Source organism: Adiantum capillus-veneris, chromosome 8 (genome assembly GCF_014529385.1).
Source record: "Adiantum capillus-veneris isolate H3 chromosome 8, ASM1452938v2, whole genome shotgun sequence".
Lineage (NCBI taxonomy): Eukaryota > Viridiplantae > Streptophyta > Polypodiopsida > Polypodiales > Pteridaceae > Adiantum > Adiantum capillus-veneris.
This window is the reverse complement of record NC_140938.1, coordinates 15,044,134-15,268,203: the sequence shown is the minus strand read 5'-3', so window position 1 is coordinate 15,268,203 and position 224,070 is coordinate 15,044,134. Positions and strand designations below refer to the sequence as shown.

General features: G+C 45.5%; 2 protein-coding genes across 14 annotated transcripts; both read right to left on the bottom strand.

The window, feature by feature from the left end:
• Nucleotides 1-22,648: 22,648 nt before the first annotated feature.
• On the bottom strand, nucleotides 22,649-183,557 carry LOC147451714 (subtilisin-like protease CPC735_033790). 13 transcript variants are annotated; one of them, XM_086517599.1, is made up of 15 exons: nucleotides 183,236-183,557; nucleotides 182,566-182,868; nucleotides 182,146-182,472; nucleotides 181,915-182,065; nucleotides 162,038-162,267; nucleotides 161,586-161,732; nucleotides 161,411-161,494; nucleotides 160,989-161,271; nucleotides 160,797-160,886; nucleotides 113,412-113,510; nucleotides 112,833-113,020; nucleotides 70,766-70,951; nucleotides 55,656-55,716; nucleotides 38,433-38,597; nucleotides 22,649-23,077 (listed from the first exon to the last, which is right to left on the bottom strand). In XM_086517599.1, exons 2-14 carry the CDS (start codon nucleotides 182,857-182,859, stop codon nucleotides 38,437-38,439), a joined length of 2,301 nt encoding a protein of 766 aa, XP_086373725.1. In that variant the 5' UTR covers nucleotides 182,860-182,868; nucleotides 183,236-183,557; the 3' UTR covers nucleotides 22,649-23,077; nucleotides 38,433-38,436. The 13 variants fall into 13 exon arrangements, with proteins under 13 accessions (XP_086373725.1, XP_086373726.1, XP_086373724.1 ...); XM_086517600.1 differs by lacking the exon at nucleotides 183,236-183,557 and adding an exon at nucleotides 182,473-182,565 and having other exon boundaries at nucleotides 182,146-182,392; nucleotides 182,642-183,229; XM_086517598.1 differs by lacking the exon at nucleotides 183,236-183,557 and having other exon boundaries at nucleotides 182,566-183,229.
• Nucleotides 32,996-36,327, bottom strand: LOC147451715 (uncharacterized). Its single transcript, XM_086518804.1, has one exon. The coding sequence runs from the start codon at nucleotides 36,282-36,284 to the stop codon at nucleotides 33,267-33,269; it is 3,018 nt and encodes a 1,005-aa protein (XP_086374930.1). The 5' UTR covers nucleotides 36,285-36,327; the 3' UTR covers nucleotides 32,996-33,266.
• Nucleotides 183,558-224,070: the final 40,513 nt, after the last annotated feature.

Sequence of the window (224,070 nt, the reverse complement as noted above, 5' to 3'; positions counted from 1 at the left end):
ACAACCGTTTTTACCAAAATTTGCGGGCTACCAAGTATTCAAGCATCAGGATCCAGTTGGCTAACAAAGATTGGTCCAAGGCAGGGTAGTCAAAATGGTGTCGACGTCCCTTGTGAACAGTGAGCATAGAAGTACAAGAAAACTACAGTGTTTGCCATCAACTCATCTAAGCTCGCCCTTAAACAATGCCCTCACAACAAAGGAGGGATGCTTTTACTTATAAGTAAGAGATTATAGATGTTATTTTGAAAGCAAGGAAAAGCCTTTTAATATAGAATTGTGTGTTGTAGTATTAAAGTAAATACATATACACCAAAAAACATGACATTCAAAAGACGACTGGCTTTAGATGACTAGGCAAGGATTTGTACAAAAACGACTCGGTCTTTGATCCATTACTGTAAAACATAATAAGAATGAGGTATCATTCCAAATGATTTTATACAAAAGTAGCAGAACTGTTGAGGTCATCCCAACTGAATCATCAAGGGTCTTCAAAGTCGGACTGCAACACACTAAACCATTTTAAGTCAAGATAGAATTCTCACCTGCATCCATATAGTCAAGACAACAGATATTTTAGACTTGGCTACGTATGGCAGGCTTCAAAGAACCTATCAGCTATTATCCATGTCAAACTTAATCTCAAGTATTTTCCATATTTTTTTAAATAATCCCATCAAATTTGTACCAAAGAGTTCCATCCTATCAAACCACCCTTAAGTTTAAACCAAACCATGTAAGTATAACTTCAAAGTGATTAGAGAAGTTTTGTATTGTAACTTTAATCTTGTTTGTACAAATCTAAGTCGATTCCTTCAAATAGTGGAACCAAAACCTACTTTATAAGTGAGAGTATTCCACAATTAGTAACTAGTGGCATTATATCCTTGAAACAAGAAGTAGAGACCAAAACAAATTGGTGTCACCTAATGCAAATCCAGCAAGCTCGATAATTGATTGCCAATAACCACTAAAAACCATATTTTTGAAAAGCCATGATGGAATTACTCCAAGGCTCAGCATGCTTGATCAAAACAATTGTATGATTTTAGCTAGGTAAAGCTAAAGAATAATGGTAGAACTATATTAGAAGGGTAACAAATCAAAAGAACAAGCATAAAAGCATGTGGTGGTCTAAAAAATCTAGGCCAGCAAAGTCAGCACTAAGCCAATAAGACAAAGCCAAGATCCCCCAAGATTAGCCAAGTTTAACTCCAAACTTGTCTTAATAGACACTATCATATAGTGGACCTTGCCAGACTTTTTAATTAGAAATGAAAGTAATACAAACCAAAAGCCAATAGATCAGTAATTAGGTGGTGTTTAAGCAAGCTTAAAGAATTAATCTTCTTAACCAGCGGACCATACCCAAATCGAGCCAAGTCCTAAAAATAAAATCCAATCCTAGCAAAAACACTAGCAACAACCAAAGACCAGGATTAAAAGATCAACAAATAAGCCGTAGACCAGATCTCCAATACAGCCAGCAAAAAATTACCCGCTATTGAAACTTATGTAAAGATCAAATCCAAGTGAGCCATTATCAACCCCTCAAGTACTGCAGATAATTGAATGCCATCAATATGAAATCTTAGTACAACACCACCATACAGTTCAGTATTTAACAAAGCCATTATTAGCAGTCCAATGGGCAAATCACATTTCTAAGTAAAAAGTCAAATGAGTTAAATAATATGCTTGGAGTGACCTAAGAAAATTGCCCAACACACCAGATTTTATAACAATTTTTTCAATCAATTTTATAGAACCAAAATTGTACAGCAAGTCACTAATACTAGGCAAATACCCTTCCAAAGCCTATCAAGCATAAGCCATGCTTAGAGACCAATATCTTTAAACAATGCATGGCAGTGACCTTGTAGATCATGTAAGCCCTGCTACAAACAGATGTGAGGCGGCCTTGCAAAATACCCAAAATAGCACACTACATACCATAAAATGATAAATCGGCATACTGGAATCGTCGCACACGCACATAATCGAGCTCAACATGAACAGAGGGAGAGAGAGCAAGAGGGCACGTGCAAATGCACCTCCTAGAGCGGAGTGCCACACTGGCATGGCGGGGGGGGGAGAGAGAGAGAGAGAGAGAGAGAGAGAGAGAGAGAGAGAGAGAGAGAGAGAGAGAGAGAAGAGGGAAGAGGAGACAAGAAGACACAAGCATTGTGTGCAATCTCCCCCCATGCAAGAGTGAGCATTTCCCTCTTGCATGTTTTTTATTTATAGATTCTTCAATGCTCAAAATGAATACACATTGGCCGGCCCGCACAAATGACCATAGCTCGTAACGAGCACTTGAGTAATAAATGTACATATCCCTTATCCATAACAAGCCTAAGCCTAACCAAGGGTTAGATTTAACTTTCACCTTAGTTGGTATCTGATGATAGAGAAAGTCAACCACATCTAGTTGTTTTGATTTTGCAAGGGACGGCACAAGAAAACTCAATGCCCAATTACTAAACCACAATTACCTTCTCTGTTTGCAAAAAGGCAAAAGACAGAAAGAACCCAAGTCTAAGTGAGGGGAGAAGAGCCCCTCACCATTATATAGGGGTAGTGGATTGGTATGAAGCAGCACAAAGCACGTCAGCTACTTCGGAATAATGAAACTTGATAGGTATGGCCACACCTGGCATGCTCACCACGGTGAGAAATCCCATCAGAATAGTGTACATGCCCTTCTCTACAGGAGGGAAAGAGGAGGAGTTACTGTGTAGAATCATGTCAAGAAAAGGATAGGCCAAATTCCGCGCCAAGTCGCCGACCATCGATCCAAGTCATCAGAAAGAGAAGCGATCATTGTGAATCACCTTGAGTGAAAGGGGGAAGGGACTTGTCTCGCGACAGATATTGAGTGCATTAACCCCTCATTGGAGAGTGCAACCGATTTATGCCATGAGGAAACATAATGGGAAGGAGACCTTTCATTTATTCTTTATGGGTTAAATCCTTAAGGTATTGCTCCCATTGAGCCTAGCTTTTTAATGGTTCACATTAAACCATGCTTACCAACATAGCAGTGTAAGCTAGTATCAAGGATCCAATCACAATTATCTTGTGAGGTAATTTTAATCTCAAGGTGGACACCCTCATGCTCAAAATAAGCCACTCATAATCTGAAGTAATCATGCTACAATAGTCTCAAAGCCTTAGTCAACTGCCAGAAGTGTATGAGCATGTGTGTGTTAAAATTGGGTGAAGCATTAGCTGCTTCAATAGTTCAAGTAGCAACACTAGTAGGTTAAGTATAATTGTGAGTGTGGCTAGAAGTACCTATCATGGTCAGATGACATGACCAAGTGTGTGTGTGTGTGTGTGTGTGTGTGTGTGTGTGTGTGTGTGTGTGTGTGTGTGTGTTGGTTGGTTGGTTGATTTATTAAACATAATACACAAAAGAAAATCGTGTTCAAAAGACATCGGGCTCTAGACAACAGGGAAGAATTTGCACAAAAACATTTCTCTATTTGAATCATTTTCATACAGAATGTGGACACATTTCAATTATCCTATATGTTAGACAAGAAGTGAGTTAATGGATGAACGAGGTCTTCATCTTCAAGGTCGGACTACAACTAAACAAAACCTCGTTAAGCAAGGACACGATTATCACTTGCATCCATATAAACAAAGATAACATATATTTGCTAGCTTTGTATACACACTACAGGTGTCAAAGAACATATCAATTGTATCCATGTCAGACTTAAAGATTATTAGATTAGCTATTGTCCTATTTAGTTCAAATTTGAAAGGATTTGGTAGTAAAGATAGACGTGTTGTTTTTAAAATACTAACCAATTGTGGAGTCCTAAAGAGGCAATGACTTCCTCCAAATTTAGAATATAAAAGTTTTATTAATTCTTGATTTTTGTCAAAAGGCCATCACCACTTTTAATGGGCAGGTGGAGTCCTAAATACTAACCAATTGTGGAGTTCTAAAGAGGCAATGACTTCCTCAAAATTTATAGTATAAATGTTTTATTAATTCTTGATTTTCGTCAAAAGGCCATCACCACTTTTAATGGGCCGTGCCTCCAGGCATGGCAATAAGTGTCCTTTTGTCAAAAAAAATTTGTCAAAAATGTTTAACAAACAACTTTTTGTTTTCTTAACCAAAGTAACTCTTGGATTTATTATCAGATTTTAAGCAAGACTCAAAAAGTTTGACTACTTGTTAAAATTATATCATTTCCTTTTAATGCTTAACCAGGCCAGGATAAGATTATTATCACCGTCCAAGCAAGATTCCACTGAGTGTGAACCCAAGGCCAACTATAACCACTATCCATGTCTTGTAAGTTCTGGCATTGTAGCCTACTATAGTTTGGCCACCACAAGACCACTCACTATTCTGGACAATGGTGGTATAATTAAATGTTAAGCTCTGCAAGTAAATGTGGTGACATGTACATTTGGAAGCATCAAAAATCATAAAAGTACTGATGCTTTGAAGATGATGGGGGCAGAAAGAAAGGCTGTTGGAATTAGGGTTGCAAGGAAACACACACAGCTTGGAGAAGATGAAGAAGCTCAAGGCACACAACAGATAGTAGTATTAGTGTGCGATGGAAAGGTAAGCTAGTCCTAGAGTGATGGGCGTATATACAATGCACAGGGGAAAAAAACTCCTAGTGAGGGAAAAATGCATTTGGCGGTCCTAACTGTGTTCACACACATCACTACCAAATTTATATGGTAACAAACCTCCCATGGCAGTGATGCGGTGAACAAGAGTTGGCACATAATATAAATAGAAGAGCCATGCCCTGACTGCATGATCAATCCACAAAGGGGAGTAGGCCCAAAGCTTTGCGAAAAGCTTCAAACTTCTCACGAGGCAACCCTTTGTGAAGAGATATGCATGGTTGTCCTATCCATACACACTCAATCGTAGTTTTGAAGACTGTCATGTACTTAGCCTCAAAAATGGAAGTGGCTACAGTAGGTTGCTTTTTGCTCAACCATGATATGCATGAAGTGCTGAGCATGAAACAAAAACCACTTGTGGACACTCGCGTGTCAAAACAACCAGCCCAATTTGAGTCCAAAAAAGCATGTAAATCTAGTGGCAATGATCCCCCTTGGGATAAAACAAGCCAAGAAGCAAAGTGACACTCAAGTAGCAAAAGATCCTCTTGACAGCCTGCCAATGCTTAGACCCTAGGCTATGCATAAATCTGCTGACCAGTGAGACTACAAATTGAATATCCGGCCTTGTATTCCATATATAAATAAGGCATTCAACAACAGTTTGGTAAAGAGTGACATTGGCAAGATCACGAGCATTATGAAGAATCGATTTCAAACCTATTTCCATGGGAGTAGCAGTAGGTTTGCAATCCTCAAGTCCAAAATTATATAGCAATGTCTCTATGTAAATGTGTTTGACACAAGGCAATACCACCATCACACTGCTTAAAACTGTATGCCCAAGTAATGATACAATAGTCCCAAATCTTTCATCTAGAAAGTAGCGTTCAAATCAGCCTTAAATTCATCAATATGTGTCTCACTGGATCCAGTGATCGACAAATCATCAACATAAAGAACGACGATGAGAAGTACATCACCCTCATGCTTTACATACAAAGTGCTTTCTGTTGGATTGTTACAAAAGCCTTGTTTAACCAAATGAGTGTTAGCTTTTCCATACCAAGCATGAGGAGATTGCTTCTACCCATACAAAGCTTTCTTACATTTGCACACTTATCTTCCTACCCTTTGATGACAGAATCACGAGGCTACGTTACATAAACAATATCTGATTGATGTACATCCCATCCAAAATGAGCTGCCATTGCACATAGAAAACACACAGTAGCTATACGATAAGTGGGAGCAAAAGTCTCTTCATAATCTATGCCGCTAAGCATAATGTTCTACAACAAGTTGAGCCTTATTGCGATCAATCTCACTATCTGGCTTACGTTTCAACTTGTGAACCCACTTCATACCAATGGTCTTTTTTCCAGGAGGCAAATCACATGAAGCCCACGTGTCATTTTCTATAAGTGCATTATATGTTGATTGCATGGTAGTCATCCAATTTTTTGAATTCTATGCTTCATCAAAAGACAGAGGTTTCTCTAAGTCACATAAGCTAGAAACAGCCAAAGCATAACAATCTGGCAGATAAGATGCATGGCGAGAACCTGAATGAGTACGACTAGACGAAGGTGCATCCAATTTACTGTCATGCAAAGAATGCACCAACCATTTTGTCATGCCTCTAGCCTACTCATTCTCAACCCTTTCCACATCATGTACATTGCATCGGTAATAGGTTGATCCATAGCATTTTCTAGAACCCCCATAGGGTGTACATTTTCCTCATTTGAATTTGCATTCAAATTTCCACCATTGAAAAGCCGCAATAAACTCTCATAAATTTCTTGTGAGCTTACATTACTGTCTCTAGTAAATGACAACAAGGGCTGAATAGAATCTTCCACAAACATAACATCTTGTGAAACCAAGATATGCTTTGTTTGTAGATGGTACAACATGTAACCTTTTCTTTCACTAGTGTAACCAACAAAAACGCATTTAATAGCCTTAACATCCAATTTTTTGCACTGCGTTTGGCACCAAAGCATAAGCTAAACAACCAAAAATGCGCATGTGATCAACAGAAGGCTTTCTATCATGCCATGCTTCATATGGAGTCCTAGACTAAAAAGCTTTTGTAGGAGACCTATTGAGTACGTAAGTAGCACACACGATGGTCTCAAGCCAAAACAAATGTGGTAAAGCTTGACTCTTGACCATAGATCGTGCCATCTCTGTAAGCGACCCGTTTTTCTTTCAGTGGCAACACCATTTTGTTGAGGCATATATGGTTGTTTTATCCCGCGACTAGCCAAAAATGCATTAAACTCATGAGATATATACTCCTCTCCTTGATCTGATGCAAAGTCAATACATAAGGTTCGATGGTTTGATTTTGAAGTCCATTGGCCAAGCATAAAACTCTTTATGCAATACATGATGGCTTCGGAGAGTAGCATATAGTCAATCACACTATCCCCATTATGTTTTCTACATGTAAATCCATTGGTTCCACTCTACAAAGATACACCATTGACAATGAGCATCCCCGTGCTATTGCACATGTGTAAAAGTAATTTTTCATAGTGATCTGGCTCTTTCTCATCCATTGAAGTACGATCATACATGTGAACTTCCTCCAACTCCCTTTAAATGTATAGCATATCAAATTGTTGAGTATCATACTGCAATGTTTTTGTGCGAGCATTCCCCCAAGACAATAACATCACATCTCCCTTTTAATGTATAGAATATCAAATTGTTGAGTATCATGTTGTAATGTTTTTGTGCAAGCATTTATATCCCCAAAGATAATAACATCACATTTGTCTTTAAAATAAGCAATGTCCTCCTCTACATAAAAGAATGACCAATCTCTATCCATGTAAGCATAAAAGGGAAAATAATGATGAGGAATAAAGCAATCGGCTACAAAATGGGTGCTCTTTTTGGCATCATAATTTTGAATCATACATAACATTTGTGCTTGTCATCTTTCACAATTTACAAAATCTTCCAATCCTTTCTTAACCATACATGCTACCCCTCCTTGCCCTCTTCATTGCTTGAGAATCTTTGGACCACATGAATAAATGTACATTGTAATCCTTCAACCCGTTAATTCTTTTTGTATCATACTCTCAAGTTTCAACAAGAAGTACAACATCGCCTTTGCTTGTTAGTTCATATATGTTAACCCCCGCATTCCATCGGTATCCATTGCAATTCCCAAAGCATACTTTCAATTGTAACTCGTTGTCATAGGTCGCACATTTCTATTTGCTTAAAGGACTTGGCTTCTTCTTGGGCACATTTTCTTCATGAGAGATCTCCTTGTTTTTTTTAATTCCTCTCCTTATATGCCTTGCGACGCATATTTTGTTGCCTAATAATGCAATCTTCACATAGAAAACATTTTGTGTCCCTCAAATATATTCAACTATTATAAAAAAGAATCTTTCGTTTCGTCTCATCCGGCATGATGTATACAATTAACCGTTCTCCCGAGGGAGGAGTTCCTTGCTTACCTACTATATGTGCTCCGTAAACCATAACTCCGAAGATGCCAAAGTAGGAATTCCACAAATAATAATGTTCTTGGAATGTCGCTCCCGTGCCTTCAACTCCTCTAATTTCACATTCTCACCATTCTTTGTTTGAGCCATAGCTTGCATGAGGTAGAAATTAGGAACCACATTGTTACCATAAAAATCAGCTCAAGACTTGTTTGTGTATACATTTTTCATGTCGCATACATCCCAACTCATGGTGTCAACTTTTTCATCTTCCAATACATGGTCATGCTCTACTTTTCTCATGTGCTTCTTCAAAGCATTAAAGACCACAAGACAATGTTACATTCCTTGATTTCCTCTTCAAGTTGCATCAAATTTGTGTTTGCATATTAAGTGTTCTCTTGAGATTCTTATTCCTCACCGCTGGCCTTTTCCCACTTCTGAGCTTGACACATAGCAGGCAGTTACCAAACCTCTGAACAAACTGAGAGAGGAGACAACATCACCTTCTCACTGAATTCTGCCAAATAACAACACACGAGCTGCACAGAGAATTGGGGCTGATTGCGCAGAGGCAAAACTGCCACACGAAGGGTATAAGATTGCAAGGAGTTGGCATGAAGAACATGCAGGCAAGTCAGGTCGCACAGAGCACGCAAGCAGGTCATGTTGCACAACGATAAAGCAGGCCAACTCGCACAAAACACATATAAACAATTTGCTTAGAGAGCACATATAGACAAAACGTGCAGACAGATTCTCTCACCCACACACACACACGTCACTTTCATATGTGACTTACTGTTCTAAGAATGGATACTTCATGATATTTAACACTACATGGATGGTAAGTTGTAGCGCGGATAATGTGTCGTGCTCTCTACACTGGGTGCTCCTTAGTGCAATGTGGATGACAATCTCACTCAAACATAGTGAAAACAAAGGAACAAATAGACAACAACTGAGCTCACTGAGACACAACAGCAGACCAGAATAAATGACTCGACTATCTCAAAGAACTGATACAGACTTTGGAGTGGCAGCTCACTCAACTCCAGCCCAGGACTCACAGGTACAATGGGGGTGTCGAGGCTCAGATGTGCCGGGATGGTGAAGACGTGCTCTGTGTATAGACTCAATCAAGATGACTACGTAAAGATAACATGACCAAACCGCTACTCCTCATATATACAACCATACAGAGCCACCAACGGCTCATAAATGACAACATCTAAGTCTATCTCCACTGAGCGGTGGTGATGACCTGGCCACGATGTCCACTAGACCACCGTATCCTTGCCACGTGTCACTGCCCAACGTGGACGTCCAGTGTGAACCGTTCAGACCCAAGACCAACTGCAAAGTCCCAACTATACTAACTGTCCTGTGAAAGTGACACTGTAGCCTACAGGTTGCCAACCACAAGACCGCTCACCGTCTCGGTGAGAGGAAGACTGAAAAACTGTGAAAGAAAACCACTAGCTACTGCATATTTACAATGGTGAGCTCCTGAATCTGTCATCCAAGAGATAGAGTGGTGGCCATTGCTGCACCCGAAGTATCAGCCTCTGGAGGTGGAGCCATCAGATCGATGGGAAAACTCTGTACTCTATGAGGGCTATCCACAAACCAACTCTCAGCGAAAGGAGCAGCCACCTGCTGCTCGACGGATGGGAGTATCTGGCTTGAAGTGTACTGAGGCCTCCGACTCGCACACCCATGTCGATGTGCGTCTGCGTAGCCAGCACAGGGAACCGTATGGGAGGATGACATGTGTGGTAAGGAGCCAAAGGTGCTAGGCTGTTGAAATCCCTGAGGGTAGTAGTCAAACTGCTGCTGTGAAGCTGCACCTCCCCCAAACTGTCGATGACCTCCCCCAAACTGTCGATGACTGTACTCAGCATATCCCATAGACGGTTGTACTGATCTAGTTGGACGAACCCACCCGTACCCCATAGTAGGCTGAGGTTGCTGCTGAAACTGCATGTCCTGAAATCCTTGCATTTGAGCTATGAGTTCATCAATAATCTGTGACTTTATGTGCAGAGCCTGACGCAAGGCAAAAATTGTAGCATCTCTATCTGCTATGGCACTCTCTGCAACGTGCAAGTAGCCTTCCATGGCCGCATATGTGGCCGAGTGCTTTTGGTGGGTGGCTGCTAATTTCTCTGCACCAAGTTCAATCATTGCTATGGCATTTCTTGACTCCTGTAGGTTTTCTTCAGAGATTTTGAACAACGAAGAAGAGTCGTCTCCACTAGAGGAAGTAGTAGTAGCACCTGGAGGTGTAGTAGTAGCAGGGTTACCCGGAGGCACTGCAGTGGTCGGGGTGATAGGTGTGATCGGGGTGACAGTGGTAGCAGGTTCAGTGGGTGAGCTGAAGATGGGAGAGAATGACGAGGGTTCCGCATGTGATGCCGAGAATGGTGTGGTAACAGTGGGTGGGAGTGTAGATGGTAGCAGTGGGAAGAGATACCTGTGGAAGAGAGACCGCCTCAGTAGCAGGAGTGGGCATATTAAGAACATCGGAGCTCACAACGACTTCCGGCATTGTAGAGACGGAAACGGGGTTAGAAGAATAACGTCTTAGAGGAACTGTCACCCTAGTCTGACTCTCTGAAAATGGCAGAGGTCGTAGTGTCTCTGCCGTATCTTTGACCACTTTGACTCTTTTCTTCTGCTTCTTCTTCTGATCATCTGTGCCTAGAGACTTCCTTTTTACTGGTAGTGGCACTGCTGTATCCTCATCCACTTCCAAAGGGTTGATATTGATGTTGATTACCCAGGCCAACACTGGCGCGGCAAAACATTGGAAGTTGGATTGAGCTGACTGTACTTGTGCTCTAAACCTTTTCACCCTTGTCTACAATGATGTAAAAAGGATCTGATGAAACCCACAAGGGATGTTCTTGATTAAGCAGTAAAGACCATCACATAGTGGGAACGTGGTAGGTACTTCTACTTTCCCCTTTGGTCCTTGCGCATCTCTCACCAAAAAGTAATATCTAAAAGCTGCTAAGAGAGCTTTATGAGGCTGCAGTTCAGGATGATCGGGTTTGAATAATGCCTTACATGCCTTTATGGTATCAGCTTTGGGGAGCTTTGAGTAAGACCTGATACTAGGCTGCAGTGAGGGAAAGTTGGCCATCCCAATTGCATGTCCTAGATGTGCAACTGTCAAAGTGTGACCTCTAACTTTTGGAAAAATTTTCAACATCTGATGAACCCTGCCGATGGGTCTGTCACACATCAGGGAGGATAGCTTCAGCTAAAGATTTGATACCCAAGTTATCCAATTGGTCCTGTGAGAGAATATTTATCAGAGATGGTTTGGGTTGCTGCATGTGAAAATTTAGTGCAAACTTTGTTTTGTGTTTTGTTTTTTCAGGCCTAGCAACCTCATGGCTGATCATATGACTCGTGATTTTTTCGTTTTCCTTTTGGATCTTTCTCTTGATCACTTGAGCTGCCAATGTCGGAGGCGGTATCACTGTCCACGTCCGAGCTGGACTCTGCTTCTGACACCCTATAACTTTTGTCGGATGGAGCACTAGATGTCATGTCCGTGACCCCATGGATGCTATGTTCTGATTCTTCTTCAGTTTCATAAATTTCCTCCCTATGTGGTTGAGCCTTTTTCCTTGGCAATAAATTTTTACCTCCTGCCATAGCTACTGGTTGCTGACTGTAGCACTGCAGTAGTGTCCTTTCTAAAACCCAGTAGCTTATAGCAAACTCTTGTAGATTTGTAAAGTCCCCAAGATCATACATAGACAATATCCCTAGCGCATACGTTTCTCAACACATACATCCTTGTGTCTTTCACTTAATTGCAACTCAATCCCAAATACAATTGCAACTCTGCAAACTTCCGTTTCCTATCTGTGCTTCAGAGAAACTGGTAGGTGAAAACAACTGTCATATGCCTTTGACACATGGGTGCAAACCTTCTGTTGCTTGAATAGGTGGAGGGAGAAGATAGGTGGTAGATGATGTCGATTAGCTCAGAAGGTAATTTTTGGGCGAGGGTGAGAGAGGGAGGCTAAGGCTGAATCAACTGCTCTGTGCGAGATGTCGCCGAGAGAATTTCAATAAGCGGCGAGGGCTGGATAAAAAAACCAAGGGCTTGATAGGGGGAGTTGGCAAGGGCGAGGGCTGGAGAGGGGCGAGGGGTCGATAGGGGGGCGAGGGCGAGGGCGAGGGTTGGAGAGGAGTAGTGGCGAGGGGTCGACAAGTGGCGAGGGGTCTAGGGGCGAGGGGTCGATAGAGGGGCGAGGCCGAGGGCTGGAGAGGAGTTGGGATGAGGGGTCGAGAGGGGTTGGGATGAGGGGTCGAGAGGGGCGAGGGCTGGGATAGGGGTGAGGGGTCGACAGGGGGGGCGAGGGCGAGCGTTGGACAGGTGGGATCGGGTGAGGGGCCGACAGAGGACGAGGGTTGGGGTAGGGGCGAGAGGTCAATAGGGGGGAGGAAAGTAGGAAATTAAGGGCGAGGGTGAGTAGTGGGTGAGGGATCCAGGGCTAGATAGGGAGAGGGTTAAATTAGGGGCAAGGGTGGTAGGGTAGGGTTGGGAAAGAGGGGGTTTATAAGAGGCCAGGGTCATAGCAAAGGGACCCACTAAGGCAATGGCGAAGTGAACAAGAGAAATGAAAAAAAAACAGAGATAGAGATTGAAACATAACAATTTTAGTTGTTCTCCTAGAATAGGATTTTGTCATTAACCAGATGTGGGCTATGAGAAAGTTTATAGGAAATTCACACCCTCGAGAAAAGTTGCCTTGCATGTGTGTGAGAGAGAGGGAAAAGAGATCACACCAGAAAGACAAATAGAGAGAAATGAGTGTGAGATCGCACCATAAGTTAGAGTAGGTTTAAATGTTGAACAATATCCAAAAATGAGAGATCTATCCTACGAGACTTGAACCTCGTATAATTAAGAAAATTATAAGAACAAACAGGTAGCAAGACAGACTAGCAACAGTGTTGGAATATAGTAGGACTCCAAAAACCCACTTATCTCAATGAGATGAGAGCAAAATGATGCACGCCTTGAAACATGGGAAATTTTTTAAGATAATAATGACTACAACTGAGAAGAGAACTGTCATGAGAACTGAGATGAGAACTATCGTGAGAACTGCCAAGAGGAAGAGTGGAGAAGAGGGGAAAATGGTAAGCCAGAGACAGAGAGAGAGCTAAGAAGGGGATAATCATATGGTGGTGGGATGGATATCATTATCAAAGTTCTATATAATCAGGGCGAGTGATAGCACTTAGTTCTTGATCCATTTACCAGTGGTAAAGGAATGCCTGGTAGAGTGACTAACTGGACAGCCCCCTGTGGCAAAATCTCTTGTACCATGAATGGCCCTTGCCATGCTGGGACCAGCTTCTTAGCTTTCTTCAGATACTTAGCTTAATATAGCAGCACCAGGGAACCCTGCATTATTTTTGGCTTTCGGAGATGGCGATCATGCCACGCTTTACGACGAAGTTGCTCGGCTTGGAGAGCATGTGAAGCTAGCATCCTGCTTTCTCCTAACATTGAGAGACGAGAGAGGTTTGCTGAAGCAATCCCTGCTGTGACACGAACACTTTCCACTCTTGCTGAACCCGAGTTGAACTCATATGGTGCAATTGCTTCTAGACCGAAAGCTAGCTGGAATGGGGTGTAGTTAGTGGTTGCCTTGAAGGAGGTGCGATAAGCCCAAACTGTGCCAAGGATGTTGGATGCAGGTGACAAGCTTTCTTGAGAAGCGCGATTAGCACTTTGTTAGTGCTCTCAGCTTGCCCATTTGCTCTAGGATAGTAAGAGCAAGACTTGCGATGAAAAATCTTGTACTTCGTGAGGAGTGTGGAGATTAGGTCATTGACAAAATGACTACCTCGATCACTGGTGACTTCCAGAGGGCACCCAAACCTGCAAAAAATATTTTCATACAAAAATTTTGCGACAATAGCGACTATACAATCAATGGTAGCCACCACTTCGGCCCACTTTGTTGCATAATCCGTTCCTACCAGGAGATACTTACGATTGCCGGGTTGAGAAGATGGAGTACCTGGACCAACAAAGTCCAAGCCCCATCACTCAAAGGGCAACCACACCATAGATACCTGCAGAGGGCGATTGGATTGCTTGTTAGGCTTGGGTGCACATCGCTGACAGAGATCACAAATTTTGACATGAGCAATAGCATCTCTAAATATATAGGGCCACCACAAGCCCGTCTGTAAGATTTTTTGTGCCAGATGTGACCGAGATAGTGGCCACTTGTAGGACCACTGTGTGCATCCTCCAGAATGTGGTCTACCTCATGAGGGGAGACGCACCTTCGCAGCACACCATCTGGCCCAGATTTATAGAGCTGTCCACCAATCAAGGAGAAAGGTCTAGACTTCAGCAAGAGTCTTCTTTTTTGCAAGGGAGAAGTATTCTCAGGATATAGGCTAGTAGAAAGCAGATGTAACACATCTCCATACCATTCTGGGGTCGTGTCGACCTTAAAGAGATGACTATCAGGAAATTCGTCATCAACCCCAATTTCGGGCTCACCCTGAGTGTATGCGAGAGAGATGGTTGGCCATGACGTGCCGCTTGCCTGGACTAAGGACTACTTCGAAGTCGAACTCCTGGAATATCAATAGCCACCTCCAGACTCTTCCCGCAACTTGGGGTTTATTAAGAAGATAGCGTAGCGCATGATGATCCGTGATGATAGTGAAGTGAACCCCTAACAAGTAATGACGAAACTTTTGTAAAGAATACACCATAGCCAAACCTTCCCTTTCTGTGGTGCTGTAGTTGCGCTCTGCTTTGGTGAGCAGGCGACTTGCATAGTGAGCATGGCGATCTAGGTTGTACTCTTTACTAGGCTGAGTCAGCACATCCCCCATAGCCAGTTGACTGGCATCAGTATGCACATGAAAAGGGAGAGACCAATCTGGAGCCACTAAAATAGGTGCTTCAGTGAGGCGCTTTTTGAGGTATTCAAATGCTTCAACCTCGGGTTTTGACCATTTAAAGGGTACTGTAGCACTAGTGAGTCGGGTTAATGGTTGAGCCACCTGTGCATACATACGTATAAACCTGCGATGATAGCCTGTGTGGCCTACGAAGCTTTGAACACCTTTCCGGTTGATGGGAGGTGGTAACTTCAAGATTGCCACGATCTTCTCTGGGTCAGGTGCTAAACCTTTGGCAGACACCACATGGCCTAGAAGTGTGCCCTCAGTGACCAAAAAGTGACATTTATTAGGATTGAGTTTTAGCTGTGCCTCTCTGCACTTGAGGAAGACAACAGAGAGTTGAGCGAGGTGCTCCTCTAGATTTTCCACTAGGGTTGAACATTGGGCACCTGAGAAGGTCGAAAATTCGTCCATGAAGATGCGAAGATATCCATAAGTAAAGGACAAAATATAAGATATACTGCTCGATTGAAGAAAGATGGAGCGTTTTTCAACCCAAACGACATCTTAGTGTAGATAAAAATACCCCAGGGAGTCACAAAGGTCGTTTCCAGCTGATCACCTAGATGTTTCCCAAGTGATTGTATCCACTAAACCCATCCATAAAACTGTACAAAATATGCCCTGCTACATCTTCGAGCACCCGCTCAGTGAAAGGTGTGGGGAAACCATCTGAGATAGTTACCTTATTTAGAGCGCGGTAATCTACCCGCACCCGAATTTTGTTGGACTGCTTCTTAGGCGCTATCACCATGGGTGATAACCACTCAGAGTGCTCCACATGTATAATGATCTTTGCCTCTTGCATTTTTTTGAGCTCTGACTTGACAGCCTCTGCATACTTTGGATTGAGCTTATAGGCTCGGCCTCTGACAGGCTTAGCCCTTTCAACCAGAGGGATAGTGTGGAGACCCAATTCTGGTGGGATCCCTTCTAAATCCTTGTAGGACCAAGCAAAAACATCCTTAAAAGAGTGAATAAATGAAACTACCTGATCAAGTAACGCGGGATGCTTCCATAACCAAGCTACTAAGAGGACATGCTGAGGGTTGTCAGTTGCCCAAGTTGACTTTTTTGACCGGGTCAAGGGGTGTAACTGTGGAGGGTACTTCAGATGTTGAGAACTGAGCTACCTCTTGGAGCTTCGAGACATCATGTGCTGGTGTCAGATCGATTGGAAACTCCGCATACTCTTCTTGTAACCATCCTGGTGGAAGCTCCTCGAAGGGTAAATCTTCAGACACAAACATAACAGAGTGCTGTTGAGGGGGCGGGGCGTCCGACCTGGGAGATGTTATAGGAAGGGAGGAATCCTTGGCGATTTCATGCAGAGGAGATTTCTTCCCCCTTCGGTGATGTGTTATAGGTTCCCGAGGCCGACGGCTTTTATCAGAGGAACATTTGAATCATAGGAATCAAGACTAACACACTTACTTCTTTGACTGCTACACTATCTGCTGTAGAACTTGGGACATTGGTGTCCGTCTGAGGAGCTTGGAGAGAGAGTGTTACCGGCACATGTGAGTTTTGAATAGAGACGACATAGCATGGCATCAAGGTGGTAGCTTCCAACCACTGCACCAGGTCTTCGTCAGACCCGTCAGGTGGGATGGGCTGCTCAAGGTCGGGATTGGACTGTACTGACAATGAGATGTGATGAACCATTGGATCCATGCCTCCTTCGAGCTGAATTGGTTGCATGGGGGAGCCACGCGTATGTATCCACATGGCGTCATTTCCCCAATCATGAGGTGCCCTAGTATGCCGCAACCATGGTCTACCAATCAGCAAAAGAAATCCTCCCTCCACCTGAGGAAGACTGACCACCACAAAATCCAAGCTAAATGTGAAGTCTTGTACCATTGGAGGCACCTTCCATGGTAGACTGTCCTCTGGTCTGCTAATGTAACGGTGAATGGAGCAGGGCGGGTAGGCTGCAGACCTAAGGCCAACATAGTAAATTCTGGCATCAGATTGATCCCAGATCCACCATCCACTATGACTCTTGAGAATTGATGCCCAAGAATAGACACAGTGAGACGAGGACTTTTGTATTCGGTGAGGGGAGCAGTTGGATATGAAATCATGTAGGACTCCAAGGGCTACACAGGTAGGTGCCGCCCCTAGACCTTGCACCAAGGTACAAATACTGGATGATGGAAAGGGTGTCACTTCTAAAATTTGCATCAATTCGAAGCATATCATACAGTGACAGTTGCTAAAAGGTGTTTTTCAAGATAGACTCTGCTGTGGGCTTGTTTCCTTTGATTAGATCTTGCTCTGATATCTTAAGCTTCTGCAAGTCCTCTACTGCTTCCATGAAAGCACCATCATATATCTGATAGAAGCGAGGTAGGTTGGCTCTTGACACTGCCTGCTGGTTTGTCAGCTACTAAGGGAGTTTCACTCATTTGTGTGACAGGAGATGTAAAAATTGGACCAGGGAGGCTGAGCCCAAGAGCAGCTCTCTGTGCCCGTGTGAGCACACTAGTCGGCTCTTCCACTTGCTTCAACCCATCTCGAGAGGCAATTACAAGAGTGGAAGGCGGGGCCTGTGGAATGGTGCTGACTGTGATGAGGTTAAGCTTTGGGAATGTAAACTCCTGCTGGTTCTGGTTTGTGCTTGCAGATGTGGATGCTCATTGTTTTGGGCGGTCCTTACTATAGTGATCCTTAGCTTCACGACAATGTGGACAAGAAGGAGACCCTTCTGGCAACGGACATTTGCTCTGATAATGTCCATACTCTCCGCACCTGCATCACAAAATTGGCCTATTGGAGGGGCGAGGTGGTCTCTGCCCTTGTTCCATGGGACCGGATGCTGACGTGTAGAAGCTTTGGGGGACTGAAGGAGTACTAGCATGATAAAAGCTGGGAGATAGAAAGTTGTTGTGCATACCTTGCTGCATAAGAGGTGTTGTCAGTAGAGGTGGCAACGGGTTTTGATGGCCATAGGGTGCGACCATGTTGGATGCAGGTACTTGCCCTTGTTGGAGAGAAGGACCTAGACTTTGTTGAATTTTTCGCAATCCCTTGATATAGTAGCAATCCTTGTCTTCATGCCCAGATTTTTCGCAGAAGTGGCAATAAGCCCGAAGGGGACAATCCTGTGGAGGATGCCCTGGAGAGCGACAAGAGCTGCACCATACCATAGCTTTAGTCTCCTACTGAGACTGAAGCTCTTCTAGCTCTCTCTTGATTTGATCCAAGGCCTCAAGATGTGGTGGTTTCTCTTGTCTAAGAGAGATCGATTTCTCTTCTTGGAGAGCGCGTTGTAGTTTTAGGGCTTCAAGTTCTCTGCACAAAAGAGTCAAAGGATCAACATGACTTTTCGAAAACACAGAGAGAGTCTCTATGTGAGGGGGGTTGGTGAACAGCTTCCTAGCCCCCTCTATCCTAGTAGTAGCTACGATGAACTCCTCCAGAGTGGCGTCTGGTCGGAGACTCTCGGAGTTTTTGCTGAGAAGTTTTGGGAAGCGCCTTCTCTACCCACTTCTTCACCATAAATTCACCGGGTTGCTGGGGAAGCTTGGCAACCAGAGACTTGGTTTTCATCATAAGTTCTGCAAACGTCTCCTCTGGCTGGAGCACCATGTTGGCCAACTTATCCAAAACCTTCTCCTGATAGTCACCTGGCCTGAATGCTGCACAGAACTGTTGTCTTAAGGCTGCCCAAGTTGAAAAATGATTCTCTACAAACTGGCTGTACCATTTGTCTGCTAAGCCATCTAAGGTAGATGGAAAGAGTACCAAATAAGCATCGTCTCTATGAAGACCACGACCCCTACAGAGAGATACAAATCTCCTTGCATGGTCATCAACATCTTCTGAAGAGAGTCCTTTGAAGGTAGGGAACTTGATATTCACCTTGGCCAAAACACTTGCCAAAGCCTCCATGGCCCCTTGCTGAGCTTGTTGCTCAATAGCCTGCTGTAGCAGAATAGGAGAGAGATTTACTGGAGAAGGTGATCTGGAAGATGTGGAACCCGATGAAGGAATAGGTGATGTATGTGGAGGTATCGGTGATGAGGTTGATGGACTTCTACTAGGTACCAAAGGTCGTCTTTTGTTATAGTACTTCAGAGGGCTCAGTAGTGCGCTTTGACGCTCGACTGACCGCCTTGTATGTGTCATGTAGTGAACACCAATCCAACCAAGCTTTGGGCAAGAAAGCCTTGAATTGACTGAAGATTGGTCTAGACTCTACTAGACCAGGCAAGTGACTAAACCAAGCTGGACCAGGGACGAGACCAGGGACGAGGTCTAGACCAGGGACGAGGTCTAAACCAGGGTGGACCAGGGATAAGGTCTAGACCAGAGTCAAGGAGAACTACACCAAAGACCAGGGACGAGGACTGGTTGGACCAGACAAGGTAGGCGAAGCTCGGCAAGGTAGGCTAAGCTAGATAGACCCAACTAGCTTTAAGATTTGTACCTCACAGAGTGAGATTTCAGTTGAGGTCCCATCGTGATCACCAAAATGAGAGCACCTGTAGCGCGGATAATGTGTCGTGCTCTCTACAGTGGGTGCTCCTCAGTGCAATGTGCGTGACAATCTCACTCAAATAGACTGAAAACAAGGGAACAAATAGACAACAACTGAGCCCACAAAGACAACAGCAAACCAGAACATATGACTCGACTATCTCAAAGAACTGATACAGACTCTTGCGTGGTAGCACACTCAGCTCCAGCCCAGGACTCACAGGTACAATGGGGGTGTCAAGGCTCAGATGTGTCAGGATGGTGAAGACATACTCTGTGTATAGACTCAATCAAGATGACTATGTAAAGATAACATGACCAAACCGCTACTCCTCATATATATACAACCATAAAGAGCCGCCAATGGCTCATAAATGACAACATCTAAGTCTATCTCCAATGGGTGGTGGTGATAACCTGGCCACGATGTCCACTAGACCACCGTATCCCTGCCATGTGTCACTGCCCAACGTGGCCATCCAGTGTGAACCGGCCAGACCCAATACCAACTATACTAGCTGTACTAACTTTCTTATGAAAGTGACACTGTAGCCTGCTACATAAGTATAAGTTAAAAAGATTTTAAGTAGGACATAGATAATAAGTGATAGGTTTGTTCACCTATAATACGTATTCAATGCTAACAAATCTGTTGTTTTGTTTATATGGATGCACGTGAGGACTCTATCTTTACTTACGATCTTTTTCATTAAGCTGCTGTTCATTACTGTCGAATTTGGTCTCTTTCACTTTAGAATAAATTGTTCTTTTCTATCTTATATACAAAACACTAGAATGAAACCTTATTCTCACTATGATGTACAAAATACTAAAATGATACCTTATTCTCATTATGATGTACAAAAATTGAATCATAGACTGAGTTGTTTTTGTGCTAATCATTGTCCTTTGTCTAAAGACTCTTGTCTTTTGAATAATTATGTTCTTTCGTATATAAGTATAAGCTTCAAAACAACAACATACACGTCCTAAACACAAGGTTTTTCTAAAAAGCTAAGAAACCAGGACGCTGACTTTAGATATTTCTGTCTATAAACTTTGATGGACCCACCGTCTATAATCCCTCATTAGGTTGACAGATGATAAGTAGTCTTTCCTTATCTATAGATTGGATTCATGTTTACAACTATTGTAGTCTTTAACTCTATTGGTGTTTGATTGCAAGTAAATCCAAGATTACTTACCTTTGTGTAATTATTTTGATTCTTATGATTTCAAGAACATTTTATCTATATAATCCTCTCTATCAACATTGTTACTTATAGCTTCGATGGATTTTCTGATATGATATAACTCTTTGACTTCAAACTAGACTATTTTGTTCTCATAAACTTGGTGAGGCAATAGATCCATATTTAATGGACCTATTGCCGACTCATTGAGTATGATGCTTTCATCTTTTGCTTAGTACTCTGAGAATGGATATTTGTTGATATTTAATACTATATGAATGATATGTATAAGTTAAAAAGGTTTTAAGTAGGATATTGATAACAATTGATAGGTTTGTTGTCACGTGTAATACGTATTCAAAGCTAACAAATCTATTGTTTTGTTTATATGGATGCAAGTGAGGATTTTACTTTACTTAAAATCTTTTTGGCTAAGCTATTGTTCATCATTGTCAAATCTGACCTCTTTCACATCGAAATAAGTTATTCTTTACTATCTTATGTACAAAACACTAGAATGATACCTCATTCTCACTATCATGTAAAAAAAATGAATAAAAAACTAAATTAAGCTAATAATTGTCCTGTGTAAAACCAATTGTTTTTTGAGTTGTTATGTTCTTTTGTCTATAAGTTTAAGTTTAAAACAACAACACACACACACACACACCATGCTTTGTTTGTAGCAAGTTTATCATCAAAACACCTTTGTCCTTTTGACTAGACAGGTACCTTACTAGACACCCAATAAAAATTTCTCATTCAAGCCAAGACTAATTTTTAGGTTACCCAAGGATAGTGGTTATCCCATTTCCCTCCCAAGTGTCGAGTGAAAGACTACTCAATATTGTAATATTCACACATTTAGTCATGAGGGTGTAAGATTTTTGGATCCTTCCCTACACCACAAAAAGCCATTATTAGCACAAACGATCTCGATGGGGAGTTTAGGACAACTCTTTCTCAAAATTAGTGGCATAATAGTGAAAGGTTGGCTCCACAAATGAAATAGGTGAAGCTATTTCACATTATCCTGTGTGGCAATTATGAGGAATCACGGGTTCACAATAGATTCCTTGGATTATAATGAGGATAAAACGACTCTCCCATAGACCCTTTGAAAAGGCTATTGGGGAATAGGCCCTTGTATAATGAAGAGGCGCCGCATATTTAAAAGCATACATGTTTAACCAATCATATATATTTCAAAATCTAGGAAAAAGTCTTTGACAAGGGTCACTTGCCCAATACTTGATTCTTTCCTGTGTGGTTGTATTTATAAACACAATAGTTAATCAGATCTTTCAAAGACCAATACTTGATACCACATCTCATTCGAAAAGCATCCCCCTCATCGCTTTTGAATGTGTTGAATGCCTTGAACATTCAAGGTGGGCAGATCCTGTGTGTCAAGGAACGTTGGTAGTGTACCTTTAGGCAATACCAAAGTTCAAACACCGATTTGGGTGGCTCACACCAAGCTACTTTGTCATGCTTAACCCAATGACCTTCCCAAACCCACCCATCTATCTGCACATCATTCAGTTACATTTTTTGACCTTCAGTTCACATGCTGCAAGAGATACCCTGTTGACCCATCCCAGCCAATCTATCTAGACGTCATTCAGTTACATTTTTGACCTTCAATTCACATGCTGCAAGAGATACCCTGTTGATCATGTTGATACACTGATGGAATGTTACAACTTTAAAGAATCGCACCACCGTAGGCCTGGTAACATGCTGAGATTTTCAAGACCAAACTTGTTATAAGCTTCACACAATTAAATTGAGTCACTTATGCATAAGCGATGGACAAACATTATGTGCTCATGACCACCGTCAAGTTTCAGTTTCCCACTTACCTTACAGAAAGTGCAATAGCATGATTGGCATTGTGCAGAGGCTGAGTCAAAGCAATAAATAGTATATGTGGATTGCCAACTTAAAATTGCAAAGAGCTACATGTGTCGTTTTCTCAATTTGAAAAAAGGCCCACACCGACTCAAACACCTTAAATGCTAAACATAGTATACTGTTCACAAGAATTTACAACCAGCTTAGAACTGAACCTTGCTCAAGGATGATAAGACATTCACACTATCATCGCCCACAGTGGATTGCTCAACCTCCACCTTGAAAAGAACCTTGATTCCCCAATATTTCCAAGGGGTAACAAATATAATTCTCACTTTTTCACTCTGAGATTTTACATCTGCTAGATGATGACTTCCCTGATAACATGTTGGGATCTTAATTGCACGAGATGTTCTACTGCCTCCATGCCTCAAATCCCAGGAACTCCAAGTTGACTATAGGCGTAAGGAGGGGCTGCTTCGGTGCCTGATTCAAGAAAAATTAACATCATCTCTCAAAGCATTTCTATCAATGGTTCTTATTTTTTAAGAATCATGTGTGTGTGTGTGTGTGTGTGTGTGTGTGTGTGTGTGAGAGAGAGAGAGAGAGAGAGAGAGAGAGAGAGAGAGAGAGAGAGATGAAATGAAATGAAATGTTATAGTGACGTCTTCAAAAGGCCAAAATGACCTATGAGACCAAAAGGTACATCCATCAAATAATACATCATCTCAAAACATACGGGGAGGAGTACAATCACAAGAGGGCTAATCAGTTCATGAACTGTCTCATGGGTCTCTGCAATATGGTATCTATCTCCTCCCCTAAAAAGAAGTGAATAGGCCTCGTTTGGTATCTGGTAATGATAGACTAGATCGTCCTTCGCTAAGTTGCATCGGTATAGTGATCTCCCTTGCAGTCTAGGTTGTCTCCAGCGCTATATCTGAATGGCCCTATCGGCTAGGATGCCCTGCCCTGATGATATCCTGCATGTCTGCCTGAGAAGTGAAAAAATCTGTTATCTGTCTCTGCAGAGGCTCTCGGGGCATAGGTGCACTCTCTCAGAAGTGTATGCCTAGTCTCCAAATCTCAAGCAAGTATAAACCAAGACATCTCTGATCTGGGAAGTCCATGAATCTAGAAAGTGGTCCAAATCCCTTCCCGAATAAGCAATATGGAGAGAGAGAGAGAGAGAGAGAGAGAGAGAGAGAGAGAGAGAGAGAGAGAGAGAGAAATGAACGAAATGAAATGATATATTAACGTCTACAAAAGGCCAAAATGACCTATGAGGCCAAACTGATTACGATGGTGGGTCTAGTACCAAGTCTGGGTACAAACAAAGAAAACTACAAACTAGAAACTGAGATAGGAGTGCTACCGACTCCTATGGGTGGCGAGCAATGGTATAATGCCACAAAGGTACAAAGTGGGGATAAGTGTCACCATGATACAATATAGCAGTAGCATGAAGCCTATCCTGATCGACACTCTGGGTGTCGTGCTAGAATCCTGTGGATCCTCTGCCGCAATCTCCGTCGGTGTTGCGTGGCTCCCCTCCTCAGTCTTGGTCGTCTCGATCTCCCCAACTCTATAGCTCGGTCAATGAGAGTACCGCTGGTGTGTGTATGGGTGGGAACCGAGCTCTGTGGTGGTGGTGGCCCCTCTGCCTCTGTGGTACTCGGACTGAAGAAATTTGAGATGCGTCTCTGGGACTGTCTCTGTCTATGCACTCTCAATAGTGAGTCTCTATGTCTCTGTATCTCAAGTAGAAATAATCCAAGACATCTCTGATCCTGATATTTCATGACTCTGTCTAACGAGTCAAAACCATCTTTGAATATACAGTGAAAGCGTCCCCGAATCTCATAGTAGACTGTGCAGTGACATATGAAGTGAAACTCTGTCTTTGGCTCTACATTGCATAACTGACATATCCTCCTGTCTGCTGGTATGCCTCTGTATCTACCTGTCTCAATCCCAAGCTGGTGTGAAGATGTGCGTATCTGGCCTATGGCACATCATAACCCATGAGATAGATGTGTGTCCATGTAGCTGGGCCGTGTGACAAATCCGTCTGTCGTGAGTTGGAGAAGATGCTCTCTATAGAAAGCCCTCTTCGTACCCAACTCCCGTGATGACTCTACCCATGTCCTCCTGGTATCAAGCAGGATAACATCCTGCCGAATGAGTCTAGTAATCTTCATCCGTGTAAGAGCCAAAGATGGTGCATCAAGAGAATACTGGAAAGGGGGCAGCCTGTCCATGCTAAAACCATGCCTCTGAAACCATGAGCTCATCTTTGCATATCAACATGATGTATCTCCTTGTAATGCAAGTTGTCTGGATGACTCAAGAGCAAGCCTAGCATATCTATCCCTGGTGGTGTCCCATAAGCTGTGTACAAATGATACTGATATGGTAAGTGCCTCAATCTCCATAGGTGGGGCAGCTAGCTCCGCTCGTATGATGTCATGTGGAGCTGAGGTCTTGGCTCTAATCAGCTTAGAAATCATTGATACCAAGGGCCTCTCCATACTACTACATCCAGCACTGTCAACCGATGGTCCCCAGAACCCCATAGTGCATAACTGAAGCAACCAAAGTGTCGAAGAGCCATAGCTTTGTTCGAGGTTCCTAGAACTGAACTTGCGAACAAATCCTCGCTAAACTGCCTAGGGCTGCATAGGCACGAGTCAATCTAGTGTCTGCTGCTATTTTCAGTGTGAACCTCGATCCACTAAAGACCACCCCAAGATATGTGTATGCATTAGTGTACTCCATATTGTCTTGACCATATGTGAATGTAGGTGCTGATCTCCTGACCCACTGTGGCGTGGTATTAAATACCATGACCTAGGTTTTACCAAGGTTGACAGACAGTCCACTATCCCCTGCAAAACTATGCAATGCATCCAAATGTCTCTGCATACCCTCTGGTGAGTCTGATATCAACACAATATCGTCAGCATACAATAAAAGAGGGATCCATGTTCCTGCAAGCTGAGCACCTGTCAATATAATCAGAGACCTCATCAACATACATACCAAATAAAGTAGAGGACAATGGGCATCCTTGTTTCACTCCGATGGTGGAGTGAACTATGTCAGATATCCCCTCTGGTGTGCGTACATGACCCATCTCTGAAATGTACAATGCCAAAATCCCCCATATTAGTTATGTGGGTACCCCCAATTCCATAAGTCGGCGCATCAATCTGGCCCTCGGTACTGTGTCAAAAGCTTTGCGGAAGTCCACAAAGCTGCAATATATCCGTTTACCATGTGCTCGACCCTCCTCAATGATAGCTCTGAGTGTAAAGACATGATCTAGTGTTGAGAAACCCCTCCTGAAACTAGCATGTCCAGGTGCCCGTATGCCCATAATCTCTGCCCAACTGCTCGGTCTATGCTCAAGAATGGATGCATACAACCGTGCCAATGTGTGTCCTACCATGATAGTACGGTAATTCCCCGGCACTGTGGGGTCTCCTGTCTTGAAGATAGGTACAATAGTAGACAATCTCCAAGACTTAGGAAAGCCCTCGTACATGACACGGTTGAATAACCGTGCAAGCATCTCTGCCACAAGTCCCCAGCATGTATAATGTGCTCTGCTACCAAACCCTCATGATCCTGTGCTCGTCTGGTCTTCATCCTGTCAATGGTCTCTGTAACAAACTGCTGACGTGTCAAAGCCTAAAGAATGGAGCCAACTTACAATTGCCGGCCGAGGGGCCTAAACCCTACGAAGGACAAGTAACAAAAGAAGTCCTCCTAACTTATGGGGACCCCGTCCGATGGGGCCCCAAGTGACATAAAGGATTAAAATAAAGAAGGACCCGCACACACGCAAAAACTGATGATGTGGCAGATTTTTGAAAATTGCGTTGGCATGATGACGTGGCAAGCTGTACGGATTTCTGCGTTTTGCGCTGGCTGATGATGTGGCAGCTGTACGGATTTCCGTGATTTATGCTGGCAGCTTTTTGGCTTTGCTTTTGGACCAGATGCTTTTGAGTTAGAAGGCTTTTCACTGTAATTGCTTTTTAGGCCAAGGGCCTTTAAATATGAGGTTAGGGCTTATTCTCTGGCATGCTTCTTGGAGAAGGTGCAGAGTCTGGAATACCGAAAGGGGCGCCAAGGTTTGGGGCCAATACTCTCTGGGGTGGAATTCCGCCACTCCGTGTCGCGTGTCGTCTCTCTCTCTCTCAATTCAGTTGTTATTGAAGTGCTAAAAGTCTGTTCAGTCTGTTCTTTTCTATTGCACCACACTTTTCTATTGGCATGTGGTGCCTGTCTTGTGACAGTGGTATCAGAGCATCAGGGGTGTGATTTTTTGAAAGCATACCGGTCCTACAAAAGAGAAGACATAGCTCGAATTTTATTTGAGGTATCTTCGCCCACCAACGGGGACTTATTAGCCACTCCCACCCTTCATCGCGCATTGGGCGCGCTCTCGTCTTCACCGCTCATGTCTTATAGGCATAAGCCATTAAGATCACTTGCAAGAGAAGGATCCAAGATTTTGTTTTGAGCTGCTGTTTTTCTTAGAGACAGTACCATGTAGATGTCTATAGCTACCAAGCCGCACACTTCCAAGGACTTGGCAAGCTTTCAAGAATTTTTTTTGCCCAAAGTTATATGGTTTCTGACATCTTCCTTTGAAGTTGCAACTTCTGGTAGAGTGGGGTATCCTGAAATGCTTGCCATGGAAACCCTAGCAGATTATATCTTGGACATCTCTCAGTAGATGTCCCTTCTCGAGTTGATAACCTTGGAGGTTCGGTGCGATTGCTATCTCTTGGGACTACCATCGCTGCCAAAGAAATACTATTTGTTGAAGAGCTGATGGACCATGTTGTGCTTGGTTACGACCTTATGGAATGAACCTAACCCTAATTTTTGGTACAGGTTTCAGGATGGAAAGTCAGTCGACTTTTCGAGCTCAACTGATGTCGAGATTGCCTTTTAAGTTTGAAATCTGTTTGAGAACTTGTTTGGTGATCTTGTTTGAAATTTGTTTGAAATGGATGGTATCTGTTTTGAACCTGTTTTGGTGCAGATTTGAAATGTTTGACTCTGGTTTTAATACTGGTTTCAATGATTGGTGATTTTACTCCCGGGTAGAGTAGTGAAAAATTATGCCTGAGAATGCTTATTCATACTCATGGCCCGGACCCTTGTGGTTATTTGTGGGGAGTATTGAATGATCGAAAAGTGTTGTTTTTTTTCACTCACTGCTAACGTGTCAAAGCCTAAAGAATGGAGCCAACTTACAGATGCTGGCCGAGGGGCCTAAACCCTAAGAAGAAGAAGTAACAGAAGAAGTCCTCCCAACTTATGGGGACCCCGTCTAATGGGGCCCCAAGTGACATAAAGGATTAAAATAAAGCAGGACCCGCACACACGCAAAAACTGATGATGTGGTAGCTTTCCAAAAATTGCGCAGGCATGATGACATGGCATGTTGTACGGATTTCCGCGTTTTGCACTGGCTGAAGACATGGCAACAATACGGATTTCCGTGATTTACTTTGGCTGGCAGCTTTTTGGCTTTGCTTTGGACCAAATGCTTTTGAGTTAGAAGGCTTTTCACTCTAATTGCTTTTTAGGCCAAGGGCCTTTTAATATGAGGTTAGGGCTCATTCTCTGGCATGCTTCCTAGAGAAGGTGCAGAGTCTGGAGTACCATCTTGTACTGTGTTGATGCAATATAAAGAAATACCGAAAGGGGCGCCAAGGTTTGGGGCCAATACTCTCTGGGGTGGAATTCCGTCACTCTGTGTCGCGTGTCGTCTCTCTCTCTCTCTCTCTCTCTCTCTCTCTCTCTCTCTCTCTCTCTCTCTCTCAGTTCAGTTGTTATTGAAGTGCTAAAAGTTTGTTCAGTCTGTTCTTTTCTATTGGCACGTGGTGCCCGTCTTGTGACAGCCTCCTTGACCATCTCAGTGGTAAAGAAGGTGCTTGTAGCCGGACATGGCTGTGGTGGATCTGGTAGTGGTGGCTGTCCAGGTACAACGTATAATGATGCTGCATACTGCCCCCATATCTCCATAGAAGTAATCACTGGTGGGGGAGACTGCTCATGGAATAGACGCCAAGCCTCTCCTAAATCTCTACTAAGGAAGAGCTGATATAAATCCTGCTTCACCTGGACCAAGAAAGCTCGCTTCTTCCGTCGTACTAGTCGTCGTGTAGCAATACGAGATTGTCTATAGGTGATCACTCCCAATGCAAGCTCCTGCTGGATCTGAGCTCTTCTCTGTCGACACTCCTAATCATACTAGCTGTTCTGAGGCATGTGCCCAAAACGACGTCTCTGACCACGCTGAGTGTGTGGGTATGCCTCTGTCACTGCCCCATGTAATGTCACTGTCAGCATAGATATGATCTCCTCCATTGTGTATACTGGCTCTGATGTACATAAAAGTCTACGAATCTCCTCTGCATAGACTGAGTCAGTCTCTGGTGTAAAAGTATAGCGTAGATGTCTACCACCCCACGAGGCCTGAGATGTATTGTACTCAAAGGAGACTGATAAGGTCAAAAGTGCATGATCTACTGTTATCCCAACAGGCCTCGGCCCCACTGCAAAATCAAGAATGTGAGAGATAAAGCTCGGATGTGTCAGAACATAGTCTACAGTACTGCCCCCATGTCTGTGTGGAAAACAAGTAAATCTGTAGATGATGGGAATGTCGGTAAGCCATTCAATATGGCTAAACTGTAAGTAGTCGTCATCTCCCTGAGGTATCTCCCAGACTCTATATGCTCTCTATCGTGTGAGCATCTCTCAAACCCCATCTCCTCTGGATCTACCTCTCTGAGCATCTCCTCTGAGGTGTCATAGAAAACCGTCTGTGCACTACCTGTACGGGCATTGAAATCCCCCAATAGTATGATGTCTCCATCCCTGGAGAACTCCCAAATATCATCATCAAGTACAGAGTAAGGAGACTGTCCTCTGGGTGAAGCATATACTGAAGTGCTGGGAGGAAAATAGCATATGGTGATGTACAAGAAACGTCCAGTCTCTGCCCTCAACCTCACCCACATGTATCTGGCCTGATCATCTCTCCGAACTATGTGCAGTAGTGGCTAGAGCTCCTCCCTGAAAAGAACTGCTACACCTCCTGATGCTCTAGTCCCATGCTCAGATTTGGTGCATGTCCGGAAAGCTGTCTCCCATCTGTATCCTGATATATGCGGCATCAAATGTCCTGGAGCCTGATGAGTCTCTGAGTAGAAAACAATGTCTCTATTTTTGAAGCTGTCCTCAAAGGCCCCCACATCAAGTCTATATGTACCATTACAGTTCCAAACCGCCATCCTGAGTGTGGTCCCATAGGTCTCGCACCGTCATGTAGGGCTTCTCTCCATAATGACCACTCTTCCTTCTTTGTAAAAAAGCTGTCTTCCCTTTTTCTCTTGCGGCCCTAATCTCTGGCATGACTTCCTGCATGTGGGCAAGCTGTGAGAGGGTGAGATCGTCACCAAGGAAGATACTAGTCTTTTTGAGAGTGGGCCTCCTTCTCAAAAAGTCCTTCTCCTCAATAGAGGGGAAGCGCAGTATGAGAGCTCTTCCTCTCGATGTTTCCCTTGTGCCTCCACTTTTCTTACCAACTCTCCATGCTCTTGTGTGTGTCGCTTTTTGCATCCTCATTAGTACCATGAGCTCCTGTACTTCCTCATCAATTTTGTCCCGATCGTTGAGGCTAGTAACCCTCACATGCAAGGCCCTCATACGTCTTCGTTGTTCCTCCTCAAGTGTCATGTTGATGATGGTGGGAGTGGAGATTGATACCTCCTTGCCTTTGCTCTTCTTTCGATTCAAATCCACTTCTCCGCTTCCTCCACTGGGTTTTGGTAATCATATCTGTCCATGAAGACGTTTTTGCTTCCTGTTGTTTCTCCTCTTCCTTAATGGCTTGCATTTGCTCTTTGATTACCTTAAGCTCTTCTATCACTGAGGGTTGGATTTCTCCCTCTTCTAGTCCACCATTGGCTCTTGCATCGGCTAGATCTCTTTTCAGGGCTGAAATTTGATTCTTGAGGTCTTCAATTTCGGCCAGATGCTCCATTTTCTCCACACTTCGAAGCTCAGCCTCGCTGATTTTCCACTGAAGAAAGACCGGCTTCTCCATCTTCCACTCTTCCATCTTTGTCTTGTACGCCTTCATCTCTTTTTCCATGTTTACTAACCTCTTGCTGGTAGTCATAAAAGTTGATTTCTTCATTGTTGGTGATGCCATTGCATGCAAACCACTCAAGTGGGAGGGGCTAGAGCTCTCGAGAAGTGCTAGGTTTGCGCCCATGACCTCCATCACAAGACGGCCACACTGCTGCGCCTGAAGGAACAACCCCCTCGAGACGACCTGTATTTCCTCGTACGCACAGAGAGAGAGAGAGAGAGAGAGAGAGAGAGAGAGAGAGAGAGAGAGAGAGAGAGAGAGAGAGAGAGAGAGATGAAATGAAATGATATATTAACGTCTTCAAAAGGCCAAAATGACCTATGAGACCAAGCCGTTACAACATAGTCAATCTGTTAACATGTCCGGAATCAAAAAGAACTGAAACAAAATACAATGTGTAGTACAATGAAAGAAGGGGGGAAGATATGGTGGAGATCCATCCTCATCTGCACTCTTGACGTCGAGAGAGTATGGCTCGAATCCTCTGCTGAAGTCTCTGTTGATGTTGTGTAGCTCCTCTCTTCAATCACGGGCGTCTAGATCTCCCTAGCTCCAATGCTCGGTCTATGAGAATGCCAGTAGCGGTAGTATGAGTGCGGGCAGAGCTCTGCAATGGTGTCTGCTCCTCTGGCTGCTCTTCTAGGGGTCCAATATCTAGTGTAAAGAAATCTGTAATCTGTCTCTGGGACCGTCTCTCTCCAGCTCTCCTCAGTAAAGTGTCTCTGTGCCTGTGTAACTCAAGTAGATACATTCCAAGACATCTCTGATCCTCATAGCTCATGACCCTAGATAGAGGCCCAAAACCCTCTCTGAATAGACAATGAAAACGGCCTCCTATCTCATAGTACACTGTGCAATGACATATGTAATGTAACTCTGTCTCTGGCTCTAGATGACATAAGCGGCATATCCTGCTATCTGCAGGTATCCCTTTGAATCTGCCAGTCTTAATCTCGAGTTGATGTGAGGATGTGCGTATTTGGCCAATGACACAACGCAAGCCATCAGAAAGATATGTGTCCATATAGCTAGGTCGAATCACAAACCCATCCCTTGTGAGGTGGAGAAGATGCTCTCTATAGAAAGCCATCTTCGTGCCCAACTCCTGTACCGGCTCTATCCATGTCCTCCTCGTGTCCAACTAGATCAGATCCTCGCGAATGACTCTAGTAATCTCCACGCATGTCAAAGACATCAAGGGTGCCTGTAGAGAGTACTCAAAAGGAGGCAGCCTGTCCATGGTAAAGCCATGTGTCTGAAACCATGATATCATCTGTGCATACCAGCATGATGTATCCCCCTGTAGAGCTAGCTGTCTAGAGGACTATAGGGCCAGCCTGGCATATCTACCTCTGGTAGTATCCCATAGGCTGTGTACAAAGGAGACTGGTCTGGTAAGTGCCTCAATCCCCATAGGGGGGGCAGCTAACTCCGCTCGAATGATATCATGTGGTACGGACGCCTTGGCTCTAATCAGCCGAGAGATCATAGATACCAAGGGCCTCTCCATACGTCTTTAACCATCCTGGCCTACAGAAGGTCCCCAAAACCTGCACCCCATATAGCATAGTAGATGCAACCAAAGTATCAAAGAGCCATAGCTTCGTCCTAGGTTCCTGAAACTGAACCTGCGAACACATCCTCTCTAGTCCTCCCAAAGCCGCATAAGCTCTAGTCGGTCTAGTCTCTGCTGCTCTTCTCAAAGAAAATCTCGGCCCAGTGAAGACTGCCCCTAGGTAAGTGTACACATCTGTATACTCCACAATCTCCTGACCATATGTGAAAGTAGGTGTTGATTTCCTGATCCACTGTGGTGTGGTGTTAAACACCATAACCTTGGTTTTACCAAGGTTTACACATAATCCACTATCCTCTGAAAAACTGTGCAGTGCATCCAAATGTCGCTGCATACCCTCTGGTGAGTCAGATATCAACACAATATCATTAGCATATAACAACAATGGGATCCACGTCCCTGCCAGCTGGGCACCTCTGTCACCCTCTTTGTCAATGTAATGAGACACCTCATCAACATACATACCAAATAGAGTAGGAGACAGTGGGCAGCCTTGTTTCACCCCAATAGTAGAGTGAACTAAATCAGATACCCCTTCCGGAGTGCGTACATGTCCCATCACTGATCTGTACAAAGCCATAATCCCCCAGATCAACTCTATGGGCATCCCCATCTCCTGTGAGAGAGAGAGAGAGAGAGAGAGAGAGAGAGAGAGAGAGAGAGAGAAATGAAATGAAATGAAATGTTATATTAACGTCTTCAAAAGGCCAAAATGACCTATGAGACCAATCAGTTACAAAATAGTGAATCTAATACCATGTCTGGGTACAAAAGAACTAGAAGTGGAACAAAATACTACTACTACTACTACAATCTAAAACTACGTGGGTGTAGCAACTGATACAATAGGTACCCGGTAAACTGGATGTAACAGTGTGTGAAACAAAGATGGAAGAAATGGTGAGGATCCATCCTCATCTGCACTCTGGATGTCGAGAGAGTATGGCTCGAATCTTCTGTTGTAGTCTCCGTCGATGCTGTGTAGCTCCTCTCCTCAGTCGCGGTCGTCTGTATCTCTGTAGCTCCAATGCTCGGTCGATGAGAGTGCCAGTAGTGGTCGAATGAGTGTGGGACGAGCTCTGCAGTGGTGGCTGCTCCTCTGGCTGTCCCATATCTAGTGAAAAGAAATCTGTAATGTGTCTCTGGGACTGCCTCTCTCTAGCTCTCCCCAGTAAAGTGTCTCTATACCTGTGTAACTCAAGTAGATATAGTCCAAGACATCTCTGATCCTTATAACTCATGACCCTAGATAGAGGACCAAAACCCTCTCTGAATAAGCAGTGGAAACGCCCCCGTATCTCATAGAACACTGTGCAATGACATATGTAGTGCAACTCTGTCTCTGGCTCTCTCTGGCATAATCGGCATATCCTGCTGTCTGCTGGTATCCCTCTGAATCTACCAGTCTCAATCTCGAGCTGATGTGAGGATGTGCGTATCTGACCAATGGCACAACGCAAACCATGAGACATATGTGTGTCCATGTAGCTGGGTCGAATCACAAACCCATCTCCTGTGAGGTGGAGAAGATGCTCTCTATAGAAAGCCATCTTCGTGCTCAACTCCTGAGGCGGCTCTATCCATGTCCTCCTGGTGTCGAGCTGGGTCAGGTCCTGACGAACGAGTCTAGTGATCTCCACCCGTGTAAGAGACAGCGAGGGTGCCTGAAGAGAATACTGGAAAGGGGGCAACCTGTCCATGGTGAAGCCATGCGTCTGAAACCATGAAGTCATCTGTGCATACCAGCATGAAGTGTCCCCCTGTAGAGCTAACTGTCTGGAAGACTCAAGGGCCAGTCTAGCATATCTGTCTCTAGTAGTATCCCATAGGCTGTGCACAAAGGACACTGATCTGGTAAGCGCCTCAATCTCCATGGGGGGGGCAGCTAGCTCTGCTCGAATGATTGCGTGAGGTACGGAGGCCTTGGCTCTAATCAATCGGGAGATCATAGATACCAAGGGCCTCTCCATACGTCTCCAACCATCCTGGCCTACAGAAGGTCCCCATACCTGTACCCCATACATCATAGCTGAGGCTACTAAAGTATCAAAGAGCCATAACTTTGTCCGAGGTTCCTGGAACTGAACCTGCGAACACATCCTCTCCAAGCCTCCCAAGGCCGCATAAGCTCTGGTCAGTCTAGTCTCTGCTGCTCTCCCCAAAGAAAACCTCGGCCCAGTGAAGACTATCCCAAGGTAAGTGTATGCATCTGTATACTCCACAATCTCTTGACCATACGTGAAGGTCGGTGCCGATCTCCTGATCCACTGCGGTGTGGTGTTAAACACCATGACCTTGGTTTTACCAAGATTTACAGACAATCCACTATCCTCTGCAAAACTGTGTAATGCATCCAACTGTCGCTGCATACCCTCTGGTGAGTCAGAGATCAAGACAATATCATCAGCATATAACAACAATGGGATCCACGTCCCTGCCAGCTGGGCACCTCTATCACCCTCTCTGTCAATGTAATCAGACACCTCATCAACATACATACCAAATAGAGTAGGAGACAATGGGCAACCCTGTTTCACCCCGATAGTGGAGTGAACTAAGTCAGATATCCCCTCTGGGGTGCGTATATGTCCCATCACTGATCTGTATAAAGCCATAATCCCCCAAATCAACACTGTGGGCACCCCCATCTCCTGCAGTCTGCGCATCAGTCGAGCTCTCGGTACCATGTCAAATGCTTTGCGGAAATCCACAAAGCTACAATAAATCCGTCTCCCATGTGACCTGCCCTCCTCAATGATAGCTCTGAGTGTCAGAATATGGTCAAGAGTGGAGAAACCCCTCCTGAAACCTGCCTGTCCCTTTGCCCGTACACCCTCACCCTCTGCCCAGTTACTCAACTGCTGCTCAATAATGGATGCATACAATCGTGCCAGTGTGTGTCCAACCATAATAGTGCGGTAATTTCCAGGCTCTGTAGGATCACCTGCCTTGAATATAGGCACAATAGTAGACAACCTCCAAGTCTCAGGTAATCCCTCACACATGGCACGATTGAACAACACTGCAAGAACCTCCATCAGCATATCCCTAGCATGTATAAAGTGCTCCGCTACTAGACCGTCATGATCGTAAGCCCTCCTAGTCCTCATCCTGTCAATGGCTCTCTTTACCATCTCAGTGGTAAAGAAGGTGCTCGTAGGTGGACATGGCTCTGTAGGATCTGGAAGGGGATCCTGCCCAGGAACCGTATATAACGATGTCGCATACTGGCCCCACACATCAGGAGAAGTAATCACTGGGGGAGGGGAGTGCTCATGGAAGAGCCGCCATGCCTCGCCTGAGTCTCTACTCAAGAACAACTGATACAAGTCTCGCTCCATCTGGGCCAGGTAAGCTCGTTTCTTCTTTCGCACAAGGCGCCGGAAAGCAATCCGCGACTGTCTGTAGGTGATGACTCCTAAATGAAGATCCCTCTGAAGCTGGGCTCTCATCTCTCTGCACTCCTCATCATACCAACTATTCTGGGGCATGCTCCCAGAATGTCGCCTCCGATCCGGTTGAGTGTGTGGGTATGCCTCTGATGCTGCATCATGTAGTGTCTCAGTCAGTAAAGTAGTGCACTCCTCTACTGAGAGGCCTGGAGCAACTGTGCATAGACGATCCCAGATCGCCTCTGTATAAACTGAGTCAGTCTCTGGTGTAAATGTATAACGGGTGTGTGACCTGCCTCCTGATTTCTGGGCTGTACTAAACTGAAAAGATACGGACAGTGTCAAGAGAGCATGATCCACTGCTACGCCCACTGGTCTGGCTCCCACTGTGAAATCCTGAATACAAGGAATAAAGCTCGGCTGTGTCATAACATAGTCCACTGTACTGACCCCATGTCTGTGTGGAAAGCATGTGAAGCCTGCTGCTCCAGGAAACCGCTGTAAGCCATTAAGTAAGGCTAGCCCATGTGTAGTCGTCATCTCCGTGAGGTATCTCCCATACTCAGTCTGCTCTCTGTCATGTGAGCATCTGTCAAACCCCAGCTCACCCACATCCAACTCTCTAAGCATCTCATCTGAAGTGTCGTAGAAGACTGTCTGACAGTTGCCCGTTCGAGCATTGAAGTCTCCTAGGAGGATGATATCACCATCCCTAGAAAACTCCCATATATCATCATCTAGAATTGAGAAAGGCGACTGCCCTCTGGATACAGCATATACTGACGTACTGGGGGGGAAGTAACATATAGCAATATATAGAAATCGACCTGTGTCAGCTCTCAGCCTCACCCACATGTATCTAGCCTGATCATCTCTCCGTACAATATGTAGTAGTGGCTGTAGCTCCTCCCTAAACAACACCGCTACTCCTCCTGAACCTCTACTCCCATGCTCAGATCTCGTGACTGTTCTGTGGGCCGTCTCCCATTTGTATCCCACCACATGTGGCAACAGTTGGCCAGGGGCCTGGTGAGTCTCTGAAAAGAAAACAATGTCCTTGTCTCTGAAACTGTCCTCAAAGGCACCAACATCCAACCTCATAGACCCATTACAATTCCAAGTCGCCATCCTCAATGTGGTCCCATAGGTCTCGCACCGTCATGTAGAGCGCCGCTCTACAATCACCACCCGACCATCTCTGTAAAAGGCCATCTTCCCCTTCTCCCTTGCCGCTTGAATCTCGGGCATTACTTCTCTCATATGCGCAAGTTGTGAGAGAGTGAGGTCATCGCCTAAGAAAATCCCTGTCTTCTTGAGAGTAGGTCTCTTCCTCAAGAATTCCTTCTTCTCTTCCAATGAAGGGAAGCGTAGTATGAGAGCTCTTTCCTTTGAAGATTCTCCGGGGCCCTCACTCTTCTTGCCCACTCTCCATGCCTTTGTGTGTGAAGGCTTCTCCACCCCCATCATTGATGTGAGGCTTGTGACCTCTTTTTCCACATTGTTTATGTCCTTGAGGCCGGTTACCCTCACATGTAGAGCCCGCACCCTCCTTCTTTGTTCCTCTTCGAGGGTCATGTTGATAAGAGTGGGTGTACAAGGAGCTTCCTTACCTTTCCCTTTCTTGGCAACCTCAATCCATTTTTCGGCCTCCTCTACTTTCTTTTGCGTTTCGGATATGACCGCGGCCCATGACTTCTTCTCCTCATTGATGTTGTCAATTTCTTCCCTCAAAGAGGGCTGAAATTCCCCCTCTTCAAGCCCATTTTTTGACCGTGTTTCCAACACTTCTTTGTGGAGGTCCAAAATGCTATTCTCCAACGTGGCGATCTTGTTGAGAAGATGATCCTTCTCGTCCTTCCACCTCTTCTCCTTTTCTTCATTTTCTCGGAGGAAAACGGTCTTCGCGTTCCTCCAATCTTCCATCTCTTTTCTCCATGCTTTCATTTCCAATTCAATGATGGAAATTGATTTGGAGTGAAGCATATATTTGAGTTTGCTTGTTGCCATAGGTGAGGTTGGGGATGACATGAGAGAGAGAGAGAGAGAGAGAGAGAGAGAGAGAGAGAGAGAGAGAGAATTGTTATATTAATGTCTTCAAAAGGCCAAAATGACCTATGAGACCAAAAGGTTACACCCATGTGTGACTCTAGTACAATGTTTGGGGAACATCAAAATAAAAATAAATGAGGGTACCTAGTGTAACAGGCTTGGACACCCAAACAAGAAATCAATAGCAACGCACGAACAAAAACTGCAAAAAGAAGAGGAGAGTCGACACAAAGCGGCAGAGTTCCGTTGCACTAGCCCCCAGAGACTGGCGCCCCTTGCGGCATTTCTTTCTTTATTGCCTACCACAAAAGGTACAATTCCCAAGGGTCCAAGCTTCCACTTCTACTATGCATGAGAATGAAGCCTTGGGTTTGCTTATAAACATTACAAGGGTTCTAAAATTCTCGAGCGCAAAAACAGGGTTTTTTTCTGTACCAATTGCCACGCCAGCAAATCTGGCAGCAAATTGCATTGATCAGTACAATGTCACGTCAACAGCTGTCCACGTTTTTAGGGCTGGCCATACAATGTCCATCATGAAAACGACTAAACAAAATACCAAACCTACACAATAACCACGCCTCATGAAGTCTCTCGTAGGCCTATGCCTCACGGCCACAATCTCCTCCTCTGTAAAACCTGGTTAAGTCATGTTCGTTCGTCGATGCTGTGTAGCTCCTCTCCTCAATTGTGGCCGTATGGATCTCTGTAGCTCCAGTGCTTGCTCGATAAGAGTGCCGGTAGTGGTCGAATGAGTGTGGGCCGAGCTCTGCAGTGATGGCTGCTCCTCTGGCTGTCCCATACCTAGTGAAAAGAAATCTATAATCTGTCTCTGGGACTCTCTCTCTCTCTCTCTCTCTCTCTCTCTCTCTCTCTCTCTCTCTCTCTCTCTCTCTCCCCAGCAAAGTGTTTCTATATATGTGTAACTCAAGTAGATATAGCCCAAGACATCTCTGATCCTCGTAACTCGTGACCCTAGAGAAAGGACCGAAACCCTCTCTGAACAAGAAGTGGAAATGGCCCCGTATCTCATAGTACACTGTGCAATGACATATGTAATGTAGCTCTGTCTCTGGCTCTAGCTGGCAGAAGCGGCATATCCTGCTGTTTGTTGATATCCCTCTGAATCTACTAGTCTCAATCTCTAGCTGATGTGAGGATCTGCGTATTTGACCAATGGCACACCGCAAACCATGAGACATATGTGTGTCCATGTAGCTGGGTCGAATCACAAACCCATCTCTTGTGAGGTGGAGAAGATGCTCTCTATAGAAAGCCGTCTTCGTGCCCAACTCCTATAGTGGATCTATCCATGTCCTCCTGGTATCCAGCTGGATCAGGTCCTGCGAATGAGTCTAGTAATGTCCACCTCTGTAAGAGACAACGAGGATACTTGAAGAGAGTACTCGAAAGGGAGCAGCCTATCCATGGTGAAGCCATGCGTCTGAAACCATGATGTCATTTGTGCATACCAGCATGAAGTGTCCCCCTGAAGAGCTAACTGTCTGGAAAACTCAAGGGCCAGTCTAGCATATCTGTCTCTAGTAGTATCCCACAAGCTGTGCACAAAAGAGACTGATCTGGTAAGCGCCTCAAACTCCATAGGAGAGGCAGCTAGCTCTACCCGAATGATAGCGTGGGATACGGAGGCCTTGGCTCTGATCAGTCGAGAGATCATAGATACCAAGGGCCTCTGCATACGTCTCCAACCATCCTGGCCTTCAGAAGGTCCCCATATCTGCACCCCATACAACATAGCTGAGGCTACTAAAGTATCAAAGAGCCATAACTTTGTCCGAGGTTCCTGGAACTGAACCTGCGAACACATCCTCTCCAAGCCTCCCAAGCCGCAAAACCTCTAGTCAGTCTAGTCTTTGCTGCTCTCCCCAAAGAAAACCTCGGCCTAGTGAAGACGACCCCAAGGTAAGTGTATGCATCTGTATACTCTACATTCTCTTGACCATATGTGAAAGTCGGTGCTGATCTCCTGATCCACTATGGTGTGGTGTTAAACACTAACCTTGGTTTTACCAAGGTTTACAAACAATCCACTATTCTCGCCAAACCTGTGTAATGCATCCAACTGTCGTTGCATACCCTCTGGTGAGTCAGAGATCAACACAATATCATCAGCATATGAAAACAATGGGATCCACGTCCCTGCCAGCTGGGCACCTCTATCACCCTCTCTGTTTATGTAATCAGACACCTCATCAACATACATACCCAATAGAGTAGGAGACAATGGGCAACGCTGTTTCACCCCAATGGTGGAGAGAACTAAATCAGATATCCCCTCCTAAGGCGTACATGTCCCATCAATGATCTGTATAGAGCCATACTCCTCCAAATCAACACTATGGGCACCCCCATCTCCTGTAGTCTATGCATCAATCGAGCTCTTGATACCATGTCAAATGCTTTGCGGAAATCCACAAGCTAGAATAAATCCTTCCCTAATGTGACTTGCCCTCCTCAATGATGGCTCTTAGTGTCAGAATATGATCAAGAGTGGAGAAACCCCTCCTGAAACCGGCCTGGCCCTTTCCTCGTACACCTTCACCCTCTGCCCAATTACTCAACTGGTGCTCAAGAATGGATGCATACAATTGTGCCAATGTGTGCCCAACCATAATAGTGCGGTAATTCCCAGGCTCTGTAGTATCACCTGCTTTGAAGATAGGCACAATAGTAGACAACCTCCAAGTCTCAGGTAATCCCTCACACATGGCACGATTGAACAACATTGCAAGAACCTCTACTAGCATATCTCTAGCATGTGTAAAGTGCTCTGCCACTAGACTATCATGATGATATGCCCTGTTGGTCCTCATCTTGTCAATGTCTCTCTTTACCATCTCAGTGGTAATGAAGGTGCTGGTAGGTGGGCATGGCTCTATAGGGTCTGGAAGGGGGTCCTATCTAGGAACCGTATATAACGATGAGGCATACTGACCCCACACATGAGGAGAAGTAATACTGGAGGAGGGGAGTGCTCATGAAAGAATCGCCATGCCTCTCTTGAGTCTCTACTCAAGAACAACTGATACAAGTCTCGCTCCATTTGGGCCAAGTAAGCTCGTCTCTTCCGTTGCACAAGGCGCCAAGAAGCAATCCGAGATTGTCTGTAAGTGATGACTCCTAAAAGAACCCTCTGAAGCTGGGCTCTCATCTCTCTGCACTCCTCATCATACCAACTATTATGGGGCATGCTCCCAGAATATCGCCTCCAACCTGGCTGAGTGTGTGGGTATGCCTCCGATGCTGCACAATGCAGTGTCTCAGACAGTAAAGTGGTGCACTCCTCCACTGAGAGGCCAGGGCATGCTCTGCATAGACGGGTATAGATCTCCTCTGTATAAACCGAGTCAGTCTCTGGTGTAAATGTATAACAGGTATGTGACATGCCTCCTGATGTCTGGGTTGTACTATACTGAAATGAAACAGACAATGTCAAAAGTGCATGATCCATTGCTATGCCCACCGGTCTGGCTCCACTAAAATCCTGATACAAGGAATAAAGCTCCGTTGTGCCATAACATAGTCCACTGTACTGGCCCCGTGTCTGTGTGGAAAGCATGTGAAACCGGCTGCTCCAAGAAATCGATGTAAGCCATTAAGTATGGCTAGCCCATGTGTAGTCCTCATCTCTGTGAGGTATCTCCCATACTCGTTTGCTCTCTGTCATGTGAGCATCTGTCAAGCCCCAAGTCACCCACATCCAGCTCTCTAAGCATCTCATCTAAAGTGTCGTAGAAGACTGTTTGAGAGTTGCCATGTTCTCTAGATGCAGCATATATTGACGTACTGGGGGGGGGGGGGGGGGGGGAGGGGGAGTAACATATGGCAATGTATAGAAATTGGCCTGTGTCAGCTCTTAGCCTGACCCACATGTATCTAGCATGATCATCTCTCTATACAATATGCAACAATGGCTGTAACTCATCCCTAAATAGCACTGCTACTCCTCCTGAAGCTCTACTCGCATGCTTAGATCTCGCAACTTTGTTGTGGGCTGTCTCCTATATGTATCCCACCACATGTGGCATAAGCTGACCAGGGGCCTGATAAGTCTCTGAGAAAAAAACAATGTCCCTATCTCTGAAACTGTTCTCAAAGGCACCAACGTCGAACCTCAAAGATCCATTACAATTCCAAGTAGCCATCTCCAGTGTGGTCCCATAGGTCTCACACCGTCATGTAGAGCGCCGCTGTACAATCACCGCCCGACCGTCTCTGTAAAGGCCAACTTTCCCTTCTCCCTTGCCGCCGTAATCTCTAGCATTACCCCTCTCATAAGCGCAAGCTGTGAGAGAGTGAGATCATCACTGAGGAAAATACCTATCTTCTTGAGAGTGGCTTCTTTCTCAAGAATTCCTTCTTCTCTTCCAAGGAGGGGAAGCGTAGTATGAGAGCTCTCCCTTTTGAAGATTCTCCGGGCCATCACTCTTCTTGCCCACTCTCCATGCCTTTGTGTGTGAAGGCTTGTCCACCCCCATCATGGATGTGAGAATTGTCACCTCGTTTTCCACATTGTTAATGTCCTTAAGGTCGGTTAACCTCACATGTACAACCCGCATCCTCCTTCTTTGTTCCTCTTCGAGGGTCATGTTAATAAGAGTGGGTGTACAAGGAGCTTCCTTACCTTTCCCTTTCTTGGCAACCTCAATCCATTTTTTGGCCTCCTCTACTTTCTTTTGTGTTACGGAGATGACCGCGGCCCGTGACTTCTTCTCCTGACCTTCCTTGATAACCCGTATTTCTTCCCTTATGGTATTCAATTCTTCCATCATATGAATTTTGCCTTCTTCAAGCCGCCCACTTTTTGCTTGTACATTTTGGATGATGGAATCTTGGATGACCAATTTCTCCTCGAGCGAAGCGATCCTCCTATACATGCCATCTCTTTCTTCGGTCCATATTTGAAGAATAGTGCTCCTCTCCTTCCTCCACTCTTCCACTTCATTTCTCCATTCTCTCATTTCCTTCTCTATTGCCGACATTCTCTTCCCTATCCGCATGAAAGAGGCTTTGTGGGCGTCCAGCAAGGGATGCGTCTTCCTACACATGGGGGAAGCTGTTGGCACTTCTCCGATGCTTCCCATGAGAGAGAGAGAGAGAGAGAGAGAGAGAGAGAGAGAGAGAGAGAGAGAGAGAGAGATGATGAACTGAAATGTAATATTAATGTCTACAAATGGTCAAAATGACCTATGAGACCAAAAGGTTACATGTGGTGAATCTAATACCAGGTCTGGGTACAAAAAGTACAAAGAACTGAAAAGAAGAAAATAGTGGGTAGGGGTGGGGTGAAAGTTGATACAAGGGGAATACAAAGGGTGAGCTGATACAATGGAGCTCTTTGACAGTCGAGGCATCATATACATATACATCAGTATCCAAAAGGCTATAGAGATTCAATGTCCTCCAAGGTAGGCACTCTGTCGGGACGGCTCCTATGTCGTGCCAGTATGGTATGGATCCTCTGTCAAGTCTGCGTCGATGTCGAGAGGGCCCTCTCATCTGTGGGCGACGGGACCGCCCCAACTCTATCGCCCGATCAAGCAGTATGTCTCTGGTGTTGTTATGCTGTTGGGGCTGCTCGGACTCCTCTGTCTGTGACTCAAAGAAATCTGTAATCTTCCGCTGTTGCTGGATCTCTCTCATTGTGTCCCTCTTCAAGAGGTCCCCTGTGTGTTGACTCTAGAAAGTGGCCCAAAACCCTCTCTGAATAGACAGTGAAAGCGGCCTTGTATCTCATAGTATACTGGGTAATGACATGTAACGTAGCTCTGTCTTTGGCTCTATCTAGCACACTTTACAAATCCTGGACTCAACGGGTACTCCTCTAAATTTGCCTGTCTCGGTCTCTAGCTGATGTGAGGATGTGCGTATTTGACCAATAGCACCTCGTATCCCGTCGGATAGATGAGTGTCCATGTATCCTCGTCTGATCACAAAACCATCCTCCGTGAGCTGGAGAAGATGCTCTCTATAGAAAGTCATCTTCATACCTAGCTCATGTGTAGGTTGTATCCATGTCCTCTTCGTATCTAGCTGAATCAAGTCTTGTCTAATGAGCCTAGTAATCTCTGCCTTAGTGAGGGAGATGGAGGGTGCAACAGAGAGTACTGAAATGGGGGTAGCCGATCCATACTAAAGCCATGTAATTGAAACCAAGATGCCATCTTTGCATACCAACATGATCTATCTCCCTGCAATGCCAGTTGTCGCGAAGACTCTAGTGCTAATCGAGCATATCTATCTCTGGAGAGCCCAAGTGCTATGCTTAAATGAAATTGATCGAGTGAGTGCCTCCACTACCAATGGACGAGCAACAAGCTTTGCCCTGACAATGTCATGTGGTATTGAGGCCTTGGCCCTAATCATTCAAGAAATCATAGACACCAAGGGCTTCTCCATACATCTCCATCCATCATTACTGCTAGCTCTGCTATGGTGATCAACTGAGGGGCCCCATATCCCCACTCCGTACAGCATGGGCGAAGTGACCAAAGTGTCAAAGAGCCAAAGCTTTGTCCGAGGTTCCTGGAACTAAACCTGCGAACATATCCTCTCAAGTCTCCCCAATGCTGCATAGGCTTTGGTCAATCGCGTATCTGCTGCACGCCTCAAGAAAAATACTGGACCACTAAAAACCGCCCCAAGATAAGTGTATGTATCTGTATACTCCACAGTCTCTCGACCATATGTAAAAGTGGGGACGGACCTCCTTAGAGAGAGAGAGAGAGAAATGAAATGAAATGAAATGTTATATTAACGTCTTCAAAAGGCCAAAATGACCTATGAGACCAAAAAGTTACAATTGGTGAATCTGATACCATGTCTGAGTACGGAAATTACCAAGTTACAAAGTTACCAAGTTACAAAGAACTAACACTAAAACACTAAGGCACTAAGGAGAAAGGGAATAAGGGGGGGGGGGGGGGGGGGGGAGGGGGGTTTGTGGTTTCAGATGAAATCTCTCATCAGTAGCTGTCGGATCTCATCGACTTCCTCCATGGTCAGAACTCTGGTTGGGCGTCTTGCATGTCGAGCTAGAGTGAACTGTATCTTCTGTTGCAACCTTCGTCGGTAGTGGGAGACCCCCCGAGGTCGTGGACGTCTGGATCTGCCAAGTTCAGTGGCTCTGTCAAGCAGTGTACCTCTAGTATGAGTAGGCTGTAATGACTGCTCCGTTTGCTCTCCTCTGTCTGGTGTAAAGAACTCTATGATTCATCTCTGAGACTATCTTTCCCCTGATGTCCTCAGCAAGCTCTCCCTAAGTTTGTGCAGCTCTAGCAGGAACAATCCAAGACACTTCTGATCCTTGTATCTCATGACTCTAGAAAAAGGTCCGAACCCTTCTCTAAACAAGCAGTGGAAGAGTCCGCGTATCTCATAGTATGCCGGGCAGTGGCATGTGTATTGCAGTTCTGTCTCTGGCTCTAAGTTACATAGGTGACATATCCTGGCTCGTGCCGGCACCCCTCGGAATCGGCCAGTCTCGATCTGGAGCTGATGTGAGGATGTGCGTATCTGTCCAATACCGCATCTTATTCCATGAGTTAAGTGTGTATCCATATATGGTGGCCTAGTCACAAATCCGTCCTCCGTGAGTTGGAGAAGATGCTCTCTGTAGAAGGCCATCTTCGTGCCCAACTCCTGTGTCGGTTGTATCCATGTGCTCCTGGTATTTAGTTGAATCAGATCGTGACGTATGAGCCTGGTGATCTCTGTTCGTGTGAGAGACAAGGAGGGTGCATCCAAGAAGTATTGAAGCGGAGGTAATCTATCCATATTGAGACCATGTGACTGGAACCATGATGCCATCTGTACATACCAACATGCTGTATCACCTTGTAGAGCTAGTTGTTGAGATGACTCCAAGGCAAGCCGAGCGTATCTGTCTTTGGGGAGATCCCATAAACTGTGCATAAAGGACACTGATCTCGTCAGTGCCTCCACCACGAGGGGGGGGGGCGGCTAGCTCGGCTCGGATAATCTCATGTGGTACTGAGGCCTTAGCCCGAATCATCCGAGCGATCATAGAGACCAGAGGCCTCTCCATACATCTCCATCCATCTGTATTTCCAGATCTCCCATGGTGGTCTACTGAGGGTCCCCATACCTGAACTCCATAGAGCATAGCTGGAGTCACTAGAGTGTCAAAGAGCCATAGCTTTGTTCGCGGTTCCTGAAACTGAACCTGCGAACACATCCTTTCCAGTCCTCCCAAAGCTACATATGCTCTTGTCAGTCTAGTCTCTGATGCTCTCTTTAGTGAAAACACCGGTCCACCCCAAGATAGGTATATGCATCTGTGTACTCCACACTCTCTTGGCCATACATAAATGTGGGTGCCGACCTCCTGACCCACTGTGGTGTGGTGTTGAACACCATAACCTTGGTTTTTCCCAGATTGACCGACAATCCACTGCCACGAGCAAATGTACGCAGAGCATCCAAATGACGCTGCATCCCCTTTGGGGAGTCTAAAATCAGCACAATATCATCAGCATATAGTAACAGTGGAATCCATGTCCCTGCTAGCTGAGCCCCCCTGTCTCCCTACCGCTCTACATAGTCTGAAAACTCATCCACATACATCCCAAAAAGAGTCGGGGATAGTGGGCATCCCTGCTTTACTCCGATAGTGGAGTGGACCATGTAAGACATTCCCTCAGTGGTGCGTACTCGTCCCATCACTGTCCTGTATAGAGCCAGAATACCCCATATCAGCTCTGTAGGCACACCCATGTCCTGTAGTCTGTGTATAAGTTTGGCTCTCGGCACTGTGTCAAAAGCTTTGCGGAAATCCACAAAGCTACAATAGATTCTCTTGCCATGGTGTCTACCCTCCTCAATAATAGCTCTGAGTGTCAGAATCTGGTCAAGAGTGGAGAAACCTCTTCTGAAACCTGCTTGCCATGGTGCTCTTATTCCCTCTCGCTCTGCCCATCTACTCAGCTCCTGCTCAAGGATGGATGCATACAACCTAGCTAATGTGTGGCCAACCATGATGGTGTGATAATTCGCGGGAATCATGGGATCTCCTGACTTGAAAATAGGCACAATCGTAGACATACTCCAGGTCTTCCGGAAGCCTTCATACATGGCTCGATTAAACATCATACCTGGGAGCTCTGCAAGCATATCCTTGGCATGGATGAAGTGCTCTACTACCAAACCATCATGATCATGCGCTCTCCTTGTCTTCATCTTGTCAATGGCTTTCCTTACCCTCTCCGCAGTAAAGAAAGAACATGTCTCTGGGCATGTCTCTAGTGGGTCCGGCAGAGGTGGTTGCCCTGATGCTGTGTAGAGATATGTGGCATATTCCCTCCATGTCTAGTGGAGGTGACCGCGGGTGGTGGTGAATGCTCGTGGAATAGCCTCCATGCTTCGCCCGAGTCCTGACTTATAAATAGCTGATATAGATCCCGCTCTAGCTGAGATAGATAGGCCCTTTTCTTTTGTCGCACTAGGCGGCGAAAGATAATCCGTGATTGTAGATGTGTGGTAATACTCGTGAGCACTTCCCTCTGTAGTTTGATCCTCGTCTCTTTGCACTCCTCATCATACCAACTGTTCTGGGGCATGTTCCCAGATCGTCTCCGTGTGGGCTGGCTGTGGGGGTATGCCTCTGATGCTGCATCATGGAGCGTCTCTGTCAAAATCTGAGCGAGTTCATCTAGTGGCCGTCCCGGCTCCTGGGTGCATAGCTGCCTGTATATCTCATCCATATACACAGAATCCATCTCCCTCATGAAGGTATATCGAGTGTGTATGGGGACCCCACCTAATGGACCTGTGCTGAACTGAAAGGTCAGGGTGAAAGACACGATAGCATGATCAACTGCTACTCCAACTGGCCTAGTGCCCACCATGAAATCCTGAAAGAATGCGATGAGACCTGGCTGGGCCATAACATAATCCACTGTGCTTGCACCATGTTGGTGTGGAAAGCAAGTTCTTTGCATTTTTGGATGGCATCCTCCACCGGGTCATCCTTGCTATTCGGCTTTCTCATGATTGAGAGGCCACGACAAAGGGGTGTGCACCCACACTAGCAGCGGGTGCGGTAGTTGGGCGAGTGGGGGAGCGTGAGGAGGTATGGCAAGCGAGGGGCAGCGATAGAGTACGGACGAGAGAGAGAGAGAGAGAGAGAGAGAGAGAGAGAGAGAGAGAGAGAGAGAGAGAGAGGCTAGAAGAGAGAGAACGGGGGGGGGAGCAATGCTAGAGAACCGGGGTATAGTGTATTTTAACCGGCTGAAATTGCGAAATCCCGGCTAGATTTTGAGCTTGCCTTTAAGAAAACCAGACAAGTTTTAGTGTAAATACCGGCAAAAGCTTCAAATTTTAACTTAAAAACCTGAAAGTTTCAAGCTTGCCCTTATTTTCTTCGGATAGGAAAAAATGTATTTTTCTAGCCTTGGGGGAGGGTGGACCAGCGCGTAGAGAGAGAGGGGGGGGGGGGGGGGCAACGTGTAGTACATTTTCTAGCCTTGGGGGAGGGTGGACCAACGCGTAGAGAGAGAGAGAGGGGGGCCAGCGTGTAGAGAGAGAAAGGGGGGGGACAGTGATCGCATAGAGAGAGAAAAGGGGGGGTGACAATGATCGTGTAGAGAGAAAAAAAGGGGGGGGGGGACAATGATCGCGTAGAGAGAGAAAAAAGGGGGGGACCGTGATAGAGAGAGAGAGAGAGAGAGAGAGAGAGAGAGAGAGAGAGAGAGAGAGAGAGAGAGAGAGAGAGAGAGAGAGAGAGAGAGAGCAGGGGCAGCGAGCAGGAGAGAGAAAGAGAAAGAGAGAGCGGGAGCGCAGGGGGCAGCGGGCGTGAGAGAGGGCGGGAGGTCAGGGCAACGGGCGCAAGGGCAGCAGGCGAGAGAGAGGGCGGGAGGTCGGGGCAGCGGGTGTAGAGCAGGGGCAGCGGGAGAGAGAGAAATGAAGTGAAATGAAATGTTATATTAACATCTTCAAAAAGGCCAGAATGACCTATGAGACCAAACTGATACAAAAGAGGTGAATCTGTTACAAAGTCCGGGTACCTCAGTACTAAAGTTGTCACAAGGCAGGCACCACGTGCCAATAGAAAATAACAGACTGGACAGACTTTTAGCACTTCAATAACAACTGTTCAATAACAACTGAACTGAGAGAGAGAGAGAGAGAGAGAGAGAGAGAGAGAGAGAGAGAGAGAGAGAGAGAGAGAGAGAGACGACACGCGACACTGAGTGGCGAAATTCCACCCCAGAGAGTATTGGCCCCAAACCTTGGCGCCCCTTTCGGTATTTCTTTATATTACTGCTGATTCGCAAAGTACAACAGCCGGGGAGCACCTCCTCTGCAATCTGCGCGCTGAAGAGTGCCAGAGAGGGCCCCCAAGGCTCATATTTAAAGGCCCAAAGCCTAAAAGCATCAAATATGAAAAGCTGACCCCAAAAATTCACTTTCCTAAAATTTTGGGATTTCCCTAAAAATCCGCCGCGAATTCCGGGACGTCCGTACAGTTGCCACATCATCATATTTTGATGTGCAAAGTCTTTTGAGTGTGTTCTGCTTTATTTTTAATGCCTTTATGCCACTTGGGACCCCATCGGACGGGATCCCCATAAGTTGGTAGGACTTCTTCTTCTGTTGCTTGTTCTTCTTAGGGTTTCTAGAATTAGGGTTTGCAGGTTTTAGGGTTAGGGTTTCAACAGTTAGGGTTTCTGGCAAAAATTAGGGTTAGGGTTTCTGCTCTCATCTGTAAGTTGGCTCCATTCTTTAGGCTTTGACACGTCAGCAGTTTGTTACATCTCCCCTTCTTGAAAGAGTAATCGTCCGCGATTACACCATATCTGCAAAACAACTCAAGTTAGCTCAAAAAATTTCCGAGGGTCATTCCGAGGGACAATCAGTTTGCTCTTTTAATAAGGAGTTAGCTTCTCCTTTCTGCTCTTTTGATCAAGGAGTTAGCTGCTCCTATCGGCTGTTTTGATCAAGGAGTTAGCTTCTCCTTTCGTCCAAATCGGAACTCTTGATATTCCGGCGTAGTAAAATTAGCCATCACACCCAGACCGTACTGATCTTCCTCGGGTGTCTTGATGCACTAAAATTACATACCCAGGCAATCTCATCCAATTAGGAATATTCACTGGTTGGCACATCACAATGCAACACAAATGCTCACATATGCATGCTACAAGACAGAGAAACATAAAGCCGCCGATGAACACTCCCCCTGCAAATAACCATCCAGGTCCGGGCCATGAGCTGTTCGACGACTCCCTCATCACTCCTCCCGCAAATAACCTAAAAAGGTCCGGGCCATGAGATATAGAGGCCTTTTACAACCAAACGCCCCCCAGACTGCAGCCTGCGTCGTTTGGAGGTGCTGAGAGTAACCACTGCTCAGACTTCTTAATACTCCTCCCGCATAACCATCCAGGTCCGGGCCATGAGTAACAACAACAATACTCCCCCCGTAAATAACCACAAGGGTCCGGGCGATGAGTAACAACAACACTTTTCAATCATTCAATACTCCCCCCGCAAATAACCACAAGGGTCCGGGCCATGAGTATGAATAAGCATTCTCAAACATAATTTCTCACTACTCCACTCAGGAGTAAAATCACCAATCATTGAAACCAGTATTAAAACCAAAGTCAAACAATTCAAATCGGCACCAAGACAGGTTCAAAACAGATACCATCCATTTCAACAAATTTCAAACAGGATCACCAAACAAGTTCTCAAACAGATTTCAAACTTAAAAACGCAATCTCGACATTAGTCGAGCTCAAAAAGTCGACGGACTTTCCATCCTGGAACCTGCACCAAAAATTAGGGTTAGGTTCATTCCGTAAGGCAGTAGCCGAGCACAGCATGGTCCATCAGCTCTTGGACAGACAGTGTTTCTTTGGCGGCGATGGTAGTCCCAAGATAGCAATCGCACCGAATCTCCAAGGTCATCTGCTTGTGAAGAGACATCTACTGAGAGATGTCGAGAAATTTCAAGTTATGATCTGCTAGGGTTTCCATGGCAAGCATTTCAGAATACCCCACTCTGCCAGAAGTTGCACTCCGAAGGAAGATGTCAGAAACCATATAACTTCGGGCAAAAATTTTCTTGAAAGCTTGCCAAGTACTTGGAGTATGCAGCTTGGTAGCTATAGACATCAACATCTGCATGGCACTGCTTCTGAGAAAAACAGTGACTTGAAACAAATCTGGATCCTTCTCTTGCATGGCTTATGCCATGTAAGACATGAGCGGTGAAGACGGGAGCGCGCCCGATGCGCGATGAAGTAAGGGTGGGAGTGGCTGATACCTCAAATATAATTCAATTCCAATAGCTCTGTCTGCTCTTTTGTAGGACCGGTATGCTTTCAGAAAAGCACACGCCTGATGCTCTGATACCACTGTCACAAGGCAGGCACCACGTGCCAATAGAAAAGAACACACTGAATAGACTTTTAGCACTTTAATAACAACTGTTCAATAACAACTGAACTGAGAGAGAGAGAGAGAGAGACGACACGCGACACGGAGTGGCGAAATTCCACCCCAGAGAGTATTGGCCCCAAACCTTGGCGCCCCTTTCGATATTTCTTTATATTACTGCTGATTCGCAAAGTACAACAGCCGGGGAGCACCTCCTCTACAATCTGCGCGCTGAAGAGTGCCAGAGAGGGCCCCCAAGGCTCATATTTAAAGGCCCAAAGCCTAAAAGCATCAAATATGAAAAGCTGACCCCAAAAATTCACTTTCCTAAAATTTCGGGATTTCCCTAAAAATCCGCCGCGAATTCCGGGACGTCCGTACAGGTGCCACATCATCATATTTTGATGTGCAAAGTCTTTTGAGTGTGTTCTGCTTTATTTTTAATGCCTTTATGCCACTTGGGACCCCATCGGACGGGATCCCCATAAGTTGGTAGGATTCTTCTTCTGTTGCTTGTTCTTCTTAGGGTTTCTAGAATTAGGGTTTGCAGGTTTTAGGGTTAGGGTTTGAACAGTTGGGGTTTCTGGCAAAAATTAGGGTTAGGGTTTCTGCCCTCATCTGTAAGTTGGCTCCATTCTTTAGGCTTTGACACGTCAGCAGTTTGTTACAAAAGTACTAAGTGTGAGTGTGAATAAATGTGAAAAACTAAATACAAAGTACTAAATAAACTTCTTAGGAGCATTCTGGGTGTCTGGCTAGAATGCTTCTAATCCTTTGTCGTAGTCTCCTCCGGAGAAGTTTGCTTCTGCATCTCGGTAGTGGTCGTCTCGATTTCCTAAGCTCAATCGTCCTATCAATGAGGGTGCCTTTGGTATGGATGTGGGTACTCCTTTGTGCTGGCTGCTGGTCTCTTGCTTCTCCTTGCCCTCCTGCTTCTCTCGATCCGAAGAAATCTGTGATCTGCCTCTGGGGCTGTAGTGCTCTTTGTCTTCTCATTAGATTATCCCTGTGCCGATGTATTTCCAGTAGGTACAAGCCTAAGCATCTTTGATCTTGGTATTGCATGACTCTATCTGGAGGTCCAAAGCCTTCTTTAAATAGGCAATGGAAACGCCCACGTATCTCATAGTATACGGTGCAATGGCATATGTAGTGTAATTCTGTCTCCGGCTCCATTCCGCATAACTTGCAAATTCTGCTCTCAAGTGGGATTCCCCTAAATCTGCCAAATTCAATTTCCAGCTGGTGTGAGGATGTACGAATTTGACCAATAGCACATCTCAAACCATGAGATAGGTGGGTATCCATGTAGCTCGGGCGAGTCACAAATCCATCTTCAGATAGCTGTAGGAAGTTTCCTTTGTAGTCGGCCATCTTCGAGCCCAATTCTTGTGTAGGGTCTACCCATGTCCTCTAAGTATCCAACTGTATAAGATCCTGACGGATGATTTTATTAATCTCCGTTCGTGTAATTGCCAGTGATGGAGCCTCAAGAGAGTATTGGTAGGGGGGTAATCTTTCCATACTGAACCCGTGTCTCTGAAACCACGAAGACAGTTGCGCATACCAGTATGATGTATTCCCTTTCATTGCTAACTGTCGAGAGGATTCGAGGGCCAATCTAGTATAGCGGCAATTATTTGTATCCCACAAACCATGTATAAAGGACACTGATCTGGTAAGAGCTTCAATTTCTATCGGAGGGGCAGCTAGTTCCACTCGGATAATCGCGTGTGGTACGGAGGCCTTGGCTCTAATCATTCGGGAAATCATAGATACCAAAGGTCTCTGCATTGGCTTCCAATTATCCTGATCCACAGATGGTCCCCAAATCTGGACCCCATAAAGCATAGCCGAAGCCACCACAATATCAAAGAGCCATAGTTTTGTTCGTGGTTCCTGAAATTGCACTTGTGAACACATCCTCTCCAACCCTCCCAAGGCCGCAGAGGCTCTGGACAATCTAGCCTCTGCTGCTTTCTTAAGAGTAAACTTCGGTCCTGCAAATACCACACCAAGGTATGTGTATGCATCTGTGTACTCTACTGTATCCTGGCCATATGCAAATGTAGGTGCCGATCTCCTAACCCACTGCAGTGTGGTGTTAAACACCATAACTTTGGTTTTACCCAAATTCACCGACAGTCCGCTGTCCTCCGCGAATTTATGTAATGCATCTAACTGCCTCTGCATTCCATTTGGTGATTCTGCTATCAATACAATATCATCTGCATACAACAACAAAGCGATCCATGACCCTGCAAGTTGAGCACCTCTATCACCCTCTCTATCAATGTAATCTGATACCTCATCTATATACATACCAAATAAAGTAGGGGACAATGGGCATCCCTGCTTTACTTCAACGGTGGAATGAACAATGTCGGAATCCCCTTCTGGAGTATGTATATAACCAGTTACTGACCCATATAAGGCCATGATCCCCCAGTTAATCTCTTTGGGAACCCCTAACTCTTGCATCCCGCGCATCAATCTGGCCCTTGGTACTGTACTTAGAGAGAGAGAGAGAGAGAGAGAGAGAGAGAGAGAGAGAGAGAGAGAGAGAGACCCTGAGAGCTTCTTTTGCCTTAGTCTTCTTGAAGACCATATATATATATATATATATATATATATATATATATATATATATATATATATATATATATATATATATATATATATATATATATATATATATATATATATATATATATATATATATATATTGTGAAAGGAGATCATTGTGATGGGTAGAGCTCTTGCAGCAATGCTTTCCAACTATCTCTTATTGGATGATACTTTAAAGAATGATAAATGAGTTAGTTGCGTTAGTGGGTAGCCAGCCAATTACGTTCCACCATGCTACATTGGCCCTTTATTCAACCTCCTCCCACTTAATGTGCCTTTAAGTAAGCTACGGATAAGCCTTCCACAATGCGTGAACTACTCACAGACTAGACCTTCCCTAAAAAGATCTATAGGGTTGTCATCTGCACAAATCTTGACAAAACTCGATGCTCTTGTCCTCAAGCACCTTGCAAATGAAGTGATACTTCACATCAATGTGCTTTGTCTTTGTATGAAACACTAGATACTTTTCCAATTGGGTAGCACTTTGATTATCATAATGCAAATTGAAACCTCTATGTAATTGTATCGATGTCCAAATTTCCCAATGGATGAGTTTGGCTTCTAGATAAGTAAGCCTTATATCTTCTTTGCTAGCCTTTGACGCAGTAACATACTCAGCTTCTATGATGAATTGAGGCGTACAATCTTCCAAACAAGATTGTCATGAAACTGCCCCACCAATGAATAGAAAAATATAGCCTAACCTAGACCTTCTCTCTTCTCCACATTCCCTGCATAATCTGCATCCGTGTAACCTACACATGCTTCATTGCGTGCAAAGCAATGCACAACTCCTTTGTACCATTCAATATTTGATCACACCTTTCACTACCTCCCAAGGATACTTGCGGAATTTGCCATAAATCTGCTAACAATTCTTGCTACGAATGTAACATTTTTCTAGCACGGGTGCCGTGTGAAGACTCCATGTAAAGACTTGCTCACCTCATGGGTATACACATGACCTAAGAGAGCATGCGAACTTTTTTGGAGGCCAAACTCGACCTATGAGACAATATGAGACAAATCGATGTACAATTATTGTATTTCCTTTGTCATCCGAAACAAAAAGAGGGAACAAACATAATGACAAAACAACATAACTGGAACTAAAGCTAAGTTGCAACCCCAGTGGCATTATTACAGGCAAAAAACAGGTGCCATATCTTGCTCAGTCTAGGAAGAAGGCTGAATTGGTATTATAAATTTTAAACTGTAAGTTATAAATTAAATATGTGGTTTCTATAAATATTTGGTTGCCGAATTGGTATTATAAATTTAAAACAATGTAAGTTAGGACAGATGAGTAAATTCCAGCAAATTGGTAAACTTGAGATGCCATTCATAATGGAAGATCAATGGCCTTCATTTTGCCTGCAGTCCTCAATCTCATGACCGCCCTTGATCCCATCCCACCGATGCCCGTTAAAATAGAGAGGAAGGCCTTTCCCCACTTCCAAAAAAAGATACTTTTTCCTGGCTAAGCAAAACTCTCATTCTCTGCCATGCACAAATGTCAAAAGTCCGTCTTGCTCTTCTTCAGATTGACAATATGATGTAGATATAAGACACCTAGCACCGTCCATGTATTTAATGCAGCTAGAAAACACTAATGACAGCTCATAATGAGCAATTTCCTACGTACTGCCTGCAGTCTGTTTAGGGCATGTAAAATTCAATAGATCAATAGCAATGCCAGCCACTAGAACTGAGACACAAATGCTACATTCTATCTTGAGAAAATTTACAACGTACGAGGAAAAGAATGGGCGATTCACCTATTATTTGAACGCTTTAAAGCCTTACCTGTCAAATTATTTATATAAAAGTCAAAAGGTCCGCCTTCACCTTGGTAGCCGTCTATCATCTGAAAGAAGTTAAACGAAAGCAAATACCAGGGAGTTACTAAATCATGTACTAACTAGAACACGTGATATTCAATGTAGCCAAACTGCAGAGTTCAATATGTTCAAAATTTGTGATGATTTGAGAGCAAGATGTAATGCAGAATCATGGAATTGAGAAGCTCTTGACATTTCGGTTAACAACATTATTATTTTCTCCACGATGAAGCAATTCAAAAGGCAATCCCAAATGTCAAATAACAATGTTGTTAACCAATATGTCAAATAATATGGATGGAATAATATCCCATGATGAAACAATTCAAAAAGGCAATGCCAAAAGCTGACACAACCTAAAGGTGGTCATTATAGTAATTTTAGGCACATCTTCAAGTAAAATCCTGACCTGATAACATCTACTCTTCAAATCAACCTGCCTAAACAAGCTGGTCCTTGCAAGTTGTCAAGAATATCACCAACACTTCGAATTGTTGAGTAATGTATCAGATGTATGTTGCAATTGGACCAATAAGGCATTAGACATAGCATTGATGAGCTTGAGTCATAATTGAACCTATGTCGAAAGGGCTGTGTCAGCTTCTGGCATGGACTGAAAAGGCAATGCCAGACACAACCTGAAGGTGGTCATTACAGCAGGTAAAATCCTGACCTCATAGCATCTACTCTTCAAGTCAACCCGCCTCAAACAAGCTAGTCCTTGCAAGATTTCAGAAGATCACTAATACTAAGAATAGGAAACTGATTCTCGATTGTGATCTTGTTGAGTAATGTAATCAGACCTGTATCGCAATTGGACCAATAAGGCAATAGAAAGAAAGAAAGATCTTTTGAGGCTGCAGTCGGCCTATGAGACAAATCAAAGATACAACGGTGTGTGCCCTCCATCTATCGGGAAAGGACAAAAGTACCAAGTAACAAAACCTGTGGTAGGAGGGGAGGGGGTGAGCCATGGGAGGCTAGGCTACAAGATACATGGTATACAAGACAAGTCTGTACTACTGAGTATTGTGGGTCCTTGAGGATGCTCATTTTAGCTTGTCCTCAAGGAGCCGTACAAATCAAAACATATAATCAAGTGTTAGAAGACGGAGAATTTAAAATAACATTAAAAAAAGGAGAATTCAAAATTAATATAAGTACCAAACAAGTTGGTCTAGTAGGTCTATGATCAGGCATAAGTGGCGAGGGGTTAATTTCCCAAGGCTAAGCTTGGGGGTTATTCCCACACAAGAGCAGGCAAGGTGTGTACAAGGCCAATTAACTGGCAAGGTATGAACAAGGCCAAGTAGCTCTCAAAGGGAAGATAAATTGGATGGATGGTGAGTCTAACTTATGCCATTGAGTAACTTTTAAAAACCTGACGAGATTAACTTCCCTGGAAAAAAATCGTACGTTTCCTCTAGACTCTGCTAGCGCTGGTCGACATGGAGGGGGAGAGCCAGCTGCCAGCAGGAGAGAAAAAGTGAGCAAACACAATGAACAGCAGCCCGGAGCATCTCACACTTGGTATCAAAGCGTGCATGGGCATAAGGTGGTTCACAGGGAGAGCCGCATTGAAGGTTGTGGGTAGCATTGTGGGCATTTGCAGTAGATGTTCTCACTTCTTCTTTCTAGCACAATGTTTCTACGCAATCAATAAGTTATAAAGCTCAACGTTATTAAAACCCAAGTTCAAATGGAGCCTTTAAAAGGTGCAAGTAAGCGAGGGAATTTGCAAAAGGCCAAAAGCAAAAGTGTGACAGAAGGTGGAATGTGCAATAGCATGGAGGAAAGGCAGATTGTGGGCAATCAAGAAAACAAGACTTTTTTGTGAAGCTCTTTTCAACAGTGCTCGACAATGCTGAAAGTGGAACGGCGCATGAATTTTCCAGCGTGCAAATTGTGCCAACCAAATAAATACTTCTCTCTCTCTTTTTTGGGGTTTCCTCTTTGCTCATAGATGCGGTGTGCCTGAATCGTGTACATATTTCACAACGAAACAAATTCTTTTTTAGTTTGCACGCCACATACAATTTGCTAGATGTAGCACACAGGTGGTGGGCAACGAGCGTAAAACATTAAACAAGAAAAACTTGTGTCGACTACCTGGCAAGATTTCAAAGCTATGTTTAGCAATAACTTATTGTACCTGTTGATGAGTGCAAGTGTGCAAGAATATGCAGATAAATACAGAGACGTGGTTGTAGCAGGCTACAGTGTCACTTTCATAGGACACACAATTAGTACAGTTGGTCTGGTTTGGTTCACACTGGATGCACTCTCTGGGCTGGGCAGTGACACGTGGCAAGGATACGGATGGTGGTCTAGTGGACATCGTGGCCAAGTCACCACCACCACTCAGTTTGGGGATAGACTTAGATGGCTGACATTTATGAGCCGTTGGTGGCTCTTAATGATTGTACATGTGAGTAGTAGCTGTTGGGTCAGGATTATCATCTTCTTCATATATGGTCCAGCATTGTCGTCTAGGTAGCGAGTCTATACACACAGCATGTTTGCACTATCCCTGCACATCTAGCCTCGACACCCCCATTGTACCTGTGAGTTCTGGGCTTGAGCTGAGTGTGTTGCCACGCCAGAGTCTGTATCGGTTCTTTGAGATAGTTGAGTCCATATGTTCTGGTCTGCTGCCGTGTCTCTGTGTTGATCAGGTGTTATCTATTGTTTCCTTTGTTTTGAGTGAGATGTCACGCACATTGCACTTAGGAGCACCCACTGTAGAGAGCACGCTGAATTCTTTGTTTTCTGCCCTGAAAATGCGCCAGATCACTCGCACAGCGGTCCCCTCGCGAACCTCCTGGGGGTATTAGGGACCATTTAGGGCCGAAATCCTAAACCTGCAAAAATACACAGCAGGTTGTATTTCCCTGTTTTCTACCTTTTGGTCTAAAAATATCTCAACCAATTGCTCAGTTGACTTTGCAACAGAGTAATAAAATGTTCCCCTTGTCATTCTTAAGCTAATGACGCGAACAGATTTCGTGGCCCAAAATAGCAATTTTCTAAATTTTAGGAGATGCTTCCATTGGACTCTCATTGGTCATCTGACCATCTTTCACCATTGGGACCACGTCCAAAAATGCAATGTAGCCTTGTTCTTGGGTGATTTTCTCTGGGTGACCCCACCTTGTCACTGTGCCTATATGGAGTTAATTTCCTAGTATCCACCAACTTATTAAGTGCGGCGAGGGGACCTAGATGACTTTGAACTGAGCCTGGATACCCTTTTACTACTCGAATTCCAGTGGCGACCAACTTCCCGTCTGCGAGTGAAACTACCGTTTCACACTTGCCATATAATGTCCGGCCATTTGCAACTTCAAAAAGAGGGTCTCAAAAATTAAACAAAAATCATCGAAAAGAAACCAACAACTAAGGTTAGCAGTTGCCACATCCTCGTGACATCTGCTACCAACCATAGGGTTCCAAACAAGTGGCTGCCTCAAAAGCTCCTCAATGCATGTGGGTTGGTGCTACTCAAGGCCACCCCGCAACTGCTCCCAAGACCCAAGCAGGCTCCAACAAGCGGTCCTCCCATCTCTTGCTTAGGCAAACTCTGCGCATCTTTGTGAAAATCCAATAGTTGGATGGGCTCTATGGGCCGCCCGTCGATGGAACCCGTGCATGAATCTAGTGTAGCAACAACTCCTTCAAGGGCTCCTCCCTTGGAAGAGGTTCTCTGACCACAAGCTTCCAAGGAAGGCTTTACTCTGCCGTGCTAGGTCAATGATTCCCAACCCTCCTAAAGAGCAAGATAAAGTGATTACCTTCCAAGAGACTACTGTGTGTCTCGCCTTGACCACGAAAATTTCCTGATCAGCCTCTCCAACTGGCTAATGCAAGAGCTCGAGAAAATCCCGCAAGATGTGATGTACCACATAGTACCCAAAAGCACATGGTTGGCCACAACAACCCTGCCAGCAAGATAAAGCTGTGCTAAGCTCCAATGGAGCAGTTTCCCCCCTGATCGAAAGAAGGAGAGGAGCACAGCTGCTCTGGTGACAAATCCAAACCAACCTGACAGCCCAAGTAGCGTACTAGTGTGGGAGAATCCACTTAAAGCCCTCACCAAGCGACCAATCCGGCATGGGAGCACTAACAACCCAGAAAGCCACAGTCTTCCGCCAGTTGATAAGTGCTCCCAACCCACAATAGATCACCTCAAGAGACTGCTCACACCTGTGCACATTGGCCTCCCGGCCCTCCAGAAACATGCAACTACCCCAAATAGGCAGCTGCGGTCCACGCAGACCAACCTCTTGTATTCTCAATGCATCAGAATACAAGAGGAACATGAAGGGGGCAAGAGGGAAGCCCTATCAAACCAAGTGTGTACATGAAGCGTTTCCCTCTTCCCCCTACAAACAATACCTGACTATGCGCACACCTCTAGAGCGCCAACTCTCCCCTAGTCCATGCATCTAAAAATCCCATGGTGACCTCAAGGAAACCCCAGTCAACTCTGTCATACGCCTTCAAAAAACTGAGGAGTATCATGAGATCCTCTCCTCGAAGACGTGCGAGGGCAGTCGCCTCCCAAAAGGTGAAAATGTGGTCAAGGATTTTGTGCTCCTTGACAAAGCCTGTCTGTGTCTCATGTATAATGCTCTCAAATAGCGACCGATTTCTCAAATTCAGAGCCTTTGCTAAGATTTTGTAGGTTGAGGAGTTGAGAATCGTGATGGGTCACCACTGTTGAATCTCGTTCAAGGAGCCTCCCTCCTTGGGGGATGAGATAAATCAAAACCTCACTCATGCTATCTGGCATCTCCCCAATGTGCAAAATGTGCTAGTAAGCACTAGAAAAGGTCTCGACCAAGCAACTCCCAATCCTCCAAGAAGCTAGGAGTCAAACCATCCTCCCCTGGGCAGCTACCCTTGGGAAGTGCCCTGAGGGCCTAGCTCCTCTGGCTGGAGAGGGCTCTCAAGCTTCTGGCGCATCTCCTCAGTGACGAAACAAAGCATTTGTGCCCACACCCGCTCTCTAAATGCATCTCAACGCTTTGATTGTGGCTCTGCTGAAAGTAGCTCACGGTGAAAGCTAGTAGCAATTGCATGCATAAAAGTTGGTGGCAACTCCGCGTTTATCCTTAGGCTCTGAAGCAACAGACCCATTGGGCCTGCAAAATTGGCAAGCAGTGGTGTGCGCATGGTGAGGACCCACAATCTCAAAGAACTCACCAATAACTTTGTCCGCCCGGTGAGTCCCACTGAGATGACTGACGATGGAAGGCAAACTCGTGGCGCCGCTCCTGAATGGTGATCAGCTCTTGCGGAGCCTACTGTATCTGTTCCTCCCTGTAAGGGCTACCTGGGTGACGTTCCTACATCCCTGTAAGGAGGCAATGTCCCACCGAAGCTGCTTCTCCTCCTCCCTAGTCGAGCCAAGCGAGTTGTAGACTCTAAAGAGGAAGAAACGACTAAGCTCCACAACGCTAGTGGCCTTTTGAGCAGCACGTTCTCCCAGCATGTCCATACTCACTATCTAGAGCGCCACAACCTGCTCTTTGAGCTCTATATCCAGCAAAGTCCTCTCTGCGATGCGTAGCATGACACTAGCACTCCTTTGTCTATCTGACACAGTAAGAATCATTGGCGTATGATTGGAAAAAGTAGTCCCAGCCAAAATGCATATTAAACCTCCCATGTCACATATGTGATCAGTAGCATAAGAACGATCTATCTTGAATAGATTCACGCTCATTAAACCAAAAAAAAGGAAGGCTATCTAGGGGCATACAAAGACTGCATGTTGCCATATATAGATTGCCGAGCTGTTGAGGAGTATCTTGTCCCATGAGCCGAAGGTGGAATGTGAAAAGGATTGAGGGATGAGGTTAAAGGGCCAGTGGAAGTGATGGGACAAGCAGGAGAAGGGAGGGGGGGAGGTAGAAGGGGTTGGGGTGGTGGTGGTGGGGAGGAGTTGTTGGAAGTAGACTCCTTAGGAATATCCTACTGGAAAGGGTCAAACAGTTCCTTGTAGGAACCCAATGCTGCTAGCCTGTCGTAAGTCGACCACAAGGAGGAGTGGTGTGGCGAGTGCATCACTGACGTTGACGGCCATGTACCTGCTGCTAGCCATAGCGGATTGACCATCCGTCTCTGAATAAGTGCCAGCCTGTGCACCTCCTGCGAGGACATGCCTTCGTAAGATGGCCCATCTGTCTACATATGAAGCACTGGTTTGGAAGTCCCGAATACTCCACGCTCTGGCGGAGCTAGCTGCCACTCACCCTAGGTAGAAGGACTACCTTTGGGGGAGAGTGGGTGTCCCAAATCAAAACGTGTATTGTGGGTATGCATGCAGCCTTGGCAACGACTAAAGCGACCCTGTGCGAAGTATCCAAGATTGTCCCTATCTATGAACCTATCCTCAATTGAAGCGGGAGGTACTCTCTCCAGAGGCCGGGGAAGCAAACTGGGCAAATCTACTTCCTCGACAAGAACATTAGAAGCTGGGTCGAAACCATGGCGCTACTGTCGAAAATGAGCCCCGACTACCCGGATGACCAACGCACTCATCAAAATGACATTGGAAGCCATCTCGGGAGTCTCAAACTCATCCGGTAGTAACCAAACCTAAGCAGCTGTATGTCAATGATATTTCCCACCTCCGCAAGAAGCCAAGCCAGGAGGAGGTCACACACCTCGCCTCTGTGGGACGGTTGCGGATAATCTTGCAGATGATAGAGGTGGCCCGAAGGTGCCTCCACCTCTGCGACAAGGCTCGCTTGCTCTATCGGGGATAGAGCAAGTCGGATGGTGGGCTCTACAAGGTCGGGCAAGATGGCTTCGTCTGAGTCCCTTTGTGCCGGAGCAAGAGCCTTCATCAGTGTCTCCTGCTCTGAAGGAGGAAGAAGGGGTCTCGGAGAAGAAGGTGAAAAGGAAGCGAAGAAGACACAACAACAAGACCTTCAAGAGAAAAGGAAAGGGGGGGAGGAGGGCGAGCACATATGCATAACATGAGTTTTACCGTGTTAGAGAGTACTCTGCTTCAAGAAATCAAGGAAGCACAACTAGACCTTGACTAGGATTGATCCAACATTTGTAAACCTTGAAGATGTGGTTCCATCTGATTCATCAAGTAGTTCTAAACCAAGTCTGTTTTTGAATTTTTCTATGGAAAATGGCTTTCTTAAACAGAAAGAGAAGTTATATATTGCATGTGCATGGGAACTAAGACCAAAAGTTTTGCATGATAGTCCTTCTACGGGCCATTTTGACATAGATAAGACTTTGCAGACTCTTTCAGGCTCTCGCCATGAATCTTATGCATCAGATTGTTATGCTTTGGCTGCTACTGCTCAACCTTCAAATTGACATAACTTTCTTTCTGTAGCTCTAATTGATGAGCCGTAAAGACAAGCTTGTAAAGCACTTAAAGTTCTGCAATTCTAGCCAATAAAATCCCAGCTATGAACAGTTCAATAATACTCTGTGTTAGCATTAATAAGACAACTTTTGGCCCATTATAGCCGCATCTGGCATACTTTTAGCTTAAAATTGGCTTGTCATCAAGCCCTTATTACTATTGAGTAATCATATAGGATTAACTTAAACCTAATCTACATCCCTTTGCTCATTTTCTTGCCCTGGAAGTAGAGCTGTACGACAACATAAAATGTACTTTTGTAATTGTTAGAAACTATATATGGGATAGGGTTTTTTAAAGCATGGTCACATGAGGCTTAATTCTCTATTACTCGAAACTAAGCCTACCAAGGGAGATACCACAATCATTGGAATGGTAAGATGGTCATGCGTCAAAAACTAAGCCTCCAATTGATTTCCAATTGAAGGTGGCACAACCAAAGCATAATAATCTGATGCATAAGATGCATGGTGAGAGCCTGAACGAGTACGACTAGACAAAGGTGCATCCAATTTACTGTCACGCAAAGTGTGCACCAGCCATTTTGGCATACCTCTAGCCCGCTCATTTTCAGCCCATTCCTCATCAAGTACATCATGTACATATGCATCAGTAATAGGTTGATCTGTAACATTTTCAGAAACCCCCATAGGCTGTACATTTGCCTCATTGGAACTTACATTCGTATTTCCACCACTGAAAAGAGGCAACAAAGTGTCATAAATGTCCTGTGAGCTTACATTACTGTCTCTAGTACATGACGACAAGGGCTGAACAGAATCTTCCACAAACACTACATCCCGTGAAACCAGAATACGCTTTGTTTGCGGATGATATAACCTATAACCTTTGCTTTCAGCACTATAACCAACAAAAATACATTTGACAGCCTTATCATCCAATTTTCTGCGCTGTGTTTGTGGCACCAAAGCATATGCCAAACAGCCAAAAACACGCATGTGCTCAAAAGAAGGCTTTCTATCATGCCATGCTTCATATGGAGTAATAGACTGCAAAGCTTTCGTAGGACACCTGTTAAGTACATAAGTGGCACACATGATGGCCTCAAACCAAAAAGAATGTGGCAAAGCTTGACTTTTGACCATACATCGTGCCATTTCCGTCAGTGACATGTTTTTCCTCTCAACAACACCATTTTGCTGAGGTGTATAAGGCACTATACATTGGTGTTTTATCCCACGACTAGCCAGAAATGCATTGAATTCATGAGACATATACTCCCCCCCTCGATCGGAACGGAGGGTGCCCATAGTACGTTATGAGACATTTTCAGCCATAGCCAGAAATGGTTTGAAGCGGAAAACCCATGCATGCCTGGAGTAGTCATCAATGAAAGTCACGAAGTAAAGGTAATTGCCCAAGGATGGAGTTTGCATGGGCCCACAAACATCACTATGCACAAGTTGCAACTTGCATGTGGCCCGAACTGAACCATCCTTTGGAAACTTAGAACGCTGTATCTTACCCAAAATACAGCCTTCACAAACATGTTTGACAGGTGCTTCAAGAGGCGGCAAAGAAGCAACCATATCAGATTTCTGCAAACGCAGCAAATTGGCAAATTTAGATGACCAAAACGCGCATGCCAAAGTTTTGCATCTGAAATAGCCCTTGAATCTGCAACAGCATTTGCAAAATTTTGTCCACACTTGTCATACAAAGTGAGCTTATACAACCCACGGCACAAGAGGCCAGATGCAACAATTTCATCACCAAAACTGAGATTATGAACTATACATCTGTCATCCACAAATTTGACTACAAGTCCAAGTCTAGCAAGTGCGGATACAAAGAAGAGATTCTTCTTGATCCCAGGTACATAAAGTGCATCAACAAGTATGAAAGAACTGCCATTTGCAGCAATAAGCACAATCTTTCCAACTCCCTGAATGGATAAGAGGCATTGTTGGCACAAGTGACTGAATTCCCGTGAGGGACAGACTCGAGAGAGGTAAACAATTCACGATGTGAGGTAGTGTGCTTTGTAGCACCACTGTCGAAATACCACACATGTGAATCTGCAGCAACTGACAAGCATGCATCATGGACAGCAGGATTGTAAGTGCACTTTGCGCTAAAAGCCCATTCTGCATCAACATCAGCATTACAGTCTCCTTTTACAGAAGACTCAACAATGGCTGCATTTGTAGTGAAACCAGCATTGACAGTGGAACCACCCTCTTTCTTCTTAGCCTCTTTGGCCTTCAACTTAGGACACGACTTGATCAAGTGATCATTAGCTTTACAATAATAGCAACGCATCTGCTTTTTGCCCTTGTCACCAAAATTGCCCAACGAAGTGCTACCAGCAGAAGCATTAGGAACAGAAGTTTTGCCACTCGCAGCAGAACCATAAGAAGTGTCTGCATTGCTGTTACAACCCTTTCTTTGACAAGCAATAAAAGCCTGTTCAATTGCACGCTGTCTAGTTCTGTTTTTTCTGGAAAGTGACTCTTGCAACAGCAATGTGCATAATGCATCAAACTTGACAACTTCTGGATTTCCTTGGGTCATAAGTCTCCAAGTACTAGCAAAAGTCTGGTAAGAATCTGGTAAGGCATCAAGAACAGCTGCACAAGGGAACTGTCTGAAATGACTTCTCCTGCAGAAATAAGTTGCTCATTGATATCCTTGACACTAGGAAGGAAAGTGTCCATATCATCTTCCTCATGCATAATCTTCGACTCCAGCTCTTTACGCAACAAAACAATTTTAGCCTCATTGCGACTTGCATAAAGACCGGCCAAAATATCCCAAGCCTGTTTTGCAGATTTTGCTGAACGGATGTGAGGAACAATGGTGCACTTCACAGACAACGCAATCAATGCATGAGCCTGTGCATCCTTAACATTCCAACGAGCTTGTTCTGCCATAGGCAAAACAACTCTAATAGCAGCAATCCTTGCAGCAAGACCTACAACATCCTCAACATCGCCTACATCCTCAGAACCAGGACGTACATCAATGCCGTGCACAATATTCCAGACGCCCTTTGACACAAGAACATGTTGCATCATATAAGCCCACATAGGGTAATTGTCCCCATCGAACCTGTCCTCAACAGCAAACATCTTGAACACATGTGTGTTGTTGTTGTCAGCCATGGTAAATGCTGCACCTGATGTGAAAACTGCCCGAAAATAGGAGAAACGGAGCGGGAACAACACGTGCTATATAGCACAAACCGTGGAAGACTATAAGGCACCTATTATGCAGAAAACGGCACTGACAGAAATTCTGCACAAAATGATAAAATTGCCTGTGCAGACCTGCCTGTAGTGGAAATGGAGACTGAAATGAGCCCGCATCGAAAATCTGAGCAGAATAAGCTCTACGTGCTGGCCTGAAACATTTGTCGACCTGCGAACGCTCGCCAAAGCTCACTGAAATTGGAAAAAGTGAGCAGGCGTGTGCCAGAGTAGCTGGCGAGTGAGCCCGGGAGGACGCACCTTGCTCTGATACCAATTGTTGGAATTAGGGTTGCAGAGAAACGCACACAAATTGGAGAAGACGAAGGAAGCTCAAGGCACACAATAGAGAGTGTGTTACTTAGTATGCAATGGAAAGATAGATGGCCCTAGAGTGATGGGAGTATATACAATGCTCGGGGGAAAAAACCTCCTAAAGAGGGAAAAATGCCCCGGCGGTCCTAGTGCGTTCACACACATCACTACCACATGTATATGGTAACAGAAATCAAGATTTTAATGGATTTCATAGTTTTATAGTGCCCCTTTCAAGAACTCCTAGAGGGAAGGATTCTCTTTTGATAGTGGTTGATTGTTTGAGCAAGATGGCTCATTTGATACATAAGGTTGAGTATGTGGAAGCTCCACAAGTGGCCGTTTTATTTATTCTAAATAATTAGATTATAGGTTGAGAAACCGTATTATCCAAGAATTTCTAGTTGCCTACAAAGATCTTTCGCTTACAGATGCTACGTGGGAGCCATAATATTTTGTCTGTTAACATTTCCCTACTTTGATTATTGAGGACAATGATCCTTTTGAAGGGGGAGAGAATGTTAGAAGATGTAGAGTTTAAACTAATGTTAAAAGACAAAGCATGTAAAAATTAAGATAAGGACTGACCAAGCATTTTTAAAGAAACTAACCAACATAACTTCTTTGGAAAAATCGTACGTTTCCTACTTTACTCTGCTAGTGCTGGTCGACAAGGAGAGGGAGAGCAAGTGAGTGCCCCTATCAAGAACTCCTAGAGGGAAGGATTCTCCTAGTGCCCCTATCAAGAACTCCTAGAGGGAAGGATTCTCTTTTGGTAGTGGTTGATTGTTTGAGCAAGATGGCTCATTTGATACATAAGGTTGAGTATGTGGAAGCTCAATAAGTGGCCGTTTTATTTATTCTAAATAATTAGATTACAAGTTGAGAAACCGTATTATCCAAGAATTTCTAGTTGCCTACAAAGATCTTGCGCTTACAGATGCTACGTGGGGGCCAGAATATTTTGTCAGTAAACATTTTCCTACTTTGATCATTGAGGACAATGATCCTTTTGAAGGGGGAGAGAATGTTAGAAGATGGAGACTTTAAACTAATGTTAAAAGACAGAGCATGTAAAAATTAAGATAAGGACTGACCAAGCATTCTAAAGAAACTAACGAGCATAACTTCTTTGGAAAAATCGTACGTTTCCTACTTTACTCTGCTAGTGCTGGTCGACAAGGAGAGGGAGAGCAAGCGAGAGAGTAATCAAGCCAATAAATAATTGTTAAAGATTCTCAAAGAGTAAACAGAACCATTCGAAAGACCATCTACTATTGACTGTTATGACCGAATCAGACTGGTCTATGCTTGTCTCCATATCTCTTTCCTTTTTTGAGGAAATCTAGGGCTCAAGACCCTTTGGTTACTCTAAAAACACTGTAAGGCAAATTACAAAAAAGTAAACGGATAAACCCCTACCGATTTTACAATAAATACATCTAGGGAAAAGCCCAAGAAAGTTGTACGGAAACAAGAGTAATGATACAATCTGGGGTAAAAATGGCAAGAAATATTTTGGCTGTGGTGTCTACATAAACCTTCTCATGCTCTTTTTGGCATCTAAGCAATGAAGAGAGCTCATTAGTCCGGCATCCTACTACCGCCGAGATAGCCAAAAATTAGCGTGAAGATCTTGACCAGGTCAAGGTCAAGCGCTCCACATTGGGGCCAAGCCACTTGGGGGAGGAGATGGGTGACAGTTAATTTCAATCTTTAGTTGTTGTTGCTGGGTAGACTTCGTAGAGGGAATATTGAAAGTAACTAAGTGTCCCAATCCACCTTTTGCAAGGCACAAGGGCATTGAAGTAACCCTCCAGGAAATTGAGTCTTATTTCTTTGGCCTCAACTTAAGCCAGATGCGGATCATTATTGCCAAGAAACCTGTTTCTTCCACAAAAGATCTTGAGATAACGATTCCAAAATTTCGCAATCTTTGGACACCAGAATTTTCACTTCTGTGATTGCTATCCTCGGATGGTGTTTCCGAGATGGACCAAATCCTCTTCAAACCTCTGAAACCTGTTTCGAAACTTCTTGTACCCAAACTCCATGCCCACTATGATGTGGATACCTTTGTGCATAGATGTCTGAGTTTGTCAAAATGTTAAGAATGACAAGCACAAGATACTAGGATTACTTCAGCCTTTGTCTATTCTAAACAGGCCATGCGACAAGTTTGCTATGGATTCATCTTTGACCTGCCTAGAGCAAAAGGTGGTATGATAGCATCTGGACTATTGCGGCTAAGTTCAATAAGCAGGGTAAACGTTGTACCAAAAAAGAAAACCATGAAGGTAGATCATACAACCAAAGCTATTCATATTTAAGATTCTCGCAAATCATGTGATGCCTACATCCATTGTTTCAAATAGAGATCCTCACACAACCAGCTTGTTTAGCAAGCTCTTTATGAGAATGTGGGAACTACTCTCAAATTCTCATCATTTTTAATCCACAACTAGAAGGTTAGTCTGAGACCACAAATACAGTGGTTCTTGATTTGTTGAAGAGTTATGTTTCGGAGGAGTCGTTGTGGGTCATTGCGCCACGCTGCTCACAGAGGCAATGCATATGATGTTGGTGGGGGCTATGGGGGTCACTCTTGAGAGTAGGACAAGCATTTGCCTTTGGTTGGGTTTGCTTCTGACAATACTGCTCATAACTCCACAGAGAGGCACCCTTTGAAATTATTGACCATTCTTGTGCACCAAAGACAAGAGGATTCAAGCAGATCATTTCGTGGAGGATTTGGTTACATCATTTGCCAAAGTAAAGGAGGCTAGTCGGAAATCTCAAGAGACGCATAAGAAGGCAGCAGATAAAAATCGTAAACATTTGTAGCTTATAGAGGAAGACTGGGTTATTCTTACATTTGAGAAGGCTAGACTTAGAAAATGAGAGGAAAGGAGAAGCTTTACCACAGCTTAACATGAGATGCTATGGACATTTTCAGATGACGTAGAATATTAATTACATATATTTCATATTATTGCTGCCAGATCATTGGAGGACTCACTATACCTTTCATGTAGTCCTCTTAGACCTTTTTAGGGACAGATGCCGGAGGACATCATTGCTGATGAGCAGCCAGAAGTTTAAAGAGATAAAGGAGATTCTTCAACCAGATCAGGTTTTGTCAGATAAAGACAGAAAGGTGGAGGGTAAGATGATCACACTTTCGAAGTGGCCGTATGGGTTGGCTTTTGTATCACCATGAGCTGGTAAAGGAGTCCCTGAACGGAGTGAGACCGGAAGATACACGAATATCGAGGAAGAAGCAACCCACACCCCTATGAAAGGAGCGGCAAAAGAGGAGAAGGGATAAACTAAAACACACGCCTTTGTTGACAAAGAGATGGCAATAGTCGTTGTTCCTCAAACTCTACTCCTAAAGCTCACACTTTTTGTTACAATCAGCTGCAAAATGACCTTTGTCTTCTTCACAGAGAGTACGTGTGTGTGTGCGCGCACGCACAGCGTTCTCTCTCTGCTGGTTACACAGGGCACTAGCCGCTAGTGGGCTAGTTTCCATCACATCAGTCTCTTGTTCTTCATTCATTGACTTGTACAAGTGTTGACCAATCAGAGCAACCGTGTGGCTAGTCGCCTTGGTCCTCATTATGTTGGTATTGTTTGGAACATCATGCTGTTCTAGGATGCTCATCTAGAGATTTCTTCTGGTTTAACAAGATTGTCAGCACCATGGTTCTCTCAGCATCTTTAAAGATCTATTTCCAAGAGGGGTACTAAAGGTTCACCTTCCAGCTGATTTCTGCCCTAATTTCTAGAGTTTCTTGTCACAAGCAAAGGCTTTCTTCGGTCACCTACGAGTAGGGGTACCTTTTCATAGATGGGCATGTTGTGGGGCTAGCCTATTTTTGCCATGAAAGCACCCAGAAAACCAAACTGCCTCTCTATTCCGAGCAAAACATCCCTCCTCTCAAATTGTAACATACGTAAAATTTTTTCACTAGTTGCAAAGATTATAAAACGTGTCTTTTTAAAACAAAACTCAAATGTTCAGCAGTCGGAAAGTGGTTCTTTGTAGAAACCCATAAAGAGACAAGGTTGGCAAAGCTTTTCCTTAGTTTTCAGATATAACAAACATTTTACATTAGCGAGTCACTCGAAAAGTATTAAATGAGAACTCACAAAAATATAGACCCGCCCTTTCGAGAGTGTGATCATAGAAAGAGCAGATGCAGCCTTACAATAATCATCATTGCAAGCTATTTTCACTAGGCTAGCTGATTGTTTTCCTCTCAAGACTCTCTTTTCGTAAACAGCTAGCATTGAGTCAAATTGTGTGTTTGCAGAGCAGAGAGATACATTAACAACCTGCTTCCAAAAAGAAAGAGACAAAGTTGAATAGATCAGATTTTCTGGACATTTCAAATAGTGGCTTCCTCACCAGACTCACCAGCTACATGCGATCTTTCCTAAAGATGAGCATTACTCTTTAGCACTAAAACCATTCTCTACCTTGTAAGAATGTAGACCCACAATACAGTGTGGCTAGGACCTGTTCTGGTTTTGACATCAGAACCTACACTAGCACTTCAAAGTGTTATCACATTTAACCAATATGCAGCATTTAATAACAAGATAGCCTCCTAAGCACGTGCAAAGTACGACTGTGAGTAAAGCCAATGATAGACACTGGAGAGTTGTGATCTATAATCGAAAAATGTATGCCACCATGATAGTGGTATAATAGTTCTTCAAAAGAGAAAACTGTTGCAATACTCTGATTTGGAAACGAAATAGGAAAGAGACAAATAAATCAAAATGTCAAAAAGACATACACACACATACACACATTGTAGTAATGCGATATAAGGTAAAAGCTAATCTTTTGACTTCCAATGTCTTTGAATTTTCTTTGCCCATACCAATCGACCTAACTTTCTTCAAATACCTTATCCATCTTCAATCATTTATTTTAATGATTTTTTCTTGTTCCAAAAGCATAAAGACCTATTTGAAGGTTTCAATAACTGTAGCAAGAAAATTATGTCATGCAATCTAATTGTGGGTGCTCCTCAGTGCAATATCCAAGAAATCTCAATCCAAACAGAACAAACATTGTAGAGCAATATAAAACGAAGTAAAACTATACTCAAAATGACACAACAGCACACTCCAAACCCAATGGAGGCTTGAGTATATTCATAGAACCAATACAGACTCTGGCTGGCAGCACAATCAGCTCCAAGCCTAGGACTCACGGGTACAATGGGGGTGTCAAGGCTCCAAGTGTGCAAGGAGAGTGCACGTGCGCAAGTGCTAGAATGAAACACAAGATTCTGGACTCAAATGACTCATACGACACATAAATCCCTCCAGACAACCAACAGACATATCTGCAAAATATAAAGGGCAGCCCCGGCTAACATAAATCTCTTTGACAACACAGCTACACCCATCTCTGAACTGTGGTGGCCGTGAACTGGCCGCAGTGTCCTCTCGACCACCACTCCCTATGTTTGCCATGTATCACTACCCCACACCAGAGTCCACCCAGTGTGCACCGAGGCTAATTGTAACCACTACTGATGCTCTGATGATGGGGGGGGCAGATAGAAAGGTAGGTATGGGGATGGAGGCCACGCATATGGAGCAAGATAGGGGCCAAATCTTGGAGGATGGTACATCTGATAAGGCATTCCTACCCGTGGGCAACAAGTGGAGGGGAGGCAATATGAAAGCCAGTGGGTGCAGGTAGCTGATAACATGGAAACCCACCGAAAGGAGACACCTAATGTGACGAGAGTGGCTAGGTGAAAGAGGTGAAATATGAGTCCACGAATTAAGATGTGGAGACGTTGCCACAAGCCTCTCTGCACCATGGAAAACAATGGGAGCAATCCATTACCGTCTGTGCTGGTACTGCCACTTCAGCAACGCTGGTAGTGACAGTAGTAGGCAGTGTATTGGAATGTAGGAGGCAGGACTACGAAACCAAAATCGCAACCGCATGTGCATGAGCGCATGTAGGACACACATTAGCTACTATTGGAGGTTGCTCTCTTAGAAATGAAATGAAATGAAATGTTATATTAACGTCTTCAAAAGGCCAAAATGACCTATGAGACCAATCAGTTACAAAATAGTGAATCTAATACCATGTCTGGGTACAAAAGAACTAGAAAAGAACTAGAAGTGGAACAAAATACTACTACTACTACTACAATCTAAAACTACGTGGGTGTAGCAGCTGATACAATAGGTACCCGGTAAACTGGATGTAACGGTGTGTGAAACAAAGATGGAAGAAATGGTGAGGATCCATCCTCATCTGCACTCTGAATGTCGAGAGAGTATGGCTCGAATCTTCTGTTGTAGTCTCCGTCGATGCTGTGTAGCTCCTCTCCTCAGTCGCGGTCGTCTGTATCTCTGTAGCTCCAATGCTCGGTCGATGAGAGTGCCAATAGTGGTCGAATGAGTGTGGGACGAGCTCTGCAGTGGTGGCTGCTCCTCTGGCTGTCCCATATCTAGTGAAAAGAAATCTGTAATGTGTCTCTGGGACTGCCTCTCTCTAGCTCTCCCCAGTAAAGTGTCTCTATACCTGTGTAACTCAAGTAGATATAGTCCAAGACATCTCTGATCCTCATAACTCATGACCCTAGATAGAGGACCAAAACCCTCTCTGAATAAGCAGTGGAAACGCCCCCGTATCTCATAGAACACTGTGCAATGACATACGTAGTGCAACTCTGTCTCTGGCTCTCTCTGGCATAATCGGCATATCCTGCTGTCTGCTGGTATCCCTCTGAATCTACCAGTCTCAATCTCGAGCTGATGTGAGGATGTGCGTATCTGACCAATGGCACAACGCAAACCATGAGACATATGTGTGTCCATGTAGCTGGGTCGAATCACAAACCCATCTCCTGTGAGGTGGAGAAGATGCTCTCTATAGAAAGCCATCTTCGTGCTCAACTCCTGAGGCGGCTCTATCCATGTCCTCCTGGTGTCGAGCTGGATCAGGTCCTGACGAATGAGTCTAGTGATCTCCACCCGTGTAAGAGACAGCGAGGGTGCCTGAAGAGAATACTGGAAAGGGGGCAGCCTGTCCATGGTGAAGCCATGCGTCTGAAACCATGAAGTCATCTGTGCATACCAGCATGAAGTGTCCCCCTGTAGAGCTAACTGTCTGGAAGACTCAAGGGCCAGTCTAGCATATCTGTCTCTAGTAGTATCCCATAGGCTGTGCACAAAGGACACTGATCTGGTAAGCGCCTCAATCTCCATGGGGGGGGCAACTAGCTCTGCTCGAATGATCACGTGAGGTACGGAGGCCTTGGCTCTAATCAATCACATCTAACCCTATGTACATGTGAACAAGCTATAACTGCTAGGACAACCTAGGAAGTGTTTTGGGGCCCTTGTGAGCCTGTACGCAGGACATGCATGACCAGGCACTCTAGAGTAGTTGCATACCCTCACATTGCACATGAGCATCACCAATGTCTGCTAGGTGTAGGCATTGGGGAGTGTTTCCGTGACACTCCATAGTACCCAACCTCGTAGGAAGTTACCGCATGTGAATTGTTGCTAAATTGGCTTTATCTGACAGAAAAATAATTCTAAATGAATTATTGGATTTATAAGTGAGAGGGTTTTTCTCGCTTGGAACACCAAGAAAAAATAATTCTAAATGAATTATTGGAATTTTAAGTGAGAGGTTTTTTCTCACTGGAGACATCCGAGTACAGAGTATTCCTAGTGCGTCATTCAAAGTAAGAGCTCACAGAGTTGGAAAATTTTTCTCTCTGCAAGAAGTCAACACAAGACTTGGCATTCTCTGAGAAGGCGACGAGTATGATGCTCAAGAACCTAGAGAATCCAAGGAGCGGAATGCTCAAGATCCTTCAAAATCCAGAAAAATATCCATGAACATCAATCCAGAACCAAGCCAAGAAATCCCGTCATTCTGGGAAGGATATGAAGAAGGTCTCTAGACCTAGGAACACTCTAGTCAAGTTTGATACTTTTGACAGAAGGGGAGATGCCCCGAAAGCTACCGCTTTCATTCGATAGTTTGAAGTTGCCTTTGTAAACGGCGATTTCTAAGAAGCGTCGAAGGTGAGGCATGTGTCCAAACACCTCAAGGGATTGCAAGTACTTGGTGGTATATATACCAAAGCTTTGCAAGGAACTTATAACAAGACTTGGATTCAATTCAAGGCTGAATTTTCCGACACATTTTTTCCTCTACGCTTTGAGGAAGGCATCTAAGAAGATTGGGATCGGTTTACCGTTTGCCCAATAGGAAAACGAGCGAGTCAAAGCAAGTAGTGGTTCACTCTTGCCAAGGTGGCTTGTTAACCCTCACGGCACACGGACACCCTATCGCCTACGATGGACGTGTATTATGTATTTGGTAGAGTCAGGTACCGGGCTTGTCGGTCCAGTAGGGAAAGGTAGAGTGATCGTCGATGAGAGGCGCACTTTAACTTGGACATTCAAGGGATTAGTTGGTTAAGCATGGGCGCCCAAGTGTGAATGGGGTGAGCTCCTATAAAAGCCAACTAAACCTAATTTTTACTCATTCTCTCATTTGTGCAATTGAAGAGTGCTCTTGCTCCATCTCCATCTTCTTCTTCTTCACCTCCTTGTGTGTGTGCGTGAGAGAGAGAGAGAGGGAGAGTGTGTGTGCGATCGAGCATTACGAAGGCACGACGGCGGCGAAGCGGTTGAGCGTGGCACGACTGCAGCTTCTTCTTCATCGCGGCGAGGAATCCACCACGAAGGCGAGCGTAGAACGGTGAGTGACACACCCTTTGTTTTCTTGAGCTTGCTAGTTTAGGCTTGTTGTGTGCTTGGAGCCGTTTGTGGCTCGCACACGGTGTATCGGCAAGTCCCTTGCTTCGACAGTGCGGCAAGGAGCGCACATTTTTGGCGCCGCTGCCGGGGATATGCCCTACACTAAGCTCGGTTAGCACTTTACGCTTCCTTGTGGTGCAATTTCTATCATAGGAAAGGCAGGGAAGGAGTGTGTGGAGATTTCTGTTTTTTTGCGTTTTCTGCATTTGCTGTCAAGTTTCAATTTCTGCTATTGTCTGCGTTTTTTCAATTTCCGCAATTTCTGCATTTTCAAGTTCGGCGTTTTCAATTTCTGCAATTTTCTGCATTTCTGCGGTTTTTTAATTTTCTGCAATTTCTGCGTTTTTTTCTGCAATTTTCTGCATTTCTGCAATTCTGCGTTTTTCAATTTTCTGCATATCTGCGTTTTCAATTTCTGTATTTTCTGCACCCAAAAGAAAAAAATTTCAAATTTTATTTTCTCCAAAAAATTCTGGAAAAAAAAATAATTTCAAAAAAAAAAAAAATCGGAAATTGAAAACGCGAGTTAGCGGGCGGCTAAATTTTTCGAAAATAAAAAACGTGACTCTTAAAACGGACGGGTTGGTTTGTATAAAAGATAGATCGGGATCATTTTCCCAAGCCCAAGCCCAAGCCCAAGCCCAGGCCCAGGCCTCAGTCCTCAGTCTTATGATATATACTATACTCACTCTTATATATATACCCTACTCCCTCAAGAGAGAATGAGAGTATGTGGGACAAGTCCTCCACTCTCCTCCTTTCTCTTCCCACTTGCACCCTTAGACTTTCTAGTTTGGGCCTAGTTCCCTACTGGAAATTGACAGTTTTAGGGATTCCGAGGGCATAGAGTGACCAAACGGAGGGCTGTAAAGCACGGCACGACCCTCTGACCGATACGCTCGTTTCGAGCTATCACACGGCCCATTCCACGACACGCTCTAAAAAATCTAGCAAAAAAACAAACAAAAAACACGCTAAAAACTAGTCACAAGGCCTCCTAGAGCAGCTTTTTGACACCTTAGGGTATCAAAAGCACATGCACTTACGCTCTGGGCGGGTGCTAGAACACGAGCATATTGAGGGTGCCTCTGTTCATACGGACATCCATTACCCATCCACGATAAGCTCTAGACCCTCAGCGGGGACACAAGGTAGCACCACCAAAGACCCTAAAATAGCCGCTAGTGATTCCTCCTCCGACTCAGAAATGATGGAAGCATACCCTACCCAAAACACTGAGAGAGAAGGCCATGCACCTCCCGAAGCTCCACAACCTAGTACTAGTATGTTTAGCCGTTTCATGGAAACATTAGGTAGAGCTACTCGCTCGGAACCTGATGCAAATGAAGCACACGAAGGGGGTGGGGAAGTGGACTCTCCTTTCACATCGCACGTGGACTCCACACCCCCAAAGAGTGTCCATGTGGATATCCTACCAACTTCTTACCAAGAAGGCCCTGTTGAGCTGCCTCCTTCAGAAGTTCCCTCTAGAGTACCGTTGGTGACAAGTAAAACCACGGGGAGCAACATTGCTTCTACCTCACAAGAAACCGTTAACACGTCGACTCTAGAAGGATTGTTCATTAATGATCATTGGACATACGACCTCCACACTGAAGTGTTGACGGATCTACACTCTGGCCACGCCTACCATGTAGGATGGATAGAGATTGTACAATCCACCTCTAGTGCCACGAGCATCGAAGATCAACAGAAAATGATCTGTAATGTTATCCATGGCATTATTCAATCAGAAAGGCAAAACCGAGGGGTAAATATACTCTCAACTGGCCCCATGAGATTTCTGGATACGAGCAAGGCTCAACAGCCTACTCTATCACAAATGGAGACTCCTCTAATGAGCCCCATGGACCCATCTTACGTCATTTCACCTGGGGTCTCTATGCAATCTGAGCCTCCGAGCGAAAACTTTAGCTTCCCTAACTTGGCTCAACCCTCTATTAAGGAAAACCCAGTGCTCACTCCAGGGATAAGCCTGACAGAGAATGTACCGATGACATATACGGTTAGCGCAGTGCCACTACCTAGTGTCGTAGTACCTAATATGGGGCCTCGACCATATGTGCCTCTAGCCCCTTATGCACACATGGCCCCCACACCTCCAATTGTACCACTTGCTTATGCTCCTCGAGTGCCGCTCCCTAGCTCTTATCCGAGTGGACCTATGCCCGGTTATGTTCCATATCCTGCATCATCCACACATATGCCAAGACCGGTACCCGTTCCTCTCCCACATATGATTCCAAGAGTACCTCCACCGGCCCTGCCTCCTCACATAGGTGACTTGGCAGCGTTTGCTCAAACCATAGGTCGATCTATCGCGGAAAATATGCGTCATGCATCTGATAGAGAGCCTAGAAGTAAGGCAGTACAAATTGCCAAACTCACGCAAAAATTCAATGGGGACGAAGATGCTAGGAAACACATTGAAGTGTTTGAACAAGTATGTGATTCCTTAGGGGAACGCAACGAACTACATAAGTGCAATGCCTTAAGCTTGACATTAAGTGGGAAGGCTGGAGATTGGTATAGGACCCTAAGGGTGGACGAGAAAACAATCTACCCTACCCTTCGAAGGTTGTTTCTAAAGGAGTACATACGAGAAGGTGTGCTTTGGGGTGTAGCATCTCAGCTACAGAAGGCCGAACGTAAGGAAGGAGAGTCAGTAAGGGACTTCATTAGTCGTCTAAAGCACTTAAACTCTCGCTGCCCTGTAAATGAGCGCTTCAACAATAACCAATTGCTTGATCGATTTATTCGAGGGTTGAGGAATGAAGGAATCTATAATGGACTAGTGATTAGAGGTATCACAACCTGGGAAGATGTCACTGCCAATGCAATCCAATTAGAGGACAACTTGATGATAGCAGGCATGAGAGTGTCTACCGACACGAGATCCACTAGCTCACAAGCCATTGAGTATGAACCCATGACTGCAAAGCCCATTGCCAATGAGCCAAAGGTATTTGAGACATTCTTGACAGACCTCACCAAGGCAATCCAAGAGTCTCTTAAGGATAATCGACCCCCTCAAAATAGTCACATGTATCCAAGAAGGGAGCAACAATGGTGTTCCATTTGCTTAGGTCCAAATAGCACTAGTGAGTGCCCTACGTTTAGAGTAAAATTTAATGGAACTTGCAACGCATGTGGTAAGTATGGTCACCAAGCTAAGGATTGTTTAATGATCAAACGTATGATGGCAAATAGACCACCTGTAGCCTGGACGGATGCGCCTCGAGCTCCTGTATTGATGCCTACTCCACCTGTTGAGCAACTACCGCAACACATGGTCCCTAGACCTCAAAATGTTGTACAAGCTACACCGCTACCACCTCCTGTGCTAGGACCGCAGCCCCCGCATCCAAGAGTCGCCCCTATGAACCAAGTGGGTTGCGAGCCATCAAATGCTTATGCAGATGGCTGTGAGGAGGAAATAGACACTAGTATTGCCTACGGACTTGATACATTTGAAGAGTGTCCTATATACTACATGGAAGATTGTTGGGGGCAAGTCAAGCCGGTTTATCAAGCTGCTGCTCTCGCATCCAGAGGTCAAAATATCAACACCCAGGCTAGGAGGCCACCTCTTCAATGCTACGAGTGTGGTGGACCACATCGAGTAGCGGAGTGCCCTATTAGGCAGCAAAAGAATGTTGCACAGATGCAAGTGAATCAAGGGAGCACGTCTGCAATGCCAATACTCACATGTAATCGTTGTGGCATAGATCACTTGATTGCCCAATGCCCCTATAACCCAAATGCGCCTAAAATCACACCCCTGAATTTGGTCGAAATTGCTAGTGTGACGTCGCCAATACCACCCGTTGCACCCGCTTATGCGATTACACGGTCCATGCTTCAAGGTCCAGGTCATATCCTCGAAGAGAGAGATACCACGTCAGTTATCCAAGCAAAGAAAAAGAAGACACGAAGGAAGAAGTCGCAGAATACGGAAAATTCAAAGCCAAGTTCCAAAACAAACATAGGAACAGGAGATGACCCCGTGTATATAAATGACCTCGAGGATGATTCAGATTCAGTCGAGACAATGGAGACTAGAACCAATACCACAAAGGGAAAGACCGACAAAGAAAACCGTAACATGGAACCAAATGAAAACCGAATGAGAGAAAACCATAAAGAGCCTCTGAAAACACCACAAGTGTTTCCAAATCCAATCCAAGACCCCCAAGATAAACCGCAGGGGCAAAAAGGGAAGAATCGTAAAAAGAAGATTGGGACGTACCCAAACCCAGTAGAGGAGATTGAGCAGGTGAAACATCTAAGAGGTTTAGTGGAGGAGACTCAAAGGAAACTAGAACCAGAACCCATGCAGATCAAAATTCATGACACAGTGTTTCCCACGCAAGTTCATCCACCCCACATGAACCATAGACCGTTAGCCATATCTAGTATCATCCAAGAAGGGAGTGAGGACAGGACATCAGAAAGTGAGCATACACCCTTCTTGTTGGAAAGGATGTTTAACGAAGGAATACCTGATCCCATTGAGGAATATGAGATTCCATCCTCACCAGTTCCTAGTCAAGGAGCTACACCCTGCAAAACGCCAATGAATGTTGCCAAACTAGTGGACTTCATGTCTTCTGAGGTCCGAACCACGATCATAGCAAAGCTGTATGGAGATCCTGAGTTATTCCTTGCACTTCGAGCATTCCTTAACGGAGAGCTACGAACGGGATTACCGCAGTTTGCGCAACCAAATAGGCCTGACTCGATTATGATTGATGAGGAAAATCATGTGCAATCACTTGACTTAGATGGACACGAGTCTGTGATCGAGGTACCCATTAACGAATTAGGGCAGTATTTTGAAGGCGACGAGTCTAATGCGACCCTACCCATCACTACCAAGGGATTAACATAAAGGGAATTCTTGATGGTGGTGCGGGAGTTAGCATCGTTACAAAAGATTGTTGGGAATCCATGGGAAAACCCCGCCTCAGTGTTACTAACATTGTGGTAAAGATGGCAAATGGTACCATAGCCAAACCTATGGGGATGCTCAAGGATCTTAATATCAAAGTTCTAGGACACAAGGTACGACATACGTTCATTGTAATGGATTTCTCTAAACACCTTATGTCATATGAAATGATTTTAGGACGACCATTCATGAGGGAAGCACAAATGGTTCATGATTGGTCTAAAAATCATGTCTATTTGCAATTCCAAGACTCTGTCCTTAGAGTGGATTTGGTGACTGGTAAGGTACACCCCTTAGGGAGTAAAACCATTATTGATCATCGCTCTGACACCACAGTTCACTCGGCCCCACTACAATATTGTTACACTTGTAAGAAGGATACAGACATTGGCCAAGATTCTCCTTACATGGATGTGTTACCGGGTATGACGGAATCAGACAATGTGGATTGGGTCCACCTAGCATCAACCATAGACACTTGGGGAAATAGGGGGACGACCTGGGTAACACCTGAGGGGGATGAAATGCCTATACCCTTAAATATGCTACAAGCAATGTATATCGCTTCCAACAAGACTCATCCTAATGTAACGAAGAAAACATACAAGTGGGTCCCTAAAGCTTCTTTAGTGACCATAGCTAGTGCTAAAAAACAGAAGCCTTGTAAGAAACGTACCACTCGCTCCAATAAAAGTAAGAAAATGTTGCGATGGATCCCTAAACGACTATTGGAAGCCCAAGGCTACTATCAAGGAAATGATCAAATCTGGGTGCCGAAACGTAGATTGTGCTCTTACCTGTCACCTGGCCCATGTAAACCCAATCCTGTGGCTCCAAAACAAATTGAAAATCGCGGAAAGGAAAAAATCATGGAATGCTACACACCTGCTCCCGAGTTAGTTTGGGTACCAAAGAAAGAACGATTTGTTCCACCTAGCTCAGGAAGGGGGGAGTCCCATGAAGCTTCTAGCTCCTCATGTAATACATCCATAGAGGTAAAAGCTTCTACACAGCCTCCATCTATAGTAGTGGACCTCCATGAAGCTAAAAAAGAATCCACACCTCCCAGTGTTCAAGAATCACCTGATGAACCACTTCAAGTTCAATCCTGGGAGAGTACCTTACCACCCTTGCAGCTTGACAAGGCACCTAGGGTAATAACAAACTACTGGCAAAAATCCTCACCTATTACCAACTGGAACAATTGGTTTCAAAGAGTGACAAGCTCATTTCAAACGGTATGATCTACCCAAGGAAGGGGGGAGTGTTTGCTGACTGTCATCATTCACTTGCTTCCCTCTCAACCTTTTTCCCTGACCTCTCAATCACCAATCTTAGGGAATGTACATATAAAGCTTTATACTCACAAAAAAAAAAAGAAAAAAAAAAGAGCAAGAGCAATTAGCAAACGAGTATGCACATTAAAGTCAAAACATTGACTCAGACCTACACATGTCACATCTGGTACAGTGAAACAGAAACCTATGCCATAAAACACCTTTGATCCTCATCACTTGAATGATGGAGGGTAGGTAAGATTAGTACGATAGGAGTGTTTCTGTTTTAGAGTTGAGAGATTAGCAAAGTTCTCTTTTCCCACTGATGTGCCTCCTAGAGGTATTGTTTGTGTTTCATAGTGTGTACAGGAACGTGTTGCTATTGATAGGATTTGGACTTTCATGGAACCTTCAAATCAAGCGCGACCATCAACACAAACGGGTGTTTCTTGTCCATTAGCATTGCCGTTATCTTTTTGCATCTATGTTTGTCTGCTTTGATTGTGATTGGTAGCATAACATTCAGTGCATTGGCTTAGTATCAAACATTTAATTCAATGCAATGTTTTGTCATAATCACTTGTTTAGGTGTAAAAATCAAGCAGTCCGACTAAGCTAGTTTGACCAAGCTAGGTATTAGAAATCTTCTCTTAATACCATGGGGAATGCCTTCCTAATAAACAATGGTTACTTAGGTTCTTAATCCGATTTAGGCAGCATTGTATGAAATGTACTAGGGCTTTCTAGTGGGCTTAACACTAGTGACCTTTAGCTTAAGTATTATAAAGGGAGTTTACTAATGTGATGAGCCTGGGGAATGTAACAGTGTTATATGACCCCCCAAAGTTACAAAATTTAAATGCTGAAAATGAACAAGCAAAAAATCAAAGTGCCACAATGTAAAATTTTAAGCTGGAAGAGAAATCTCAGCTTGATTTGGTACTTCACTCACATGTATCGCCTATGGTACTAGAGCCCTAGAGGTTCCCAGCGTGGGCGCTTTTCCTTGAAAAGCAAAAAACCCAAGGCATACAAAATAAGCACACACATCAAAATTGAATCAGTGTGAAAAGACTTTGGGGGGTCAAAGAAAAAGTAATCAGACAGGCGATGATTTCATGAGAAATTCCTTTTATGGTAGCTTAACTACAAGGTTTTCTAGATATAGCCTCTAGTCAGCCCTCGAACATGAATACTTGGCTCTCGCGATTAAACAACTTAATTGACCACAGAAAATTAAGAAGCTTACCCATGGTATTAATATTCGATCTCTAGTGCCTTTCGACCGTCAAATTAGCGACCCCAGACTTGTTTAATTTTCTACCTGTACATCTGTTTATGCATTTGATTACATTGCAATTTAATGTTCATTGCTAACAAATTGTTTGAAATTCTTTGACCAATCAATTTGTCTACCTAAAACTGCATATGCTTTTTAAGAGAATGCAATTACTGTGCCAATGTTGTTTGATTTTGCAGTGACTGAAGAAGGCTAAGGACATTCATCTCAAATGCTCTTCCACCTCGACGAACCAGCTTCAACTCAATAGCTTCCGAGGACGGAATCTACATTAGGAAGGGGGGCATGTTAACCCTCACGGCACACGGACACCCTATCGCCTACGATGGACGTGTATTATGTATTTGGTAGAGTCAGGTACCGGGCTTGTCGGTCCAATAGGGAAAGGTAGAGTGATCGTCGATGAGAGGCGCACTTTAACTTGGACATTCAAGGGATTAGTTGGTTAAGCATGGGCGCCCAAGTGTGAATGGGGTGAGCTCCTATAAAAACCAACTAAACCTAATTTTTACTCATTCTCTCATTTGTGCAATTGAAGAGTGCTCTTGCTCCATCTCCATCTTCTTCTTCTTCACCTCCTTGTGTGTGTGCGTGAGAGAGAGAGAGAGAGAGAGGGAGAGTGTGTGTGCGATCGAGCATTACGAAGGCACGACGGCGGCGAAGCGGTTGAGCGCGGCACGACTGCAGCTTCTTCTTCATCGCGGCGAGGAATCCACCACGAAGGCGAGCGTAGAGCGGTGAGTGACACACCCTTTGTTTTCTTGAGCTTGCTAGTTTAGGCTTGTTGTGTGCTTGGAGCCGTTTGTGGCTCGCACACGGTGTATCGGCAAGTCCCTTGCTTCGACAGTGCGGCAAGGAGAGCACATGGCTCGACTCTTGAGCCTCTCTAAGGAAGGAAAGATGAAGAAATTCAACAAAGGACTTTTGCCCGAATTTTGGAGACGCATCCGCAAGATACTTTGCAGTGGATGGTGGAGTCAGCAATACAAGCTGAAAGTGTACACCTCCGTGTACATAGAATCTAATCCTTGCAGTGGACGAGAACCATTGAACACAGAAACATCAAATTTTTGTTATCCCTCCTCGACGGATATGTGGCTATCCAAAGAAAGTTTGGAGTAAGGGAATTCAATCTAACTCCTGAATTTTTGAAACGAAGACCCTCGAACTTTGTGAGAGGGCAGGTCTTTGATCAAAGTTAAATCTTTGAGGAACTCATAAATTGCGTATTGCTTTTATGCACGAGATATGCATGTGTCTAACCAAGACAATCACTCTCGAGTGTTTATGAGAGTAGAATTGAGTTGAAACATTGCTTTATACGATAAATTGGGTTGCTCAACCATCCGGAAGGTCAACTATTGATCTCGTATTCGGTAGTTCACCAACAAATTACTTGCTATTGCGAGTAGGACGGCAGAAAGGATGGAACCATTCCAAGATTTCAACCAAGAAAAGCTTTTACTATGCTTGAGTACCTTATGAAGCAACACCCCCTACTCGGTAAGGAAAGACATGGTAGTGCTTTTTGCACAAGTGAATGAACACTCTCTTTACGAGGGAAGGAACAAGCGATGGCTATGGCCTGTGCTCGAGGACTCCAAGGATTGAAATCCTAGTTTATTTGATGAGCGGGTTTTGCTCTAAGATCGAGCCAAGGGATCGTCAGGTTGAGCGTCTTCGCTCTAACACAGCTTAGGAATTATGTGCACCTTTGGGGTACATGGATAACACACGAAGATGTAGACCTATGCCAAGGAGGGTTATCTACCAATCAAATTTTTTACTGTTGAACGGAATGAGACGAGCCTACTTCCTTTTCAGGAACTGCACGAGAGTTTGCTATACTCTCTTGAGCGCCTTTTTGTGCGCAAGGATATTCCGGCACGAGAATCTCTATTTGAGATGTGTTCAGTAGAAGGAATCTGAGTTTCTCTATTTTCTGATGGTCATTGATCATTGAGTATGCTATGTGCTTACCATTACAGTAACAAATTTTGGTTGCGGTATATGTTTCCCCATGAGCAGGTCAAGTAGCATTTATACGCTGCTGGAATAAATTCGAACTATTATGTTCGTAAGAGTATAACTCGCCAACCGCTTTAAAATGGTAAGAATTACCTTAACCCCATATGGGAGAACATCATTGAGATCTACACCGGGTTTGCCCTTAAGTGGGCTGAGTTTGAACTTGTGTTCACAGAATGGTCTCTGGCTATAATTTTATCTACCTAAGATTTTGCGAGCAATCCTAGATGCTTGCAAGGTAAAACGTTTATTTGATGGCCTCCGCAAGGAAGAGACGTTAATGGGCGTCAGGAAAACAATGCTGGTGGTAATAACTCGCAGGACGAAAAGATTGGAAGGAAGTGCCACCGTGCACAGGGAATCTTCGGATTGGAACTGTCTGCCTACGTTGAGCGACGGCCCGGAACAAGAACATTCTTTAAGGTGATTGCACACTCTATTTGAGAAAGAAAGACATTGAGATTAATACTCTATGACTTGGGGCATTCCCTATGTGGAAGAAGGGGAATATTTGTAAGGCCACCAGGAACGCGTACTTCCGATGCGTCACATCGGATGGGTGTCAGGGAGCATTGGAAAGAAGTCATCCGGGAAGGCACATCTCTGATGCGTCATACGATGGGTGACACAGAGCATCGCGGAGATTTTACCGAAAGTTCGGTAGGAAAGGACTAGGTGATGGGTATTCCTAATGCGTCACAAGGTGGGTGACGGGTGCATCGGATAGGGAATATCCTTAGTCAGGAGGAAATTCCGAACCGTGTTAGAGTTGTGCACAAGGAGAAGCAAGCACTTGAATGAAGATGGGTTCATAGGAAACTTTGAGGAGAAACGGATGCTTTCTGAAAAAGCAAGTTACTTTTCGGGAAAGCAAATGCTTTCCCGCGAGGAAGTCTATGTCTGCATTGCAACTGTGCATGTGATTGCATCCAGGGACGCCTAGGAAGTGCTGTGAAAGCATTGTTTTTAACTTATAAAGTTTTATTGAGTTTTTGGGCAGATTCAGACTATTTTTAAAATACATCGACTGTGGGCAGCCATCTGTTAAATAAGGCAACAGTTCAGCCACTGTTCTCTCTCTCTCTCTCTCTCTCTCTCTCTCTCTCTCTCTCTCTCTCTCTCTCTCTCTCTCTCTCTCTCTCTCTCTCTCTCTCGTAGAACAGCGCAACAAAAAAAAAAACGCGGTCACGATCTCTACGCGGGCAGCCTGTGCTCTACTATCTTTGCCGTGGCCGGGGAGCTATAAAAGCATCACACGCCCTCTCCCAGAGGGCAGACCAGTTTTCGCAAGGAGGTGATGCTGCTGCAGATTTCAGCCGCAAAGAAGACGTTGCCGGTGATGCCCATGGCTGCCCAAGTGTACCAAATGTCGCCAGGACCCAGTGTGCAAGTTCCCTCGCGAAGAAGTGCCTACGGAGCGTGTTTCCATTGCAACATGCTGCTGTTTTTCTCTGTTTTCAGCCCATAAACGTAGAAGACGAGGCTGATTTACGAGAAGGAACCCGAGAATACGCCTCTTTTGTGTGTAGGATTGGAAGAGAGGATTTTCTATGTAGAGATCTCTTCAGGGGAATTGCTTTTCGAGAACCGAGTTGCGTTTGAGCTTCGAAACTTTGAAGGTAATCATTTTCATGTTATGAACTCTGAGTATTTGTTTACATGTGTACTTCCTCTTAGTGGAGCAAAGGAAGGCATGAGCCTCTGCAAGAGAAAAGCGCTCCGAGGAATTAGAGCCAGATCAGCCCAAGGGTTTCGTACCCGAGTTTGGGAAGTAGATCCACGGATCGGAGAGAGGTAGTCTCTCAAGTTGTGATCCGGAAGTTGGGATTCGCAAGTAAGGACTTCGTGTTCGGGAAAGCGGAGTTATTTTGCGGGAAGAGGACTCTGGGAACAGAGTCGGAAAAGAGTTGCAGGGATGCCATGCCTTGAGTTTGGAAGGTGAGATCTAGAGGCGACAACCTTGATTCTCGAGGATTTGGAATAAGGAACAGGAGTTCCTTGGAATAGGGTTTTGCCCTAGGAATAGGAAGCGAAGGCTTCCGGGAACCATCAAGTCTTATTCTAGAAAGAACGTGGTAATACATTCGGTTCAAGTGCTTGTATAGACTTCTCCTCAGTAATGAAGATACTATTACAGGGGGGGACCAGCCCATCTTCTGGTCCCCAGTACTGTGTAGATCTTCTCTCTCTCTCTCTCTCTCTCTCTCTCTCTCTCTCTATTATGATAGGGCACACATTGGCACGATTGTATGCATCCATTCTTGAACAGCAACTGAGTAAATGGACAGAAAATGAGGGCATACGAGCAGCAGGTCAAGCTGGATTCAGGAGGGGTTTCTCCACTTTGGACCATATTCTTACACTCAAAGCCATTATTGAGGAGGGTCGGGCACATGGGAGACGGACGTATTGTTGCTTTGTGGACTTCCGCAAGGCATTTGACACAGTGCCGAGGGCCAGATTGATGCACAGGCTACTGAAGTTGGGAGTACCCACAGAGATCATATGGGGGATCATGGCTTTATACAGCTCAGTGACTGGCCAGGTACGCACTCCTGAGGGGATTTCTGACATTGTTCATTCCACTATTGGAGTGAAACAGGGGTGTCCTTTGTCCCCTACACTTTTTGGTATGTATGTAGATGAGGTCTTTGACTACATTGACAGAGAGGGTGACAGAGGCGCTCAGCTGGCAGGGACATGGATCCCTTTATTATTATATGCGGATGATATTGTGTTAATGTCAGAGTTGCCAGAGGGCATGCAAAGACATTTGGATGCATTGCACAACTTTGCAGAGGATAGTGGACTGTCTGTGAACCTTGGTAAAACCAAGGTTATGGTGTTTAACACCACACCACAGTGGGTCAAGAGATCGGCACCTACACTCGTATATGGCCAGGACGCTGTGGAGTACACAGATGAATATACATATCTGGGGATGGTATTCACGGGACCGAGGTTTACCCTGAGGAGAGCAGCAGAGACTAGACTATCCAGAGCCTATGCGGCGTTAGGAGGGCTAGAGAGGATGTGTTCGCAGGTTCAGTTTCAAGAACCACGAACAAAACTATGGCTCTTTGATACTTTGGTTGCTTCAGCTATGCTTTATGGGGTCCAAGTTTGGGGACCATCTGTGAATCATGACAGTTGGAGGAACATGGAGAGACCCTTGGTATTTATGATATCCCGGATGATTAGAGCCAAGGCCTCGGTACCACATGCGATTATTCGAGCGGAGGTAGCTGCCCCTCCTATAGAGATTGAGGCTCTTACCAGATCAGTGTCCTTTATGCATAGTCTATGGGATACACATAGAGGCAGATATACTAGACTGGCTCTTGAGTCCTCTAGACAGTTAGCGATGCAGGGAAATGCATCATGTTGGTATGCACAGATGACCTCATGGTTTCAGAGGCATGGTCTCAGCATGGATAGATTGCCTCCCTTTCAGTATTCCCTAGATGCACCCTCCCTGCCAGTCACACGGACGGAGATCACTAGACTCATTCGTTAGGATCTTATATAGTTGGACACCAGGAGGACATGGGTAGAGCCGATACAGGAGTTGGGCACGAAGATGGCTTTCTACAAAGAGCACCTTCTCCAACTTTCAGGGGATGGGTTTCTGACTCGTCCGAACTACATGGACACTCATTTATCTCATGGTCTGCGATGTGCTATTGGTCAGATTCGCACATCCTCACACCAGCTGGAGATTGAGACGGGTAGATGCAGAGGGATACCACCAGAGTCTAGGATATGTCAACTATGCGGTAGAGAGCCAGAGACAGAGCTACACTACATATGCCACTGCACTGTGTATTATGAGATACGAGGGCGCTTCCATTGCTTATTCAAGGAGGGTTTTGGACTCCTAGATAAAGTCATTAGGTATCAGGACCAGAGATGCCTTGGCTTATATCTACTTGAGCTACACCGACATAGAGACAGTTTGTTGGGGAGACATGGAGTACGACAGTCGCAGAGACAGATCACAAATTTCTTTGGATCGAGGGAGCCAAGAGACCAACCACCAGCACAGGGTTGTACCCGCATTCATACCAGAGGCACCCTCATTGACAGGGCGATTGAGCTCGGGAGATCGAGACGACCACGACCGAGACATAGGAGCACACTACATCGACCGAGACTCCAGCAGAGGATCAGAGGCATTCTAGCACGACACCCAGATTGTCATTGAGGGCCTATTCTACATTTTCACATCTCACATTTCACACTTCATTTCAGTTTTCATTTTTACTTTCAGTACTTTTTGTACTTGTACTTCAGACATTGTATTAGATTCACCACTTTGTATCTGATGGTCTCATAGGTCATTTTGGCCTTTTGAAGACGTTAATATATCATTTCATTTCATTTCTCTCTCTCTCTCTCTCTCTCTCTCTCTCTCTCTCTCTCTCTCTCTCTCTCTCTCTCTCTCTCTCTATATATATATATATATCATCTGGCTTCAGTATTGAGTGATAAGTTCTATTTATCCGAATATATTTTATATTGCTACGCGCTCCCGACCCAGTTTTAATTCCATATGTAAGTGACCCTAGGGGTCACTTCTCAATAATAAGTTCAGTACCGGGCAGATGGGCAACAGTATGCTCAGCAGGACCAAGACCTCCATCTAGCGTTTTTCCCATCATCCTTCAACCTAAATCATTAGCGTTTTCAGCATACCTATACTTGCAGGTCAAGACCAGCAGGTAATGTTTTCAGCCCAAGTACCAAATCAGCCCTAGAGACATCAGATTTCAGCCCAAGCATCAAGACTGTATCCACAGGCGCCTGGGTTGTGAATATGTAAGCATGGTTTTCAGATTATAAGTTTCTACTTAGTTTTTGGCAGGTTCAGCCCATTTTTCAGTGCGCTCGGATGCCCACTTAATAAGTGGGCAGCCACCAATGAAGAAAAGCAGTAAAAACAGGGCATCCCCTTGTGGTTGCTAAAACAAGTAGGATCGACCCCTCTCTCTCTCTCAACCCTCGGTGATAGACGAGATCAAGGTCATCAAGGAGCAGGTACGGATGATCACAGAGGAGGAGAAACAGAAGGTGGTGAAGACATCTTCGTGGATGGATGTGATCACGAAGACGCAGAAGAAGGCGGATGAGGCCGAGAAATGGATAGAAGTCGCTAAGAAAGGGAAAGGGAAAGGGAAAGAAACCACATCCGTCCCCACTCCTACAATCATCAACATGACTCTAGAAGAAGAGCAGCGAAGGAAAACTAGAGCCTTGCATATAAGAGTAACCGGTCTAAAAGACCGAGATGATGTGGAAGGGGAAGTCGAAGAACTTCTCCGCATGATGGGTAGTGAGGCTACTCATACAAAGGCATGGAGGGTAGGGAAGAAGACACAAGGCAATGGGGAGACTTCAAAAGGGAGAGCTTTAATCATCCGTTTCCCATCCATGGAGGCAAAGGACTTCTTGAAGAAGCGCCCTACACTAAAGAAAACGGGCATATTCCTCGGAGATGACCTCACTCTCACACAAATTGCGCATATGAGAGAGGTAATGCCAGAGATTCAAGCGGCAAGGGAGAAGGGAAAGACGGCCTTCTATAGAGATGGCCGGGTGGTGATTGTAGAGCGGCGCTATACATGACGGTGCGAGACCTATGGGACCACACTCAGAGTTGCCACCTAGAATTGTAATGGATCTATGCGCCTTGATGTGGGTGCTTTTGAGGATAGTTTTACGGGAAGAGACATCGTCTTCTACTCTGAGACACATCAGGCCCCGGGGCAATCTATGCCTCACATTAGTGGATATAGATGGGAGACAGCCTGTAGACAGGAGACACGATCAAAGCACACAGGGCGGGGCTTAGGAGGAGTGGCAGTGTTATTCAGGGAGGAGTTGCAGTCATTGATACATATACCCCGCAGGGATGATCAAGCTAGGTACATGTGGGTGAGATTGAGAGCAAAGACAGGCAGATATCTTTACATTGCTATTTGCTACTTTCCCCCGAGTACGTCAGTTTATGCACCAGCCAGAGGACAGTCCCCCTTCTCTATTCTGGATGATGACATATGGGAGTTCTCTAGAGATGGTGACATCATCATTCTAGGGGATTTCAATGCTAGGACTGCCCATCATCAGATACTTCAGAGGAGATGCTGAGAGAGTTGGATGTTGCAGAGACGGCCTATCCAGACTATCACAGAATGGGGAACACACTGAGTATGGATGACACTTGATACACATGGGGACTGCACATGGATTGGCCATCTTGAATGGCCTACAGAGATTTCCCGTTGCGGAGGGTTTTACATGCTTTCCACACAGACATGGAGCCAGCACAATGGATTATGTCATGGCACAGCCGAGCCTCATCTCTAGTATCCAGGACCTCACGGTTGGACCAAGACCTCTTGGTGTGGCAGTGGATCATGCTCTTGTGTCGCGGGAGACGCACTCTGTATACATAGATGGGATCTACAGACGCCTGTGGACAGAGGAGCCGGGGCGACCTCTGGAGGAGCTTACTACTATACTGACACAGACACTACATGATGCAGCAGAAGAGGCATACCCACATACCCAGCCTGAACAGAGACGCCGTTCGGAGAGCATGCCCCAGAACAGTTGGTATGATGAGGAATGTCGGGACACTAGAGATAGACTTCAGAGGGAGGTGCTTTTGGGAGACATCACTCACAGGCAGTCACAGATTGACTTCCGACGCCTGGTGCGGCGGAAGAAGAGGACATTTTTGGCTTGCCTAAAGCAGGATCTATACCAGCTATTCTTGAGTCAGGACTCACGTGAGGCATGGAGGCTCTTTCATGAGCACTCCTCCCCCCTGCCATCACTTCTACAGAGGCTTGGGGCCAATATGCATCATCTTTGTGCACAGTTCTTGAGCAGCCCCCCCTTCCCGACACCCCCGATCCATTCCCACACACATGTGCTTTTTTCACCGCTGAGATGGTGAGGAAGGCCATTGACAGGATGAGGACTGGGAGAGCATATGATCATGATGTCTTAGTGGTGGCTGAGCATTTCACGCATGCCAGAGATTTACTAGCAAAGCTTCTAGCAGTAAAGTTTAACCGTGCTATGTGTGAGGGCTTGCCTAATACTTGGAGCCTATCTACTATTGTACCTATCTTCAAGTCGGGAGACCCTATGAGCCTGGGAACTATCGCACTATCATGATTGGACACACATTGGCACGGTTGTACGCATCTATTCTTGAGCATCACCAACTGAGTAGATGGGCAGAGAGGGAGGGGATACGCGCAGCCGGGCAGGCAGGTTTCAGGAGGGGTTTTTATACTCTTGACCATATCTTGACACTCAGAGCCTTCATTTGAGGAGGGCAGATTGCGTGGGAGACGGATCTATTGTAGCTTTGTGGATTTCCGCAAAGCATTTGACACAGTGCCCAGAGCTAGATTGATGCGCAAATTACAGCAGATGGGAGTACCCACAGAGCTCATTTGGGGGTCATGGCATTATATAGGTCAGTAGTGGGGCATGTACGCACCCCAGAGGGTCTATCCACACCGGTTTACTCCACTATTGGGGTGAAGCAAGGCTGCCCGCACTCTCCTACTCTATTTGGTATGTATGTAGATGAGGTTTCTGACTACATTGAAAGAGATGGTGATAGAGGTGCACAGCTGGCAGGGACATGGATTCCATATCTTGACCATATCTTGACACTCAGAGCCTTCATTTGAGGAGGGCAGATTGCGTGGGAGACGGATCTATTGTAGCTTTGTGGATTTCCGAAAAGCATTTGACACAGTGCCCAGAGCTAGATTGATGCGCAGATTACAGCAGATGGGAGTACCCACAGAGCTCATTTGGGGGTCATGGCAAAAAACAGGTCAGTAGTGGGGCATGTACGCACCCCAGAGGGTCTATCCACACCGGTTTACTCCACTATTGGGGTGAAGCAAGGCTGCCCCCTCTCTCCTACTCTATTTGGTATGTATGTAGATGAGGTTTCTGACTACATTGAAAGAGATGGTGATAGAGGTGCACAGCTGGCAGGGACATGGATTCCACTATTGTTAAATGCTGATGATATTGTGTTGATCTCCGACTCTCCAGAGGGGATGCAACGTCACTTGGATGCTTTGCATAGGTTTGCCCAGGAAAGTGGTTTGTCCGTCAACCTTGGTAAAACCAAGGTCATGGTATTTAATACCACCCCACAGTGGATCAGGAGGTCAGTGCCCGCCTTCACATACGGCCAGGAGAAGGTGGAGTATACAAATGCTTACACTTACCTTGGAGTGGTTTTTAGTGGTCCAGCATTTTCATTGAGGAGGGCAGCAGAGACTAGATTGACCAGAGCCCATGCAGCATTGGGTAGATTGGAAAGGATGTGTTCACAGGTTCTTTCAGGAGCCTCGGACGAAGCTCTGGCTCTTTGACACTCTGGTGGCTTCTGCATTCCTTTATGGAGCTGAGATATGGGGACCTTCACTAGATCATCACGGGAGGACAGGCCGCAGTGATGGATGGGGGGACATGGAGAAGCCTCTGGTCTCTATGATCTCGCGGCTCAATAGAGCCAAGGCTTCAGTACCACGTGCTATTGTACGAGCAGAGCTAGCTGACCCCCCACTGGTGGTTGAGGCGCTCACCAGATCTGTCTCCTTCATACACCGCATGTGGGAACTTCGCAGAGACAGATATGCACACCTTGCACTTGAGTCCTCTCAACAGTTAGCCATGCAGGGAGATACAACATGCTGGTACGGGGAGATAACATCCTGGGTTTAACATAGACAGATTGCCTCCCTTCCAGTACTCACTGGATGTGCCCTCTCTGACTCTTACACAGTCCGAGATCACCAGGCTCATTCGCCAGGATTTGACTCAGCTAGACACCAAGAGGACATGGATACAGCCAGCACAGGAGCTAGGCATGAAGATGGCTTTCTACAAAGAGCATCTCCTCCACCTTACGGAGGATGGTTTTGTGACGAGGCCCAGATACATGGACACCCACTTGTCTCATGGGATACGATGTGCTATTGGCCAGATACGTACATCGTCACACCAGCTGCGGATTGAGACTCGGAGATACAGCGGAGTACCAACAGAGGCCAGGACATGCCCCCTGTGTGACATCGAGCCTGAGACAGAGTTGCACTACACATGCCACTGCCTCGTCTACTACGAGATACGAGGCCGCTTCCATTGCTTGTTCAGAGAGGGCTTTGGACCATTCTCTAGAGTCATGCGGTATGAGGATCAGAGATGCCTGGGTTTGTTTTTGCTCGAGCTGTGCAGACATAGAGAGAGCCTGATGAGAGGAGAGGCCAGCCAGTCTCAGAGACAGATCACAGACTTCTTTAGAGCTGCCACTGGACACCCGAAGGAGTTAACACCGCAGCAGAGCTCGTCGCCTCACACCAGAGGCACACTAATCGACCAAGCGACTGAGCTGGGAGATCCAGACGCCCACGATTGAGGAGGACTACACAGCATCGAAGGAGGCTGCATCAGAGGATTCGGATCACTTTGGCTCGATATGCACGACGCCCGGTCAGACTACTGACCATGGAGGAGATTGATGAGATCCGCCAGCGACCGATGCTGGATCTCCTGTGATCTAGCTATCCCGGTTAGCTGTTTAGCTGCTTAGTTCACACCAGTTCAGGATTCCATAGTATTTCATTTTGTCATTTTGTCATCTTGTTACTCTGACTTTGTATCAGATCCACCGCATTGTAACTTTCTGGTCTCATAGGTCACTTTGGCCTTTTGAAGACATTAATATAACATTTCATTTCATTTCTCTCTCTCTCTCTCTCTCTCTCTCTCTCTCTCTCTCTCTCTCTCTCTCTCTCTCTCTCTCTCTCTCTCTCTCTCTCTCTCTCTCTCTCTCTCTCTCTCTCTCTCTCTCTCTCTGTGTCTGTGTGTGTGTGTGTGTGTGTGTGTGTGTGTGTGTGTGTGTGTGTGTGTGTGTGTGTGTGTGTGTGTGTGTGTGGTCAAGAAGAACCTTAAAAAAGAAGCGAAAGAGGACGCTCACAAGGAAGAGGCCCTCCCTGTACACACCACACTCGAAGAGGAGAAGATGGCGGCATGCCCGCCGCCTAAATGTACGAGTCACCGGCATGGAAGAAGGGAAAGACTCCACCCTCGAGAAAATGGTAAAACCCTCCTTGTGCACCCCTCACAAGGAAGAGGCCCTCCTTGTACACACCACACTCGAAGAGGAGAAGATGCGGCATGCCTGCCGCCTAATTGTATGAGTCACCGGCATGGAAGAAGGGAAAGACTCCATACCCGAGAAAGATGGCAAAACCCTATGTACCAAACTTGGGTACAAGATAGAAGACCCAACCCCTTCACCAAAGTTTGGAGAGCCGGTAAAGACCCAACCAAAAAGAGGCCCTCATCCTCCAATTTCCATCGGAAGAAGCCCGTACCCTCTTCATCCGCAAAAGGGTCATCCTACGAGGCCTCACGGGGGCACCCATCTACCTTGATGATGAGCTCACAAGGATGCAAGTAGAACATAGAGAGCATGCATGCCTCGAGCACAACAAGCACGCAAAGAGGGAAAACGGGCCTCCTACCAAGACGGTCGAGTCACCATTGATGGAAAGGCCGTAGCATAGGGACTCACGGCTTATGGGACAATATACGAGGAGATACACATGGCAGTTTGGAACTGCAATGGCTCTCTATGGACACGTCTAGGGAGACTAGAGAGGTGATGCATGACCGAGACATTGTTCTACTCACAGAGACATGCGAGTCCTGAGAGAGGACTACCTCGAGTACAGGATTACCAGTGGGAGTCTCTACACAGGAAGTGCACACGGCACAACACTTCTAGAGGATCTGGCAGAGTAGCAATCCTCTATCGCCGCTCACTTCACACTAGGATACAGATAGTAGCCTGCGACCCAGAGGCACGCTACATGTGGATACGGATTGAGCTATCAGAGGAGCACACTCTATACATTGCCATTTTCTACTTCGCACCTAGCGGCTCTAAATTTGCACACGCAAGAGCAGGGGTAGAGGAGACCCATACACATGTAGGAGAGGGGGAGTTTTGCTACACACTCACCATATACGTGTCTTAGGGAGGGGATCGTGGAGTACTCCAGACTAGGGGAAGTCTTCCTTATGGGGGACTTCAACACCAAGACACAAAGGAGACAGTGTGACATCTACGACTTTGATGACCCAGAGCTACTCTCCACCCTGGAGGACACAGAGGCAGAGAGGACCTCCGAAGATACCACCACACCCACACCATATGGGAGACACATACTCCATTTGGGATCACAGCACCATCTCGTTATCTATAACGGGATGGCGCAATGGCCATCATCTGGAGGCTTGACTTGCATACCACCATCGGTATCTGGCAAGGGTAGTACAATGGATTACATCATCGGCCTCAGAGAGGCAGCCCACCTGCTCACATCCTTCACCATCCCACCACTACCTATAGGGGCTGACCACGCATACCTTGCTCTCTTTCACTGGTTCACCCATTTCACACACACCACCCACACCCACGTCCATACATTTCACACACTACCATACATTTCACATGTGAGCTTGCCACAGTCTATTCATCACATGTATATGAGGGGATCTATGCTCTCGACCAAGATACACCACTCTCTACACTCACTCGCTAGCTCTCCGCAGTTCTTCACACTTCAGTCCTCAATTGCTTCCCACACACTACTCACGGTGGCCGACCCCCACCCTCTGGGACAATGCCCCACAACAGATGGTATGACAGGGAGTGCAGAGACTTATACAGATAGATGCGGGCTCGACAAACCTTGCACCGACAGTGAGGTCAGGAGACAGATGAAGGCCATTACACACCCTAAACGGCGGGCCTTCGAGGAGGCGCAGGAGCTTGAGCTATACCACCTTCTCATGAGTACAGACTGCACCACAGCATGGAGGATTCTGAGAGAGCCACGTCCTACTAACCCACTGAAGGACCCTCAAACCTGGCATGACTATGCCGAGCGCCTATACCAGATACCTAGGCAGCCACTGATCCCAGATCCATCCGACCTCGAATTTCTTTACATCTACTATGGTGGAGAGGGCCATTCGGTGCCTACAGCACGCCTGCTCAGCAGATCATACTGGCCTACAGAGCGAGCACCTGATCTATGCGGCGGACACTCTCTCCGCCCCTGATAGCATGTCTCTTCAACCGCGCATTGGTTGAGGGACTACCAGAGGAGTGGACGATGCACAACATTGTGCCTATCCACAAATTTGGCGACTGGGAACTACAGGACTATCATGATTGGCCACATATTGGCCAAAATATACGGGGCAGTTCTTGAGGCAAAGCTTAGCACACATGCAGAGGCATCAAGGATACGGGCACCTGGACAGGCAGATATCAGACGCACTTTCTCAACTACCGATCATATTTTCGTGATTCACTGTCTGATAGACGGAGCGAAGGCGCGGAAGAGGAGACTCTACTGCTGCTTTGTGGACTTCCGCAAGGCATTTGACACTATCCCCAGAGACACTCTTTCAGCGCCTTCAGGAGATACAGATACCCTCTGACATGATATGGGCCATTCATTCTTTGTATGCACAAGTCACAGGTAGAGTGCGATGGCCTGGTGGACTATTGGATCCCATTGCTAGCACCATTGCTAGCACCATCAGTGTGAAGCAAGGATGCCCTTTAACTCCGACTCTATTTGGTCTCTACATCGACGAGATTTCAGATTATATCCTACGAGCAGGCGGAGTGCGCTCAGACTTGGCAGGTATACCACTCCACATTATGCTCTATGCTGATGATATCATCCTTGTTTCTAAGACACAGGAGGGACTACAGAGCCACCTACGAGCCTTAGATGATTTCCGCACACACAGAGGGCTCACAGTGAACCTTGGCAAGACCAAGGTTCATACCTCCAAGACAGTTCGTAGTAGAGCAGTTCTTACAGCAGCAGTAGGACAGGTCGAGGTGGTTGATTCAGATATATACTTGGGGGTGACTTTTACTGCACTGGAAAATTTTCCATGGCCCAGGCAGCCCGAGACCAGATTACACGAGGATATGCAGCGCTGGCCACCTTAGAGCGCAGGTGCCATCAAGCCCACTTCCAGGAGCTCCGCACCAAGGGGTGGCTCTTTGACACTCTAGTCACACCTGCCATGTTGTATGCCGCGGTAGTATGGACACTAGGACTATCAGCATCTCTATGGACACAGATAGAGCGCCCACCGATCATTATGATCTCTCGTTTGCTCCACAGCAAACCCTCAGTACCACATGACATCATCAGAGCAGAGCTAGCCACACCACCGATGCTAGTAGAGGCATTTTTCAGACGATTTGTTTCATTCAGCGCATGCTAGAGCTTCCACCAGAAAGACTCACCCGTAGAGCTTTTGAGGCATTGATACCAGGGCTAGAAAAAGACATTTTTCCTAACCGATCAAAATAAGGGGAAACTTGAAATTCTCCCGGTTTTTAGGTCAAAAGTTGAAGGTTTTGCCGGTACTTACACTAAAACTTGTGTAAATTTGCCGGTTTTCTTAAAGGCAAGCTCAAAATCTAAACGGGATTTTATAATTTCAGCCGGTTAAAATACACTAGACCCCGGTTTTTTTCTAACACTGATCGATACAACTGCATCAGGAGGGTGACACGAGGGCATGGTATCACAGGTCATAGAGTGGTTTACATCCCATGGCTTGGACATCACAGACCTGCCTCCTTTTCAGTATGATCCTGACTCTCCTCATATACGCCTCTCACACACCGAGAGGAATCGTGTTCTCAGACAGGACCTCTGGCAGCTCTATATTAGGGAGACATGGATCACACCCAGAGAGCCTCTTCCCACGAAGAGGCAGTACTACAGAGATCACTTCCTGACCATCCTAGCAGATGGGTTCATCCAGAGACCGAGATACATGGATATCTACATGCCACATAGAGCACGTGTCGGCATCGGACAGCTCAGAGTATCGTCACATCAGCTAGAGATTGAGACAGGGAGAGCTACACATGTCCCCAGAGCAGAGAGGATATGCAGACTTTGCACAACAGAGATTGACAGCGAGGAGCACTATGTTTGCAGATATAGAGCATATGAGGAGATCAGAGGCAGAACCCGACCTTGTTTGCAGATCAGCCCACTCTACATTTGATTTTTGAGTACAGAGAGGAGCGACAGTTTGGCCGCTTTCTCCTCGAGATATAGCACCATCCGGACTCCCTCCTCCAGGCAGCATCAGCTGTGAGAGACGAGCGCCAGACTCAGCTCACACGCTTTTTTCAGAGGACCATAGCAACACCACCACCTTCGACCATCCAGAGAGGAGTGACTCTACAATACACTGAGGAGGCTCGAGCTCGCAGACGCCCACATACCCATGGACGTAGGGCGCCTCGCCTACATCGGAGCGAGATCCAAGAGATCCAGGAGCACTACTATAGATCTTTGGAGGAGAGATGCATCCGGGCTTTTGTCCAACCGCCATCTTACAAGGATTGTTCACACCCTACCTGCCCATGCATTCTATATTACACCCTGATTATGGTATTGGATGGAGCTAGAGATAGGATAGCATTTCATCTTATGATTGTATCTACCCCACCATATAGGATTGCATCTTTTCCTCAGTTTTAGAGCTCCACCCCCGCCCTTGTATCACTTTCCTGCCCCGGTCATCATGCAGGATAGTTACTTTTACTTTTGTACCTTTTATCCTTTACGGATACACAGAAGACACCCACCTCATGTACTTTGATTTGTCCCATAGGCAAAGTCGGCCTTTTTACAAACGTTAAAAAATCTCTCTCTCTCTCTCTCTCTCTCTCTCTCTCTCTCTCTCTCTCTCTCTCTCTCTCTCTCTCTCTCTCTCTCTCTCTCGTAGCGCCACTGCTCCAGCAGCGCCGCCCTCAGCACTCCCCGTTCCGCCACTGTGGCACCACCCCTGCTCCAGCGGCGCCCTCACGGGCACTCTTTGCATCCCCCACGGTCCCTCCCGTCCTGCTTTTCAATTTTCTTCACCTTCACCTTCAAGCTTCGACAGAGGCAAATTAAAACCTCCTAAGCGGCCTTTCCCACCCCGAGCCTACGGACAACCCACCTTCGAGTCTCCTAAACAAACAGCGATGGCCACCCGAGCTTCATCCCGCGGCAAGCTCACATTCGCAGGAGTTGTAGCAACACCCCCAAAGCAGGACAACATCGGCGGCCTTCAAACTGAAGTCGGAAAGCTTCACAAGGAGAATGAGGAGCTCGAGCAAAGACTTGCTGCCATCGAGACACAGCTTGCCGCAATGGAAAACTGCAAGAAGGAAGAGATGGACGAACTGGAAGTCAAGTTCAACAAAACAAAGGCAGAAGTGGAGACCATACTCTCAAAGAAGGTCAAAAATCAAGTGCACGTGGTAATCTCTCGCAAGGTCGAAGACCGTGTAGCATCTACGCTACGCAAGCGACAACGACAAGAGGACATCTCCCTCAATGTTTGCATCGGCGGGCTCCCAAGTGACTGGAAAGGGGAGGGAGATCATAAGTTTCACGAGTGCTTTGCCCGTATCCAAGCAGGAACCAAGGGATCCAACAACAATCACCATTCTTACACATGAGCATCGTACGAATCACACAATCCTCACTTTCAAGACCAAGGCGGATCGACTCAACTCCTTGAGCAATCAAGGCTTCTCAAGGACACTAAAATTTGGTTTGCAGAAGATCTCACACCCGCCCAACTCAAACAAAAAAAGGCAGAACTCCAGAAGATGCGTGAAGCACGCACAGCAGGGAAATGGGCAGTCTATCGAGGAGGTAAAGCCATTATCCAGGAGTTTCGAACTCCCAAGCCAACCCCCTCCTCACCCTCCCCTTCTTAGTTTTGTTCATTTTAACTTTTCCCTTTGACACCTCTTTGGACCCTCAGTCCTTAACTAAGATGTATCTCATGATCCTCCTGCTTAAAAGAACCCCTTTGTAATGTTTTGATTTCGGTCCCATGGGTCATATTTGACCTCCGCGGACGATGATTCAATCCATCTCTCTCTCTCTCTCTCTCTCTCTCTCTCTCTCTCTCTCTCTCTCTCTCTCATCCTCCTAGGGGACTTCAATGCCCGAACGGGCAACTCTCAGACAGTCTTCTACGACACTTCAAATGAGATGCTTAGAGAGTTGGATGTGGGTGACTTGGGGCTTGACAGATGCTCACATGACAGAGAGCAGACAGAGTGTGGTAGATACCTCACGAAGATGACGACCACACATGGGTTATCCATACTTAATGGCTTACAACGATTTCTTGGAGCAACTGGTTTCACATGCTTTCCACACAGACGCAGGGCAGTACAATGGACTATGTTATGGCATAGCCGAGCTTTATTCCTTGTAATCAGGATTTCATAGTGGGAGCCAGACCATTGGGTGTAGCAGTGGATCATGCTCTTTTGACATTGTCCGTTTCATTTTAGTATAGTACAGCCCAGACATCAAGAGGCAGGTCACCTACCCGTTATACATTTACACCAGAGACTGACTTGGTTTATACAGAGGAGATCTATAGCCGTCTACGCATAGCTAGTCTTGCTCTCTCAGTGGAGGACTGCACCACTTTACTGACTGAGACACTGCATGGTGCAGCATCAGAGGCATACCCACACTCAACTGGGTCGGAGGCGACATTCTGGGAGCATGCCCTAGAATAGTTGGTATGATGAGGAGTGCAGAGAGATGAGAGCCCAGCTCCAGAGAGATCTTCTTTTAGGAGTCATCACTTAATGACAGTCTGGCATTGCTTCTCGACGCCTTGTGCGACGGAAGAAACGAGCTTACTTGGCCCAGATGGAGCGAGACTTGTATCGGCTGTTCTTGAGTAGAGACTCAAGAGAGGCATGGCGATTCTTTCATGAGGACTCCCCTCCCCCAGTGATTACTTCTCCTGATGTGTGGGGCCATTATGTGACATCGTTATATACAGTTCGTGGACAGGAACCCCTTCTACATCCTATAGAGCCATGCCAACCTACCAGCACCTTCTTTACCACTGAGATGGTAAAGAGAGCCATTGACAGGATGAGGACCAACACGGCATATAATCACGATAGTCTAGTAGCAGAGCACTTTATACATGCTAGAGATAGGCTGGTAGAGGTTCTTGCAGTGTTGTTCAATCGTGCCATGTGTGAGGGGTTACCTGAGACTTGGAGGTTGTATACTATTGTGCCTATCTTCAAGGCAGGTGATCCTACAGAGCCTGGGAATTACCGCACTATTATGGTTGGGCACACATTGGCACAGTTGTATGCATCCATTATTGAGTACCGGTTGAGTAATTGGGCAGAGGGTGAGGGTGTACAAGCAAAGGATCGGGCCGTTTTAGGAGGGGTTTCTCCACTCTTGATCATATTCTGATACTCAGAGCCATCATTGAGGACAGGTCACATGGGAGACGGATTTATTGTAACTTTGTGCATTTCCGCAAAGCATTTGACATGGTACCGAGAGCTCGATTGATGCGCAGACTGCAGGAGATGGGGTTGCCCATAGTGTTGATTTGGGGGATTATGGCTCTATACAGATCAATGATGGGACATGTACGCACCCCGGAGGGGATATCTGATTTAGTTCACTCCACCATTGGGGTGAGAGAAGGTTGCCCATTCTCTCCTACTCTATTTGGTATGTATGTTGATGAGGTGTCTGATTACATTGACACAGAGGGTGATTGAGGTGCCCAACTGGCATGGACGTGGATCCCATTGTTGTTATATGCTGATAATATTGTGTTGATCTCTGACTCACCAAAGGGTATGCAGCAACAGTTGGATGCATTACACAGTTTTGCAAAGGATAGTGGATTGTCTGTAAACCTTGGTAAAACCAAGGTTATGGTGTTTAACACCACACCACAGTGGATCAGGAGATCAGCACAGACTTTCACATATGGTAAAGAGATTGTAAAGTATACAGATGCATACACTTACCTTGGGGTTGTCTTCAGTGGGCCGAGGTTTTCTTTGGGGAGAGCAACATAGACTAGACTGACTAGAGCTTATGCAACCTTGGGAGGCTTGGAGAGGATGTGTTCGCAGGTTCAGTTCCAGAAACCTCGGACAAAGTTATGGCTCTATGATACTTTAGTAGCCTCAGCTATGTTGTATGCGGTGCACATATGGGGACCTTCTGTAGGCCAAGATGGTTGGAGACGTATGGAGAGGCCCTTGGTATCTATGATCTCTCGACTGATAAGAGCCGAGGCCTCCGTACCCCACGCTATCAGTCGAGCAGAGCTAGCTGCCCCTCCTATGGAGATTGAGGCACTTACCAGATCAGTCTCCTTTGTGCACAATTTGTGAGATACTACTAGAGACAGATATACTAGACTGGCCCTTGAGTCTTCCAAACAGTTAGCCCTTCGGGGGGACACGTCATGCTGGTATGGGTATGCACAGATGACATCATTGTTTCAGATGCATGGCTTCACCATGGACAGGCTGCCCCCTTCCCAGTACTCTCTTCAGACACCTCGATGTCTCTTACAAGGGTGGAGATTACTAGACTCATTCGTCAGGACCTGATCCAGATAGATACCAGGAGGACATGGATAGAGCCGCCACAGTACTTGGGCACGAAGACGGCTTTCTATAAAGAGCATCTTCACAAGATGGGTTTGTGATTCGACCCAGCTACATGGATACACATATGTCTCATGGTTTGCGGTGTGCCATTGGTCAGATACGCCCATCCTCACATCAGCTGGAGATCGAGACTGGTAGATTCAAAGGGATACCAGTAAACAACAGGATATGCCGCTTATGCCAGCTAGAGCCAGAGACAGAGCTACATTACATATGTCATTGCACAGTGTACTATGAGATTCGGGGCCGTTTCCACTGCTTATTTAGAGAGGGTTTTTGTTCTTTCTCTAGGGTCATGAGTTATGAGGATCAGAGATGTCTTGGGCTATATCTACTTGAGTTACACAGATATAGAGACACTTTACTGGGAAGAGCTAGAGAGAGATAGTCCCAGAGACAAATTACGCTACACAACATCGACGGAGACTACAGCAGAGGGTTAGCTCTCTCCTATTCTGCTACTGCTACAGCAGGCTATTGAGCAACGGGCTCCTGAGCAAGGGGCCGTGGAGGCGTTGGCTAGTGTTTTGGCCAAGGTAAACATCAAGTTCCCTACCTTCAAAGGACTCTCTTCAGAAGATGCTGACTACCATGCAAGGAGGTTTGTATCTCTCTGTAGGGGGTCGTGGTCTTAACAGAGAAGATGCTTATTTGGTACTCTTTCCATCTACCTTGGATGGCTTAGCAGACAAATGGTACAGCCAGTCTGCAGAGAGCCATTTTGCAACTTTTGTAGCCTTAAGACAACAGTTCTGTGCAGCATTCTGGCCAGGTGACTACCAGGAGAAGGTTTTGGATGAGTTGGCCAACATGGTGCTCCAACCAGAGGAGACTTTTGCAGAGCTTATGACTAAAACCAAGTCTCTGGTTGCCAAGCTTCCCCAACAACCCGGTGAATTTATGGTTAAGAAGTGGGTGGGGCGCTTCCCAAACCTTCTCAACAAAAACTCCGAGGTTTTTCCGACCCGACACCACTCTGGAGGAGTTCATCGTAGCTGCTACTAGGATAGAGGGGGCTAGGAAGCTGTTCACCAACTCTCCTCAAGTAGAGACCCCTTCATGTTTTTGGAAAGTCCTTCTGATCAGTTAACTTCTTTACGCAGGGAATTGGAAGCCCTTAAGCTACAGCGAGCTCTTCAAGAGGAGAAATCGATCTCTCTCAGACAGGAGAAGGCCCCACATCACGAGGCTTTGGATCAAATCAAGAGGGAGCTAGAAGAGCTTCGGTCTCAGCAAGAGACTAAGGCTATGGTATGGTGCAGCTCGTGTCGCTCTCCAGGACACCCTCCACATGACTGTCCCCTTCGGGCTTATTGCCACTTCTGCGAAAAGTCTGGGCATGAGGACAAGGACTGCTACTACCTCAAGGGATTGCGACAAATACAGCAAAGTCTTGGTCCTTCTCTTCAACAAGGGCCAGCACCTGCATCCAACATAATTTCTCCCTGTGGCCATCCACACCATATGCCACCTTTGCTGACAGCCCCTCCTATGCAAGGTATGCAGAGCACTTTTCCCTCTCAACACTTTTATCATACCCATGCTCCCTCATCACCTCAAAGCTTCTATGCCTCCACCTCCAACTCAATGCACCACGAGCAAGGACCACCTCGCCCTTCGACTCGCCCTTTGAATCGGCCCATTTTGTGCTACAGATGCGGGGAATATGGGCATTACCAAAGAAAATGCTCCCTGCCAAGAAGGGTCCCCTCCCTGCCGTCATTGCCTCGAAACGAAGGATCACTACAGTAAGGATTGCCCTAAAATTCGTGCATCCATGGCTTCGAACCCAAGTCAAAGCCAGAATGAGTTTGCCTTTTCCAAGATCAATTTGATAGCAGTTAGCACCATTTCTCAGCGGCCCCCTTCTACCCACGTGGTTACCCCTCAAAATAAGCCGCCGCAGTTGGCAGAGGAGCCATCGGGCGTCCTCACCCGGGCCCAGAGAGCCACTCTCGGTCTTAGCATTCCAACAATTTCAACTCCCCCACACATTCTCACACCAGTGGATACCCTGCCTGCAGAGCTGTTAACAAGCCATCCCCCAATGCCAAGAAGAAATCCAAATCTTTGCTCTCCGATATTGATGAAGCTTTTTTGGAAGCAGTTTCAGATCTACAGAAGATCAAGGTCCCAGAGAAACCACTGGTAGTAGAACAAGAAAAGCTTACAGCAGAGACAGTCTTGAAGAACACTTTCCAACAAGTGTCCCTCTATGACATGTTGCCTCTAGATGCGAGTTTCAAAAGTGACACCCTTGCAGTTATTCAGTCACTTTACCCTAGAGCAGGTCCTAGTGGTAGGCACCTCCCAATGCGACCGTCAAAGTCCTATATGATATCCAATCCCGCTGCTCCACTCACTGATTATAGAAGCCCTCGCCTGACCGTGTCCGTTTTGGGTCGGCAATTCTTGGGAGTGATAGTGGATGGTGGATCTAGCATCAACCTGATGCCCGAGTTCACTATGTTAGCTCTAGGTCTACAGCCTACTCGCCCTGCTCCCTTCACAGTTACGTTGGCCGACCAACGGACAATATACCTAGTGGGCATAGTGGACAATGTGCCTCTGTAGGTACAAGACTTTACTTTTAACTTGGATTTTGTTGTGGTTCGTCTTCCCCAGGTTGAGGACGGATTTCCTTTGCTCATTGGAAGACCATGGCTGCGACACACTAAAGCACTTCATGATTGGGGAAACGATGCAATGTGGATACATACTTCTGGCTCCTCGATGCAACCCATTTTCTTAGGAGGAGGTATGGATCCCATGGTGCAGCAAGTTTCTTTGTCAATGGAAACCAACCCGGAACAAGAACAGCCTACTACACCTGAAGGGTCAGATGAGGATCTGTTGGATGCTACCAAATCTATGCCTTGTTATGGAGTCTCTATTCACTCTTTGCCGGAAGGTACACCCTCTTCCAATGTTTCCTTGGTGGACGCCTTTGAATTTGGTGCGCCTATGAAGAATCATACAAGCGGGAAGAAATCACCACTACAAGAGTTCACCCCCCTTCAAACATCAGCCTCAGTGGTGTCTGCTTCTACGACCAGAACAAAGCTCTCCTTTGGGTCTAGCGAACTTCCTTCACAGAGCCCGTCCTTCTTGATGAATTCCCTACTCTTGATAGTTGTTTTGCTCATGGTACCTCCTCTTGCTCTCCATCAATTGCCGCGCTCTGTAGCAACCCAACTTTCAGCTCTTGCTCTCCATCAACTGCCGCGCTCTGTAGCATCTTAACTTTCAGTTAGTGGACCACGGAATTCGTCTGCAACGGAACACGGACTCTTCCGGCCATACTTTGCATGGGTGATTAATAAATGCTATCTGCCACCACCTCACACCCCCTTGCCCCCTACCCTTTTTCCCCTTGCCCCTAGTCCCCATGCCCACTCACCCTTGCCCCTAGTCCCTTGCCCTTGCCCTCGCCCCTCACACCCCCTAGTCCCTTGCCCTCGCCCTACCCACCCCCTCCCTTCCCCTTGCCCCTACCCACCCCCTACCACTCACCCTCGCCCCTACCCACCCCTCGCCCCTATCTTCTCCCATCTCGCCCCCTACCCACCCCTTGCCCCTACCCCCTACTCACCCCTCCCTCGCCCCTATCTTCTCCCATCTCACCCCTCGCCCCTACCCACTCCCTCCCTTACCCTCGCCCCTACCCAACCCTCCCGTCCTCTCGCCCCTAACCAGCCCCCCCTCGCCCCTACCACTCACCCTCGCCCCTACCTACCCCTCGCCCCCCCCCCTCATCAGCCCTCGCCCCTACCTAGTGCCACCTCATCCCTGCCCACAGCTCTCGCCCCCCTACCCACCCCTCGCCCCTGCCACACATGGCCCGAAAAAATCCCTTGCTGCTTCTCATCACCCTCTCCCCCGGGTACTTTCACAATGTGTAACCTCTTGTCTTCAGCTTGAGGAGACAGACCTTCTATAATTTAAAAATCAAGCGGCCCTCTGGCTTTGTTTCCTTGTTCACAGAAGCAGGAGAGCGACACAAAGGGGGAGAGCAAGTTTTCTGTATTTCCTTGTGGCTTTCCAGCATTCACCTCGCGGTCATCCTCTTGCTGTTAAGGCTTTTTGTTCTGCAATCATTATGGAGCTTAACCTTAATTGCGGCGTTACTCGGGCTTATGGTCATCCCTCTTTTGGAGAAGAGTGCTGTTGCGATAAGGTGCAAGGTTCATCTGTAAGCATGGACCAGGTCATTTTTCTCTCAGTATGGTTATGGAGGATAAAGATGCGTTAGATCCAAACCAAGAATATCTCTTTGCTGTGGAGCCTCATTCTGTTTTGCCGATAGGGATTCTTGGACTATGCAATCATACTAGGTTCTGGCCGATGCAAAGGCTTAAGGCGTTTGCAAGCATTGCAATGTTTCAACTCCACTTTTGAGGCATGTAAGGTTATGGTTGGGCCTAAAACCTGCTTCACGAAAGATGTACGTACGCGATACCTTGTGCTTCTCTTTCACAATTTCAGTATTCCTCTCACCAAGCGGTGAGCGGTCTTGTGGCGGGCAACCGGTAGCAGGCTACAGTGTCACTTTCACAGGACACTCAGTTAGTACAGTTGGTCTGGTTTGGTTCACAATGGACGGACTCTCTAGGCTGGGCAGTGACACGTGGCAGGATACGAACGGTGGTCTAGTGGACATCGTGGCCAGGTCACCACCACCACTCACTTTGGAGATTGGCTTAGGTGGCTAACATTTATGGGCCGTTGGGTCATCGGATCATCTTCTAGATATATGGTCCAGCATCGTCGTCTAGAGGAGGGAGTCTACACAGCACTGCTTCATTATCCCTGCACATCTGAGCCTTGACACGCCATTGTACCTGTGAGTCCTGGGCTGGAGCTGAGTGTGCTGCCACGCCAGAGTCTCTATCAGTTCTTTGAGATAGTCGAGTCATATGTTGTGGTATGTTGTTGTGTCTCTGTGAGCTCAGTTGTTGTCTATTTATTCCTTGTTTTCAGTCTGTTTTGAGTGAGATTGTCACGCACATTGCATTGAGGAGCACCCACTGTAGAGAGCACGACACACTATCCACGCTACAGATGCTACCAAACCTATGCCTTGTTATGGAGTCTATTCACTTTTTGCCTAAAGGTACACCCTCTTCCAATGTTTCCACAGTATGTAACCCTAATGAGCCAGCTCAAAGGGTAAGGATCACAGAAACTACTCCCCGTGCGCCCTTGGTGGAAGCCTTTGGATTTGGTGAGCCTCTGAAGAATCATAGAAGCGGGAAGGAATCTCCCCTACAGGAGTTCACCCCCCTCAACAACACCCCCATTGGTGTTTGCTTCTCCGACCAGAACAAAGCTCTCCTTTGTCTAGCGAACTCCCTTCACAAAGCTTCCTCAAGAAGGGATACAGAAAAAAAAATGTTGATTTCAAGCTTGATGAAATACCTGATCATGATATCTATCTGCTGGATTGCCATCTCCCCTCACTACCCCCTCCCTCCCTTCTCGCCCTTACTCACACCCTCTCGCCCCCATCTACCCTTTATCCCCTCGACCCTACCCTCCCCCTCACACTCACTCGCCCCCTACCCACCCCTCGTCCCCCTACCCAGTCACCCTCGCCTCTACACTCTTTCCCTCCCCCCCCCCCCCCCCCCCCCCACCTACCCCTCGTCCCCCTACCCACCCCCTACCTACCCCTGGTCCCTCCCCCTACCCACTCACCCTCGCCCCTACACTCTTTCCCTCGCCCCCTTCTACCCACCCCTTCCAGACCCTACCAAGCCTTGCCCAGCTACGAGCACTTTCTTTACACTTGAGATGGTACAAAGGGCCATGGACAGGATGAAGACCGGAAAGGCATATGATCATGACGGTCTAGTAGCGGAGCACTTTATACATGCCAGGGATATGCTGATGGAGGTTCTCGCAGTGTTGTTCAATCATGCCTGGGAACTACCGCACAATTATGGTTGGACACACACTGGCACGGTTGTATGCATCTATCCTGGAGCAACACTTGAGTAATTGGGCAAAGGGTGAGGGTGTACGAGCGAAGCGTCAAGCCGGCTTCAGGAGGGGTTTCTCCACTCTTGATCATATTCTGACATTCAGGGCCATCAATGAGGAGGGCAGAGCACATGGGAGACGGATCTATTGTAGCTTTGTGGATTTTCGTACAGCATTTGACATGGTACCAAGAGCTCGATTGATGCGCAGACTACAGGAGATGGGGGTGCCCATCGAGGTGATTTGGGGGATTATGGCTTTGTACAGATCAGTGATAGGACATGTACGCACTCCGGAAGGGGTATTTGATTTAGTTCACTCTACTATTGGAGTGAAACAGGGCTGCCCATTGTCTCCTCCTCTATTTGGTATGTATGTTGATGAGGTGTCTCATTACATCGACAGAGAGGGTGACAGAGGTGCACAGCTGGCAGGGACGTGGATCCCATTGTTGCTATATGCTGATGATATTGTGCTGATATCTGACTCACCAGAAGGTATGCAACGACAGTTGGATGCACTACGCAGTTTTGCAGAGGATAGTGGATTGTGTGTAAACCTAGGTAAAACCAAGGTTATGATGTTTAAAACCACACCACAATGGGTCAGGAGATCAGTACCTACTTTCACATATGGTCACGAGATTGTGGAGTATACAAATGCATACACTTACCTGGGGGTAGTCTTTACTGGGCCGAGATTTTCCTTGAGAAGAGCGGCAGAGACTAGACTAACTAGAGCTGTGCGGCTCTAGGAGGAATGGAGAGGATGTGTTCGCAAGTTCGGTTCCAGGAACCTAGGACAAAGTTATGGCTCTTTGATACTTTGGTTGCCTCTACTATGTTATATGGGGTGCAGGTTTGAGGACCTTCTGTAGGCCAGGAGGGTTGGAGGCGTATGGAGAAGCCCCTGGTATCTATGATCTCTCGGCTGATTAGAGCCAAGGCTTCCGTACCGCATGATATCATTCAAGCGGAATTAGCTGCCCCCCCTATGGAGATTGAGGCGCTTACTAGATCAGTCTCCTTTGTACACAGTCTGTGGGATACTACCAGAGACAGATATGCCAGGGTGGCTCTAGAGTCCTCCAGACAATTAGCTCTTAACGGGGATACATCATGCTGGTATGCACAGATGGCATCATGGTTTCAGACACATGGTTTCACCATGGACAGGTTGCCTCCTTTTCAATACTCTCTACATGCACCCTTGAGGTCTTTGACGCGGGTAGAGATTAATAGACTCATTCGTCAGGATCTGATCCAGCTGGACACGAGGAGGATATGGATAGAGCCGACACAGGAGTTGGGCACAAAGATGGCTTTCTATATAGAGCATTTTCTCCACCTCACGGGGGATGGGTTTGTGATTCGACCTAGCTATATGGACAGGCATCTTTCTCATGGTGTGCGATGTGCCATTGGCCAGATACGCACGTCCTCACATCAGCTCGAGATTGAGACTGATAGATTCAGAGGGACACCAGCAGATAGCAGGATATGCCGCTTATGCCATCTAGAGCCAGAGACAGAGGTACATTACATATGTCATTGCACAGTGTACTATGAGATACGAGGCCGTTTTCATTGTCTATTCAGAGAAGGTTTTGGGCCTCTATCTAGGGTCATGAGTTATGAGGATCAGAGATGTCTTGGGCTATATCTACCTGAGCTACACAAGCATAGAGAAACTTTACTGAGGAGAGGTGAAGAGAGACAACCCCAGAGATAGATAACAGATTTCTTTACACTAGATATTGTACACCCAGAAGAATAGACAGAGGAGCAACCAACAGTGGAGAGGTCTACCCACACTACTGGCATTCTCATAGACCGAGCATTGGAGCTAGGGAGATCTAGACGACCCCGATGGAGAAGAGGAGCTACACAGTTTCGAAGGAGGCTACAGCAAAGGATTCGAGCCATACTTTTTCGTCGTCCAGAGCAGATGAAGATAGATCTCTACTTCCCTCCCAAATTGTCTACACATTGTATAGCTCAGTTCACACATTTCACGCCTTTCACCTTTCACACCTATCCGCTTAGTTAAGGATTCCGCAGTATTTATATCTTGTTATCCCTAGTTTAATTTGTTTTGTTAATCTGACTTGGTATCAGATACACCGCATTGTAACTTCCTGGTCTCATAGGTCACTTTGGCCTTTTGAAGACGTTAATATAACATTTCATTTCATTTCATTTTCTCTGTCTCTCTCTCTCCCCCAAGATATTGTTGTGCAATTTCTCACGTGCGTTGCATTAAATTTCTTGCTTGAAGTGTCCAAGCCTGTTACAGAGGCATGGCGGGTTGCCAGAGAATCTTGGGCTATGGTTCGACAGCTTGCCTATCAAACTTGATTATCGCAGTCTCACGGTCTTTCAAACACGGATTACTCCACGTCGAAGCCAGTTGTGATGATTGCGCAGTTCGTTGCTGCTGCAGCCCTTGATCATTTCAAGTTTCCCATGAGGATTGCCTCATGGAATGTGCACGAGCTTGGGGGACCTCAGTTTATATGCTATTGTGTTCATTTGAGACAAGTGCTACAACATAGCTGGGTGAGGGGTTGCATTGACTTTTGATGATTCATGAGCCTAATATTTTCAAGAGCCGTTGTTAGGAGTTTATAGAAAATGGTTTTTGTTATTTGTATCACGTATGCCCATGTAGAAGATTATTCTAGTAGTACATGGCTCTAATTTTTGTAGACCTAAGCTTCAGCGAGAACGCTCTCATAAACTATGCAAGACATAATTAGTAAATATTAGTATTGGCAGCCATGCAAGCAGGTTGAGTAGTTTGATGGTAAATGGTCATTTACCAAAGGAAAGTGAGTTTCTAAGTAAAAGGGGAGAGAAGCCACGCTCTGGTGGGTTGCATGAGAGAGGAGAAGCATCATGGGATGCTGAAACTGGATGTCAAAAAGGCCAAAAAACACTGTTTTACACATAATTTTCTCACTTGGCATCGGAACTGCCCAAACCGAGGAGTCTCTTTTATGGTTTTGGCACGCTCCGGACGAGCCCATATCCAGATTTCCCAAGTTTTCTTGGATAACTTTTTCCTACTTTACTGTCATCAAGAATCTTTTCAGCTAATTTTTCTTTTCCTCCTTTGAAAAATATACTGCAGTACTCACTTCCTTTGATATACAAAAAAGTTAGCCACAGTAAGAAAATAGACACGTTAAGAATTACCATATTTGTCACTGCAGTATATTGAAAAATGACATCCGGACCTGAACTGTGGCATGTATCCAACTTAGTGTCGTAGGTATTTTCATATCTGGTTGTATCATCATAATAAGCAAAGGGAAGGGACGGGACCACTTTCGGATTATCTATGGATTGCCCACAAGGATTACTGGAGGTAAACTTGCAAACATCTGTGACATTCCCAAACGAAAACAAATAAAATAAGAGAGGTAATATTTTATTCTCTGGCTCTGCAATAATCGAGAAACCGCTCTGTAATAGTAATAAAAAGCATGGCAAAAAACCAGGCTAATAATGAAATATTTGAGCCAATCATCCAACACATGGTTTTCTAAATACAACACTGTAAACACATGGTTTTCTAAACTTGCAAACATCTGTGACATACCCAAACGAAAACAAATAAAATAAGAGAGGTAATATTTTATTCTCGTGCTCTGCAATAATCGAGAAACCGCTCTGTAATAGTAATAGAAAGCATGGAAAAAAACCAGGCTAATAATGAAATATTTGAGCCAATCACCCAACACTGTTGTAATTGATCACAATGAAAGATGGTACCTGTATCAAGAGATACTAGAAAACCTTCAGGGCAGATAATGTACCGTCTGTCTTTACTGGTAAATGACCACTGTATTAACGATTTATGATCATAAAAATCTGCAACCAAAACAGTCAGCCTTCAGTCCTCATAAATTTTCTAGCCCTCATACCCTTATACAACAGAGAGGGAGAAAGGAAAGGTCAATTCAAATTTATAAAAGGAAGTACTCCAGGTTACAGTCGTCAACAATTGGATTAAAACATACAAACAAATAGGTCAGACTATGAGTTGAATTTGGGCTGTCATATGACCCTAACCCTTCGGGTGAACCTCCATCTAGGTGTCATAATATGTTTCATGAGCATGGGGATGAGTATGATGTATTCACCATTAGTCATCAAAGATAGCACAGCATCTAAAGCCATGTGCTAAAGTCTTAGAGTCAAGTCCTAAAAGAGTGGTGCAACTTTTGCGCAATCTGACAATCTCGTAATGAATGTCAGCCCAGATTCCATCCCAACTCCTATATCAGAGCTCACTGTACTCACTTCATGAACAATGCAAGTTACATTTGTTTGTACTCTTTTCCGTTGTAACTCATTGTACTATCCTCCCTAATCGAGCAATTATTATAAAGCCTTGAGGGGGAGCCAGGAGTATGTATCCACATGGCGTCGTTGCCCCAATCATGAAGTGCCTTAGTATGCCTCAAACCATGGTCGACCAATCAGCAAAGGAAATCCTCCCTCCACCTGAGGAAGACTGACCACCACAAAATCCAAGCTAAATGTGAAGTCTTGTATCATCAGAGACACCTTCTCTACTATGCCCACAGGGTAGACTGTCCTCTGGTCTGCCAATGTAACAGTGAATGGAGTAGGGCGGTTAGGCTGCAGACTAGGCTGCAGACCTAAGGCTAACATAGTAAATTCTGGCATCAGATTGATCCCAGATCCACCATCCACTATGACGCCTGAGAATTGATGCCCAAGAATAGACACAGTGAGACGAGGACTTTTATAGTCGGTGAGGGGAGTAGCTGGATATGAAATCATGTAGGACTCCAAGGGCTGCATAGGTAGGTGCCCGCCACTAGGCCCTGCACCAGGGTATAGAGACTGGATGATGGAAAGGGTGTCACTTCTAAAATTTGCATCAAGTCGAAGCATGTCGTATAGTGACACTTGCTGAAAAGTGTTTTTCAAGATAGACTCTGTTGTGGGCTTGTTTCCTTTGATTAGAGCTTGTTTTGGAACCTTAAGCTTCTGCAAGTCCTCTTCTGCTTCGATGAAAGCACCATCAATATCTGATAGAAGCGAGGTAGGTTGGCTCTTGACACTACCTGCTTTGTCAGCTACTACTGGAGTTTGACTCATTTGTGTGACAGGAGATGGAAAGAATGGACCACCAGGGAGGCTGAGGCCAAGAGCAACTCTCTGTGCCCGTGTGAGCACCCCAGCCGGCTCTTCCACTTGCTTCAACCCTTCTTGAGAGGCAACTACAAGAGTGGAAGGCGATGCCTGTGGAATGGAGCTTACTGTGATGAGGTTAAGCTTTGGAAACGTAAACTCCTGTTGGCTTGTGCTTGCAGATGTGGACGCTCGTTGTTTTGGGCAATCCTTACTATAGTGATCCTTAGCTTCAGGGCAATGTCGGCAAGGAGGGGACCCTTCTGGTAAGGGACATTTGCTCTGATAGTGCCCATACTCCTGCACCTGTAGCACAAAATTGGCCTATTTGAGGAGCGAGGTGGTCTCAGCCCTTGCTGCATTGGACCGGATGCTGACGTGTAGAAGCTTTGGGGAAGTGAAGGAGTACTAGCATGATAAAAGCTGGGGGATGTAAAGTTGTTGTGCATACCTTGCATAGGAGGTGTTGTCAGCAGAGGTGGCATCGGGTTCTGATGGCTATATGGTGACACCAGGTTTGATGCAGGTGTAAGTCCTTGTTGGAGAGAAGAACCTAGACTTTGTTGTATCTGCCGTAATCCCTTGAGATAGTAGCAATCCTTGTCTTCATGCCCAGACTTCTCGCAGAAGTGGCAATAAGCCCGAAGGGGACAGTCTTGTGGAGGATGTCCTGAAGAGCGACACGAGCTACACCATACCATAGCCTTAGTCTCCTGTTGAGACCGCAGCTCTTCTAGCTCTCTCTTGATTTGATCCAAAGCCTCAAGATGTGGGGGTTTCTCTTGGCGAAGAGAGATATTTTTCTCCTCTTGAAGAGCGCGTTGTAGTTTTAGGGCTTCAAGTTCTCTACGTAAAGAAGTCAATGGATCAGTAGGACTTTCCAAAGACACTTCGGCTCGAAGGAGGTATGGATCCGGTGGTTCATCACAACTCATTGTCAGTACAGTCCAACCCCGACCCTGAGCAACCCATCCCTCCTGACGGGTATGACGAAGACCTGCTGCAGTGGTTGGAAGCTACCGCCTCGATGCCATGTTATATGGTCTCTATTCAAAACTCACATGTGCCGGTAACACTCTCTCTTCAATCTCCTCAGGCGGACACAGATGTCACAAGTCCTACACTAGACAGTAGTCCTACAGCAGACAGTGGACCAGTCCAAGAAGTAAGTGGGTCAGCCCCAAATTCTCATGATTCAGATGATCCTCCTATGGAAGCCCTCGGCCTCGGGGAACCTATCACCCATCACCGAAGGGGGAAAAAATCTCCTCTGCATGAACTCGCCAATGATTCCCCCCTTTCTCTAACATCTCCCAGGTCGGATGCCCCGCCCACTCTAAAGCACCTGGTTATGTCTGTGTCTGAAGATTTACCCTTCGATGAGCTTCCGCCTGGATGGTTACAAGAAGAGTATGTGGAGTTTCCAATCGATCAAACGCCAGCACATGATGTCTCGAAGCTCCAAGAGGCAGCTCATGTTTCAACTTCTGAAGTACCCTCCACAGTTACACCTCCTGACCCTGTCAAAAAAAGTCGACCTGGGCGACCCTGATAACCCTCAGCACGTCCTCTTAGCAGCATGGTTATGGGAGCATCCCGCATTACTTGACCACGTAGTTTCTTTTATTCAATCTTTTAAGGATGTTTTTGCTTGGTCCTGCAAGGATTTCGAAGGGATCCCACCAAAATTGGGTCTCCACACAATCCCTTTGGTTGAAGGAGCTAAGCCTGTCAGAGGCCGAGCTTATAAGCTCAACCCAAAGTATGCAGAGGCTGTCAAGTCAGAGCTCGAAAAAATGCAAGAGGCAATTGTACCTGTGGAGCACTCTAAGTGGTTATCACCCATGGTGATTGCGCCTAAGAAGCAGTCCAATAAAATTCGGATGTGTGTAGATTACCGCGCGCTGAATAAGGTAACTATTCCAGATGGTTTTCCCACACCTTTCACTGAGCGTGTGCTCGAAGATGTAGCAGGGCATGTTTTGTACAATTCATGGATGGGTTTAGTGGATACAACCAGTTGGGCATCCATCCAGGTGATCAGCTGAAAACAGCTTTTGTGACTCCTTGGGGTATTTTTATCTACACTAGAATGTCTTTTGGGTTGAAAAACGCTCCACCTTCTTTCAATCGAGCGGTGTATCTCATCTTTTGTCCTCTGCTTACGGATCATCTTCGCATCTTCATGGACGTTTTTTCGACCTTCTCAGGTGCTCAATGTTCAACCCCAGTGGAAAATTTAGAGGAACACCTCGCTCAGCTCTCTGCTGTCTTCCTCAGGTGCAGAGAGGCACGGCTAAAACTCAATCCTAACAAATGTCACTTTTTGGTCACTGAAGGCACACTTCTAGGCCATGTGGTGTCTGCCAAAGGTTTAGCACCAGACCCATAGAAGATCGTGGCAATCTTGAAGTTACCACCTCCTATCAATCCAAAAGATGTTCAAAGCTTTGTAGGCCACACAGGATATCATCGTAGGTTCATACGAATGTATGCACAGGTGGCTCAACCATTGACCCGACTCACTAGTGCTACAGTACCCTTTACATGGTCAAAACCTAAGGCTAAAGCATTTGAATACCTCAAAAAGCGCCTCACTGAAGCACCTATTTTAGTGGCTCCAGATTGGTCTCTTCCTTTCCATGTGCATACGGATACCAGTCAACTGGCTGTGGGAGTTGTGCTGGCTCAGCCTAGTAAAGAGTACAACCTGGATCGCCCTGTTCACTATGCAAGTCGCCTACTCACCAAAGCAGAGCACAACTACAGCACCACAGAAAGGAAAGGTTTGACTATGGTGTATTCTTTACAAAAGTTTCGTCATTACTTGTTAGGGGTTCACTTCACTATCATCACAGATCATCATGCGCTACGCTATCTTCTAAATAAACCCCAAGTTGCAGGAAGAGTGTGGAGATGGCTACTCATATTCCACGAGTTCGACTTCGAAGTAGTTCTTAGTCCAGGCAAGCGGCACGTCATGGCCGACCATCTCTCTCGCATACAGATAGGTAAGCCCAATACTGGGGTTGATGATGATTTTCCTGACAGTCATCTTTTTAAGGTGGACACAACCCCAGAATGGTATGGAGATGTGTTACATCTGCTCTCTACCGGCCTATATCCTGAGAATGCTTCTCCCTTGCAAAAAAAAAAACTCTTGCTGAAGTCTAGACCGTTGTCTTTGATTGGCGGACAGCTCTACAAATCTGGGCCAGATGGTGTGCTGCGCAGGTGCGTCTCCCCTCATGAAGTAGACCACATTCTGGAGGATGCACACAGTGGTCCTACAGGTGGACACTACCCTGGTCACATCACGACGCAAAAAATCTTACAGACAGGCTTATGGTGGCCCTATATATTTAGAGATACTAGTGCTCATGTCAAGATTTGTGACGTCTGCCAACGATGTGCGCCCAAGCCTAGCAAGCAATCAAATCGCCCTCTGCAAGTATCTATGGCGTGGTTGCCCTTTGAGAGATGGGGCTTGGACTTTGTTGGTCCAGTTACTCCATCTGCTCAACCAGGCAATCGTAAGTATCTCTTGGTAGCAACAGATTATGCAACAAAATGGGCCGAAGTGGTGGCTACCATCGACTGCACAGCCGCCACTGTCACAAAATTTCTGTATGAAAATATTTTTTGCAGGTTTGGGTGTCCTCTGGAAGTCACCAGTGATCGAGGTAGTCATTTTGTCAACGACTTGATCTCCACTCTCCTCACGAATTACAAGATTTTTCATCGCAAATCTTACTCTTACTATCCTAGCAAATAGGCAGGTTGAAAGCACTAACAAAGTGCTAATCGCGCTTCTCAAGAAAGCTTGTCATCTGCATCCCACCTCTTGGACTCGGGCGATCCTCGGCATAGTTTGGGCTTATCGCACCTCCTTCAAGGCAACCACTAACTACACTCCATTCCGGTTAGCTTTTGGCTTAGAAGCAATTGCACCATATTAGTTCAACTCAGGTTCAGCAAGAGTGGGAAGTGTTCGTGTCACAGCTGGGATTGCTTCAGCAAACTTCTCTCGTCTCTCAATGTTAGAAGAAAGCAGGAAGTTAGCTTCACACAAGCTGAGTAGATTCGTCGCAAAGCGTGGCATGATCGCCATCTCTGAAGGCCGAAAATAACGCAGGGCTCCCTGGTGCTACTCTATCAAGCTAAGTATCTGAAGAAAGCTAAGAAGTTGATCCCAGCATGGCAAGGGCCATTCAAGGTACAGGAGATTTTGCCACAGGGGGCTGTGAAGTTAGTCACTTTGGAAGGCGTTCCTTTGCCACTGGTAAATGGATCAAGAATAAAGTGCTATCACTCACTTGCTTGACTCTATAGAATCTGGTTGTGTTATAACTCCCACATACAACTGTATGACTGTCCCGTCTCAATCTTCGGCTCTCTCCATCGCTCCATTTTCCCTCTTCTCAGATTTACCTTATCTCAAGTTCTCATCTCAGTTGTAATCTGTGTTATCGTTAAAATTCTCTTGTTTTATGCATGCATCAAATTCCTTCTCACCTCACATTGACATAATTCGAATTGGATTCCAGCTACTCTCTAACTTTTTCTTTTTAATTATTGGAATTCACACATAGATTGGATAATTAGCCTCCTGTTTCTTTCTGTCTCCGTGTCTATCTGTATCCTGGGTATCTCATCTCTGGTCCTTACAGCTTACAGCTCTCTCTCTACTGACCCCTCTCCCTCTCCTTGTGGATTTCTTCAAAATGGCGACGTACAACTCTAATCGGATAGAATATGCATTTTCTCGATATTCTGGCGCATCTCTCTCACACCTGCTCACACACACTAATGTCATTAGTCGCTTCTCACACACTGTTTCTATCAGGTGGAAGTCCTGATAGGCCATTAATTCTTCAGCATCTACACTCTCTATCCCTCTCCCTCTCTCTATGTCTCTCTCTCTCTACCTTGGACTCCAAGCCGCTGCTGCAACTAGTAGCTCCTTACCATATTGCTTTGTGCTTTCGCTTACTGCTTCATGCTTGCTTACTACTAGCTTTGCTGACTTTTTCACTCGCCCCTACCCAATATTGCTTTTTGCCCTGCTTACTAAGTGGTGCGTTCCCTTGCAAGTGGTGCTTTCCTGACATACTGACTTTAACTGACGCCCCTACCCTCCCCTTACTCGCCTCGTCCCTACCCACCCTCTCCCCTACCACTCGCCCCTACACAATTTTCCCTCGCCCCTACTTACCCTCCCACACCCCCTCACCCCTACCCTACCCACCCTCCCACACCCCCTCGCCCCTACCCATCCTCCCCTTACTCACTCGCCCCTACCCTACCCCAACCCCCTCGCCCATACCTACCCTCCCCTTACTCACTCGCCCCTACCCTACCCCAACCCCCTCGCCCCTACCCTACCCACACCCCCTCGCCCCTACCTACCCTCCCCTTGCTCACTCGCCCCTACCTACCCTCTCCACACCCCCTCACCCCTACCCTACCCAAACCCCCTCGCCCCTACCCTCCCTTACTCCCTCGCCCCTACCTGCTCCTGCTCTTTGGCCCTCGCCTCTACCCTACCCCAACCCCTCGCCCTACCCTCCTCTTACTCCCCTCGCCCATACCCTACCCAAACCCCTCGTCCTCACAAATCCCCTCGCCCACCCTCCTCTTCCTGCATCCATCCGCCTACTCCTCACCAATCCCCTCGCCCACCCTCCTCTTCCTGCATCTATCCGCCTACTCATCGTTTTTTGAAAGTGCCGCCTACTCTTCCTGAATAATCATCGTTTTTTAAAGTGCAGCCTCCTGCGTAATCAAGCTTTTCCAAGTCTACAGCTTTTCCAAGTACAGCGGAAAAGCGCTGCTTTTTCAAGTCAGCGCTACAGCTGGGATCTGGGAGTAGAGTTCACCTGCACACTGGCTAGAGAGCGTTACATCTCACACTGCAAGATGGCTGGTAGAAGCAAACAAGCTAGGAGGAAGAAAGCTTTGTCTCGACAGAGGCCAACTGAAACATCCCATAGTTCTGCAGAGGAAGAGGATGTGGATACCTCCAGTCATGGCCTCACTGATGTGTCCTCCACTGATCACAGTGATGAGAATTACAAAGCGTCCAACTCAGGCTCTGCTTCTGACTCTGACTCAGAGTCTTCTAGCAAAGAGGAAGAGGAAGAGGAAGATGATAAACACGAAGATGCTGTGAAAAACCAAAAGAAGAGGAAAGCCATCATGCAGGTACTGAGTCATCAAATTCCTCGGCCTCCTCCTTCCAAAACCCAAACCAAGTTCACTTTGAACTTCCATCTACAGTAGCCTCATCCGTCTCTTCGAGAAGTCTTATCAAAAGACCAGCTACATACGCTAGGTCTGTCAGCATTAGCAAACACCGATCTGCCTTCTGATATTCCCATGGATATGGTGCATGCAGTTCTCACGTTTTTTCCCAAAGTCAGAGGACACCCACTGACTGCTACACGCATGGTAACGCTTTGGGGATGACAACCTTTCCTGCAGTCAAACCGGATACGAGAACCTATTCACAACTTTCGAAAGATGCGACAATCGAGGCATGCAAAGAGCTACTTAGTACGAGTCATGCTGACTACGCAAGGAATAAAAATCTCTGGGCCATTTTCAAGTACTACTTTTTGGTGAGAGATCCTAAAGTCAGCAAGGGAAAGGGCAAGGGCAAGGGCAGATGTGACGTGCCTACTATATTCTCGCACTGCGAAGGCCTATACTGCCTCATCCACACCATCCCGTGTGGCTTTCATCAAATTCTATTTACCTCTTTACAGTCGCGGGCAAAAAGATTCAGAGCTCATGTGCAATCTCTGCAATCTAGCTTTCAATGCTTTGCAACTCCCATGTTGGCTTGGGTCATTAAAATACCTGTTAGTCCTATGGATGTGGATGCGGAGATGCGGCGTAAAAGCTCTAAAGAAAAAGGGAAAGATATTGAACAGACAATGGATCTCCCTGAAAAGCCAAAGAAAAAGAGGGCAAAGGTAGTGAAGGACACAGTAGAATCTTTAGTATCCCTGCCAGTTTCGGAAAGCCAACAGCTTCGAGTGAAGCAACCTGTTCGACTTTCCTCGCATACGGGCGCTACTGATTCGATGGTAAGTTAAGGTGGTGCAGATAACACTATGCATGTCACAGCTGTGGCTTCTACAGTGTGTTCCTCTCTCTACTGCTGCTATTTTTACCCCTACCACAGTGACTAGCTCCCACGTCCCAGTGGTAGTTGCTTCTTCTCCTATGCCTAGTCCTACTGCAACCACTCCCACCATCTCTACTCCGACAGAGAGGCATGCGCCCAGTCCACCACGAGCAGTGCCACTTGTCACACCAGTCCCACCAGCTGTACCACTTGCCAGCTCCCTTCACCCTGACACTGTTAACCTTCCACAGGGTCGGACTCTACATCATTTTTTCGGCTATCTGAGGATATATTGCAAGAGTCTAGGCAAGCCATTGCCACCATTGAGCTTGGAGCAGAGCGTTTAGCAGCCACACACCAGCGTCACGCAGCTACTTACGCAGCTATTAAGGGATCTCTGCGAGTTGCTAAGAGCGCCATCGTCGATAGGGATGCCACTATTTTCGCACTCCAACAGGCCCTGAAGTTAAAGTCTCAAGTGATTAGTGACCTTCAAAATCAAGTACAAGGATTTAGAGAATTGCTCTTACATGAAAAAAGGGCAACACATCCTACGATGATGGGTATGGGGTATGGGTGGACTGGAGCAAGTACACCAGTGCAGCATGCAGCAACGAGTCCTTCTCAGCAATTTATGGGACTTTACTCACAGACTCCAGTTCCCGTTCAGTACTACAATCAACAACAATAGTATCCTCCTCAGGGGTTTCAATCGTCACCATTGCCTCAGATGCAAAATATGACTTGTTGTGACGAAGTTGCTGGAGCACATTGCCATGGCTGTGTTACTCGACGTCCTTAGTACACTACAGGACAGGTGCTACCATCTGCCCAGCAGATCAACAGGTGGCTAGTCATTTCCAAGGAAGCGCACTTACTGACAGGAGAGCTCACATACAGCAGGGCCCCACAATCGATTTGATGGCTCCACCTCCGGAGGCTGATACTTCGGATGCAACAGTGGCCACCACTCTATCTCTTGGATGACAGATTCAAGAGCTCACCATTGTACATACTGGTAGTTTTCTTTCACAGTTTCAGTCTTCCTCTCACCGAGACGGTGAGCGGTCTTGTGGCGGGCAACCTGTAGCAGGGCTAGAGTGTCACTTCACAGGACATGCAGACAGTTGGACAATTAGTTACAGTTGGTCTGGTTCACACTGGACGGACCCTCTGGGCTGGGGGGTGACATGTGGCAGGGTACCGACGGTGGTCTAGTGGACATCTTGGCCAGGTCACCACCACCACTCAGTTTGGAGATAGACTTAGCTGACTGGACATTTATGAGCCGTTGGTGGCTCTTTATGGTTGTACATATGAGTAGTCGTTTTGGGCCAGTGGCATTATCTTGTACGTAGTCGTCTAGAGTGAGTCTATTCACAGAGCACATCTTCACCATCCCTGCACATCTGAGCCTCGACACCCCCATTGTACCTGTGAGTCCTGGGCTGGAGCTGAGTGTGCTGCCACGCAAGAGTCTGTATCACTCTTTGAGATAGTCGAGTCATATGTTCTGGTCTACTATTGTGTCTTTGTGAGCTCTGTTGATGTCTATTGTTTCCTTTCTGTTCAGTCTGTTTGAGTGAGATTGTCACGCACATTGCACTGAGGACCGCCCACTGTAGAGAGCACGACACATTATCTGCGCTACAGTTCGTGGTCGACGTCGACAAGGGCCACCACGCGAGCCTAGCACTCAGAGTGGTCTCCAGGTTCCATTCCAGCAGCAATGGGTTCCCACGGGGAACCAATTCGGCCCTCTTCAGCAGGACGAGGTCCCACTCCACCCGCCACCTCAGCCTCACCTCCGACAGCCCCTCCTCCCCCCGAGTTCCCATCCGCCCCTCCCCCTCCACCTCCTCCCTCTGCCTCTCCTCCTTCACCTCCTCCCTCATGCATATGACCCACCATTAAGAATCCCAAATGCACGGTTTTGAAAACACCCTTTGCTACTACCAAGGATAAGTATGCAAATAAGTATCTATTCTTATTCTCTCCCACGAGCCCCCCTCCTTCCACATCTCCTCCCGCTCCTTCCCCCCCGCAGCCATCCCAGGGGGTAGGATTTTCCTCGGCTGCTAGGAGATCTCTTGGCAGCACTTTTGCCACGAGGCGCTTGGCGAGAGAGGGACAGCCTTTCTTGCGACCCCCCTTTTTGGTGCAGACGTCCCCTTTGGAGCAGTTCCTCGTGGTTTGACGAGCTTCGCATTCGTCGTCGTTGGGATTTCTTTGCCTACGACTTTACACGGTTTCTCGGCGACCCCTCACTAGACCTTGGGGCAGCTTGCTTCAGAGTTCATGTACTGTTCCTTGCAGCTAGAGGGATAGAGCCCCTGGACTCAACCGTTGGCTTCTCTTTTCCCCTATGCGGAAGGGACCAGTCTGAGTGGACTCTAGACTCAGTGTTGCAGTGGTTGTAGGCACAGGCCCTCGAGTTCTCTCATCACATGGGAGACCTAGGGGTTACAGACTTGGTTTAGACTCTATGGCCGTTGGCCAAGTTTTCAGTGACACCTCTAGACTCAGCAGGATGTAGACACATTGTGGTTCATTTCTTTACTGACACGCAGAGCCCGCCATGTTATGTACGTATACATGAGGACTCCTGGACAGAGAAAGGTTGCTTTGCACACGGCTCGCTCTACTTGGGCTTGGGCTAGACACTCTTTGCAGTCATGCCTATCTCAGGGACGCGCGGATGCGGATTACTTCCCATCCAAGCCTGTCTCGAAGATAGCACGGTTAGCTACTGCTGCAGCATAAGTTCTCTCTCGCTCCCCATGAGGATCGTCTCATGGAACGTGCACCGATTAGGTGGGCCCCAATTTCAGTGCCAAAGAGGCCAACTGCGTCAGGAGCTTCAGTGACGTCTTGTGGAAGGAGAGATTGACCTTCTTATGCTACAGGAGCATCATTTGTGTGAGAGCCGCATTAGACGTTGTGATCAGCTTTGCGTGGGCGGTATGAGACATTTTGGTCAGCTACATTTGGACCTGGTGGCATCCAAGGAGGGGTTATGTATGACTATTGCCGACTCTTGGCAGCAGGCCATTGTGGACAGAGGGATTATTGTGCTTGGCAAGGCTCGGTGGATCACTATGCAGGTTCAAGGGTGCCTCTTGGGTTTCCTTAACATCTATGCATCCAATGTGGCGAGTGCACATGCAGAGTTTTGGTCTCACATTGTAGAGTCTCTACCGCAGGCAAAGCAATGGTGCATTGGGGGTGATTTCAACATGTTGGAGGACCCCTCTGACGGGATTGGAGGTAGCCATACTACAGTGCATGGAGTTGAGTTGGCAGCTTGGCAGAGGTTATGTATGACTCTGCAGGTTTCAGATGTGTGGCAGCATTCTAGCTTTGTGAGGCCCCCAGACAGCCTGGCCTTCTCTCGTTCGGACCGCAGAGTGGGAGAAGTGAATCTATCTCGGATAGATTGCTTCTACACTAGTGACCACTTCTGTGACTAAGGTGGGACTTCTGGCTGGGACTTCTTTTTCGGACCATGCACCAGTGATCCTCACAGTGACAGATAGACAGAGGAGGGGGAGAACGATGCTACGCATCCCTGAGAGGGTCTTGCTGGACTCTGCGCTCAGAGAGCGAGTGGTGGCTCTTTTTACAGAGGGCTTAGACATGTAGGACTCTCCTGCAGACAGAGTGGCCTCTAGACTTGCTCGGCTTAGTCTGCTATTTCTCCAGGAGTCTACCGCCCGCCTGCTGGCTACAGCGAGAGAGGAGCAGCATCTCCGACGAGGTGTTGCTTCCTTGCAGAGGATGCAGGAGCAGCATCCAGACAGTCCCTGGTTGGAGGAGCAGTTGCAACAGGCTCGCCAGGAGCTTGCCAACACAAAGGAGAGGTGCCATGAGTTTGCTTTCCATCGACACGCAACTCGTGGACCCAGGTGGGTGACAGAGTGACAAGGGCTTTCTTTGAGACAGTGGAGCCTCGACATGCCAGGGTCAGCCAGTTGAGGAGGCTTTACGGGTCAGCTGCTTTAGAACCAGAGGACATGCGTGCAATTGCTATTGATTTTTACCGCGACCTGCTGTCAACAGAGCCTCAGTCAGAGCGTCAGGATGCATGCAGAGAGCAGGTTTGGGCACAGATGCCTCGTCTTGTGACTAAGGAGATGCGCTAGAGGCTTGAGCTGCCGCTTTAGCTAAAGGAGCTCCACGCGGCCCTCAGTGCACTTCCCCGTGGTAGTTGTCCAGGTGAGGATGGTTTGACTCCCAGCTTTTTCTTGGAGTACTGGGACTTGCTTGGCTCATATCCCTGCAGCGCGTTTTAGTACATCCTACACACAGGAGAGATGCCTGACAGAATGAGTGAGGCCTGATTTACCTCATTCCCAAGGAGGGTGGCTCCTTGGATGAGATTCGACAGTGGCGGCCCATCACCATCCTCAGCTCAGCCTACAAAATGCTTGCCAAGGCTCTGGTTTTGAGGATTCAGCCACTTCTAGAGAGCATTATACATGGGACATAGACAGGTTTTGTCAAGGAGATTAGTATCCTTGACAACATCTTTACTTTTTGGGAGGTATCTGCCCTCGCGCGCCTCCGTGGTGAGGATCAAGTGATTCTTCTTCTCAATTTTGAGAAGGCCTACGATAGAGTTGATTGGGACTTTTTGGAGGGCACTCTCGCAGGATGGGCTTCTCTGATGCCTCGATCAGAGGTGTGTCAACTCTTTACAGACGGGCACACAGTGAGGTACTTTTGTCGGGTGGTAGAGGTGATCGTTTCATGCTCACACATTCAGTCAGACAAGGCTGCCCTCTTGCCCCCTTCCTCTTTCTGTTCTATGCTGAGGCGATGAGCAGATTTTTGGTTTCACAGCAGGTTGGTCTATGTGGCTTAGCGCTCCCTATTTGGAGAGATGAGCTACTAGATGCTGAGTTTGCAGACGACTTAGCTTTGTACTTGGAGGGTGAGGAGGCCAACCTTCACAGGTGTGAGCAGACTCTTGAGACCTTTTGTTGTGCATGGCGCACTGATCAAATGGAAAAAGACAGTGGCTTTCTCGGTCGGTAGTGCTCCTACGCCTGATTGGCTGCCAGGTGAGGGTTTCAGATGGATTCCCCCAGGGACTGCAGTTTGATACTTGGGCTGTCAGGTTGGCTTGAACTTGTCTCCTGAGCAGCAAATTGCCCCCTCCTGACCACCAGGAGGAAGTTGTTGCGTTGGAGCTCCGCACGACTTTCTCTGGCAGGCAGAGTTGTAGTGGCCAACGAGGTGTTGTTGGCTACTCTGTGGTACATCACTTCTTGTTGGATCTTTTCGAGTTCCTGCATCAGCCAGGTAGAGAGGCTGATCAGGAATTTCCTTTGGTCAAGGCGCGACACTCAGATAGCCCGGGCCAAAGTGGCCTGGCAGGTCATCACTCTACCTTGTTCTCGGGGGGGTTGGGGATCATAGACCCAGCACAGCAGAGTAGAGCCCTTCTTGGGAAGTTTGTTGTCAGAGGATTGCTTCCAGGGGAGGAGCCCTGGCAGGAGTTTTTACTTCAACGGCTTAGTGCTAGAGTGCCTCACGCTGGAGGCCCCTGGAGACCTTCGACCAAATGGATTTTCATAGAGATGCACATAGTTAGCCTGAGCAAGAGACTGGAGGAATGGCAGAGGGTCCAGCACGCACTTTAGGTGATTGGCTACATTTCTCAGGCTTGTCAGAGGAGCTTCAGAGCATCCAGCTACAGGGCATGAGAGGGGTGCAGAGCATGTGTCAGGACATCACAGAGGCAGTACCAGTTGAGTGGCTCGCGCCTCTTGAGTCAAGAGCACCAAGATGGATGGGGGCCTTCACACGACTGGTGGTCCTCATCGAAGTTCGGGCTTGCTCAGAGACTATACCCTTCCTGTTTTTCGAGTCAGAGGGTAATGATCGTTTACACTGAGTTTCACTAGAGGCCCCCACAGGTGGCAAAGTGATTCTTTCAGAGGATCCGAATTGTGGACATCTGTGGGAGGACTTGTGTGATAGATCCTGACCCAGCAGCTCTTGAGACTGGCGACTGGAGGCTGTAGGTTTGGGAGAGCTGTCCACTGACACGAGTGCAGTGGGATCCTGGAGAGTGGTTTTGAAGGGACCCTTTCTCCTCAGCCGACCATCCAGGTGTCCCTTTCTTTCAGTACACTATTCGACTGGGACGTCACATACTGGCAGCATAGAGAGAGGCTCGTCTTGCTGCAGTACCTCATTGGCAGGAGGAGGGTCTCACAGCCGAGTTCTTGTCAGCTTTTTGGGCGAGGTTGTGGGACGCCAGACAACCGCGGCAACTCGCTTTGTTCCAGTGGTTGGTTGCACATCGAGCTACAACAGTGGGAAGCTGGCTTGTACATAGTGGACTCTCAGTAGTATGCGCATCTTGTGACCATCCTATGGAGAGTCAGCGTCATTGTCTTTGGGATTGTCCTTTGGCACAACAGGTTTGGCTTCGTGTCCTTCGGCTGATGCCAGCTCTTTCCACAGCACGTCAATACACTTGGGGGGCAACTGCTTGGTTCGCTGTCACAAGCCCGGCACTTCAGTTTGAACTATCCTCCACCAGCAGGATGATAGTCATGCAGGGGGGTCGACCTTCACTCTAGCCTACTACAGAGCTTACTCCACAGGAGTGGGGCAATGAGAGAGAGGAGTGTTGGGAGCTCAATTGCGGCCTGACACTCTGGTTCATTTGGCGGGCCCACTGCTTCCGCATCTTCGAGGCTCGCCATGTACCACCAGCAGAGACAATTTGAGATCTTTGGCTAGAGCTGATCCATACTCTCAAAGGACAGTTTCAGAGACTCCAAGGCAGCTCATGCGGGAGCGTAGAGAGGCTTTCCTTCAACACTGGCACCTTGGGCCTTTCTTCACCATGGTCCAGGGTGTGCTTAGATGGCACTACCGTCCACCTGTGTGGCTTTTCCATCCTCCCATCTCTTGATTTAGCCTCATTGTACATATGTTGTTTTTTCATTGAGAGTGTCTCCCCCTTATGATTGTTGTAGCCCTCTCTAGTAGAGTGGTTGTAGCCCTATGGGCAGTTTCATTAACTAATAAAAGAATCTTTTTCTCGTGAAAAAAAGAAGAACGACACTTGGGCAGTTTCATTAACTACAGGACCAAGTACAAATCTGATGGTTCTTTGGACAAGCATAAGGCACGACAACTTGCCAAGGGTTTCTCTCAGAAACCTAGTGTGGACTATGACGAGACCTTTGCACCGACTGCAAGGATGGTGACCATCTGGATAGTTTTTGCCCTTGCTGCCTTTTTCGAGTGGTTGGTTTTTCAGATGGATGTTGTTTTGGCATTTCTCAATGGTGATTTAGAGGAGGAGGTGTATGTGGCGAACCCTCCAGGGTTCGAGGATCCAGACTTCGTAGACATGCAACTCTGTCTCTGGCTCTCTCTGGCATAATCGGCATATCCTGCTGTCTGCTGGTATCCCTCTGAATCTACCAGTCTCAATCTCGAGCTGATGTGAGGATGTGCGTATCTGACCAATGGCACAACGCAAACCATGAGACATATGTGTGTCCATGTAGCTGGGTCGAATCACAAACCCATCTCCTGTGAGGTGGAGAAGATGCTCTCTATAGAAAGCCATCTTCGTGCTCAACTCCTGAGGCGGCTCTATCCATGTCCTCCTGGTGTCGAGCTGGATCAGGTCCTGACGAATGAGTCTAGTGATCTCCACCCGTGTAAGAGACAGCGAGGGTGCCTGAAGAGAATACTGGAAAGGGGGCAACCTGTCCATGGTGAAGCCATGCGTCTGAAACCATGAAGTCATCTGTGCATACCAGCATGAAGTGTCCCCCTGTAGAGCTAACTGTCGGGAAGACTCAAGGGCCAGTCTAGCATATCTGTCTCTAGTAGTATCCCCCACACCGTTGCCGATGTTGTATTTGCTTTTAATTGTGTAAGCAGAATGCAGACACATGCAATACCTCTTTACTGACTCGAATTGGGGAATGGCGCCTCGGTAACTCTTCAAGATGATGCACCTTTGGATCCATTTCGATGTGTGGATCCATTTCGATGTGAGATTGCGGATGTCCACCACGGGGTAGATCCGGGGCTGAATTGTGCTCCCGATGTGAGAGGAATGAAGGGCTGAAAATGCATGATGCCGATGATGGGCAGCAATGGGAGCACTCGTTGCAGCGAGGAATGGCTGAGAAGAGGCTCAATGGGCTGCCGAGGTACTGGACCGTATTTGTATGGCTGGCGTCGGCAAATCTCGTATACCTCTGATGAGGAAGGGGGTGAAAATTGAAAACGCTGGCTGATTTGCTGGGATTTTGCTAGCACTAGGCTGAAAACTGCAAATCGCTGCCTGATTTGCTGCCAAAACGCTAGGGCTGATCTGGCTGAAAAGAGGCTCAATGGGCTGCTAGAGTACGGGATCGCATCTGGATGGCTGGCGTTAGTAGCTCGTGCACCTGCGGCAGGAAGGGGGTGAAAACTGAAAACGCTGTCTAATTTGCTGGGATTCTACTAGCACTAGGCTGAAAACTGCAAATCGCTGGCTGATCTGCTGCCAAAACGCTAGGGCTAGATGCTCTTGCAAAAACGCCAAGGCTGGTCTCTTGCTAGCGCTTCCAAGCGTGTTACAAATGCTGGCCTGCTGCTCCCTTTATAGGTGAGATTTGTAGGTTATAAACTCCTTAAGGCTTAGGTCGGACAAAACCTCTGTCAAATTCTTTCATTAAAACGATTTATTGATAAGTTTGACCAGGGCTAAGTTTCGGGGTGAAACTGTCGCACATCTGCCCCGCACATCTGCCCAGGCCCCACCCGAGAATCCGACCGCGGGAATGGCTCGTTGGATTCCTCCAACCTAAAACTATATGCGCTCATGCTAGATGCCCACCCGTAGTGTAATAACATCTGTCAAAACTTGCGTACAAACCATTTATGCAAGAGGGTTCTAGAACTCAAAAACCTAATCTAATGGACTCGTTCGGACATGCAGTTCTTGCGAATAGGCTCACAAAATTGCCGGTACTAATTCTCAACCTTGCTATCTAGGGGTAGGTGCAAAATTGGCTTAAGAAGTCGATGAAGCATGTCCATGTGGCACACAGAGCCATGTGCACGTGACATCCCCTCCTGCTTAATGTGAGGTATTGGTACCGATCTCCATGCATGCCATAAGATGGTCTCGAATGAATGGCCTTCTAGATGATGTCCTGTAACAAGCTTGGAACGCTCCAAGTGAGAAATCAATAGCAACACACGAACAAAAACTTCAAACCACTGAACTTTTATATATATATATATATATATATATATATATATATATATATATATAGAGAGAGAGAGAGAGAGAGAGAGAGAGAGAGAGAGAGAGAGAGAGAGAGAGAAATGAAATGAAATGAAATGATATATTAACGTCTACAAGAGGCCAAAATGACCTATGAGACCAACTGATTACAATGATGAGTCTAGTACCAAGTCTGGGTACAAACAAGAAAACTACAAACAAAGAAATGATAGGAGTGCTACCGACTCCTATGGGTGGCTGGTAGGCTGAGCAATGGTATCATGCCATAAAGGTACAAAGTGGGGATAAGTGTCACCATGATACAATATAGCAGTAGCATGAAGCCTATCCCGATCGACATTCTGGGTGTCGTGCTAGAATCCTGTGGATCCTCTGCCGCAATCTCCGTTAGTGCTGCGTGGCCCCCCTCCTCAGTCGCGGTCGTCTCGATCTCCCTAACTCAATAGCTCGATCAATGAGAGTACCGCTGATGTGTGTATGGGTGGGAACCGAGCTCTCTGGTGGTGGTGTCCTCTCTGACTCTGTGGTACTCAGACTGAAGAAATCTGAGATGCGTCTCTGGGACTGTCTCTGTCTTTGCCCATTCAATAGAGCGTCTCTATGTCTCTGAATCTCAAGTAGGAATAATCCGAGACATCTTTGATCCTGATATCTCATGACTCTGTCTAACGAGTCAAAACCATCTCTGAATAGACAATGAAAGCGTCCCCGTATCTCATAGTAGACTGTGCAGCGACATATGTAGTGAAACTCTGTCTCTGGCTCTGCATGGCATAACTGACACATCCTACTGTCTGCTGGTATGCCTCTGAATCTACCTGTCTCAATCCCAAGCTGGTGTGAAGATGTGCGAATCTGGCCAATAGCACATCGTAACCTATGAGATAGATGTGTGTCCATGTAACTGGGCCGTGTGACAAATCCGTCTGTCGTGAGTTGAAGAAGATGTTCTCTATAGAAAACCCTCTTCGTACCCAACTCCCGTGATGGTTCTATCCATGTCCTCTTGCTATCAAGCTGGATAAGATCCTGCCGAATGAGTCTAGTAGTCTCCATCCGCGTAAGAGCCAAGGATGGTGCATCAAGAGAATACTGGAAAGGGGGCAGCCTGTCCATGCTGAAACCATGCCTCTGAAACCATGAGCTCATCTGTGCATACCAACATGATGTATCTCCCTGTAATGCCAGCTGTCTGGATGACTCGAGAGCAAGCCTGGCATACCTGTCCCTGGTGGTGTCCCATAAGCTGTGTACAAATGATACTGATCTGGTGAGTGCCTCAACCTCCATAGGTGGGGCAGCCAGCTCCGCTCGTATGATGTCATGTGGGACTGAGGCCTTGGCTCTAATCAGCCTAGAAATCATAGATATCAGGGGTCTCTCCATATTAGTCCATCCAGCACTGTCAATAGACGGTCCCCAAACCTGAACCGCGTAGTGCATAACTGAAGCGACCAAAGTATCGAAAAGCCAGAGCTTTGTTCGAGGTTCCTGGAACTGAACTTGCGAACAAATCCTCTCTAAACCACCTAGGGCTGCATAGGCACGAGTCAATCTAGTGTCTGATGCCACTTTCAGTGTGAACCTCGGTCCACTAAAGACCACCCCAAGATATGTGTATGCATCAGTGTACTCCATACTGTCCTGTCCATATGTGAAAGTAGGTGCTGATCTCCTAACCCACTGTGGCGTGGTATTAAATACCATGACCTTGGTTTTACCAAGGTTGACAGACAATCCACTATCCTCTGCAAAACTATGCAATGCGTCCAAATGTCTCTGCATACCCTCTGGCGATTCTGATATCAACACGATATCGTCAGCATACAATAAAAGAGGGATCCATGTCCCTGCAAGCTGTGCACCTCTATCTCCTCCTCTGTCAATATAATCAGAGACCCCATCAACATACATACCAAATAAAGTAGAGGACAGTGGGCATCCCTGTTTCACTCCGATGGTGGAGTGAACTATGTCGGATATCCCCTCTGATGTGCGTACATGACCCATCACTGATCTGTACAATGCCATGATCCCCCACATCAGCTCTGTGGGTACCCCCAATTCCATAAGCCGGTGCATCAATCTGGCCCTCGGCACTGTGTCAAAGGCTTTGCGAAAATCCACAAAGCTGCAGTATATCCGTCTACCATGTGCTCGACCCTCCTCAATGATAGCCCTGAGTGTAAAGACATGATCTAGTGTGGAGAAACCCCTTCTGAAACCAGCCTGCCCAGGTGCTCGTATGCCCATAATCTCTGCCCAACAGCTCAGCCTATGCTCGAGGATGGATGCATATAACCGTGCCAATGTGTGTCCTACCATGATAGTACGGTAATTCCCCGGCACTGTGGGGTCACCTATCTTGAAGATAGGTACAATAGTAGATAATCTCCAAGACTCAGGGAGACCCTCACACATGACACGGTTGAATAGCCGTGCAAGCACCTCTGCCAATAAATCCCCAGCATGTATAATGTGCTCTGCTACCAAACCCTCATGATCCTGTGCCCGTCTGGTCTTCATCCTGTCAATGGCCTCCTTTACCATCTCAGTGGTAAAGAAGGTGCTCGTAGCCGGACATGGCTGTGGTGGGTCTGGTAATGGTGGTTGTCCAGGTACAGTGTATAAAGATGTTGCATACTGCCCCCATACCTCTGTAGAAGTAATCACTGGTGGGGGAGACTTTTCATGGAATAGACGCCAAGCCTCTCCTGAATCTCTACTAAGGAAGAGCTGATATAAATCTTGCTCCATCTGGACCAAGAAAGCTCGCTTCTTCCGTCGCACTAGTCGTCGTGTAGCAATACGAGACTGTCTATAGGTGATCACTCCCAATGTAAGGTCCCGCTGTATCTGAGCTCTCCTCTGTCGACACTCCTCATCATACCAGTTGTTCTGAGGCATGTGCCCAGAACGACGTCTCTGCCCAGGTTGAGTGTGTGGATATGCCTCTGTCGCTGCCCCATGTAATGTCACTGTCAGTATAGATGTGATCTCCTCCACTGTGTATACTGGCTCTGATGTGCATAAAAGCCTACGTATCTCCTCTACATATACTGAGTCAGTCTCTGGTGTAAAAGTATAGCGTGTATGTCCACCACCCCGTGAGGCCTGAGATGTATTGTACTCAAAGGAGACTGATAATGTTAAAAGTGCATGATCTACTGCTATCCCAACTGGCCTAGGCCCCACTGTGAAATCCTGAATGTGAGAGATAAAGCTCGGATGTGTCAGAACATAGTCTACAGTGCTGGACCCATGTCTATGTGGAAAACATGTAAAACCTGTAGACAATGGGAAAGTCGTTAAGCCATTCAGTATGGCTAAACTGTGAGTAGTCGTCATCTCTCTCAGGTATCTCCCATACTCTGTATGCTCTCTGTCGTGTGAGCATCTCTCAAGTCCCAACTCCTCTGGCTCTAGCTCTCTAAGCATCTCCTCTGATGTGTCATAGAAGACTGTCTGTGAGCTGCCTGTACGGGCATTGAAATCCCCCAGGAGTATGATGTCTCCATCTCTGGAGAACTCCCAGATATCATCATCAAGTAAAGAGTAAGGAGACTGTCCTCTGGGTGAAGCATATACTGAAGTGCTGGGAGGAAAATAGCATATGGCGATGTACAAGAAACGTCCAGTCTCTGCCCTCAGCCTCACCCACAAGTATCTGGCCTGATCATCTCTCCGAACTATGTGCAATAGTGGTTGGAGCTCCTCTCTGAAAAGAACTGCTACACCTCCTGATCCTCTAGTCCCATGCGCAGTTCTGGTGCATGTCCTACAAGCTGTCTCCCATCTGTATCCTGATATGTGCGGCATCAACTGTCCTGGAGCCTGATGAGTCTCTGAGTAGAAAACAATGTCTCTGTCTCTGAAGCTATCCTCAAAGGCCCCCACATCAAGTCTATACGAACCATTACAGTTCCAAACTGCCATCCTGAGAGTGGTCCCATAGGTCTCGCACCGTCATGTAGAGCGGTGCTCTGTAATCACTACTCGTCCATTTCTGTAGAAAGCTAACTTCCCCTTCTCCCTTGCTGCTATAATCTCTGGCATGACCTCTCTCATATGTGCAAGCTGTGAGAGCGTAAGATCATCTCCTAAAAAGATACCTGTTTTCTTGAGGGTTGGCCTCTTCTTTAAAAAGTCTTTCTTTTCTTCCATGGAGGGAAAGCGCAAAATGAGAGCCCGTCCTTTTGAACTCTCCCCATTACCTTCAGTCTTCTTGCCCACTCTCCAAGCTTGTGTGTGCGAGGGCTTCTCCACCCCCATCATGGACATGAGGCTCTTCACCTCTTGGTCCACCTTATCTGAATCTTTTAGGCCGGTCACTCTCACGTGTAGAGCGCGTACCCTTCTTCGTTGTTCCTCTTCTAGTGTTTTGTTGATGATGTCGGGTGTAGTCGGAATTTCCTTGCCCTTTCCCTTCTTGACAACTTCAATCCATTTTTCAGCCTCGTCCATTTTCTTTTGCGTTTTGGAGAGAACCTCCACCCATGAGGTCTTCATTTCTCCTTCCTCCTTTATTTCTTTGACTTGTGCTCGTATACTATTCAGCTCGTCAATCATTGATGGTTGAATTTCCCCATCTTCAAGGCGTCTTCCCTCTTTGGTTTCGTCTAGTTCCTCCCGAAGGGCTGAGATGCTACTTTTTAAAGCTTGAATTTCATCCCGGAACTCCTTGCGTTCTAGTTCCCTCGCCTGTTCCTCCCTCTTTTTCCATTCGAGAATTAAATTCTTCTCTTTCTTCCACTCATCCATGTGGGCTTTGCATTCTTTCAACTCCTTTTCAATGGCTGTCATCCTCTTGCTTGTGACCATGTAGTGTGCCGCCATTTGTCTTGCCTTATTTGTTTCACTTTCTGAGAGAGAGGAGAGAGCAACCTATGCGCACCGCATTATGCATACATATGTTTCCCCATTCAGCCTACATGGCATATGTTTGCTTTCTGTATGTGTCAATTTGCAATTTCTGTGAGCTCGGCAGTTTCCAAATTCCTTGCAAATAAATCCCTGCAGGTCTGCGGGCAGCAAATGTAGAAAACTGGTGAAAGAACAGGTCGCTGCAGCAAAATGAAGGTTCGCGTGCTGAGGCACCTGCTGTTGCTGTTGCACCTGCTCGCCCTTCTGCTGTTGCACCTACACGCCCCCCTGCTGCTGTGCCTGCGTGCTCTCCGACAGTTGTACCTGCTGCCGCTACACGCCCCCCTGCTGCTGCGCCTGTGCGTTCTCTTTCAGTTGCACCTGCGCGAGTCTGTCAGCTGGGAGAGAGAGCCCCTTGCAATTCCACCTGCTGCTACACGCCCCCCTGCTGCTGCGCCTGTGCGTTCTCTTGCAATTGCACCTGCGCGAGCCTGTCAGCTGGCAGAGAGAGAGAGAGAGAGAGAGAGAGAGAGAGAGAGAGAGAGAGAGAGAGAGAGAGAGAGAGAGAGAGAGAGAGAGAGAGAAAAACAGCCTGCTGCTGACTGCTGCGTGAACCCTAAAACAGGCCTGTCTGCTGCGCGAACCCTAAAAAACAGGCCTCTGTTTGCTGCGCGAACCCTAACAACAGCTTGTTACTGCTGTGCAAACCCCAAAACAAGCCTCTGTCTGTTGCGCGAACCCTAAAAACAGCTTGTTACTGATGCGCGAACCCTAAAGCAGACCTCTATCTGCTGCGCAAACCCTAAAAACAGAGCAGAGAGAGAGAGAGAGAGAGAGAGAGCAGAGAGCAGAGAGAGAGAGAGAGAGAGAGAGAGTGCCCAGAGGTATTGGCCTCAAAGTCTGGCGTCTCTTTCGGTATTTCTTTATCATTGATCATTGCAAAGTACAACTCCTGAGGGACCTCTGCTCTCAGACTCTGCGTCCAGATGCTCTACAAAGTGAGGCCCTTGGGCTCTTTTAAACAGTACAAGGGATGCCAAAAGCAGAGCCCCAAAAGCAATCAGTTCAAAAGCTTCAAGTTCCAAAAGCATCTGGTCCAAAAACTGATGCCAAAAGCTGGCAGTGCAAATCACGGAATTTCGTACAGCTGCCACATCATCAATCAGTGCAAAACGCATAGCGTCCATACAACTGCCACGTAAGCATCTTCTATGCGATCTGGGTTCCATCTTTCCCAACAAATCGAAGCCGCTGAGAGAGTCGTGTCCAAAAAAAATGTAAAGTCGCCGCATCTCGCAAGGTCTCCAACAACCACTTCGGTAACTTGCTACCTCTGCACTATGGTGAGACCCATTGTCACCTGCATCATTTGGAATGGGTGCACCCCAAGGTTGCATCCATACGTACGTACGGATTCTATCCATACGGTACATCCGCACCGTACGGTTCAGTACATACTACGGATAGGTTCCGTACACGTTTTTTTTTTTTTGGTTTTTTTTTGTTTTGGTTCTTTTGTTTTTTTTGGGGGGGGGGGGGGGGGGGGGGGGGGGGGGGTGTTTTGGGTCTCCTTGTGGGTCCCCCAATCATATTTCAGCCGATTTCAGTCCTATTTCAGCCCTGTTTCAGCTGAGTGTGCGGTTTTTAGTGCTAGTTATTAGAGTCGGGACTCATCATTTTCACGATTCATTATGTATTTATTTTGATGCTCTTAGTTTTATGTGACCATGATAGCAGACATCTGATACTATTTTTTTGTAGACATTGGTCAATGGTTAGCTAATCTTAGCTTTGCCTTTTCATTGTTCAGTTAGAGTCGTGGACTCCATTTTTGGCATTTGTAACGGTGTACTGTTGATTTGCTAGTCTTTATTTGAAGTCTTGGTGAATACATAAGTAAATGTATGAAGTACTCTCAGTTATAGGCTTTGTGGAAAAAAGGACGAATTTTTACGTACCTAAAAACTCAATCCATTCTGTACTGCGTACCTTACGTACCGAACACTACGTACCTAACTGTAGCGCGGATAATGTGTCGTGCTCTCTACAGTGTGGGTGCCCCTCAGTGCAATGTGCGTGACAATCTCACTCAAACAAATGAAAACTCTCTCAAACAGAATGAAACATAGAAACAACGGATAACAACACAGAAACAATGGATAACAACAGAGACACAACAGTGGACCAGAACATGTGGACTCGACTAGCTCAAAGAACCATGTACAGACTTTGGCATGGCAGCACACTCCGCTCCAGCCCAGGACTCACAGGTACAAAAGGGGTGTCGAGGCTCAGATGTCGGGGATGGTGAAGTAGTGCTCTGTGTAAGACTTCCTCTAGACAACTACGTGCAAGATAAGATAGAACTGCCCCAAAACACGACTACTCATATGTACAACCAATAAGAGCCACCAACGGCCCATAAATGTCCAGCCAGCTAAGTCTATCTCCAAACTGAGTGGTGGTGGTGACCTGGCCACGATGTCCACTAGACCACCGTAGGTATCCTACCACGTGTCACTCCCAGCCCAAAGGGTCCGTCCAGTGTGAACCAGACCAACTGTAGCTAACTGTCCAACTGCCTGTCCTGCGAAGTGACTGTAGCCCTGCTACAGGTTGCCCACCACAAGACCGCTCACCGTCTCGGTGAGAGGAAGACTGAAACTTTGAAAGAAAACTACTAGTATGTACAATGGTGAGTTCCTGAGAAATGACCAGCCACCTGCTGCTGAGCCGATGGTAGCACCTGTCCTGTAGTGTACTGAGGACGTCGAGTAACACAGCCATGCCTGTGTGCTCCAGCAACTCCATCACAACAAGTCATATTTTGCATCTGATGCAATGGTGAAGACTGAAACCCCTGAGGAGGAGGATACTGTTGTTGTTGGTTGTAGTACTGAACGGGAACTGGAGTCTGTGAGTAAAGTCCCATAAACTGTTGAGAAGGACCCGTTGCTGCATGCTGCACTGGTGTACCTGCTGTAGTCCACCCATATCCCATACCCATCATCGTAGGCTGCGTTGCCCTATTTTCCTGTAACAGCAATTCTCTAAATCCTTGTAGTTGATTCTGAAGGTCACTAATCACTTGAGACTTTAACTTCAGGGCCTGCTGGAGTGCGAAAATAGTGGCATCCCTATCCGCGATGGCGCTCTCAGCAACCTTCAGAGCTCCCTCCATAGCTGCGTAAGTAGCTGCGTGACGCTGGTGTGTGGCTGCTAAACGCTCTGCTTCCAGCTCAATGGTGGCAATGGCTTGCCTAGACTCCTGCAATATATCCTCCGATAGCCGAAAAAATGATGTAGAGTCCGATCCTGTAGAAGGTCGTGTAATAGTGTCAGGGTGAAGAGAGCTGGAGAGTGGTACAGCTAGTGGGACTGCTGGTGGGACTGGTGTGACAAGTGGCACTGCTCGCGGTGGACTAGGAGCATGCCTCTCTGGACTAGGCGCATGCCTTTCTGTCGAAGTAGAGATGGTAGGAGTGGTTGCCGCAGGACTAGGCATAGGAGAAGAAGCAATTGCCACTGGGACATGGGAGCTAGTCATTGTGGTAGGTGTAAAAATAGCAGCAGTAGAGAGAGGAACACACACTGTAGAAGTCACAGCTGTGACATGCATAGTGTGATCTGGACCACCTGAACTGACCATCGAATCAGTAGTGACCGTATGCGAGGAACGTCGAACTGGTTGCTTCACTCGAAGCTGTTGGCTTTCGGAGACTGGCAGGGATACTAAAGATGCTACTGTGTCCTTTACTACCTTTGCCCTCTTTTTCTTTGGCTTTTCAGATAGATCCTTTGTTTGTTCAATATCTTTCCCTTTTCCCTTAGAGCTTTTACGCTGCATCGCCGCATCCACATCCATAGGACTAACAGGTATATTAATCACCCAGGCCAACATCGGAGCTGCGAAGCATTGAAAGCTAGATTGCACAGATTGCACCTGAGCTCTGAATCTTTTAGCCCGAGACTGTAAAGAGGTAAATAAAATTTGATGAAAGCCACATGGGATGGTGTGGATGAGGCAGTATAGGCCTTCGCAGTGCGAGAATATAGTAGGCACGTCACATCTGGCCTTGGCCTTGCCCTTGCCCTTGCCCTTTCCGACTTTAGGATCTCTGACCAAAAAGTAATACTTGAAAATGGACCAGAGCTGTTTATTCCTTGCATAGCCAGCATGATTAGTATTGAGTAGTTCTTTGCATGCCTCGATTGTCGCATCTTTCCAAAGTTGGGAATAGGTGCGCGTAGCCGGTTTCACTGCAGGAAAAGTTGTCATCCCCAAGGCGTTACCTATTCGTGTAGCAGTCAGTGGGTGTCCTCTGATTTTGGGAAAAAACTTGAGGAGTGCATGCACCATATCCATGGGAATATCCGAAGGCAGATCGATGTCTGCTAATGCTGACAATCCTAGCTTGTGTAGCTGGTCTTTTGATAGGACTTCTCGAAGCGACGGATGAGGCTGCTGCAGATGGAAGTTCAATGTGAACTTGGTTTGGGTCTTGGAAGGAGGCCGAGGAATTGGATGACCCAGTACCTGCATGATGGCTTTTCTCTTCTTTTGGTTCTTTACAGCTTCTTCTTCTTCCTCGTTGCTCGAAGACTCAGAGTCGGAAGCAGAGCTTGATTCGGACTCCTTGTAATTTTCATCACTGTGATCAGTGGAGGACACATCAGTGAGGCCATGGCTGGATGTATCCACATCCTCTGCCTTTTGGGATGTCTCAGTTGGCCTCTCTGGAGAGAGAGCTTTTTTTTTCCTTACTTGCTTGCTTGTTCCAGCCATTGTAAAGAGAATTCCTGGTTGTGTCAATCTGCAGTGTGCAGTGCTAACTCTGAAAAAGCTTGAATACGCAAGAAACGAATAGCTTGTCCTTTCAAAGCGATGGAGGCAGCGGATGATGAGTTAAAAAAAGCTATGGCTGTGTTAAAGCACGCGATGGATTGGAAACGATGGGTTGTGATTGCTAATCGATGGATGCAGGCGGAATTGGGCGAGGGGATGCGTATAGGATAGGGGCGAGGGAGTAAGGGAGGTAGGGTCGAGGGATATTTAGAGGATAAGGGCGAGGGGGTTGAGGGTAGGTAAGGGCGAGGGGGAATAAGTGGATAGGGGCGAGGGGGTAGATAGTGGATAGGGGCGAGGGGGAGAGAGTGGGTATGGGTGAGGGTGATGGGGGTGAGGGAAATAAGTGGATAGGGGCGAGGGGAGAGAGTGGGTATGGGCGAGGGGGTTGAGGGTGGGTAGGGGCGAGGGGGGAGAGAGTGGGTATGGGCGAGGGGGTTGAGGGTGGGTAGGGGCGAGGGGGAAAATAGTGGATAGGGGCGAGGGGGGAGAGAGTGGGTATGGGCGAGGGGGTTGAGGGTGGGTAGGGGTGAGGGGGAAAATAGTGGATAGGGGCGAGGGGGTTGAGGGTAGGTAAGGGCGAGGGGGAATAAGTGGATAGGGGCGAGGGGGGAGATAGTGGGTAGGGGCTAGGGGGTTGAGGGCAGGTAAGGGCGAGGGTAGGGGCGAGGGGTTGGTATAGAGTAGGGGTGAGTGTGTTTGTGGAGAGGTTAGGGGCGAGGGGTTTGGGGTTGGGATAGGTAGGGCGCAACAATCACACTCGGTACAAAGTGATAAAAGTGATAGCAGAAGTAAAGAGAAGGTACAAAGTGCTAATTTTTGAGCAACTACAAATCTCGAGCAGACAAAAGGGAGGGTAATTTTGACTCATTAGGAGATTAAGGTTCCTATAGCAAAGGTGAAAGTTTAATGGCACCAAAGGTTTTTTCTGCTATGGGAATCAAAGTTCTTTGACATAAACTCTGCCATATTCTTCCCATAGACAATATGGCATTGGGAGTCTCATCAAGTCAAGTCCTTGATTACACCTTGTTCATTATCCCAATTGCCATCTAAGCAGAGTCCCCAAGAGTCCCCAAGCAGATTCCACTTGTGAAACTGAACAAAACCACTCCGACGAGAAGCTTGACTGGAAGGACCTTAATACTTAACCGCAAATAACAAGACATAGCAGAAATTGAGACAGTAACAGAGCATGCATTCTGGTGGAAAGCTAGTCGTGAGGAGAGCATAACTGAGACAGTAACAAAACACCCGTTTTGATGGAAAGATAGTGGGGAGGAGAGAGATGGGACATAGAACCTACAGATGGCGGGATAGTTGCAGACCCTTTACTCAGAGGAGTAATAGCACTTGATTCTGGAGCCATTTACCAGTGGCAAGGGAACGCCTTCCAAAGTGACTAACTGGACAGTCCCTTGTGGCAAAACCTCCTGTACTCTAAAGGGCCCTTGCCAAGCTGGAACCAGCTTCTTTGCTTTTTTCAAATATTTTGCCTGATAGAGTAGCACCAATGTGCCTTGCGTTATTTTTGGCATCCTTTAGGGGAATTTTCCAATGTCTTACACAGAGCACTGCTTCACCATCCCCGACATCTGAGCCTCGACACCCCTTTTGTACCTGTGAGTCCTGGGCTGGAGCGGAGTGTGCTGCCACGCCAGAGTCTGTACATGGTTCTTTGAGCTAGTCGAGTCCACATGTTCTGGTCCACTCTTGTGTCTCTGTTGTTATCCATTGTTTCTATGTTGTTATCCGTTGTTTCTGTGTTTCATTCTGTTTGAGAGAGTTTTCATTTGTTTGAGTGAGATTGTCACGCACATTGCACTGAGGGGCACCCACACTGTAGAGAGCACGACACATTATCCGCGCTACAACAACGTTTTTGGACAGCAGATAAAGAGCATCAGATTTCAGCCACAATGTTGGTCTTGTCATCCCCGTCGTCGACATTGACCTAGCCTAGATTTGCATCAGTCACATGCATCCACTTTGTACCGGTTTGTGCAATCAATAGTAGACCACTCTCGCCAACGAGAGTGGGGCCTTCGGAGGAGGGTTTTACAACGTCTCTGGTGTCGTATTCTCTTCTCTCTCTATCTCTCAGTCTCATACACTTTCACGCACAGTGTCCGTCCACTATTTGTGATCATTGCACTCTCTCACTAAGAACGGAAGGCTCTCCCTTCCATAAGAATAAAAGGAAACTTGAGCACCGGTCGGAGCACTCGTCTTGAGAAAGAACAACATTCATTCCGCTGCACCTTACATTGGTACCAGAGCTTTGGCAGTGTTTTGTATCACTCAAGGAAAGAACCACAAGAATCACAAGAATTTTTCTTGCTTGTTGCGGTCGCACGAACCTAGGTTCGGTTGGGGGTGTCGATTCCTAATCGTGTTTTTGAAGAGTGACAGGAATCCCAAAAAAGAAGGGCTTGTCCAGCCTCCCCTTGTGCCTCTTTTCACTCATTGAGAGAGGACCGTGCACTTAGCGGCCAGCCAATTGACGTGAGGTGGGAAAAATCAACCTCGGTGTGAGCGAAGGCCGCCAAGGGGTGCGCCCGCGGAAAAGAGCAGAACTCGGGTGAAGAGAAGATCCTTTTCGAACATAGATTGCAAGCAAAAGAAGACCCTCAAGAACCTCAAGACCTCAAGACCCCCAAGAACCCAAGAACCCAAGACTCGCAAGAACCCAAGTTCCTCGTGAACTTAAGAACCAAAGATCATAGTGCATGGTCATCACCCGCAGCGGAATGGATACTTCGCATACAGGTGATGAGCATGAGAGAGGCGACGAAGAATTTTTCCCACCAGGAGGTTTTTCCGACCCTCCCCCTTCTCCATCTACGCCACAAATTGTACCAAATTCTATGGAGGCGATGGTCAAGTCGACGTTGGACATGATGGCACAACAACAAGAAGCGAATCGAGAAGCGACTCGCGTTGCGCTCGCACAACAAGAAGCGACTCGCATTGTCTTAGAACGCGAGCGCGAAGAGCGAAACGAAAGAAATGCAATACAACAAGAAGTGACTCGCATTGCCTTGGAACTCGAGCGCGACGAATGAAGCACAAAGAAAGAAGGAAGCCGAAGCAAGACGAGCGGCCTTGGAGGTCGATCGTGAGGTTCAAAGAGACCTCCACCTCGAAGTCTGAGCCAGCCAAAGATGTTGGTAGTTCCTCAAGTGGCGCAAGCCACGATTCGGACTCCAACAACCAAGTCACAAAGAAGTTGACTTTCAGTAAGTATGATGGTAAGATGGATGCTACGGTTATTCATTCTTAGTTGCATCAATTTAATACTTATTTTGCGACAACTAAGAAGACAAAAAATAGCAAGGTTTTGACGGCAGCTATGTACCTTGCCGGTGATGCCATCAATTGGTACCATGCATGGCAAGAGGCACAGTTAGCCGCGCACCTAGAGGAAGCCGACGAATTCACGCCCCTTTCCTTCAATTGGGCTGATTTCCATGACAAGCTCAAGGCGCTGTTTATGCCACCTCGGTACCTCGCATGATTGAAGGACGATTGGCGCGCTCTCAAGCAAAATGGTATGCTGGTTATGTCTTTCTCTAATCGTGTTTTGCAGCTCGGCACTCAATTATGGAGCGCAAGGAGGCATTTCTTTATGGATTGGACGAGTATATCAAGTATGATGTGGAGGTACTGGATCCCATCGATCTCAACAAGGCGGTAGCGATTGCTCTCGCACAGGAGATGAAGCACAACAAGGGAAAGCCTAAGGAGAACAAGACTTCCACAAGTACCTCGCAGACTTCTCAGAACCCTCAGAATGGTAATAACGGTAACAATGGTAAGAACGGTAACTCTTCTAACCAATCTTTCAATAGTCTCTTAGAAAAGAATTCTTCCAATGAACCTAAGGGTAAGGCTAACATAATTGCTAAACCTAAGCTTACTCCATATGAAAAGGTAGCACAAGGAATTTTAGGAGGATACATCACATCGGAAGAGCAAAGCACTTATTCTAAGGAAGGTCGTTTTTTTCATTGTCACATTAGGGGTCACATAAAAACAACATGTCCTAAGCTTGACTCTAATGAATCTAAAGAATCCACAGTACCCACTTCCTCTGTCAATGCAATTAATGATAACACGAGTGTACCCCAAGTTTCTCCTGACCCTCCCATTGATGAGTCTCTCATTAAATGCTATGGTCATATGACGGGGCAGCGTTTTGTCATATTGTTTGACCGAGGTAGTATGCATGATATGATCAGTCCCTCTCTTGTTTAGAAAGCCTGCCTAGAGGTTAGTCAGAAATCTCCTCTCGAGGTCTCTGGCTTTGCTCTCGGTATGGACTCTCTCATCACGAAAGAGTGCCTTGATGTGTTGTTTACAGCCCACAAGCTGCTTTCCGTAGAAAATTTTTTGTCTCTCCTCTCTCAGGATGTGATATGATTTTGGGCATTCGATGGTTTCGTGAGCATAACCCTCTCATTGATTGGGCGGAAAATACGTTCACTTCAATGCCAAAAGTGACTCTCCCATTGTCATTCGTGGAGAGCAAGTTGTTCATTCTCCCTCTCTCATTGCTAATGTGCAGGCGAAGATTGAACGGATTCAGGAGAAGGAGACTCTCTCGGTCTCGTCTTGTCCAAAGCATGACACACAGAATTTGCATGATGATACGTATGATGATTTGAATGCTAATGATGAGCATAATGATTTGCATGATCAAGATGTGATTTCTCACAAGCATGACGAGTTGCATGAAGATGATGTGATTGTTCACAAGGATGATGTGTTAGTTGATACTTTCCCTGGTGAATCTAACCTCATTGCAGATGCGATCAGTCACGAAGAACCGATCTTGGCTCTCGAGCCTAGGTCCAAAGAACTCCCTCAGGAAGAACCGATCTTGGCTCTCGAGCCTCGGTCCAAAGAACCCTCACAGGAAGTATTATGTGTTCGCATGATTCATACGCACGCATTGTTCGAGTGTTTCATTTGTGATTGATTCATGTATTTTCGTCAGAATCTTTATGTGATCCCTTTTACTAGGCATGACATATTGTACGTTGAGCACGTTTCGCTCATGAATGAGCATGAATGTATGCGGATTGTTCATGAAAAGCTGAAAAGTATGTATGTAAGGAAGTCACATTCCATGTCTCTTCCTTGGCATGACACAGTTGTAGAAAGAGCACATGAAAGTATGAGCACCAAGCATGGGCATTTCCGTTGTGAATTGCCACACTTAGTTGCTTTAGATTGGAAGAAAAAGATTTGATCTCATTGTTTGCGCGTGTGTGGTGAACGGTTTGGCACTCTATCTCTTTGTTCATCTACATTGCATGCATAGTCTTTTAGGAAGACAAGATTTTTTCCACTCACTTTACATGGAATAGGTATGTTCATAGTTTTGTGTTGAAAATGGTTTTAGGAATTTTCAGCCATGGAGATTCTTGAAGAAGAAAGAAGCACGACTATCGACGAAGTTGAAGCATTGAAGGAGCAACAGAAGACTTTCTGTCGCTTTCGGCGCGGCCCAAAGAAGCAAGCGTTGCAGACCTTTATGAAGTTCAAGTACCGCACAACCCACACATCAGAGTGGGCCGGCGAAGAGTCCCTTCCAGGATTTCGGATGCTATTGGCGATCTCCCTCGACGCCATACAGTTCGGTACCAGTACCTCACTTTGAAAAGGAGGGGATGTCACGTGACACATCCAACCCTATGTGTCCGTGGACAAGCTACTTCATGACAAGGATTCCATCAGTCCAGTCTAGACACCGCACGACCCACACATTAGAGTGGGCCGGCGAAGAGTCCCTTCCAGGATTTCGGATGCTATTGGCGATCTCCCTCGACGCCATACAGTTCGGTACCAGTACCTCACTTTGAAAAGGAGGGGATGTCACCTGACGCATCCAACCCTGTGTGTCCGTGGACAAGCTACTTCATAACAAGGGTTCCATCAGTCCAGTCAGTCTAGATTAGAAGTGTTCTGGCACTTTTGTGAGTCTGTTTGCAGACCGTGCATGACCAGGCACTTAGTGCACATGCATATCCTCTGGTTGCACACAGCATGATCATAAGCATTCCCATTAGAATCCTTCAGGGGAATTTTCCAGTGTATTTTACTTATTTTCCCTATTTTTGACAATTTTCACTAATTATTTGAAGTGACTTTTGCTGGGAACTAAGTAGGGCAAATTGGATAAGATAATATGTAAGCAAACCAAGGCTAGCACTATTTGGCAGATGAGCAAGGAGAACACAGGCCCTCGGCAGCAGGTTCACCCTCTCTCTCAGCAAGACCAAGCCTTGGCGATTTCCTCCAAGCAAGCACCCCCTAGCGTTTTCATCAGCAAGCAACTATCGCCAGAAGACTTCAGCCCTTGGCGTTTTCAGCAAGCAACCACCATCGCCCAGTCTTCTCAGCCTAGCGTTTTTCCTCCAAGCACGCATCGCCATAGACCTTAGCACTTGGGCGTTTTCAGCAGGCCATTGTCGCCCTCTATCCATAGCAAATTCAGCCTAACAACAGGAGAAGAATTTCAGCGATAAAGACCAGCAAACCAGTGTTTTTCCATAGCGTTTTCAGCAGTAGTTGAATTCAGCCAGTAGCATTTTTGGACAGCAAATAAAGGGCATCATATTTCAGCCACAACGTCGGTCTCGTCATCCCCGTCGTCGACATCAACCTAGCCTAGATTTGCATCAGTCACATGCATCCACTTTGTACTGGTTTGTGCAATCAATAGTAGACCACTCTCGCCAACGAGAGTGGGGCCTTCGGAGGAGGGTTTTACAATGTCTTTGGTGTGGTATTCTCTTCTCTCTCTATCTCTTTGTCTCATACACTTTCACGCACAGTGTCCATCCACTTGTTTGTGATCATTGCACTCTCTCACTAAGAACGGAAGGCTCTCCCTTCCATAAGAATAAAAGGAACCTTGAGCACCGATCAGAGCACTCACCTTGAGAAAGAACAACATTCGTTCCGTTGCACCTTACATGTCAAAGGTGCCATGGAAAAGGGTGAATGGGGTGATGAACTTGTCTGCAACCGCGAGCAAACCTCTTCTCCGAACCGGGCAGCCAATAGATCTTGGATCTATCGCAATGGGTCTCCTTGTTATCAAGCTCCTAGCGCGTACCGCCCATTGAACGGGCATGGGAACTCACTGCAAGCAATGCCACAGACAGAGGGCGTGCACACGGCATGGGAGAGGGAGCGCCAGTAGGGGAGAAATAGATCGTTGAAGAAAATGTCGGAGAGAGAGAGATAGTGGTGGACAGAAAAACGCTAGAGAGAGGTGAAGCCGCACACACAAAACTATAGCAATGAAAAACGCTAGAGAGAGAGTGGCAAACACTGAAGCTTTGCAATGATCACAATACATGCCAATAGTACAAGGGGAGGGGTTGCGTATATAGGCAAATCCTAGATTTGCCCTACCTACTGTAAAACCCCACGATCCTGATAAATGGCTAATAATTATGTAAACTCACTAGAAGTGACGTGACACACATATTTAGTAGCAGAACTGCAAAGCACTCGAGACTCTGACCCCAAGAAACCCTAGGAATGGGGATCCCGCCTCATGCCAGCCTACCGGGTGAGCATTACCGTGGAGTGCATTGCCGAGAACGAGTACATCTACCTTAGATACGGCCGGGCACAACCACAAAACAGCCCTCACTCCCTAATCTGCTCGTTGGAGATACTGGAGCCACCACCGAATAGGAATCTGAACTCTAACACCCCCTCTAAGCTCCTGGACGAGAAACAAGTCCAAGGAAGCTTGCATGAGAGGGGAATGTCGCCTCCGGAAGAGGGTTGGCGAAGATGTAAGCAGATAATTGAACTCGGGATGTACTCTAGTCGGACAGAGCCATCCTTAGTCTTCTCACGAACAAAATGGTACTCTATCTCTATATGCTTCGTGCGGGCATGGACATCGGGTTCCTCACAATGAATGGCTATATAACTCTGGTTGTCAGAGTACATGATGGTCTTTTGTTGGGGAAATCCCATCTCCGAAAGTAAACTCTGTATCCACACTGACTCGCATATAGAATTGCAAACAACTCGGTATTCTGCCTTTGTGGAAGATAAGGCAACTGTGTAGGGCGGTTTCTTGTTGCTCCATAAGATTGCTCCTGAGCCAAAAGAAAAGGTGTAACTTGTAGTCGACCGTCGTCCATTTGGATCTCCATCTCAATCTGAATCACTCCATCCACATAGAATGATCTGGGAGTCTAACCTCTAGCTACATAATGTATGCCTAATGACTTGGTCGCCTTTAAATACCGCAGAGTCCGAAGAGCCTCCTCCAAATGTGACTTGGCCGATTTGTGCATGAAAGAATTGAGAAGTCCCACCGGGAAATTGACATCAAACCGGGTGTTGAGAACCCAAATGAGAGAACCGACTAGTTTCCGATACATTGTAGCATCTGCTACATCTTGGGAATCATATCGTGACTTCTAATTGGGATCCATAGGGATTGAGATAGGATTGCACTCGGTCATACCAAACGCTTCTAACAATTCTTGGATATAGTGCTCCTACGAGAGAAAATGCCCCCCATTGTTTGCCATATCTCCAATCCAAGAAAGTGATGAAGCAAGTCAAGATATGTCATCTCAAACTCCTTAGCCAAGGTCTCCATAGTACTACGGCTGTGCTCAATATTGCTACTTATAATCACAAGATCGTCCACATAGAGGATAACAAGTGTCACCAATTCTTCCTCACGGTAAATATATAAATCTGGGTCCGCAATAGATCGTTGAAAGGAGTTTCGTAGGAAGAAAGAGTCTATCTTTTGGTACCACACTCGAGGGGATTGATTAGGCCATAGAGAGCCAACAACCTACAAACCATGTCTGCGAAGTGTGAATCCTCGAACCATGGAGGGTTCTCCACATACAACTCCTCCTCTAATCACCATTGAGAAATGCCGAAACAACATCCATCTGAAAAAATGGCCACTCGTAAAAGGGCAAAAACTATCCGAATGGTTGCCGTCCTTGCAGTCAGTGCATAGGTCTCGTCATAGTCTTGAGAAACCCTTGGCAATTTGTCGTGCCTTGTGCTTGTTTGAAGAACCATCAAATTTGTACTTGGTCTTGTAGACCCATTTTACACAAATCGCTTTCCGCTTGGGAGGCCGCAGAACCAACTCCCAAGTGTTGTTCTTCTTGATGGAATCATTTTCTTTCTACATGGCCAACTTCCACTTTGGTTGTGAAAGTGTCTCCTCAAGTGTAAGAGGGTCTCTGTTCTTGATCATTATGGACATCAACGCATAGTTCACCTGTACTAAAGTCCCATCCACCTCGATGAAATGAAGTCGCTGAGATGGTCGTGTACTACCAGCTCACGCCAATTGTGTGGAAAATCTGAAGCTCGAATCTCGCAAAGTCTCCAATAGCCACTTTGGAAACTTGTCTACCTTGCTCCTTGGGGGAGGAGCTACTGGTACATTTGGCTCTTACTCTACATCATGGTGAGAACCACTGTCATCTGCATCATTAGGAGTGGGTGCATTCTCTTTTGAAGCGTGAGGAACATGGGTAGGAGAAGAGGGATCATTAAGAGGCAATTAAAAATCTGGGTCTCCAAGCATTGGCAAATCAGGGGTCGTGGTGGAAGACTTGAGAGCGGAAGCCCCGTCTGAAGGTAAAAACTCGTTAGAGACAATATCACGGCTGAGTACAACATCCTTCTTTTCTGGATCATAAAGTCGATATCCCTTGGAAAGAGAGTCGTAGTTGAGAAAAATCATTCTCCTAGACTTGAGGTCAAACTTCCCCCTTTGCTCCTTCGGTACATGGACATAAGCATCGCTCCCAAAAATTCGAGAGGGTTGGGCTTCTTATCAAAATAGGCTTCAATTGGGGTCTTCTTAGGAACTCAAGAGGTTGGAGATCGGTGTATGGTATGAACTGCTGTAGCAACTGCCTTTGCCCATAAAGACTTTGGCAAGTCTCGATGCTCGAGCGTGGTTTGTGCCATTTCTACCGTTGTATTATTCTGCCGCTCTACAACTCCATTCTGTGAAGGTGATCCAGTATTCGCTAGCTCTCGCTTGATGCCGCTGTCCACAAGAAAATGAATGAAAGCATAGGAGTTATACTCTCCGCCTTTGTGTGATCGAATAGTCTTCAACATTTGATCGCTTTCCTTCTCCACAAGAGAATTCCAATTCTGGAAAAGGCCAAATGCCTCGTACTTGTGTTGTAGAAAGTATACCCAAGTAAAGCGGCTAAAATCATCCACCAACAACATGAAATAAAGAGCCTTGCCGAGGGAGGTGTCTGCATAGGTCCACAAAGGTCAGTGTGAACCAAATCCAGAACGGAAATGGCGCGGCCATCATGGTAGCTTTCCAAATGGCATAGTTGTCTCTATTCAATTGCCGATCGGAGGGAAAAGTAGGAAGGGTAGGTACCTTGATTGGTTGATCACCTACGCCGGAGTAGAACTGGAAACAATCTCCCTACTCCTCGTTGACGGGTGGTTCACCACCATCGCCGGTAGCATCCCCATGATGAACTTCTTCATCACGAAGTGAATTCATGTCGTAATCATCACTCCCCTCCATGGTGTTGAACTTGGGCTTGTGACGAGGCTAGGTCGAGGTAGAAGTGAGAAAATCTGCACACTACAACCAAAATCAGCCCCAAATGAGTGAAACACGCAGGAAAAACAGCAAACCGTCTCTTTTCGTTGCAGAAATTCAGCACCAAAAACACGCATAAATCACCGATCCGATTCAAAAGCAGGCTGTGGCTCTAATACCATGTCAAAGGTGCAGCGAAAAAGGGTGAGTCGGGTGATGAACTTGTCTACAACCGCGAGAAAATCTCCTCTCTGTATAGGGCAGCCAATAGATCGCGGATCTATCGCGATGGATCTCCTTGTCGTCAAGCTCTTAGCGAGTATTGCCTATTGAACGGGCACGGGAACTCATCGCGAGCAATGCCACACCGAGAGGGTGTGCATACGGCAAGGGAGAGGGAGCGCTAGTAGGGGAGAGAGAGATCGATGGTGGAGAGGAAAACACTAGAGAGAGGTCAAGCCGCACACACAAAACGCTAGCGGTGAAAAACGCTATAGAGAGAGAGTGTGCCCAAATGTTGAAGCTCTGCAACGATCACAACACATGCCAAAAGTACAAGGAGAGGGGTTGCATATATAGGAAAATCCTAGATTTGCCCTATCTACTTCAAAACTCCACGATCCTGATAAATGGCTAATAAATGCCAAATAATATGTAAACTCACTAAAAGTGACTTGACACACATATTTAGTAGCAAAATTGCAGAGCATTCGAGACTTTCATCTCAGGAAACCGTAGGAACGGGGTCCTACCTCATGCCAGCCTGTTGGGTGAGCAAGACCATGGAGTGCATCACCAAGAATAGGTACGTCTACCTCAGATATGGCCGTGCACAGCCACAAAACAACCCTCACTCCCTAATCTGCTCTTGAGAGATACTGAGCCCACCACTGGACAAGAATTTGAACTCTTACCACCACTATCTAGAATCCAATCACGACCATCTCGAACCGCAAGGGCTGTCGCAACCCTCAATGTCCGTGGAGAGTCCTCTGAGGGTAGAATCTCCAAATGAACAAAGGTTGGTGACTGCACAGACGCTGTCGAAGAATTTGAAGGATCTCCAACTCACTTTTGACATTGCCGCCAATAATGGCCCTTTTCCCCACAATGGTTGCAATACCGATCCACCTTCAAGGCATCCTTTTCAACATCACTCTTCTTAGGATTGTTGTTGCTTTTCTTCTTACCCTTTTGCTTGTTCTTGAACCGGCCAAGGCTTTAGAGCCTCACTTCTTCCCTGTATTGAACTGCTCCTCTTGGTCCAACACCATTGGAATAATCTGGATGTGAGAAGGCTAAGGGTCGAGGTAGAGGAATGGAAACCTTCAAATCTGCCCACTACAGCCAAAATGAGCCCCAAATGAGTGACAAATGCAGAAAAAACAGCAAACCGTCTCTTTTCGTCGCGGAAATTCAGCACCAAAAACTCGCACAAATCACCAATCTGATTCGAGAGCACGTCATGGCTCTGATACCTTGTCAAAGGTGCAGTGGAAAAGGGTGAATCGGGTGGTGATCTCGTTTGCAACCGTGAGCAAACCTCCTCTTGGGACTAGGCAGCCAACGGATCTTGGATCTATCGTGATAGATCTCCTCGTACACAAGCTCCTAGCACGTATCGTCCACTGAACAGGCACGTGCACAAACGGAGACTAACCCTGTCGTGTAGGGTGTCCAAGCGGAGAGAAAGGGGAGTGCTACAGAGAGAGGAAGATTGATGGCTAAAAATGAGAGAGAGAGAGAGAGAGAGAGAGAGAGAGAGAGAGAGCTTTATTAACGTCTACTAGAGGCCGAACTCGACCTATGAGACAAAATCGATGTACAACTGTCAATGCCCTCTGGGTGATCAAAAAAAGGACAAAATATAACATGAAATAAAATAAAATAGGACTGAACTAGTAGGATAGGAGTGATGAGTGGAGTGGGGTGGGAGATGGAGCACTAATACTAAGGATATGTGAAATATATGCGTAGGGGTGTACAAGAATGCAATGCAAACTAGCTAGCTCCATCCAGTCCCATAATGAGGATGTAATATGTGATACATAGGCGATGGCGAAGTAAAAATCCCCTGTAGCATGATCTCCGGATGTAGATGTAAATGAGCGATCTGCTCCTGGATACGGCGCTGATGACGAGCCCGAATCTCTGTAATCTCCCTCTCATGTAGTACAGGTGTCTGGTAACCAGATGCTCTCGGTCTCCGTCTGGCTTGGAGGTCCTCGGCTCACTGAACGGTAACCCCCTCCTGTGTCGGCATAAGCACTGTAGTAGATCTCTGAAAGAAGTCAGTGAGCTGGAGCTGCCGTCTCTCCCTCCTTGTATAGGATCCTGTAGTAGCATCTCCCTATGATGTTGTATCTCCGTCAAGAACTGGCCAAATCGGCGCTGGTCTGTAGACTCCATGATCTGGCGTAGTGTGGGGTGTCCACTGAACAAGGAAGTGTATCTGTCTCTGATGTCACTGTATGCTCTGCACCTGCACGCACACACACACACACACACACACACACACACACACACACACACACACACACACACACACACACAGAGAGAGAGAGAGATGTTATGAAATGTTATATCAACGTCTTCAAAAGGCCAAAGTGACCTATGAGACTAGAAAGTTACAATGCAGTGTATCTGATACAAAGTCAGATTAACAAAATAAATTAAACTAGGATAACCAAATATAAACATTGCGGAATCCTAAACTAAGCTGATAGGTGTGAAAGGCGAAAGGCGTGAAATGTGTGAACTGAGCTATACAATGTGTAGACAATATGGGAGGAAAGTAGAGATCCATCTTCATAGAGATCCATCCTCATCTGTACTCTGGATGACGAAAAAGTATGGCTCGAATCCTTTGCTGTAGCCTCCTTCGAAACTGTGTAGCTCCTCTTCTCCATCGGGGTCGTCTAGATCTCCCTAGCTCCAATGCTCGGTCTATGAGAATGCCAATAGTGCGGGTAGACCTCTCCACTGTTGGCTGCTCCTCTGTCTGTTCTTTTGGGTGTACAATATCTAGTGTAAAGAAATCTGTGAGCTATCTCTGGGGTTGTCTCGCTTAGCTCTCCTCAGTAAAGTTTCTCTATGCCTGTGTAACTCAAGTAGATATAGCCCCAGACATCTATGATCCTCATCCTAGATAGAGGCCCAAAACCTTCTTTGAATAGACAAGGAAAACGGCCTCGTATCTCATAGTACACTGTGCAATGACATATGTAATGTACCTCTGTCTCTGGCTCTAGATGGCATAAGCGGCATATCTTGCTATCTGTTGGTGTCCCTCTGAATCTGCCAGTCTCAATCTCGAGCTGATGTGAGGACGTGCGTATCTGGCCAATGGCACAACACAAACCATGAGAAAGATGTGTGTCCATATAGCTAGGTCGAATCACAAACCCATCCCCCGTGAGGTGGAGAAGATGCTCTCTATAGAAAGCCATCTTTGTGCCCAACTCCTGTATCGCGCCTATCCATGTCCTCCTCGTGTCCAGTTGGATCAGATCCTGAGGAATGAGTCTATTAATCTCTACCCGCGTCAGAGACCTCAAGGGTGCCTGTAAAGAGTATTGAAAAGGAGGCAACCTGTCCATGGTGAAACCATGTGTCTGAAACCATGATGCCATCTGTGCATACCAGCATGATGTATCTCCATTAAGAGCTAATTGTCTGGAGGACTCTATAGCCACTCTGGCATATCTGTCTCTGATAGTATCCCACAAACTGTGTACAAAGGAGATTGATCTGGTAAGCGCCTCAATCTCCATGGGGAGGCAGCTAATTCCGCTCGAATGATATCATGCGGTACGGAAGCCTTGGCTCTAATCAGCGCAGAGATCATAGATACCAGGGGCTTCTCCATACGCCTCCAACCATCCTGGCCTACAGAAGGTCCCCAAACCTGCACCCCATATAACATAGTAGAGGCAACCAAAGTATCAAAGAGCCATAACTTTGTCCTAGGTTCCTGGAACTGAACTTGTGAACACATCCTCTCCATTCCTCCCAGAGTCCCACTAGCTCTAGTTAGTCTAGTCTCTGCTACTCTTCTCAAAGAAAATCTCGGCCCAATAAAGACTACCCCCAGGTAAGTGTATGCATCTGTATACTCCACAATCTCCTGACCATATTTGAAAGTAGATACTAATCTCCTGACCCATTGCGGTGTGGTGTTAAACACTATAACCTTGGTTTACCTAGAGAGAGAGAGAGAGAGAGAGAGAGAGAGAGAGAGAGAGAGAGAGAAATGAAATGAAATGAAATGTTATATTAACGTCTTCAAAAGGCCAAAATGACCTATGAGACCAATCAGTTACAAAATAGTGAATCTAATACCATGTCTGGGTACAAAAGAACTAGAAAAGAACTAGAAGTGGAACAAAATACTACTACTACTACTACAATCTAAAACTACGTGGGTGTAGCAGCTGATACAATAGGTACCCGGTAAACTGGATGTAACAGTGTGTGAAACAAAGATGGAAGAAATGGTGAGGATCCATCCTCATCTGCACTCTGGATGTCGAGAGAGTATGGCTCGAATCTTCTGTTGTAGTCTCCGTCGATGCTGTGTAGCTCCTCTCCTCAGTCGCGGTCGTCTGTATCTCTGTAGCTCCAATGCTCGGTCGATGAGAGTGCCAGTAGTGGTCGAATGAGTTTCCTGACCCATTGCGGTGTGGTGTTAAACACTATAACCTTGGTTTACCTAGAGAGAGAGAGAGAGAGAGAGAGAGAGAGAGAGAGAGAGAGAGAGAGAGAGATATGGACGGTGTAGATAAAATGCTAGAGAGAGAAAACTCTAGAGAGAGAGTGTGCCCAAAACTTTGGAAGCTCTGGTCACTCATGACAAAAGGCCAAGAGTACAAGGGGTGGGCTTGCATATATAGGGCAATAGGCAAAGTGCCCTACCCAGCCAGAAAACCCTACGATTCTATTGAATGGCTAAAATACTAATAATTATGTGAACTCAGTGAAAGTGACCTGCAACACACATTTAGTTGCACAAATGTATTAACATTAGAGACATTGGCCCTGGGTAACCATAGGAACAGGGGTCTCGATGTCAAAGGTGCAACGGAAAAGGGTGAATCGGGTGATTAACTTGTCTGCAACAGCGAGCAAACCTCCTCTCCGTAGCGGGCAGCCAATAGATCTCGAATCTATCGTGATGGATCTCCTCGTTGTCAAGCTCTTAGCACATACCACCCATCGAACGGACATAGGAACTCACCACAAGAAACGTCACACCGAGAGGGTGTGCACACGGCAAGGGAGAGGAGCGCTAGCAGGGGAGAGAGATCACTGGAGAAAACGTTGGAGAGAGAGATCAATGGTGGAAAGAAAATCGCTAGGGAGAGGTGAAGCCACGCACACAAAACGCTAGCAATGAAAAACACTAGAGAGAGAGAGTGTGCCCAAACGTGGAACCTTTGCAATGATCACAACACATGTCAAAAGTACAAGGGGAGGGGTTGAATATATAAGCAAATCCCATATTTGCCCTATATACTGCAAAACCCCACGATCTTGATAAATGGCTAATAAACTCAGTGAAAGTGACTTGATACACATATTTAGTAGAAGAACTGCAGAGCACTGGAGACTCTGACCCCGAGAAACCCTAGGAATGGGGTCCCCCCTCATGCTAGCCTACCGGGTGAGCAACACCGTGGTGTGCATCGCTGAGAACAGGTACGTCTACCTCAGATACGGCGGGGCACAACCACAAAGCAACCCTCACTCCCTAATCTGCTCCTGGGAGATACTAGAGAGCCACCACCGCTGAACTCTAACACCCCCTCTCAGCTCTTGGACAGGAAACAACTCCAAGGGAGTTGGCATGAGAGGATCATGTCGCCTTTGGAAGAGGTTTGGTGAAGATGTCAGCAGGGTTATTTGAACTCGGGATATACTATAGTCAGATAGAGCCATCCTTGGTCTTCTCACGAACAAAATGATACTGTATCTCTCTATGCTTGGTCCGGGCATGGAACACCGCGTTCCTCGCAAAGGCTATATAACTCTGGTTGTCACAGTACATAATGGTCGTCTGCTAGGGAAATCCCATCTCCGAAAGTAACCTCCGTATCCTCACTGACTCACATGTAGCACTGATGAAAGTACAGACAATTTTTCTTCCTCTATTTCCAGTGAGGATGAGAAGAGGCGAAAGAAGTGTAGAAAGAACAAGTAAAGTAAGGAAAGCAGATCAAGAAGAACTCTAGAGAGCAATCTAACAATTCAGAGGAGGACACTTCGTCCTCTTCAGACAGTGATTCCCACACTTTCAGTACCATCTATGGTAAGAAGCAAAACCACCTCACGAGAGCTACTCAATATGACGACCTAGAAAAGAAGAATAAGAAGATCAAAGAGTTCAAGGATGGGGGGTCAAGCCATACCCTTTAAAACTTTTTCAAGCTTCAAGAATGCCCATCGAGCTCTTGCCTACACTGCTTTCTCTGGGGGTAACTTCTAAGAAGCCATCAAGGTACAAAAGGCAGCAACTTTTCTTAAAGGTAATCCTCAGACATGGTGGTAAACCTTGCTTTTGTACACAAGAAATCTCCGAAAATGTGGGTAAAGTTCAAGACATTGTTCACTTTCGCATGATTGACCAAGCAATACGAGCAGGACATCATTACGGCTTGGAACCATCTGAGGATGCTGCTTCCTTCCGGAAGGTCCCTTTCCTAGCGCACATGGAGAGGTTTTGTTGCGGATTACCTGAAGAGATGTGACGATACAAAAGTCCAAGAGCATTCAGAAGCTCATGGAGCACCCAAATGACAGTTTCTCTATGCATTCAAGCACCTTGACTTATCCATCAGACGAACCAGTGTCATCTTCCAAGGACAAGGAGGCAAGAAAAAAAAAGAAAGAAACCCACAAGCCCTAAATTGACAATAAAGCAGCATGCAAAGTACTTCAAAGAGGGCAAGTGTTAACAAGGGCACGTTCTTGCAAAGTGAAAAAACCAAAGAAGCAAGCTGAGGACAGACCAAAAGTTCCAAATTGGCAAAGAAGCGGACAAATAAGGGAAAGACAAAGGAAGGACTGGTTCCAAATTTTGTTAGGCGACCTTGGAACAAAGGGATCAGAATACCGAGATCTGTAGAGCGGGGGGCGAAGTACGAGATCGGGAGCTCGTGATATTCTTCCATGGAGGAGCCAAGGCCAACTTCATTTCACCGGAATTGGCAGCTCAACTTGGGATAACGCCTAAAGAAATGGTGCCACAAATGGATGCGGTTTTGGCAGCACCGAGACATGATGTCACCATTGCAATTATCCTTGGCAAATTGCGGTTACAATGTCAAGGGTATCTAGGGCATGACGATTTCTATATCATGCCACTTGAGGGGTGTGACATAATCTTGGGGGTACCCTGGTTCCAAAAGAACCATGTCGTGGTCGACCATTGGGCTAGAAAGGCAACATTGAAGAATGAGAAGGACAGAGAAATCATCCTAGATGTAAAATTAAGGGTGAGTCCACACCCACCTGTATCGGCTTCGGCCATTTCTAAAGTTATGAAATCCAGTCTTTTGGTTTACTAGATCTTTTTGAGAGACTGAGGAGCATAAAAATTAAAATTTGTTAGAATTGGAAACAGAACGCCAAGAATTTTTGCATGCTCAAGCCCATTGTTTCTCTGAGGGTTTGCCTAGAGCTACCTCCTGAGAGACCTAGAGATCATACGATTGATTTCTTTAAAGCCATTTCTCTCGCACTTAAATATTCCAAAGTTCGTCTCTGATTTATGACTAATCTCATCTAGGCATCTATTGTTGATTGCACCTGTGTTTCAACTCTCACACCGTAAGTTTGAACTGAAAACTTGATTTGTTCAAAGTTTATGTCTAACATCTCAAGCTTAAACTCAAAAGTCATGTGTCTGGTTTTAGCGTTGGGCATAGCATCAGACATAGGCACATTTGTTATCAGGCAATCGGATACTGCCCATCCATAAAAGTTCCTATGGCTGCAACAACAGGCAGTGACAGCCCAATAACCATTGGGTATGCCCATCCACAAGAGAGCCCCATGGCCACCACATGGCAGAAACACACGCCCACACACTCACTGGCTCGTGTCCATGTAGGCTGAACCAAGCAGGGAACGAATCAAGTATACAAGAGGCACCTCTCTCATCGCTTTCATACTTGTTACCCCACACTTGAATGTTTCCTGTTTTATATCCTTCCACCAGCCACCCTACAGGCCTAAAAGATAATAGGGGAAGCTAGGGCAGAGATTAAGGTTCTCAACTTCTCATGATTTTGAGAAGCGCACACCACTTTTACCAAATTTTGCACCACGTGTTTAAAACGTTGATAGATATCTACGATGACTAATTATTGTTAGTGCCATTCCAGATGATGAAGAAGGTATGGTTACCCTTAGGTAGGTTCTGTTTTCCAAATCTTCATTCAAAATGCCCCTCGATTCATCCCTCTTGACACTATCCAGGAAGTAGAAACTTACACGGACTATGTTTTTGGTCAATAGATGTATTATATTGAAGTCATGATGTTATTGCAGGCAAGTCATGCTGCTAAATGAAAAAAATGGTAACAGTTAAAAAATATATGGATGAGGGGCAAAGAAGCTGAGAGAAGGTAGATTCAAAGGAGGCACATGCTACTTGGCAAATGGAGGCACAAAGTCTTCTATAGGAGAGCTCCTTCTTTGAATGTTCCCTATACTTCAGCTATTTTTCCACGGCTGGTTCGAGCACCTTCTCGTTTCAGCTGTATGGAACTGATCTTCAGTGATTCCGTGACAAGGTTCTAAGATGCCTCCGAGATTTGCAAAACTTGGGAACAAAGCCAACAGATACCCACATAATGCTCTGATGGGCCTGAATACAGAGCGTTCTAAAATTTTCTTTTTGAACATACTTCAAGGTTTGTGCCCTTGAGACACCTTTTCTAAAATATATTCTTCTTTTAAAGAAACAGAGCAGATACATGCTTGTTTGCCATATAATATTAACCCAATAATCAAAATATCATTTTCCACAATGGAAAATGAATAATCGCAATACAGGCCTGTTGTTGATACATGATTAATTGCAACATTTTCAACGCAATTTTAAACAAGTTACAGACAGGTATGCACAAAACATATACAGAACCTCTCCATTATGTTTAGTATTTCTAGGCATGACGAAGATGCAACATTTTCTACACTGACAGGTATGCACAAAACATGTACACACTCTTTCCATTATGTTTGTTTGTATTTTTAGGCATGATGGAGATAACCTGATTGTTTTGCTACCACAATCTTGATCACTTGAGCAAAGGACCATGTTGGACCAGTCTTGAAAGTCAATTTACTTGGTGAAAAGTATCCTGTCAGTTTCTATGATACACTCAAATTGCGGTTGGCTGTCATAACAAGTGATATTAAAGGTGATAAACATTGGATGAGAGTTCTTGCACCCTGGTACTCACCTATACTGGGGTCAGAAAAGTATGGAGCCAAAGTCACTGCATAAGTTGGCTGTATTTCCAAACTTACAACTACAGAATATGATGACCCTTCCTCTGCATCATAAATGGATCTGGGATGCACATTTACTGGAGGTGCTTGCATGTTTACATTTAATAATCTGTTTGTTGTAACTGCTTTTACATTCGCAACTGCCTTGGGTTCGGAAGCATCAAGAATACTTCGCCTCACTTCTGCAGGCCTGGCATCTACATTTTCAGAGAGATACAAAGCAGCTGCCCCAGCCTGCTCCACAAAAAGGGCCCACATATAAGATGCGTGGGCAATACTATAAAGAAACCCTTCAAAAATGCAGGCAGATCAGCAGTATTTCTGTTTGAAGCTAAAACGCCCTGAATTAAAAAGGATTTGAAACAAGACTTACCACGTGTGGACATGCCATCGAAGTACCCGAAAGTGTGGTCAATGAACTATCACTGTCCTTGTATGCACTCAAAATAAGCTCACCCTGACACCACAAAAACATACATACAAAGCTCAAAATAAAGTGTCTTAAGAAAATAGCTCAAGGTCAACATTAAGCTTTGGCATTTCCATACCGGTGCAAAAATCGCTGTGCAGTTTCCAAAATTAGAAAACCAACTCATTGAATTGGCACTATTTGAGGAAGCTACCGATAAAACACCATTTGCCCTAGAAGGTGAATAGTCGCATGCAGACTCTAGTGAATTCCCAGAAGCTGCTACCTACACAAATCCAAGGAGCACAATAATTCATTCCTCACTTATATATCACAGCAAAAATGAGAAAGATAGAAGAAGTAGCCTTCCTAGCACAAACAGCACTTTGAATAAGTTTGTATAATTGAGAACCGTCAGAAACAGTTTTCTTAACACTCAAAAGTGACGAGATTTCTTCAAAAGGCAGTAGCCAAGCCCCCTCTCTCATCATCATACTTCCCAATCAGTTACATTTTTAACAAGAGTTTCCATCAACTTAAACTCTTTTCCAATACTCGACATTAAGCTCGAGCCAAGTCCAAAAGACTTACTGCCAGAATTCCGGAAGTGTTAACAAGATTATTCACAGCTTGATCAATGCTTATAGACGCTTGAGTTGCTATAGACATAGAAAGGACAGCTGGCATGATAATATTCTCGCTTATCCACTCTAGTGCAGCCAAAATTGCCCCAAAATTTCCAGTCCCATCACATGCCATTGCACGAACTGGATGTACAAAGGAGTTTTTTGCAACACCACTCTTGAGACCAGCGACAATTCCTAGATCAATTTGCACAATAAAATTTAAGTCATCCTCTTGAGGTCTTATAAAATTAATGTTCTTCAGAGGTAGCTAATTCAACTCCTTTGGCAGATGGAAACAAAGCACACCAAACTATGTTAGCATTTGTGTTCGAAGTACATAGGGATTTTAACTTTTCAGACATTATTGGGCCTTAAGGAGAAACCATGTTACTAAATTAAGTTACACAACATGCCTCATAGAAGGTTTCCATTTTCAGACACTATAAGATATGATTTAATGTGGTTGTTTTCCATCTGAGGATAAATGAGTCGAATCATTCTTAAATCTCTCTTAACTATTGTTTTAACTATGGAGCTAGTTAAAAATTTATATATTCAACAGGAACAATGGACTTCAAAAACAATATCATAACTTGCTATACTAAACCAAAATAGTTTAAGCATCGAACTGAACAGGCAGCAAAAGGCTCAAACTCTAACCACACACAAAACAGGTAAAAAATGTTATATTAATGTCTTCAAAACGCCAAAATGACCTATGAGACCAAAAGGCTACATCCATGTGCGACTCTGGTACAATGTCTGGGAAAGATAAAAATAAAAATAAATGAACATACCTAGAGTGGGTAGGTATGTATGTAAGCCTAACCTACATCCTCATCATTATTATCATTATCAGCATCTCAAAACATATGGGGAGGGGTACAATCACACGAGGGCTGGATTCACGCTTGCTGCTGCTGCGCATCTCCTGCCCCACAGCTCCCCCTTGCGCTGCCCCTGCTCCCTCCTCACACGCTGCCCTGCCCCATCCCCCCCCCCATCACTCCCTCCCTCTCCCTTCGCACTGTACACAACCCCCCCCCCCCCCCCCCCCCCCCCCTCGCCCGCCTGCTCCGCTTCTACTCTACCCGCCCCCTCCCTGGTCAGCACGCAACTCCCCCGCCACGCTGCCCCCTGCCCACCCGTTCCTCTGCCCGCGTTCTTCACTGCCGCCGCCGCCCCCCGCCCCAGGAGACTATGTTGTGGTTTGGCTCGAAAGTGATGTCTCATTGACATTGCTCGTCGGTGCTCTCCCATAGGGTTTGTCTTCATTCGACTCTCTTCTTCACAGCAGATTCTTCACAGCAAATGCAGCTGGAGGCTCATCATCCGCCCTAGAGGGACTCCCAGGAAGCCCCCTCGCCCAACCCTGCAGAGCCCACCATCCGACTTGCTCTCTCACCGATAGAGCAAGCGGGCCTTGCAGCAGAGGTGGAGCGCCTCCAGGCAACCTCCGTCATCTGCAAGATCATCAGCACCTGACCTAGTAGAGGGAAGTGCGTAATCTCCTCCACGCCGCCTTTTAGCAGAGGTGGGAAAGAAGATCGACGCTCAGTTTCTCGGGCACGGCTACTATCAGATAGAGTTTGAGACATCGGAGATGGCGTCCAAGGTCGTTGCGATGAGCCCCCTAGCCATCCGAGCAGTCAAAGCTCATTTTCGACAGTGGCGCCATGGCTTTGACCCGACTACTGATGCTCTTGTCGAGGAGGCAGACCTACCCATCTCAATCTGCTTTCCCAGCCTGAGGAGAGAGTACCTCCCTTTACTTTCCAGGATAGGCTCCGAGATTGGGAAAGTCTTGGAGACGCCTCGCACGGTAGCTTCTATCGCTGCCAAGGCAGCAAGCATACCTACAATGTGCGTTCTAGATCAAGACACCCACACTCTCCCGAAGGTCGTTTTACTACCTCAGGTGAGTGGTGGACCGTAGTTGGCTCTGTCAGAGTGTGGAGTAGATCAATGCTTCATTTGTCGACAAATGGGCCATCTTGCGAAGGCCTGTCCACAAAGGAAGCATCAACCCGCGGCACAGACCCAGACCCAACCTCCTAAGGCTGGCCAGGACCAGCAGGCAGAGACACAAGGAGCTCAGGCAAGTTCTTCCTCCAAGCCTGGTGCCCACATGAAGGAGGGCTGGTAGCAAGTCCGTGGTCGACGCAGCCAAGGGCCACCATGTCAACTCTCGGCTGTCACAAAGTGATGATGTTTCATGGCCAACTGGACGCACTCCGGATAGAGGGAGGTCCAACCTTTAGTGAAAGATGCATAAAGTCTCACCAGCTTGCAGAGCCTAGCCGAGAGGCCTAAATTAAAGAACTCGAAGCTCAAAGTTGTACCAACTTATGGTACCCCGTCCCAAGGGCCTAAAACCCTAAAGACCAGAAGCTTGCACTCTAAATGAGGGTTCCAGAAATCGCGCTGACATGCTGACATGGCAGATCATACGGATGTTACCGTGGCAGGCTATACAAAGATTCCACATTTTGCGCTGGCTGTGCCATGTGGCAGGCTCTACGGATTTTCGCAATTCACGCTGGCAGCTTTTGGGAGCAGACGCTTTTGGGTTTGCAGTGCTTTTAATACAATGCTTTTGGGGCTCTGCTTTTGAGCATCCCTTGTAAGAATAAAAGAGCCCCTAAGGCTTCACTCTAGAGAGCATCTGGACGCAGAGTCTGAGGGCAGAGGACCCTCGTGAGTTGTACCCTTGTTGTCATCAATAAATAAAGAAATACCGAGAGGGGCACAGTCTTTGGGGCTAATGCTTCTGGGCACAGAACTCCGTTGTGCCGTGTCGACTCTCTCTCTCTCTCTCTCTCTCTCTCTCTCTCTCTCTCTCTCTCTCTCTCTCTCTCTCTCCATCCCTCCTCAGATACCCCACTACCTACACTCAGTTCAGTTTTGTATCAGTTTTTGTTTCATTTGTCTTTCCGATAGACGGATGACATACACACCATGTACATTTGATTTGTCTCATAGGCCGATTTCGGCCTGACATAGACGTTAAAAATCTTTCTTTCTTTCTTTCTTTCTCTCTATACTGGATCTACCCATCCGGGATATCCTGGGATAGAGGATAGGGAGATAGAGAGTTGATGGTCAGATTTGGATGGGATCAGTCATGTATTTGTACATATTCTCACTTTTAGCTTTGTAGACTCAAACATCACTATGATGTTGAGTAGATCTTTTTTTCTGTTTCAGTAGACGAGAGATGTATTACCAGATGTATAGTTTCTTGTCTCATGGGCCATTTTGGCTCTTTCGAGACGTTAATATCTCTCTCTCTCTCTCTCTCTCTCTCTCTCTCTCTCTCTCTCTCTCTCTCATATTAAAGTTCAATGACTTTGAAATTTTTGTTCGTGTGTTGCTATTGATTTCTTGCTTGGAGTATCCAAGCATGTTACATCGGCACCTTGGTGGTCGACCTACACCAGGCCAGCACAGCAGTGGGTTCCCACAGGGAACTGTTTCGACCCCTTACAGCAGCAGGACGAGCCTACAGATACCCCTTCCACCTCATCTTCACCTCCAACAGCCCCTCTCCCTCCCGCCCCTCTCCCTCCTGCTTTGCCCACCAGCCCTGCCCCCTCGCTTCCAGCACCATCATCACCTCCACAACCCCCCCCCCCCGCCCGTTACCGTCCCCTCCCATTCCACCAACTAGCCCCCCTGCTCCATCTTCCACTCCCTCTCCAGCCGCACAACGGACTAAGGGGACAGGACCTCCATTGACACCTAGGAGGTCTCTTGGCAACGCTTTTGCCACGAGCCGCCTAGCAAGAGAGGAGCGACCATTCCTGCGAACGCCCCTATTGGTGCAGACGTCACCTTTTGCATCAGTCCCTCGGGGGCTGACTAGAAGCCCTAGGTACAGTGGTTGGCTTCTCCTTCCCACTGTGTGGTAGGGACCAGACTAAGTGGACTCTAGACTCAGTGATGGAATGGCTTCAGATTCACGCTCTTGAGTTCTCTCATCACATGGGAGACTTGGCAGTGACAGATCTGATATAAACTTTGTGGCCGTTGGCCAAGTTCTCTGTGACACCACTAGATACAACAGGATGTAAGCACATTGTGGTATGCTTCTTTGCTGACACGCAAAGTACACCCTACTAAATATATGTACATGACGACTCTTGGATAGAGGATGTAGCCCAGCGGACAGCACGCTCTTCCTAGGCTTGGGTTGGATAGACTTTACAGTCACGGCTATCTCGGGGTCACTCGGCCTCAAAGATAGCGAGATTGGCTGTTGTGGCAGCATCGGTTTTAAATCACTGACTCCATGAGGATCGTCTCATGGAATGTGCAGGGATTAGGAGGACCCCAGTTTCAGCGTCATCTGAGGGGTCGCTTGCATCAGAACTTCAATGATGCCTTGTGGGTGACACAATTGACATTCTTATGCTTCAAAAGCATCATCTTTGTGAGAGCCGCATTCGACGATGTGGTCAGATTTTGCGCGGTCATTATGAGACATTTTGGTTAGTTGCTTTTGAGCCTGGAGGCATCCAGGGAGGGGTATGTATGACTATTGCGGACACATGGCAGCAAACCATTGTGGGCAGAGATATTATTGTCACAGGCAAGGCCCAATGGATTACTCTGCACGTTCATGGTTGCCTCATGGGCTTCCTGACCATTTATGCACCCAATGTGGCAAGTGCATGAGCTGAGTTTTGGTCACATATTGTAGAGTCCTTACCGCATGCAGAGAAATGGTGTCGAAGGAGACTTCAACATGTTGGAGGACCCAGATAGGATTGGCAGCAACCATGCTACTGTGCACGGGGCTCAATTGGCAGCATGGGAGCGTTTATGTGACCTTGAGAATTGCAGATGTTTGGTAGCATGCACGCTTTGTGCCATCCCCAGACAGCTTGTCTTTCTCTCGCTCTGACCGCAGAGTAGGAGGAGCAAATCTATCTCAGATAGCTCGCTCCTACGCTAGTGACCATATTTGTAACATGGGAAGATCTATTTGCATTCTGGCAGGGAATACATGTACAGATCATGCTCCAATGATTCTTACCGTAACAGACAAACAGAGGAGTGGGAGCATGATGCTACGCATCCCTGAGAGGATCTTGTTGGATGCAGAGCTTAGAGAGGGGTTTCCGAAAATGTCATCAACATATTACTAATGCAAATGTACATGATGTACTTGAAGTGGAAAGGGTTGAAAATAAGAGGCTAGGGGTATGCCTAGATGGTTGGTGCATACTTTGCATGACAATAAATTGGATGCACCTATGTCTAATCATACTCGTTCAAGTTCTCACCGTGCATCATATGCATCAGATTATTAAGCTTTGGCAGTTTCTAGTTTATGTGATAAACGGGAACCCCTTTCTCTTAATGAAGCATAGAATTCAGAAAATTGGATAGCTGCAATGCAAACAGAATATGATGCACTAAGAAAACATAAGCGAGATGGTGAGATTGATTGCTACAAGGCGAGACTTGTTGCAAAAGGTTATACAAAGCACAAAGGCATTGACCATGAGGAGACTTTGGCTCCCACTTGTCGTACGACTACTAATCGTTTTCTATGTGCATTGGCAACCTATTTTCGATGAAATGTACATCAATCAGACATTGTTACCGCTTCTTATCAAGAAGTATATGTAACACAGTCTCGCAATTTTGTCGACTAGGACAAGAAAAGAAAGTGTGCAAATGCAAAAAAAGCTTTCTATGGGTTGAAGCAGTCTCCTCGTACTTGATATGAGAAAGATGACACAATTGGTCAAACAAAGCTTTCATAACAGTCCAACTGAAAGCACTTTGTATGTCAAATGTGAGGGTGATGTATATCTGATCATCGTATGTATGTAGATACCGGCCCGTGGGGCGGTAGGCGTTGGCTTTCACTCGAAATTCTTTACTTTAGACACACACAGAGTACTTTGCAAAGGTAACCTGTAACGGGAATTAACACTTAATCACACACGGCTCGGAAGCTAGAATGCTCCGAGCAAACGCCGACAACCTGTAGGCCCCAAAATTGGCGCCCCTTTCGGTATTTCTTTATTCTTTAACAGAGGGAATAAAAGCTGTGATCTCCTACAAGCTGCCCCGCACAATCTAGGCTAAGAAACACCTGTTCTGGCTCGATTTTGGTAACATAACTGTACTAGGACGCTTCACAATCAGTATCCCCACGCAATAGGTGACTTTCCTGACGCATACGGACACTTTACAAAACCTGGCGAGAATCTGCAGCACGCTGAATTCTCTGTTTTCTGCCCCGAAAATGCGTGAGTTCACCTGTACAGCGGTCCCCTCGCGTCCCCGAACCTCCTGGGGGTATTAGGGTCCGTTTAGGGCCAAAACCCTAAACCTGCAAAAATAAACAGCAGGCTGTAATTCCCTGTTTTGGGCTCCGTTTCGCGTGCCGGTCGCATCTGTAGCAAGTCCTCGATCTCCCGCACCTGTAGGGCTACTTGCCCTTTGAATCAGACGAGATTTCTGACATGAAACCTCTCCGAATTCACTTGTACCTACGGGGGATTAGCCGCTAGCTAATACAGTACCTGTGCAAGAGACTCTTGCCTCGGCAATCGCGCATGAACCCACATAACTGTACATTGTTCAAATGAAAAGCCCACTAGTGGGGCATAACATACTGCTCGTAGGGGAGAGAGAGAGCAGTGCGTAGCGTGCAAGGCATCACTCCTAGCACCGCACTGTACATAAGAGGGAAAGGAAGCACTCCATAGCTCTTAACCTGTGAGACACAAGCTGAAAAATGAGCCTTCCTTCTCTAAATTCAGCGCCAACTCTTCCTTGCATTGGAAAGTGCACAAAAATGTGACACTTGGCGCATTTACGAGCATTTTTCCGTTTCGGGTTCGCCGCTTAAAAATCTCCCAGCTGGTCGCTCAGTTGACTTCCCGGTAGAGTTGTAAAATGTTCCCCTAGTCATACCGGAGGTAATGACGCGAACACATTTCTCGGCCCAAAATAGCAGTTCCCTAAATTTTAGGAGATGCTTCCGTTGGGCTCCCACTGGTCTTCTGACCATCTATCCTCATTGGGACCACATCCAAAAATGCAATGTGGCCCAACTGTCGGATACTTTTCTGTTGGTAGTCACACCTTGACTTTAGGCCTTTATTGAGTTCACTTCCTAGTATCCACCAACTTGCTAAGTGCGACGGGGGGACCTATATGATCTTGCTCTAAGCCTAGACATCCTCTTACCATAAGAATTCCAGTGCCGACCACTACCCATCTGCAGGTGAAACTACAGTTCACATTGGCCATGCAATGTCTAACCGTTTGCTACTTCAAGAAGAGGGTCTCAAAAATAAAACAAAACCCCTTGGAAAGAAACCAACAACTAAAGTTAGCAGTTGCCACGTCCTCGTGACATAGTTAACAGTTTCCACGTCCCCGTGACAGATGGTTTGCTAATTATTGGTCTGAATGGGACATACATTGTTGAATTCAAGGCTACTACTTTCAAGATGAAAGACTTGGAGCTTTTGCATCATTACTTAAACATAAAATTTGAGACTTGGAGCTTTCGTAACAATCCAACTAAAAGCACTTTGTATGTCAAACATGAGGGTGATGTATATCTCATCATCAATTAAAATGTAGATGATTTGTTGACTGAATTCAAGGCTAAATTGAATACTACTTTCAAGATGAAAGACTTGGAGCTTTTGCATCATTACTTGGAGGTATTACTTTGTGTCGAGCAAGATACATAGAGACATTACTATGAAAGTTGGGACCTAAGGATTGTAAACCTATTGCTACTCCAATGGAAACAGGTTTGAAAATGAGTCTTCATAATGATTGAGAACTTGCGGATGTCACTCTTTATCAGATTGTTGTTGGATGCCTTATTTATGTATACAATACAAGGCTGGATATTCAGTTTACAGTCTCACACGTCAGCAGATATATGCATAGCCATCAACATTGGCAAGCTATCGAAAGTATCTTCTAATACTTGACTCGCACTTTACATCTTGGCTTGTTTTATCCAAAGGTGGGATCATTGCAGCCAGATTCGGAAGAGCTGGTTGTTATGACACACCATTGTCCACAAGTGGTTTTTGTTTCATGCTCAGCAGTTCATGTATAGCGTGGTAACTGGTTGAGCAAGAAGCAATCTACTCTAGCCACTTCCACTTGTGAGGCTTACTATAGGGCACTCTTCACAACTACGGTTGAGTGTGTATTGCTCAAACGCCTTATGATTAAGGTGTTGGACATGACACAGCCAACATCATCTACATTGACAGCCAAAGCGCATTCACAGTTGCGAGGAACCCAGTTATTCATGCTTGAACAAAGCACATTGACGTGCATTATCACTATATCAAAGAGATACTCAACAAGAGAGATCAGCTTGGCTTATGTGCCGACACAGGACAAACTTGCAAATCTCTTCTCAACGGCATTGCCTCGTGAGAAGTTATAACAAACTGCTGACGTGTCGACCTACTGAAGAACGGAGCTACTGGCCGAGGGGCCTAAACCTAAGAAGAACAAGCAACAGAAGAAGTGTCACAGAGTAATGACGTGGTTGCCCGAGAGCAGAAACCCTAACCCTAAATTCTGCCAGAAGCCCTAACTGATGAAACCCTAATTCTGGAAACCCTAACCCTAAAACCTGCAAACCCTAATTTCTGCCAGAAACCCTAACTGCTGAAACCCTAATTCTGGAAACCCTAACCCTAAAACCTGCAAATCCTAATTCTGCTGCCAAAAACCCTAAAACTGCAAAAACCCTAACCCTAACCCTAAGGACAGATTTTTGCGTTTTGCGACGTGGCAGGCTGTACGGATTTCCATGATTTACGCTGGCAGCTTTTGGCATTGCTTTTTGGACCAGAAGCTTTTGAGTTTGAAAGTTTTTCATGTAAACTGCTTTTTGGTCCAGAAGCTTTTGAGTTTCAAAGCTTTTCATGTAAACTGCTTTTTAGGCCAAGGGCCTTTAAATATGAGGTTAGGGCTCATTCTCTGGCATGCTTCCTGGAGAAGGTGCAAAGTCTGGAGTACCGGCTTGTACTTTGATGATGCAATATAAAGAAATACCGGAAGGGGTGCCAAGGTTTGGGGCCAATACTCTCTAGGGTGGAATTCCGCCACTCCGTGTCGCGTGTCGTCTCTCTCTTTCAGTTCAGTTGTTATTGAAGTGCTAAAAGTTTGTTCAGTCTGTTCTTTTCTATTGGCACGTGGTGCCCGCCTTGTGACAATGGTATCAAAGCATCAGGCGTGTGCTTTTCTGAAAGCATACTGGTCCCACAAAAGAGCAGACAGAGCTTTATTCGAGGATATCTTCGCCCTCGAACCTGGACTTATTAGCCACTCCCACCCTTATTCATCGCGCATCAGGCGTGTGCTTTTTTGAAAGCATACCGGTCCCACAAAAGAGCAGACAGAGCTTTATTCGAGGATATCTTCGCCCTCGAACCTGGACTTATTAGCCACTCCCACCCTTATTCATCGCGCATCAGGCGCGCTCCCGTCTTCACCGCAGTGTCTTACAGGGCATAAGCCAATTAAGATCACTTACAAGAGAAGGATCCAAATTTGTTTCAAGTCACTGTTTTTCTCAGCAGCAGTGCCATGCAGATGTTGATGTCTACAGATACCAAGCAGCATACTCCAAGTACTTGGCAAGCTTTCAAGAAAAAAAAAAAATTGCCCGAAGTTATATGGTTTCTAACATCTTCCTTCGGAGTGCAACTTTTGGCAGAGTGGGGTATCTTGAAATGCTTGCCATAGAAACCCTAGCAGATTATAACTTGGAATTTCTCGATATCTCCCAGTAGATGTCTCTTCACAAGCAGGAGATCCTGTGTGATTGCTATCTTGGGACTACCATCGCCGCCAAAGAAACACTGTCTGTCCAAGAGCTGATGGACCATGCCGTGCTCGGCTACAACCTTATGGAAGAAACCTAACCCTAATTTTTGGTGCAGGTTTCAGGATGGAAAGTCAGTCGACTTTTCGAGCTCGACTGATGTCGAGATTGCTTTTTAAGTTTGAGTTCTGTTTGAGCTTGTTTGGTGATCCTGTTTGGAATTTGTTTGAAATGGATGGTATCTGTTTTGAACCTGTCTTGTTGCTGATTTGAATTGTTTGACTCTGGTTTTAATACTGGTTTCAATGATTGGTGATTTTACTCTCGGGTGGAGTAGTGAGAAATTATGTTTGAGAATGCTTGTTCATACTCATGGCCCGGACCCTTGTGGTTATTTGCGGGGGAGTATTGAATGATTGAAAAAGTGTTGTTGTTACTCATGGCCCGGACCCTTGTGGTTATTTACGGGGGGAGTATTGTTGTTGTTACTCATGGCCCGGACCTGGATGGTTATGCCGGAGGAGTATTAAGAAGTCTGAGCAGTGGTTACTCTCAGCACCTCCAAACGACGCACGCTGCGGTCTGGGGGGCATTTGGTTATAAAAGACCTCTATATCTCATGGCCCTGACCTTTTTAGGTTATTTGAGGGAGGAGTGATGAGGGAGTCGTTGAACAGCTCATAGCCCGGACCTGAATGGTTATTTGCGGGGGGAGTGTTCATCGGCGGCTTTATGTTTCTATGTCTCGTAACATGCATATTTGAGCATTTGTGTTGCATTGTGATGTGCCAACCACTAAATATTCCTAATTGGATGAGATTGCCTGGGTATGTAATTTTAGTGCATCAAGACACCTGAGGAAGATCAGTACGGTCTGGGTGTGATGGCTAATTTTACTACGCCGGAATATCAAGAGTTCCGATTTGGACGAAAGGAGAAGCTAACTCCTTGATCAAAACAGCCGATAGGAGCAGCTAACTCCTTGATCAAAGAAGCAGAAAGGAGAAGCTAACTCCTTAATAAAAAGAGCAAACTGATTGTCCCTCGGAATGACCCTCGGAAATTTTTGAACTAACTTGAGTTGTTTTACAGATATGTTGTAATCGCGGACAATTACTCTCTTTCAAGAAGGGGAGATGTAACAAACTGCTGACGTGTAAACCTACTGAAGAACGGAGCTACCGGCCGAGGGGCCTAAACCCTAAGAAGAACAAGCAATAGAAGAAGTGTCATAGAGTGATGACGTGGTTGCCCGAGAGCAGAAACCCTAACCCTAATTTCTGCCAGAAACCCTAACTGCTGAAACCCTAATTCTGGAAACCCTAACCCTAAAACCTGCAAACCCTAATTTTTGCCAGAAACCCTAACTGCTGAAACCCTAATTCTGGAAACCCTAACCCTAAAACCTGCAAATCCTAATTTTGCTGCCAAAAACCCTAAAACTGCAGAAACCCTAACCCTAACCCTAAGGACAGATTTCTGCGTTTTGCGACGTGGCAGGCTGTACGGATTTCCATGATTTACGCTGGCAGCTTTTGGCATTGCTTTTTGGACCGGAAGCTTTTGAGTTTGAAAGTTTTTCATGTAAACTGCTTTTGGACCAGAAGCTTTTGAGTTTCAAAGCTTTTCATGTAAACTGCTTTTTAGGCCAAGGGCCTTTAAATATGAGGTTAGGGCTCATTCTCTGGCATGCTTCATGCAGAAAGTGCAGAGTCTGGAGTACCGGCTTGTATTTTGATGATGCAATATAAAGAAATACCGAAAGGGGCGCCAAGGTTTGGGGCCAATACTCTCTAGGGTGGAATTCCGCCACTCCGTGTCGCGTGTCATCTCTCTCTTTCAGTTCAGTTGTTATTGAAGTGCTAAAAGTCTGTTCAGTCTGTTCTTTTCTATTGGCACATGGTGCCCGCCTTGTGACAGAAGTCCCCCAAAGCTTCGGGCTTGCTTCCTTGTGAGGATTGATCATGTCCTTAGGGCATCGGCACTTCCCGAATCCCTATACACTATGTGCCAGTGGTAATCACTTCTGGCAAGGGATTGGACGGAAACACAAAGATAATTGCAATCTACACACTTGACAACACTTTAGCATAAAATACTTGAATAACTGAGAAAGAAAGAAAGAGTAGTCGACACGGCACGGCAAAGTTCCAAGCCCAAACGCATTGGTCCCAAAGAGTGACGCCCCTTTCCGTATTTCTTTATTATTTCACTTCCCACAGTGCAACTCCCGACGGTCCGACTCTCTCCGAGACTCTACGTCTAGATGCTCTATGAGAAGTGGCCCTCTCGCTGTGTAACAGGAACGGGGGGAACACAACCCAAACGTTCCGAAACGGCGTTCTGGACAAGACCCGTTCCCGAAATGGAGTCAAGAACGGAATGCCGTTCCGGAATGGGGTCTAACCGAAACGATGTTCCAGAATGGGGGAAATGAGGCGGAACGGCGAAACGCGGGGCGGAACGGGCAAAAGTAGACATTTGGGGGCAAAAAAGTGGGCTTTTGGGGGCAAATTTGGGACTGTTTGGGGAACATATTTGGTGCAGTTTGAGGGCAGGTTAGGGGTAGATTTGGGGGGAGTTTTGGGGTTGTTTAGGAGTTTATTTGGGACTAAGCTGAATGGAGGTAATTCAAGCCTTACTTTAGTCGACCGTTCGGGCCCTGTTCCCGTTCCGACCCCCCCTCCTCCTCCTCGTTCCCGTCCCGTTCCGAACCCTCCCGTTCTCGTTCATGTTCCCGTTCCAGGTAACTATGCGTGACTCTCGGCACTTACAAATTACAAGGGTGTCCAAAAGCAAAGCCCCAAAAGTTGTAGTTCTAAAAGCACTTAATCTCAAAAGCATATGCTCTCAAAAAGCTAGCACTAAAAATTGTCGATAGCTGCTAGCGCAATTTGTGGAAATTCATACACGTGCCACATGGAAGTCAACGCGATTTACGAAAATCAACTCTAGAGTCCCAGCTTTTGGAATTTGGGTTTTAGGCCTCTCGGCCAGTGCTCCATAAGTTGGCATGGGTAAGGGTTAATAATTCCTCCTTATTTACTTTAGGCCACTCGGCAGACTTTTAGAGTTGGTATTTCTTATGCGTCTTCTTCTTCTTCTAGGGTTTAGGACAGCCGATTCTTATTCCATTGGTCGGAAGTTGGTGCTCAGATTGATCGCAGGAAGATAGATTCAGTGCTATGGTGGGAGGACTATGGCTATGATGGCCCTGAGCTTTAGAGATTGGCGATCCGTATTCTCAGCCAGTCAGTTAGTACCTCATGCTTGGAGTAATTGTGGAGTACCTTTAGCCACATTGCTTCCAAGAAGAGGAATTGGCTTGGAGTGGAGAAGGCAAATGATCTTGTCTTTGTCAGCGCAAATTTGAAAATGCTTTGCAAGAGTGCAGGTACACAGACAGATCCTTTTACACAGTGGGAGATGGAGCAAGAGGCTCCTCAAGCAGGTGGAGATGTAGAGCCACCGACACCAGGTACTTCATCCATGGCGGGGTTCAGGCAAGCGGCCTAGAGCTGGATGATGAGGAATGTGAGGATGTGTATGATGTACAGCAGGCTACTACGAATTGGGAGGCTTCTCAAGCTAGTGGCTCTTGAGTCTTGAGTCTTGAAACTCGAGAGTTGCGACTTTAGGACTTCCATTATCCTACCTTTTTGTATGGTTGCTTGCCCTCTTTGTAGCATCTTTATGGTATTTGTCACTTTTAGTCTTTTGGTATTGTGGTCACTGGTTTGGCCCCCTTGTAGTCTCATTATGGTATATGCCACCTTTGATTTTTTTGTAGTGCCTTGGCAGGCCTTGTTAGCCAAAACTAAGGGAAAAGTGTTATCTCTGACTTCTACTCTTGCAATTATTTGAAAGCTCTAATCTGTAATTACATGTGTTATTGTGTACGGCCTTTGTATTTGTTCAATGTTGTGTATGTACCATCATCCATGGCTGCGGCGCCGCACATCCCAATCAAGTCATAATAAGGTTGAATGGTCTTCGAATCGTGTTTTTTGTGGGTATTAGAGTCAAAGGACTCTAGTACTACTTGTATTCAAACACATAACGCTAAAAATAGCATTATTTCGCTGTTTTCTAAGCCTCCCGTTCCGCGTCGTTCCCGTCCCCCCGTTCCGCAAGGAGGCCCGTCGCCTTCCCGTTCCCGTTCTGCGTTCCGCGTAACTATGATTCAAGCAGTGTGCCATGCAAAAGCACACTATCACATGCGGATAGTGGCTATAACTAAGTCAGACTTTGTAAATAATTAATTTATTTACGAGAAAAGAATTATCTAATTAGTTGTGTGCACACCAGAATAGACCTAGCAGTTCTAAGGCCTCAAGTGAGCCTAAATGCGGGCTAGAACACCTCAGAGGGACCTTAGCAGAAATTACCCTGAAGCCCTAGTGATTGGGAAATCGGGTCTTCAGAAAGGGGTAAGCAGTAGCCTCAGGTTTTAGGCTCAGAAAAATACGCGCGTCAGTACAAGCACATGAATGAGATGGGGTCCTTAGAACAGTGACCCTAAGGCTAATAAAGCTAATAAAGCCTTAGGGTAAGTTTCGTGAAATTAAATTTAACGGTCCGTGCCCGGGCGGGCGGCCGGACAAGTGTGAACAGGTAAAGGCGGTGCAGTGCCCGTGCGGCATTGCGCCGGCAGACCTTTGGTGTTCTCATAAAAGAATCATTGGTAGCAGTTGTTAGTTAGTTGCACATTTTTAATTAATGAGCTAAAACTTTTTAAAGTCAAAAGTTGAATGGTTTTTAAGTTTTTAAAGTAAGTGTGCCAAGTGGCACACTTACACCAATGCAAACTAACTCTCTCTCACTCTCACTCTCACCCTCTCTCTCTTCCTAGCGCCCCCTCTCCCTGATGGCTATTTAGGAGCCCTCCCTCCCCCATTTTCAGGGCTGGCAGTGCACCTTACCCCCCTAATGTGAGCGTGCTCTACGCGGTGGAGCCCTCCATTGAAGCTTGAGAGAAGCCCCTTGCGACATATGTGGTAGCCTTGTGCTCCCATTGTCAAAAACAAGGGATCTCACAGTCATAGACACCTTCTGGTGAAGTTTCATCGCGAGAAGCTGCCGTAAACGCTCTCTTAGCAGAGTGCGGCTGCTGTAATTCTCTGTTTTCAGCCCCTAATCACCTCGATTAGGGCTGTTTTCAGCAGATCAGCCATAGAAATTCTCATCTCTCTCCTTATCCTAAGTCTACATCAAGTTTGGCGCGATTCCATCGCGAAGAAGACCTTTGTTTCGGCGTAGGGGTGTGCACAGGTAAGAATTTCAGGTTATGTGCAGAAAATTACAGCAAGCATGTGCGTGTGCATTTTGCTTGTTTCTCTTTTGTGTTCGATGCATGAATGAATGAGCATGAAGGCAACACATAAGGGAAGATGGACTCTCCTCTGTGAGAGCTTCCGATGAGCTGTTTTGGAAGATAGACTCTCTTTTCGAGAGCTTCCAACCAGTCTCGCAGAAGAGGGGAAATCCCCTAAGCAGAAAGAAAGTGGAAACAATTTCTCAGTCAGTAGTCAGAACAGAACAGAAGAAAGAATAGAGGACGGGCGTATGCCCCGTTCCTGTGCTTGTAAAGATTCTCCCTTAGTAATAAAGATATTCTCTTTATGGGGGGGGACCAGCCCATCTTCTGGTCCCCAATGGAGTGTCAAGTTTTCTCTCTCCCTCTAATTCTCTTGAGTATTTGAAGTGCAATTAAACGTCAGTTTACGCTTCCGTATTTTTGTGACAGTGGCCCTCTACAATAGCTATTGCTGCGCTGTTTGATGTCTCCCCATCTGTGACAAAGGCCACCATGTGTTGCTCACCGATCGTTTCTATGGCCGTTGTCCACTCTGCAGAGAGGACATCGGCGGACTTTCCACTCTCGGTGGCATCATGAGAGTGCACAAAGTATCTCCCTCCACTCGAGTATGCGACGAGGCCATGGATGGATCTCTTCCTTGTATCGATCGCTCCAACCATCGGTAATGATGAAAACGCCATGTTTTGCCCACAGCCGTTGAATATTGAGTGCTCCACGATCGCCTTCTCTCGATTGAGCAAAGTGGTTCGAAGAGCCTCTGAAGACGGCGGTACATAGCCGGTGCCGTACTCTCCTATCTGCTGCACCATAACTTTCCAATACTCCGACCTATTTCAATCACACATAGAAGAGGTTAGTATGGTAATTGATTATTCATAGTTTAAACTTTAGAGATCATAGTGGCATAAACGACGATAACGGAAGAAATGAGAGAGAAGATTAATAAAGCATACCTCACCGCGACAAATGGGATATGGTCGTGATAGAAGAATCGGGCCACGGCGACATCCACCTCTTCTTTCTTATTTGGGTCCTAAGAGGTGGCAAGGATCCTTTGGTGACGAATCGGACCCGATGAAGGTCCACCGCCATTGGCACCGGGTAGAGAAGAAGAAGGGAAAATGAGGATCTTTGGGTCCATACCTTTGCGCATGTGGGCTTGGCTTTATGGTTGAATTGCCGATCCTTTTTCTCAAGCTCCTTCCTCTTCTCGATGGTTACGTTGGTGCAAAATCTCACCTCATGTCCCGACAATCGTTTTGTCATGCCTCCCTTTCCGCGTGTAAGAGCATAGTTTGCATGCCCATGCACGAGAAGTTAGAACCTCCGGCCGCCGACAAGGTGCCCTCCGAGGTCACTTCGTCCCATCACGACCATTCCTTTGCCTTTTGGGTGTTGCTCGCATAAACGGAGGGGGTTGTACCATAAGAAGAGGCCATGGATAATTAGATTATTCGAGAAAGAGAGAGCTTGCTCCTTGAAGGTTTGAAATTGTGAAAGAGAGCTTGAGAGAGAGGCTTGACTCCATTCAAGCCTTGAGGGCAAGCCCAAGGGAGAGAGCTTGAGAGCTTGAGGCCCGAGGTAGAGCTTGAGAGCAAGCCTCAAGGGAGAGAGAGCTTGATAGCAAGCGAGAGAGAGAGCTTGAGACCTTGTTGCACTTGTGAATGAAAGGGGTGAGGAAGGGGCAATTTATAAGGGCTGCCAGTTTCAACTTTCTGCCTGTTTATAGCCGTTTCTGCCCATTTATAGCCGTTGAGAATTGTCCGTTGCTTGGCCATTCCGAGGCGATCCAGACCCGCCGTTCCGGTGAGTGTCCGCTTGTCGGAACGCCTAGACGTTCCGGGACGTTCCCTGCTTCTGAGGCCTGCCGGAACACCGTTCTGGCGTTCCAAGCCCTATAAAGTCCGTTCCCCGGTAACTATGGACCTAGCAAATACTATCATGTGCGCACTGCACTTGTGCCACATCAACAAGCTTCTGCTACAGTCTAGAGTCAGTATTGGCTTAGGACCTAGCCTAGCATGCTTGTGAGCCTCTAGGACGTGCATGATCAGGCAGGTCATAGTTGCATACCCTCACTTGCACAGTTAAGTCACTTAAGCACATAGGCATATGAACAGTCACTTAAATCATTTATTGATAAGTGATTTTGACATGACATTTATTAAAACTTAAAAGTAGATAGGGAAAATGGCTAAAAGACCTATAAAAGAAGCCCTTTGGGCGCTAGAGAAGGCAGAAGAGGCAGAGGAAGAAGCAGTATCCGCAACAGCCTCTTCTCAGCAATACCCAGCAGATCTTGCGTTTTTCAGCCACCTACCTCAGCGTTTTTAGCATTCATTCCGATCCTCATCACCATCGCACTCCTCGTCGCAATACCCTCAACGTTTTCAGTTTTCGGCCCATAGCCTCTTCAATGATTTCAATTTTCAGCCCATCGCCATCCCCGGCGATAGCAAATTAGAGATTCTGCTAAGGATAAAGGAAAATCAGTGGTCAATACAATTCATGTCTCAGAGGATACCACTATTCTTATAAAGCATGCTCAGAAAGATCTCAGATTTCAGCCATAAGGTCGTCGTCGTCATCGGCATAGTCCCATTGCATCAGTCCATTGCATTTGCATTGTACTCTTTCGTGCAATCAAGTAGACCACTCTCGCCGACGAGAGTGGGGCCTTCGGAGGAGGGTTTTACAAACCCCTTGGTGTCGTATCTCTTCTCTCTCCTTCTCTCAGTCTCATTCACTTGCACGCACAATATCCACTCACTTTGTTCGTGACCACAGCACTCTACAAGACGGAAAGCTCTCTCTTTCCCTAAGAACTAAAAGGAACCTTGAGCAAATAAAGATCACTAATCTTGAGAAAATACAATATTCATTCCGCTGCACCTAACACACACCCCTTCGCTATACGATTGCGACTCTTCGTCCAATGGTTGCACTCTTCGCCGAAAGGATGTGTCTTTACTTCTAAAGTCGCGTCTCTTCACCATGAGACGTGTCTTTTCATTTGTGTCTCTTCATCTCCTATATAAGGAGCCTATTGTACTCAGTTTTAAAGCATTCATTTAATCAATCAAACATAATATGTGTTCTCGTCTCTTGAGTCTCAGTTTGATCTAAAGTATGAAGTTTTAGTCTTAAACATAGGATTAGCACCACTAATCCTCACAGTAACAGGGAATGGCAATTCATGCCCATCTTGCGTTCCACTTTTCCGTTCTTGGTACTATAATGTGCGGTGGTGGTGCTTCTTCTTCTATATGCTTTGCCTATATCGGGTGTGTGTGTGTTTACTGCCTGGTTGTGTGTTGGTATGCTTGTTGGTGGTCGTTTGTTTTCTTGCAGGTGTAGTTGTATGGGTGTGGGGGTGGTTCAATGGGTCGATGAGTGGTTTTAGCCTCGTCCCACTGCAATATCCATGTTTCTGTTTCGTATGTTGAAAAGCGTCATAGCTCTATTGATTGCTGCATGGAGATGGCTAGAGGCTCTCTCCCCCTTGGAATTTTGAGGCAAAGTGGATGTGCTGTGGCGAATGCTTTGTCTACCAATGTGCACCTGTTGGCCTTAAGTTCCTAAGTCTGATATTGGAGACTTTTTGGTGGAGTTTTCAGCCTCTTCATCGCAAGTCCAATTGGCATGTTTCTCCTTCATCTCTCTTCTACAATCGTCCTTCCCTCCCTTGTCCCTAGCCTTTGATGTATCACCCATCTTTTGTAACTCTTTATCACTGGTATTTTTTCCCCTATGGTTTGTGGTCATTGTTGTATCTGGAGGGTTTTTCATTGCCCTTAAGTAGATGGCTATGCTTGACTTGCTAAGCAAGCTACGTTGCGGCTGGATCTCCCTTTGACGCAAGCAAAGACCTTACCATAAATCCTAAAATAACAAGTGCAGTGCGATGAAGCAACACGGCGCCTCTTCCAGAAACAAAACCCGAACTCATGCCAAATAGAGCTACAGAACTTCCATAATCAAATAATCGGTGCCATGTAATGCCTACAAACTTTGTAAATTGATTACAAAATAGAAAAGAGTCCAAGCCCTTCTTTTCTTGCAATTTGCTGAGTGAGTGTATGCGATTCCGGGAAGTGTAACGGCTGCCCATTGTAGAAGAGAGGAATACTTGCACCTTTGTCGCTTTTGTCAGTCATTTCCAACCATCATCCAACCACCGTCTGCAACCTAGTGATCCCAAAGGCAAGCCAAAATAAACTACGGTTCCTAGAAAAGAGCAGAGGGTGAAGAAGCTGCAAGGATTACACAAGAAACTCTACATAGAACATACTCAAAGGTAGAGGCCACAAGGGTCTCCAAACTAGACCAAACCCAATAGGATAGACTTAGTTTGAATAGGCCAATCGACTTGCCCAAGGGGGGTGGCTGCTAGCGGAGAAGCCACACAAGGAAGATGCCAAGGCATCTCAATCATCCAGATATACATCTTCCCATGGGAGGAGGAGAGATACCCTGAGAGATCTTTCCAACTATGGATGTACCTTTAAATAGGCAGTTTTTAGCCTTTTAATTTCAATGGATGAAAGGTAAATAATCACTGTAACCACTGTTTTGGTATGACGTCAGCATTTGCAAGTGAGAAAAGGAACGGTTCCATCACGGTCAATAGACATATGTCAGTACACCATCATGCACCTACACCAAATGACTGTGATGATCTGCACACCTGCACAATGTGTTCCATGTCCATTGCAATCATTGACTCCTCCTCCATCGCGTATTCCATCAAACCCATCAAGGCATCTACTTAAACGTTTACCTTTTGAATCGGCTCTTCCATCTGAATACCAGAACTCTTGATGAGTGCATCTGATTCCCTGTGCAAACCAGCATATGTATTAATTGTGCTAATAAAGGCCAGAGAAGTAGGCGCTCTCTATAGTCTCTTTGTACATACCGTGTCCAAAATGTACACATGCACTCCATCACCAGCTGAGGTCACACTGTAAAGCTTATTGAGTAGGCTTTGTCCAGGCTTATGATCAATTCTATCAAGGCCCCATGGAGGGTTCTTTTGTGTAAGAGTAATCTCCACAGTGCCTTCTACTTCAACATGATCAATGGCATTCGCTTCATTTTCAACAAACTGTGTCAGATCATGGCCAGATATTATCATAAGCATGCCCAGCCACACCTTCTTGTATCTGGAAAATGCAACCATATTTCTTAACATGGAGCAAAGTTTTACAATGGTGTGCAATACATGAGAGCCAGAAGGCGCCACCTGTGAAGGCAATATCCACGGTAAGCTTGCATGGAATCACAAAAATGGTCAACCAATGTTGCATCAAGGTGTTCTTTGAGCTTTACAAGGTACCTGAACACAAGAAGACAACGAGATCAAGCGGGAAAGCACAGGATTCGCAGAACGAACCCTAGAGAAAGGGGGATACCTCTGAGGAGACGAGGGGTTGGAGAGGTTGGCAAAGCCGCGGGGGGAGCAATGGTCAGGATGGTAGTTGTAGAGCTTAGGGGAGCCCTTGGCAAAGCGACAGAGGCTGTATGCAGCATTCGCATTGAGTTCTACAGAGGCGTCAAGAGAAAGCACCCAGCAACAACAGCAGCAGCAATGCCACCACCACCACCCCCGCCACCAACCCGCTACCGCCATCGCGTCCCCCTGTTACTTTCAGCTTTACATTTGCATTGTGCCAAAGGAATTTGAAACATTCAAAAAAAGGTCGCCTACAATAGACGAAGGCACTGCCTTTGATTGAGTAGGGGGTACCAGCTGATTTTAAATGTTTAAATAGTGAGAATGAAGAGATGATTCCAAGGCGATTTGCAGGGGAGTGGGAAGGGCGGAGGCAGGCCGCATGGATGCCATGCTCTTGTCTGCCCAATTTGGGATCTCTCTCTTTCTCTCACTCTCGCGCACGAAGCAAAGTTCTCTCTTCCTCCCTCTCGTCCCAATTTGGAGATGGCTCTCTCTCTCTCTCTCTCTCTCTCTCTCACACACACACACACACACACACGCATGCACGCACCTATGCACAGGTTCTGCTCTGTCTTTGTCACGCATTGACGAGGGCATCTGCGAGGGCGCTGTGTATACGTTAAGGTAGCCTCTGCGTGCATCCTTGTACATGCGTGAGAGGGATGAAGGTTGAAGGTGACGTAAGATTCTCAGGCATCTTGAGACTAATGAATTTTATTGGAGAATCTGCCAGTAGGGAGTATCCCAGAAGCTATGTGTGCACGATTTTAAAAAAACCGTGAAAAGGGCAACTCCTCGCAGGCAGGGTAGCAGAGTTGTGGAAGCTTGCCAAGCTGCTGGCTCGGGCCTCGCTGCCAATTGTGCTCTCTCTCTCTCTCTCTCTCTCTCTCTCTCTCTCTCTCTCTCTCTCTCTCTCTGAGGGTAGCTTCTTTGTGTGCATTTATGGGGGCGATGGTGAGGTTCATGTATTGGGAGGTGTAGGAAGGGAAAGCCTTGGGTGATGCCCGAAGCTCTCTCTCTCTCTCTCTCTCTCTCTCTCTCTCTCTCTTTCTCTCGTGTAAGCTAGAAGAGACGAAGGAGGTAGAGAGCCAAGCTCTACTTGCAAAGCAAATGAAGTTAAAGCCTCGTTCACTGAGACCGTCAAAGTTGTTTAGCAGGAAGTCCATGAAGTGACACACAAGAAGATCGACATCAAGATACAAGCAGCTTTACAAGAATCCCTAGGCCTGAAGGTGAGGATTGGAGGACTTCACTCACCATGGTGCACTAGTGAGGACACTCTTGAGGAAGCAATTGACAAACTCAATGACATTCTTCAACCTATCAACATCAAGTCAGAAACTGTTGTTTGGATCAATGACACACATAGACGTGTGCCACCTGAACATTTTGTCCTAACCTTCAAGAACAAAGAAGAACAGATGAAGCTACTACACCAATCCCGCCTCCTCAAGGGAAAAACTCTTTGGATCGTCGAAGAATTGACCACAAACCAATTCAAGCTTAAAGCAAGCGAGCTTAAGAAGGTACATGAAGCCCGCAAACAAGGTAAATGGGCAGTCTACTGAGGTGGTAGAGCCATCATACGAGAGTTTCGAAATTCCAAATCGGCTCTCCCCACAGCTGACCCCCCCTAGGTTATGTTTTGTTTACTCATTTTCCCTTTTTCTTTTTACCCTTCCAATAGACCCTCAGTTCTTAACTGATATGTATCGACCATCTTCTACGTTGATGGAACCTTTGTAATGTCTATTTTTGGTCCCATGGGTCATATTTGACCTCCGTGGACGATAACTCTCTCTCTCTCTCTCTCTCTCTCTCTCTCTCTCTCTCTCTCTCTCTCTCTCTGTGTGTGTGTGTGTGTGTGTGTGTGTGTGTGTGTGTGTGAAGCCACGACAATCAGATAGAGGGGTATTCTAGGATGAGCAAGGGTGTCCTCCAGTCGAGCAAAGACCGAGTGCCTGGCTTGGGCTTGCAGGGCAGGGGCACCGTCAAGCGATGAGTTGTTGGGGTGGGGCAGACGTTGTTGTAGTAGGAGCAGCCAGGGGTTGGGGGTGCAGGCAAAAAGGAGGGGGGGATCAAGGGTGGCGGCAGGGAGCTAGCGAAGCCAAGAAGGATAGAGAAGCGGGACGAGGGAGGGCACAGACGTGCATAGAGTGCTCTCTCTCTCTCTCTCTCTCTCTCTCTCTCTCTCTCTCTCTCTCTCTCTCTCTCTCTCTCTCTCTCTCTCTCTCTTTGCGACCAGATGCTGACATGGAAAGGGGGAGGGGGAGGAATATTTAATGGAATCCCATTGAGTAATGGAATTTCTTTTAATATAAGCAAGTATGCTAAATATGTTTGTATATGCACCTATGAATATTAGAAAAAAAGGTCGTCTACAATAGACGAAGGCACTGCCTTTGATTGGGTAAAATTCTTGCACCTTTGAATATTAGAAATATGTATATACAAAAGAAAAGCGGAAGGACAGAAAGGACAATTCAAATACTAACATCAACCTCGTAGCACACCTCGTATAAGAAATAGTAGACTTGCCAAGCAAAAAGTCAACACCCCCTTCTATTCTTAACAAGGTGATGTCCCGTTGTGGCCTTCAATATCACGAATATAATTGATGAGGGGTGCCTGATTCAAATTCATCATGCTAGCACAATAGGTGGTATTTACATGATGATTGTCAAGAAAATTCAACACCTAGTTTCCATCACCCTAAGACAAGCATTGTAAGAACTCCATAGTATGGAGGGCATAAAGTAAGCACTCTACAGGGATTCAAGATGATGCTACTTGGGACACTTCTCTTCAATTGCTTCTATTAATCTTACTTCATTTTCCTCAACACAATAATTTGGTAGAACATCACGATAGTATTTGACTTTGAGGCTACATTAGTTCTTCTTTTGCCTTGAGATAGCCTTGAGATAGAGATACATTGGCATCTCGCTTTTGAAACTTTTGCCAAAATTCAGAGAAAATGAATAAGATGATTGTGTTTCTTTTCTAGATTTTTGATGTACCTTATGGGTTTTTCCAAGAGAAACAAAGGGACAAGTTCTCAAAAAATCAAAAGCAATGCTTACAACAAAAAAATACCGAAATAAAAATCTCAATAAACAAGCAAAATTTTCCTCCTTTTATTTTAAGGAATTGTGTAAAGAAATTTTACTTAATCAAAAGCAAACTTTTATTCTATGGGATGGTGTAAAGAAATTTTACTCAATCAAAGACTGTGCCTTTGTCTCCTGTAGACGACCTTGTCAACAAACAAGGATTGCACCATCAATATACACTCTGGTGACAAATGATATGTCACATCCACAAATGCTCTTGACACATGTTGTTGATTTGTGATATTGGCTCTAAATCATGCTCTATGTGCAACACCAAGCAATGAATTTTATGGTCTTGCACTATGGTATATCAATGCTACCAAGCAAATTATGAAATTTCTCCTTAGGTGGTCAAAATGACACATTTTAACAACACACTAGAGGGCCCACAAGGGAGCCCTTTCAAATGTTAGCCATGAAACATGGTCGGACAAGGGCCGCGTACCATCGGACAAGAGCCACACGTAGACATCACCATGGCCATCTAATTGACGCACCACGTGTTGGGAACGGCAAAGAGAACTCGTAGCAACCAGCTATGAACCTCCTCCTCCGCTAACCCACCCAAGGAGGAGGATGCACTCGAGTACTCAGGGGCAAGAGCCCTAGCATCGTGAAAACAGGCGAGCACAAGCTGTCCCTTTAGAGGGGACCCAAATGAACCCACAACTCGTAGGTTAAGCCAAAGCCTTACCGCCTCTAGACTAACTCCTTGGGGACTTCTAATTTCCATTTTATGAGGCATGAACCTCAAAGCATCAAGAAAGATGATTATCTAATTGTTGCAATCCTTTTCACATGCATGTCTTGTGAAGATGTTGCTAAAGTTCAATTGATTTGAAAGCTAACGATATGTTTAGATATAAAGTCTCCCATCCTATTAGCCTCTTATATTTTTCCTTTCTCATCCCCTTTGCTTATGCTAATGGGTGTTCATTGATGTTTGTGATCATCGATGGAATAGGATGGCCTTGCCACAACCCACTTCTAAAAAGCAACCGCGGGGGTTTAATGTCCATGTATAACGAGTGATGTTGTACAAAGCAGGACCAAGAGTTTTCAATCATCAAACAACAAATGGACCCTTGCCCATGAGCGTCGGTACTCTTGCCATCCAATGGACCCTTGCCATCAATGTCAATACCCTTGCCATCCGATGGACCCTTGCCCATGAGCGTCGGTACTCTTGCCATCCAATGGACCCTTGCCATCAATGTCAATACCCTTGCCATCCGATGGACTCTTGTAGTGCCTGATGCACCACATGATACTCATTACAAGCTCCATGTAGGTCTTGCCTGCCCTCTCTCATGCTCCGCAACCTGTTCGAGTCGTGAGCTAGACGGCTCTTTTCCTTCATGGGTAGAATACAAACAGAAAAGAGGTACCATTAAATGGAATAAATTTAATGCACTCTCTGAAAAAAATCTCCAATCAAAGACCAATCTTCAGAGCTATGCAGCTCATCAAGCTGGCTACAAATAGAACTAGCCAACCCTGAACGCAATCTAATGTAATCAATTGGAGTACAAGATTGGGTCTTCAAGCTGCATGTCATGGCTCATCATTCATAAAACCTCCATGTACTCCTTTCTATAACTTACATCAATTTATATAGTTTCAGACACAAAGTGCGCTCGAGAAATACAATTCTAATGCTTGATTCAAGCCAAAGATTTCCTACCCATTTCTTTGCCTTCCTACAGAGTCAAAGGTTAAAGCGTGTGCAGCCAAAAAAAAACACGGAGGAACAAAAAACTAGCTTGCATCATGCATGTACTCCCTGTTTAATATACCAACATGCCACAGTAACCCTATATAATAGCAACATAAAGTATCAACTTTCTTTACTTAAATGGATGATATAAGCTTCATGCTCCCTCCTCCTATCAATTTATAGTGACATTCAAATGCACCTCACTTTGGAAGCCACAAGAAGATTACCACAATAGGCAAACCTATTATAGATGATTGCTACTACCGAACTTTACAACAAACCTTTTGACATCTCGTCTAGCTACTTACAAAGTAAGAGCCAACCATGAGCCAATAGTTGTTTGAAACACACCCATAATTTTCCATGTAGATCGTGTAAAAAAGGAGATTGTGCATGTATGGTTCTCAAATGCACCATGAGTGCAAACAACATACTCCTCCAAGGATAGACGCAATTACAAGCACTTGCAAGCACCCCATAATGAAAATTTGAGATGAACATTCAAAGAAGTCACTGTAATGTTGCCTTGAGAGACACCTCTAATGTGTTTTTCGAGCTTACAACTTTAGCAAGATCATCTTCCAAGGGAATTTGTCTAACTTGAACCAATAAGCACAATTACATTCTGTAACACAACAAACACCATTAAATTGTGTCACACATGTCAGACTAAGGATTACCAAAAAGATAACTATTAAAGATCTAATTCATAAAGTAGGATCCAATCTTTGCAATGTTGTGGGTGCTAGGGTAGCCAGGAGGGCTCCTTATTTATGAATACTATGACCTGGACTAATCTTATATATACTTTCTTTTAGGATCACAAACATTTTAAGTTGACAGCTCGCATGAGGGTAAACCACGACCCAAAGAAACATACAAGGATTTTAGAACAAATTAGATTTTACCTAAAGGACCAAACTCCTAAAAATGCCCTAGCTGTTAGGACCTTTTTTGGCTAGACGGGCCAAACACTGTGTTACTTATTATCACAAATAATCCATGACTTACTAACTAATTTTGTCTATTGTAGACCCTTGCTCTCTCACAAGACGTGGAACTATCTTCTTAGCCCCTTTCTGTGGCTACCTCTCTTGTCCTCATATGTATTGGCAGTTTCGATGCTTCTCAATTAATATATGATTCGGCTCTATCTTCTGACAAAAAGCTGTCTATCTTACACATGCTGACCTTTAATGATTGGGTCAAGATTCTGACTACCTTGGACAAGGACTCCAAAGATGGGGTGAATATGATTTCCCAGTACATAGCCCAATTGCCTATTCTTTCTATACAATGTCAACAAGAGCTTCCCTTATTTTCTTCTTCTCGAGCAGAATTATCTAACTTTTTGAAAAAATTATGTGGGTTCAATTCATTTCCTCAAACTGGTGGAATATTTTGCAGAGATAGCACAACACTTGAGGATGTTAACGAATCCCAAAACAATCTTTGCTCCCTAAGTGACTCTAACCTTTTAGAAACGGTACCCAAGGCATCCAAAGTTTTTCCTTTCCTTCCTGTTAGAAGATTGAAATTGGATCCTTTGGTGTGGACCATCAATTTTGGATTCTACCTAACAAAGCTTTTTTGGCACCTATTCTTAGCGAAACTTGGGTATATCTAGCTAACCTCCTAGCTGCCACTATTGAGGATTGTTTGCTAAAAGTAACCCTTTCTACACAAAGTCCATTTGGACTGTTTTTTGACCTTATGTTAAGTGTGCTTGTAAATTTCTTGACCCTACAGCTTCATGTGAATCCAACATTATGTGGTTTGATCATGCTATCTAGTTTATCCTCAATCATCTGGACTAGCTCACTAATTAAAAAATGTCGACTAAAGAGTAGTTAACCCTAGGAATGCTCGTCGGGGTCTAAGGACTAGTGATCTTGTCACTTATACCACTTAAGCGTGATCAGCATAAAATACAAGGAAGCTTGTGTTATTTGCTTTCTCTTTTTTTTTTTTTTTCTTTTTTGTTGTTGTTATAGTTGCTACAAGTAGCTGGGGGACTCGAGGTCTCAAATACTAGCAGTTGAGAGACTCAAGGTCTCAAATACCAGCTTGAGCATAAACTAGCCAGGAGACTCGAAGTCTCAAATACCAGCTTAACACATGGGCTTCCATAACACAAGTCACACTTAAGTGGAATAAACTAGAGACAACTATATCCTCATCGCCTAAAACATTACTAAAGTTACTACAATTAATAGACTATTTAGGAATTAAAGTCAGCAATTAAGTGGTTTAGTTTAGCCTAAGGTCCTGATACCTACTTAAAGCCAACTAATAGACCAAACTCAAAGAGAAGAACAAGGTACTAGAAGTTTGAAAAAATTATAGCATCTAAATTGGCAATGTCACAACTTCATAAATCTTATGCATTGTTAGAATTCAAATGACAAGATGCAAACATGTAAATGTGGCAGCATAAATAAAAGGAAGTAGTCCCCTGATATAATGGAGAACATCCATTGTAACATGTAAACATCCGTTGTCGTTGTCTTTCAAAGGCATCCTTATGTAGTCACAAACTGAGCACAAATTGTACAATAGTCACCACCAAACATCCACCTTCCAGAGGCACATTAGTGGGAAAAGGTACCAACACTTATTGAACACAATTAAAAAACATAAGGAATCCTAACCTAACTATTTGCACTCCCCCTAGAGAGTCAAGGGAATAGGATATTGTAGAGATTGGGGGGGGGGGGGGGGGGGAACCTAAGGCTAAACCCCTATCCTCGTCATCGAGAAAAACAAAGTCATCATCCGTGAGACCATATGTGCCATCCGTGTAATCATATAAATCTTCTTCATCTCATCAGAGGCACCAATGTTTACTAAGAAGGTCACTATACGCCTATAGTCATCCTAGTGAAAAGGGTAGGCTTGTGCAATGGGAGAAATGCTCTCTACTAAGTATGGATCAATCATGGTCAAGAGAGGTATCAGCCATTCTAACTCGTGAAATTCCTCTCACATGCTAGCGTACCTACTTAATCCCATTCACAGGCAAGCATCAAAAAGACCATGTGAAACACTTGTAAAAAGTAACAAGGGTACCTCTCATCCAAGGCAGGAGTGGATGACTCTAGCATACTAGCCATATCTGTATACACAGATTGATGATGGTTAGAGTGCAAATATTACAAGGGTCCTGTTCTTGTGCATAATGTGTTTTTATGATTTTGTGTTATGTATAGAATTTGTAAGTTTCCATATTATTGTTTGGTGGCTCTTGCTCTTTTACTTTTTTATCTTGTTTTTGTGATATAAGGCTTTATATATACATCCCTTAGGATTGGAGATTGAGAGGTCAGGGAGGAAGGTTGAGAGGGAAGCAAGTGAATGATGGATGTCAGCAAGCACTCTCCCCTTCCTTGGGTAGATCATACCTTTTGTAATGATGTCATCACCTTTTGAAACCAATTGTTCCAAGTTGTTATGGGTGAAGGCTTTAACCAATAGTCTTTGACCACCCTATGCGTTTCATCTAGTTACAAGGGTGGTAAGGTACTCTCCCATGATTTTATTTGCAACGTTGTTGTAGGTGGAACTTATAGCGAGGAAAACTCTTCTTTGTTCGTATGGATATGTACAACGGTAGGTGGAGGTTGTGTCAAAGCTTTTATTTCCGTATAGGAACTACATGAAGAGCAAGAAGCTTCATTTGACTTCCCTGTTCCTGAGCTAGGTGGAACAAATCGTTCTTTCTTCGGTACCCAAACTAGCTCTAGAGCGGGTGTGTAGCATTCCGTGATTTTTCTTTCCGCGACCTTTAATTTGTTTTGGAGCCACAGGATTGGGCTCACATGGGCCAGGTGACAAGTAAGAGCACAATTTACGTTTTGGCACCCAGATTTGATCATTTCCTTCATAGTAGCCTTGGGCTTCCAATAGTTTTTAAGGAATCCAACGCAATGTTTCTTTACATTTCTTGGGGCGAGTGGAACGTCTCTTACCAGGCTCCTGTCTTTGAGCACTAGCTATGGTCGCTAAAGAAGCTTTAGGAACCCACTTGTATGTTTTCTTTGTTATATTGGGATGGGTCTTCTGTGTCTCAAGCTTTATTTCAACTACATTAGTTGAAGCTTTAGAGAGTTGGGCTATGGGGACATATGGTTCAACCTCCTGGACATGCAATTTTTTGGGTTTTATTTTCTTAAGAGGCAATATCTCAGGGACTATGGCTTGAGTGGCAGGGCTAAGAGTTGGTTTCTGCGTTGTGACACCCCCTGTCCCCCAATCAATAGTGCATTTGGTGGCTATCATTCACGTGCGTCCTAGGTTTATATTACCCTCCATAGTTCCAGCAGGCATGACCAAAAAATCTTGAGCTACAATCCCATTGTCATAACTGACAGAAGTGTGCCAGATTCCAAAAACAATAGTTTTTTCCTTGTTGACACCCTTGACTTGGATAATACTCTCAGATAAAGGTGGCTTCCCTAACTGACACCACACCCCATATGATAGCAAATTATACTTAGCACCCGTGTTCAATAAGGCGTTATATAGCACTTTCCCATAGTCACTGTTTAGCTCAATAGGGTATCGTAGAGGTGTGTCAGAGTCCAACCAATCATCCTCTGTTTCCCAATCAATAGTGCATTTGGTGGCTATGCAGTTGTGACACCCCCTGTCCCCCAATCAATAGTGCATTTGGTGGCTATCATTCATGTGCGTCCTAGGTTTATATTACCCTCCATAGTTCCAGCAGGCATGACCAAAAAATCTTGAGCTACAATCCCATTGTCATAACTGACAGAAGTGTGCCAGATTCCAAAAACAATAGTTTTTTCCTTGTTGACACCCTTGACTTGGATAATACTCTCAGATAAAGGTGGCTTCCCTAACTGACACCACACCCCATATGATAGCAAATTATACTTAGCACCCGTGTTCAATAAGGCGTTATATAGCACTTTCCCATAGTCACTGTTTAGCTCAATAGGGTATCGTAGAGGTGTGTCAGAGTCCAACCAATCATCCTCTGTTTCAACGTGGGAATGCATGTGTAACTCCAAGGTTGGCCTCTCGTTGGCGTCTTATGCGTTGTTGTCGCTCTTTCGCCTCAGCTTGAGCTTGTATCTTTTTCAATTCTGTATGTGCCTTGGCTTCTTTCTTTTGATGGATGGCACGTAGTTCCTCTTGGCTTAAAGAATCATAGTATCTTTTAAATTTTGTCCCATTGAGAAATCCAATGGTTTCAACTCCATCAAGAGTCTCCACACGAATGGTTCCTTGTGGGTGATTTCACATACTCTATATGGTCATTTTCTTGTATATTTCAAATTTTTCTTTTCGTTACGCACTCCATACATAAGGACTTTATCACCAACATTGATATCTTTGTTCTTTAGATGACGATCAAACCATTTTTTCCTTCTATCTTTCTCCACAAGTGCATTTTGCATAGCTAATTGCCTCTCTTCATCTAGCCTTTCAAGGATATATAATCGCTCAACTAAGGGGTTACCATCCCAACCTTCTTGAGAAGCTACTCTAAGACTAGGAATGACAAACTCCCATGGCATAACCGCTTCTTGGCCATACACCATCTTAAACGATGTGCAGTAAATGGCAACTTTGTATGCAGTACACTAAGCCCATAGAGATGATGTAAGCTTTAAATCCCAATCTGTATGATGAGCCTCAACTATCTTTGTCAAAATGGAGATGAGAGTTTTGTTGGTACTCTCAGCTTGGCCATTTGCTTGTGGTAATAAGGTGTGGACTTATGGTGAGCTATCATGAAGTTGGTAGTGAGTTCTTTTATCACTCCATTTATAAAATGAGTGCCATTGTCACTCACAATCTCAAAGGGACAACCAAATCTTGTAATAATAATCTCAAAGAGAAACTTGGCAGTTGACCTTGCATCAGCCTTGCGTGCCGCCCACTTTGTTACATAGTCAGTGGCAACGATAATATATCAAGATTGAGTGCTACGAGCTGCCGGACTAATTGGGCCTACAAAGTCCAAACCCCACTTTTCAAATGGTTGAGTCACGTTAACAGGATGTAAGGGCATCCTATCCTTTCGTTGCATGATCTTGTAACGTTGGCATTCATCACATCCTTTTGCAAAAAGTGATGCATCCTTGAATAAGGTAGGCCACCAATAGCCCGATTGCAACACCTTTCTAGCTGTCAGTTCCCCTGAGAAATGTCCTCCGGCTATACCCATGTGGGCTTCTTGCAATATGTATAAATATTCATCCTCACGGGCACAACGTCTAAGAATACCATCCTTCCCTAGCCTGTAGATAGTTCCTGCAATGAGAGAGTAAGGTTCACATTCTTTTAACAGTTTTCCAGCTATGTCCTTACGAAGCTCTTTGGGTGGAAAACCATTAACTAGAAAGTTCACAATCTTCTCACTCCATTCAAGTATGGTTTCGACTAGGAATAGAGAAGTATCGGGCAATTCATCATCGACTCCAGTAGGGGCTTTACCATTGGGTATGCGAGACAAATGATCTCCATGACATGTCTTTTACCAGGTCTCACCACAACGGTAAAATCAAACTCAAGGAGAATTAACAACCATCGTGTAATTCTTCCCGTGGAACAAGGTTTATTTACTAGATACAACAAGGCTTGATGATCAACATAGAAAACAAACTTGTTGGCCAGAAGGTAGTAGCGAAATTTCTTCACTACATAGATCATACCTAAACCTTCTCGCTCTGTAGTGGTGTAGTTTCTCTCGGCATCATTCAATTGACGACTTGCAAAGCTAATGGGGTAGTCCAATTTATGTTCTCTTGGTTGAGCTAGAACACATCCAATAGCAAACTTTGATGCATCAATATGCACATGGAAAATTACATTAATCGGGCACTCGTAGAATAAGAGCGCTAGTCAAGGTCTTTTTCAATGACTCATAAGCATGGTCACACTCCGCGGTCCAGTGGAACTCAATAAGAAGCTTGTACAAAGGATGAGCTATCTCGGCAAAGTTTAAAATAAACCATTGGTAATAACCAACATGGCCCATGAACCTTTGAACTGTAGGTGGTGGCAATTTAGCAATGGCTTTAATTTTGCTCTCATCTGTGGAAATCCCATTTTTGGACACTATATGCCCTAAAATGACTCCATGTTTAACCCAAAATTGGCATTTGAAAGGGTTTAAGGAGATGCGATACAATTTGCACTTCTCAAATACTTTTCGTAAGCATGATATATGTTCTTTCCAAGAGGAATAAACACAAAGGTCATCTAAGAAAGCTTCACAAAACTCTCTCAAATATTCTCTAAAAGCAGTGTTTATTAGTCTTTGAAAGGTAACAGGGGCATTGGTTAAGCCAAAAGCCATAACACGAAATGCGAACACTCCAAATTCGATTATAAGGGTTGTTTTAGTTTGGTCCTCTAGTGCAATTTTGATTTGATTGTAGCCAGAGTACCCCTCTAAAAAGCTATAAGCTTCCTTCCCTACAACTATTTCAAGCACATGTTCTGAATATGGCAAGGGGTAATGGTCCCTCCTAGTGGCGGCATTGACCTTCTTGAGATCCACGCACACTCTGAGTTTCCCATTCTTTTTTGGCACAATCACTATTGGAGACACCCATTCTGAGTACTCAATAGGGTATATGAATCCGCATTTCACAAGCTTTTCAATCTCTTCTTGAACGATCTTTGCATTTTTAGAATTCATTGGGTAGGGTTGTTGTTGAACTGGTTTATCCATGCTATTCATGGGGATTGTGTGTTGCACCACAAAAGGTGGAACACCTTTCATATCATGATATTTCCAAGCAAAATATCCCTGAATTCCTTGAGAAGTTCTCTAAGTACACACTCCTCATTCTCTATCAGATCTTGGTCAATGAAGACAGGTTTGGACTCTTCTCCCGGGTCTGCTAACTCTATTTCCTTAACTATCACTGGACCATCATAGACTCCATTGCTTCCAGTGATAGGTTTTCTTTGAGCCTTTGTATACACAACCTTACGTTCCTCTGTAATGTAGGATTTGAAATGTTCAGGTGCAGGGTGTAAGTCTGTGGGGTCCTGTTGATCTATGGACTGTGATTTCACTTCCAATTCCTTTTGTTGTTGAGCTAACTCTCGATTTTGTCATCTCCTTACAGTACGACTCAAATTTGGCTTCTCTATAGCCTCTAGTTGTGCGATGTCAATGGGTTGTGGACTACACCACATAACGCTTTGAAGGTATTCACCCTAGTTATCTACCAACTTCCGATGAGCATCACATGCCCCTATATGATTAAGCCATTCTGCGGTAGATTTCTTTTCATTTATTCTAGCATGCACATTTGTTTGATATCGTTGCCTCTTATATCTCTTACTCTTCTTGTCTAATTTTTTATTACAACCGATCTCTAGCGAAGAGTCACTAGATGAATTGCTACTTATGTCTTCTGCTCCCTTGGATAGATTGTCATCTAGGGTAGTAGTGGGCCCTGAATGGTTTGTCCCTACAGTTGCACTAAGATTTAACTCAGATTCTTCGTCCTCAGAGTCAATTTCGATTGATGATTTTGACCCAAATCGTGTGGGCTATAGTCTTGTGAGACTCTACTGGTTCCAATGCGAATCAAACCTTCATCTTGTAGGTCATCAAAAGCTATATGCATTGCTTCTAGCATATTTAAGGGTATGAGTGGTGGCATCTCTCTGAGGTGTTACTCAGTCGTCCCCCTGTTTCCCCAAGTGTCTATGGTTGCTGCTAGGTGGACCCAATCCACATTGTCCAACTCAATCATCCCAGGTAGTACATCCATATAAGGAGAATCTTCCCCAACATCAATGTTCGCTTTACACGTGTAACAATACTGCAATCGGGCCGAGTGAACTATGCTATCAGATCTATGATCAATTATAACCCTGTTTCCTAGGGGATGTGCTCGACCAGTTACAAGATCCACTCAAGTGACAGAATCTTGGAACTGCAAGTAGACATGGCCAGTCATGCACCATTTTTGCTTCCCTCATGAAAGGATGTCCTAAGATCATCTTAGATGCCATAGTGTGCTTGGAGAAATCCATAACAATGAAGGTAATTATTATTATATGTCCAAAGACCTTGATCTTGAGATCTTCTAGCATCCCAATAGGTTTAACAATAGACCCATTGGCCATCTTCACTACTATGGTTGTGGTTGCAAGGTGAGGTCTTCCCATAGTTTCCCATCAATTTTTAGTCACAATGCTAACCCTAGCGCCATGATCAAGGATTCCCTTCACAGTTAATCCCTTGGTAGTGATTGGTATGGTTGCATTGAATTCATCTCCCTCAATGTATTGTCTCAACTTGTTAACAAGTATTTCTACAACAAGGTTTTTATCTAGGTTGGGTTGTGGATCTAAGTGTTCCTCTTCTATTTGCATCTCCCCAGCTCCATCCATCTGTGCAAATTGTGGTAGCCCAACCTTCATTTCTCCATTGAGGAAAGCTCGAAGAGTTGAGACTACCTCAGGGTCTTTGTATACTTTGGACATGATGGTGGTTCTAACTTCTGAAGACATGAAATCCATCAATTTGGCAATGTTTAAGGGCACCTTTTGGGCTTTAGCCCCTTGACGTGGGGAAGATGGGATCTCCATTTCTTCGATAGGGTCAGGTAGTCCCTCTGTAAACATTCTTTCCAAGAAGTGAGTACGCCCACTTTCCCATGACTTTAAGCCACTTTCTTCTTGGATGACACTAGGTATGGCTATGGGTCCATGGACTTGGTGAGGTTGTTGTTGCGTAGGGAACACTGTGTCTGTAATTTGGATTTGCCTAGGCGTTGGCTCTAGATCCCTTTGGGTATCTTCTACTAAACTCCTTAATTGCTTGACTCGCTCGATCTCCTCCGTAGGGTTTGGATAAGTTCCTATCTTCTTCTTGGACCGTAACCATTTTGGCTCATGAAGATCTCCTTGTTGGTTTCTATCTTAGTGGTCATTTTGGTCTCCATGGTTTCACCTGAATCAGAATCCTCTTCAACGTCGTTCATATATACGGGGTCGTCACCAGTCCCTATGTTGGTCTTTGAACTGACTTCGTTGCTTTTTGCGATCTCTTCCTTCGTGTTTTCTTTTTTTTTCTGAGATTGGGCAATTGATGCCATGCCTCTTTCCTCAAGAATATAATGTTGTTTTTGGAGCATCAATCGTGTGAGTACGTTTACTGGTACCACATGTGTACTTTGTGATGGCTCCTCAGTAACCTCAATCAAATTTAATGACGTCATCTTCGGCGCATTTGGATTATTCGGACATTGGGCAATCAAATGATCTATGCCACATCGATTACACATGAGTATCGGCATTGTAGATGTGCTCGCTTGATTGGTTTGCATTAGTGTGGCGTTCTTTTGTAGCCTAATAGGACACTCGGCCACACGATGTGGACCTCCACACTCATAGCATTGAAGAGGTGGTCTCCTACCAGTGTAATTGATATTTTGGCCTCTTGCAGCAAGAGCAACTACTTGATAGACAGGTTTGACTTGTCCCCAATAGTCGTCCATGTAGTATTGTGGAATTTCTTCAAGCGCATCCATCCCATAGGCAATATTAGGGTCTATATCTTCCTGAAAGCCTTCCAAACAAGCAATAGATGACTCATAACCCACTTGATTCATTGAAGTAATTCTCGGATGTGGTGGTTGCGATTCTAGCACTGGAGGTGGTAAGGGTGTTGTTTGAACAACATTCGGAGCCCTAGGGACCATGTGTTGTGACGTTTGTTCAAGAGGTGGGACCGGCATCAATGGAGGCACTCGAGGTGTGTCTGTCCATGCTAAGGTTGGTCTATTGACCATCGCGTGCTTAAATACTATGCAATCCTTAGCTTGATGACCATACCTCCCACAGGCATTGCAATTCCCATTGAATTTCACTCTAAAAGTAGGGCATTCACTCGTACTATGCGGTCCATAGCATACTGAGCACCATTGTTGCTCCCTTCTTGGATACATATGATTGTTTTGCGGAGCACGATTTTCTCTAAGACTCTCTTGAACGGCCTTGGTGAGGTCTGCTAAAGTCATCTCAGATATCTTTGGCTCCTTAGCAATAAGCTTTAGGGTCATTGGCTGATGCCCCAATGCTTGCGAGCTAATAGATTTAGGCTCAAGAGACACTCTTTCTCCTTGAATCATTAAATTATCCTCCAATTGGATCGCATTGGTGGTGACCGCTTCCCAAGTGGTGATACCTCTAATGACTAGGCCATTGTAGATATCCTCATGTTGTAATTCCCTAATGCATCTATCAAGCAATTGATTATTATTGAAGCGATCATTTGGATTACAACGAGAATTCAAATGCTTTAAGCGACTAATAAAGTCTCTCACCGACTCTCCTTCCTCTCGTTGGGCTTTCTAGAGTTGAGAGGCTACACCCCAAAGCACTCCCTCTCCTATGTATTCTTTTAGGAACAGTCTCCTAAGAGTAGGGTAAATTGTTTTTTCTTCCACCCTTAGGGTTCTATACCAATCCCCTGCCTTCCCACTTAAGGTTAGGCTTAAAGCATTACTCTTATGCAGGTCATTGTGTTCTCCTAGAGAATCGCATATTTGTTCAAGCACTTCGATATGCTTTCTCACATCCCCGTCTCCACTAAATTTTTGTGTGAGCTTGGCTATTTATACTGCCTTACTTCTAGGTTCTCTATGAGGCGTGTTATGCATATTCTCAGCAATAGATCGACCGAAGCTTGAGCAAATGTTGCCAAGTCACCTAAGTGAGCAGGCACTTTGGGTGAAGGTGACCCAAAGACTACACATGGAGTAGGTATTGGCATTGGGCTTGGCGCATAGGAAGCCCTTGGATTCCAAGTTTGGTACGGTGTTGTGCCATGTGGTGGCCCAAAGTTCATGTGTACGTGTGGCCCTAGACATAGCAGACGTCGACGGATGTGAGATGCTAATGTTAGCCGGTATGGTCCCTTGGAAATAAGAACTTGGGTGTTGTGGTTGTGGAGCATAGGTTGTTGAAACAATGGGAGGGGTAGAGACTACATGAGTACAAGGACCCATAGGTGTATACGATTGGTACACACTTGTAGGTACTATTGCAGGCATTGAGCTACCATGTAGCGGTGCTTTACTAACAAATGAGGTCCATGGCGTGTTTCTTGGCATGCCGATCATTGGGGAAGGCATGGTAGCCGTGGTGTCATCAAGGGAAAGATGAGCTAGACTTGGAAAAGTAAAGCTATCACTTGTGGGATCAGATTACAATGAGACCCCTGGCAAAACAACATATGGAGGATCCATCAGACTTACCAAGGGAGTCTCCATTTGCGATAAGGTTGGTTGTTAGCCTTCCTTGTATCCAAGAATCTCATGAGACCCGTTGAAGGCATGTAGATCCCCTTGTTTTGTCTCTCTAGCTCAATAACCCTATGGATGACCTCACAAACTCTTTGTTGTTGATCCTCCACACTAGTAGCACCCGTTGTGGATTGTAGGACATCTAACCAACCCACGTGATAGGTGTGACCTGTGTATAGGTCGGTTAGTGTTTTCGTTTGTAGTTCGTACTCCCAGTTCTCATTTAAGAATGCTCCATCTAGGATTGAGGTGCTAGGGGTGTCTTTTGAAGTAGATGCAATGTGGCTCTCTATGGGTTGACCCTTAGTAGTCGCTAATTCAGGAGCACTCGATTGCTCTCCTAGCAAAGATATTGACATAGGGGCTTTCGATTTTAACTCTCTTTGTTGCTCCGCCTTGTGTAAGCTCTTGATTTACTTTTCCCTAGCTCTAATGATATATCGCTCAACCTCTTGCACTTCGGCAAAGCTTCTACCATCAGGTAATATAACCTCGAAGGGGAATAGCTCTGAAGAGTCAGGAGGTGCAGTGAATGAAGTATTCACGTGTACAATCTCTAAGAGCATAGGGTCTACGTTGGTCATGAATGGAGAATTTACTTCCCCACCCCCCTCATTTACATCGTTAGCTCCATGTTCAGAGTGAATGGCTCTACTAAAGGTTTCCTTCAAGTGGCTAAGCACGCTCGGCTCGGACCGTGGGCCCATGGCATGCATGTCCTGGCTTGAGCTATTAGGATTAGGCATTGGGTAACCCTCCATGACGTCGTAGTCAAAGGAAGAGTCACTAAACGCTATATGTGGGTCCTGAGTGGTACTACCTTGGGTTCCTACTGAGGGCCTAGAGCCTAAGATAGAGGAATAATGAGAACCCGCGTAAGTCGAAATGCTCGCTAGTTGCTCGGCCTCTAACACACAACCAGAGCGTAGATGCATGTGCCTTTGGCACCCTACAAGCGTCAACGAATACCTTCGAAGGTTAACCGCCTGATTTTTTGGGCATTTTGCACCCCGTTTTCACTCGTTTTTAATGTTTTTTAATATTTTGTAATGATCGGTTTTTGGATTAGAGCGTGTGATAGCTCAAAACGAGTGTATCGCTTAGAGGGTCGTGGTGTGCTTTACAGCACAACGTTCGGTTACCCGAAGCTCCATTGGTCCTCAAAAGCGTTCATTTTTACTTATGCATGAGGCTAAAATAAGTAATTTTAAAGGGTGATTGAGGCTTGAGCCTGAGCGTGGGCTTGGGCTTGGGTCTGGGCTTGGTCTGGGTAATGTTCCTGACCTTGGTCCTACCTTTAATTTTTTTTAAATTTTTTTTGGGATAAGGTCGCCCCGGCCGCGCTGTGCGTGTGAGCACACACACACCTAACCTACCTACCTACAACTAATAGAGCTACTGCTACACACTGACACACTACTACAACAACTCATTAGCTAGCAGATCTACGTACTGTACTTTGCACAGAACTAACATTATGGATCTACTACCTTAATTCTAACACCTTATCACAGAGAAAACACAGTACCTTTCAACACCTTATTAACAAAAACGATACACTGTAGCAAAACAAACTCCTTCTCAAAACACACACCTTCCTTCTCTACCTTTCCTACATTTCAAAATGCACCACAAAGCAACATAGAGTGCTACTCGAGCTTAATGCAGGGCATTTCCCCGGCAACGGTGCCAAAAATGTGCGTGCGTGTCGCACGTGTCAATGCAAGGGACGTACACTGTGTACGAGCCACAAATGGTTGCAAGCACACAACCAGACTAATCTATCAAACTCAAGAGAGCAAGCGTATGTCACTCACCGCTCTACGCTTGCCTTCGTGGAGGATTCCTCGCCGCGAAGAAGAAGGAAGCTATCGCCGTGCCGCGCTCAATCGCTTCGCCGCCGTCGTGCCGTTGTCGCAATGCTCGATCACACACACACTCTCTCTCTCTCTCTCTCTCATGCATACACACATACACAAGGAGATGAAGAAGAAGAAGATGGAGATGGAGCAAGAGCACTCTTCAATTTCACAAATAAAAGAATGAATGATTTTTAGGTTTAGGTGACTTTTATATGAGCTCGCCCATTCACACTTGGGCGTCCATGCTTAGCCAACTAACCCTTGAATGTTCCAGTTAGAGTGCACCTCTCATCGGCGATCACTCTTACCCTTTTCCTATTGGACCGACAAGCCCGGCCCATGACTACTAGAAGTGGACGCCGGTGGTTAACAAGGTGTTAAGATTATCACCAGTCTTCTTAAGCCTTGTATTGATGATCATTGATTCCCCCTCACTGAAAAGACCCAATTCTTTCACTTCATTCATGACACCCAACTCCTCCTCTAATTTTACTAGAGGAAAATCTCGTAGCTTCACTAGGGGAAGAGGAAGGAACACCCCCATCATGCAGCTTCTTGACTTATGATCACTTAAGATTGTGCAGGTTGCTGTTGGCCCTTGTGGAAGATTAGCTCTCACCAAAAGGCATCTGACAAAAAGTATATTTACAAACATTATCTTTTTCAAAATGTACTTCTGGATTGGGTACACCCTAAAACACTTTTTTTGTGAATGTCTCAATAATGATTTCTTAAGACACAACACTATGCCTATTTGTGATTGTGATAAATTTATCCCATACTGCAAAGATTTTGATACTTATGGCCTACATGTTTGCACTTGTAATCTTGATCTCATTGAAAATACCACAATGAGGAAAATCCTTGCTAAGCGACTTAATCACATACCCACTTTTTCTAAAAACCCACATCTTGCTTTAACAGCTTTGCTTAGCTGTTTAATTGACCTTGTTAGTACTCTTTGACTGGACAAGACAATCCTACTGGACTTAGTTAAATTGGTTGAAAAATTCTTCTTTCAAAAGATCTCACATATACCTTTTCAATGGCTGTCTACTAAGAGCTCTTGGATCACACCACAACTAGATGACAACTTTCAAAATCTTTCACATAACTGATTTATTGTTGGACTTGATAAAAGCTCCAGTTGTCCCACTCTTATATGCAAAAACTTGGCTTGGAATGCAGCTCACTCTAGGATTTCTGGGAAGGAATTCACACCACTTAATACTTCCCCCTATGAAGTCACCTATAATATTTCAAAACATCTTGAAAGTGTAGGGTATTTTATTCAAAATACCGAACTTCATGTACTTGTTCCCACCTGTAAGTTACACAAGAATAAGTTTAGATGGATATCTGATGCCTTGAATAGTGTTTTTTCTAATATTACCAAAGATATTACCCTTTGCCTTGACCTTATTCTTTTAGAATTTGAAAATGTTTGTGCCTCTAAACAAAAAAATTGCTCTAACTTTCTCTTCAAATTCACTCTAACCCATTTTGGTTGGTAAAAAATGCCATTGAGGTTACTCTAAATCTCCCTAAACAATTTTTTCATCTCTTCACAATTGATAATACTCAATGCTATGAGAATATACCTTTGGAAGGGGAATTAGGACTGAAAGATGTTCTATCTTAGATGATTAAGATGTCCTTCAAGAATGCTAGAATTAATGGCTTCTTTTATATATCGCTCTTCAGACAACCTTGATGGATTAAAAAGTCACAATCTTCTCATCCTCTTCACTTCCATGATGTAAAACTATTCAATAACATATCTTGGGTACTTGATAACTGTACCATTCTCTTCGAAGGACAATGCTTTAATCAAAGCCAGGGAATTCCCATGGGATTTTCCTGCTCACCTGTAATGTGTAATCTATACTTAACCTTCTTTGAATACAAATGGTTTCTCAAAACCATGAGTGACAAAAGTAATATCATAAATTTTCACTTCTTAATCATACTTACATATATATGGATGACTTATTAAGACTCAACAACAGAATATTCTTGGATGAGATGAATCATGTTTATCCCAACTTCTTAAAGATCGAACCAACCTTTAAACATGGGTTTACTTCACCAACTGGCTTTTTTGCCACTACCGTCCAATTTGTTAACTTTTCAATTGGACTATATAACCCTTGTGTAGGAGACTATGACTAGAAGTTCTCTTGGAAAACAGACCTTTTAAATATCCCACCTATTGAATTCTTAAAAAAGAACAGTAATCATCCACATAAAGCTGTACTTAGTACGTGTATCAGCCTCCTATACCTTATAGTTTACTCCTCTTCCAACTGCTTCTTGGCTTGGGAAGTTATTAAAATTCTTAGACATGATTTTTGCCTCAATGGTTTCAAAAGAAAGGACATAATTAATACAATCACACAATCCCTTTCTCAAAACAATTGGCCTGGCTTACCTTTCAACCACATTAACCTCATTTCTCTGATTATGTAGTAGGCCCATTCACAATGAGCCTAGTATCGACCCATTGTGTATGGTGCATGGGACAGGGCGAGTACACACATACACACAAGTATACCTATACAACACTTTGATTATATAAATAGAACAAAAAAACATATTTTTCCTTTCATACACAAATCCCTATTTACCTTGTTTAATATTCTCAAGTTGAAAACCTGAACTACCAAACTAGTCGATGTGTTTTTTTAAAAATAAAAATGGGGGGTATCCCTCCTTCTAAGTATCTCATGAGTACACCCCTTAGGAGATTTTACAAAGATAGTGGCTTTCATTACCTGAAACTTCATGCCCGTTGGCTCTCTCTGTCCCCCTTAACTACACTACAACTCGCATAGCTTATGCTAACCCCTACACTTGCTCTCTCTCCCTCTCAACTCCCCGTATGCAAGCAGGAGTGGCCATAGATGCGACTTGGGAGACAGTAGCTACTGAGTACTTGATCGTGGGGCGTCTTCTCACCTTGAGCATGTCGGATGCGCTATATAAGGTGAGGGTGCTTTGGCCCCTCACTTAGTCTGTAGGTATTTTTTCTCTCTGCATGTGTATTTCAAAGAGAGGTGTGAGGGATTTGATACTGTGCAGCTATGGAGGTTGTTGAACTACCATCTCAGGTCGGTACTCACGTTGAAAATAGTACCATGATGACATACAATAATGTTTTTTTCCCTTCTTGTTACTATGAGGAGGTTAGGTTATTTTCTGCTATTCGCGGTAGTTACCAACTTGATGTACCTAGTTTTTTTTAATATTATGCCACGACTACATAACTATGCAGGGATTGATTGTTTGTAGGATGGATGGTGAAAAAAAATATGGCTTGCGATACATATTTTTAGATGGTGATAGTTGGAACTAATCATGTTGATTACTATTGGGTTTTTTTGGCAGGTTGATTAGTTTCTTGTGAGAAAAGGTTTTTTGATAACTTGTAAAGCGCCTTAAATTCATTACGGATGAGGATTTTGAAGGAGTACGAGCGGAAGTGCGACGCAAGAGAGAGTGCGAGAAGAAGAGCACGACGATATGGTGAACTCGCTCTACTGTAATGTGTAGAGCATAGTGAGTTCTTATTAGGTTTTTACAAAAGAATATGTGTACATACCTGGCGGCCCGCCCACTTACCTGGGCGACCACATTGGGCTTTATACCCCAACAACCTCCCACTTAAAGTCCAATGTGGTACTTTAAGTGTGAGAGAAGCTACTATACAAGCTAATATACAAGAGATGTAGAGAAGTGATGTACTACCCTACACCTAACTGCTTGCGAAAATGCGCAAAGCTCTTTGAGGGAAGTCCTTTTGTAAGTAGATCAGCAGGGTTTTGTGTGGTGTGAACTTTGACAAGCTGAAGTTGCTTATCCTCGAGCATTTCCCTGATGAAATGATACTTCACATCCACATGCTTTGTCTTTGAGTGATAAACTGGATTGCGAGCCAATTGTATAGCACTTTGACTATCACAATATAACACAGGCATCTCTTCTTTGATTCCCAAATCTGTTACTAGTCGATTAAGCCAAATTGATTCTTTGCATGCCTCTGATGCTGCAACATATTCAGCCTCTGTAGTAGACTGAGTAACACAATCTTGTAATCTAGAACGCCATGATACTGCTCCACCAGCCAATGTAAAGACATACCCTGACGTAGACCTTTGGTTGTCTAAGTCACCTGCATAATCTGAGTCTGTAAAACCCTTTACACTTAGCTCCTGACTCCCATAGCATATACTCATACTCTTTGTAGCTTTCAGGTATCTCAATATTCCTTTCACTGCCTCCCAATGTTTCTTGCCTGGGTTTGACATGTATCGACTTACTACTCCCACTGCAAATGCAATGTCGGGCGAGTAGCAATCATTGCATATATCAAACTACCCACTGCAGACGCATATGCAATCTTATCCATTTCAGCCTGTTCTTCCTCAGACACAGGACAATCTTGTTTGCTAAGTTTCACATATGGTGGCAATGGAACACTCAATGCCTTTCCCTTCTCCATATTGAAACGTTGCAAAACCTTGTCAATATACTCTGTTTGAGATAACTTAATCAACTTCTTTGATCTGTCTCTCTCAATGTGCATACCAAGGATATGACTTGCCTCACCCATGTCTTTCATGTCAAACGATTTTGCCATCTTTGACTTCAAAGCTGAAATTTCTTCCAAGTGCTTGCCAGCAAGCAACATGTCATCCACATACAAAATAAGGATCAGCCAACTACCATCCTTAGCCTTCTTTGTATATAGACAGTGATCGAACTCACTACGTTTGTAGCCTTGAGAAAGCATAAACTTGTGGAATTTATGGTACCATGCCCTCGGTGATTGTTTTAAGCCATAAAGACTCTTTAACAACTGGCATACCCAATCTTCCTTTCCTTTCTCAACAAACCCTTCTGGCTGCTGCATGTAAATTTCCACATCTAAATCACCATGCAAGAACGCTGTCTTGACATCCATTTGGTGCAACACCAAATCTAATATGGCAACCAATGCAAGAAAGCATCTCAATGTAGTCATCTTGACCACCGGAGAGAAGACTTCATCAAAGTCAATGCCTTGTTCTTGCTTAAAGCCCTTGGCAACAAGCCTAGCTTTGTACTTTGGCTGACTATCATGAGCGGTTATCTTATACCTGTAAACCCATTTACAAGGTAGAGCCTTTTTGCCCTGTGGTAATTTAACTAGCTTCCATGTCTTGTTTTTATGCAGAGCTGTCATCTCTGACTGCATGGCCAATTGCCAATTCCCGGAGTCCTTCATTTGCACTGCTTCCTTGTAACATGAAGGCTCATTGCAATCAGTCAACATGACATAGTTCATAGATGGAACAAACCTATCAGGAGGTCACGTGACACGTCCAGATCTACGCACAATAGGTGGCTCAGGCTCAGCCACAACCTGTGGTTCCACTCTATCCTGTCCTTGCTCCTCTTGAGCCCTAACATTTTGTCTTGCACGTGCAGGTCCATCTTCTTGGAAGACAACTCTTCTAATCTCCTCAACCCTCTCTGGTTTAGAATGATATTTGGATTCATTAAAGTGAACATCATTGCTACGGACAACCTTTCTGGATTCGGGATCCCAAAGTCTGTACCCCATCTCACCAGAATTACCATAGCCTAGAAAGATGCACTTTCTACTCTTTGGCTCAAGTTTGTTCCTAAATTCCTTTGGAATGTGAGTATATGCCTCACAGCCAAAGACTCTGAGATGCTTGTATGAGGGCATTTTGCCTGACTATACCATCTCTGGCACTGAATCCTTCTGCAAAACCTTGCTAGGAGATCTATTTACAAGATGAACAGCTGTTGATACAGCTTCAGCCCAAAACCCATTTGGCAGCTGTGCATTAGACAACATACTTCTGACCTTCTCTTGTATGGTCCTATTCATCCTCTCAGCAACACCATTTTGAGGAGGATTGTAAGGAGCAGTAAGTTCACGTTTTATACCTTTTGACTCACAAAAGTCCTGAAAGGCCTTTGAGACATACTCTCCACCATTGTCAGTGCGTAAGCATTTAAGCTTCTTGCCACTCTGATTCTCCACAAGTGTCACAAACGTTTTGAAAACACTAAACGCTTCATCCTTGTGCTTGAGAAAGTAAACCCATACTTTCCTCGAGTAATCATCTATAAATGTCATAAAGTAAGAAGCTCGCCCTAGAGATAGGTTAGGCATAGGTCCACACAAATCACTATGAACAAGTGCCAACTGTGTATCTCTTCTACTGCTTCTATGCTTATGTGGCTGTTGTGTTTCCTTACCATACAGACAATGTTCAAAGAATTCAAAATCATTAAATGAAAAGCCAGGCAAATGACCAGAACGAGACAAGATTTCCATTCCCTTCTTGGACATATGTCCTAACCGGCTATGCCACAAAGAAACGTTCGGCTGCTCGGTTACATTGATTACATTTTTAGAGACATTTGATACATAAATCATGTAAAGTCCTCCAGACTTTACTCCATGTGCTACTGTCATAGAACCCTTGGATATCTTCCACATGTTCTGTCCAAAAGTGGTGACATAGCCAGCATCATCAAGTAAACCTGTGCTGATCAAGCTCTTTGTAATTGCTGAAACATGTCTCACATTCTTCAGCGTGAAAGAAGAGCCATTCTGAAACTTCAATTGTACATTCCAACACCTAAGATCTCACATGTTTGCCCATTGCCTAGCCGAACATGATCTTTAGTGGTCACATAAGAGGTAAACCACTCCTTGTTTGGAGACACATGAAGTGATGCCCCTGAGTCTATAATCCAGTCACTCAGTGCATTTCCATCAGATGATGTAAGAAGAGCTAAGTCCATTGCATTCTTCAAGAAGTAGATGTCTCCTGACACTAGACTGTCATCCTCTGCAACAATGTTTGTCACATTTATTTCTTGAATCTTCACTGAGGACTTGTTCTTCTCACCATGGTCTTCAGCTTTCTCTTTGCCTTTTTCTGCTTTCCATTCTCTGCAGTCTCTTTTCATGTGACCCTTCTTGCCACAATGGTAGCATTCTATGTCACGCTTGCCTTTAGCACTGCGGGACTTGCTACGAGACTGATTCCTCTTTCCACCTTTGTACTTTTCTTTGGTCCTTCCCCTGACAACTAAGGCTATTCCTTTGCCTTTGTCCATTGTTTTTCTATTGGTTTCTTCAGTAAGCAGACTTCCTTCTACACCTGCTATGTTCAAACCATCTGGAGGTGCAGAATTACTCAAAGCTGTGCGAAAAGTGTCCCAACTTTCCGGCAATGTGATCAACAGGAACATAGCTCTAACAGGTTCATCAAACTTGACACCTTGAGCTGACAACTGACTATAGATTGTGTTGAATTCATTCAGATGATTGGACATAGGTGTCCCTTCTTTCATCTTCAAGTCAACAAGCTTCTTAAGCCAGTATACCTGTGAAGCTGCACTCTACTTCTCATAAAGATCACTCAGCTTTAACCATGCTTGATAAGCCAAAATCTCGTCTGCTACATTGAAGTAAACGCTTTCTGCCAAAGTCAGCATAATGGTAGAAAGTGCCAATTCATCCATTTCGCTCCATTCATCTTCGTCCATATCTTCTGGTTTTATCCCCTTGAGCTTTATAGGTTTTATCTGCCTTTTTTGTACCAACACGAGCCAACTCTGCTTCTTCCACAATGGGAAATTGGTTCCATCCAGCTTCTTGATATTGTAAAGAGCAGTGTCCTGTGATCCAGCCATAGCTACGCTTCACAGTAGTTTACTTTCCTGGGAAAAATTCGACAGAGTTTCCCCTGTAAACTGACCTCTGAACCAATATCAACCTGTCAAATGAACCAAGAAAGCTTCAGATTCTGCATAAATTTCGGCAGAGTCTCCTTTGTAAAATGGCTCTGGTGTACTCAAAAAACAGACCGAAAAACAGCTCAAAAAAACACTGTCTCTCTGACACTGTAAGCTGCGGGTAAACCTGTCGTGCACCTGTACTGTCTCTCACTGTCCTGTAAGCATAGATTGTGACAATGCCTCAACGACAGTAAAGCAAAGATGCAATCCCAACTGTCTAACTCACAGTCAATACATCCTAGCTGCCTATCTAAGGGTGCTCGAGGGATCGCTCCAAGACCTGTATCACCGAAAGGATCTCAACATTCGAGAGTCCCCCAGCTCAATAAAACCTCACTTGACCCTCAACAAAGGCTGCACTAAATCTGATAGTACATAGACTTCCCACAAAGTCATACATCCACAAATTTCCCACTGTATGCTGTAACCGTTGTGGCGGTTGTTTGCTGCGTGACTCACAGCCAGCAAACCCTCAACAAACATACATCATCTCTGACAATACATCCCATGTGGAAGTACCTGCAATGTCAGGATGAAATCTGGTATATCAAGCAACAAACACAAGCTACCTGATGGACTAGTGGATGTCGCCTACAGTCTGTGTGTAGATGCGCCCGTGTCGTATGTGACACGCCTCCAAGAACTGTGAGCCGTCCTTCGATGTGTAGACAACCACAAATCAACACGCTGGGAGTGTCGATATCCTCAGCACCTGCAGTCGTAGGCCGAAAACCCCAAATTTGCAGAGTCGGATCTGCACCCGCCGAGACCACGTAGTCGAAAATGGCATGCACAGACCTTTGTCGAAGCCGAACGGTGGCCGAGATGACTTCAGAATGAAATTCTGAGAACACCGAGTCCTTTGGGATCGCCCACAAGATTTGGGGCCGTGTCTTCGCCTGTCGAATTTCACTCCAATCTAAGCTGGTGACTCTAGCCTCCTGCAGTGCTGCCCCGAGCCTCGATCTGAGCTCTGATACCAGTTGAAGGAGTACGAGCGAAAGTGCGACGCGAGAGAGAGTGCGAGAAGAAGAGCACGAGGATATGGTGAACTCGCTCTACTGTAATGTGTAGAGCATAGTGAGTTCTTATTAGGTTTTTACAAAAGAATATGTGTACCTACCTGGCGGCCCGCCCACTTACCTGGGCGACCACATTGGGCTTTATACCCCAACAGATTTTTGGTAACCCATGCATAACCAGAGTAGTGGTGCTTGATATGGTAGTATTCGGTCATTAAAAAATGGGGGATATTTTGGTACTTGGTACTGTCATTTGTCTGGTCTGTCTTGATAAAATGCAGCCTAAAGTCGGGGTTGATTTACACTTTCTCTAAAGCATGGAAAAATTTGCATACTATTGCATGGTGTAATGGGGTTTTTTCTTCCCTTATGCCATTTTGGGGATTGTTATACTTGCAAAGGATCTCGCTTATTATCTTATATAGCATGACACTGACAGAGCCGTTAACATATATGGTTTTTTTCTCTTTTTGATAGACAAGCTATCAATAGGTTCTTTTTACTAAACTTCTTGGCTTTGGCTCATTTAGTGTGTTTTTCTCATTTAGCTTACAAACTCTGGTAAGATGAATTCCGTAAGCCCAAATGGGTGTGAGAAATTTGAATTGGCTTGTTAAGCATAAGCCGAGTTTTTTCAACAAATGGGAGGTATCTGGCTGGTGTTGTGGATACTTTATGGCTTCATGGTACTTAATAAAGCTAGTGAAATTGGAGCCTAACAAAACAGGCAAAGTTATTATGGTATTGAAAAATTGATCTAAGAGATGATATGAGGATTAAGACACTTGGTTCAGGAGGGTTGGTGGCCTTTTTGATCAAAATAATATATATGCTAATATCTATTTAAGGTCTATTTTTTTTAAAAATGAGGATATATAAATACCATACTTATAAGTACTTCCTTTAAAATCTTTGGGGTTGCTACATGAACACTATGGACAGTGGTTTTGAGTTTTTTTAATAAAAAAATTGTAAGTCGGAGATGGATAACAACTGATATAGTCCATTGACACTTGTAAAACACATCCAAGACTAATGTATTTGTTATCTTGTTTGGATGGATGCAGGTGAGAACTCTATCCTTTCTTGGATTTTTTTTTGGCTTAAAGCTATTGTCTGTCAGATAGTACACTTGCTCTTACCACTTGGGAAGTAATTCTTTATTGGATCACTATTATTGTATACTAGAATGAGGCTTTATTCTCATATGCCATGTACAAAGATAATTATAAGACTGAGTTGTTTTTGTACTAATTTTGCCTTTTCTCTGAAGCCAACTGTCTTTTGAATGTAAAAGTTCATTTATGTCTTATTATATAAGTTAAAACAGCTACACACATGCACATGCATATGCAGAAGCCGCATGTGTTGTGCAGGGTAGGGGCCAGAGTTGTGAGTCTACCAGTTAGGGCTTGATGTGCAAAGCATGACGATGCAGGTGGAGATTGGCAGGTTGATCCACAAGGTGTGGGGCTATGGGAGGCAGAGGTAGAGGGTACGTGGAGGGAATCTCAAGAGGGTATCTTCAAAAATATTTGGGTTTTCTTTTAAGAGAGCGAGTATGCAGAATGGTGGGATGATGTTCACAAAAAAACAACATATGGCAATAAATTCAAGAAAATGTAAACTATCGTGGTAGATGGTTACCTACAATTTGGATTTTGATTGTCATGTGGTGACAAATTTGAGTGAAGTTCCTTGTTGGGGTTCGTAGGTGCTTTCTACTTGAATAGCCTAATGAAAATACACATCATAAGAGGATCACGAAGATAGGCACCCCCTTGTTTGGACTTGATGATGGCCAAAACATATTCTTGTAGGGGAGACCCCCATGTCATGAGTGGATCATGGGTTGGAAGTAGCATAGCATGTGTTACCTCCTCTATTGTGACGCTTTTTCTTGTTAGTAGGTGGTGGTTCTCTCCATTATTTGAGAGGAACATTGACATGAAGGGAAAAAACCTTGTGGGAAAAAGTACATTTTTTAATTTTTTGTTGAAACTAAGAAAGGATTCTTTGAGGACTATGTAGCACTATAAGTGTCATAAGTGTTGACACAACTAGAGAAAAGGGATTTTTTTGTAGAGGTTTCTCTACTCTTTCCTCACTATGCCCATGTGCATGAGGCTCATCTCATCTATCATGAGCGACATTACATATGCTCAACTCTCTAACTTGAGCTAAAATCACACAAAAGTGAAAAACAACAAAATATTATGTACATTATACTATTTTTATAGTGTAAATATAGCTTGAGGCAATGGGCTAAGATTCAATCACATTTTGAAATTGGAATGCCCAACTCTTGGCTCTTATTCACAGTTGTCTTGCATAGTCTCGTAGGGTGTGTCCAAGATTAGGTGTACTCACTTCAAGCTGTCAAGTTTGATGCATTATGCAAATTGTTGTTACAAGAGTCACTTTCAAGAAAGAACAGGACTAAAGAACATGCAGCCGAACAAGATTTTATTGTTGTTCAAAGAGGAGGCGGTAACCAATGTATCCAGTTCTTGTGGTTCTTCTGTAAGTAGCAAATCACATGTGTCTAGTTCTTCTGTTGGCAGCAACTTGTTTGGGAATTCTCGTGAAAAAGGTAAGAAGAAGATGCATTGCCATTATTGCAAGGCTAATGATCACTTGATAAAGCAATGTCCTAAGTTGAAGGCAAAAGAGGCCAAGAAGAAAGAGTTTGGATTTACTACCAGGGCATCTATTGTAGAGTCTTCTAGAAATGGAGATTGTGCTATTAATGTAGATGCAGATTGGGCATTTAGTGTAGAGTGTACCGATGATCCTTCTGGCCATGATGCATGTATGTCAGTTTCTATAGAGACATGTTTGGTACTTTGATAGTGGTGCTACAAAGCATATTACTTTGCATTGTGACTTGTTTTGCTCTCTCTCGACTTTCCCTCATGGGAATACAATCACTTGCGCCAACCATGCCTCTTATTCAATCAAGGAAGTTGGAAAGGTTCCTTCTTGCTCCAACTTGTAATCTTCGCCATTGTGGCTACGGTAATCCAAATTCAGATTTGTTTATTGCATTGTGTTCCTCTTACCTTGCTCTTCCATTCAAAAGTAATCATTCAAGATTTGGTGTAGGTTTTCAACTACGAGTTTGAGACCTTAAATCGCTGTTTTGAGTGTCTATATGCGTGTTGTATGTTGTTTTGATCCTAGGAGGAGCATTAGGGACTCTAAAACGACCCATTAGGATCACCTGTTCGCTGTTTTTGCTGACTTTGGGACGAATGATTGCAATATTTGTACCTTTCCAGAATGCTGTGACAGTGATAGGATACAATCCTGTAGCTTCCCTTCAAGTTTCGTGCGATTCCGAATATGTTTGCATGGTAAACGGGCGTGACGACTGTAGAGCTGTGTAGAAGGACATAGTCAGATTACTTGGCGGTAATGCGTTTGATTTGCTTGTAGAGTGAGTAGATGCATCTCATCTAGTTCACTTCATTAGGAGTGACACCCTAGTGAGTTTCCATGCCTCATCCTGGTCGCTTCCCTTGTATTAATAAATATGTTGATGCTTGAGAGCTATGCTATGGACGTCCGTCGCGGCGACCCGCAAACATTGGCGCCATTGCCGGGGAATGCATCTTAGGTGATGAGTGACCGAGTGCGTAGTTAGATTCCTTAAAAAAGATCAATCCACAAATCCAATTTACACCTCAGTTAGGTTGCTAGACAAGGGTTTAGAGCTTAGTGGAGTCTAGAGCCAGTGGACCGGCTAGATCCTCTCTTAGGAGATTTAGGGAGCTGTGAGTGGGAGTGTTAAAGCATTTTTGCTCTTCAATTTCTCTAATTCGATTGAGTACTGAAATCTCACCCGAAATCCGTCGTGTTTGTTTTGTTTGATTCATTTCCTTATGTTTTTTCCTTTCTGTACTTAGGAGTAGGATAAGCAAATCACATTCCAGTCAGATTTGGGGCAAAAGAAAACCATAACTTTGGCAAAAAGGCCATAAGACTCTGAAATTTAGAAAATCTGGCCAAACATAGATGAAATTGATTCAAATCACAAAGGGGTAGTACCAAACACTGGGAAATACTTGTCAGAGGGAGTATACCAAATTTCATCAGATTTGGCCCAGGTACTACGATTGCGATCGGTGTACCTACTATGTGCCAGAATTTGACCAGATTTGTTGTGTGCCTTCCTGATAAGATTCTAAACAAGTTTGTTTAAAGAAACAACACCCAAAAACATCAAAAATCAAGAAAATCAGGCCACTTGGACAAAACTAACCTGACAGACCCAGAAAATGTGAAATCTTGGCTTTTGGTGATCCAAATGCAAAAAAACCTGGGGGATAGCCTTAAAACATCAGTGCCTACAAGTATGCCAAATTTGGTCTAATTTGGGCTCAAAACTACGATCGCGATCGGTGTACCTAAGTGCTAGATTTTGACCAGATTTCATATGTGGGATCCTCAGGTGTATACAAACATAAAAGTCTAAAGGACCTAGAGCCAGAAACCTCAAAATACTTGTCAAACCATCTGAATACAGATCCAAGTCAAAAACTGCTAAACTGGCTTAGAAATTGACTTTCAATAGACCAAAACACATCAAAACTGGCGAAGGAACCATACAGAGGGATAGCTGTTAACCCTCACGGCACACGGACACCCCATCACCTACGACGGACGTGTATTATGTATTTGGTAGAGTCAGGTACCGGGCTTGTCGGACCAATAGGGAAAGGTAGAGTGATGTTAACCCTCACGGCACACGGACACCCATCACCTACGATGGACGCGTATTATGTATTTGGTAGAGTCAGGTACCGGGCTTGTCGGACCAATAGGGAAAGGTAGAGTGATCGCCGATGAGAGGCGCACTTTAACTTGGACATTCAAGGGATTAGTTGGCTAAGCATGGGCGCCCAAGTGTGAATGGGGTGAGCTCCTATAAAAGCCAACTAAACCTAATTTTTACTCATTCTCTCATTTGTGCAATTGAAGAGTGCTCTTGCTCCATCTCCATCTTCTTCTTCTTCACCTCCTTGTGTGTGTGTGAGAGAGAGAGAGAGAGAGGGAGAGTGTGTGTGCGATCGAGCATTACAAAGGCACGACGGCGGCGAAGCGGTTGAGCGCGGCACGACTGCAGCTTCTTCTTCATCGCGGCGAGGAATCCACCACGAAGGCGAGCGTAGAGCGGTGAGTGACACACCCTTTGTTTTCTTGAGCTTGCTAGTTTAGGCTTGTTGTGTGCTTGGAGCCGTTTGTGGCTCGCATACGGTGTATTGGCAAGTCCCTTGCTTCGACAGTGCGGCAAGGAGCGCACAAGTGATCGCCGATGAGAGGCGCACTTTAACTTGGACATTCAAGGGATTAGTTGGTTAAGCATGGGGTGAGCTCCTATAAAAGCCAACTAAACCTAATTTTTACTCATTCTCTCATTTGTGCAATTGAAGAGTGCTCTTGCTCCATCTCCATCTTCTTCTTCTTCACCTCCTTGTGTGTGTGTGTGTGAGAGAGAGAAAGAGAGAGGGAGAGTGTGTGTGCGATCGAGCATTACGAAGGCACGACGGCGGCGAAGCGGTTGAGCGCGGCACGACTGCAGCTTCTTCTTCATCGCAGCGAGGAATCCACCACGAAGGCGAGCGTAGAGCGGTGAGTGACACACCCTTTGCTCTCTTAGAGCACGATCACATTGGTAGTGCCTCTGTTCATACGGATACCCATTCCCCATCCACGATAGGATCTAGACCCTCAGCGGGGACACAAGGTAGCACCACCCAAGACCCTAAAATAGCCGCTAGTGATTCCTCCTCCGACTCAGAAATCATGGAAGCATACCCTACCCAAAACACTGAGAGAGAAGGCCATGCACCTCCCGAAGCTCCACAGCCTAGTACTAGTATGTTTAGCCGTTTCATGGAAACATTAGGTAGAGCTACTCGCTCGGAACCTGATGCAAATGAAGCACACGAAGGGGGTGGGGAAGTGGACTCTCCTTTCACATCGTACGTGGACCCCACACCCCCAAAGAGTGTCCATGTGGATATCCTGCCAACTTCTTACCAAGAAGGCCCTGTTGAGCTGCCTCCTTCAGAAGTTCCCTCTAGAGTACCGTTGGTGACAAGTAAAACCACGGGGAGCAACATTGCTTCTACCTCACAAGAAACCATTAACACGTCGACTCTAGAAGGATTGTTCATTAATGGTCATTGGACATACGACCTCCACACTGAAGTGTTGACGGATCTACACTCTGGCCACGCCTACCATGTAGGATGGATAGAGATTGTACAATCCACCTCTAGTGCCACGAGCATCGAAGATCAACAGAAAATGATCTGTAATGTTATCTATGGCATTATTCAATTAGAAAGGCAAAACCGAGGGGTAAATATACTCTCAACTGGCCCCATGAGATTTCTGGATACGAGCAAGGCTCAACAGCCTACTCTATCACAAATGGAGACTCCTCTAATGAGTCCCATGGACCCATCTTACGTCATTTAACCTGGGGTCTCTATGCAATCTGAGCCTCCGAGCGAAAACTTTAGCTTCCCTAACTTGGCTCAACCCTCTATCAAGGAAAACACAGTGCTCACTCCAGGGATAAGCCTGACAGAGAATGTATCGATGACATCTACGGTTAGTGCAGTGCCACTACCTAGTGTCGTAGTACCTAATATGGGGCCTCGACCATATGTGCCTCTAGCCCCTTATGCACACATGGCCCCCACACCTCCAATTGTACCACTTGCTTATGCTCCTCGAGTGCCGCTCCCTAGCTCTTATCCGAGTGGACCTATGCCCGGTTATGTTCCATATCCTGCATCATCTACACATATGCCAAGACCGGTACCCGTTCCTCTCCCACATATGATTCCAAGAGTACCTCCACCGGCCCTACCTCCTCACATAGGTGACTTGGCAGCCTTTGCTCAAACCATAGGTCGATCTATCGCGAAAAATATGCGTCATGCATCTGATAGAGAGCCTAGAAGTAAGGCAGTACAAATTGCCAAACTCACGCAAAAATTCAATGGGGACGAAGATGCTAGAAAACACATTGAAGTGTTTGAACAAGTATGTGATTCCTTAGGGGAACGCAACGAACTACATAAGTGCAATGCCTTAAGCTTGACATTAAGTGGGAAGGCTGGAGATTGGTATAGAACCCTAAGGGTGGACGAGAAAACAATCTACCCTACCCTTCGAAGGTTGTTTCTAAAGGAGTACATACGAGAAGGTGTGCTTTGGGGTGTAGCATCTCAGCTACAGAAGGCCGAACGTAAGGAAGGAGAGTCAGTAAGGGACTTCATTAGTCGTCTAAAGCACTTAAAGTCTCGTTGCCCTGTAAATGAGCGCTTCAACAATAACCAACTGCTTGATCGATTCATTCGAGGGTTGAGGAATGAAGGAATCTATAATGGACTAGTGATTAGAGGTATCACAACCTGGGAAGATGTCACTGCCAATGCAATCCAATTAGAGGACAACTTGATGATAGCAGGCATGAGGGTGTCTACCGACACGAGATCCACTAGCTCACAAGCCATTGAGTATGAACCCATGACTGCAAAGCCCATTGCCAATGAGCCAAAGGTATTTGAGACATTCTTGACAGACCTCACCAAGGCAATCCAAGAGTCTCTTAAGGATAATCGACCCCCTCAAAATAGTCACATGTATCCAAGAAGGGAGCAACAATGGTGTTCCATTTGCTTAGGCCCACATAGCACTAGTGAGTGCCCTACGTTTAGAGTAAAATTTAATGGAACTTGCAACGCATGTGGTAGGTATGGTCACCAAGCTAAGGATTGTTTAATGATCAAACGTATGATGGCAAATAGACCACCTGTAGCCTGGACGGATGCACCTCGAGCTCCTGTATTGATGCCTACTCCACCTGTTGAGCAACTACCGCAACACATGGTCCCTAGACCTCAAAATGTTGTACAAGCTACACCGCTACCACCTCCTGTGCTAGGACCGCAGCCCCCGCATCCAAGAGTCGCCCCTATGAACCAAGTGGGTTGCGAGCCATCTAATGCTTATGCAGATGGTTGTGAGGAGGAAATAGACACTAGTATTGCCTACGGACTTGATACATTGGAAGAATGTCCTATATACTACATGGAAGATTGTTGGGGGCAAGTCAAGCCGGTTTATCAAGCTGCTGCTCTCGCATCCAGAGGTCAAAATATCAACACCCAGGCTAGGAGGCCACCTCTTCAATGCTACGAGTGTGGTGGACCACATCGAGTAGCGGAGTGTCCTATTAGGCTGCAAAAGAATGTTGCATAGATGCAAGTGAATCAAGGGAGCACGTCTGCAATGCCAATACTCACATGTAATCGTTGTGGCATAGATCATTTGATAGCCCAATGCCCCTATAACCCAAATGCGCCTAAAATCACACCCCTGAATTTGGTCGAAATTGCTAGTGTGACGTCGCCAATACCACCCGTCGCACCCGCTTATGCGATTACACGGTCCATGCTTCAAGGGCCAGGACATATCCTCGAAGAGAGAGATACCGCGTCAGTTATCCAAGCAAAGAAAAAGAAGACACGAAGGAAGAAGTCGCAGAATACGGAAAATTCAAAGCCAAGTTCCAAAACAAACATAGGAACAGGAGATGACCCCGTGTATATGAATGACCTCGAGTATGATTCAGATTCAGTCGAGACAATGGAGACTAGAACCAATACCACAAAGGGAAAGACCGACAAAGAAAACCGTAACATGGAACCAAATGAAAACCGAATAAGAGAAACCCATAAAGAGCCTCTGAAAACACCACAAGTGTTTCCAAATCCAATCCAAGACCCCCAAGATAAACCGCAGGGGCAAAAAGGGAAAAATCGTAAAAAGAAGATTGGGACGTATCCAAACCCAGTAGACGAGATTGAGCAGGTGAAACATCTAAGAGGTTTAGTGGAGGAGACTCAAAGGAAACTAGAACCAGAACCCATGCATGTCAAAATTCATGACACAGTGTTTCCCACGCAAGTTCATCCACCCCACATGAACCATAGACCGTTAGCCATATCTAGTATCATCCAAGAAGGGAGTGAGGACAGGACATCAGAAAGTGAGCATACACCCTTCTTGTTGGAAAGGATGTTTAACGAAGGAATACCTGATCCCATTGAGGAATATGAGATTCCATCCTCACCAGTTCCTAGTCAAGGACCTACACCCTGCAAAACGCCAATGAATGTTGCCAAACTAGTGGACTTCATGTCTTCTGAGGTCCGAACCACGATCATAGCAAAGCTGTATGGAGATCCTGAGTTATTCCTTGCACTTCGAGCATTCCTTAACGGAGAGCTACGAACGGGATTACCGCAGTTTGCGCAACCAAATAGGCCTGACTCGATTATGATTGATGAGGAAAATCATGTGCAATCACTTGACTTAGATGGACACGAGTCTGTGATTGAGGTACCCATTAACGAATTAGGGCAGTATTTTGAAGGCGACGAGTCTAATGCGACCCTACCCATCACTACCAAGGGATTAACCATAAAGGGAATTCTTGATGGTGGTGCGGGAGTTAGCATCGTTACAAAAGATTGTTGGGAATCCATGGGAAAACCCCGCCTCAGTGTTACTAACATTGTGGTAAAGATGGCAAATGGTACCATAGCCAAACCTATGGGGATGCTCAAGGATCTTAATATCAAAGTTCTAGGACACAAGGTACGACATACGTTCATTGTAATGGATTTCTCTAAACACCTTATGTCATATGAAATGATTTTAGGACGACCATTCATGAGGGAAGCACAAATGGTTCATGATTGGTCTAAAAATCATGTCTATTTGCAATTCCAAGACTCTGTCCTTAGAGTGGATTTGGTGACTGGTAAGGTACACCCCTTAGGGAGTAAAACCATTATTGATCATCGCTCTGACACCACAGTTCACTCGGCCCCACTACAATATTGTTATACTTGTAAGAAGGATACAGACATTGGCCAAGATTCTCCTTATATGGATATCCTACCTGGGATGACTGAGTCGGACAATGTGGATTGGGTCCACCTAGCATCAACCATAGACACTTGGGGAAATAGGGGGACGACCTGGGTAACACCTGAGGGGGATGAAATGCCTATACCCTTAAATATGCTACAAGCAATGCATATCGCTTCCGACAAGACTCATCCTAATGTAACGAAGAAAACATACAAGTGGGTCCCTAAAGCTTCTTTAGTGACCATAGCTAGTGCAAAAAAACAGAAGCCTTGTAAGAAACGTACCACTCGCTCCAAGAAAAGTAAGAAAATGTTGCGATGGATCCCTAAACGACTATTGGAAGCCCAAGGCTACTATCAAGGAAATGATCAAATCTGGGTGCCGAAACGTAGATTGTGCTCTTACCTATCACCTGACCCAAGTGAGCCCAATCCCGTAGCTCCAAAACGAATCAATGATCGTGGAAAGAAAAAAATCACAGAATGCTACACACCCGCTCCCGAGCTAGTTTGGGTACCAAAGAAAGAACGATTTGTTCCACCTAGCTCAGGAAGGGGGGAGTCCCATGAAGCTTTTAGCTCCTCATGTAATACATCCATAGAGGTAAAAGCTTCTACACAACCTCCGTCTATAGTAGTGGACCTCCATGAAGCTACAAAAGAATCCACACCTCCCAGTGTTCAAGAATCACCTGATGAACTACTTCAAGTTCGATCCTGGGAGAGTACCTTACCACCCTTGCAACTTGACGAGGCACCTAGGGTAATAGAAAACTACTGGCAAAAATCCTCACTTATTACCAACTGGAATAATTGGTTTCAAAGGGTGACAAGCTCATTTCAAATGGTATGATCTACCCAAGGAAGGGGGGAGTGTTTGCTGACAGTCATCATTCATTTGTTTCCCTCTCAACCTTTTTCCCTGACCTCTCAATTCCGATCTTAGGGAATGTACATATAAAGCTTTATACTCACAAAAAACAAAAAAATAAAGAGCAAGAGCAATTAGCAAACGAGTATGCACATTAAAAGTCAAAACATTGACTCAGACCTACACATGTCACATGTGGTACAGTGAAACAGAAACCTATGCCATAAAACACCTTTGATCCTCATCACTTGAGTGATGGAGGGTAGGTAAGATTAGTACGATAGGAGTGTTTCTGTTTTAGAGTTGAGAGATTAGCAAGGTTCTCTTTTCCCACTAATGTGCCTCCTGGAGGTATTCCTTTTGTTTCATAGTGTGTACAGGTGCGTATTGCTATTGATAGGATTTGGACCTTCATGGAATCTTTATCTCGACTCACTCTTCAAATCAAGCGCGACCATCGACACAAACAGGTGTTTCTTGTCCATTAGCATTGCCGTTATCTTTTTGCATCTATGATTGTCTGCTTTGATTGTGATTGGTAGCATAATATTCAACGCATTTGCTTAGTATCAAACATTTAATTCAATGTAATGTTTTGTCATAATCACTTGTCTAGGTTTAAAAATCAAGCAGTCCGACTAAGCTAGTTTGACCAAGCTAGGTATTAGAAATCTTCTCTTAGTACCATGGGGAATGCCTTCCTAATAAGCAATGGTTACTTAGGTTCTTAATCCGATTTAGGCAGCATTGTATGAAATGTACTAGGGCTTTCTAGTGGGCTTGACCCTATTGACCTTTAGCTTAAGTATTATAAAGGGAGTTTACTAATGTGATGAGCCTGGGGAGGGTAACAGTGTTATATGACCCCCCAAAGTTACAAAATTTAAATGTTGAAAATGAACAAACAAAAAATCAAAGTGCCACAATGTAAAATTTTAAGCTGGAAGAGAAATCTCAGCTTGAATTGGTACTTCACTCACATGTATCACCTATGGTACTAGATCCCTAGAGGTTCCCAGTGTGGGCGCTTTTCCTTGAAAAGCAAAAAACCCAAGGCATACAAAATAAGCACACACATCATAATTGAATCAATGTGAAAAGACTTTGGGGGGTCAAAGAAAAAGTAATCAGTCAGGCGATGATTTCATGAGAAATTCCTTTTATGGTAGCTTAACTACAAGGTTTTCTAGATATAGCCTCTAGTCAGCCCTCGAACATGAATACTTGGCTCTCGCGATTAAACAACTTAATTGACCACAGAAAATTAAGAAGCTTACCCATGGTATTAATATTCGATCTCTAGTGCCTTTCGACCGTCATATTAGCGACCCCAGACTTGTTTAATTTTCTACCTTTACATCTATTTATGCATTTGATTATATTGCAATTTAATGTTCATTGCTAACAAATTGTTTGAAATTCTTTTACCAATCAATGTGTCTACCTTTTTAAGAGAATGCAATTACTGTGCCAATGTTGTTTGATTTTGCAGTGACTGAAGAAGGCTAAGGACATTCATCTCAAATGCTCTTCCACCTCGACGAACCAGCTTCAACTCAATAGCTTCCGAGGACGGAATCTACATCAGGAAGGGGGGCATGTTAACCCTCACGGCACACGGACACCCCATCACCTACGACGGACGTGTATTATGTATTTGGTAGAGTCAGGTACCGGGCTTGTCGGACCAATAGGGAAAGGTAGAGTGATCGCCGATGAGAGGCGCACTTTAACTTGGACATTCAAGGGATTAGTTGGTTAAGCATGGGGTGAGCTCCTATAAAAGCCAACTAAACCTAATTTTTACTCATTCTCTCATTTGTGCAATTGAAGAGTGCTCTTGCTCCATCTCCATCTTCTTCTTCTTCACCTCCTTGTGTGTGTGTGTGAGAGAGAGAGAGAAAGAGAGAGGGAGAGTGTGTGTGTGATCGAGCATTACGAAGGCACGACGGCGGCGAAGCGGTTGAGCGCGGCACGACTGCAGCTTCTTCTTCATCGCGGCGAGGAATCCACCACGAAGGCGAGCGTAGAGCGGTGAGTGACACACCCTTTGTTTTCTTGAGCTTGCTAGTTTAGGCTTGTTGTGTGCTTGGAGCCGTTTGTGGCTCGCATTCGGTGTATCGGCAAGTCCCTTGCTTCGACAGTGCGGCAAGGAGCGCACAATAGCCTGTACACAGGACAACCCCAGATAGCTTCCAAATCCCTAATCAAGCACTAAAATCAGATCAAACTGACAGATTTTGGGAAACAGACACTTCTAACCAAGAACTGGTAAAAGCTTGACTTTTTAGAGTCTGATTGCAAAAGTATCAGAGAGGTAGCCTTAAAATAGCATAGTGAACAAGCTGATGAAGTTTGGTCAAATTTGGGCTCAGAAGTACGATCGCGATCGGTGTACCTCTGGCCCAAATCTAACTCATTTTTGACCTGTTCATAGACCTAGACTATTTAAGATATCAGGAGTTGTCAAAACTCAAATTGGACATACTGTCAATAATCTGCAAGCAAAATTGTGTTGAAGTCATTGTGAAAGTGTTGAATCTGCTGACAGTTGGAATGATACAGTGATCTCATAGCCATCAAGTGTATTCATTTGCAGAGATCGGTCAAGTAACAATCCATGCAGTCGCAGAGGTTGGAAGATCACTCCATCTCCAGGTAAGAGGTTTGGATTCAGTCAGTAATTCCCACTTTCTTCATGTT

Coding starts and splice junctions, on each gene's coding strand:
- LOC147451714 (XM_086517599.1), bottom strand. CDS start 182,859: ATGGCGGTAGCGGGTTGGTGGCGGGGGTGGTGGTGGTGGCATTGCTGC. Junction 182,066..182,145: donor ATGTGTACATTTTGGACACG/GTATGTACAAAG, acceptor TGGTTTGCACAG/GGAATCAGATGCACTCATCA. Junction 38,598..55,655: donor TTATATAAATAATTTGACAG/GTAAGGCTTTAA, acceptor TCTTTTCACTAG/GTATGGGACAGCCAGAGGAG.
- LOC147451715 (XM_086518804.1), bottom strand. CDS start 36,284: ATGACGACTACACATGGGCTAGCCTTACTTAATGGCTTACAGCGGTTT.